At 43.5% G+C, this 254809-nt stretch overlaps 1 protein-coding gene across 2 annotated transcripts; it reads left to right on the top strand.

Moving 5' to 3' along the window:
* The first annotated feature begins 89699 nt into the window (after positions 1 to 89699).
* On the top strand, positions 89700 to 231434 carry BCAN (brevican). Of its 2 annotated transcripts, XM_085637650.1 has the most exons (14): positions 89700 to 89935; positions 151398 to 151507; positions 164028 to 164417; positions 164536 to 164710; positions 168351 to 168478; positions 171503 to 171796; positions 174591 to 174995; positions 184560 to 186134; positions 192924 to 193031; positions 207868 to 208026; positions 209650 to 209732; positions 212339 to 212483; positions 221589 to 221771; positions 228068 to 231434. In XM_085637650.1, exons 2-14 carry the CDS (start codon positions 151432 to 151434, stop codon positions 228088 to 228090), a joined length of 3744 nt encoding a protein of 1247 aa, XP_085493776.1. In that variant the 5' UTR covers positions 89700 to 89935; positions 151398 to 151431; the 3' UTR covers positions 228091 to 231434. The 2 variants fall into 2 exon arrangements, with proteins under 2 accessions (XP_085493776.1, XP_085493775.1); XM_085637649.1 differs by lacking the exon at positions 192924 to 193031 and having other exon boundaries at positions 89829 to 89935.
* The last annotated feature ends 23375 nt before the right edge of the window (positions 231435 to 254809 follow it).

Below are 254809 nucleotides of genomic sequence, written 5' to 3' on the forward strand. Positions count from 1 at the left end.
TGCCACTGGATTCAAGATAGCCTGGCTGATGAGGGCTGTTAGCCCGAAACCGGTGCCAGGATGCTTGTTTCCGGTCAAGGGAAGACATGGCTTGGCAACTCGGGCTAGACTGTTCCCATCACAGGGTCAAGTCTGATTTGCATATGGCTGGGTCTGAACTGGGGTGGCTACATGAGCTAAAGAAAGATTATGGATTCATCCGGGATCGGTGACTGGGGGTGAGGGTCTGAAAAGTTTCAGCGCTCCGTCCATTATCTCCTTGTGTTTTTTCTCCTCTGGTACAGAGAGTCTTAAGAATCACCCTTGTAATATATCAGCCCCACCTACATTGTTGTTGCAGCGTGGCTCACTGGTTAGAGCAGGCAGACCCTGAAGCAGAGGTCAGACCTGGGACCAGGGTTCAATTCCCGACGCGGCAGGGTCTTGAGCTCAAATGTCCATGGACTCGATAATTCTCGCTTCGGTGCCTGACCTAATCATGGGTTCACACTCTGCAACTCTGGGCATTCAGCTTGCTTAATCTCCACAACGGCCCCCCGCGGCGGGATGCCTGGCTTTCACCTTGGGGATGCCCTGTAGGGGCTATCTCACAGGGAAAAGCCAGGACGGGTTCCCAAGGCAAGCGCGGAGATACCCCTTCGGGGTCGATTCAGGCGCTATATAAGGAACATAATAATAATAATAATAATATAGCGCTTCTTACCCTGGACGAGGCGCTGAAGTGATTTTTAAATGGGTAGCGTATTACTTTGTGGGGTTCCCGTGCGGAAGAGCGTTTCCTTCCATGGCCAGCCTTGAATTGTAGCTGCCACGCGTGAGGACCTGAATTATAAGCTTGTCATGTTTTAAATGCATGGCTAACAAGCATTGGCAAAACCCATAAGTCTTACATCAATGCTACAGAATCTATAAACACAGGCATTCACATACACTGTTTACATATGTTGCATGCACAAGTACTGTTTATAGCTTTAAATCTAGCCTATTGGCTTTGTCAATGCTGGGAAAATAAGTACAAAAGGATTGCTTTTTGCACAGAATGCATAGAGGTGATAAAGAATTGCGTTTGAAAAACATTGTGCTTTTCGGATGCTAGCCTCTCACGCATTCCTTTGGAAGCAGTTCTTGGAACATAGAATTCTGTGCCAAATTCGAGATAGCAGGATGTGGCAGAGCAATACCCCGTATGGAGCCAAAGCTCACTCTATATATTTTATAAAGACCTGGTAACAACAGGTCTTGAACATCTGCACTGCACCCAGACCTAAAAATCACACACCTTTCCACTTTGTGTCAAAGCTTTATTTGTTAGTGCTATTCCATATGTAATTTTATTTTAATTCTGCTCATGCTATCTCCCTCCTTTCTTGTTACGTGTCTTATTCTGTACGCAAAGAACTCTCAGAGTGACCTAACGGTCCCTGAACTGTCTGACTTTAAGTTGAGGGTATGGTGTCTGGGCTCACTTATAAAATGGGTAATGTCTTTCCTCCTAAAATGGAATCCTTCCACCACATAGTTCATCAGGGTTTACATTAAAAAAGATTATCTTACAGGTCACAGAATATATCCTTCCCAGAATCTGTCTTTTATTCTAATTTCACTTGCAAATGTCCGATGTTTCTTAGAGGGTGGTGTCCCCACGCTGCAACCACCTGAAAACCTATAATTTCCAATGAGAAATTTAGAAAAGATTTCTAGGCAATTGTTCAGTCAGTTCCCAAAGAGATAGTGTCATTTTGACAGGAGTAGCTAAAACGTCACTCGCCAGCATAAAGATGGTCATTCACCAAGCTATCCACCTCGTTATCTGGACCAAGATGTTAGATCACCTCACACCTCTAAGGATCCTGGTACCCTTTGAGGTTAACCCCTTTGCAGCGGGGCAAATTCTGCCGCGGTACGAGAGGGGGCGGGGTTGGGCGTGGCGCTCCCGTACTCAGGACGGCCCCCGGCCATCATAAATCATGGTGGGCATGTGCTCATGACGGCCGGGAGCAATCCGAACTCCGCCCACTAATTAATTCTCTCACACAGGTGGGGAATTAATACCGCGTGGGCGAAGCGGCAACGTTCGGACGGCTCCCGGCCGTCATGAGCACACGCCTACTGTGACTCATGACGGCCAGCAGCCGTCATGAGCACTCAAGGAGTTAAAGTAACTTCCACTCAGTGCTTAATTTGTAAAAAAAAAAAGTGCCAAGGCTCTCATCTTGTCAGGAGGCCACCGCAGCTTGCACCACCCATTGCCCTGCCAGCGCTGCCAATGATAGTAACAACACAAGTACTAACCATCACACTCCTACAAGTGTGACAATTCAGACTATTTTAGGGTCCCAAACCTATAAGAATGGCTTGGGCAGCAGATAATAGTAATTTTTAACGTGTAGTGAATGAATAATTACCTGTTGCTTTGGTCATTTCCAAATTGGCCAGACAGTGCCACCTTGTGGCAGACTGTCCCAAGCGCCAGTGTTGAGAATTAAGTGCCGGTGCCGAGCACGGGAAACCACTGGCTCAAATTAAACACTGATTCCACTGTTAGCAGAATAACCTGGTTGTACTCCTATTTTAGATAATTAGTTTACCTTAAAAACAAATGTGTTAATTTGAGCAGACGTCTCCCTCTACACTGTGGCACCCCTCAAGGTCTATCTAGAGTTTATTGTCACATCGCCCCGTCATTTTCATACAAAGGCTCCTGCCGACCTGGTAGGAGCAGTATTGCTGAAAATGCATGTAGAGTGGGCCACGGTGTCCTGTAAGACTGCTCAGTACGTATTTTTAGTTTTTCAGAACGAAATCTGCTAAAAAGGGGGCTTTATTTAAAAAAAGCAAAAACGAATGTCCCGAAGCGGAAGAGGTCCACCCCCTGCTCCTCAGAGATATTGTTTCATATTTCTGAGGGGGCAACCATGCTTCACGGTGTGGACTCAGGCAGGAAAAATACACAACACAATCCCTTCTGAAAAAATGGGCCTTCTATGTAGACAAACAAAGACAGAAAAGACATATAATCCTGCCCTTGTAGGATAACAACTGTTTGTGGCTTATTTCAGAAGGTGGTTTGTTTTGCTGCCTATTATTGTAAGTATATATGCATGTGTAAATAAAGGCCCACTCTTTCAAACTTGTTCAGATAGTACTGAACACAGAAGTTTGTTGTGCAAAATTATTGTATCATCCTGTATCTGAGTTCCAACTATATTACCACCGCCTGAAGTAACGCTTGATGGCCTCACATGGAAAGTGTGGTGCAACCTAACTCAGGATGTACCGAGCGCACCCTGAGACAGGAAGTAACCGCCTTATGCAAATGCAGCGCAGTAGTACCTGAAGCCCTAGGACAGCGTTTGTTAATCAGCAGTACCCAGCGCGTGCACTGCTCCAGAACCACTGACGGCCCTAGGACAGAGAGGGCAGGACTCAGAAGCCGCGTGCGAATTCCCAAACCGAGCACCTGTTTTTGCAGCCACTTGCTCTGATAATCTCCTTCATCAGGCTGAAGAATGTCCTGAGGCAGTTCAAGCCTGCACATGATTCAGCTTTGATCCACTTTTAGATTTAAATTTAGATTGTTATTAGAGATCAGGCTCAAGGCCATTTAACACATACAGAATTGGGAACAAAAAAGTGATGGTTGGAATAATTAAATTAACTTCATGATAGGATAGGATAAACATTTATATAGCGCAACGAATGCCGAAGCGTCTTGGCGCTGGTAAGCAGAGAGAGAAAGACACCGTCTTCAGCAACGGATCTCATCAAAGAGCCATGTTTTTAACCGTTTTCTAAATGCTTGATGCACTGGTCACTGCTCTAGGCACATTTCAGTTCTTTTTTTTATTTTATTTTTTTACAAAAATGTGATGGGTGGAATACTTAAATAAATTTCATGCACTGATAATTGCTTTGGGCCACATTCCCATCCATGTTTTAAAAAAAAATGTTAAGTGATTGGTGGAATGCTTAAATAATGTAATGCACTGGTAATTGATTCTTGACACATTTCGGTCCATCATTTTTTTTTTTTTTTTTTTAGAAAACAAGTGGTGGGTGGAATGCACGAATTATTCTCGCCATTGGTGACTACTTTAGGCCTTATACCAGCATCTGCTATTGATTCATCCAATAGCGCCATCTCTGCGCTGACTAAAGTTGGCCCATCCAACCTGGAGGTATTCTATATTCTTCCGACACATTCTGAGTTTCTCCCACTGTCCAGAACCTTGAATTGACTAAACTAATCTCCTGTTTCAGTCTGGGCTTTCACACTGCCTTCCTGCAGTCAAAGGGCTTCCATTGCCAAAGGCGAACATGAGCATGAAGAGAAAATAATGTTCTTTGAGACTGATTCTGCCTTGAATTTACACAATTTTAGGGAGGCCCAGTGCATTTTTTTTAACTTCACATACCCAGTGAGAACTCCATTGACAAAATAGTTTTTAATCAATTTCACAATAGGTATGTAACAATATTTTAACAAGTATCGAAGAGGATGATGGGAGCCAATCTACAAGCTCATTTAGGTTTGGTATCTTTTCTGGGTTGGCCACAACTGGTTGTACCTTTAAAAGTATGCTATTAAACTCCCATAGTTATGTTTGCATAATTAAAAGCTGCCATGTTTGTCAAATAATCGGTTATCGGTCAAAATCCTGATTTCAACTAAAAACTGTCCCTGGTAGTAATAGATCCTCGTTTACTTAGAACTTGTTATGTCAAATGGAACACACCACTGAAGTGTGTGGAACAGTTAACTAGTCACATTTCCCATGAGGATTCCAGTATTCAGGTACAAAAAAGAGGTCACGCTTGGGTCCAGAAGGTGCCAATATCAACAAGCAATTCTGCATTCTAACACGTCTATGAGGCTAACACTCCCTCCTATCAATTCTCCCTTCATCCACTCAGCCTTGTCCTGTGCAAGCCCTTTGGCCCATGGGTGAAGCAATAACCAGCAGAGCCTGGTCTCCAGCCCTTGGCAGCTCTCTGAGATGTTTTCTGCTGCCCCCTGAGCTGTTCCCTGCACCCAACCCCTGCTCCCCTACAACCCACTGTGCATCCCCAGAGGTCTTGTGCTCTGTGAACAGGGTATGGCTTTTAGCTAATATCCTGTGTCACAACAATGTGGCCTTCCATTTCCTTTTACTTTTTAAAAAATGTGTGAATCCAAAAAACAGATCCAAGATGGAAGTTGAATGCTTTTCCTTGGGTGAGCAGGACCCAGGTAGTTTGTCGGCAGTGGTTAATTTGTAAAATAGAAAGTGCTGGGGCTCTCCTCAGGAGGCAGCGCTAACAGGAGAAATGTGCTGGGGAAAAATGCCTCCTGACTAGAGCCCCGGCACTTATTATTCTAGAGGGGACTTGGCTTAATGGCTACAGCTGCTGATTTTGGAGCTGGGGAACCCGGTTCGAACTCGGCATGGCCCAACATCCTGTGAAACTGTGGAAAGTCATCTGCCTTCCTAATGAGTGTGTCCTTAACTGGTGCTATAATCTCCGGTGCTGAGGATTAGGTGCCGGTGCTGAGCACCGGAAAGCACCTGCTCAAATTAAGCACTGTTTGTCGGATTCCATATTTCTGGGATCTGATTTTAGGACCAATCCACTCCTATCAGGGTGAAGCTTTAAACAAAGTCTGTGCTGGAATGTCACCTGGATGCTGTGAAATGTGCTGAATTCCAAGCCTTCTTCTTGGACAGGAATTTTAACTGCAAGCTCCCATCATGTCATTGGGTACAGGGGCACAGCATCAGCTCATGATTCTACGAGGTAATGCCGTAACATACCAGATGATATTAAAAAAGTACATGCATAGGCTTACTTTAAAGTTTGCACAAGGGAAATTATCAATTTGTAAGAATTTCTAAACCACACTTCGTGCCTCTCAGATCACCTTATGCCACAGCAGCAAGGCTTCCACTGGCCCTAGAAAGTGGCCACTCTGCTCCAATTCTGATCACACTAAACTGGCCCCCCCAATAGAGGCAAGAAATAACTCCAAGCTTGCCTATAATCCACTGAGGTACACTACCCTAAACCCCAAATGATTATGCTCAAATATAGGCCATGTTCCAGAGGCCAGTGCCAAACCTGGAGTGTGGACTTCCTCCTTCCTGAAATCACATCATTCACAAAGACACTACAACAGCCCTTTTCCGGAAGTGACCCCAGGGCCTGGAACTTTAATATCACAAACAGGATACTCTTGTTCTCACCCCGAGGGAACCCGTTTCAAGCCAAGCTATTCAAGATGGAACCACTGTATGCTGTATACACGTTTTATATGATTCCTCACGATTAAAAACTGCTCTGTATATCATATAATATCACAACACCCTGTGTTCAGCTCTTTTATCTGGCACCCACACATGTAACCTGTTTTGTGTTTGTATTGCTGTGATATTCTGTTTACCCATGTTTGCTTTATTTGTTTTGTAATATATCCAGAGTATCTCTTGTTTCTCATAACTTTGTATTCGATCTCCTTTACGTCAGTCTGTCCCCCAGGGGGGCTGCTCTGATGTACTCCACTGAAACAGGGGAAGTATGGATGCCTTTTACATTCAGCAAGAAGTAAAACACCAACATGTATAACAAGCATTGGTAATGCATCGGTTTCGCCTATGTAATGAATAGAGGGCTGTTTTTATCAATCATCGTCCAGGAGAAGGAAAGAGCTCTCTGACTTATAACTTGGGAGTGGAGAGGATGTGGCGCAGCAGCTAGAGCTACTGACTCGAGAGCTGGGGATTCCGGTTCAAGTCCCAGCCGTGCAACATCCTGTGATTCTATGCAAATCACTCGATCTCTTTGAGTGATAAATTGTTATATAAACATGCTGCAATGGTAAAAGGCAAAACTTTATGAAAATGTAATTCCGCCAAAGCCGATGTTAACAGTATTTCGGGGGCGGGAAGCTGATAAGAGAAGCAGATGAGTAAAAAGCATTGGTAAATGCAGGAAAATATGCTACAACCAATAGAAATGGAGGAAAGGTAAGTGGCACGCACAGGAACCACTGAGAAGCCAAGAAAGGAGGCTGGATGTAAGTCCCTTTTAAGTTTATATTAAAAACAATGGGGCTTATTTACAAGCCCATTGCTCCACCCGTACGTCACTTTTCCCATGTTAAAAATGACGCAAAAGTGGCGCAAAAGGCTTGTAAATAAGCCCCAATAGATTTCTCAAGCACAGCACAAGCGCTGTGCAGGTAAAACCTAAAAACACTGAAAACATGGTGGGAAGAACGGTTCATTGTTTGTCTTTTCACTGTGCTGTTTCACTGGTGATGTTAATTTAACATTGGTTTTAAAGGTGATGTGAATGTTAAAGCACCGCCACTGAGATCTGTACAACAAACATATTGAACACAGTACTGTTCTGTGGAGCTGTCGGTATTGAAAAGTACAGCTTTCTGTAGACACATGGTGTGAATGCAACCCTGACCCCAGGTGAGAGTTTATCTTTGTAAATCTCAGGTCTAGGAGCTTAGTCGGATTATGCTGACTAAGTCCCACACCTTGATCCTCCGGCTTAGTTAGAATCCCACACCTTGGAGCACATTTTCATTCTGTCCAACCCTCACACCATGCAGTATTCTCTTTCACACTTTATGCAAGCTGCAGGTATTGGAAAACAGTCTCACTAAGTGAATGTGAGTTTTACTTCCCGATCATTGTCAGTTTCACTTATTGAAACACAATCTCATTAATAGTAAAGTATAGCCTCACTCAGTTGATGCACGTCCCATACTTTGGTGCACAGTCTCACATACTAGGTGTGAGTTCACACCTTAGAGCGTAGTCTCACTCATTGTGTGAGAGTTCAGTGCTTGTTGCACAGCCGCTGTCACTGAGTATGCATTTGTGTCGTGGAGTAAGTCTCACTCGTTGGGAGTGAATTTCACTTGATGAAGCACAATGTGACCATCTGACCATGAATTTATTGGTCTTGGAACGTGCTGTCGCTCATTGTCTGTAAGTCTCTAAACTCGGCCTCCCTCCTTAGGTGTGAGTCCCCTACTTTATGCACTTTTTCACTTATTTCATGTGAGTCCCAAACTTTGATGCATAGCTTCACTCTCTGGCGACGAGGCTTCTCGAAGGTCCTATTGACAACAAATTGCTCACCAAGGGTTTTGGTCTAAATACTCTGATTCACTTGGAAGACCTCGTGACCTTGACATGTTTGTGGAGTCCTTCCTAGAGTCCTAAATTAGAGCTTAGTATTTGTGAGCATCTCTCGTGTGGGAATGAGGGCCAGAGCCTACAGTCTAGGCTGAGAGATGTCAAGGGTGGAATCATGAGATTCATGTTCTTTTCATAGCTTCACCAGTTCATTAAATTGTGTGATCCTGAGCATATCATAGCACCACCCCCTTTATCAATTTCCACATTTGTAAACATCTGGATGGATCACGCCAGCACCTCAGAATTAAATGTTCATTTTTAAATGTTTAATGTCACTCTGTCTCTGTCGTGGGGTGTGGGGGTGAGATGCTCTCGCTTCCCTGGGAAAATCTGCTCATATTCCCCTAAATGACTGCAACCCAGTCTGCTCGGTATCCAATGACCACATTCCAGAAGCTACTGGGGGATGTCTGTACATTCGACCCCAGCATCTGCACGTGCAAGTGTAACAGGAGGAATAGTGTGACAGGTTGCAATGCACCCCCAAAGACTGACATGCCCTCCTTCCAAGGGAGGGTGATGGGAAAAGTGAATGTGAGAAGCAAGATGGCACCAGAGCGTACATAATCCGCGTCCCAACAAAATGAATTATTGTTTTTACTGTCAACCCTAATTCTTTTCAAAATTGAACGTTCCTACAACTATTGTAGGCGCTTTCACCAATAATAGTCGTAAAATACTGTTAATAAAAAATACACATTTAGAATACGCACATTTTAGAGTACAAATGCATAACTACTAAAATGGTAAAAAGTGGTTTATGTATTAACTTGCCCAACTTACTTTCATTACTTCAGACAGCACCCTTGCTACGCCACAAAACACATTTGAGGCCAAGAGTTCTCAATGCTACTTTTTGTTACAAACTTCATTTGATATCTCATGTTTTGTGGATCCGATGTGTATTAGGCCATAATAACACGCTCGGTAACATGAAGAACCCACAGTACCATTGGCAGTGGAGTTTAAACAGACTTCCTCTCGGAATAAATAGATTGCTTCAGAATGGTTAAACCTGGTTTAACCTGCTTGCCTTTACATACAAGCGATATTGATTGATCTTGCCAATGCTTGTTTAAAGTAGACTTCAAGGTCAGTGAAGATTGACGTTGTATCTTCCATATTTCAGCTGCAGCTTTTCTAGTGACCAGTAGGTGTCAATGAAATGCATTTAACTGGTGTTGTTTAAACACGGCTCTGTTTCAAATGCTGTATTCAGGGAAGGATGAATGGCGAATAGACAGCTGGTGAAAGCAAAGAGCTACTGCGGGGGGGGGGGGGGAGGGGGGGGGAGGGGTAGGAAGGTTAAAAAAAAAAAAAGAGGAAAGCAACAAATAGGAGCCAGACAGCTGAGATTGACGCGAAAGCCTGCCAACTTTGAGCAAGGATCAGCTCTGTGGAGTATTGTATACAATGCTGTCTCTGACAGTTGAGGCTATCTATAGCAATACAGCAAAAAGAGGCTGGTTTTTTTTTTATCCCTGTTAGATTTTAGATATTAATGGGGTCAGTTAGAGTTTTGTGGAGTGAGACATTCACCATAAATTGGCAGATGTCCCATTCTTCCAGATGTGGGCTCCACGGCGTTCTGTAGAGGTGGTGGGACTGATTAGTATTCCATGGCGGAGCCTAAGTCAGCTCTGGTGTCAGAGACTGCCCGCTGCTCATGTACCCTGTGGCCGCCAGCTGTGTTGTATTGATATGCCCATCTTATCGAAAGTGAACGATCCAATGCTGACTTTTCCTGCCTGGGTTGGCCGTGCAAGCCAAAGTCGTCCCAGGAATGACAATGATATAAATGTTGCAATTGCATGAGAAATCTCTCAGCGTGTTCGGAACATTTGTTATAGTCCGCCTGATAGGGCTGTTGTCACCACAAAATTGTGTGAGAAACCTCAGGAGAGGTGCTTTGGCTCTTCCCACATGGTGGGAGTCAGGAGTACACGTTTTGCTAGGTAGAAGTTGTGTGCTTCCACAAAAAAGTGCTTGCCCTCCACACAACTGTGATCATTTTGTTCATGTATCCAGCAGTCTGAGGTTGAACTTTCAGGGCACGCATATTATATGTAAGGTTATTAAAGTGACTTAGATAACTAGATAATTTAGGGTGTTTTTCTCTGGCAGCAGCATGGATGGGAGGAGACAGACATTAACATACATGGATTGTTTGGTCTGGCTTGAAGGTGCATTCATAAGCCAGACCTATAGGCATTGCCAATGCTTTTTTTTCTGGTTTCAGACACTTTCTCACTCCTTCATCTAAATTGATGGATATTTCTATTCAGGAATATTTGACTTAGTTTAATGTGATATGTCTACAAAGAAAATGATCACTGACCACCTTCTAAAAGAAATTTACAGTAATTCTTTCCTGCCTGCCTTCAAGAGTATCTGTGCCCTTCCTTCAGGCGGCCTACTACCGATATTGATTTCGATTGGAATAGAAAGTGAACCCCTGACTTTCCACATTGTACGACTGAAGTTCTGGCTAGTATGTTTTGGTTAAACAATATGGACATAGGTCTATTTAATATCTGTAAGAGGCACCCTAAAAAGTACAAACGTACGTTGTCTTCACTGTCTACTCTTTAGAGATCCTTACCCTGTTGACCCGGTCAATGAGGAATGCGTGTGGCTGCTACATATTTTTGCACATTCAGTAACTGATCAGAAACTGAACCAATGGGCAGAATCAATTACAAGACCATCAGATGGACTTTTCGGGATCTTACCACTGTATTCTGTAAATATGGTGACCACCTAGCACTAGGTCATTATATAAACTATTTCCAGTCCTGGATTTTTGTGTAGCGGCCTAATGCATTGTGGGTATTGTAGTCCTTTTTTTGTTTCCACTGAACTAATAATAGCATTATACCTGAAATCAATGATGATTAGCTGAAAGTTCAGACCAGGAGACAGCGTCTGTAATGACCTGGAGAGAGGTGGTCTCCATTTCTCCAATCTTATATTTGTAATCCTGAATCCTTGTTAGCCTTGTGGATCAGTTTTTTCATTCTTCTTGTGGAACTTCCACCATTTTGTGGATGAGGTGAAGCAATTTGTACTAAATGTATCCCAATGAGATTTGTACTATCGATGTTCACATCAGAAGAAATCACTGGTATGGCACAGAACACTGGCAGAGAAGCTTGCACTCTTGCGCAAAACAAAACCTGTGTGAAAATAAAATAATGAAAAAAAAAGAGATTTTTACCAAATGGCAAGCAGAAGTTACATTTGGATATGTGTGAGAAGGACTCGGTGGGTTCTGTATGCTGGTGACTTGAGGAAACAAGCCAATAGCACAACATATGTAGGCACCCATAGCAGTGAAAACTGGGACAACTAATTTACAAAATGTGAACGCATCTAATTCAGAAATTGATCCTTTGGATCCTCCTAACTTAGACATCCTTAAAAGTGTTGATCGAACTCTTTATCGAAAGCTCCCCGAGCTTTATTCAGCCTAAAGCAGGAGAAGTCACCGGGCATGTATAGGGTATGCGGCGGTCCATCGAGCACTTAATCAAGGACCTGGTCCTCCTTTATATTATTAGTATCAGGCTTGGAAGCAGTCCCAATTTACAATAAATTTGCTGCTTGGGTTCTGTAAACTATATTTAGGATGCAATATTTATGTCAGACGATATTCTGAATACAATATTCTGGCACCACACTAGTGCGCAGCATCTGTATTGTGGGCTAAACAACTGCATATATGAAGCAACGCCTTGAGTGCCCTACAGCGGGGCTTGACGTTTTTCAGTAGAATATATGGTGACTGCACTCCTTCAGCAACTCTGACATTGTATGTACTTTATGTGGCTGAACTTGGCGGCCATTTTAATGTATATTTGTTGGCTACAGTGGAAGGTAGCTTAAGAAAATCACTACTGTTTTTGTCCCAGGCAATCCCCACTTTACTGTTTCATGAAGAAATTGAGTAATTCATCGAATTCAGTTCACACCAATACACTATCGCGTTCGTCTTTGGACCAATCCCAATGGAGACGTTTTAAGAATACAGGCTGTGCGGGGTGAAACATCGAGGAATGAATATATAGAGGAAAAAATATCGAATCTGAAATATCAAAAGTAAGTATAGGTTTTATACACCTTACTCTACATAAACATACCTCAATGGAATACATATCTTCAGGGATGTGGCCTAACGGCTAGAACGGTCGACCTCGAAGCTGTGGAACTGCATTCAAGTCTCGGCAGGGACGCTCAACATCCTGTGATTCTGAGCAAATCACTTAATTTCCCCGTGCCTACTAAAAATGGATGTGTCCGTCTGTAACGCAACTGGTGCTCATGTAAAGCACTCTGATACCTTCGGGTCCAGTTCGCGCTGTATAAAACTCTAAAAATAAAGTATGTAGATGTGGAGTTAGGAGTGATAAGTCTATACTTCCTCTGTTTGCACTTAGCTTTCGATGTTTTGGCCTTCTATATTTTTTACCACAATATTCATAAACTCGTTATTCAGTAGTAGAATCGGGACGCACAGTATATTTTGAAATTGGATATACATATACGCTAGATTTAGTAGGGTTCCTACCACTTGGAGACTTGACAAGAAAGTGTAATAAAACAACAAAAAAAACTGATTCAGGAACCTGCTCTTGGAATGACAATTTGATGAGAAGAACTGTTCATTTTCTTGTGCTCTGACTGTTTTACAAATTGCTCAGGAAAGGCGACTATTGCCTTTTCTTGAAATCTTTTTTAGTAAGACAAATACTTAATGCCCAAATATTGTGCTACTCAAGGTCGCAAAGTATCTAAATTCATCTCGGTCAACCCACAGGAAATTGGAAAACATCTAATGAACTTGTGATAACTTTTTATTAATTTCTCCTTTGTTAGTATGCAATTTTTTCTCTAATGGACTTTAGCTATTATTATGAACATAGCTGCACAATGTGCTAGTTTTCAGAGGTTTTTTTGATGAATTAATATAAATGTTTTTACATTTTTATATAAGTCCCGATTGTGAATTAGTATGTCTTATTGTGTTTAATGAATTATAATGGACTTAATGACAGACTGATTGCATATGATTGCAGAAAACCTGTAACCTTAACTCCTCCGGGGCCGGACTGGCCGTAGTGGGCACCGGGCATTTCCACGGGTGGCTGCCAAGGTGGGGGGATGGTTTGGGGCCCCTGGGCAGCTGTTTTTGTTACCAGGGTTCGGAAATATCGGCCCCCTGTAGCAAAATCAGCCAAAACCGGCCCTAGCAAAAAGTTTGGGCGCACCACCCACCCCCAGGGGGTCTGCTGAGCAGTTTGCCAGGGATGGTTTCGGTTCTCAGTTCGGCCCTGCACTCCTCTGTAGCTTCGAGGACTTTCCCCAGGGTTCTCCAACTAGTAGCTTGTGGGCTACTAGTAGCTGTCCAGGTACTTATAAGTAACTCATGTGTGTGCAGTTCAGACTACTAAACTAGAAGCTTTTACTTGTTTGAATTATTATATGTATAAGAACATTACAGTTGAGATTCAAATGTGTTTGTTTGCAGAACTCATAAACTTATATAGGAAATATGGCTGAGTTTCCAAATTAGATTTGAGGCAGGTATTTGAGTGATAAATCATGTGGCATTGAGAAAACATTTTACAAATGTTATCACCTCGGTGCCAGACGCGTCGCAGCTATGGCTGTTATGTACTACCCATGTAGAGGCATTCCATATTGCCAAAACTTTTTGTACATTACTGCTTGCAACCATGCCTGATGGACTCAGGTAATCGCTGGTAGCAATCTTGCATTAGGTGGCCCCTAATGCAATATTGTCTGATGTGGTCACTATTACAGTGCTAATAAAATTAGTAGCTCTTGATGAGTTTCATTGAACATAAGTATCTCTTATTACAGTACAGGTTGGAGACCCCATTGTAAACCCCACATGAAACATCCTCTTCGTTTCTCAATTCGTGGACACACTCTCCACGACTCTCTGCCCAGATTAAGAAACATTGCCACCTAGTGGATTACTAGGAAACCTGTAATATTAACAGCAGCCGAAGTAGTAGTCCAAGTCGAAAACTAACACAGATATTTATTTTAAGATGGGATAAAACTACCAAAAATTCTGAGAAACATACCAAACCTCAAATTTGCAAGGCACGGAATTTCAGCTTGCTAATTTTTGGATAGTTGTACCAAGATAATAAGATACTTTTAGCAGATCAGGTGCGTTCACAGATCTGTAAGGCTCATGTTCCCGTCGGTCAATGTATATTGTACACTGATATGATAAGTCTTTTATTGAATGCCTCGTCTGAAGAAAGCTACGCGCCAGCTGCTGATCTCTGGCTGTCATTTATTTAAGGGCACCAACCCGCGTCCCATAGGTATTTGAAATGAATTATTCTGCTTATCCGGACAGTATGCACCATCATAATGTGTTGTTGTGTTGTACTGCACACTTCAAAATGAAATCAAGTGCGCTGGTTGAAAGTTACATTCCTAGGAGCTTATTAATAAATGCATTTAACAGTATATAATTGTTGTGTTATATACTGTTAAATGCATTTATTAATAAGCTCGTAGGAATGTAATACAACAATAAAAAAATGTATAAATAAAAAAAAATAACAGTATATAAAGGAGCATTTCTGTAGCGTTCCTTTACTTACTCTTACACGCCTTTGTAAATCAGCCCTAAAACACCTAAAATGAGAATACAATTGGAATATTCGGGTGAAATTAATATACAACTAGAAGAATAGAAAATACTTTGCCCTCTTTGCACTTTGTAAGAGTACTAAGACATTTGTGGATTGGATAAATTATGTTTATTACCCAATTAGACATGTACTAATGCAGACAATGTAAAGCCTTTAGAAACAGATCACCATACATCAAAGTTTAATGTATTCTGAATACCTATATATGTGCATTAACTCGTTTGCAACCCCACTCGATAGTGTTCAGTACTGTTGACCCCTAGTAAAATGTGTGTCTTATAAAACCCAATAAATGATGGAAGCTCCAGCGACGGATATAAAACTTTGCATTTTTGTATTTATTTAATTTATATGCACCTCAAGTGTGGCACTAAAACTCAACACTAATAAATGATGTCAGCTAACACCATGACGTCATTCATGCATTTAAAATTCCGTAACCACGAACTTGACAAGATGAAGAGCACTTTAGGGCTTTGATAAGAGACAGTAAAGTGCCATAGAAATGCCACAATTCAAAACGTTACAATTAATTGTATACAGATCAGAGAACTGTCAGATCTCAGCCAACTGGAAGTGTTATTTTATGATTAGGGCCCCTGGTGTTGTGGTATTTTTTTTCATGTCAGTCTGTATTTATTTATATTTATTTTCTGGTCATCTATGTTTGTTTGTCTTTATTTATTTTGGGTTTTGTGAAAAAAGTTAAGCTGAAATTAGTATATTTTCACATTTACTTAACTGATAAATGTTCACTAAAAATGTAATGCTCAACAGGTTTCAATGATATGCTTACCCATAAATGATAAATCAATACATTCTTATAAAACTAAGTACATTTTAGTATCAACTTTGTGCAAATCAAGCACAGTTTGAGACTCATAAGGAAACATTATCTTTTTTAAATTCCCTCACCTGTCAATCTGTACAGCTATTGACTAGACACCGATAGCATTTAGAATCACTCAGAAAAAACCTAATTTTAGTTTTTATACATATTTAAAAATAAATACAGACAATAAAATAGATCGTTTTCTGTTGTATTTATCTGTAAAAACAGAAAATTAGGAGCCTTAATCATGATTGGTAAAAGAGATTAGTGTATATTAGAAGGAGTTTAGCAATCATGTTTTACACAGATTCAGAGACACAAGTTACTTAAGACACAGCTTGGATCCAGAGGTTCAGTACGTCTCCAGATTTGATCCCAGGAAGTGAGTGGACCATTTCTTGCTTAGATGTAGACCAATCTTTGCAAGCATCTCAGAGGGGTTATAAAAGCATCATTATAATGCATAAAAATCAACCCTGAGATTGACTGTTGGACTAACTGGACTATGTATCAGGGGTGTTTTATGCTCATCTATGAAACTGTATTTTATGGAGTGTTTATGAAATTTCTGATGATTTTAAACTTTATTGTACTTTTATGATTGCTTTTGCAAATCGAATAAAGATATTCCAACAGGGACTGGACTACGTACAGGTATTCTTGATTTTAACCCATTTCTAAATAATTACCAGGTAAGAAGGCTCCATGGATAGTGCATTCACTGTAGATATATGTGTGTAACCAGAAGCTCACAGTCCTTAATATCTAACAAAAGCATTGGGAAGTAATAGTGAGACAGAAATACATTTCCATGAGCCCTTTCCTACTCGTACTCTTACCCATCCTTGAATCCTAAGAACCCTTACAACCCCATACCCTCCCCACACTTCAACAATAAAAAGCTCTTAGTAACCTTACACATCCTTGAATCCTAAAGCCATATGCTACTCGTACCTTACCTTTCACGGAACACTAAAAAGCCATCCCTAAATCCGAAAATTCCCTTCCTTCTCCATGACCTTACCCATTCTTGAACCCTTAAAACCCCTTACCTGCTTACTTGTGGTGAGGGAACAGCAGGGTGTGAGTGAAGGATTTGTGATCTAAAACTGGCTACATGGTACTCAATATGATTTATTCATGCGTTCTGGGGCAGGATTAAAATCAAGCAGAGGGCCAGGCGGGTGTAGTCACGTCCTCTGGTGGGTGAGGGAATTCATCCAAATGATTTAGGTACACCAATTCCTTCCCTCCTCCTTGCTCTCTTTAATGACAGTAACATCTGCCTTCCGAAGTGGCTTTCTGCCACCTTACAAAACAACGAAATATATAAAAATGTAATGCACACTGCCTGGATCCACCAGTTCTCTTGAACCACTGTGAGGTCGTCACCAGATGACGTTCATGGCATGGCAAATGCTGATAGATACCTCAAAAGCACACATCCTAGGTTTACAGGCCACTATGCGAAGGTTTACATTTTATGTTTAGGTTTTGCATTTACTAAGCACAATGTTCACCCTGAAAGGGGAATCTTGTTACTAGCTGTCTCTAATTTACTTAATCGTGTAAAGCTGGGGCAGCGCCAAACCTTTATGCCTCCCCAAAGCAGGCGTAACAAGGAGAAATATTTTATTTCTCCTCGTTTTATCCTCTTTCTATGTGTGCTTCATTCTGCAACACACATAAAATAGGAAATCGCCTGTTAGGATTGTTTTTGTGCAGGAAGGTGCACCGTCCTGCACAAAAACAATTCTGCCTGCAACGGAGGCACACTTGCACAATGTGCAAGGGTGCCTACGTTGTTGCTAGGCAGCAAATTGTGCACCAGCGCGGGGGGAAAGGACAGGAATGCACTGTGTATGAGAACACCATTCCTGAAAAGTCATGTTCAGAATGGGAGCTTTATAAAGCAACGGTCCTAGGGCCTTATTTAGAGTTCGGCGGATCAGCTGCTCCTTCACAAGCGTGACGGATATCCCATCCACCGTATTACAAGTACCATAGGTTATACGCAATTGTAAAATGGGGGGGGAGGGGGGGGGCGGGACATCCGCCATGTTTATGATGGCGTCTTCCATCAGCCAAACTCTAAATCAGGCCGTTAGTCTAGATTTCCCACCAGGAAATTGGTTTGATCCATGTTTTATAGTTTCCCCAACAATAGTATTGTTTAGCCTACCTTGCCTGGTGTAGAATAGAAGAGAAGTGCTCACATTTCTAGCAAGATGGCTCAGATGGATAGTGAACTTTGTGCAAAGATGTGCACTTGAGCTTAAGACTGTAGGTGTAACCCCAAGCAGATTTAACTCAACCTTTATCCTCAAGATGTTGATAACTTGATCATCAATCATCTGCGAAACAGCATCGCCACGTATTTACTTTTCCAAGAAAGACATGTCAAATCTCCTATTCAAACACCCTAAAACACTATTATTATTTCATGGTGTGCTCATGCTGGTGTTTATTCCATGAAGTCACCTATAACGGATGCCAGAGCAGACCCATGCACTGGCTTGGCTTTGTGGTGGGGAAGAATTTGGCTTATGGCCAGAGCCGATTAAGATATTAAGCATCAATCATGGTAACTAGAAATAATATACACTGTACAAAAGTAAAACACCATTTCCAAATAAAATAAATATGAAACTGCCTAGAAATACATTCCTGTGCTATAATATTATCAGAAGTGTGTAATTAACTTATGATAAGCTTATTCCAAGGCAAACTCTCTGTTTACTATGGCTGATCACACAAGGAAGTGGCCCTCCACTGCCAATCTGAATATATTCCCTAATGCTAAATAATTGGCGTCTCCTAGTTAAGGAGGTTCATCTATTGATTAGTGACCAAAAAAGGTAAAGTATGTTTTTTGTCTACATGGTGCACATGACTGTGACTACACTGATAAGGAAGTCCATGATATATTTCTCACCACATGACTGAAACAGTATTGTGTATACCTTTTCTGCAGACTAACGTACAATGTATATCACCAGGAGGACAAAGTTCCTACGGGCGGGTGCAAAAAGTCGCCCGAGCCCTTAAAAAAGAAAATAGAGAGTGAAAGAGTTCCTAGTTTGAAAACCCACTCAGGTCAGTGGAAGACCACTCTATGTCCTCTGTTGCCCTCACACACCCCGAAAGGTGTCATGCTTCATCATTGGGCGGTTGCTACTCGTAGGGCCGGCGCTGCAATTCCCTACGGGCCCCCGAAGGGTCACTTTGACGGAGATCTTTTAAGAACCGCCAGATGGTGCATGTGGGTGTGTGAAAAGTGGGTTCAGTGTAGAGGGTAAAAAGGGTGCGTGCAAGTTAGTGAAAACATGGAGGGTCATCATGCAGCGAATCATATAGATGTACCCTGTGCAGAATTAAACTGCTAAAAAATGGACCCTGAAGGTACATTATGCCCAGGAATCATGGATCAAAGGCCTTTGATCCATGATTCCTGGGCATAATGTACCTTCAGGGTAAATTTTTTAGCAGTTTAATTCTGCTCAGGGTACATCTATATGATTCGCTGCATGATGACCCTCCCTGTTTTCACTAACTTGCACGACACCTTTCGGAGTGTGTGAGGGCAACAGAGGACATAGAGTGGTCTTCCACTGACCTGAGTGGGTTTTCAAACTAGGAACTCTTTCACTCTCTATTTTCTTTTTTAAGGGCTCGGGTGACTTTTTGCACCCGCCCGTAGGAACTTTGTCCTCCTGGTGATATATATTAAGTTTAGGGAGCATGGACACTGGACCTTTTTTAGCTCCCAGATCCCCCCCTCTCTTTTTGATGTTTTATATAACGTACAATGTATTCAGAATCTTTGTTATTTTTACTTTGGTTTCAGAAAAGTTTGTTTAAAAGTGAGTATTTATGGAACTCTGAAGAAGGGTAATCCCCAAAGGCATTAGGGCCAAGGGAAAATTATCTTATATACCATGACGTATTCGGAACGGGAAACAGCGGTTACAACGCTGTTGTTACCACGCAGGTAGGTAACAACGCAGTCGTTACAACGACCGCGTTGGTACCAAGCGTGGCTTTACATCGCACGTCGTTTCTACGACTTCCGCTAGGTGGCGTGCAACACCAGGGAATGTGTTGGATTTTAAATCCAACACATTCCCTTCCCTTGCGCTAACTGGAGTAGGAATAGTAATTTATACTATTTCTAAATCCAGCGTGCCATCTAGTGCAAGTCGTCGAAATGACTTGCTATGTATAGCCACGCATGGTAACAACTCAGTTGTTGTAACGTCACACATTCATTAGGAACCAAACTCAAGCTACAAGAAATCACAAAAGACTGTTAGATTTTAATTGCAAACATTGGCTTTCTGACCACTTTAATTTTGTGAGTACTGATCAACTATGTATCACCATGATGCATATTTAAAGCGGTGAAACAGGAAAAGGCTCTGCTTAATCTCAGGTTTGGAACCTTGAATAAAATCCAATGGACTGACCATCATCTCGGAAAGAGTTGGCTTTAAGGCCCACCCACGCCTCTTTCCAGAAAGTCTCACAGCGTGATCTCCTTCAGGATTTCTGCACTTAGATTTTTGTCTTGCTCATTACCTGGGCATCAGCCACATCCATTGTTTTTTTGACCTCCATCCTACCTCAGACTATACCCAATTGCAGTCCTGCTCCAATGGGAACAGTCAGGCCCAAGCAACCTAAGCAAGGTCCTCGCTGAACGGAAAGCAAACAACCCAAGACAGGTTTTGGCCTATTTGGGCCTCTTTGGTCAGGTGAAACTTAATTCCAGTGACACAGTGAGCAAAGGACCCTCGGCTGGGCAAATATGTATCACTTAGGGAGTCAGAATGAAGAATGCGCAAGATGAGAAGCCTCTTAGGGGGTATACATGCACAATACAAATCCCATTAACATTTACACTAATACAAAAAAGTGATGGATGGAATGCTTGAATAAATCCCAGCAATGAAGCCCAGCCATATGCAAATAAGCCTTGCCCCTGCTACAGCAGGAACAGTCTAGACCGAACTCTCAAGACCTGAAGAATTCCTTCCACCGCCTTGTGTCTTTTTTTAACCTATTTCTTCAGTGTTAATCTTCATCTTCAATCAAGAGCTACAAGACAGCTATGGACGTGTCTTCCACTTTAAGGTTTTTTTCCTCCTATCCCTGACCTGTATGAGGATCCTCTTGACTCCTTGCACGTGTACCAATCTGTGTCGGTGGCACTGTGGCTACTAGGAGAAGTTGGCCATACCTCGAGCAATCAAGAATGGTACTTAAAAGACTTTCTCGATGTCCATTGCTTTACATGATCGTGCTGTGATAAAAAACAAATTTGAAGAAGCGCACAGGCAGAAACTGTATCATGCACCTGCAATAAGGTGTACAGGTACCTATCAAGTAGGCTAAAGGGTACAAGCCATATCTGGACCTCATACTCTATTGTTATTAAAAGGATATTATATAAAATGTAGTATTTTGGAAGACAACTGTCCCAATGGCTAGTATCTCTGGACACCAGGAAGTGTTCCCTAGGCAGAAGTTAACATGTGCATGTGGTGCAAGGTATAGTGTCTTGATTCGGAATTGTTCCCTTGCACTGTGTCTGAGATGGTGTAGAATTCTGAATGAAGCTGAAAGAATGTAATGATGCACACGTTATTAGGGTGTGTGATCTGGGGACAGCCTGGCGGTGACTATTAACAGGGTCGGACTGGCCTGCAGGGCAATCAGGCAGTGCCCGACGGGCTGTTCTGAAAGGGCAGTGTGTGGGCCGGTTTTTGGCAGTTTGAGGACTTGTTTTATGGTCTGCTGGGCCAGTTTTTATTGTTGATTATATTAAAACAAACATTGCTTGCAGCAAGCTCAAATCCATGTTGTCTCCCATAACATGCAAACAGCCATATAGCATGTCTATACAAGATCAAAACTGTTCCGAATTCCAAATGTGTGCCACTTTCTGAGCTATTTCATTCGCTAATGGGGGCCACTTTTATTTACTGCCCTAGTCCGACTCTGAGTGTCAATCAAACAGGGAGTGAAGGCTTGACCAGATCTATGCAGGTGATGCTGTAAGCTAGGGTGTAATATGGGAAATAAAGAACAGACTGCCCTCTACAAGAAAGGCTCCTGACTCATCCTTAACAAGACCTCCCTTCCAGCTGCAATCGACATACCACAGAGGATGTCAGTCACTTCCTGCTTCAGTGCTCAATGTCTTAGTTAGGTAAAGAAGGCATGGTTTAAGCAAGTGCTTTATACATGCAGGTGCTGGCAGGTACTCAGTACCTGCACTTCTTTACATTGAAAGGGAGAGCACCTGCACTTCTTAGCAGGGGTGCAATTATTTTAATAGGTGAGTACCTGAACTTCTCAGTAGCAAACAGGTAGTCTGGGATACTGGTTACCTACAATTTTATATTTTATATTCAAGTATTGGTTAAAGCCTTTCTTGATTAAATACGGCTACGGGTCCTTGGCTTCGGAAATGTTTTTGTCATGCCTGACGATGACTGTAGCATAAATATAATGCTGCTACAATCTGTACCCAGGGCCTGGGCATGCTTTACCGATCCCAAATGTTGGCACTCACACTGATGATTGATAGTACTGTTTAGATGCTATGAAGAGTAATGTGGTTTTTTAAATGTAATGGTTTGGTGTGAGATTTTTGTTATTAGATGTTATTGATGAATTTGTCTGTTTTTTGGGTCCTCACAATATTAGTTCTACTTAAAGGACAAGTTTAATTGTTATCCCTAACTGCGCTGACAGCGCCCCTCCCATAGGCAACACCAATCACAGAAGGTCTACCAAGCAGGCAAGCTGGTACACCAAAGACCTCAAAACTGCTAAATGTCACTGAAAAAAACTAGAAAGGAGATGTTGCACGAGCAAGGACAACACCAACATGACCTCTTTCAAGACAGCCGTCAACCGCTACCACTATCAGTTGAGAGAATCGAAGAAAAAAGCCTTAGCATCATTCATCAAAACAAGCCCGAACATCAGCGAGGAACTCTTCAACATTGTCAATGAATTCACCAACCCCTCAGCTGCAACAAACAAACATCACCCCCTCACAGGAACTCTGTGACAACCTCGCAAACCTCTTCCACAACAAGATCACCAAAATCTACAGGAACTTCACACCACAGCCCAAGGTCATCAACTTCTTCAAACAAAACAAACAGAAGAAGCCAACAACGACAGACCAAGGTTGAGCACTTCAATTTACAAATTAATGTCATCAGATTGGGTGCAACTACTTCCAGCATTCGTCATTGTTACGATGCTACGAAGTTCAGAGAAATTCACAAATAAGGAAGGTGCACTCCGCGAAAGTCAATCAAAACCAACAAATAATTTCCATCTTTCTTCTTCTCTTCCTCAAATTGTAAAAAACGGCAAACAGCCAACGCGTTTCGTTCCTTATTGCCAAAGGAACTGCTTCAGGGCTAAGAATCAATTGAGTCAAAGAATATAGACACAGCAAATACACGATATCCAAGGTATTAATTACTATAATTCATCCAACATATAAATGTAGCTTCCAGTATAGATATTGAAGCAAATGAAGGGAACATGGAGTATGGTTCCAAAGGTAGATTAACGACAATTCACATTTATCTTTTAAAATCTGGATCTATAATTCATCTAACATATAAATGTTGCTTTCAATATAGATATTGGAGCAAATGAAGGGACTACGGAGTATGGTTCCAAAAGTAGATTGACGACAATTTACATTTCATCAGAATTTAAATGGTGCGAGATTCAGGCATAGTTTGCTACCAGTTATTATGCTGTCCGGTACGCCCGCACTGTTCACATACAGATTTCAAATCACAAATGTATATTGTCATTAATCTACTTTTGGAACCATACTCCATGTTCCCTTCATTTGCTCCAATATCTATATATATATATATATATATATATATACATATATATATATATATCTTCCTTTTCTTTTTCTTCATTTCAGTTTGATTTAGCACCATTGATGGGACCTTTAGTCAATGAATTTAGGTCAGCATAATGCTTACCTCAGCTGTGGCTCCGCCCATTGGTGGGTGTAATTTCGTACTTCATGGATTATGGAGCAATGCTTTTTCTGCCACTAATACAGCAAGTCATACTATTGTATGGACATAAATATATTCTGTTGACAATATTGCATAGGAATTATACCTATTCAACTCTTTGGACAGTCATTATCATTTTATCGTATTTTTGCATTTGCGCATTTTGATCAAATGACTTGACATAACGTATCATGTATGCTTTCTGTGTCTATGTGGCAATTCTAATATGGCCGCTGAGGTTACGATGAATTTAGGTTAACCTTATGCGAAGTCCCTTGTCGATGTTGCTTGCCAGCCCTGTCGACCAATGAGTGTATTTATTATTTATGTGTGTTTTTTGAACATGACAAACTAACACTGACGAAGGCCAGGGTGCCGGAACGCGTGTGTTAGTCTTCACGGAGAAGAACTAATAAAGCCAATTTCTTTTGACTGTGCCTGAGTGTGTCGCACGTTTTTTCCAGAGACGTGGTGTTTGGGAATAATTATTTGCGCTATCGCCCGCGCAATCGACGCACCCGCACTGCAGAGAGCAAAGGAGAGGGGCGGTGTTGTTTTTTGCATATATATATATATATATATATATATATATATATATATATATATATATATATATATATATATATATATATATATATATATATATATATATATATATATATATATATATATATATATATATATATATATATATATATATATATATATTACCTACTGGCGGTTGCCAGTAGGTAGTTATAGTTAGGACCACGTTTCCATAGGAAATCCGCAACATTCTATTTTGAATAACTTTGGCGCCGGTCGACGAATCCTCGCGAATTTTTCAAAATAGGTGGGGCGCTACGCTCCGCTCCTACCCTGAAAGTCTCGGGGGGATTCGTCAAGCGGGGGCTGAGATAAAAGGGGGGTCCCAAAACGCGTTTTTCCCATGCATTTTTCCATAGGACCTTTAGACACAGCTACAGCCCGAACGGCTGAACAGAATTACTAGAAATTTGGCAGAGAGGTAGTCCTCAGGTCAAGGAAGTGCCTTTTGTAGGTTTGGTGTAAATCTGTTCAGTAGATTCTGAGAAAATAGCCTTTAAATCAATATATATATCTGAGCCAGCTTACGGTGCGCTTACGGTACGCTTACCGTACGCGTACGGTGGCGTGCGCGAGCGCGATTCTGATTGGCTCTTAGATCTTAGTAAACATTCGAATCGGCCGAAACCAGGAAGCGGCGGCCGCCATTTTCTCTCTCGCACTGAGAGTGTGGATTAAAATACAAAGCACAAAAACATGTAAAGGGGCTGTTTGGACAGCTCCAAAACACCTAGCCATGTTGAGGGAGTCCCCAAAGATCCCCCAAGGCCAAAAACTGAATTTTTATTTTTTCGCTAATTTCGCCGATTACGCTTACCGTACGCGTACGGTAAAAAAATATAAAAAAAAAAAATTATCCACACTCTCCCCACCCCGTGTGCAAATGGTGCCCGAAGGGCACCATTTGTGCATGGCTTATAAGAGTTGTGAAAAATTTAAATATTACCTTTCAAAACGAAGTGCATCATATGTCCTCCATGTGCGCACGGTGCGCGAAGCGCATCGTGCGTACATGGCCCATCTAGCGTAACGTGGGCACGCGGTGCGCGTAGCGCACCGCGTGCCCACCGTGCGTGCACGGCACTAACTGCGTAAAGTGGGCGCGCGGTGCGCGAAGCGCACCGCGTGCTCACTGTGCGCGCACAGTGCGCGAAGCGCACCGTGCGCGCACGGAACGAACTGCGTTAAGTGGGCACGCACGCCACGAATGGCGTAATGTAACTTAGCATTTAAAAAACCGTACAAATTCACTGAAAAAACCATAGGTTTCACACACGTTATAGTTAGGAATTAGCATTTAAAAAACCTTGCAAATTCACTGAAAAAACCATAGGTTTCACACATGTTATAGTTAGCGGAAATTTTACTGATAAAAAACCAATGAAATTCCCCCGTTATAGTTAGTGCAGGCAACTATAACTCACGCGACCGCAATCTTCTGCTGATGACATATGTGTCTTTATGGAAAAAAAATATTTGTAATATATGTATAGCTAAAAAGTTATGGAAGAAGACATGGGCAAATAAGTGTCTAAATACAGTATTAGCATCAGCAGAGGATTGCGGTCGCGTGAGTTATAGTTGCCTGCACTAACTATAACGGGGGAATTTCATTGGTTTTTTATCAGTAAAATTTCCGCTAACTATAACATGTGTGAAACCTATGGTTTTTTCAGTGAATATATATATATATATATATATATATATATATATATATATATATATATATATATATATATATTATCTACTGGCAGTCGCCAGTAGATAGTTATAGTTAGGATCGTGTTTCCATAGGAAATCTGAAAATTCTATTTTGAATAACTTTGGCGCCCATTGACGAATCCTCGCAAATTTTTCAAAATAGGTGGGGCGCTCCGCTCCTACCCTGAATGTCTCGGGGGGATTCGTCAAGCAGGGGCTGACAAAAAAGGGGGGTCCCAAAACGCGTTTTTCCCATGCATTTTCCCATAGGACCTTTAGTCCAAGGTACAGCCCGAACGGCTGAACAGAATTACTTGAAATTTGGCAGAGAGGTAGTCCTCAGGTCAGGGATGTGCCTTTTGGATATCTGGAGTTAATCTGTTCAGTAGTTTCTGAGAAAATTGCAGTTAAAAGTATATATATATCTATAAGCGCGCACCGTGTGCGTACGGTAAGCATACCGTACGCGCACGGTGCCGTGCACGAGAGCAATTCTGATTGGTTGTTAGATGCCAGTAAACATTCGAATCGGTCGAAATCAGGAAGTGTCAGCTGCCATTTTGTCTCTCGCAGTCTGAGGCAGTGAAAACAAAAGGTGGAAAACGTGAAAAGGGGGCAGGATGGACAGTTCCTGACCCTCTAGCCTTTGTCAGGGGGTCACTGAAGGACCCCCAAGGGTAAAAAAAATGTTTTTTTTTTTTCGAAACATCACGGAGTGCGCTCACCATACGCGCACGGCACGCACAACGCATCGTGGGCGCTTGGTGCGAGAAGCGCACCAAGCGTCCACAGCGCGCTTGGTGCGCGAAGCTCCCCGTGTGCGTACGGTGCGCGCACGGTGAAAAACTTGAAAAAAAAAATATTAATAAATACATAACTTAGCATTTAAAAAACCGTACAAATTCACTTAAAAAAACCATAGGTTTCACACACGTTATAGTCAGGAATTAGCATTTAAAAAACCTTGCAAATTCACTTAAAAAACCATAGGTTTCACACATGTTATAGTTAGCTGGACATTTCCCTCGTAAAAAACCATTGAAATTCCCCCGTTATAGTTAGCGCAGGCAACTATAACTAACGCGACCGCAATCCTCTGCTGATGACGTCAGATATTACATCACTGATTACATATGTGTCTTTCTGAAAAATAAATATTTGTAATATATGTATAGCTAAAGATTAATGGAAGAAGACATGGGTAAATAGGTGTCTAAATACAGTGATGTAATATCTGACGTCATCAGCAGAGGATTGCGGTCACGTGAGTTATAGTTGCCTGCGCTAACTATAACGGGGGAATTTCAATGGTTTTTTATGAGGGAAATGTCCAGCTAACTATAACATGTGTGAAACCTATGGTTTTTTGAGTGAATATATATATATATATATATGTATATATATATACATATTACCTACTGGCGGTCGCCAGTAGGTAGTTATAGTTAGGACCCTGTTTCCATAGGAAATCCGCAACATTCTATTTGGAATAACTTTGGCGCCGGTCGACGAATCCTCGTGAAATTTTCAAAATAGGTGGGGCGCTACGCTCCGCTCCTACCCTGAAAGTCTCGGGGGGATTCGTCAAGCAGGGGCCGAGAAAAAAGGGGGGTCCCAAAACGCGTTTTCCCCATGCATTTTTCCATAGGACCTTTAGACACAGCTACAGCCCGAACGGCTGAACAGAATTACTTGAAATTTGGCAGAGAGGTAGCCATAAGGTCAAGGAAGTGCCTTTTGCAGGTCTGGTGTAAATCTGTTCAGTATTTCCTGAGAAAATAGCATTTAAAAGCATATATATATGTGGGCGGAGCCTAACCACACATCTCATCCTGAGATCTGATTGGCTGTCAGCACTTCATCCAAGAAGTGTTGGCAGCCATCTTGGGACCAATATACATGATAGCACCTCATTAAAAAGCATTGCAGTTAATAGAAGGTTTTAAGACTTTAGTTACATTATAAATCATTTGTTGATGGTACCATACTCATTTTAGGAATTGTGGTATGTTCTAAGGTGATTTCACCATGTGAAAAAGCATTCTGCTGGGATATCATGATTGAAAGAAAAATATTTTCTCATGCTTTTACCACAGAGGTTTGGAAGGTGATCTATAGGCTAAACTGAGAGCTTATTTTCTGTAAATTCACATTATCTTTCTCAGTCATGTGAGAATGAAGTCTGACATTCTCAGTAAAACATGTACATCCAACAAGGGCAGAGACTGTCAGTTGATTCCTTTGTGTTCTACTGCAGCTTCCCAGAGTGTTCCAAAGAACTACTAGAGCGCTAACAGTCCTACTTATGATAAACGTATGGCACACCTGAAGCCATCTTGCTTGGATTAAAGTGGTAACTCTTAAAACATTTAATTTAAAAAGGAACAAAATGAGGGGGTTCATTTTTCCATAAAAAGTATGATTAGTGCTGCAGAAAGAAAAATTAGGGCACATTTTGAGTATTTCTCAAATCCTCTTCTATTTCATTAAAAAATTCTGACATGCAGACTGAAACATGCACTTTCAATACCAGCAGCAGTTTTCCCTGGTGAGCAGTAGCTTTACTACAGTGATCTAATGAGCAAAAAGAGTGCTAACATTCTGAATTTATGGCAAATGTGTGACACATCTGAATGCCTTCTTGATGGAATCAAAGTAAAAAACTGAAAGCATTTCCTACTGAGGAGACTGCAGTACATGAGGAAATTAGGAAACTTCATAACAAATAAGTCTCCCAAGATGGCCACCAGAGACAAAAGAGCCCAAATGTAGCCCAAATATCACCCAGATGTAGCCCAAGTATAGCCCAATGACAGAATGTCCCAGAATGTTCTTAAAAACAACTAGAGCGCTTACTGTCTTCATTATGGCAAAAGTATGGCACACCTGAAGCCATCTTGATTGGAATAAACTGGTAACACTTAAAACATTTAATTTAAAAAGGAACACAATGAGGAGGTTCATTTTGCCATAGAAATTATGATTAATGCTGAAGAAAGAAAATGAGGGCACATTTTGAGTGACTTCTCAAATCCTCTTCTATTTCATTAAAAAATTCTGACATGCAGACTGAAACATGCACTTTTAATACCAGGAGCAGACTTCCATGGTGCAGTAGTTTTACTACAGTGATCTAATGAGCAACTAGAGTGCTAACATTCAGAATTTATGGCAAATGTGTGACATATCTGAATACCTTCATGATGGAATCAAAGTAAAAAACTGAAAGCATTTCCTACTGAGGAGACTGCAGTACATGAGGAAATTAGGAAACTTCATAACAAATAAATCTCCCAAGATGGCCACCGGAGACAAAAGAGCCCAAATGTAGCCCAAAATCACCCAGATGTAGCCCAAATATAGCCCAATGACAGAAGTGTGCAAAACACTTATTATTTTGTGTTTTTGCAGTGTTATATAGTGCAGACTTGTCAGGTATTGGAGTGCTTTACATGAGCATTGGTTACATCACACAAGAACAAATTCATTTTGGTTGTAGACATGGGGAGACTAAGTGATTTGACCAGAATCACAGAATGTCGAGCTGAAGCAGAAACTGCAACCTGGTTCCCCAGTTGCAAAGTCTGCAGTTCTGGAAGTAACACCACATCCTCTCCCCTAAGTGCAACATTTAATCAAGTGGTCAACTGGATAAAAAAACATAAAGATAACAAATAATTTAAAAGTGCTTTGTCGCTATTTGAAAACTCAGAAAATATGTCCTTATTTTAGTCTTTTAGAGCACTAACCATAATTTTGATGCCAATAAGACCCTCTCATATATGTAATTTCTAAAGGAAATGCTCTAGGTATTACAGTTTTGATTACATCAAGATGATGTCAGGCGTTCCACACTTTTGTAATAAATATAGAATGTTAGCAATCTAGTTGTTCATTAGGATACTGTTGAGAGGCAGAGGCCAGGGGCACGGACTCTGAAAATTGAAGGCAGGTAGGAGGGTGCAAAGGCAACAATTTAACCACACTGAGCAGGCAGGAAGGGCCGTGGAAGCACAACAGACTATGGAGGGCAGTGGAAAGGGGGGCAGGGGCAACAAACCAAAAATACAGGACTTGCAAGAGAGGCTGTTGGAGGGAAGATCTATTACGGGTCAAGGAAGCTAGGGGCGGTCCCCAGATCCCCGGGAGCCACCACAGAACTGAGCAGGAGAGTGAGTCAGGGACAAAAGGGGCACCTTAATTTGAGCCGGGGTGCCTAGGAACGCTTGCTCCAAAAATGAAGAAAACAGACATATGAGACATGGAATTGGAGGCAGAATACAATGGCAGTTTAATGAGAAGATGCAACTTCAAAGAAACCGCAGAATAGAGACATAAAGTACAAAATACAGAATCCAGATAATCATACAGCTGTCATAATATTCTCTGTATCTCAATTAATGTACTGACAGAGAGAGAGAGAAAACACATCTATAAATGCATCATGAGAAACAAGTTACACCAAGGAAAATGTTACCTAGGAACACTCACGTTTACTCTTAGAGCAAGCATTCCTGCAATTACAATACAAAATCTTTTAAATGCAAAAGTAAAGAGAACAATGGTTAAACATAACATGACATTTCATATAGGTAAAATAGAATAAGATACTTCAAGCAAAGCAGAGCAAGACATTTTAAGCAAAGGAAGACAAGAGCTCCCAGCTCTTGGGGAAAACCTGCACAGCCTGTTAACCTACACACAGACGGCGAGGTAGTCCGTCGATATCTGTGGGTGCTCCCTTTTTATATCATTTTGTGGGCTCCTTTGCACGCTACATCTACCTACGTATGCTACCCAAAAGCTTCGTCTGCAGATTTTACCAGACATTTCGTCATTTACCCACTTAATGCTGACAATGGACTGGGTGAAAAGGTCAGTCTCTCAGGCCAATCGCTTATCGTAAGTTCCATAGAGCAAGCAGAAAATAATGGGTATTGTACGGGAATTCAATATATTCATGTATAAAATCTCCTCAGTTCTCCTAACTTGATGCTCTGCGGTTGCCACTTCCTTAAAGGCGGGAAACCTGCCCAGGAAGCAAGTACCAGTCCAGGATGCAGCCTACTGTATGTCGACAGCTTCAGGGGGATGTTGAACTTTGATACCGAGCACGGAGCACTCGGGTAGGGTGGGGGCTACTAGTTTGGATCAGAAGGCCTCGCAGACCTGCCTTCAGACTGCTATACAATAAAATTGCAGAGCTATGGTCAATTTAACAAAGAGGCCTACATATTGAACAGAAGGGCCTACACAGGGGTTTTATGCTGGCTGAGTGGTAAGGATGTCTCAGGATAATTATATAGCAACACAGGACCCGCTGGTCAATTTAATACGGCCTACAAATGCAGCTGGCAGGGCAAGGACAAGGGTCTCATACTTCAGGTGTGGACAGAACGGGCCAGGGGCCCCCTGTGATACAAAATCTACCCTCCTTCAAGGCTGTGGCAATGTAATAGACCATTGTGGGCAGAAGGAAGAGGCAATGGTAGTACAACCATACATGCCAACAGACCCGATTCAGCCAGGAAACGTCCAATGTTTTTAAGCTCAAATGGGCTTTATTTGATCTGTCTCCTGTCTACAATATCCTCTTTTTCAATGTAACTCAAAGGGGAAAATCAATACCCCAGTTTTTTTTCAAAATCTCCCTCTTACCAAGTTCAAAATGTTCGCAAGTATGGTACATTGGATCATGGAAGGAAATGGGATAGGGACATGGACTTGGATAACAGAGGACAGGAGGGACATGGAGAGGTGCACCAAACTGACCCTGCAGGGCAGGCATCAGGGTTTGCAGCAGCACAATACACCACACAGGGCATGCAGGACAGGAGTGCAGCACAACAATCCATAGAAAGCAAGAGGGAGGGGACAGGACCATGCACATGGACAACAGAGAACAGAGGGGCAAGAGGCAATGGTAGCTAGCTGACCATAATGGACAGACAGGAGAGAAAGCTGCAGCATAACAGACCATAAAGGGCAGGAGGGACGGATCAGGGGCATTACAATGGAACATACAAGCCAGGAGGGAGGGAGTAGGGCTGGGGGCAAGGGGGCAGGGCATGGCAGGAGCAGCAAGATAGCCATGGAGGTCAGGCAGGATGGGCACTAGAAGCAAGACACACCATGAAGAGCAACAGTGAGACTGTGATGGCATACACACAGACCATGGAGGGAAGGTGGGAGGGGGTCAGGGGCAGCTAACTGACCACACAGGGAAGGTGGGAGGGGTCATGGCAGCACAGAAGACCATGCATGGCAAGTGGGAGGGTTAGTGGCAGCACAATGGCTATGATGGGCAAGAAGGAGGGTGGAGGGGCATGCACAAAGGACGATGGAGGATAGAAGGGAGGGTCAGGACCTGTGCGCAGACAAGAAAGTTCAGGGGAAGGGACCTCACAACAGACCACACGGGGCAGGCAGGAGGAGCAGTTGCAGCACAACAGACCAGGAGGGCAGAAGGGTGTGGCAGTACAATGGACCATGTAGGACAGGAGGAAGAGGATAGGGGCATGGCATGTGGACAGGCAGGGTGGAGGTGGCAGGGACAGGTTACAGTCATCTGACAATGCTAGGCAGGAGGGAGGGGAGTGGCAGCTCAACAGAACACTCAGAGTAGATAGGAGTGGCAGGTCCATGGGACATGGTGGGCAAAAAGGGTGGAGCAGGGGCATGCACAAAGACATCGGAGGGCAGGGGGAAGGAGAATAGGGGCAGCAAGCTAAGCACAGAGTTTAAGCAGGAGGTCAATGATGGGGCATAGAATTGGGCAATGGAGGGCAGGAGGAGTGGACTGGTACATCATACTAAATTGAGGGCAGTGGCAGCACATCAGACCATGCATGGCAGGAGGGAGGAGGCTAGTCCATGGATTCACACAACAGAGGATAGGGAGGAAGGGGATGGGGCAGCAAGCTAACTGTTCAGAGAAGGCGGGTATTAGGAACTTTATTGTTTTTAAAACATTGTGTCTGTGCGAACTACTTAAAATATGAACAAGTATGCAGCATAATCTCACTTTTATTCAGGAAGAAGAGGACGTTTGTGACTGTGACTCCGGGCTCACTTGGCAGAAACACCCCCTGACCCTCCACCCCCTATCGCAAAATGTAATGCCCGTGAAAAGGGTAGGTGAACACAGTGTTATATAGAACATAGTCCTGAGAGCACGATTGAAAATGAAAACTAGATATAGTGTATGGTATAAACTATGCACCAAAAAGTGTGATATAAGATGAACCGGGCGTGAAATATAATATGCAATACATTGTGCGCAATGACAGATTCATTGGAGAGCGCGAGATAGCACAGGCACTAGCGCATGCTATGCGATATGCGCCTTGGAGTGTAATATGCACAGGGCAGTGTTGTGTAACCTAACTAGTCTCTAAAGTTGTAATATAAAATATGTGCTGGGGAGTGTAACGTTGCATATGCACTGTGACAAAGATATGGATCCCAGATTGTAATATGTATGGCATAGCACTGTGCGTTATAACATAGGCATCGAGAAAGGCACGTTAGATGGGGCAATATAACCCGTGCGAAGACAAGTGTGGCATGACATATTCACGGGGTGGTGTTACAGTGCACATGGGCTAGAGAGTGTCATAGCATATGCACTAGCTAGTGGAATACAACACAGAGGTGTGTGGCACTCGGCAGGCAATGGTGGGTGTAACACAGCATTGGGCTCTGTCAGGAGCACGCTGTGACTCTCAAGTGATGTTCGTCCCCTTTCCAGAGAGTAAAATGAAAAGTATTACACATCCGGCAGTGGATGTGTGTTTTATTAACCGTGAGGGGGGTTTCTTGCATAGTTTTGGTCGAATTTTTGTCGAATCCCCTTTGAATGGCTTGGTGTGCATGTGTATTAAATGTGCCCGTCAATAGCTACCCATGTTTGTATAAATAAACGACAAGGGTGTCTACCAGGATTAGGCACGGTAGGGCATCAGACATGTCAGAGCTTCACTAGTGGTGTAAATACATTCCACGTGGATTCATTGCATGCATAGTCGCCTTTTAATGAATATCACGCAAATCGTCATGGTGATAGGTACGTACGGTTTGTCCAGCATGTCCTAGGTGTGTCTATGAATATATATTTTTTAAAAATAATAAAAAACAGTGGCCGGCCCTGGGGATTGGGGTCAAAAAAATATAATTAGGAGACTGGCCCTGGGGGATGGGGTCATCAGGGCCAATAAATTAGAATAAGAAGGGGAACCAAACAGCCCCCCTTCTTAAAAAACTAAAATAAATAAAAGACTGGCATCGTGCCGGAGGCCATGCCCCCTCCGTGCAGCACTCTGCAAACGCGCCCCCAACAGGCATCTCCAGTATGCGCCAGGGAGCTGCGCTGCAGCCAGGTGTTCTGAGGCCAAGCCCCTTTTTACACCTCTCTGCAACGCAGCTCTGTGGCGCTTACTGGAGGTACCTAGTGGTCTAGTTTGACCCTAGGGACCCTTAGGATTCAAGGGGACTTAATCTCTCAACTTAGAACAGCCACAGGGCGCGTTTACACAGTGGTGAAGGGAGGGGACGGGGCCTGAGGTGACGTGTGCAAACACGCACAATGGCACGTTTTAAATTGGGGATATAATTTCCCTTCAATACTGAGGGCCCCTGGGGGCTAACTAGCCCACCAAGTGCTTCCAGTAAGCGCCACTGAGCTGCATTGCAGAGAGGTGGTCTAGGCCGTGCCACTTTTTACACCTCTCTGCAACGCAGCTCTGTGGCACTTACTGGAGGTACCTAGTGGGCTAGTTGGACCCTAGGGACCCTCAGGATTCAAATGAACTTAATCTCCCAACTAAAAATGGACACAGGGCGTGTTTACACAGTGGTGAATGGAGGGGACGGGGCCTGAGTTAACGTGTGCAAAAACGCCCTGTGGCCTGTTTTAAGAGGTAGTTTTAATCCCCATGCCCTATTATATACTAGGGGCTTACAGAGGAGGTCATGCTAATCACAGGGGGACCCCAACGCATAATGTTCCCTAGTGTATGTAGGTGTTTTCACTGTATTCTAAGTGTCTTTTAACATAGCACTGGCTCTAGGACTGGTTAGTCAGACTCAGTTACCACCAGTATCCGTCTGAAAAAGTTGAGGGTACAGGATGATTTTGCAACAAGGCTTCTTTCTGCTCTTCTTTTTGTTCTTTCTGCACGTTATCCTTCTTCCTGCACTTATCTTCGTATTTGAGGACTTCTGTTGCTTCTTTCTTCACTTCTTTTGTTTCTTTCTGTGCATTTTTTCTTCTTTCTTCACATGTCCTATCTCTGTAGGCATAGTTAGAAATTAGCATTTAAAAAACCTTTGAAATTCACAGAAAAAACCATAGGTTTCAGGCACGTTATAGTTAGGAATTAGCATTTAAAAAACCTCAGAAATTCACTGAAAAAACCATAGGTTTCAGGGGTGTTATAGTTAGCTGGACTTTTTACTTGTACAAAACCATTGAAATTCCCCCGTTATAGTTAGTTCAGCTAACTATAACTCGCGCGCCCGCAATGCACTGCTGATGACGTCACATATTACATCACTCATGACATGGTCAGTGACATCACTCATGACATCACTGATGACATCTCAAATGACATCACTGATGACATCACTGATGACATCATCCTTGTGATAGTGTGGCAGACCTCCTCTCACCCTAATATAACCTTTGATACACACATTCAAAAATAGAGACTAAAATTTTCAAAACAATGGACATACCAATACCAGTTACAACAACCTCTTCAGTAATTCTAAGATCCACATACACATCCACTCATTCACCAACAGTCCTATACAGTCACTCATACATGTACTCACTCATCATATGTACTCATACACCTATACATCCTGTTACACAATGCCACTCATCCATAGAGTTACTCACACACATAGTCACTAATGCTAATGAAGAATCAAACATACATTTACTTGCATATACAGTTATACACACACCACCATACTTACTTCTACGGAAACTTACACATACTTAGTCTTTTAAACAATCACTTATAGAAACACATACTTATTCATACAGGAACTCTTTCAATCTCTCACTCTCACATATACTCACATATATACACCAATAGTCACATATACTAGTTTAAAACATATGTAGTTACTCATAAAGACACTATTGAGACAGTCATTCACTCACTAACACACCCATACACACACTCATCCACCCATACAGTCCTGCACACATGCTGTGTTCAACCCATACAAACAGTGAGTCACTCATTCATGCACCTATGCACTACGTAATACCCCCCACCGAACCATGCAGACACTCAGACTGATACTCAAAAAAACAACTAATAACCTATATAGACACCCATGTAGCTACTCACCAACCCATGCAGCCACTTATACACAAAGTGAGAGACTGATACAGATATTTACATATTTAAACATTACTCACTAAGCCATGTATTCACTATGATACACTTAATCAGTCAGTTACACAATCAATTTTTCAAAAACAAATCATCCATTTAGACACTTATATACCCATTTATTCTTCCATCGACCTTGAGATATACATATATAAAACATAATTAATTTTCAGAAAAACACACATTCACTGGATGATGTCATCAGTGATGTCATCAGTGATGTCATTTGAGATGTCATCAGTGATGTCATGAGTGATGTCACTGACCATGTCATGAGTGATGTAATATGTGACGTCATCAGCAGTGCATTGCGGGCGCGCGAGTTATAGTTAGCTGAACTAACTATAACGGGGGAATTTCAATGGTTTTGTACAAGTAAAAAGTCCAGCTAACTATAACACCCCTGAAACCTATGGTTTTTTCAGTGAATTTCTGAGGTTTTTTAAATGCTAATTCCTAACTATAACGTGCCTGAAACCTATGGTTTTTTCTGTGAATATATATATATATCACATCGCCAATCCTACTTCCCCAAAGAAGAGGCAAGCACACCGGTCTGTGAGTATGGGGATGATTTAATGGTGTTTCAAGTCGCCCTCGACCCCACAAGAAAGAGAGACGCGTTTCGCCTGCGCAGCAGGCTTTATCAATCTAAGTGACACCAACATTTCAAGGATATATATAGCGCCCTCCCACTCCTTCAAACATGTGTAAACATGGTAGAAAGACTAGATGCAATAGGTCACTGGCAAATCCCAGCTCCGTTTCACTTGGTGCCAAAAATTCAAATATCCGCTAAAGTACAAAAAATCTCAGCATAATGTCACATAGATATACTTTGCTGAATAATTATGAACAGATTATTGTTCTACAGTGTAATGACACAGAAAATAGAAATTGCATCTGTTCGTTTCAGGTGGAGGCATATAATATACAGAAGTGGTGCCACTTCTCTCATTGCGTTTCACCCTATTAATACTTTATCCCAAATAAAACTGCCTACATGCAGTACATAAAATTGGGCTGCTGTGAGGCTGCACAGTGATTTACAACACTTGCTGTGCCTAAAATAACAACCATACAAAAGACACAGCCATCCAGTTGTAATCAACTTGTCCCGTGAAAAATAGAGCATGATTAAATTGGAACACGCACATGCACTTTTAAAACAAACTCATTGCGGGCATAACATTGAGAGGTGGTCCAATGTCCATGGCACTTTAATTTTGCTATCCCACGGAACTACAGGACCCATAATACCCTTTACTGGCCCTGGAATATCAAAGTCCGTTGGTGTATGCCTGCAGTGAAAGCTCGAATTTGCAAATGTTCCTTGAATTGCTCTATTTGCACCGGGTACTTTAAATTCAGTCCACAGTCAAAATTGGGAATTTTAGAATGGTGTCACACAGCCTGAATGTAACAGCAGACCGAAATAAGATTCCATAATGGGCATGTCATGGATGTCGGGGGAGACTGATACCCTTCAAATTAGACAAGCCAGGACAGACCTCACCGTTTCCGCATCAGCATCTACGGTGCCCAGTCACCAAAGGGCGCCAGTATACCAGGTAAGGCTTTTCGTGCTTTGGAACACAGACTTGCATGCTGGATGTCCCACGGAACCGCCCGCTCTGCTGCCTCCATTTCCGCAGCTGTCATCCTTGCTCCATTCGTCTGGCGCGTACTTTGGGTGCTCCGCTGCATAGTACTACCGTACGCCTCCCAACAACGTTGCGGTCAGAGCGGAGCCACAACGACTGGAGGTATGTGGAAAACGCCGACCGCCGGCGTTGAAATGTAAATCACATCGCCAATCCTACTTCCCCAAAGAAGAGGCACGCACACCGGTCTGTGAGTATGGGGCTGATTTAATGGTGTTTCAAGTCGCCCTCGACCCCACAAGAAAGAGAGACGCGTTTCGCCTGCGCAGCAGGCTTTATCAATCTAAGTGACACCAACATTTCAAGGATATATATAGCGCCCTCCCACTCCTTCAAACATGTGTAAACATGGTAGAAAGACTGGATGCAATAGGTCACTGGCAAATCCCAGCTCCGTTTCACTTGGTGCCAAAAATTCAAATATCCGCTAAAGTACAAAAAATCTCAGCATAATGTCACATAGATATACTTTGCTGAATAATTGTGAACAGATTATTGTTCTACAGTGTAATGACACAGAAAATAGAAATTGCATCTGTTCGTTTCAGGTGGAGGCATATAATATACAGAAGTGGTGCCACTTCTCTCATTGCGTCTCACCCTATTAATACTTTATCCCAAATAAAAACTGCCTAAATGCAGTACATAAAATCGGGCTGCTGTGAGGCTGCACAGTGATTTACAACACTTGCTGTGCCTAAAATAACAACCATACAAAAAACACAGCCATCCAGTTGTAATCAACTTGTCCCGTGAAAAATAGAGCATGATTATATATATATGAAATATAGTTCATGGAGACAACAACGAGGTCTGCCACTCTACTTACTTAATATACCGCTCAAGCAGGGAGTCCAATACCCTTGATTTGGCCATCTCTACTTGGGTTTTTAAGACTAAGACTGATCTCGGTGTTCCACCTCAACTCAGTGCAATGCCCTTTAGATGTCTGTTTGATTTACTCTGACCCCAAAGCTACTTTTATAGACCACTCGAACTAGGTGCAACTCTGGAATTTAACTCTTCTTTTCCAGAGAATGATGAATGAATATAGGTTTCCACTTGTCTATTTCCTCTTTTGCTTTGTTTTTATGTCGCCATCCCTCCTCCTTTCAGGTTGGCGTCAGTACCACTTGCTAAAATTAGCACCGGACAGTTGTGGCAATTTTTCCTCACCAATTGGGTAAGTGCCACATTTCACTACTGACTACTTGTAGTAGTGCTTTTGAGCCTAGCCACATTTGGTTGGGGCTAATGTATGTCACGATACTTGTGACCTAATATCCAACACAACATTTTTTGTCGGCTTTCATTACAGGCTCAATTGGCGGACCAGAATGAGCAAACAACCATCTGGTTCAGTATAAACACATTGATGTTATTTTTTGTTTTGACACCTTTTGCACTTCTCTGTTTGGCAGTAGCTGCACTACACAGATCCTGATGAAAGCCAAGATACTTGAAAAGATCATTGCGGCTGAAACATGTCGATCTAGCTAATGAAGCCATTCACAGCTTTTTAATCCTGTCACAGGCTAGCCCAATAAAGTATAATGCTTACCCTGTAGGCAGTTTTACTCGCTCACTCATTCAGCACTGCACCACATTTCTGTTCACACCCCACGCTCACATAGGGTTTTTAGGACAACCTATGTGCCACAAAACAAAACATCCCTGAGCTCCCTCCTCGTAGAGAGGAGGTTGTTGCCCATGCCGCGACTAGGTCCCGACACGAGGAGGCACCCCTATGATGAAGCATGACACCTCCGGGTGTGTGAGGGAAGTTGTCCTTCAAAAGGAATATTCCCATCTTTGTCCTGTTTGTTGTTGGTCATTGTGGCTCACACTATTTTTCTTGACTGCTTTCTTGGAGCCCTGGGTTCTTTGTGTTTTCATAATTTAAAGTGGGGAGTGTACCCACGCTGGTCCTTAAACCTCCTCTTGCCCCCCTACATGTATGATCATCTGTGGATTACCTCAAGAATCTTTGCTTAGCCGTACACTCTTCAACACGTACATGACACCACTGCCCAGCATCGTCAAAACCCACGGACTCAACATCATATCCTACGCCAACGACACAGAGCTCATCCTCTCCCTCTCCAAAGACACCTCCATCGCCAAGATGAACTTCCACAACTGGATGAAGGGCAACTACCTGAAGCTTAACCTGGACATGACAGAGGTTTAGATCTTCAGCAACAAAAGCTCCCAGTAGGATGCTTCCTGGTGGCCCATGGAACTCGGGCCTTTTCCAACCTCAACGGATCACACTAGAAACCTAGGCATCATCCTGGACAAATTAACCATAAGATTGCAGGTCAACTCCATCTCCTCTTCCTGCTTCTTCTTCCTACGCATGCTTCACAAGATTTTAAAATGGCTACCCCAGAGCTCAAGACGCACAATCACCCAGGCGCTCATCAACAGCCAACAGGACTATGGCAGATCATACAGAACGCTGCAGCCAGACTCGTCCTCGACCTTGCAATCCATACCAACTGCACCCCTACCTCAGGGAACACCATTGGCTCCCCACACAGAAAAGATGCTAGTTTAAACTCCTGACCCACGCATTCAAGTTCCTACACAACTGTGGGCCCGCCTACATGAACCACCACCTGAACTTTCACCAGACACCTTCACTCTACCTCCCTCTCGCTAGACTACATCCCTCACATATTACGCAACGGGAGTGGAGGATGCTCCTTCTCCTATCTAGCAGCAAAGACATGGAACGGACTACCCCATAATCTCCGGACCTTCCCATCGCTACCTGAGTTGCGAAAGTTTTTAAAGACATGGCTCTTGGCAGTAGCGGCCCGTGGAGGGAGTGCCGCGTGGCGGTGAGGCGGGGTGGGGGAGGGGCAGGGTGGGGGGTAGTAATCTCCGGCTCACGGCCGATCGGAGTAATGTAAACAAATAAATAAAAAAAACTAATTTCATTGCGCGCGCTGAAACGCCAAATGTGTTTCGGCGCGCAAGGTAATTCGTTTTCTTTATTTCTTTGTTTACATTACTTCGGTCGGCCATAAGCCAGAGTTCACTACCCCCACCCTGCCCCACCCACCGCCCCGCGGCACTCCCTCCACGGGCTACTACTGGCTCTTAGGCTGATCAGGTTGACCCTGCCAGTGCCTGGGTACCCTCATGGGTGAAAATAAACTTTCTACAATTCGACTGATATATTGATTGGTTGAATGCTGTTCACCTAAAATGGAAATTGTGATAGTTGCTTTTTTGGTTTATGCTTTCAGCCAACCTGTTCTTATTAGCCACCATCATTTTCAATGCTCAGCAGTGCTGGCCGGTAATTTTACCAGGGAAGGAGTGGAGGGGGGCACACAGGCACACATACACCTCACTCGCACCCATGCATTCACACACGCTCACACACCCATTCACAACACTCACTAACAAATACACATACATTCATACATACACACACGCATGCATGCACCAAACATAAAAAAAACGCATAACTTAACTATAGCTCTCTGAGAGGAAAGCATCGGAGGTCCCAGGAGGGTTGGGACTGCTGCTTTCCCTTATTAGCTGACCTTAGGTGAGCCAATGAGGGATGGGAGCAGTTCCAACCCTTGGAGGTCCCAGGAGGGTTGGGACTACTGCCTTCCTTAAGGTCAGCCAATGAGGGAAGGCAGCAGTCCCACCCTCGTCAGTGAGACTGCTGACCCCACCCCACTCTGTGATGAGATGTCAATGATTGACACTCAGCCCTGGGCACTTCAAGGCTTAAAACTGAAGCACCCAGGTCTGAGGCAATCTGTGACTACCCCTCATCATGAGGGGGAGAGCCTTGAGGCACTTTTTCCAGGTTGAGGTCATGCCCACAAGGCTGTGAAATCATCAGCCTGGCAAAGTTCAGCTCAGACAGCCAGTGTCCTGCGCATTTAACGCATGTCTAGCTCATGGCTGCCTGACCTGAACAAGAAAAGTGTCTCTCAGTCAGACCTCTGTTCAGCCTGACAGACACTCTCTTGCCTGGAAAAAGGTGGGGCGTGGCCCCTCAGCCCGTATGGATGGGCAGCTGCTGATAGTAAGGCTTTAGAGCACAACCGTACAATGTTGAAGAGATACTACAAGTCCCAGAATTCAAAATGCTACTTACTAAAAGCCCAGGCATGAGCCTCACACTCACAGTTTCGCCTTTGTTAGTCTGACCAACAATTATCTCTCCAGATCCTCAGTGATGAAGCGCCTACGGGCAATTCGGTTTCTGTTTATTTTTGTAGAGCTCTTCTTTTTCATCCACGTACTAAAGTAACTATTAAACTCAGCGCCTAATTTGTGCCGGCTGTTGCAGGTTTTGAATCCCCATACTCACACTGGGGGCCTGAAGTTATTTTTCATCATCAGACTTTGACTGAAACCAAGAGAGACAAAGATGGAAAAACGAGAAAGAAAAATGAAGAGAAAGATAGGAAAAAAGAGACAAAGGAATAGAGGAGGGTCGAAAAATAACCAGCAAGATTGAAATAAAGAGATAGGAAGTTTAGGGAAGTGGAAGAAAGAGGTAGGAGGTGGAAACAAGACAAGACAACGCTAATATCCGGCAGCCTTGGCGGCAATCTCTCAAAAAAAACTTTGGGCCACTGTGCGCTCACCTGCACGCATGCATGGGAGCGCACACACACACACAAGCACATTACAAATAAAGTATAGGTGGATAGATGGATAGATAGATAGATTTTTTTAGCACATGGTAAATGGTATGAAACTCCATGCAGGTTAATTGGAATCTTTTCGGACACTGACACAAAACACGATTCCCTGCACAGTAAAAGTTTTAGGGTTTGAAAATCAATTTGCTTCAATGGTAAAACACTTGGTTCGACAACATTTGAAGAAAGTGTGATGAATTTTGTTAGAGCACAAAGCTCTGATCCAAGGGTCAATGAGAAAAGAATGTATACGGTGAGTTCCATTTAGCCACCGGGAATGTGACTAATTTCTGCTACAAGGGTGACCTCTGGAGGCAAAGAGCAGAACAGAGCAGGATTCTGCTTCAGTAGATAAAAAAACATTCCTCAAGCCATAAATGTTAGCTTTATAGAGTGCTTAATATTAGTTTAGCATGACCCGAAGCACACAATCCATTTGTGCATGGAATGGGAAAGAGGGCCAAGTGATTAGCCCAATGTAGAACAATGTGTTCAAGGTGAGAAGACAAGAATAGGCCACTCTGGCTGCAGGGCTCCTGATTGAGCCTGGAGCCCCCCCCCCCCCCCTCCCCAGGTGCCTTGCAGGGAGGCCCCCTCAAGGTTCATTACGCCAGTGGGACTGGGACAAGAAATAGTCCAGGGCACCAAAATAAAACTGCCTCCTATTAGGGAATCAGATAGCTAAATAAGCACTGGCAAAGCCAATAAGCCTCACCTCTGGGACCTATTTATTTTGTCAATGGTTTTTAGCTATGCTGAACAGCATTCCTAATACTGTGCAGCATGTGTAAATAGGGAAAAAAGGGTTATTGTGTCATTTTGTAGGCACCATGTGTGCGTGTGCATATATAATGATGCAGACACTTTATTAGGTCGAGCCTGGGCAGTGCATGTGCTGCTGCGAGGCATGCAGTATCGGAGTATGGCTTTGAAGCCCACCCCACTCTCCGCCCATATTTTTATTTGACTTGTGTCATTGTCCTTCATAAACGCTGGCTTTCGAGTCGGTATTCGGCTTGTTAGTCCCTCCTTGGTGCTGCCTTGTCTTCATTTGTAACCTCCCATGAGGACTGGCCCTTTTACTTCGGTTGTTACACGATACGTCTTATTTATTCTGTAAGCGCTATTTTCTTTAGTGAGTTTCTCCTACTGCAGGCACAACGTGCTTTCCTCGCCATGCGCGCTTTCACTTTCAAGCAGCCCCGGACAATGGCGGCCGCTTCTTTGAAGTGAAATAAGTCTTGCATTTACAAGCGTTTGGGCTATTGTAGTTTAAACTCTCGTAAATGCGAGACCTATTGCATTGTAAATGCTTGTTTTTTATTTGCCGATCCAACTTGGAGCGGCAAATTGAAAAGAAAAAAGTGCAGAAGCAATATGGATCGCACAGGCGGGGGAAACAACACAGAGGACACAGGGCAGCAAACAGGCGAGAGTGAGAGCAACGTGGAGCTGGAAGGGAGTAGAAGCAGAGAGGAGAGAAAGCAAGGTGGGTGAGGAAGCAAGGTGGGTGAGGAAGCACAAGAGAGCAAGATCATCACAGAGGGGGTGGGGAGAAGTGCAGTGGTGAGAGAACAGTATGGAGAGCTGAAGAGAAGTACACTAGGAGGACATCTGGAAAATACATGCCCTCTCATTGAGTCCTTAAACAAAAAGAAAAAAGTAGCACCCGAAAGGTAGCAGTGGAAGGACGGATGTATGACGTTACAACGCATACTATTACAACGCATACCATTACAACGCATTTTTTACAACGCAAGTACTACTACAACGCATTACTTTACAACGAATACATTTACAACGCAAAACCTATTAAAATACTGAAAAGTGCTGTTACAACGAAATCTATTACAACGCATACCATTACAACGCGAATTTTTCTTTTTTTTTATTTAAAAGTACAATAAAATCTGGCACGGGATGCAGGGAAATTAGGGGTTTTAGGGTGGGGAAGTGTATTAAAATGTGGAGAATAACTGAGCGTAAATCTACTGAAATGCATTACCAAATTAATACTCGAGTATTAAAATTAATACTCGAGTATTAAAATTAATACTCAAAATCCCCAATAAAATTCCGTTTTCACACATTTGAAAGTTTAACAAAAATAACGATAGATTTAACAACAGTGCTTACACATTTTTATCATGATTACATCGGAAAGTAAGTAAACAGAGTAAAACAGAAGACACATACACATAGGCGCCATTTTAACCATCTCACTTGTAAAACTTGTCCTACAACACTTTCTATGAAAACAATACCAAAAGACATGTTCCAAAATGGATGCCAAAACGGAGCAAATGAGTGAAAACAATACATTTTAAAATGCATTTTTAAATTATCATTTTCCACAGTAAAATAAAGTATAAAAAAAAACACAACGAACGCAGTTTTTAAAATAATTAATAGTGACACAGAGTAAAACTTATAAATACCAGGAAGACACCATTTTGCAATCAGTTGATTATCAACTACCAGAGAGACCAGACGTCAAAACCTGACCCTCTGTCACCTCCACTGCGACCTCCTCAGAGAGAGCACTGAATTCCTTCGGAACAGCATTATTAGTAGACAACTACTAGTAAGTCAGTAAAATATTTTTATGCCATGGTTTTGCGTAAAATATGTCTGCTTTCCATACAAAATATATTTTAAAATTTTTATTATTAACTTTTAAAATGTACTGTTTCTAATTTGTTAACACAAAAAATATATACCAACTTAAAACAACTACTTTCTTTTCCTAAAACAGAAACTTGCTAAATATTGAGAATCAAGAATTGGTGTACCTATTTTTGCATCACCTCAAAGGAATCGACTCACCTTTACGATTGTGAAGGTAAATGTAATTTAATATAAAATATTTTACTTTAAAAATATATTTTTAGCATTTGCAAAAGTGTTGTATTGCAAAGGTAATTTTTTTTCCCCTCAAACACACTACATCATAAACGAAATTATACCATGGTGCAGGGGTAACAATTACTAATAGGACTTCAGTTAGGTACTACATGTGAAAAGCGTTTCAAGTTACTGAGGTAACTATTAGTATTCTAAGTCCCAGAATGTTCAGCGGTAGAGTAATTGAGTGATAGTGTAGGTGTATCCATTATTACTCTTATTTTAAAATGCATTCAATGTGTATTATGTTTTTTCCAGAGTAAATCGGTTACAAAAAAATAACTATATCCTGTAGCAAGCATTACCTTAAAGGCACGAGAACAAACAACAACTGAAAAAGGTATTTTACATTATGAGTATTATAATTTCCACAATTTAATAGTCATTCCTTTTGCTATTGTTACTCGACTAAAGTGCAGAAATAGAATAACTGATGGATAGTGTAGAGATACAATTTACTATTCCAACTCCAGGAAGGTGCAGCAGTAGGGAAAGTGTTGGATGGTGTAGGGGTAAATTTCTCTATTTTAACTCCAGGAAGATGCAGTGCTTAGGAAAGTGTTATGTAGCATTAGTTATATTCTATGTCAAAATTTCCAAAACATAATCTGAATTTAAATTTTAAAACAACGTTAATTTTTTTTTTCCTCTTTTTTTTCCCAAAGACAATTGTTTTTTTCGTTCCTGCAAGATTCTTTCCATCACATACGTTACAACTGCAGCCAACAGGCCAATTCAACTTTAAAAGCCTCACCAAAAAAAGCAATTTAAAAAAAACAAGGTATTGTTATACAGCATTGTTTTTAAACCTTCAATATGTTAGACTAACCATTTAATTGTTAATGTAAATAAAACCCAAAATAATTAAAAAACAGTTGCAGTTTGAAGAATTTCTGATCAGAACTCCATGAAGGTGCATCAGTAGGGAAAGTGTTGGATGGTGTAGGGGTGTAATTTACTATTCCAACTCCAGGATGGTGCATCAGTAGGGAAAGTGTTGGATGGTGTAGGGGTGCAATTTACTATTCCAACTCCAGGATGGTGCATCAGTAGGGAAAGTGTTGGATGGTGTAGGGGTGCAATTTACTATTCCAACTCCAGGAAGGTGCAACAGTAGGGAAAGTGTTGGATGGTGTAGGGGTGCAATTTACTATTCCAACTCCAGGAAGGTGCAACAGTAGGGAAAGTGTTGGATGGTGTAGGGGTGCAATTTCCTATTCCAACTCCAGGAAGGTGCAACAGTAGGGAAAGTGTTATGTACTATATATTAAAATGGATTTAATTTTTGCAAAAAGTTATTGTCAATTTGCATATCTCTTCAAAGTTAAGTTTTCTCATTTTTTCCTTTTATCACTTTTGCAGACAATTGTTTTTGTTTTACCATTGAAATCAACACATAAGTGTCCACTCCAGGGGGACATACATCCCTACTCCAGCCTACAGGCCATCCCCACTTAAGAAGACTCACCAAGAAAACCAATTTAAAAAAAAAAAAGGTATTTTTACACAACATTATAAGGTGCATCAGTAGGGAAAGTGTTGAATGGTGTAGGGGTGCAATTTACTATTCCAACTCGAGGAAGGTGCATCAGTAGGGAAAGTGTTGGATGGTGTAGGGGTGCAATTTACTATTCCAACTCCAGGAAGGTGCATCAGTAGGGAAAGTGTTGGATGGTGTAGGGGTGCAATTTACTATTCCAACTCCAGGAAGGTGCAGCAGTAGGGAAAGTGTTGGATGGTGTAGGGGTGCAATTTACTATTCCAACCCCAGTAAGGTGCAACAGTAGGGAAAGTGTTATATACTATATATTAAAATGGTTTTAATTTGTGCAAAAAGTTATTGTAAATTTGCATATCTCTTCAAAGTTAAGTTTTCTCATTTTTTCCTTTTATCACTTTTGCAGACAATTCTTTTTGTTTTACCATTGAAATCAACACATAAGTGTCTACTCCAACCTACAGGCCATCCCCACTTAAGAAGACTCACCAAGAAAACCAATTTCAAAAAAACAAGGTATTTTTACACAACATTATAAGGTGCAGCAGTAGGGAAAGTGTTGGATGGTGTAGGGGTGTAATTTACTATTCCAACTCCAGGAAGGTGCAGCAGTAGGGAAAGTGTTGGATGGTGTAGGGGTGCAATTTACTATTCCAACTCCAGGAAGGTGCATCAGTAGGGAAAGTGTTGGATGGTGTAGGGGTGCAATTTACTATTCCAACTCCAGGAAGGTGCATCAGTAGGGAAAGTGTTGGATGGTGTAGGGGTGCAATTTACTATTCCAACTCCAGGAAGGTGCATCAGTAGGGAAAGTGTTGGATGGTGTAGGGGTGCAATTTACTATTCCAACTCCAGGAAGGTGCAGCAGTAGGGAAAGTGTTGGATGGTGTAGGGGTGCAATTTACTATTCCAACTCCAGGAAGGTGCATCAGTAGGGAAAGTGTTGGATGGTGTAGGGGTGCAATTTACTATTCCAACTCCAGGAAGGTGCAGCAGTAGGGAAAGTGTTGGATGGTGTAGGGGTGCAATTTACTATTCCAACTCCAGGAAGGTGCATCAGTAGGGAAAGTGTTGGATGGTGTAGGGGTGCAATTTACTATTCCAACTCCAGGAAGGTGCAGCAGTAGGGAAAGTGTTGGATGGTGTAGGGGTGCAATTTACTATTCCAACTCCAGGAAGGTGCATCAGTAGGGAAAGTGTTGGATGGTGTAGGGGTGTAATTTACTATTCCAACTCCAGGAAGGTGCAGCAGTAGGGAAAGTGTTGGATGGTGTAGGGGTGCAATTTACTATTCCAACTCCAGGAAGGTGCAGCAGTAGGGAAAGTGTTGGATGGTGTAGGGGTGTAATTTACTATTCCAACTCCAGGAAGGTGCAGCAGTAGGGAAAGTGTTGGATGGTGTAGGGGTGCAATTTACTATTCCAACTCCAGGAAGGTGCAGCAGTAGGGAAAGTGTTGGATGGTGTAACTGTTATATTTTAGGTTTTTCATTTAATTTTTCAGACTAATTTGTTTTTCTTCTCTTCTCTTTTCAGATAATGTCTAGTCTGGAAGCTGCAAAGTATATTAAATCCAGGAAGGGCAAAAATGTATTAAACCATGGAGGATACATATATAGTAAGGAAAGAATAAGTTTAACTAGAAATCATTGGAGGTGTGTGCAATACTACACTACCCATTGCAGTGGCAGAGCGGTTACTGTTGATAATTTAGTTGTGAAAACCACTGAACATAACCACTCTGCCTCTGCAATGGAGGTAGAAATTAGAGAAACTGTGAACGAAATGAAAGCTATTGCAAGCACCTCCAATGATTCTACAGGATCCATTTTAAGAGAGGTTGCACAGCATGTCCCCAGTCATGTTGCTAGTAACATGCCTATAATTCCTAATTTGAGAAGAATTATTCAAAGACAAAAGCAGGCAAGTAACATTCAATTATCTGCACCACATTCTTTCTCTGACATTAGAATTCCACATGATCTTTCTATTTCTTTTTCTGATGAACCTTTCCTTCTGCATGACAACGAAAACCCTCAGAAACGAATTCTCATTTTTAGTACCCCACGTAACCTTGCTAAGTTAGAAAGTAGTGAAATTTGGATGATGGATGGGACGTTTAAAAGTACACCCCATCCTTTCACTCAAATTTACACTATACATGCCAAAATTAACAATAGTGTAATTCCCTTAGTATACAGTTTGCTACCTGATAAGACTTCTGCAACATACACTGAACTTTTATCAGTGATTAAAAGTAAAACATCTCAAAGTCCTTGGAAAATAATTATTGATTTTGAATTGAGCATGATCAATGTGATCACTAAAACGTACACGGATACCCAAATTCAGGGATGTTTTTTTCATTTTTCCCAGGCATTTTGGCGTAAATTACAAAAAACATCCCTAGTTGCAGAATATTCTCGTGATAGCAAACTGCAATTTGAACTAAAAAAATTAACTGCACTTTGTTTTGTTGCTCCCGATAGTGTGGACGAGTACTACACTGCAATTATAGAATCTGTTTATTACACGAGTAACGAAGAAAAATTGGCACCCATTCTAAATTATTTCGAGGACACATGGATTGGACACCTAAGCAGATCGGGTCGCAGGAGGAAGCCACGATTCCATGTGGAGTGGTGGAACTGCTACACGAGTTGTTTAGAGGGAGAAGCAAAAACAAACAATGCCATTGAGGGATGGCATAACTCCTTCAACCACACAATTGGCAAACCTCATCCAAACTTCTACTCTTTTTTGGAAACTTTGAAGAAGGAGCAAAGTTTTCAAGAAATGAGAATAGCCCAAACACTCGCAGGTAGTCTAAACCCACGAGTAACAGTCAAAACAAGGGAAATGTCTGAGAGACTATTGGCTATTGTACAACAATTTTCGTTGTGTGTGGCTATAGATTACCTGGAAAATCTTTCTAACATTCTTTCTTTCTAAATTTTTTTTTTTACTTACTTTCCTGCTTTGCTTCAAATTTAAAAAAATTTCAAATTACAATTGGCATTCAATGTATTTTCTAAAAATTTTTTCAAACAAACAAGTCGGGTTTTTATTTTTTTTTCAAAATCTTCATTTCTAGCACAACTACCAATGTCAACAAATTTAGTTTCCCATAGTATTTGACCAATTTTTCAACATCCGAACGCCATTAATATAATTACACAAAACTTCGTTTTTAATTTCCGACCTAAAAAATCACCAAAACTCAAACCAATCTAATTTGTACATGTCAAGCCATAATCCAAAATGCACATTGCTGCATAATCACCAATTTTTATTCAATCATTTTCTCCAAAAATTTACGAGTACGCTATTTTTTTTCACTTAGAAATGAAGTTCAAAATCCCTTTTTTTAGTTCCGAAGTAAAGAAATAAACTTTGTGAACAGTAACTTTTAATTTTTAAACAGTTACATACATTTTTTAAATAAACAAATAACTTTCCGCGACCCGACATAGGCATGCATTAATGACATTATTGTGGACATGTTTAAAAACATTTAAAACATCAATTAGTTTTCCCGCAACCTCTCCTTATTCTTTCCTCACTATATATGTATCACTATTAAAGGTTTAATATATATTTTAAAGTGAAAATATTTCCTACCTGGACGCAGATCAGCTTCCTGCTGCTTCCTCCTCCGATGCTCTTCAAAATGGCGCATTACGTCGACGCTCACGTCATTACGTCATCGCGTGCATCAATATTTATAACGGACTACTTTATTTAACTATTATGTAAATAAATGTTTTAAAATGTTAATAAAATATTTATATGTTTTCTAAAAATTGTTAAATGCATTGCATAATTAAATAAAAATATGGTTTATTTTTTTATGGATTTTTAAATAAATAAATATTTTGAAAAGATTATTTGTTTACTGTCATTATTTTTTAAATTGTAATTTATTCATTAAAAATGTACCTTTTTAATTGTAAATTTACTAAATATGTTCCTTACCTCGACTCTATTGTCTTTTTCCTTCAAAACTTGCTCTTGCTTCTCTTTCTGATTCTTCTTTTCTTGTTCCGCGGGTTGTATATTCTGAAGCTGCCAAAATAAATGAAGGACAAATTATCTCATAGACTTCAATGCAAAAGCGTGGGAATTTTTTTTTCAAGTAAGTTATTTTTTTCCTGGGATTTTTTCTTAAGGTATTATTATTTCTGAAATTCATTTCTTATTACTCTTTTAATTTTAATTATTATTATTTTTTTTAAAAAATTTCTCTAATTTTTAAATACAATACTCCAAAAGTACTCTTCCTTTTTTAAGACAAACATTAAACTTTATATAAGTAACTTAAAAATACTCTAGTATTAATCTTTCTTAAAACTAATTTTTGCTTTAATTAACTGTTAATAATTTTAAATAATTGTTCTAGTATTAATATTTAATAATAATCCTTTTTTAAATTTTATTTACATATTTAATTTTAAATAAAATTACTCATTTATTAATTCCTCAAATTAGAATTCTATTATTATTAATATTAATACTCTTTTATATTTGAAAAATACTCAAGTACTAATATTTTGTTAAACTACTCACACTTATATTTTTAATTTTATAATAAAATATACTTTTTCTATTTTGAAAAATACTCAAGTATTAATTTAACTTAAAAATACTCTTTTAAATTAGAAAAATACTCAAGTATTAATATTTAGTTAAACTACTCACACTTATATTTTTAAATTTAAATTAAAATATACTCTTTCTTTTTTGAAAAATACTCAAGTATTAAATTAACTTAAAAAATACTCTTTTATATTAGAAAAATACTCAAGTATGAATATTTTGTAAAACTACTCACTTGTTTTAAATTTATATATTTATTTAAGTAAAAATTCCAAAATTAAAAAATGCGTTGTAATAGTATATGCGTTGTAAAAGTACTTACCATATAATATCATGCGTTGTAATAGCATTGCGTTGTAAATGCATGCGTTGTAAAGGCATTTTCAAAGAATGCGTTTAATGGTATATGCGTTGTAAAAGTACTTACCATATAATAGCATGCGTTGTAAAAGCATGCGTTGTAAAAGCTTTTGCGTTGTAAAAAATGCGTTGTAATAGCATTGCGTTGTAAAAGTTGCGTTGTAAAGGTAGTTCCCCGGAAGGACACATAGGTGCATCCATGCTCTAGGGGTAGGGCAACACCAGAAAAGGAAGCTAGCAAATAAGTCAAAATCAAATGAATGTGATAATGAAGCCAACTCATTGTAAGCAATGGGCGTACTCTAGGCTCACTGTAAGCCGATAATTTGACTCACAGCAGCCAGCGCAAGCGCCGTCTAGTAGTAGACAAGTAAAAAGAGGGATGTCACAGGAAGGTGGGGCAGGACAATTTCCAAAACATCAGTGGTGTGCAGTGGGGGAGCAGTAGGAGGAAGGGAGGCGAGAGACAGGGTTATTAAGGGAGGAGAAAGATGATGTTCCTACGGTGCGCAGAACGACTACACGAACCAGAGATTGTAAGACACCATTCCATTTAGTAGCCAGCATCTAGAAAAAGCAACCGCAAGCTGGTAATGTTCTATTCCATATGGTGTCAACAGTAGCTACAGGCTTGTAATCTCCTCTTCCACCTGGTAACCAAATACTTCTCCTTACTATGAGAAATCTGCAGTCAAGAAGCACTTTTAAAGCCAGCTTGTAAAATGGACAGGTTCACTGAAGGCAGCGTGACTGCCGCGTGGGAAAGCAAAACAACTAAAAGAGGAGCTTCGCAGACAGCAGTGGTTAATTTGTAAAAAACATAAGTGCCGCAGCACTCGTCAGGAGGCAGCTTGCACCAGCCCATTTCTCTTGTTGGTGGTGCCTAAGACAGAACCAACCAATAAACATGAAATTGGGGGGTAGATGTGGCGTAATGGTCAGAGCTGATCAACATCCTGTGATTCTGGGCAAATCACTTGATGTCCCTGTACCTAACAAAAATGGAACTGTCCTTCACTGTTGCTCATGAAAACCGCTGGTGTTGATGATTAAGTGCTGGTGCTGAGCACCAGAAACCACCGGCTCAAATTGAGCACTGGCAGACAGACTGTGTTTTGATCAGTTTGACAAAATAACAATGCTTCACATGTAAGTGCCCTCAAATCTTGGGAGACAGAGTCCGTTTAGGAGAGAGACAGCGGGTGATGAGTAGAAGAAGGTAGGAAAGTGACATGCACTTAAATAAAGTAAGGCTGAAGGCCAGGGGATAACTGAGGATGACTGGGGTGGGGGAAGAAGTAGCATGTCTTCACTTCCTACAATAGCAGGCAAACACCAAGTGGGTGCTTGCTACTGCTCGGGGCACTGTGTGACTGGCACCATGTGTTACATTATATGATATTATCGACTCTCGGTCAACCGGTATCACTGGCATTGGTAAATTCAGGGGATGCCGTCTGTTAAATGTACATGCTGCACTCCTGTTTAGTAATGTAGCCAGCGGCAAAATAATATTAAAACACTGGAATGTTGGGAGCTCCATTGAAGACAATGGAGGGCTCACTGCTTCTACGGGCCGGTAAAGGCCCGCAGAGCAACATTCCAAGGTTTTACAAAGGCCTCTCGGAGCTCGAGGGGATTTAAATCTATACATTTTTAATGGCTGGTATAAGCCTGGAGCTCCAACATTCCAGTGTTTCTTTGTTCACAGTTGTGGCTGTGAACAAAAGCGTCAGTGAGCCTGAGGGGATTTCAATCCCCTCACGCTCCCTGAAGACTTAGTTTTATTTGTTAGAACATTCTGCCCTCTAGTGGCAGAATGTTCTAATAGCCTTATAGCCCTTCGCAGCAGGGCTATACCGGCTATTAAAGTCGTCCCTCACCCTTGTTATAGTCCTTCGCCTTTGGCTCGGGCCTTTAACGCGGGAGCGGGCCTTTAATAAGCGTTATAGCCCACTACGGCGAGCTATAAGGCTATAGTAAAACGCTTGTTCATGATCTTACCTGGATTTTCTATGCATAGCAATTGACCAGTGACGTCTGTGCGATACAAAATGCACTGTGAGCAGCAACAGAACACTTAAAGGTCTATTAAAAACAAGAACGCCTTTCCTTGTAACATCTATTCCTAATTTTACTGTACTCAGTTTTTCCTAATATAATACGCAGTACTGATGAAAAGTGTACTCTAAGCTTTTCACTATAGGTACAACCAATGCACCAAACCACAAAGTACTTGCAAAATGAGAATCCTGCAGCAGCAGCAGCAGCAGCAGTAGAGGGGTAAAAGCATAAGTGTTAGGTGCGTAAAGTAAACATTAAATTAAAAGTGAATAAGAGGGATGTGGAACACAGAGGCGCGGGGGAAATTAAGTCAAGGTGGGGCCGGACTGGGAACCTAAAGCAGCCCTGGAAGTTTTGTCGGACCAGCCCCTGGGTGAGGGGGGCGTGGAAGTGTGAAGCACTGCTGCTTTTGTTAGTGGTGGCCGATATTGTGGCACCGCTTCAAAACTGGCCCTCAGTAACAATACCGGCCCCCACCGCTGCAATATCGGCCTCCACCTTTCCAGCCTCCCGGGGAAACGCCTGATGCCAGCTACGGCCAGTCCGGCACTGAGTCTAGGGCAGGGAGCAATACACACAGAGGTGAGGCTGAAAAAGAGGGCTGGGTGGGGAGAGAGCAATATTCAGGAGAATGTCAGCAGGAGGGAACAAAGAAAAGCCAACAGGGGAATGTAATGACCAGGGAAATGGAAGTGAGCAGATGCCAAGCAGCAAGTCACATAGAGGCGCAAGACAGAAAAAGAGGGCTGGGCAGGGAGAGTGCACTTTTTATGAGAAAGTGAACAGGATCAAAGAGCGATTGGGAATAAAGGTATGCACAGGCCCAGGAAAGAAAGAAAAGGAGGGGGCACAAAAGGCCGAGCACAACATGGAAGGGCATGAGGATGAATAGAGCAACATGAAACCATAGAGTGGGGAAGAGAAGCACAATAGGGACACGGCTGGAAAAAACATGAACTCTTGTGGAGTGCATGGAAAAATGTAGCAGTTGAAGGACACATGTAGTGCATTCATGCTCCTGAGGATGGACAAACACAAGAAGAGGAGGGAATTCTGCGGCAGCGGACCAATAACAAACAAGCAAATCAGAGTGACAATGAAGTCAACTAATGGTAAGAAATGGGCGGCATCTAAGCCCACTGTAAGTTAACACAATGTCTTGAAGTGACAGCGCGTGTGCTGTCTAGGTGAGAACTAAATATGGCCCACATTTGTAAATAAGGCTAGTTTTGAACTTGTAAAGTCACCCTGTATACGTATTTTGCAACATACAGGAGTCTGCATTATTTTGTGTTTATTGCAGGCAATGTTTGTGGTTGTATCAGGGAAATCAGTCATAAAAAACTGGCCCACCTGACTATAAAACAGGCCCACAAACTGCTAAAATAACAGCCCACACACTGATCTATAAGATCAGCACATTGGGCACTACCCTGCTCATTGCCCTATAGGCCAGTCCAACCCAAGACCAACATCATTGCCAAAAATCTTTCAGCGGAATAGCGGAGGCACCAATACTTTTCCTCACACAATGCAGGTGATTTTCATGAAATGATGCATATTACACTAAAGTTAACAATTGTCCGCGTAAAATTGTATGCAAGGGCATACGTATATAAAACATTGTAAGGAAAAACAGCAGAGAATGTCTTAAGGCCAAGGCATACACATATTTCACAGTTCCAGTGACATCTGCTCCAACTAAGCTTAAATAAACATTATGCAAAAAATCTTAAAGGACAAAATAATTGTAATAAATGACAACCAATAGCCAGGAATTGCATGAGATATCACTTGTATTAAAAAACAAATCTGCAGGCTCTAGACGGCACAGCGGTCGCACCAGTTGTGAATAGTAGATAAAAATGAATTGAAGGTAGAGGCTATAGACATCCGCACCTGACAAGTTTAGTATATCTACGTTTAGCGTGCCAGTACGAAGAACCAAGAAGCACTCTCCTCTATGCTCCTCACCTAGGAATAAATTCCTATAACAACACAAAAAGCAAAATGGTTCTGCGCTTTCAAAAGTAATGACAAGACAGTGTCCAAAGCAGTGAGCACACAAGAAGGTGTTGGTTTCTTTGCAGGGTTGTTCTTTCTTGAGTTTTAAAATTCAAAAGACCCTAGCCGACGCATTTCGTCTCACACAGAGACTTCTTCAGGGCTATAGAAAAGACACACATATAAATACAATTTAAAACCAAATTCTTATGCATATTAATGACAATTTTTCAATCATAGAGAAACATATTTACGAAATTGATATACAAAACATCATGTCATCATTAAAAAATATGGTTCAATCCAATGTCAATTTAGTCTACAATTTAGGCCTATTTACAATTATTATCACAATGGAGACAATCTCATTATTGTTTAAAATGTTCAATTCATAACATTTTGTTGAAATACAAAAGGTGGTATAGAAAAACATTTTTGGAAGAAGGAATTCTCACAATAATTGTTAATGTCATACCTTATTCAAGTCACAAAAGAACGTATCCAAAAATGATGACTGTTTCAACAGAATGTTCTGGTTTCCATGTTCAAAAGACTTTTATACAGTATGCATTAACTAGAACCATAGATATATGTAAGCTCCGACAGGTACTCAGACATCTCCAATGGCGACTCACGCTTGGATGTGTACAGGGCTGTATAGTGAGATACGAAGGTGGAGAGTAGAATGCGTATCGTGCTGATTGGTGCCATCAGGGGCCCTGACCTCCAGTATGTGGCTGGCGCAGCGCGGGGGCGGACCAGTCCCGCCAGAAATCTGCCGGGTCTCTCCCCCTCCACATACGCTGGTGCAGCAAAATGCTTGCCACGAAAGTGGACTTCCCTCTCAGCAGTGACCTTGAACTCAGTAAGTTTGGTGCGGTAGTCAAGTTGTGCCATGGGATCATCCAAAAAATTAGGGGCAGTCTCTAATACGTGCAGGGCACGTTCCAGGGAGGTCAGCGTGGTGCGAAACGAACACAGAACCCCCGAGCCCTTAGAAATACACACACCCCGCATGGTGGCCTTGAAGGCCTCCCACACCGTCGCCACGCAGTCCACCGACCCCTTATTCCGATCTATAAATTCTGTGATCTCTTGGGCCATTTCCGTCTTAAAAAGTTCGTCTAGGAGAATATTAGGGTGCATGCGCCATGGAAGAGGAGCGCCGACCAATCCAGTTCTAGCCAGGGTGATCAGCACGGGCGCATGATCCGAATAGGTACGAAGCAAGTGTCGTGCACTTAGCAGTGAGGATCCCAGGCCTCTGGATAGTAGCATATAATCTAACCTAGCCCAGGTGGAATGCGGCGCCAACCAGTGTGTGCCTTCCTGCGCATCTGGGTGAATGCGGCGCCAGGCGTCAAGCAGCGAATGATGATCCATTAAGTCAGAAATGTAGGCCTGAGAGCGAGGGTGCTGTGTAGTGCCTGCATTAGATCGATCCAGAGCAGGGTTCAGAGTGACGTTAAAATCCCCTCCCCAGATCAGGTGAGTGGATCCTATATCCAGTATGACTTCCCACAGGGAGATAAAGTGTGCGGGTTCGTCAGTGTTGGGCCCATAGGAGGATGCAATGGTGATGGTAGCGGCTCCCACCCGTCCCCACACGACACAGAATCTACCCTACACATCAGTTTTTTCCCCTAGAGGCACAAATGGAGTGTGTTTCTTAACTAATATGGCTGTTCCCCTGGAATATGTTGAATATGAAGAAAAAAGGCTGTAAGCCGCCCATCTGGATGTGAATGTAGGTAAGCGATGGGGATCTGTGTGGGTCTCCTGCAGCAATGCAATGTGTACCTGATGGCGATCGAGGTAGCCCAGGACCTGTCGACGCTTACGTGGGTCCCCCAACCCCCGTATGTTCCACGTCAAGACATTGACCCTACTATGCGGGTCTCTCTGTGCAAGCTTCTCCCCTTGTACCATCACACGGGGCGGGCACCAGATACTAGGTCTAAGCATATCTCGCAGCCGAGCCTCAGAACCCTGCTGCCCATCCCCTCCCACGCCAGTAATATGTCGTACCGCTGACCCCAGGACCCAGCACGGGGATTGCAAGACGTCAATTCCAAGTGTGTAAGAGTGTGTGTTCCGATGTCCAAGTGTGATTTTGCATTTACATTTCCCCCCCTCCCATTCCAGCCGACTTCCCCAACTCGTCGGAGGAGTCCCTCCCTACAAACTGGTCCCATGTCAGTGGTTCTACGTCATATCCCTCCCCCTCCCACCGCGACAGCCCAAACCAGACCCTTCCCATCCCCTATAACAAACATAACTAGTGTTGTGGGGTATTCCCTCTCCGGGAGACACCAGTGAGCTGGACCTACCCACCCCTATCCCAATATTGCACCCACTGCACCGCCACCATATTGGGCGAGGGGCATAAGTGGTGCGGGGGGGAGTGCCAAGGCAAATAGTAGCATCGATGCCCTTGCCAGGACGGCATGAATATTGGGTAGAATTACGAGTGAGGCCCTTGGTTTCTATGCCCTCCTGCCCCCTTCAAGTTCAAAGAAAAGCCAAAAGACTGGGATAGCACCCACCACAGTCAAGGCAATCGTCCTGTGAGTTCAGCCAGTCTATATCTTCAGCTGGAAGAAGGCATGAGCAAAGGAGAGAGAAGAGAGCGAGGAGGATCAACATGGCAACGTCACTCATCAGTCAGGAGCAGAAGTCGGAGACCGGGATCCAGACCGCGCCACGGGGCTGCGCCGATGCGAAGCCGCAGGCTGCTGTTCTTTCAGGAAGTCCTCCACCTGCTGTGGATTGCCAAAAAAGAAGGATTTGCCCTAGTGCGTGATTTTGAGCTTGGCAGGATATAGCATGGAATAGGGAATTTCTCGCTGTATGAGCTTCTTCTTCACTCCTGTGAACTTGCGGTGGGCCTCTTGCACCGCCTGGGTAAAGTCCAGATAAAATGAAATGGTGGTGTTTTCGTGTAATATCGGCTGTTTCTCCCGGGCCAGGCGCAGTAGGGTATCACGGTCCCTGTAATTTAAGAACCTGATAATGACAGGACGCGGCGGAGCCCCCGGGACCGGACGCGGCCCCAGTGACCGGTGGGCGCGTTCCACCACCAGCTGCGGAGAGAAGGAGTCCCGTCCAAAGGTGTCGGTCAGCAGGCGCTCAATGAATTCCTCCATGCGTCCCCCACCACTGGACTCCGCAAGGCCAATCAGGCGGACATTATTCCTTCGAGAACGTGCCTCTAAGTCTTCATTCTTCTCCGCAATTACCTTAAGTAGGCGATCCATCTGAGACATCTTGGCCGCTCCGATCCCGGCCCCATCCTCCAGTTCAGAGATGCGCCCCTCCGCCTCCTTCAGGCGTTCCCCGTGTTGGTCCAGCCGGTGCACCACCTCATCCAGACGATTGTTCATACCGTCAATCTTGGCATCGATGGAGGTGAGGCTCTTCCGCACGTCCACAAGAAGGGCTTTCCAGTCCATCTCGGGCTCGTCCCCAGGTTCCATGGTCACCTCATCCGCAGAGTGTGCGCGTGCTGCTTTTTTTGGGGGGGGGCATTGAAGTGTAGCGTGGACTGCTTAGAGTCTGTTTTCCCCATGTCGCCGGAGTGCGCTAGTCCGGACCCCCCAGGCAGACCCCCGTATGAGCTGCGGTGCCCAGCTGGCACAGTATGTCCCGGACACAAGGGCCCAACAACAGTCCGTAGGTGTCCCAGCGCCACCCGGCTCACCCCGTCGCTAGTCTCCGATGGGGAAACCCGGAGCCAGCTCACCCAGCGTCTGGAGCGTAGGTCGCCCAGATAGTTAACCAAGGTGCCACGCCACTGTCAGGCGCGATCAGGGTCCGCAGCGCCTCCAACGACCTCCGCCGTGCAGCCACCTCCAGACGGAGCACCCACCGCTGCGAATGTCTCCGACCACCAGGCAAGGCCGAGTGCCAGGGTCCCCTCGCAGCCCCCGCCCCAGCACCCTCCGGTAGAGGGAAGCGAGACGGCAGTGCTCCTCTCCGCGATCAGGCAGTATTACCCCGCAGTGTTCCTACCAGTTCTCCAGATGCGTCGTTCTTGCACAGCACCCGGATCTTAGTTCAGGTGAGAGCTGACTAATATGGCTACAGCGCCAGCTCCGCGACCCAAAATGGCGCCAATGCTGCACAGTTCAACAGCGCTCCAATCGTGAGTCTTCAGTGTTCGTCCCCGGGGCGATCTCCAGCCCCAGTAACCACACTCCAGGCCCCAGGAAGGGGGGGGTGAGGGGGCACCTCACCAGCAGGCGGTCGAGAACAGGAACAGCAGCGGACCCAGGCCGGCGCCTCGAGCAGGGCCCAGCAGGCCTTGCGGATCCCCGGTGTAGGGTGATAGGTGTGTAGCCCCTCAGTGCTCGGCCACGCTCCCGGCGCTCTCCCCGGCCAACTCAAGCTCCGATATCTTCCCCGCTACACCTCTGATCTCCGTCAGAGTTTCACCGAGCAGTCTCTGTGTGCTCCGCTACCTTCTCGCGGCATTTATTCACCTGTGCCTGGCATGAGGATGGTACTGAAGGGTATATTTTCACCTGGCTGGCTGGAGCCTCACGACAGTGCGGCCATGTCGGTCCAGCGCCACCTAGCGCCCCCCTAGCGGCCGTTTTCTGCCTGGCTTGATAATATGCCCCTTGTTAAGATGGTACTCTCCAAACAGAGCGCTGCGTTCAGCTAATGCCTATCTGATGCAGCCAGCTAGGATCAAAAAGATGAATTGGGGGGAGGAGTCTTACATTTTACACCATCAAAGCATGGCAGTCTCTCCCGTTATATGTCAGAAAAATCACTCCCCATTTGGAATTTAGGAAACAGTTGAAGACCTGTCTCTTTCAGCAGTAGCAGAACTCAGTACAGTATTTTATTCCGCAAGCACCAAGACACCAGAGGGTATTCTTGCGCAGTACAAATTTCATTAACATTAACATATAGCTGGATGATTTTTGCCAGGGGAAAGGGCCGTAAAGGGTAGTCCTGAATGTAGAGTCAGGGTCCCACTCACAGCAAACAGAAATCTAGTAGTCAGGTTTGGAAAATATGATCACCACGTCGCTGAGCAAGGACTCCAAATCTACCATTAAGAATTTCCCATTTGTAGTGTAGTTCCTACATTACCCGTACAGGACCTGCACACTTGGATAACATACACTGTAGGATTGATGGCAGACTGACTCTGAGCACCCCCACCGAGTATGTTAGCCTGTTTGCATTTGCTAGCTCACAGTGCCACTAGAATCTCCTCTTATCGGGGAGAGAATAGTTTCTGGCAACCTTAGAACATGACAATCCTGATCCCCCAGGATCGTGGAAACAATGTACTACCTTTCGCTCAGTCACTCGTGCTCACTTACTTACACAGAAGAAACAGTCGGGCTTGTTACAATAAGTATTTTTCACACAGTTGTTTTTCTAGTGTAAAATCAATGTGCTGCGACAACCGTTAGACAGTAGCAGAGATATATGATCAGCAGTACAGTGAATATAAAAGGATAGTACAGTTCTACCATTTTGCAATAGTCATGAACACATACATGGATATAAAATGCATGAGAAAAGAAAGCATGCATACTCCTACGATGCCTATCTAGATTTACCTAAGTGTACCTAGCATGTGAGTAGGTGTGAAGCCAAGAATCCCTCTAGGTTTAGTCTAACCCCATTACCTGAAGCAAGAGAGTGTGGGACCCTGTCCTGGTCTCGAGTTGGACACCCTGCAAGGGATGTTTACATGGCTGTCAGCTGGAGCGTCTGAATGCAGGAGCCTCAGTGTCTCTGGTCAGTGTGTCGGCCTGGAAGTCTCGGTTCCCTCTAACTAATACTAGCAAGAGGTGCAGTGTTTATACAGAAAAGTATCTAGGGTTCCTTTGTCCCTTGATTCTTGTGTTAGCCATTGTTGGGTTTGAGGATGACGTATGGGATGAACCTTGTACGTAGATATAATGCAGGTGGTGTAGCCCCAGCCTGGTTTCCAAGAACCCTTATGAATATTCATTCATACTGTGTCAGTCTAAAGATGAAGTCATAGAACACCATTGTTCAGGGAAACCCTCCTTCTGCGCCCAGGATTAGAACTTGGTAAAGGTTCAATCCTAAAAGGCTTGTTACTGTGTAGTGTAGGGGAGGTGATGTAGGTGAAAGGGTATGATGTTACCCGGGCCTATATTAGGGTACCTATATGAAACATAACACCATGCACTGTCATTACTGCTGAATGGCCCATGTCATTTGTGTTACAGGTGTTGTTTAGTTTGGGCTGGTGGTTGCAGGTGGTGGACACCACTCTTACTTTTGGTGACCAGGACTTATTTTTCATCATCTTCATGACTCTAAATTCCTACCCCTCTAGCCTTCCACCAATGGTGAAAGGAGGACCAGAGAGAGAATTGTGGACCCTAGAGGAAACATCATTAAAAACCTAAACATTCTAGCCTCAACCAACTCAACAGCAAGGCCATCATCCTGAGCCTCCGGAATGAAGAAGAGGAAGACTCAAGGGAGATGGAAGGTCCCACTTTTGATCTACTGACAAGTGTCCAAGGAAAGTAAACCAGGATATTTTGGGGCGGAAAGGGACAATCATCAAAACCCAAGCCTTTGAAAGACATACTATTAGGACAAACCTCTAGATTAGGAGATTCAGATAAAAGGTGTAAAAGAGCTCCTCTGACCACTGCCAGGAAAGGGAATATGCTGCCCATGCTATTTGCTCTAGAATTCAAAAGCAATACAGAAGAGGTAAGGCATTGTGCTGAGAAGCAAACAGGTCTATGAAAAGAACAACCAAAACCCATGCATAATGTTGAGAAGATCTCAGGACGCAAAAAGAAGTTGTCCATATCTCTGATGTGCACATCCTAAGGAGATGTTGCACAAGATGGCGTCCATTGGCCTATCCTGCAGACTAGTCTAACCAGGTCCCTGGATTTGGTGCCTTTCAAATGGTTGATATACGCCTTGGTGGCAGCATGGTCTGTCTGAATGAGTTCAGTCTAGCTTACGAGATGGGAAAGAAAAGGCTGCATAGCCTGAAAAACAGCAGCCAGTTCACTCCAGTTGGAGAAGTGAAGAGTCTCCCATCTGAATCAACATCCCTGAGCTGAGAGAGTCCTGCAAATAGCTCCCCATCACTTGGCACTGGTGTCTGATGTTTCTGTGACCGGACGAGAAATTGCCTGAGAAACTCCCTCTCTCATTGAAGAGGGATTCATCCAAATACTCGTTCCTTTCAAATGGCCAGAAGAATTGGAAGTGGATTTTCTCAATTGCTTCCCCATGCTGAGACAAGAATCTGAAGATGTATCAGATTACCAAACCCATATGAAATCAAACACATTTGACCATCAATAAAGTGGCCGACATATCATCCTGAAATCTAAGCTTCCAGAGGTTGGGAGCTTTTCTGCTGCCCTTGATCTATGATATGCAATCTCAGTTTCTAGACTCTTTCTAGAGGAAGAAAGAACTGACCCAAATCGGTATGAACTGGATCTGGTAGGATTAATTGTAAATTATAGAACCTGCTTGCCTCTTTGGTGAACTGGAACGGGAAGATAGATGTTTTCTAGACCGAGTGATGCGAAGACATCCTTTGCAGATACCATTGTTGAAATGTTTTGAATGTGGCTATTTTGGAATCCTTTATAGGAATATAGTTATTTAGGGCTTTTAGATCTATGATGAGGCAAAAATCTCTTGAATGTTTTGCACCAGAAGGATCATGGAAAATACTCCTCGGTCTTTGTTCTTTTCTGGAACAGGAATTGTTGTCTTCTTGTTCTGGTGACTCTGAACTTGTGAATGTATTGCTTCTTGTTTCAATCTGTCCCAATGCAATGGGGTTATTTGAACCACTGAGTCTGGAGGCAAAGAGACAACTCTCTCCTGGATCCTTCATTTCCAATGTCTAGAACCCATTAATCTCAGAATGAAAGTAGCACATGTGTTGTAGAATTCAGAGATCCACCCCCCACCGGAAGTACTGGAGTTTCTTGATATGCACGATCTTGGTTTCTACATGGGAAAGACGGGGGAGGGGATTTTGAAAACAACCCTTGCAGTTGTGTTGCCTTTCTTAACACTACCCTCTAAGTAGGAACAGCAGAATCAAGAAGCTTTGTTGGAGCGTCGAAAGGAACGAAAACTGTGATTTTCAATTCTAGATTACTCTAGAGCTGGCAAGCTCCTGCCGTCTTCAAATACTTTAGAAACTAGCGCCTCCAGCTGAGGGCAAACAAAGTGTTGCCATGAGGATGGGAATTTAAACAGTGAAGATGTATGCACTTCTACTGCTTTCCAGTTTCACATAAGTACTTACTAACAACCAGAAATCACAGCTGCAGAAGGATGCTTTCAAGTACTTACACCAAGTTGAACTGGACAGGATAGTGAAAATGAAAACTCTAGCTAAAATTCATAAAGGAATTAATCGGCAAGATGGACATCAATGATTTGGGAGGACCAACTCATATATTTGTTTGCACTGGTAATATATGTAATTAATACAAAAAATAGTAAGTTTTTTTACACATATCACAAGGAAATGGGTCCATGTTTACATTTTTGACTTCATCAATGCTTTTTTATCACCAGATTCCCAATTTCCCCTTCTGCTCATTCGTAACTTTTACCTTACGGAGGTTTATTTCATGATTTTCCAGAGTCGAGACGTCAATATGAACATATTTTGCACTAGCGTACAAAAGGCTCAAATGATACCAAGATACGGACATTTGCAAGTTGAAAAAAAGTCTTAGGTAGACAAATGTATGTGATGGGCGTAATCAGCGTTAGCACAAAAAAGCAGAAATTAAGTAAAATATGGGAAAACCATTCATCTGGGCTTAAACGAGTTACACTGGAGCAATACAAATTGCACAGCTCTGAAGGTATTCTTGCCAAGGTTCCCATGTCTAAGTTTTCTTTCGATACTTTAAGATAATTTATAAAGCCCTTCCTCACTCTAGAGTCTCTTGGCACAGAAAAGATGGCAGCCACGGCCCATGCAGGTAAGAGCGGTGGGGCCGAGTGGGGGAGATTTCGACAGATGACGATGAGGGAAAATTAATTACTTATTTAACGTTCCCTCGTCATCGTCCGTCGAAATTTCCCGCCCCACCACTCTTATCTGCACGGGCCGCGGCTGAAAAGATGGCGACCTTGGTACATGGAACTCAACAAGACCTCTAAAAGTGGGAAGTAAAATGCACGTGCCACTAGTTTGTCAGAATCTTCTGATATAAGATGTAGTCCAGAATTACTGGCTGAGGAGTAAGATGATTGAACTTTAGTTCAGCTATCCTCACGTGTGCAAACCATGTGACTCCGGCAAATTAAAGTCTTTACCTGTTCTTCATCTCTTACTACAATTTTGTGATCAGACCGACAGACTGCTGTGGACCCAAATCCTGTTTTAATTGCGATGGGGCCGGATCCATGATAACTTTGGGGATCTGAAATGGAGGGGTGAAACTCTGGAGAAAATTGGCAAATTTCCCAAGGAATCGGGTATGGTATTTTAGATTCCCAAGCTAATTTCCCATCTATGAGTGTATCCTTTAGGAACACCAAGAGAAATCCTCTGGTATTTCCACCCCTTATCCAGGAGTTACCCATTCCCCTGTTTTCAATACCTCCAAGTGAGGGATACCAGCGCTATCTCTGTGGGTCTTGTAGAGATGTCCACAGTGATTTCTCTAAACGAAATTGATCCTTTCATATGTTCCTGCAATATTCCACCTCATGTCTGATAAAGCCATAATAATCATGGAGCCCTTTGGGAACAGGCAGTCATAAGTATAATCTAAAAAGCAGGAAATAATTGCACAGATCCATCGTTGTGTAAGAACATGGCCTCGTTACAGACATCTTTCAGAGGTACAAAAATAGGGAAAATCAATTTTGCACTGATTACGGCTTTTGTGAAGTGGAGCAAAAAATGTGCTCTGATCTCCATTACAGAAAGAGTGCAGCACATCAAAATTGTAAACATTCATTTTGAAAACACTGCACTGCCCATTGATTGCATCTCCGTTATGTAGAAACGTAAATGACATTTTAACAAATACATCCTAGATCATGAGTAACTTACAAAAACGGTGTGTACTTTTACTCTACCTATTTGACAAAAAAATCCAACTGATTTTGTCTTAACCTTATCCAAATTTTCACATTTGAAAACATTTTTAAAAAATGTTCTCCATTTTTTGTTATGTGAACAAAACGAAAATAGCTTGAAGCCATTTCCTTGATTGAAACAGATACAGGGCCTCATTTGTATTTTGGCAGAGAAGGTGCTACATCAAAATGGCGATGGGGCACCCTCTCCTCCAAGCTGAGGCTCCCAATATCTGATTTACAGCCTGGTGGCCTAGGAAGAGGTGTGGCGCCGCGGCCAGGGCGACTGATGCTGGAATCTGGGGATCACGGTTCGATCCCTGGCAGCAGCTTAGCCCAGCCCCATGTGACTCTGGGCAATAGCTTGCTTAATCTTCCCGACGGCCCCCAGCGCCTAGAGACCCTTACGGGTGATTGTTCGTGCTTTACAAATGGGGATTATTATTATGTTGATGACAGCGCCTACTTTGGCTCTGTTGCTAAAATACTCCTCTGGTGGCCTGAAATAATGAGGAACACAACAGAATATACTCTACCCTTATTATTGAAAATTGTACAATGTATCATATGTTTAAATGCAAACACAATGACACTCTGGCTGGATTAAGGTAGTATAACATATATATACATATAGACACCCAGAAGAATTTATAGAAAGACAGAAACAATAAGTGTTACAGAAATGAGGGCCATCCATCAGAGATGTACACATAAAACCATCTGCCCAATTTAGAGAGGACGGTGTTGTGTTGTATGTAAAACCTGGTGTGAATTACAGTTTAAAAAAAAAATGGCAGCACACCATGGGAAACAACACCCATGGTGTGTGGGACATTAGTTGTAAATGTTTGAATAACAAACTCCGATTTGGGAGTTTATTTTGAAAAATGTAAAACTTTATTAAAGGTTGCTGTCCGTCAAAATTTTACAACAATGACAGAAACAGCTGTGAGGGCAAATCCTGCCAATGTTGATAGTTGTCCGCATGGCCAGTGGCCAACTCTAAATTTGGCAGGCAGACGACCCCTCGGTATTGCGGGAGTAAAGTCCTCCGTCATACCAGTGTACTTACCTCCAACTGCCAACTTCAACATAATAATAATCCATATTTTGTAAGGGTCTCTAGGCGCTGGGGGCCGTCGGGAAGATTAAGCAAGCTATTGCCCAGAGTCGCATGGTGCTGGGCGAATCTGCCGCCGGCGATCGAACCTTGATCCCCAGATTCCGGAGTCAGTCGCCCTGGCCGCGGCGCCACACCTCTTCCACATAAGGCCGGCAGTTTGCTCCATTCCCTGTATACAAGTAGAAAAATGGTGCACATTTGTTTGCCCTGTTCTATTTTTGGGATAGTGCTAAGTTTCTGCAATTCAGTAGCCTTGTTACAAATTAATGGGCAATCGGGTGGTGCTTCTAAAAACAAGTGCCTCCCAGTTACTCTCTCATTTTTCAAACTGAATGACAAGGCCTCCGAAGGCAAATGTGCTGGTGTCTGTGGAAAACTTGAATCCTGCTGTTGCCAGGTTTCCTGAGCTGTCTGAGAAAATTGCTTAGAAACCGGCAGGGATATTTTAGCTCCGCCGTCTGCTGCTGTAAAAGGAACCAATGGTTTTTGTGTGCAGAGCTCTGTGGTTTTACTTGGAAGGTTAGGAGAAGTATTATATTGAAGAGGAATTTCTTGTACGAAAGCAGGATATTCACTGAGGGGGTGGGGAGATATATATATATATATATATATATATATATATATATATATATATATATATATATATATATATATATATATATATATATATATATATATATATATATATATATAAATAGAGAGAGAGAGAGGAGAGAGTGAGTGAGTGAGTGAGTGAGTGAGTGAGAGAGACCGAGTGAGGAGAGAGAGAGAGATAGAGCACACGCGCTAAGTCGAATGCTTTTATTTCTAAATGACAGGGCTGCTTAGTTTTAATTCCACCTCAAACCTCTTTCTTCCACCACCCACAATTCCTCATTATCTCATCCTCGCAGGTTCTTGTTCATCTGTCTTGCCCAACCTTTGTCACAGCTTTCCTATTTTTTCTCTTTCTTTCTACATTTCCTGACTTCCTTCTTATTTCTCTAGGTCAAATCTTGCTGGTGTAAAAGAAGCCTGGTTGTTGAAAATGAGTTCTGGTTACCACCACCCGCCACGCCACCGCGGTTATAAATGGAGTTCTGTGTTTGTGTGTGAATGTGTGTGCTTGTGTATAACACAAGTTCAAGGCATAAGATGGTTAACTGCCTTTTGTCCTTGTAATGTTTACCATCTACATAGAGATTGTGGATTTGGGTCAAAATATCGAAAGAAAACAATATTGTGGCCTAAATAGCGTTTACAAAAATATCACCCTATTGGATGATATTTTTGCAAATAATATTTAGGACACTTAGGGCCATATGTAGGTAGCCTAACATTTACCACTTCATAAATACCGAATTTTACCGATTCGGTATTTATGAAGTGGTAAATGCTATGTAGGTAATCCATCGGTAATATTTACCGATTCGGAATGGGTCGGTAATTAAGAATCTGTATTTACCGATTCGGTAATGGTAACTGGCTTCCCATTGATTCCTATGGGCCAGGAGGCCCATAGGAATCAATGGGAAGCCAGTTAGCATTACCGAATCGGTAAATACCGATTAGGTAATGGGGGGAGCACAATCAAGGGTGGCAGGGTGTCACAGTGACACCCTGTTGCACCCCTGATTCCTGCATGTGTGCACATGTGGCACACATACATGCCCTAAGGGCATGTGTGTCTGCCACATTGCACACTTCAAAGTGCAAAGAAAAGCTTTTTTACAGCTATTCGTCATTTACCACCAACTTTTAGTTGGTGGTAAATAACGAATCCCCACAACAACCACACACTCCCCCTACATATCATTTCAGGATTCGGTATTTACCGAATCGGTAAAATTACCGAATCGGTAATTTTACCGAATCGGTAAATTACCGAATCCTGAAATGTGCCCCCTACATACCAAAAGCCTGAATACCGGTCGGTAACGGGATATTTACCGAAAATCGGCCGTTACCGACCGGTATTGGGCTTCCTACATATGGCCCTAAGTGGCACATGCATCAAGACATGCTTTTGCGAGTCCTTAATTGCGATTATTAAGGAATCGCAATTAAGGACTCGCAAAAGCCTATGCATGTAGGAATCGCTATAAAAATAGGCCCATAGGAATGAATAGGAAATTGCATGCACAATTTGCGAGTACCAATAGGTACTCATAAATTGCGCATGCAATTTCAAGGGTGAAAGGGTGTCAAAAGGACACCCTGATGCACCCCTGAAATTGTGATGTGCACCCATGTTGCACACACACATGCCCCAAGGGCATATGTGTGTGCAACATGAAACTTTGAAAAATGCACTTTAGTGCATTTTTCAAAGTTTTTGCAAATTACCGACCAGTTTAATTGTTCGGTAATTCGAGTCCCCAAATAGCAAAATCGCTATTTCAAAGTGCTTCTTGCATTACATTTAAGGAATTGCAAATTGCGATTCCTTAAATGCAATCGCAATTTGGGAAATCGCAAAAAAATTGTGATTACTGAAATTGCACACCCCAAATAGTTTCATGCATTGCAAACGTCCGATTTTTGCGAATCGCACTGCTTGCGATTGCAAAATACCTTGATGCATGTGCCCCAATATTTTTATCAGACCTTAAATTGGCATGATGTTTTGGTACATACCATAGAATAGATTTGGTTAATATTTGGTCAAGAAGAATGGAGCTATTAATTAAGAGTCCAGAATTAGATATGTGTGCTTGTTGGTTTATCATCCTGTCACTTCCAGGGCTGCCACTCTATCTGCTTTGTTGACACCGCACCCTGAAAGGCATGCAAGTTACAGATGGCAAGCACTCTGGACATTGAAAAGAACTCTGGGCCTCAATCTAAGGCAACATGCTGTAGGGCGTCCTAAAAAAGGACTCATGATCCAAGTTTCAAAAGTTATGAAAAAGCCGGACATTTGATCCCATGGAATTACTCCTACCTTTGGAGCAAATTTCTGATTTTGGGGGGGATGTAGAAAGGATCCCAGACGTATTCCCGGAAAACTATTACATTCAAGCTCCCCCATTAGTACTTATTAGCATAAAATGTAGCCACGTGTAAATTTAGTAGCTTTTCCAAGTTAGAAAACTGCCTTCAAGGAGTATATCAATCTTAACAAAGTTGTGGGTGCTCACCGACCTTTGCAGATGGCACCTCCTTGGTATACCCACAAACCTACCCTTCTCCCTACATTTGTAAATACAGGAATTCCAACTTACTGAAGAAACCTCTGTGTTTCCATACCCAGCTGTGCAGGTGAAATTACCCCTTTCCGGATCAGAATCCAGGTTGAGCTTTTTCATTCATTAATGGATTCTTTTGGACACTAGCGAAATGAAGTGCATTTCACAGATTAAGAAAAGAACAAGTTTTCCGTATTTGCTCTGATCCGCCCAATAATGGCCTAGTGACGCCATCTTGATACAAAACAATGCAGTAGTAAATGCAAGACTGTGGGTTGATTAACCTCGCCTTCCACATGCACAAACCTTTAGTAAATCTGAGCCCCAGTGCATGTGGAGACCCTGTAGGCTGGATCAGATGCACAGTCATATGTCACTGCTCATGAGAGCTGTGCCCATCCTAATAGGTATCTAAGGAGGCAGTCCTCGTGGTCCACTAAGCCTACTTAGTGGACCATGAGGTGTACCGACGGACAGAGCAGGGCCTCCTTATCCTGAGCCGTTGCCAGGCGAGGTGAGGTCTTTTTCTCATGCAAAACTGATTCAAACATTGAACCGTCACTTGCAGAGAATTCGTATATCCCTGATAACAGGTTACAAGGTTGTATTTGTAGCCAACCTCTTTTCATTCATATTAATATTATTATTTTTTCACTGATGCAGTAGCAATATTAATGTGGTCCTGAAGAAAGCTGAGGATGATTTGGATCCTTTGTGGCTGAAACATGTTGACCCTTAGTTTCTACTCATAGGCAGTTATTTGTTGGAAACTGTTGTTGCACTGTTTTTAAGCTTGAACAGTTGGAGATATTTAATAAAGTTTTTTCTCTCTCACTGCTCAATTTTAATTCACCAGTTATCATCACTTCGCACTGCACTTATTATTACCACACAATCTGTTTGCTCACATCTGTCGGATCATATATAGCATGTTATATCTCTAAACGTTGAACCATAGAAAAACATCCGTGAGCTCCCCTTCCCTTTTGGAAGGGTTGCAGCCCTTAGTGACACTAGTGTGTTACGAGGAGGAGACCCTGATGATGAAGCATATCACCAATGGTGAGTGATGGGAATCCGTCCTATTCAAAGTTATTTTTTTCATAAGCTGTCAAGAGATGTATAGGTTGCCGGGTCTTCATTTTCATTACAACCTAGATCACCAAGTGGGGGGGTGGTCTGATGCCAATGTAGGAGGAAGCTGGGTCTCGGAGCTCCGGCCCCGGGCTTCCTCATATGACATCATCCTGAGCCCCTGGCACCTCCAATTATAGTGGAATCGGCAGCTAACCCCCCCCCTCTCTCCCCCCCCACTGTCCGGCGAGTGTGCGGGAATAAGGTGGACTGCGGCAGAAAGCTGGGAAATGCCGAGCCAGGGGGCACGAGGGAACTGCGAGGCGGCGCTCAAGATGGCACCTGTCTGCTGAGATGGACTACGGAGCCCTCGGGATTCGGAGCAGAGCAGAGGGAAGCGGACAGACGGAAGCACTGACGCTGCGGGAGTAAGAGAGCGCTGAAGAGGGACCACCCTGACACTGTGACAGTAGGGCAGCGAGCCAGGAGCAGTGTGCAGTGTGGAGCAGGCGGAGCGGCCGGGCTGCCTGGTGAAGGATGCAGCCGTAGGCTGCAGTTGCATCAGAGGGCGCCAGTAGTGAAGAGAGCCCCCGCACATTGGCCGCATCTAAATCTGTGGTGAGCACTGAGAGGGGCAAAGGCCCTGAGGACACAGGGCCCCCAGCTGGGCGAACTGGAGAGGCTGTTGAGGTGCATCAGTGTAGTGGAAACAAGGCCTGCCTGCCGATTCCACTGAGCGAGGGAGGGGAGTCCAGGCCCTTGGTTGGAACGGGTTGGACCAAAGATTGCCATTACCATTGCTGAGGACTCACGCAAAGCATAGGAGAATTGTGGCCCTTGCTCGAGACGGACGAGTTGGAGTGCCCGCTGAGGTACACCATTGTGGTGGAGTTGTTACTATCCTAACGACTGCACTGAGCGGGAGAGGGGAGTCCAGGTCCTTGTTTAAAATGGGCTGGATCGACGGCTGACATCAGTGAGGCCTCGCATGGAACCCAGGAGGCTTGGTGCCCCTGCATAAGACACTAATCAGAGCAGCGAGATCCTCGGGAGGAGAAAGTAGAGGTGCAAGGTGACGCAGGACGGAGAGAGGAACTACCCGAAGCGCAAATTGACCATTGTGCACAGGCTCCCATCAGGGACGCGAGGCGTGATCAGTGCTGCCTCATCTTGTCGAAGCCATTAAGAGATTGACATTAGGAAGTGGTTCCATTAGAAGTGACCTGCGCATAGATTGTTCCGGCCCCCGCATAGAGGCAGCGTGCGAATGACGACCATTGGGAAAGTCACTAAACGGAAGGGAGAGAGCACTGCAACTGCAGGGGGCGGGGGCACCCAAACAGATGAGGAAGAGGACACCATGGACCTGGGGAAAGGTTTTTCCGCCACGAAGCCCAGCCTAGCTGATATTGTGGAAGCCATCACGGCATCCTGAGAAGCGCTTGAACTCAAAATAGATTCTATTAGTACCAACCTTGGCCTCTTGAAGGACGACCATCGCCGGTTGGTAGACCGGGTCACTAGCATGGAAAAAATGATTGCACTATTCCTTCGGAGGTTACGGAGCTCAAGAAATCTCTCACGGAGGTAACACTCAAGATCCTGGAGGTCCGTGCTGAGGACAGCGAAGGAGGGTCTCGTTGCAATAACCCGCGCATCATCAGAGTGCCCGAAAAGGAAGAAGGGGACGATATAGTGCAGTATTTGGAGGATTGGATCCAGAAAGAAGTGGCACCCGAAGGACTATCTCGATTTTACGCCATCGAAAGGGCGCAAAGGGTAACGGCCAGGCCTCCAAAGCCTGGGGCACCACCAAGACCAATTATTGTTCAACTGCTTCATTTCAGAGACAGAGAACATATACTTAAACAGGCTAGACAGTTGCCGGACCTGCAACTCGGAAGCAGCAAGGAGATGGTATTTCCGGATTTTAATAGGGAAGTAAAATGACAAAGATCTATGTTCCTAGCAGTAAAGAGGAAATTGCGACAGCTTCAACTCCCCTATGCTATGCTGTTTCTGGCCAGACTGCGGGTCGTGGGGCTCAAAGGTACATTGTTCTTTCAGACGCCGCAAAAAGCCTGGGATTGGCTGGATACTATGCCGGGAAGGAGATCAGGTGGGAGCTCGCCAAGATCGGCTGCAGTAGGTGGCGAAGGAGGTCGTGGTCCACTGAGAGCACCAACTTTGACGGAGGCCAAGGTCGAGCGGTGCAAGGTCATCAGGGCACTAGTGGAGCTTAGTCAAGCCGGATCCAGTCCTAGGTCAGTGAGGAGTGATCGGGAGGAAGGTCGGTCAGAGAGCTCTCCAATAGTGAGTGCTGCAGAGGACTCGGAAATGGAGTTGCCTGATGTGACGCCCCACACTACAGATGAGTTGGGTTGACTTTGTTGATTCAGAGTTTAGAGACTACAATTGTTGGCAACCTATATCCTTTTTCGGCAATCTATGCATGGGGATATTTGGAGAAGGGGAGGTGGGATTTCAGTGGACAGTGTTGCAGACTTAAGAGCTGAGGGGTTGGGGGGGACTAATTGTTTTTGTTTTTTTGGGGGGGGGTCCAGGCGGCGGGGGTTCCGGGATGGGGCGGCAGCCACTGCATCAATATATACATTATTGTTGTTGAGTCTGGATGGGAGGGAGGTCACTTGCTTCTACCTGTCCTGGGGAAGGGGAGTTGGGTAGTTAACTTGTTTGGGGAATGTTCACTGGGGTCCAGGCGTGTCTGGAGAAAACGTTTTGATAGTCTTGGTTCAATGCTTTTTCCATGGGATCCAACATAGATTATAAGTGTATCTCATGGAATGTCTGTGGGATGCACTCTATGGCAAAGAGACATAAGGTGCATGCATTCTTGGTGCGTAGAGAGGCACAGATTGCATTGCTGCAGGAGACCAATCTCAATGCAAAAGAGGGCAATTATACTACACAAGTTATTCGGCCTTTGTGAGGGGGGTGTTGGTTTGGGTGAGGGCCGGAGTCCCCTTCCAGTGCACTAGAAAGTGTATAGATACAGAACGGAGGTATGTAGTGGTACTGGACAAACTGGATGGGAGGGATGTCACGATTGGGAGCATTTACGCCTCAAATTTAGATCAAGCTTCATTCTTAACGGACCTCTCAAGGTCGCTAGCATAGGCATTGACGGGGTCGGTGCTCCTGGGAGGGGATTACAATAGTGTTGAGGATGCAGGGCTTGAACAGTCTCAACCCCCGCTCCATGATTCCCCTACTTACAGAGTGGCGAGGGCGCGTAGTAACTGGCAACAACAGTGGGGATTGGTGGACTCCTGGAGGGTGCGCAGCACCCCGGGGAGAGGGACTATTCTTTTTTCTCCCCCGTGTTTGAATTGCATGTCTGCCTGGACGCGATTCTGTGCACGCCGGATGTCCATGGTTGTATACAGAGTTGTGAGTATCTAGCACACACGGTTTCATACCATAACCCATTGTTGGGGTGTCTTGGCTGGAACAGGGTTCGAGCGAAGATTCCCACCTGGCGACTTCGGCCAGAGAATTTGGAGGATCAGGTGTACCAGGCCGAGATCCATACAGTTATAGAACAATACTTTGCGGAGAGCGAAGGAACTGCCTTGACACTCACAATGGAGTGAGAAGCGTTTAAAGTGGTGCTTAGAGGTCGGTGCATTTCTGCAGCGGTAGGGGTGTGGAAAACTCTTCTACAGGACATACTGCAGGCAGACAAAAGGCTGCAATGCATTGAACGCAACAGACCTGAGAATGTAGCTACACAGAGGGAGTCCTTGGAGACCAGGGAGGAGGTGGCGGGGCACGTAAAAAGACTGCGCTGTTTTGATTATAAAAGCTATATGGCAAGGGTGCATTCTGAGAGGGACAAACCTGGTGCCTTATTGGCCTGGCTGGATAATCCGGCTAAGAGGGGTTCAGCTATTTTAGAAATGAGAGGGGATCAGGGAGAGGTGTGGCACTGTCAGCAGGATATTAACCAGCACTTTTGTGAATATTACATCACCGTCTATAAAAGTAAAGTTTCCCCCACCGATGATGAACTCGTCACCTTTCTGGAGGGCGTTGAATTACCAACACTAGAGGAAGAGGAGGCTGAGGTGCTGGGGAGGGAGATAGACCTACAAGAGGTTAAAAGCGCTATTAAGACCATAGCCAGGAACAAGACGCCGGGTACGGACGGGTTCCCCATAGAATTCTATGCTACATATATCGACCTCCTGGGACCCCGTTTGGTAGTTTTATAAAATCAAGCGAAGCAGGAGGGGAAACTCCAGGGAAACCACTAGGGAGGCACTGATTGTCCCCTTATTGAAGCCAGGGAAGCAGGCGTGTGACAGAACGACATATCGCCCATTATCGATGCTCAACCTTGATTACAAAATCCTGAGTAGGATATTGGCCACTCGACTATTACCATATATGACAAGACTCATACACTGTGACCAGGCTTGGTTTATTCCGACACATAATACGCCAATGAACGTGCGGAGGGTGCTACGAGTTTTGGGGGCGGACTCTTATTGTAAAGAGGAGGCAACGATCCTGACAGTTGATATAGAAAAGGCTTTTGATAGTCTTGAATGGCAGTATCTATTTAGCGTAATGCGAGCCTTCGGGTTAGGACAGGAATTTGGAGCTTGGACTGCCCTGCTGTATAGAGACTCCACAGCTCGGCTCCGGACAGGAAAGCTTATCTCAGATAGATATGGAGTGGAACGAGGAACGAGACAGTGGTGCCCGCTATCGCCCTTACTGTTTGCAATGGCTATGGAGCCACTAGCGGCTAAAGCCTGAACTGGAAATTGGTATCAGGGGCTCAATGTAGAGGGCCGTGTCCACCATATAGCCCTATATGCGGATGATCTGATTTTGTTTCTAAGCTCCACGGGACCGGACCTTGAGGGAGTCAAAGACCTGCTGTTGGCCTTAGAGAGAGTAGCAGGTCTCAAGGTAAATTTGAATACGTCATGTCTGTTTCCTATTAAGAAGGGGAGGGAGAAACTGCAGACAGTGGAAGGGATTGAATGGGAGGGACGATGTGTCTCGTATCTCGGAGTGCAAATATACCATGGCAGGACAGATCTTTTAGAGGGAAATGTGGGAAAGGTCATACGGGGACGAAAGCTAGTTTAGACTTTTGGGGTACCCTTCCCTTGTCGCTGGCAGGTAGGGCCTCCCTGTTAAAGATGGTGACTCTCCCCAGGCTCCTGTATGTGTTTGGGGTGTTGCCGGTGTGGATCCCAGCGGAAAGGTTTCAGCAGTTCAAGACGATGGTGACGGAGTTCTTGTGGGGGAGTGGACGGAGACGAGTGACTCTGAAGACTTTGATGCGGCCCAAAGCGGAAGGGGGATTAGCGGTACTGGATTTTGAATATTATTATATTGCAGCCCAACTGCAATGGCTGACAAGATGGGTGGCTAGCCAACTCCGGGGAACGGTACAGCAGGGTGATGGGTGTCCAGATCCGGACTTCCTAGCTAGAATAGTGTTGCGATTGCCTGTGTCAGACAGGGATATGTTGGCGGAATAAGTGTTGGGTCCGTAGCTTGCAGAGGGCTAAAACAAGGTGCCCTTATGCACCAGAGATACCTCTGAAGTACTGCATGGCACTACCGCATGGGGCAGATTGGAGGAGGCTAGAGACGTGGGAGGAAGCTGGAGTGCACACCATGGGGCAGTTATATGAGAGTGGTAAGCTACTACCGTTTGAGGTATTTAGCGCAAACAATAGGATACCCGGGGGGGACTTCTTGCTTCACGCGGCCCTGACTGCCGTAATCTGTAAGCATTGGGTGAGTGGACTGACTGAGCCTCCTTTCGATGAAGGGTGTCAATATGTGGTGTCGGCAGCGGAGACATTCAGGGCGGTTTCCTGTTTATATAGGAGGTTGAGCATGGCAAAGCTCCTTCCACTTCAGGGGCTGCAACAGAAAAGGGAGGAGGATTTAGGGGAGCCTATAGAGGACAAAGCATGGGAAGAGCTCACGAAGAGGGTTAGTAGGATCACCAGGAATGCTAGGCTCCAGCTGTTTAACTTTTATGTTTTCCACAGGGCATATCTCACTCCAGGGCGCCTCAATAGGGTATTTTAATATCTCAGATGTGGAGAAAAAGGCGCAGAGTTCCTTCATATGTTTTGGGGCTGCCCGGCAATAGGACATTTCTGGAGAGAGGTGACGGAACTATTAGCCGAACTCACTGAAAAGGAAGTCCCCTTGAACCCAGGGTATTGCCTACTCCACAGGTTTCCACACACTGCCAAGAACAACGTCACTAGTAAATTGCAGGAGCTGGGATTGATTTTAGCGATATCACGAGTCAGGGAAGGCAAGGGGGGGATCCTAACATAAGCAGATGGAGGAGAGAGTTTGAGCGATGGGCAGGTTGTGAGGGTACAGCTCGGCTTAGAGATGCTAGACGGAATGGGACTGAGAAGACGCTGGAAGCAGCCAGGGCCTGGGAGGCTCTGAAGCTGCACCTGAAGCAGCTAAATGACATCACAGATGAGAATAATAGGGACGCCCCACAAGTAGACGGATTGTAAGCGACATTCAATGGTTCCATGGGAGACGAGAAAGACCGTTGTGGTGTTTTCTTGCGGGCAATGCTCTGGAGCACCCAGCTCTTATGGTGACGAGGTAGAAATGGCTAGAGAGTGGCCCTGGGAAGGCTACCTGAACACAGTATTCCAAGACACATCTGTTGGGAGGGGGGAGATTGAATAAGAGGGTTTGTTGTCTGGTGGGGTGGGGGTTAGTTTCTATTATTGTAGTACTTGTATATGTGGGATGTGAACTCTATCGCGGATGAATCTCCTGTAGGATTATTAAATGACTATGCGGACTATAGCGCAGCAAGGAGCTGCATACTTATCAACGAAGGACCCATGCTAGCTCATATGCTCATTCTAAGGTCTATATTGTATTGATATGTGTTTTGTAAATGCTCAATAAAATTCCTAGAAAACCTAAATGAGGAGCAGATGATTCCCAAACACATTGTGAGAAAGACTCTGACAAGCAGCCCACACATCATTTGGAAGGACACAAGATCTACTGCCCCTTCATGACAACAGTGGTGTAGTTGACACAGTGTGTGTGGTCTCGAAAACCTAATTGCCACTGCAGACCACCATGCACATGCGCCAGGTTGGAAGGTCTGTGGACGTATCCTCATTCAGTACACCTCTGAGGAAAACCCACACTCTCCAAACCACCCACATTTACCATTGTTGTTCGGCAATGTGCTAATTTGAAAAATCATCTCCCGGAAGACACAGAGGTTTTAAAACCCTACAGGTCAAAATCATCCAAGCCTTTTACAGCTCCTCCTGTGACTGTCAGAGAGTAGATTGCTGGGAAAATGGCCACTGTAATTAGCTGTAAAACCTGAACCTTAGATGCTGTGAAAGTGGGCTGCAGTCACTCCCTGCATCCCCCAGCTCTGACAAAAAGTTTTTCTTTGTTTGGCAGAACTGATGGAGAGACCAGAGCCAAGGAGAATCCCCACTCCTTCCTTCTGCAGCTCCAGTGACATTGTGAGCTATGCTATAGAAGGAGTTGGGGGAAAGGCTTGAGTTGTGCTCTCTGCCACTGCTCCGGCCACTCTCTTTCCCCTGCAACCCACATTTCTTGGAGAGGCCAGTGGGATAGGAGAGTCAGAGGCTGCAGATTAGGATATTGGAAAGGTAATAGCTGAAGACCTATACCCGTGCTAATAACCTGCTGCTGCTCTATTGCCTTCAAAGGAACTCTCAACTTTTCAATGTTCTGATATATAATCTCCTCAGACTGGCGCGAGTACAAAGCTCAAAGTAACTGCAGTGTTCACTGAACTATATGTGGCTGAATTTACATTGTCTGGTGTTGTGTGTTGCTCTTTTCCTTCTGAGATTGTGGTTACTTTCTTCCACCTTTCTATAACTCATGCTGTTATTGCTGTGTATTGCCCACCGCCTTGTTATTAAGGGATGGATACTTTCTCCTTTCATAGATTTCTTAATCCAGCTCATACCATGCAGACCCTGATTAAAAGTGGTGGAATTTCACCAAGAATGATACCTCAGGTGGAATTCCACCAGCTGTAAGTCCTAGCATCTCCAGAAGTGTGAATTATCTGCAAACTCAGACCCCTTCCCCTGTCCTACCCTTCTAGTACGACGTGAAGAACAGACAGTACTCCCCATCCCTGTATAGACTGAAGTCCATCCTGCCATCCCGACCCCTACCTCAAACCCCATCGCCCTCCCATGGACTCTTTCTGCCTGCTTGGAGCCGTGGGAAATTGTCAGCGGTTTTGTGGTCAGAATTGGGAAAACCACAAGGAAAAGGAACGGGTATCTCTGGCTTGTGGGGTTTTTCCCTTTTCCAGGGTGCAAAGTTTCTGGTTTCAAATTTCTGGTTTTTCATATTGAACTACCTCAAGAATAGGAGTTCACCAGCACCAAAGCACTCGTAATCAGGACCGTAGTTTGTTGTACTTGTTTCTGGCACTCAGTCCCACCTGTGATTGTAAATCTGGTAATTATCCCTAACACACAGTTAGGCAATTCACCCTTAAGTCAACATTCCTAGCTCCCTCACCTGACCTCCAACCCTTATGAAACTCTGAAAATCTAATTACTTCTTCCACCCATAAGCCTCCTTGGCACAGAAGAATGTACTCTTCACACTGTAAATCTCTTCCATATCGTTGGAATCTGCCTTTCACGCTCCCTCCATAGCCGCTCGTATTCATTCTCCATTGGGTGTCGATCAGTATCCACGCAGCCAAGACAAACATTCTGCTTATTGTGGAATCCCGGTCCTCAAATCACTACTCTTCTATCTTGGATATTTTGGGTCCTGAAAAGTAGTCCATTAGCCAAAACCTAGTAGAGTGACTGGAAGAGGACTAGTGTCAAGCTTTGAAATCTCCAGAGAGTCACCAGGATTAACTCCACTCATGATCACTCAGTTGAACAACTCTTGCTCGCCCTACAAATAAACTTCAATAACTTAATACCTGCCCTTCTTATCTATCAGCCGATATTCAGTTCAATCTCCACCTTCACGTTTGTTTCGTTGACTATCTAAATGACCATAACATTTAAAACTAACACAATCCAGGGTGACTTCCATGACTCAAAACAGACGTTGGGTCATTCACAATTGTTTGTAATTGCTTGTGCTCTTGCAACACTAAAACATCACCACAGACAGAAATGTATTCTACCATTGGGTCTTCAATTCGAGATGCAAACATATATAATCCTCCTCAATTTGATCAAAATGTCATTCTGTGATGCAGATGTTACTTTGGCCCAAAATCTCAAAATTCTAGTATTTTAGGATGCATTGGTTGGAAGGCGTGATTTAATGATTTTCAGTTTTTGGTAAGAAAGAAGGGAACATACCTTAAGGTAACTAATAGAGCGAGGTCTGACAAAATTTGGAGCGCCCTAATGTGAATTCATTACAACGCCTGTCCATTGCTAGAGAAATAGGTACCCTGTGATTTAGCGACTATGACTTGATAATAGTATATGTTTGATTGCGTTGTAAATTAAACAGGATTATCCTAGATATAATATGAAATTGGTGTTTTAGGATTGTTAAAAAGGATATGAAAGTGATAGAAGACAAGATTACAGTAAAATGTATCTAATTGTCATGCAAATTATGGACTACCTAGAACAAACATTACTTTTTACAAGTGGATTATTATAAGTGCTATAAAAACCTTTATCAGAAGGACATCTATAAGTAAATTAATATGTTTTATAAATATAAATTTCTACATTTAAAAGTCAAATATACAGCCCCAAAAAGTAACAAGGGGGAAGCGCTTATTCTTTATTGTTCAGCATTCCCTTCATCATTTGTTCCTTTTGCTTTTGTCACCCTAAGTGGGAAGGGTATGCCCAGACGTGCGTCCTGTGCTCACTGCACCACTGGATTCAAGCTGGCCTGGCTGATGAGGGGTGATGCCCCGCAACCGGTCCCAGGATGCTTCTTTCTGGTCCAGGGAGGACCTGCTTGGCAGTTCAGGCTGGACTGTTCCTCTGGGGCACAGGATCAAAACTGATTTGCATATGGCAGGGTATAAACTGGGGTGGTGTGGTGAGCAAAAGAACAATGGATTAAACCCAGATCTTTGTGACTGGGGGTGAATGTTTGCATTGTTCAGAATTCCGTCGCTCATTTGTTCCTGTTGCTTTTGTTGCCCTAAGTGGGAAGGGTATGCCCAGACGTGGGTCCCGTGCTCACTGCACCACTGGATTCAAGCTAGCCTGGCTGATGAGGGGTGATGCCCTGAAACCGGTCCCAGGATGCTTGTTTCTGGTCCAGGGAGGAGGGTGACATGGTGAGCAAAAGAACAATGGATTAAACTCACATCCTTGTGATTGGGGGTAAATGTTTGCATTGTTCAGCATTCTGTCCATCATTTGTTTCTTTTGCTTTTGTCGGCATAAGTGGGAAGGGTATGCCCAGACGTTGGTTCCATGCTCACTGTGCCACTGGATTCAAGCTAGCCTGGCTGATGAGGCGTGATGCTCCGAAACTGGTCCCAGGATGCTTGTTTCCAGTCCAGGGAGGACGTGGCTTGGCAGTTCAGGCTGGACTGTTCCCATGGGGCACAGGGTCAAGGCTGATTTGCAACTGGGGTGGTGTGGTGAGCAAAAGAACGATGGATTAAACCCAGATCTTTGTGACTGGGGGTGAATCTTTGCATTATTTTATTCCGTGCATCATTTGTTCCTTTTGGTTCTTTATTTCATGCATTGCTAGTATTCAGGACAAAGGAAGCTAAAACAAGGGATTCTGTGCACTATGAAAATTTAACAAAAAATATTTTGTATTTCTCTTGCTGATATGTAAGAAGCATAAACGGGGAAAGATGTCAGGAAATCTGAATAAGTGATCACAACAAAAACTAGGTCTCGAACATATTCTGAGTGAATATTATATCATAAATGCACCAGTAGTACTTTGTAATAGGTGTGTGCAAATGCTACACTCTCGGTATGGAGTTATAAAGAAGTCTGAACATTTCCAGAATAGCTATTATCTTAAGTATGTTACTCTCTCCCTTAGATCTTTTCTTCTCCTTCACAGTTCTCCTTTGCATATTTTTGCTCCTCCATAAATTCTGCTGTAGTTCATTTCTCCTCTACCCCAACCCCCTTAAGTTAGTTTTCATTATCCACAATGTGTTTCCTCTCCTTTGGACATTTATTGCAATTCCAATCAATCTTTATTAGCATATATATATATGCCAGAACATGATAGAATAAACTCATCAGAGCACTTGATACAGCTATTTAAAATAATGAAATGATAAAAGTAGTACTTATCTTGATTAACAGTTCAATAAAACTGTGGTTGGTCGGGGGCCGAGGAGGGAGCTCTCTGCGGTCTTCTTGTCACAAACCAGGCGCCCATGATGTAGCTTGCCACAGGCTTGTAAATAGCTCGACACTCTGGTCCGGCACAAAGTGCTAGTGCTTCTATACAGGTTGTAATCGAAAACTGTAGCATGAAGTGCATTATTGTCTCCTGGCGACCCAGGGCTGATGTCCTTCAAATATTGTTCCATACCCAGAGTAGGCTTTGTGTGCAAATAATTACGAGTCAATATGGATGCGCGTGCAGAGTCGATATTTGCCTTAAATTTTGTATTTAAAAACGTTTCTTTGACCATAGCAGCCGCGACACAGGTGATAAGAGCTAGATCAGCCCGAAGATGTACGAGACCGAGTCCCTTTAAGAAATTTCTTACAGAGTTTGACCAAGGATTGAGGTGGATTCTTCCTGTGGCTGACACTTCGAGCATTGCTCTCAGATATGATTCCCTGTGATGACTACAATTTAAACGTAGCTAGTGTAGGACCAGGGAAAGGGCTCTGGTGTTGGAGATGGGGTCCTCGCCCAATTCCAGAAATAAAGGGAGAAGGAGAAGTGGTATGCCACGGCTCAGATGTAACAGCGACTCAGGAAGGGGTGGTCTATCTTTTGGAGATGTTTCTGGTTACCATACCCCCATACCTCTGCACCTTAGATTTCTGCTGCCACTGCTTTTTGCTTATATGCTTGGGGAAGGATGCTCAGTGAATGACATCCGATCCTGTGCTTGACCCTCAAGACGGCGTTGGCAGACCGACACAGAGTAGTAACTGCCTTATCAACATTATATCCCCCGGACAGTTTGTTATTAAAAGAGACCCCCAGGTAGTCTTATTTCTTGACAGTTTTGAGCATTGACAATCAATTCTTGGTGATTTTAGCAAACTATGTTTACTCCACTTCTTCCATTCCTCCTTAGATAGTCTATGATTTGTTCTCCTTTCGCTTCATTCCCTTCAGATCGTTTTCCACTTCCTCTATTGTTCCCTAACCCTCTTGTCTTCTCTCGGTCTCTCTTTAACCCATTCTCCTCTCCATCTGGTCTCCTTTTGAGCTTTTCTTCACATTCTGTTTTAGAACCTTTATAGGATCTCTTATAAAATCTACACTCAATTTTTAGGTCTGCCGGGTAAGCAATAATCAAAGCCGGGGTTGCAAATGATAAACAGCGCCCTGGGATGTAAAAAATAATCTGTCTGGCTGTAATTCTGATTTTTCTCTCGAGGGATAGACTGATTTCAGTGCACCAAGTAGATCATTAGCCCACTGCTGCCGGACTTTATGTTACTGTCCCAAATCAGTAGGCCTCATCTTGTTCATTGTCAAAGATTTTGCTAGAGCGGTCGACCTCGAAGCTGGAGAACCGGGTTCGAGTCTCGGCAGGGACGCTCAACATCCTGTGATTCTGGGCAAATCACTTGATCTCCCCGTGCCTAACAAAAAAATTAATGTGTCTATCTAGAACACAACTGGTGCTCATGTAAAGTGCCCTGATACCTTCGGGTCAGGTTGGCGCTATATAAAACTCCGAAAATAAATAAATATATTAAAAAAATGTAAAAGGATGAAGTAATTTATCTTGAATTAAATTGGTGACAAAGTCTGCAGACCCAACTGTTATGTAACTGTTATGTATCAAAAGCCAATTGCTAATGCAGTTGACTTATTGAGATGTTAGTGCTGGTTTTGCATGTCAGGGCTCACAGAACATGCAATTTGTAACTGGGTACCGAACAGACAACTGAAACAGACTGGTGTTCGGAGTTTAGTGGCACTCTGTGAGGAGTTTGTAGGGTAAGTGATCTGCACCCTAATTATCTGCAAGGCCCCCGCTAGGAGGGGATTTGAAACCGTTATTACCATCAGGAACATATTCGCTATTTTGGCAGGTGAATATTCTGCATACGTTTTAATTTTGCATATTGTATTTAGATTTGTGTACATGCATTAAAGTACTTTTCACTTTTAAAAAGTAAAAGATATTTCTCCTCGCTTGGCCTCTCTCGGGTAGGCACACCGTTCGGAGCGGGCGCAGGTTTACTGCCTTTCATAAATCTGGGTTTGCATCAAAATATATGGGTGGGTGAATGGGAACGCCCATGCTCCACCCATGTAACGCTTAACTGATGCAGTGTAAAGCAACGCAGCACAAGACGCTGCATTGTGTTCCTTTTTTATTACAATGCCACTCAAGTTGATATACATCGGCACTTGTGTGGCTCTGTAAATCGTGTCTAGCATTTTGTATTGTGGCACAACTACCACACAAAATATTTGTAAAATGTCCCTTAGAGTTCACTGGTTTCAACATTTTCTTAACAAAACCAACAGAGTTTAGGTTTAGTGTCAGTAAAATTCCACGAGTCTTCAAGCTGTAGGACCGGAATGTAAAAGAGCTGAATCCTTCAGCATACTTGTTTTGTCTTTGCCTTTAAATGAGAAGTCAAGTGCGTCTGTCTTATCATCATAAATGTGAGTTGTACAAACATTGAATTTTTGTACTTTTGAGATCGAATAGTATCTTTTACAAAATGAAATATTTTAATTGTTCTCGAAATGAGTGATTTACAGTAAATGTTGTCCATAACTGGAATTTCATCTATAGAATGTAACTGTAATCTTTGATAACCAAGGTGAGGCGTCGACTAATTAATTTTGATGAGGTTTTAGAGGAGTCTATTACAGTGTTTCTATGTAGTCATTTAAACAGGCTCCTGTCAGAGATCAAGCAGTCGCAAACATAATTGATAAAACTCCTATTTTCAGTAGGACTCAATGAAGGTAGACTGGGTTGAACTCATAAACAGCAGTCGGGAGTGGAAGACCGTAGGCTTAGTGGAGTCTGAGGGCTATACATAAAGGTAAACTTACATGTAAGTAAATCTACGAGTACGTTTACACTTACACTTTTGAGTAACTTTAATACTTTTGGCTGTTCACAATTTGCTAGTTAAAAAGTTACTTGAAAGTGTAGGCTTACATGTCCCCACCACCTGGAAAAAGGTACAATCAAAGTTATATACAACAGTAGAGTTACTAACAGTAGTAAATGTATTACCATAGTTTATGTTCTGCACACTTGGGTGAGACCTCTGCTATCAGGGCGGAGATCTCCATAGGGTTAAGTCTAGGAAAATATATTAAAGTTTATTAAAGTTAAAAAATTGTTTTCATTTTTTATGTTAAATGTTAATTTAAATTAATTGTATATATTAATTTTAATAATAATAATAATAATTAATCTTTATTCGGATTCAAAAATGTATCCATAAAAGCACGGGTCAAAATAAATCAATATTAAAATACATAAGATCGGTATAATAACAGCATCGTACAAAACAGTGCCCATAAAAGTCCAATAAATACAAAATGGCATTACAATATAGCTATAAAGTGCAGTTGGTTACATTTGTTCATTACAAAATGCCTCGATTTCATGTGATCCTAAAGGAGAAATAACATATACAGTGCGCGCCTAAAAAACGGACCTTCATTAACTACTGAGGTGCATGAGCGGACTGCCGCTTTCAAGAAGGAACCTACACGGAAAACCAAAGCATCCTCTTCTAATTTAAGAATTTCTGTGTAGGCTGTTTTATGATCTATAATGGCGGTTTCCTTAAAAAAAAGGAATCAAAAACAATTTTGTGTACATTTGATAGAAATTACAGAAAAATAGAAAATGTGGCATTGTTTGTTTACTAAGGTTATCACATGGGCATAACATTTGATCTAGCTTAGCATTAAATCCTAGGGGGAAACAGAGCATATATTTCATAGTACCCGCTCTTAGTCAAAACAACAATCCTCTTTCCCAACGGCTAATATTCTTCAGAAGGTAACTAGATGGCAGATAAGATGGCGGCAGTCGTACATCTTCTAAGGACATATACCTTGCTACTGAAGATTTCAGGAGCTCTTCATCATGTCTAGCCCTGCTATACTTATCATATAACACCTTCTGAAGCGATTTTTTACTTATACCGTCCATATTAGTTGGGTTTAAGAAGATATGTTCGCGGTTTACACTGATTAGACTTCCCAGTACGGCAGAAAGCCAAGGTATGTCTATCCCCTTTTCACATTTCATGCAGTCAGAAATTATATTTCTTGTGACTATTGCTGCTGGGTTCTGCCAAATTTTTAGCCAAAATATACTAGGTCGCGCCCTAATAAAGTCCTCGATATATGGCAATTTTAACTCTCCATGGCAAATATACTGTGATGCGGAGATTGGGGCCCCCAGCAATTTCCTACAGAATCTGTTTTCCTCACCCTGAATGCCACTACAACCAGTGAAGCCCCAAACTTCCGCCCCATAGGTTGCAACAGGGATGCACTGCAATTTAAAAATGTTGGTAATAGGTAGTACCACCTCAACTTTTTTCGGTTGGGGTAGTGACAATACCGATTTAATTGATTTAGCGAATTTTCCCCTGCTGTGTGCCACATGAGTAGTCCAGGAACCATTGGCTGCAAATATCAGCCCCAGATAAGGAAAAGTGCGGGTGCTTAGTAAACGTTTGTTGCCTATGGGGATTGAATTAACAAGGTGCTTTTTTGGGCCACATGCCATTATAAAAGATTTGTTAAAAATATTAATTTTAAAAGTAGACAAATAAAAAATGATATACCACTATTAACTTAATTTTTAACTAAACATTAATTTAATTTAAGTATATTCATTTTTTTCAAAATGGAAATTTTTATTGTTTTTAAAAAATCCACTTCAAGTATTTTTATATTTATTTATTATGAATTAAAATGTATTAAAAGTATGTATAAAATTAATTTAAATTAATTTAAAATATTTTGTATTTTACCTCACATTTATTTTTAAAGTAAAAAAGGAAATCATACATTTTCAAAAATAGTATTTATGTATAATGTGTATTTAGTTAGTTTTTAAAATTGAACTAAATTTATATTTTTTTTTAAAGGTAAAATAAATAAATGTTTTTAACTTTACTCCCCTTGGGGTTCTATTATATGTCACTACCTCCATTGTTTTCTATGGGAAGATGGTGCAATACCAGTGGTTGGCCATATGTGGTGCTGGGCCTACTCTGGGTCTGAGTGAGCTCGAACACATTTACTACTGTTTGGGTCCTTTTTTGGCTGTGTTGATTTTAGAAATGCTGCTAGTGAATACCAATGGCCTTCCTCTTTTGTGGGTGGGTGAATGTCCCTCTCAAAACTCCTCCCTAAGCCTCCCTAAAACCCTTCTTAACTTTCCCAAAACATATATTCCCCATTTTCAAGCCTCACCTCCCTGTCCATTCCCATATTTACTACTAAACCATGTATTTCTGTGGTCAGAGATCTCGGCTGTTAAGGTGTAGATCTTGCGGATAAGGCTAGGAGAGGGAGCGGCGTTAACCTCTGCATGTAGGTTTGTATGCAGAATTCTGTAGTAAGCAAGTACTACTATTGTCGATTTACTAAATGTACTACAAGATGCAGTTGTGAATGGGCTGCTGAATGTTTTTGATTAATGAAACTTCATTAATCCTATTCTCCACTACCCTCCATTATTTCTTTGAACTTTTAAGCATTTCTCGCTTTCTCCCTAGGGCCTCTTTTTGACTCCTTCCATCCCCCTTTGATATTTTCTCCCACTTTTCTTCCGTTCTCCATTAGACCTTTATTTTACTCTTGCCACCCTCCCATGAACGTGTTCTGCACTACGCTCCTTCTCGCTTAGATCAACTCACCTCATCTAATTCTCTCCTTTGATCCTCCATTAGACATTTTCCCCACCCCTCCACCCTCCTTCAGATGCGTTCTCTTCTGCCCCATTCTCTATTAGACATTTCCTCAACTCCTTCCCTTCTCTGTTACACCTTTTGCTCCTCCTCTTCCATTCTCCGTTAGATCCTTTCCTCTCCCCCTTCCTCCAGTAGACATTTTTCTCACCCCTTCCCTCCCCCTGAGATCCTTTCTCCTCCCTTCCAGTCTCTATTCGACATGTTCTCAACTCCTTTCCCTTCTTTATTACAACTTTTCTCCTCTTCTCCCTAGATTGTCTCCTTCTCGTTTCCCCTCCCTTAGATATTTTCTCCAGCCCTTCCATTCTACTTTAAATCTACCTTAAATCTTTTAAACGAACACATCCTCCCTTATAGAGTTGTCTCCACGTCTTCTTTCCTCCTCTAAACTTTTTTCCTTCCCCCATATCTATCTTGCACCCCTCATCTCCCTTTGCCCCACTTACAAGTATTTTACTCTCCTATTTCATTCCTCCTCGGATTGCCCTCTCTCCAGGCCCCATGCCCTAACGCCTACACCCTCCCTCCCCAGTCATAAATATGTTATTCTCTCACTCTGTTTCCTCTGTCTACTGCGTGTCCCCTTTGGGTCTTCTATCTCGTCCCTACCTTATTCATTCTCCCTTGCCCTCCTCCCTCACCCCGTGTGATATACGTCCGCCTTGTGAACTGCAGAGGGATAGGGGGCGGCGAAGGGGGGGGGGGGGTAGCTTCCGCACTGCCGGCATGGAGACGAATTGTAAACGCATCCGTCAAACCCCACAAGCCACTTCTCAGACATATATATGCCCTTTTCTCACAGGCTTAAAAGCAGAGGTGCACAAAGCCCCCCAAACAACGTCCTCTCTGTGCCGGGCCGTGCACTCGTGTCGTCTGTCGTCCCTCGCGCCGGTGGGACGGGTCAGCGCCCGCGCGCTGCTCACTTAAAAAGCTGCAGTTCGCCCCTGCATTGCCCCACTGCAAGGAGCCGGGAGCAGCAGAGAGGAGGGAGCGGGGAGCGCGCGCCGGGCTCTGCAGCGTCCCGTCACGAGCCGCCCGGAACCAGGAGCGTCCGCAGAGACAGGTGCGTGAGACCGGTCGCGTCGCGCGCCCCTGGGACAGGCGCGAGACCCCTCTACCCGCGCGTTCCGTCTCTTCACACCTGCGTCACAGGGTGCGCTAGGCGCTATTTTACTGCGCTATATATGTATTCAGAATTTCCGTGTCGCCCAAAGTAATTACTATTTTGAGCTAAAAGACGTTATTTAGTGCACGAAACTAGTGTGACGCAGTAGTTCTGGAAGTTGTACCCCAAAATAAAGTCTGACACTCAATGCTCTAACACCTTGCTTTCTTCCCGTGCTTTAGTACTGTCCAGATGCACATAAAACATTTTACGATCCGCTGGCATACCAAGACGTCTCATGACGTAAAATAAGATGATATAAGAAACACAATAAACCATAAGACAACTTTAACGTAGCATAACCTAGCATAACGTAACATAGCATACCATAACATCTAAAGTTGACTTAGTAAATTGAGTTCCAGACCTAACTTTACATAACCTAGCAGAATCTTGCATCCCTTAACATATCTTCACGCTGCATCGCAAAGCATCCATCCATCCCCCCATCCATCCATCCATATATATATATCTATATGTATATATATATATATATATATATATACACACACACACACACACACACACACACACACTCTCTGCTACTCTGCACTCGAAAGGATGCGGGCTGTGCATATATGGCGAAAGGAAGGGTAACCCGCAGAACACCGCAGAGGGAGAGCAAAGGGGTCTGACTTCTGGTCAAGTTATTGACTGTGGCACCCAGCGTCTTGTGTTGGAAATTAAGGGAAAATTGAGTTATACTGGGTACATCGGCAAGATTTACCCAGCCAATAAGCTCTACAGGCTTATGTGCAATGTTTAGATCACCAATCGTATTTTTATTAATAAGCTATTTAAAAACGTAAAATTCAGCGCTGCTCCAATTACTAAGTTCAGAAAAACAAGTCAGCAGCTGCATGAAACAAAACTGCTCTTATCTAGTCATTCATGTCTTGAGGTGTGCGTGTTAACCCAGAGAGCTTCCCAGCGAGTCGTAGTGATGCCTCCATTGGGAAGAGTTTTTTCTGGTAGTTTTGCCCCAACGGGTCCGGCTTGGGCACGGATCGGACAGTGTTCCGCCAGTGCCTGGCTCTCCGCTCCCAGGCAGTAGTGCAGGCAGTGTGCCATGGGCCCCACTGCACGGAAGGAAATTGGCGCCTGGCTGCTGCTTGAATGGTAAAATACGGCAATCATCAGAGTTCAGTGGCCCCCGGTGCCACTGCACCAGCTGCACCAACGGAAGCCACGCCCCCGGGACTAGGACTCCGCGCAGTGCTGCATTCGCCGCTTCAGCTGTTCCGTTCCGTCCGATCGATCTCTGGCCGGGTTATAATCGATCCGCTGTCCAGGGGGGTGGGAGCGGGGGCTGCCTAGGGCCGCCCCATTGCCGTGGTGAATGAGGTGTGTGCACTGAGAACAGGACAGAACCGCCATCGGTACCGTTCGATCGGGTTGTTAGCTCAGTGGGTTGTACTCTGTGTCTGCAGACCACCTCCGCACCTCTGCTGACTCAGCTTTTAATCTTTCCAAGGGAAATAGCAGGAGCGTCATTAATGTGGATAATAAAACAGCTATTATGCAAGCGCCAAGAGGCAATTAATAATGCGGTGTGCGCTGTGTAAAACAGACAGCAGCTTACGCAGAACTGTGTATTCCTATTTCCGCTCTGGTAGTCCACCGTGTGTGACTGGTAACGGGAACGATGTTGTAAAACTCGCGAACCTTTTTTTCGTGAAATACTTCGATTTTCCCGCCATTAAGCGTATTATGCCAAAATAATTTTCCTGGGATCTCAGGTATCTAAATGTTGTTTATTTTCTCGGCAGTAGTCATACAATGATAACACTTTAAATTCTAAATCAATATTAAAACGTCACACGATAGAATTTTTATAAGAGTGAATCAAAAATGTAATTTGTCCCCATTACAATATCAGCCAGTGCCATTTTAAAGATTTTGGGGGCCCAGTTCAAGACATACTTTGGGGACCCCAGTTTGAAGATCTTAGAATTGTGTTACCAATGTCCTGCTACTTCAAGCCCACGTGCTGCCAACAATGCTAAATTATTAGTTACACCTTGTTGAGCTGTGTATTACCTGAGAACCCCAAAAGCCTTAAGATGACACTGGATAGAGATAGAGTCAGAAGTAAAGAGAAGCAGAAAAGTTTAAGAGGTCAAATAGAGAGAAAGTTCAGTTCGGGGCGGGGGGGGCTTGGAAGGGGGAAGCGGGGGCTGGGTAAAAATGCCCACTTTGCCCGGGCCTTAAAACCTTTCTGGTGGCAGGTTCTATGTGTTCAATCAACCAAACCACGCTTGTGGCCACTTTATAGTATATTGATGGTAAATTAGCTTTAGAGGCGTAATTTCCATTGGTGCAGCAGGTGCAGTGGCTCCATGGCGTAGAGGCCTGCAGGGTCCACTAAACCCTTACTATTGCTGTATTTTATTATAATTCAGACTGCAGCCAGGGGCCCTTTTTGCAGTTGTCATTTGTAGGCATAGTCACTGGTTCAACTAGGGTCATTCCTTAAGACAAGAGTAGCTGAGATAGGTTTCCTCTGAGAACCCGTGAATGACAATATTGGAAATATTGTTCACCTCAAGGAACAAGGACACTTCAGAGTCTACAGCGAATCCTAAGCTGCACATTGTTTTTTTTTTAGATCAGATGGAAGAGTTTCATCAGTATTGGCATTGACAGGGAAAGGAGGCATGGTTGTGGTGCCCCAAAACAGGACCTCTCACAGAAGTGGTGGGTGAAGTGTTTGAATTAATCTCAGACACTGGTAATTTCTCAGGCTGCTTTGCAGGCCATTGGTTAGGTCTGGCCTGACCCAGCGCATGCGCTGGTCTGCTGAGACTTATTGAGAGGGCTCCAAAAAGTGCTACCAGGCCAGCCTAGAGCTACAGTGCATGTGCGCGGGTGCGCGCGCCGCACTTTACCGCGATTGCTTTCACTTTCGCGGCCACACGGCCGCTTGGCATAGCCAATAGGTCTCGCTTTTGGGACCTTATAAGTATTTAGTTATGCAACTGTTGCATGGTTAAACACTTATATGGTCCCAAAGGCGAGACCTATTGGCTATGCCAATGCTTGGTTTTTTTTGCACACTATGCCACTCAAGACAGAGACCACTAATATGCAAATAAGACTAGGTCCTTCACCAATAGGAGCAGGTTATAGCCCCCCCTAGGCTGGAGAACTAGCAACCCATAATGGTTTTGACCATTTTCGCTTTGCTTTGAGAAGTGTAGCTTGAGTTTTCTGGCACAGTAAGCATATGACCCATGCTCTGGTACGTCTGTTACACTTAGCAAGAAACAAAAAATGGACAGATGCAATGATTGATTTATTCTCAGATACTTGTAAAAGCTCAAAGTATAATTGGACAAGCTTCAACCTATTACACTGCACACAGGGCCTGATTGGCTGGGACAGCTCTCTGGGCGTAAAGAAAATGTGATGTTTGTTGTGGAGGCGGGGGGCTTGCAGTGTGATGGCAGGAGGCGTGAGGAAGATGTGATGAGGGCAGGGGATTGATGGGGTGCTAACAATTACGCTTAGGTACATTAAGGGCGGATTACAAGGTCTTTAACAGAACCCGATTGAGACCAAATGGGATGGACGAGAGGCTGTTTGCGTGGCATTAAGTCAGGCAGCCCCCTGCTGCGCCCTTCAGAATATTGGCGTCCCGGGCCTGGGCCCAGCTCGCCCATGCCCAAGGCCGGCCCTGCCTGTACACTCTAAATGGTCCAATGTCGCTCATGGTTGTGCCCACCTCCAAAAGCTGGTTGCCCAAAACAACTTCATTCAAAGAAGAACTCCACAGAGAGATTGTATGTTCATCAATGACTTGCCATTGAATTATTAAATCAAAATGTCATTGCCATAACTGACTTTTGGAAGAAGCATCTTTGAATGACTAATTGGAGCATTGTTAATTAACTTACTTCAAACATATGACTTTAATTAGCGCCTTCCAGTGAAGTTCTGTTTCAGATACTAGTAATAACTCTGGGCCATGTTCCAGTCCGCCATTTTTTGTCAGCCATGCCACACCAGACGGAGACCTGTCTTGTGCAGGTCATGCTTGGCCCTGCTTGTATAAGAATTGTCTAGTCCAAAGGGCAAGGCCCAGGTCTCCTCCAGACAGCAACGCAAGCTGGGAATAGTTCAAGCATTCCCCCTATCGCTTATTGTTTCTCTCAATCAGAGGTCCTTAGCCAGGGAGGCGTACCGGCAAAGCACTGTGAACTGCATTTACCACAATGCTAAGGGGCGAACTGTGCTGGGAGGTGAGGCAGTGTGCTCCCATCCCCCATTTGTTTGAAAAGGCTCCCTTGAGCCACTGAGCTGATGAGCTCTTGGCGATGCACCTGTGCGCCAGAGAGAGGTACTGAGACCTGAGAGACTATGGCAGCCTTTCCAGCAACCCCAGAAGGAATTTTCATTTTTTATCTCTACTGAAGACGGATAATATCCAGAAACACATGTGTCTAGAGATTCACAGCACTAACCTGCACCAACTTTGGTGAACCACTACAGCTAAAATCCAAGTAAGAAATCACTGTGAACTGCATTTACCACAATGCTAAGGGGCGAACTGTGCTGGGAGGTGAGGCAGTGTGCTCCCATCCCCCATTTGTTTGAAAAGGCTCCCTTGAGCCACTGAGCTGACGAGCTCTTGGCGATGCACCTGTGCGCCAGAGAGAGGTACTGAGACCTGAGAGACTATGGCAGCCTTTCCAGCAACCCCAGAAGGAATTTTCATTTTTTATCTCTACTGAAGACGGATAATATCCAGAAACACATGTGTCTAGAGATTCACAGCACTAACCTGCACCAACTTTGGTGAACCACTACAGCTAAAATCCAAGTAAGAAATCACTGTGAACTGCATTTACCACAATGCTAAGGGGCAAACTGTGCTGGGAGGTGAGGCAGTGTGCTCCCATCCCCCATTTGTTTGAAAAGGCTCCCTTGAGCCACTGAGCTAACGAGCTCTTGGCGATGCACCTGTGCGCCAGAGAGAGGTACTGAGACCTGAGAGACTATGGCAGCCTTTCCAGCAACCCCAGAAGGAATTTTCATTTTTTATCTCTACTGAAGACGGATAATATCCAGAAACACATGTGTCTAGAGATTCACAGCACTAACCTGCACCAACTTTGGTGAACCACTACAGCTAAAATCCAAGTAAGAAATCACTGTGAACTGCATTTACCACAATGCTAAGGGGCGAACTGTGCTGGGAGGTGAGGCAGTGTGCTCCCATCCCCCATTTGTTTGAAACGGCTCCCTTGAGCCACTGAGCTGACGAGCTCTTGGCGATGCACCTGTGCACCAGAGAGAGGTACTGAGACCTGAGAGACTATGGCAGCCTTTCCAGCAACCCCAGAAGGAATTTTCATTTTTTATCTCTACTGAAGACGGATAATATCCAGAAACACATGTGTCTAGAGATTCACAGCACTAACCTGCACCAACTTTGGTGAACCACTACAGCTAAAATCCAAGTAAGAAATCACTGTGAACTGCATTTACCACAATGCTAAGGGGCGAACTGTGCTGGGAGGTGAGGCAGTGTGCTCCCATCCCCCATTTGTTTGAAAAGGCTCCCTTGAGCCACTGAGCTGACGAGCTCTTGGCAATGCATCTGTGCGCCAGAGAGAGGTACTGAGACCTGAGAGACTATGGCAGCCTTTCCAGCAACCCCAGAAGGAATTTTCATTTTTTATCTCTACTGAAGACGGATAATATCCAGAAACACATGTGTCTAGAGATTCACAGCACTAACCTGCACCAACTTTGGTGAACCACTACAGCTAAAATCCAAGTAAGAAATCACTGTGAACTGCATTTACCACAATGCTAAGGGGCGAACTGTGCTGGTAGGTGAGGCAGTGTGCTCCCATCCCCCATTTGTTTGAAAAGGCTCCCTTGAGCCACTGAGCTGACGAGCTCTTGGCGATGCACCTGTGCGCCAGAGAGAGGTACTGAGACCTGAGAGACTATGGCAGCCTTTCCAGCAACCCCAGAAGGAATTTTCATTTTTTATCTCTACTGAAGACGGATAATATCCAGAAACACATGTGTCTAGAGATTCACAGCACTAACCTGCACCAACTTTGGTGAACCACTACAGCTAAAATCCTAGTAAGAAATCACTGTGAACTGCATTTACCACAATGCTAAGGGGCGAACTGTGCTGGGAGGTGAGGCAGTGTGCTCCCATCCCCCATTTGTTTGAAAAGGCTCTCTTGAGCCACTGAGCTGACGAGCTCTTGGCGATGCACCTGTGCGCCAGAGAGAGGTACTGAGACCTGAGAGACTATGGCAGCCTTTCCAGCAACCCCAGAAGGAATTTTCATTTTTTATCTCTACTGAAGACGGATAATATCCAGAAACACATGTGTCTAGAGATTCACAGCACTAACCTGCACCAACTTTGGTGAACCACTACAGCTAAAATCCAAGTAAGAAATCACTGTGAACTGCATTTACCACAATGCTAAGGGGCAAACTGTGCTGGGAGGTGAGGCAGTGTGCTCCCATCCCCCATTTGTTTGAAAAGGCTCCCTTGAGCCACTGAGCTGACGAGCTCTTGGCGATGCACCTGTGCGCCAGAGAGAGGTACTGAGACCTGAGAGACTATGGCAGCCTTTCCAGCAACCCCAGAAGGAATTTTCATTTTTTATCTCTACTGAAGACGGATAATATCCAGAAACACATGTGTCTAGAGATTCACAGCACTAACCTGCACCAACTTTGGTGAACCACTACAGCTAAAATCCAAGTAAGAAATCACTGTGAACTGCATTTACCACAATGCTAAGGGGCGAACTCTGCTGGGAGGTGAGGCAGTGTGCTTCCATCCCCCATTTGTTTGAAAAGGCTCCCTTGAGCCACTGAGCTGACGAGCTCTTGGCGATGCACCTGTGCGCCAGAGAGAGGTACTGAGACCTGAGAGACTATGGCAGCCTTTCCAGCAACCCCAGAAGGAATTTTCATTTTTTATCTCTACTGAAGACGGATAATATCCAGAAACACATGTGTCTAGAGATTCACAGCACTAACCTGCACCAACTTTGGTGAACCACTACAGCTAAAATCCAAGTAAGAAATCACTGTGAACTACATTTACCACAATGCTAAGGGGCGAACTGTGCTGGGAGGTGAGGCAGTGTGCTCCCATCCCCCATTTGTTTGAAAAGGCTCCCTTGAGCCACTGAGCTGACGAGCTCTTGGCGATGCACCTGTGCGCCAGAGAGAGGTACTGAGACCTGAGAGACTATGGCAGCCTTTCCAGCAACCCCAGAAGGAATTTTCATTTTTCATCTCTACTGAAGACGGATAATATCCAGAAACACATGTGTCTAGAGATTCACAGCACTAACCTGCACCAACTTTGGTGAACCACTACAGCTAAAATCCAAGTAAGAAATCACTGTGAACTGCATTTACCACAATGCTAAGGGGCGAACTGTGCTGGGAGGTGAGGCAGTGTGCTCCCATCCCCCATTTGTTTGAAAAGGCTCTCTTGAGCCACTGAGCTGACGAGCTCTTGGCGATGCACCTGTGCGCCAGAGAGAGGTACTGAGACCTGAGAGACTATGGCAGCCTTTCCAGCAACCCCAGAAGGAATTTTCATTTTTTATCTCTACTGAAGACGGATAATATCCAGAAACACATGTGTCTAGAGATTCACAGCACTAACCTGCACCAACTTTGGTGAACCACTACAGCTAAAATCCAAGTAAGAAATCACTGTGAACTGCATTTACCACAATGCTAAGGGGCAAACTGTGCTGGGAGGTGAGGCAGTGTGCTCCCATCCCCCATTTGTTTGAAAAGGCTCCCTTGAGCCACTGAGCTAACGAGCTCTTGGCGATGCACCTGTGCGCCAGAGAGAGGTACTGAGACCTGAGAGACTATGGCAGCCTTTCCAGCAACCCCAGAAGGAATTTTCATTTTTTATCTCTACTGAAGACGGATAATATCCAGAAACACATGTGTCTAGAGATTCACAGCACTAACCTGCACCAACTTTGGTGAACCACTACAGCTAAAATCCAAGTAAGAAATCACTGTGAACTGCATTTACCACAATGCTAAGGGGCGAACTGTGCTGGGAGGTGAGGCAGTGTGCTCCCATCCCCCATTTGTTTGAAAAGGCTCCCTTGAGCCACTGAGCTGACGAGCTCTTGGCGATGCACCTGTGCGCCAGAGAGAGGTACTGAGACCTGAGAGACTATGGCAGCCTTTCCAGCAACCCCAGAAGGAATTTTCATTTTTTATCTCTACTGAAGACGGATAATATCGAGAAACACATGTGTCTAGAGATTCACAGCACTAACCTGCACCAACTTTGGTGAACCACTACAGCTAAAATCCAAGTAAGAAATCACTGTGAACTGCATTTACCACAATGCTAAGGGGCGAACTGTGCTGGGAGGTGAGGCAGTGTGCTCCCATCCCCCATTTGTTTGAAAAGGCTCCCATGAGCCACTGAGCTTACGAGCTCTTGGCGATGCACCTGTGCGCCAGAGAGAGGTACTGAGACCTGAGAGACTATGGCAGCCTTTCCAGCAACCCCAGAAGGAATTTTCATTTTTTATCTCTACTGAAGACGGATAATATCCAGAAACACATGTGTCTAGAGATTCACAGCACTAACCTGCACCAACTTTGGTGAACCACTACAGCTAAAATCCAAGTAAGAAATCACTGTGAACTGCATTTACCACAATGCTAAGGGGCGAACTGTGCTGGGAGGTGAGGCAGTGTGCTCCCATCCCCCATTTGTTTGAAAAGGCTCCCTTGAGCCACTGAGCTAACGAGCTCTTGGCGATGCACCTGTGCGCCAGAGAGAGGTACTGAGACCTGAGAGACTATGGCAGCCTTTCCAGCAACCCCAGAAGGAATTATCATTTTTTATCTCTACTGAAGACGGATAATATCCAGAAACACATGTGTCTAGAGATTCACAGCACTAACCTGCACCAACTTTGGTGAACCACTACAGCTAAAATCCAAGTAAGAAATCACTGTGAACTGCATTTACCACAATGCTAAGGGGCGAACTGTGCTGGGAGGTGAGGCAGTGTGCTCCCATCCCCCATTTGTTTGAAAAGGCTCCCTTGAGCCACTGAGCTGACGAGCTCTTGGCGATGCACCTGTGCGCCAGAGAGAGGTACTGAGACCTGAGAGACTATGGCAGCCTTTCCAGCAACCCCAGAAGGAATTTTCATTTTTTATCTCTACTGAAGACGGATAATATCCAGAAACACATGTGTCTAGAGATTCACAGCACTAACCTGCACCAACTTTGGTGAACCACTACAGCTAAAATCCAAGTAAGAAATCACTGTGAACTGCATTTACCACAATGCTAAGGGGCGAACTGTGCTGGGAGGTGAGGCATTGTGCTCCCATCCCCCATTTGTACCAGCAAAGCTAGTTTGGAGTTACAAGGATCATTGGTTACTCTGAAACGCATCTGGGTATCGTCAGCATACACCTAGTAGTCCGTGGTAATCTATATCGTGGTTGTTGTAGATGTGGACCAGGGAACCATGTAGATGTTGAAAAGGGCCCCCAACAGTGCTTAATTTGTAAAACATTAAGCACCAGGGCTCAAGGTATTACTCACTGGTCCACGGAAGCTGGCACAACCTGCCCTTAAACTGCAGGTTTAAGTTCAATCATCATGTTTTTTAAGATACATTGTATAGTTTAATGCTCCACTAATGAATGATGATTAAAAATACAAACTCAGCCCCACCATTTGATTCTTTCTCATAAATATATGCTGTGTATATAAAATAAGTGCCAGTGCCAAGCACCGGAAAACACCGGCACAAATTAAGCACTGGCACCATCTTGTGGTATGTCACATTAGGTGGTCATCTAGGAGGATAGGAAAGATATACATTTTACTTTGTGCGACTTACCTGGCAAGAACCATGTGAATCTATTGTGATCTGTGCCACTAACATTATATCATGTTATGAGACGATCAAGAGAATTTGGTGTTTGATTGCGTCGAACGCAGCAGAGAGGTCTAGAAGAATCGGTGCACAGGGCTGGCCCTCGTCAAGACCAGTGAGCAATTCCTCTCCTATGTTCAGCTGGCAGAGAGCTGGGTGTTAACCACAGCCTTGAAGGTCTTGTCAAGGCAGCGGGCACATGCAATGGATCTATAGTAATTAAGTGACTCTGGAAAACACTTTTTTATGTTTAATCGGTAGAGGATTTATCAAACCTTATGTTGTAGAGTTGGAAACTCCCTGATCCAGGAGGACACAACAACCATTGTGATATCAATCAATCAAATAAACTTTATTCGGTTTTTGTTCAGAAAACCATAAAAGTTGCACATATACAAATACATAAAAACAATTATATGTGAAAACATGATTTAAAAAGTTATCCTGTACCAGCCGCGGCCCGTGGAAGGAGTTCCGTGGGGCGGAAAGGCGGGGCGGGGAGTACTAAAAACCGGAATATGGATAATTGGAGGTAAGTAAACAATTAAATAAATAAAACGAATTTCGTAGCGCGCGCTGCATCGCATTTTGCTAGGAGGCCCATAGGAATGAATGGGAAGACATTCCCGATATGCGATTACCAATTAGAGAATTGCAAATTGAGAATGCAATTTCAAGGTTGCAAGGGTGCCAAAAGGACACTCTGTTGCACCCCTGAAATATGCATGTGTGCACATTTTGCGCACATACATGCCCTAAGGGCATGTATGTGCGACATATGGCACTTTTAAAAAATCAAAAAAGTGCATTTTTAAAGAAAATCGCAAATTACCACCAACTTGAAGTTGGTGGTAATTTGCAATTCCTTAAGGCCAAATAGCAAATTTCTGGTGCTTCCAGAATTGCATTTAAGGAATCGCAATTTGCAATTCCTTAACTGCTTTCGCAAAATAGAGAACTGCAAATTTTTCTATTCTCTATTTTGCGATGGGCTTTTGGGCTGATACATCTCAAAAGGCTTTTTCCAATTCGCAAATGGGCCGATTCTGAGAATCTGCCCGTTTGCAAACGGGAAAAAGGCTTGATACATATGGCCCTATGTAATTTGCCCAGAACCACAGAATGTTGAGCATCCCTGCCGAGACTCAAACCCGGTACCCCAGCTCCGAGGTCAACCACCCTCGCCGTTAAGCCACATCCTCTCCTCAACTTCTTCTTATAGAGATGTGAACTCATGAAAAGTGGAAGTCAGGTGGTCGTTTGTAGGTTGGTCATTGGTTTTAAGTTGTTAGAAGCCGCAATGTTACTCCGGATAGAATTTATTTTGTAGCTGAAATGCAGTCTCATGGAATCTCAAAGCTGTTGAGATGGTTTGAAGCTGGAGGCTGTCAATGGAGTAGTTGCTAATTCTTGAGAAACATTTTTCATTCTCTGTTAGACTGTGCATGCTGGGAGTATTGAATCCCAAATATCGACGCAACAGAATATTGTTATCACAATGTCGAGGCACAAAATATCGAAAGATATGTTTCTATACATGTCTACACCTACCTTCACTTATACGAACGTCGGGGAGATATATCTTCAAAGGTCATAGATGTGGAGGTGGGAATAGTAAATCCTTACCTGCCGTCGGGCACTCGCCTTTCAATATTTTGTCCTACAATGTTGTGGTAACAATATTCTGTCTCGTCGTTATTTGGGATTCGCTGTTCGCTAGTGCAATCCTGCTAGATTTAATAAGAGAAAAATATTTTTGGGCTGAATCTGCAGTATGCAATGAAGCCTCCCTCGGGAAGGAGACTTTATCACAAACCTGGTGCCCGCAATTGCATACTGGGATGCTCAATTTCGGCTCTGACTTTAGTTATTTTTTGGGGGAGTTTTACATAGCGCTAACTCGACCCAAAGGTATCAGTCACTTTACATGAGCACATGTTGTATTACAGACAGACACATTCATCTTGTTAGGCACAGGGATATTAAGTGATTTTCCCAGAATCACAGGATGTTGAGCGTCCCTGCCAAGGCTCGAACCTGGTTCCCCAGCTTCGAGGTCGACCGCTCTAGCCGGTAGGCCACATCTGTGGTGGTGTTTGCCACTCCTGTGCACTGCTGTCCCACCAACAACTCCAACATCTGACTACTATACTGTTAAAAGGTAAATCAGATTGTAACTTTTGACAGTTTTGGTAGCTTACTGCCTGAACCCCTTCTAAGCGGTTGTTTAGCAAAAATGCCTTTGGGCGGTGTCAACATTCCATTGTAGTATACTGTACTGTAGGTTTTGTATAGCGCTTCATATCCCTGATGAGGCCACAAAGCATGCTGATTTTCATTGGAGTCCCGGAAACACTTCCAGAGAGTTTAGCACCAACTCTTCCCGAATAGCAGGACAACTGGAATTATGTGATTGAGTACTGATGTGTTTTAAAACTAGGGGTGGGCAAATGTTTTATTCCGCCCACAGAATTGGCGGAATTTTGGTCACTGCACATTATTCTTTAACACAGACTTCTCGCTAAATTCCGTCAATCGCCGTGTGGTGGAATTTTTCTCTGGCGAGGCTCCAGAACATGCGAGTGGGCGAGCGCCATTTAGCATTCCCTAGAACGATTTTCTAACACGGGTGGTTGTGGGCGGTCGTGAGCGGTCATGGTCAGAGGCCTTCATCTGGAGTAGATTTGGCGCCCCTCGAGTAGATTTTCTATTCGATCAGCAGCAAAATCAGCTTGAATGGCCGCGCACTGTTGCGCAACCTATGGTGCCGTTGACGTGGATTTTTCAGCGATGCTCGCGCTACCGGTGCTAAATTGCAGCGCGAGCTGCATAGTTTCCAGCTGAGGATGGAACTCCGTGGAATCTCGCAGAGTTTTTATGTACCTCTGTGGAATACCACGGAGAGAAACTTTGCGAGTTCCGCCCACCTCTAGTTAAAAATGACGAAATAGTGAAATGGTGCTGCATAAAATATCTTGCCGTCTACTAGATATTTGTCTTTTCTTGCAGCATAATTGAGTCTACCCTGAAACCTAATGTGGTTCTCTATTGACACATAACTCCATAAGCCTTGGATGTAGCACATGCTACATGCACCATCCTGCCACTATTTTAATTGCAAATACAACACAACTTGATAGAGTGTTAAACTGCCATTATAGTGTGTGTTTTAATATTGTTATAAAACACTGTCACTGATTTCATGTTTTTAAATGCATAGTTTTTATTTCAGTTCTTGTCATGTCTGAGGGATCAAAGAGCGTGTGGCGTCTCTGTTTCTAGCTTTTTGGGTTTGAATAAATGAATCCATGATCAGTTGGGCTAATTGTGTCATTCTGGGCAAATCCCTATTCTCCTGAGACTCAGTGCCCTTATCTGTCATGTTGTATAAACAATCTGGAAATTTACATTAGTTATTCACCAATAGTATTAAAAGAGTGAAATTAGAGAAAACCTGGGAAAGCCTGGTGTATATATAGCAAGTACTTAGACCAGGTGTTTGAGTTAGGGTCCATATAACGCTCGCTGCTTCACTAATTTAGGGAGGAATTCTTTAAAATCAGAGAGATAGTTGGTTTGCATGTGGTAACGCATTGATTCCTTAAGACAAAATGGCTCTTGCTGGCTCATTTTAAGATGGATTCCAGTCACGATGACGTGGCAGCGCGTAAAGGCGCCATCCATTGAATGATGTCACAATACATCTAAAAGCCTCAGCTGACGTCATCAAACAAAGCAACGTTCTAGAATGACTATTGTTGGCGATTGTTAGACATGCAGAGCAGGACAAAGAGAACTATTTCTTCCTCATCCCTGAATGGCCCCTTTAATGATGCGACCAATTGCCTGAAAGCTGTGGCAGCATTTAAATAAATACATTCAGTAGCCTGGTGGTCCTCTGTGGGGAATCTGCCACCTATTCTTGGCAGGCTTGCAGATAAAATGAGCCGAGCTGGATAATGCTTATAACCGCTGGTGAGATGAAGGATGGTCCTGCGGCGAAGGGGAAACTTTGGGAACGAGCCAAACTTTTTGGCTGTTACTTTTCTCTTTGCTCTTTTTCGCCTCTCAATGCTTCTTTTTAGTCTGCAGAGTCTCGTCCATTCTACAGAGGTTGTGCTGTACCCAGAAATGCAGTATTTCTTTCATTAAAAAACTGTGAATCAGATTCCTGCAGCCTTGTGCTACTGATGTTGAGGGATGTGAGGAATTTGGAGGTAATTGCTTTTCCAAGGCCCTGATCACAAGTTGTGTTGAGCAAGGTGGGATATTTACTACACCCGGTAAACACCATTGGTCCTGAGCAATGTGCTTATTGAACAACTTGACCCTCCAATCCTCTGGTAAATACCTGTTTGTGTACAAATTCACGAATTTAACCCCTGAGCATAATAGGGGATTTAGAGTTTTGTCCTAGAGCTGAGTCGTTGTTTTCTTGCACAGAATTTAGTGTAATTGTAAGTTTTTTTGCATGCCATGTTTTGTGATGTTTTTTAACATTCACAAAGTTTTAAGATTTTTCTACAAAGTGCTTTATTTAACCTCATTAATAGATAATGTTTGCACTCATTGAACCCAGCAAAGTCAAATGTAACCTGCCAAAAGAGATTCATGATTCTTGCATATTTGTATCTTAATTCCATCTGTGAAAATGTAAGTAGTTATATTTTGTTGAGTCTTGCTATGCACAGTGGCAGCACCAAGGACCAGATTTACAAAGAATATTTTCTGACTCATGTTTGACGTAATCCTGCAATAGTGTTAACATCATCTATGCATTTATTTGTAGTTTTGTATAACGCTAACCAGACCCAGAGGGGTCGCGGAGCATTTTAAAGTTAGCAAGATATATACAGAACATAATTACTTTGTAGGAAGGCCTCCACTTTTAAGAGGACTGGTGTAGTGTTTAGTCAATCAATCAATCACGGGTTTGTATAGTGTGGCTACTCACCCGTGAGGGTGCACTGGAGGGGTGGGGGGGCTGCTGATCCATCTGCGAGTGGAGGTTCAGTCGAAGAGCCAGGTCTTGAGCTTCTTCCTGAATTGGGTCAGCGACGCGGATTGCCTGAGGTGGACGGGTAGGGTGTGCCAGGTCTTGGTGGCGAGTTAGGAGAAGGACCTTCCTCCGCTTCTGGTCTTGTGGATCCGTGGGGCGGAGGCCAGGGCGAGTTGGGTGGAGCGAAGTTTTCTGACAGGTGTGTGACTTTTGCTCAAGCTGGGCACCACAGGCACAATCCTCTCTTTGCTAGCCCAATGAGCAGCAGGTTCAGTCCATTCTATGCTGCAGCCTCTCTTTGCTGGGTTCTGGGAACAGTAGGACTGCCCTTCAGTCATCTCTCCAGCACAAAGGTGATCTGAGGTCTGGGTGCCAGTGGTGCAACTTTAATTCCTAGGCTGTGCCCTTGGGGATGCGGCGCCTACTAACCAGTGGGCTACCAGGTCCCCTCCCGCCTAGGGATGACTTCTTGTAAAGTGTGGCCTCTAGCTAGCCCAGAATTCACCATTGTGCCGACTCCCAACATGACAGAAACCTTCTCTTGGTGTGCGGAGCTCCCTAGCCCATCCAAGAGGTGTGGCTACCTGTGGGTTACACACCCACGAAAAAACTGGTTTAGCAGTAGCTTTCACCTCTATGTCCCCGATGCAAGTCCGTCTGCAAAAACAAAAGAGTAGCCCCTCTTGTGTGTGTCCAACATGCACCCATCACAGGTGGCACCCCTTTGAAGCTCACCTTTAGGGCTCACTCCCTGATTGGCCTTCCTGCCAGGGAGAGGTCACACCTCTTCCAACTGCAGGCCCTTTGTGTGTCTTCCGGAGAGTAATTCACACCTCGCCCCCCCGGGGGACAGAAGGCTGTCTCATGGCCAGCAACCGAACCAGATCACTGGAAAATGTTGGGCAACAAAGTGGCAACTTTATAAATTTGCCATTTGTGCAAAGATTATATCAGAGGTCTCTAACCTTTTCTTATGTTCAACGAAAATCATTCCAAGTTACTAACACTATTAGTGTTGTAGTACTGTAATAGAGGCACGTCAGACAGTATTACTGTAGTGTACCCTTCCCAAACAAAGCACCAGTGATCACCTCAGTGCATCAAGCAAGGTTGTCTGCAGTTACTTCAAAAAGGATTTGTCAATTTGGAATGTCTTTACCTGAGTAATACATAACAGTCATAACGTCAACATCCCAACAAGAAGGTAATAATATTAGTAATAAGTCTTTCAAACACCAAATAATTTATCACTCAAATATTAGCTTTGAATATATTTTGGAAATTCAGCTATGTTTTCTCCAACATTAGCTTAGAAGTTCTAATAATGCACATATTCTTGTCTCAAATCCACACCTTTTATTTTGGTATTCATATATCAATTCAGCCAAGCAAAAGCTTCTAGTTTGGTAGGCCGGGCTGCTCACAGGAGAGCTACTTACAGGTTCCTGGAGCGCTACCAGTAGCTCACGAGCTGCTCATTGGAGAAGCTTGCAATGTATTAAATTCGACATGAGCATCAAGTCGGGCTTAATGCAATAATTCTTTTGATACCTTCATGCATCGTATTTAGTTGCCCCGTTCAGAAGTTAGCACCGCTGAGTTGTCAGCGTGTAACCCTGTACTCGCCAATCGGGCTAAAACCCTTTATATAGTAAAAATGACAATGTGGGGTTTTACTGTTAGTACATGTAAAAACACATGTCCTACTTTTGAATATTCCGAACCCTGTCTTAGGAGTGACTTATATATATATTAACTCCTTGAGTGCTCATGACGGCTCCCGGCCGTCATGAGTCACGGTGGGCGTGTGCTCATGACGTCTGGAAGCCATCCGAACGTTGCCGCTCCGCCCACGCGGTATTAATTCCCCGCCTGTGCGAGAGAATTAATCAGTGGGCGGAGTTCGGACGGCTCCCGGCCGTCATGAGCACACGCCCACCGTGATTTATGACGGCCGGGGGCCATCCTGAGTACGGGAGCGCCACGCCCAACCCTGCCCCCTCTCGCACCGCGGCGTAATTTGCCCCGCGGTGAAGGGGTTAAAAAGGAAGGTTTGGGCTTTGCTATTACTTTAAATGGCAGTGCAAAAACTACTCTACAAGTCTGCAGTGACAGGCTGGGAGACATGATTTTATTTTGTCACACTTGTGGTGGCACAGTAAGTGCCGCAGTACACGAGAGACACTCTAACTTACAGACCCTAGGTTCCCCTGGTACCATATACTAGGAACATACAAGTAAGTTAACTTATTCCAATTGTGGGCACAATAATCAAACATATATCTTTTAAGGGTCAGAGCAATGGCACTGAGGTGTGTTTGGTAGGACTCAGTGTACCTTCATAGTCTAAAAACTAGCAGCATCAGTCCGAAAACGTGGCCGTCATCATTCAAAACGAGGCCTCTCCTTACATTTGTCATATTGTCATATGTGAACTGTAGGGCCCACCCACCCATGGGAACGGCCTCCCCTTGGCACACCACTGCTTGTCCCAAATGGGATTTACACTTTAAGTTAAACCACTGTTCATTAAGTTGATAATGATTGTTACAATTGTTATTACTTCTTGAATCTTTCGCACACAACATGATAGACAATCTGCGGATGACCTTTATTAGTTTATATAAGGAGTGTGTCGTGTTGTTCCTACAAATCTACAGGATCTGCGGTTTGTTTGGATAACATAAACTAAGGGCTTGGTGTCTAGACTGATTCCGGACACCCCCGCAGGATATGTTAGCCTATAGACCAGCTGGCTCGCAGTGCCACTATAAGCCCACGACCATTACCAAGGAACGAATAGTTTTCTGGCAACCACTGAACATGACAACTCTCGATTCCCCTCATGGATTGTGGAAATAGTGCAGTACTTTTCGCTCAGTCACTCATACTTACTTATTCTCAGATAGTCACACAGAACAGACGATGGGGATGTTTTCTATAAGTCTTTATTGAACCAGTGTCATTCTAGTGTAAAACTTATTTGTTGCGACAATCATTAGAAAGACACTTATGTAAAAGATTACATGCACCAACAAAGCAAATAAAAGGTAGAATCCTATCATGGTGCTAAAACAGTGAATGGATCCCTGCATATCGATACATGTTAGTAATTAGGCGTATTCCTGAGATGCTAACCCCACCTAAGTGTACCTAGCATGTATATGGGTGTAAAGCCAAGAATCCCAATAGGAAATAGCCAGCCCCATTACCTGATGGGAGAGAATGAAGGACCCCGTCTTTGGTCTCAAGTGGACACCCCACGAGGGATGTCGGACCACTGCATGCAGGAACTGCGTGCAGGACCTCAGCATCTCTCGTCAGCATGGAAGCTTCTCCTCTGGCATACCCAGCAAAGATGTGGAGGATATATATCCTAATGGTACCCTCAGGGAATCTACCTAAATGGGCCTGTCATACAAGGATGACGAAAATAATGACCCTTATGCAGAGTTATTATACAGGAGATGGAAATCCTGCTGTGATACTAAGAAGCATCATAATAGATGAGGCTGGCTTTTCGGAGAAAACCACACAACATCTATTTGGCACATAACTAGGTAAAAGGTCAGCGCCAAACCGTTATGTAGGACAAATGTAGGTAAAAGGCTGTATATCTACCTAGGTCTATATTGGGGTACATCGCGGATCATAACAAGTGCATGGTCAAACTTTCCTTTGTTCATATTGTCGTATGTGTCATGTCATGGATGGAAGGAGTCTATGGGTGCATTTAGTGTTTGAGCATCTCTGAGAAAGAAGACTCTCCTGCCAAATAGAAAGAACGCACCCCCCAAGACACTCAATTTACGCAACTTGTTCTGCACCAACAAGAGCTTTTGGAATGGTCATGTATGAAATTTGTACTCTTGTAAGTAAATTTGCCTCAGCCTGTTGGCTATTGTCCTTTCGTCCAAAGGTAACAACCCTTACCTGCCCAAGGCTACCCTAGTGCAAGGGAGTTAAGCAGTGAGGCCAAACAGAAAATACTTTGTCTGACTGAATGAGAACTTTCATTTCAACGCGTTTTCTCAGACTAAACCACATAAAATTAGAAACTAAAACCCCAAATAATGTAATTGTAAGAGTCAAATTCAATTTGTCTATCACTTGCTCTAAAAAGAACGGCAGAGATGTTGTTGCTAAATTGTTGCCCTAGCAACCTCAAAGCCCAGTCTCTTACAACTGGTTTTGCAATTGGTCCAACTTTGTATGCGGCACAGGGACAACAGGAAGTCTTTCCATGCCGAAGAGTAAGGAAGAGGCAAGAACATTACGGATCCCAAAACTTTTTTTGAGATCCACGTATTGGCTAGTCTGGACCAAACCCATGTGGGGCTCTATGACCAAACCTCAGAGTTTTAAATTTGGCTATCAGTGTGAGTGGCAGCTGGAAGTGTGACTTCAGTTTAAGGGTAAATAAATTGATCCTTCCAACGGGAACTGGAAGTGAGCAGGACAATGGATCTGACAGTAGCAGTAACATGTAAAAATTGGTTCTTGGGCAACACCCTAGCTATGTATACCGCTAAGTATATTGCTATGCCATAAATGTATAAATAATTGTGAAATGAGTACAGGACTCAGATGTATAACGGAAATAAGGTGAATGGTATTACCTTGGGTAACTCTGTGTATGACCGCTCAGTTATGGTGTGAAAAATTGAAAAAATAACGTTTAAAAAAAAAAAAAAAAAATTGGTCCTTTCATTTAGGCCACGCGTAAGGTGGCTGTATTTCTGAGCTCTTTGGAGAATGTCGGTGGATGTACCGGAAGGTCAAAGAGGAACCATTGTTGTGACTTCGGTAGATGAAATCTGGGTGAACCAGGACTATTCAATCTGAGGAAAAATGACATTTCCACTAACATCAGATACTGTCAAGCGGCTTTTTTGTGATCAGTCTCTTCTAATCAAGGTCGCTACATGTATGTATGTCTGTATGTATGTACATATGTATGTATGTGTCTGTAGCGGCTGCTACTAATTGTGGGTGGTGGGGCGGGAGGGTGAGGGGTCTACGGGGGGAATAAAACAAATTTAACCCCTTCAGTGCCCGCCCCTTTCCCCGCCCAGTGCCGGCCGTTGCATTAGCGGGCGGGGTCTATGACGAGCTGGACTCGTCATGGGCACAGCGCCACCGCGGCCCATGACGAGTCCAGCTCGTCATGGGCACTGAAGGGGTTAAAAAAAAGACTTACCTGGGTACCGCCGGGTGCTGCCGCCTCTGCTCAGTTTCCTCTGCGCTGCAACAGGCAGCTCCCAGAATCCCAGAATCCCCTGTCCAATCACAACGCTGCCTTAAGCAGCGTTGTGATTGGTCTGACCGCCATGGATCGGCGCTCAGACAGGGGCTTGGAGGCTTTGCATGTTGAAAAGTGCACATGACGGTTTGACCGGTCCTCTTAGGCCCACCCGCACCCGAGCAGGAAGGAAAATGAAAATGATAATAACGTCACTGGTATGTACGTAAAAACACAAAAGATCAAGGAAAGGCCAGGAGAAAGGTACCATGAAGATGGAAAGAGGGCTGTTATACCTGACGGTACATCTCAGACTCTGGGAAGGCATTACTCTACCTGGTAACTGCCGGGTTTGAATGTCCCGGACAGGGGCAACATACAGCGGCTTCTGGATCTCAGCTGGCGGGAGCGAGGCCCAACCACAGTTTATGCTTCCAGAGCTGAGATGCATACCGTGCCCCATGCAGTGTATAATGGCAACAGCAGGAGTTAATCATGTAGGAAGTCTGCAGAATTAGGTTGCACCTAAGACTTAAATTATGCAGAACTTTCTGTGGCTGCAGTTAAATTATTCCGCACATCCAGCTGCGGCATTTTCTCGCTAATATGATACTTAACCACAGGAAGGTATTGGCATAAAAGGTTCCCAAATGCTGTAGAAATAAAACTGCGTTTTATTTTTAAGAAAGACAGCCATACAAAGTCAGCAGATATTGCAGCAAATGTTATTCACTCCCGATTAATGATGTCGTCTTGCTTGGAAACACAGGCCCGCCGCCCTTTAATAGTGTCCTTGGCGAGTCCTCGGCGCCTCTCGGAGGAAATCAGACACATGCAATGTGGAGCTCAGCAGAACATAAACCTCAAGTACAGGAGTGAGCATCCCGCCTCCCTCTTTCCGCTCAAGGCAGCTCTTTTTCCATCTCTTGGTGGAACCGAGTGTCAGATTCAATGCGTGGACTTTTTTTGTACTTTTGCAAAAGTATTTTCCTGCAAAAAACCCTCCCGCAGAATGGGCGACATTTTATAAGGCTTATGTGAGTGTTCGTATTTCAGACTTTAAAACAAATCTAGTAGTTTCAGGGTTCCCTCTCGAAAAAGTCAGCTTCGAGAACTTTCTGGGCTAATATTGTCATAAACACCGAACACACATTTTCTAAACGTTCGAAACTTTTAAAGGATCCTTAGAAACAATGTAAAGAAATGATCAACATGACATAGGTTTCAGTTACATACTTTTATTATTTTCTGCAATTTGCTTCATCTTAACACTGAAACCCTTTGAAAATATTTAATATAGACCCTGTAATGACAAATCATGAATCATTGTCCCCCCCAGCAAATTCTGGACAAATTCAGGACCCAACCGGAAGAGTATATATTTGGTATCACTTTCCTTTTAGAAAACTTTCACTTCTATAATAGGGGATGGTTAGATTTTCTTTTTATAGATGTCTTTCTTCAATAGTTTGAAACATAATTGTGAATCATCAGAGTGAGAGTGTGGGCGCCTTCCTGGTCTGGCTGTTATCTCCAAAGGCGTACAGTGTACATCAGAAGTAGGACGCTTGAGAGTAGAGGGTGGTGAGATATTCCTGGAAGAGATTTACTGATGGCAGAAGGGATTTGCCTTCTATAGTCCACTCAGTAGCGGCCACCAACGAAAAGTACCCAGGGGGAGGGGGGAGTATAAAATCAATAAATTGTCTTACCTGGCTTCCTGGTGCTGCCTTGCCGCCGTTCTCTTCTGTTCCTGCCCGAAGCAGGATGCACACACAGGCTCCCCTAAGCCAATCACGCCACTGCTGTCACCATGACAGCAGCGTCGTGATTGGTCTGAGCACCGTGGTTTGCGCTCAGACGGGGACTCCGAGTCTGTGCATGTTCTCCACCCAGGCTGTACAATACAGTCGGGGGAGAACATGCATGACTATTTAGCCGGCTCAAGCCAGCTGGCCAAACCATCATGCGCACTTGAGATGCCTCAACCACCCCTTCCCTGCTGGATGTGAGGACAACCCAGCACGCTGCGCCTCATAAACCTCCCTTGTAGTGAAGGCAGCGTTTAGATACATACATTGCTATGTTAGCATAAGCGCCTTAGATGCTAGAAACGCCATCTTGCCACTTCTGCTGCTTTTGCACACGACACTGCAGGTACATGTTATTATTTGAAAACTGCTTGCTTGCCTTTTCTTCACATGAGAACTGTCTGTTGTTCACATCCCTAGACGTGCACTGCGACCTTGGTCTGAACATTCTGTGCAGAAACAGTCTGAGCCACCAAACAATGTATGTTTTTGAGTTCAGGTTGATCGGCCCACGCTCTAGCCATAACATGCACACAGCTGCAAATACCTGAAAGTCGAGAGCCTTTAATATTGCCGTTTGCATGCATTACACACACATTCTGGAGAAGAACTTTTCCAGGCGCAGAGCAAAGCTGATCCTGTGATGTGATTCACCTAAGCTGATCTTTACGGTGTGGGGTTCCCCATTCAAGCCTAGAGACCTTCTATTAGTATAATAATACTAGCTCATTAGTGAAGGGAGGGTGGTTGTATTCCACGCTCCTTTGTAATATGATTTCTCCCTTCATTTTCTATGGTATTGTAACAATGCTGATGGTTTTAATTTTAATCATTTGTCTGCTTATGTTAGCCAAAGTACTGCATCTTAGGACACGTAGTTTATAAAATAAACATTTTAAACTTTACCGTGCCTCTGATTACTCTTGTTGTGGACAGATATGAGAATAATAACGAACAGGTATTTCTGATTCCTACCATTCCTTGAGAGTACTCTAAGTCGCTTGTTCTGGGTTGTTTATACATTGGGACCTCCGAGAGAATACGGATAACGAATGGGACACTGATGCTAGTCGGATTGGGGTTCTGGGTACTGAGGTGAGTTTTTGGTACACCACAATTCACTGAGGTCCTGGTTTCCTGCGCATAGTTCTGTGCAAGAGCAGAATCCCTGCAACATGGCGCACCTAACGTTTGGTCTTCTGATTTGAAACGCCTTAGTAGTGCTTATATTAGTCCACAACACCCTCACTCTTGTTTCCGGATAGCGGGAGTGACGGTTTTGACCTACCTGTTTGTACGATAGGTTCCCTCAAGCTTGTTAATTAAAAAGGATTTTTTTACTATTTCTGAACTCTTGTGCTACAGTAATATCCATTGTTGTTCTTCTCTGTGTCCTTATGGCGGTCAATATTGCAGCGCATAGCCGAACGCCTCTGCGGCGTCATTTGATGCAGTTTGGGGTGCCGGACGATGGGATGGCCGTTATTTATGTGGTGAGTGCCGATGCGTCATATCCTTACGAGCTGTTTTACTCTTGGGTGACTATGCCGGCGGTAAATGCGGACGATGATACGTTTCACTCCTATACGTTTCACTCCTATACTCCCACGCGGCTCCCAGCAAACTATACGCCATATAGGACGCAAGAAATTCCTATTTCTGCTTGGCAGCATCGTATTTGGTTTAATGGCGCCCTTCCTCATGGCGTTACACCGGTTAGAATGGGCCCTTTGTCAATTCCAGGGGCCTCTTGGCCGGTGTTGGCCGGATTTACGCCTCATCCTCGGTATTTCAATGTTGCATTGGATGAGTTGCGTGTCCTCCATACAGCCCTGATTACTGTGTATAGGGCTTTGGTGCAATACGTCTTGCGCAAAGTGCAGTTGGGGGCACCTGCGGTTGCGGGTCAGCCAGCTGGCCAGGGTTGTTATTAGTCCCGTCATGGTTAATTCGGTAATGGGCAAGCGCCCCCAGAATAAGGACGATTTGCCTTATTGGCTTGCTGAGAAATTTGACCAGCTGGAAGCAGTATTTCCGCACTCTACTCCTGTGGAAAAACACAGGATCCTCACCATTAGTTTGCAAAAGGACTTAGTCCCAGAGGTGTCCGATTGTGACAACTGGGGTAAGGTTTTTGCAGCGGTCTACTCGAAGTGCTTCGGCATCCCATCTATGGCCGTGCTTCCCTCCGTCATCAAACGTGTTCAAGATCAACACGGTCTGGAGGCGGCAGTTGAGTTGGGAATGCGGCTTGTCGATGTGTTCGACGTAGTTGCCACTCTCGTCCTTGGTAATCTCAAGGGAGATGCGGTACAATTTCAAGTGGCTAATGGCTTAGCCCGCGTCGATGAGCTAGACAAGCCCCGAGAGTTGCCTAAAATTATTGCGGAAGCATATAGAACTATTGGCCGCAGTAGTTTAGGGATTGAGCCAACTATTGTCATTCCAGACTTAATACAGCAGACTAAGGGGAGTTCGTCTGTAAAAGACGATCGTCTAACTTTTCCTAAACAAAATTGGCGAACAAAGAAACAGGGAAAGCAGCAACAGAAACAGGGGTCTCGTCCTGCGTCTCCGGTACAGGCGAGTGGTCAACACACATACGATTTGCGCAATCGCACTAACATTAGGTCACCTGATAGATTTCAGGTTACGGAACAACGTTCTCCTCGTTCTTCACAGGAAACATCGGTCTCACAGGCCGGTGGCGGAGAACGTGGCAAAGGTCAGGGTGCCCAACAAGGACGTGACCAGCCCCGTCAGCCTGACGGTAAAGGCAAGCAGGACGAGTTTGCACATCAACGTCCCCCGTTTCAGAAGAAGAAAGTTGCTGCCTTAACAGCGAGGTATGCCACAGATAGTGAGGACGCAGCTTCGGAACCTGACATGGGCACTAACGCTGCTCGACAGCGCAGCGGAGGTTACAGTAGTGCGGCAAGCACTGCGTCCATATCTGGAGGCGACAGCAACTGACACCTTCATTACTGTAGAAACTGCTGACACTAGAGTGGCTCCCCCTGACAGACTATATGACATAGTCCTTTTAATTGAAGGTGACATACAACGTAAAATACAAGGGATTTTTTGGGATAATCTGACCTCTTCCTATGATATTCTCCTAGCGGAGGCGAACTTCTTTTAAGTTCAAAGTGTGTTTATTGAGGTAAAGGAATATATTATTGCAAAAAATACAATAACAAGAAAAATAAAAGAATTACATACAATAAAGCCATTCAGTTTTGATGAGTACAAAGGATTCAGATAAAAGTCAATCAAACATATCATGTGTACAGGAATAAGAAAGTCGTATGAAAAAATCAGTAAAGAAAAGGAGTTTACATTTTATTCTGATACCTGCACATTTTGGAAATGCTTAGAAGTATTTCCCAGTTTGGATATATGTCACATTAACAACCCATGTGTTAATATTTCTTATAACATAGTTTCATTTTCTTTGTTTTTTATGAGGTATACGCAGTGCTACTCAAAGTGCCAATGGCAGGCCAGATTATGTTGCAGAATTCAAGAAATTGTGCATCAAAAAAGGCAAATTATGCAGTACCAGAGGCATTATTTCTCCATACAAGGACATCCGCTTACATCAGAAGCATTAACAGGGTGCACGGGCACTGCACCTGGTGGAAAAGCTGTCTTCTAACCAAATCATAAGCATTGACTGCTCTTTCGCATACTCGATTGGTCCAGTTGACAAAGGTAAATATAGTCAGTAATGTAAGCTTATTACCAAATTTACCTTTTTTGCCAGCCATAAATTCGCAAAGAGATTCCTGGTAGGCGTAAATGCATTATGCCATGCGGATATCTCTGGCGCAGGTGCAGAGAAATCTGTAAATCTTGCTCAAGAGTTAGGAAGTGAGTGTTCAAAGGTGCAGGTCACCTTGAAATTCTGGGAAAGACCACAAGAATATATTTTAGTGGGTGTCTTTCCCTTTTCCTGCCCAAACCCTTCCTGGTTTGGAAACGGTTCGGATCACTCTCATTTTTGTGGGGGTAAAGGGTAGAAGCTTTCTCCACAGGAAACAATGTTTTTACCAAGAAAAAGAACAAAAGAAAAGGTGTGTCTTTTCCAGGGAGCTCCGACTACCCCTATGCGTACTTTTCTCATATAGAGAACACAGCAGAGCAGTGTCGACAGACACAAACAAAAGGTGGGGGGGTGGGTGGGGGTGGCGCAGGGGAGCGCAGGAGAGGGAGCATGGTGGGGTGTAAAAATAAAAAAATAAGACTTATCTGAAGCTGCCGGCTCCCTCACGCATCAGTGTTCCGCTGCTTCCTGGTCCCAGCAGACACTGGGGCAGCATCAGAGACTGACTGTGCAACCTCTGCACTGCTCTCATGCTATTACCAATAGCATGAGAGCAGGGCAGGGATTGGCCTGAGCGGGCTGGTTTAACGTTTGCTCAGGCACAGGGAGTCAGTGCTTCTTCTCCAACCCGGCTGTGCAATAGAGCTGGGTTCGAGAAACCTAACCCCGCATGTCTGTTTGGCCGGCAACCCACATGTGCACTTATAAGTGCACATGCTACTTCATTCCACCTCCCTCCCATGGCCCAGCCACTCCCTACACACCCTGGCTCAGCCAGCAGCTGAAAAAGAAACCAATAATAAAATATCATTTTATTTTTCAGCTGCCGGCTCTGAGCCAGTGGGGCGGCGCTCCTCCGCCATTGCTGGGGAGCCGCCGCTGCAGTAGAGAGCGACTTTGGACCCCGTGGGAATCATCACAAGACATACCAGAAGTAGCCGTAGAAACCTGTGCCTGGCACCGCTTTTCAGGCCTACTCCTGGCAATGTTTGCCAATCACAAAAAGTAGTAAATCTGCAACACACATAGACGTACATCTTCAGGAACCTATTTACTACTTTTTCAGCGAAACAGGGCCTATGGGGGGTCTATTGGGAGGACATTCTGAAGCTCTTTTATTTTTTCAAAAAACTGTACCTGTACCGAACTTCAGTTGGCTCAAGGTTAAAGGCGAGGAGGGTGTCTCCAGTGCTCTAAAGCAACAGAGGGGACATACAGCTCAAAAAGCAACAATCCCTCTCTCCAGGGTGCTATTGCTACCTGAAAGAAATGTAAATGTGTGCATTTGGTTAATCACAAGGGCGGCCGCCACAATAAAGAGGTGGTGAGGCGGGTGGAGGGGGCGCGGGAAAGCGATCAGGTTTATAATGAAAAAAACTTTAAACAAAACACTTACCTGGAGCTGCCGCCTGCCTCCCACATTGCACTCAGCCTCGTCCTTCCTGGTCCCAGCAATCACTGCGGCAACGTCACAGACTCCCTGCAATGCCCGCGCTGCTCTCATGTGAAAACAGCACAGGGATTGGTCTGAGCGGCCTGGAAAGATGCTCTGCTCAGACCAGGGAGTCTGTGGGGGGTTCTCCAGCCCAGCTGCTCAATGCAGCCTGGTTGGAGAAACCTAAGTGCGCATGTGTGTTTTGGTCAGCCAGAGACGCCCGGCCAAACACATTTGCGCACTTAAGGAGTGCACATAGCACTCCTTCTTCCCATGCCCGCCCGTCCCTGTGCAAGCTGGCTCAGAGCCGGAAAATGATGACATTGTTTAATTTTTCATTTGCTGGCTCTGAACCAGGCGGTGGGGCGATGCTCCTCCGCCATTGCAGAGCAGCCGCCAATGGTTAATCAGCAAATCCAGAGGCTGCTTGGGAACGAGTATAGGCTTCGATTGATAAAATCATTTGAAGATTCATGGTTACAAAGAGTTATTCTTTTGAGAGGTCATGTAAGGGTGTTACCAGGTCTGAACATGTCCTTTTATTGTAATACTCTAGATACAGTCTGAATGCTCATTACTAAATATACAACTTTAAAAATCACTGTAAGTATTTAACAACCTCTTTGCATATTTTGTGGGAGCCTATTTTATACGGTGTGCAGCCTATCTTTAACCATGGCAGCCTATTTTATGCTGGGGATAATTTAGTTTTTAAATTAACGACTTACATATTGACAGTGATTTCTGTCACAGGCTGTGACCTCATAGCACTGTAAATAGACATGTCACTACTACCCAGTGCACCTAGCAGGATTCAAATCCCTGTCCCCGTTTACATGCACACTGACATCAGAAGGGATTGTGTTAACCAACTTAGATTTCCTACTAGTTTATTGCATTTCCCACAGATTAATTTAACTTGCATTTATTTTTCATTTAAGGTGTGTGTTATGTTTTATGCGCAGTTACCTGTAGGTGGAATGCCAACAAAATAGTTACAGAATATTGTGTTCTTTTTAGTTGTGTCTCCGACCAAGTCACCAAACTCGCAGACGCTGCCCGCATTGTACTCAGTATGATGGTTCCACCATTTTGTTTTGCAATTCTATCTCTATCTAAACCTGTTTTAAAATGTATGCCTAAAAGGTCTACCACAAATGGTGACCTTTTGGTGTAACCTTTAATTAGTAGGTTCTATCAGGTTCATCACCTTGAAACTCTCATTACTTAAATGCAACACTGGATCGTTGGAGTGGATGTGCTAGTACCAAAACCCATGAGTGCTTTTCTTGCAATAGTTGGTACTTGACACTAGAAGAACTCAACAAGGTGACATCAGGACGAAAACATGCTAAGTTTGCCAGACCCAGCTGCAGTCCGCTGAATGCCTGACCCTGAATAAGGTGTGCAAACTGCTCCCAGAGCAGCGACAAAGGTCTTTAGAGTGATATTAAATTTGGCGATTATTGATGTGAACGTCTAGATTTTGTTGGGTATTCTGAGGCAGTATTGGTTTTCAAGGGACCTTTAATAGAGGGTAAGATATATATTCAGCAGAAGGAAGAGATTTGTTATGATGGAAGTACCCGGATGTCATGAGAATGTCTCAAAGGCTTGCAGGCGCTAGATTGGTTTGTAGTATTAGAGATATAAATGTTGGTTACTCTGTATTCAGACTGTATAGCTAAGAAGTATCCGCAAGCATTTAGTGAGAAACTGAGAAAGCTGAAGAGATTTTGCCTTATGACAGTATTCCAAGAATTGTGGGTGTCTGTTGTGCACAAGGTCTAGAATGTGCAAATAGCTGTGCAAGAGAAATTAATCAAAGAATTGAAGCGGTTTTGGGAGTTGTGAATGACGGGGGAATTTTAAGCATCTGAATGATTGGCGACTGTGGTGATTGCATGTAAGAATTCATCTGTGTCGATTTATGCGACTTAAACAGAATCAACTGGTTGGACAAATATTTACTACTTAATGTCAGCAAGATGTTGAGTATGATTAGCAGTAAAGAGTGTTTTTCTACTATTGACTTATCTATGGTACTTCTTCACATAGTGACACCCCTCATGCCTTTTGGAGAATTTAGATTATGACCTGTGCCTCAAGGTTCAATGTTGGCATTTGCAATGTTTTAAAGGGTAGCATAGGAACTATTTGGCTGATCTCTGAGGGAAAGGTTTCTCCAGGAGGAAATGTTGATACACAGAGGTGATGAACAACCACACAGCAGTAGGATGGGAGAGAGTTGATGGAAGTGATGGTGAAAAGTGGGTAAGTACCAGAGCAACGTGCAGAGTGCCACTTTTTGGACCATATCCTATTGGCCAAGGAGATTTTAATAAAAGCAGAGGTGGAGGTCAACGGTACCAGGTAGAAAAATTGATCTGAGATCAACTTTATTAATTGATTTCGATCTCTACTGAGGTCAACAATAAGAATGTTAACCCCTTCTGTGCCCCGCCCTTTCCCCGCCCTGTGCCGGGCTTTCTATTAGCGGGCGGAGTTCATGACGAGATGGTCTCGTCATGGGCACAGCACAACCGCGGCCCATGACGAGACCATCTCGTCATGGGCACTGAAGGGGTTAAAAGACTGACATTAGTACATTTCATGATAACAATAAACACATTAATACTAATACAATGGTAAAAAATGATTTAAGAAATTTGTATAAATTGTTACAAACAAATTCATTTGGCGGGGAATAAATAAGGGCCATCAGATCCTTCACAGTAATTACATTATTTCTGAAGCAGATAGGATTTAAGAAACAATGCAGAGCTTCTACTACTTCTCTGTTTGGGCAGATATATATCACATGAGCTAGTTCTTGTTCCCCCCATAACAAAGCTTACAAATTCCAGCATCTTCAGTGGAGTTATCCCAATATTTAGTATGGGAGTTCAAAGGCAGGATCCTCAAGCGAAGCAAAATGATGCTACGATGCACGCTGTGTGCAAGAGTAAATTTCAGATACTGCTCATAGATTTTATATTCGAGAGAAGCAGAATAAGACCTATCATGAGATAGCTGTGAGCAATAAGCTGAATCTAGATCAAAACCAAGATGTGGGGTCATATTTTTTAAGAAGATTTTTATGTGGGCCCGCAACCCGGACTGTAAGTGTGTAATTGTACACTTGAAGTGTAATAGAGGTACTTCGAGATTTTTGTTGAATGTATAATCAACTAAACCACCCATAAAGGTTTCGAGTTTTAATAAAGCTCTTACATTATCTTTTTCTGTGTGGAGCATATTATATGCCCACCTAATTGTGTTGGCCAGAGCAATTGTATAAGCACAAGTCAGTGACAATACTAATTGAAGGGTCTGAACTGGAGTAGCCCGACTAGTGTTAGTTATTTTCAGTAAAAGTTTCCCTTCACATTTGTGCAGGATATGCCCTTTTGTTTCCAAAAAATATTCTAAGGCATACCTCAGGTTAGGCGGGATCTTTATTCAATAGATTTTGAAAAGACCTCGGAAATGCCTATTTCCTGAATAAATGTAAGAATTCTTTAAAGCACTTACATGGGATGTAGCTTTTGATTCTATTTTTTTTTATTTATTTTTTTATTGCCTTTTTTCCCCCTTTTATACAGGGCATAGTCACCATAAAATACATAAAGCAGAGTACTACATAAGTTCAATTTGACAAACTAAAACAGTTCTATAATAATTTGGGCTAGACAAACAATTATTCTAAGCAAATTTTTGCATTAACATCATTGAAAATATGAGAAGAGAGGAAATCAGACAAAGCTGAACAAGAGTTCAAATAATATTATACCATCAATTTCTAATTTTCCTTCCACCTAATAATAGGGTCCCAGATTTGTAGTCCCAGCTTTCTTCCCCTTTTACCCTTCCTAGCGTATATCTCTTTCTCCAGATTATAAACTGAAAGTAGTCTAGCCAACCATTGATAGAACGTAGGTGGGTATCGTTCCAGCCAGGCCGAGGCAAGGCAGATTCGCAAAACAGCCATAGCTACGAACAAGAAGAAAGATGTTGTATCCCCTACGCCATCGATATCTATCCCCAGCAGTATTGTCAATGGGGTAAGTTTAATCTTACTACCCAATAATCTCTCTAAGAATGCTTCTACGGGCTTATGTAGCAGGGAAAGATGTGGACAGGTAGCAAAGACATGTATTATGTCTGCCTCGGAGCTATCACACCTGGGACAAGTAATTCCTGTCGTCCCTCCCCACTGTGCTATCCTAGCTGGTGTGAAATATAATGAGTAGATCGTTTTGTAATGCTGAGCCTGAAGTGTCGCTGAGCATAGTACTTTCTGTGCTAATTCAAGTGACATTAAGAAGCACTCCTGGCCCACTCCGAGTTTTTCTGCCCACTTATTTTGATATTTGAGAAGATCGTCTTCTTTATTCGTCATCAATTCAGCATAGATTCTTTTGATCGTACAACTCCCCCTGCCCCGGATAATTTCCAAAATTACATTATTCCCAAACCCAGCAGAACCACCCTTCTTAGTTTTTAGAAAGCTCCTAACTTGTAAGTATTTAAAAAAACTTCTAGTGTCCACCCCATAAGCCGTTTGTATATCAGAGAACTGGCGTATTCCATTTAGGTCCATTAGGTCCCCTACCTTCGTAATGCCTCGATGCCCCCATTCTATGAAAACTGAATCTGAGAAGATGTCCTGTGGAAGCGTATAGTTCTTTTGTAGTTGAGTATATGCATTGAATCTGCCTAAACCATATCTTTTCTTGAAAGATATCCATATCTTATGAGCTGCTATCAGTGTTTTAAATTTTGTTCTCTTGTAGTAACTAGGATCAGTATATTTCAAAAATGCATTCTCCGCCTCTTCTCCTAGAAGTATCGAGTAGATGGATACAGAGCCCAAGGCGTCAACTGCCTCCGTGCCGCCACCGCCTAAAAGTCCGGACATATACTGCAAGGCTGCTGCCCAATAATACATTTTTAGGTCAGGGACAGCCCATCCTCCCCTCTCTCTGGGGAGCACCATGTACCGTAAAGCCCTTCTTGTCTTACCTTGTGCCCATAGGAACCTATTTAGGATCAGCCCTATTATATTGAACCATTTTACTTCAAACATAAGTGGAATTGATCTGAAAAGATAAAGAAATTTTGGCAAAAAAATCATTTTAACTATATTTGTACGTCCTACTATAGAGAGATGGAGATTATGCAATCTGTCCATGTCCTTTTTTACTTTCTTTATTATTGGTTCTATATTCCTCTCCACTACCTTATTCAGGTCTGCCGAAATACTAACCCCTAAATAAACTCCGGACTCCACTACTCTAGAATCCAGACAATCTGCTCTGTCATTTTTAATTATCTGCGTCTTAGGCCCATTCAGGGCATACCCTGATATCTGTCCAAAACATAGGGCTTCTCTCTCCACTTCTCTTATAGCCTCAGTGGGTGTCGGTGTGAAAATTGCCACATCATCGGCGTAAGCCAGAATTTTATCGTCTGCACCCTTAGTTTTTATAGGAGGGATCCTGTTGTTCGCCTCTAATTTGCGTAAAAAGGGGTCTATATAGAATGCAAACAGAAGTGGCGAACATGGGCAGCCCTGTCACCCCGTTTAATCTGTAAGGATCTTGTATAGCCCGCATTCACCCGAATTTGAGCTGATGGGGCTAAGTATAAGGCCTGAATAGCTTTTATAAATCCCTCGCTACACCCTGTCCATCTCAGTGTTAACCAGAGATACTCCCAGGAGACCCGATCAAATGCTTTTTCAGCATCCAGTAGCATAGCTGCCATCGTGTCTCCTGTCACCTCTGCAGCGTCAAATAAGGTAATAGCTCTGCGGAAATGCTGTGTTGTACCTCTTCCTGGTATAAATCCGTGTTGAGTAACACTAACCAAAGTATCTATAACCTTTGATAACCTGGTGGCCAGAATTTTTGAGTATATTTTAGCATCCGCATTCATCAATGTGATCGGCCTGTAAGATCCTGGTTCTATGGTTGGCTTACCTTTTTTTAAAATTACTACAATATCTGCCCCCGCCCAGCTACTAGGAACAGATACCCCTACCTGAGCCTGTTGTAGAGTAATGCATAGATCCGGGAGAATCTCGTCCCGAAAGGCTTTATAAAACTCCGTCGGGATTTGATCTGGCCCAGCTGCCTTCCCGGACACTAAGTTTGTTAGAGCAGCAGATATCTCCTCTGCCCCCAGGGAAGCCTCTAAAGCTTCTATGCTTTCTTGTGTTAGAGATGGAGCAGGAATGTCAGCAAGATAAGAGTATATTTCTGAAGGGTCCTTTGGGTGTTCCTCATCATATAATGCAACATAAAATTGTCTAAAGACCTCACGAATTCCCTCCGAGTCCGTGTGTAGTTGCCCATAACCATCCACAACCCCCTTGACTTCACCCAGAGCCGATTTCTGCCTAGCACGCACTGCTAGAATGTGGCCCACCCGCTCCCCAAGCTCATATGATTGTTCCCTTTTTACTAAATATGTAGCAGCCACCTTACTAGCTATGCTCTCTTCTGCTCTTGCTTTTGCTCTAACAACTTCAATTAGTGCTTGCTCCAAAGGAGCACCAACTAGGGAGAGGGAGGACAACCTATCTTCAGCTTCCACCAAGGCTTTACTCAGTTCTAAAGCTTTTTCCTGCTCCTGTCTTTGCTTAAACAAACTAAAGCTTAGCGTTTCGCCTCTGATGCCTGCCTTAAAAGCATCCCAGGAATTTCCCGACGATGTACTACCTCTGTTAATCTCCCAGTACTGTTTGATCCAGTTTTTCATATGGCATACATAATCTATATTCTTTAAAAGCCCTCTCTCGAAGGTCCATATCCGTTCATTCTTAATTTGTTTTGTGGTGTCTAGAGAGAAAACCAGGGGGCTATGATCGGAAAGAACACGAGGTAGTTTTTCAATCTGGGCATTTAACAGCAAGCAGTTGGAAACCAAAAAGTAATCCAGCCTAGCACTAACCTTGTGGGGGGCGGAGAAGTAAGTGAAACCAGAATCAGTGGGTTTCAGCCTTGCCCAGGCATCTACAAGTGCGTTATTCCTTGCTAGGCTTGTGATCGCACTGCACACTCGCTTCTTTCGACCCTGATAGCGCCCAGCCTGATCTGAATCCAAGCCTCCCGCTCGATTGATGTTGAAGTCCCCACAAAGAATAACATGTGGAGCCCATGTAGCAAGTTCCACATCTAAAAAGGTAAAAATTTCTGGATCGACTTCAGTCGAGCCATATATGGATCCCAGAGTAACCCAATCTCCAGCTATAGAGCACTCAATTAATACCCATCTGCCCCACTGGTCCTCCAGCTTTTTTCTAACTGTCACGTCCTTTAATCTAGTTAATATGGCCACCCCTCTAGTCTTGCCCCCCTGCTTTGAATAGGCAAGCAGATGAAACCCCAGCTGTTCCAATAAAAAGCCTTTCGTTCCCTCAATGTGCGTCTCCTGCAGGCAGATAAAATCTGCCCTAGTTGCTCTCAATAATGTCGCTACCCGTTGCCTTTTAAGATGATCATTTAAGCCACACACATTGAGTGTAAGAATTCGTGTATGCATTAGAACACATCTGGTGCCAATCCTCTCCAGTTATCCAGCATTACTTGTCTGAGAAGATAATTCCCTACATATATCAGTATGGCCCTTGGTCTGACGCCCTGAGAGGAGAAGTTCCCTTTTTTTTTAACCAAGTGGAATCTGTGCACCCGCTGCACTTCAGTTTCCCATTTCCATGCTGTAATTTCCGGAAAGGCCCCCCTAAGTAGATTGATAACAAAAGCCCGAATGTCCTGCCCTTCTGCGCCTTCTGCCACTCCCAGCAGTCTAACATTGTTCCGCCTTTGACGATTTTCTAAATCTTCAATCTTCCACTGCACATCCTGTGTAACTCTTTCTTGTGCCTCCTTAAATGCCTCCCATTTGCTCATGTCATCCTCGAGCTTCCCTGTCCGCTCTTCCACCTGTGTAACTCTGCCGGCGATCTCTCCATAAAGCTTGTTCATTTTCCTTAATGATCCCTGTATTTTTTTAGTCGCCTGTTTTGCCCTCCGGCTCTCTGATCTAGCCTCCCCCTGCATCTGCTTCAGGGTGGCGTACAGCAAATCCAATGTAGGAGGCTGCCCTGGGATATCAGGCTCTTGCAGTAGCTCTTGTTGAGCATCTAAGCCTCGATCTTCTAAATACAACTATGATGTGGCAGAATAGTCCCAATCAAGCCTCTTAGCTACCAGTAAGGGACTTCCACCCGACTTTGATTTAGTAAAACCTCTATCCTTCTTGGTGTGCAACCTGCTCTTCTGTACAGCAATCCCCTTCTGCAATGTAGTGCCCTCTGTCACCGAATATTCTGAATCAGAGCTCTCCGTGACACTTTCCCCACTTGAGAGGGAAGATCCGGTATCATCGTTAAGCGAGAAAAAGCAGTCATCATTGGGGGAACTGGGCGCAGGGGCAGGTAACCCCTTCTTCCTAGGGTTTTTAGCAATGGGGACAATGTCGCCAGCAGGCACTGCTATTGTGGCTGTCGGGTGCCCCCCGGTAAGAAGAGTATTCGAGGTAGACCCGAGAGTGATGTCCGAGTGGGCCTGACCACTCACGATGATGCCAGAGTTAAGGCCCTTAGAGTGAGCCCCCAACCCTTGAACATTGGGGGCCAAAGACTCCCCCCCCTGAGTACTTGTAGGAGCTTTAAGTTGACCCCCTGCCCCTGCCCCCGCATTTATGGTGGATTCTGTCTCAGAGTGAATAATGTTGGCTACTGACTCAAGCCCCTGCACTTGCTGTTTGTTCTCATGCGCCTGTACCTGATGCTGCTGTTCATGAGCATCCCTCTTGTCAATCAGGTCATCTGCTGATTCTGAGACACTGTGCGAGCTCCCGTCTTCGACTCCGGACCAGCTCCTTGGAGGCCGTAGACCTGAATCGATGTACTCGCTGTTCCTCTCCTCATGTCTTTCCAGCCATTCCGGTCTCTTCGGTTCCGCTGCTACCGCCGCCGACTCCGCGAGTGCTCTCTGCGCCCGTGCATCGGCTAGGGAAGCAGTGCTTCTATCCTGGTTAACCTCAGGGGTCCGGGTCCGGGTCTCCTCCAGTGGCAGCATAGAGAAAGCCTCGAATAAGGTAGGCTGTCTGTGTATGATATTGCTGTCTTTGGCACCGTTTTCCCGCCGGTTCCTCGTCAATGTCCGAGCAGAAGCGGTATCTCTTACACCAAAAGCAATACTTCCATCTCCGTTCTTGCCTTCCTCCGTATTCTTGAGGGCCATCTTTTGCGTTTGGGCGGGTCCCCTCTGACTGAAGGATAGAGGCTGAGTCAGCGACTGGGTAGGTGCTGTCGTTTTCCCCCCTTGAGTATCCTTAGAAAGCACTTTTTCTTTTCGCTCCTTCAGGGGTTTAGGGCCTCTCGGTGCCATTCCGATTCCAAGTCTAATTTCGTCTCTCAACCAGGACAGGCTTTGCTCCAGGAAGTCCCTCACTCCTGTTGCTATTCCCTCAGTGCGGGCAGATTGCAATGAGATGTCGCCCACACCAAACCGCTGATCCTTAATGCTGAATAAAGAGTCCATCAGCCGCATTAACAACTTGTAGGCAGTCAGCATATTTCAGCATAGTCAACGACTTTCAGCATCTTTCAATCTTACAATATTACAGCGTCTGCAGCATTCCAATGTTAGTTTGGGGAGAGGGGTTAGAGAGCATCCAGCCCCTACGTGCGAGCAGCGGCCATCTTGCCTCCCGTCGTAGCTTTTGATTCTAACTGTTGTGGATGAGAGTTATTTTCCAGCGCCTGTGAAAATATTCTCCCTAAATATACATACTCTTTTACCGCCTCTACGGGTTTACCTCCTAGTTTTCGATGAAAGTGGATATGATGCTTCTTTCCTCGAAAAGGAACCACTTTTGTCTTTGAAATATTTACTTTCAAGAACTTTTTTTCAGTGTAAGCGAAAAGAGCATCTAAGTTGTGTTGTAGACCGATCGGTGTTAAGTCAAAAATGACAAAATCGTCGGCATACATTAAGGCATGGATTTTATGAGAAGCTATTTTAGGTGGAAAGTTCTTTATACCTACTAAACACTCCAGTAGGTCTCTTACATACAGGGAAAAGATTAAGGGCCTCATGTAGGTAGCTAAATACCGGTCGGTAACGGCCGAAATTCGGTAAATATCCCGTTACCGACCGGTATTTAGGCATTTAAGATGTAGGAGGCATGATTTAAGGATTCGGTAATTTACCGAATCGGTAATGGATCGGTAAAATACTGATTCGGTAAAATACAGATTCGGTAAATTACCGAATCCTTAAATCATATGTAGGGAGCACTCAAAAGAGTGAATATTAGTATTAAGAATTCGGTATTTACCACCAAATACAGGTTGGTGATAAATAACGAATACCTTGCAAAAAGCAATATTTTGCTGATTTTAAAGTGCCTTAGGGCATGTATGTGCGCCACATGTGCACACATGCACGAATCAGGGGTGCAACAGGGTGTCAATGTGACACCCTGCCACCCATGATTATGCTTCCCCTATTACAGATTCGGTATTTACCGAATCGGTAATAGTGAATGGCTTCCCATTCATTCCTATGGGCCTCCAGGCCCATAGGAATGAATGGGAAGGGATGCATTATTACCGAATCGGTAAATACCTATTCATAAATACCGATTATTACCGATTCGGTAATAATTACCGAATATTTACCTACATACTATTTACCGATTTATAAATACCGAATCGGTAAAATTCGGTATTTATGAATCGGTAAATAGTATGTTACCTGCATATGGCCCTAAGGGGGCTAACAAACAGCCTTGATTAAGGCAGTTCGAAGTAGGGATTCTATCAGTTAAGCCCTTTTCTCCTCCCATCTGCGCTCTACACCACGTTGCTGTATATAAGTCCACAATTAATCTTAATAGGGCATCAGGGATCCCCATTTTCATCAGTTTCCTCCATAGCCAGGGTCTATCGACCCTGTCAAAAGCTGTAGAGAAGTCTACAAATAAGCTGGAGATCATCTGTGATTTCATTACAACATATTTATCAATTAGTGATTGTAAGAGTCTGATGTTATCGATGACAGAGTGCTTTGGACAGAAGCCTGCCTGGGCCATTGGAATCACTCCCCTTGAAAAAGCCTAGTCCTTCAGATGGTCCAGAATGCCTGCCGCATAGATCTTCCCAGTTGCGTCCAAGAAAGCTATCTGTCTATAATTGCTTGGTGAAAGTCTTGAGCCCTTCTTCAGTCGGGGAATGACAATACTCTCAGTCCACGATTTCGGGATTTGACCAATTTTATATATGTGGCAGAATAGGGGCTCCAAATACTTGCTCCAGGCTTCAGGGTTGCTTTTGAGGACTATAACTGTGATCTTATCTGGACCCATCGCTGCTGAGGTTCTAGAACTCCTAATTTAAGATATTATTTGTTCTTCTGTTAGGGCATTTTTGGCGTCTTCTGCTTCTCGACCAATCGTCAATCTATGAGGAGCTATTTGGCAAGATTCTTCAGGGTTTGATTTATAGAGTTCTAGGACACACTTTTCCCAGTTATTTTGAGAAACTGAGGATGTCGTAGGGGATTTTTGAGCTCCGGTTGCTTTTGCTATCTAACGTCAAAACTGTTACTTATGTTTTTTGAGAGATTGCTAACTGTAAATCAACCCAGTGTTTGTCCATGGATTCTCTTTTTCTAGTTGTATTCATTTCCTTCCTTTTTTCCGTACAATTAGAAATGTGTTTTTTCCTGAAATCAGAGACATTTAAAAATTGCTGTCTTATTAAACTGTTTAGGATTGCATGGTTTTCTTGCCGGTTTTAGTTTTAAATCCAGGGCAGTCGAATTCTTACCAGCTTGTCCTACCGCCAAAAGAGTCTGTTCAAAATTTAAAACTGGATTGATTTCCTTTTTGGATTGGAGCAGCTGTTGTGTAATAATCAAAACATTCAGCTTATTCAGTCTTGCGGTGTTCCATATAACTCTGCCATCCTTATGAGCTATGAGGGTATCTCCATTCATTTATGATAGAGACCAAGAAGAGGGAGAAGGGAGAAACAGCTTGATTTTAATATCAATTGCATGATCGCTGCTTTGTGTAGAACGTACACTTAAGAGTTCTGTTCTCTGAATAAACCGTAGCTGCAAATGATGTAATCTAGAATGGACTGACCAGTCACTCCCGTTCTTGTGAATTGTGCAGGGACATCTCCTTGTATCCTACCATTTAAGATTACCCCATAAATTCCATGGACCAGTGGTAAAAGTTATTTCCCCCATTCATTGCCTATTATACACTCCAGAAAGACAGGGTTTGGGAGAGACCAATAGTCATCTAAGTCATGTTTGCTAGAAGCTGTTACCTGGCTTTTGGAAAATTTCACATTAAAGTCTCCAAAAAGGAGGAATTGCGGATTGAGTTCTGAGTACAAATTAGAATCGATTAAATCAAAGATATGAACCAGCATTGTATCATGTTCTGTGCCCGGGGGAACATAGATATTAAAAAGGAGAAGTATTTCTACATGGGTGGATCTGAGATCATTTCTTGGCTTTGTAGAAAATCATGCAAATTATTTTGCTATATATTCCTATGTTCTCTGACCAGACAGAGGTTTAGAGGTCACCAGTGAAAATGGCACAATTTCTGAATGACCAGATTATTGCCAGAGAGATTCGAATATGTTTGATATTACACAAGAGACTTGTGCTGACAGTTCTTGGTGGTGGATGAAATGGAAAATGGTTTGCAGGAACAAGCAGCATGGTAAACAATTTGTCGCCACAGATTTTGCCACGCAGGCATCAAAAACTGCAGAGAACACACATTTAGTGATTAAGAGGGAATCTGCGGTGTGTTTGTGGGCATCCAAAGGTGTGGAGGTTCATGTGGGTTGCCCTGTAAAGAATCAGATCAGGTCACAAGCCACTAGTCCTTTTTCTTGTGGCCAAGATGATATTTTTCATTTTTGTGTATATTGCAGGTAGGAAGGGTGGAGTTGCAGATTTGTTTTTGTGGACACCCACCGTGGAGCATGATGATGAAAAAGAAAAGGTTCTCGAAAGGAAGAGTGTTTAGTCGCAGTCTTTGAAGGTGGGGAAAATGCTGTAAGGGAGAATAATGAAAGCAGTATGATGAGATACAACCATAGATCTGGAGTTTGGTGTTAGTGAATTGTGGCATGTGTCCAGAGAATGTTAAAATCGGTTTATTAAGTGTTGGAATGAGGGTTACTAGTGAATGGGGCATGCAGAGGGGTGATCAGCTGAGCCCCACCAAGTGAGTGAGGAAGAAAGGTATCACTTTAAACTAAAATTGTAATATCTCTAGGACAGGGTGCATGGGTGCAGAGTTGTTCGTGTAGCATTCCGGAATAAACAAAACCCTCCCCCGCAAGCTACAGAACATCCAGAACGCCGCCGCAAGACTGGTCCTCGACCTGCCAAGACGCTGCCACATCTCCCAGCACCTGCGCACACTCCACTGGCTCCACATCGAAGCTAGAGTCACCTTCAAGATGCTCACCCACCATGACAAGGCCCTCCACGACACCGAACCAGCATACCTGAACAGCCGACTCAAATTCCACGCACCCCAGAGGACCCTACGATCAGCCCAGCTCTCCTACGCTGTGGTCCCCCGCACCAGAAAGACCAGATCAGGAGGCCACTCCTTCTCTTTCCTCGCGGCCCGAGCCTGGAACCCCCTTCCGCTCCACCTCAGACAGATAACATCGCTCCCCATGTTTGCAAGAAACCTCAAAACCTGGCTCTTCGACAGACCCCCCCCTTGATGGACTGGAGCCTGCTAACCCCCCCCCCCAACCCCCCCCCTCCAGCGCCTTGAGACCCTTATGGGTGAGTATTCACACTTAACAAACGCCTGATTGATTGATTGATTCAGTTCTACCATCTGGAAATGGATGGTGAAGTTGTATGAATAGTGAAATATATTTAAAGGCAAAAGTGCCAACTAAGTACCTGGCAAGAGATGGGAAAGGTGGCACTGGATTTGATGGGTCTCCTTAAAATCTGTGATTGTGGTGGTAGATAACAAGTCGTGGTGGTGTGAATACAGATTTGTAAGCCAGGTGACCACTGAAGTCATAACTGAGTTAACTCGGGAGGAAAGGCGTGCATTGGCAATTAGTGACTAACAACAGGGTGCAGTTATGTTCTCATCAAATGGTGCAGTTTTTGAACCCTATCCCATTTGTTAAATGCAATACAGCCTGGCCATCAAAGGGTTGATAAAATGTGTAAATGTAATGCTGGCATGGGTCAGTGGATTTAGATGTTAAGGTTACTGTAGAGGCTGTTGTGTGTTCGCTTTGTATCATTTTCCATCTCGCTATGGTGGATCGTCCATTTGGATTAATGCATGGTCAGAAACCTGGCTGATGAAAGTTAGTAAGCATGTGGGGTGTGAGAAGTTGGCCTGTCATATGCTGTTCCTAGTTATAGGGACACCTTGCACCAGTACAATTCGACTCTTATTGATGATAGGTTTAAGACAACCTTTAAAGAAAGCTATCCTAGTGGTAGCTGTGGAGAGCAGCCTTCAGGCTAAGTCTTGAAGGAGTGTTAAGCTTATTGTTTTACCATAATAACCTCTTGAATAACCCAATGAAAGAGTAGCCCACACAGGTATATATATAAAATATATGTATTTATTCTAGACAGAATCCCACAGTCGCTTTATGTGACTAGTGGCAAAGTTACACTTCAAACAAGCATTTATAAACACAATAAATAGCACAGAAATCAATGGGCCCCAGGGGGGGGACCAAACCATATATCAAAAAAGTGGTATAAGAACCACGACAATTCTACAGGCAATGCCTAGGGTATTCAGGATCGCTTGCCCCTTCAGAATCCACCCACAGTTATGAGGAAGGGGACCCACGGAAGACGCGTGCAGTGCAAAGAGCTGCTATCGAGATCTCAATGTTAGCCTATGGAGAATGTTGCGGTTTAAATTATACAGATTAAAGTCACTTCTAGCAGGAGTACAAAGTTAAAACTTTAGACTTAAGCTTTTGAGGAGCCCACTACCACGACAGTACCGAGGTACCACTGTTACCTGCCCCAGGGAAGCCGGGTGCATAGGTCGATTCTGGTGTCGGGTCGCGGGCTGATTTTCTATAGGAAAATGTTCAAAAGTGCTGCTAGCCAAAAGCGTCGATGATGCCGTGAAGATCAAAGATGTGAAGATTGTAGAGAAGAACCTGAAAGCAGAGGGGACAGAGTCTGGGTCAAGGCAAAGTGACCAGGAGGCTCAAAGCAAAGAGCCCTTCGATGTCGGGTGCTTCAGGTGAGAGGTGCTGTTGCTTGGTTCTGCAGCCACGGGCTCCGGGAGGCTTCAAGGAAGGCCAGCTTCCGGAGGGCGACTGTCTCGTGTCGGATGAGGGTCGCTGCGGTGTTAGTGTCCGGATTGGATCCACTAAGCCTTGGCAACCGCAACCCACAAAGAATAAACAAATCAGCTACAGTGCAGACCCACGAGGTCTGGGAGAGGTCTCCTTTGGAGAGACTGTAGAGCAGGCCTGGAGCAACCAGGGGAACTCTTGTTTGTCGAGATAGACCTCCGCTAGGGCCCACAAGTCGAGAGACAAGGGACCGCAGGAGGCTGCAATTTGGCATGTGTAAAAGGGCAACCACGGGCCACCGGAGAGGGCTAGGGCGCTGATCTTTGGCACAATTGCTGTAGAGTGGTTGGCTCGAAAAAGGGCCAAAGCACAACTTCCCCACTGGTCAGGGTCGTGTGCTATGCAAGAGGTGGCCGGTGTCCTGGGGTATTGGGGATCTCGGCACCCACGCGGTCCACGGTGCCCAAACTCATTGAGCACACTCACTGGCCTCTGGGATGCGCTGGAAACCCACCTCAAGGGTGCTGGAAGTCGTCGAAGTCCATCGGAGCAGCGAAGTTCCAACCGGGTCACTTGCAGTGTTTCAGGTGCCTGCCAAGAAGGGGGATAACTCCTTTATCCCAAGGGAGTTTTCTTCAGTCAGCTGGGCAGCAGCTCGTCGAAGGTCAGTTCTGTGAAGTCCTGGATTAATCTGAGGCTCTGGGGCCACGTTATTCACCTTTATCCCCAAGATTAGGGGAGTGTCCAGAGTAGTGTCCACCAATGAGTGGTGAGGCGGGAAAGGGTGGCTACACCCTCTCCCCTTTGTGTGTTTCCCGCCTGGGCGAGGGGCAGGATGCCCCTGAACTGGTTCCAAGCGGTGTATGCAGAATTAGGTCTCTGCAGCTGCCTACATGCAACTCTGAAAGGACATTTGGTGCACCCACCCTGTTCCAATCCACATTATCCTGTCTGGGGAGATGCTAGCACCTCCCTGCCACAGGAGCCCTATTGTCCAGCTGGCGAGGCTGGGGTTTTCCCCAGCAACCAGCCAGGGTCGTTTAGGTGGCGGGCAGTAGCCATTTTGTGAAACTTGTGCACTTTTAAATTGGTGTCTAAATTCTACCGCTTTTCCCATATCGCCCTTCTAGCAAGGGGGAATCGTACCCTCATGCCCATGGCTGGACTGGGGGTAGGATTCCTACATGTTTGACACCAAACACGATATGGTTCTGTGTAGCCATTCTCAAGTTATCGCGGTATCGCGATAGACTTATAATGCGGTTAAGAGTATATGATATGGCTACACTACAAACAACCGAGTAACGATTTTACGAAGGTTGCAGAGAGGCCCTACTCATGTAGGGGTCCCCCCTCACACATACCTCAGCACCCTGCCCTGTAGGATTAGCAAGGCCTGCTATAGGGGTGACCTATGAGAGTACATGTGTTGTAATGGGGTGGGATATAGGGTACCTATATCCCTGTAAGGGATGCTAGCACCACCTTACCCAGACTACAGTAGTGGTCTGGTGGTGTCAGTTTGTATGGCTGTCCCAGGGTGGCACAATAAGTGCTGCAGCCCTGGTAGGCCTACTGGGGGACCCATGCCCTGGGTACCTAGGGTACCATCTACAAGGGACTGGTAGGGCATGCCCAGCATTCAATTAGTTTGTACCTAGGGTACTTCACATTAGTTTTAGGGAGAAAGCAGATAGGCTGGGGTCCTGGATAGCAGGATCCCAGCCAGACTGGTCAAAAACTATTGAAATACCAGGCAAAAAGTTGGGGGCAACCATTAGTCAAATTCCACTTTCCTACATGGGGGATGAAAACATTATGCAGGATCGAGTTCTTGATAAGCAATGGCAGATGTAAAACGGCATCTCTAGAATTCCTCGTCCCATTCTAGTCCGGAATTGAGATTCTGCTCAGCTGGTTGCTGTGAGGTGGGCCTCCTTCAATCTATCTTTCACCTGATCATCTGTTTGACTGGAGTGCCATCTCTAATTGATGCTCTGCAGCTCACATGACCTGTGCCATTGCAGGAAGATCCAATAAATACTAGGCCTTAGATTTGTAACCATATTTGAAGTGCATTGCGTAATGCCTTAAATAACATCTTCATAAACTGACGACGGCAGCTTTATCTTCCACATGCCAGATTCTGGGAGGGATAACAGCAAGAATCCAGAATTTCTGTGCGTACCGGAATCATCTCAGAAAGCAACTCACAACCCACCTCAAACTTCACCAGCTTCTAGACAACAGTCATTCAGGATTCAGAAAGAACCACAGGACCGGAATAGCAATTATCGTAGCCACCAACATTCTAATCATACTGGACTGGGGAGAAACAGCAGTCCTCATTCTCCTCGACCTCTCTGTGGCTATTGACACCCTCATCAGAAGAGTCCACAAGATTGCCATAGGGATCCGCTATCAAATGGATCTGTTCCTTCGTCACAGGAAGAACCCAAAGGGTCAGGCTGACACCCTTCACATCAGAAACCAAGAAACTGGTATGCAGCGTTCCACAGGGATCGTCCCTCTGCCCCACCCTTTTCAACAGATACACGACACCGCTCACCAACATCATCCAATCACAAGATGTCACTATCATCTCCTATGCCATTGACAGTCAACCCATCCTCTTCCTAACGCACAAGACATCCACTGTCAATAGCAACTTCACCAACTGTGTAACCATGGCAGCAGACTGACTAACTGCCTGTAGCTCAACTCCGACAAGACGGAAGTATTGGTCTTCGGCACCAAGACCTCCCCATGGGTCTCCACCTGGTGACTACCTGGGTAGGATCAACACCCAGAGACCACGCTTGTAATCTAAGGATAATCCTAGACGACACGCTCAACATGGCACAGTGAGCCCCTGCTGCTTCCACATCCTGCGCATGCCGTGAAAAATCTTCAAATGGTTGCCTCAGAACACCAGATGGACTGTCACGCAAGCACTCATCACCAGCAGGCTGGATACTTCAACACTCTACGCTGGAGTCTCCACACAACTCCTACACAGACTCCAGACCATCCAGAACACCGCTGCAAGACTCAAACTCGACCTCCCACGCCACACCCACATCACAACGCACCCCAGGAAGCTTCACAGGCTCCCCATTCACAAGCGCAGTCAATCCAAACTACCCGCACACGCATACAAAGCCGTGCACAACACAGGACCAGAATAACTGAACATCTGCATATATTTCAACACCTCACCAGACCAGCCGCAGCCCATGCAGGTACGAGTGGTGGGGCCGTGTGGGAGGGGGGCTTCGACAGACAACGATGAGGGAAATTAATTATTTCTTTAATTTTCCCTCATCATCGCCCATTAAAACACCCCCCTCCCACCCGGCCCCGATGTTCTTACCTGCACGGGCCACGTCTGCACCAGACAAACCACCCACCAGAGTTCGCTCACTTGCACTCATTCGCCGCATCCACAAAACCACAGTGGAGGTCGCTCATTCCCCTACATCGCATCCAAGCCATGGAACGACCGCCCTCAACACATCGGAGCCGCCTGCTCACTTGCTGATTTCCGCAAGAAGCTGAAGACCGGGCTCTTCATATAAGCGCCTTCGGGACCACAAACCTTCACACCTCTCCAAGCGCCTATATACCCTTACAGGTGATCAGTGTGCTATACAAATCAACATAACATAACAGTACATGGGGTCTAATTCACAAAAGCATTTGTGGTTGGGAAGTAGCATTACAGGAGCGCTCTTTTACGAAGTCTTACACACCTTTGTGAATCAAGCCGAAAAATCTGACCCCATATTAGTAAGAGGGCCCAGCCTTTTCTATTTGTACTTATTGTTTAGCACAATTCCCTGAATGTTCCTATTTTATTCCCATGTTCTATGTTTTGGACCAATTCATACAGGCCTGTAAGAGTTACCGAAAAAGGGGCCAGAGTAGTAAGTAGTATTTTTGCCTACTCTAAGTAGATCGACCCCATTGAAACAGGAGAGAGATGATGGGATACTGGAGTCTGGGGACCCCCGCTTCCCCTCACAAGCCTGCTTCTTAGCTTTTCTCAGGGGGCTCAGGGGGGAGGTGACGTGAGGAAGACGGATCACTCTGCGACAAGGAGGGGGCGAGCAGCAGCCAATCATTTTCAGCCCTGTACCTCATTTAAGACTTTGCTCCGCGGAAGAATCTCTCCTTTGTGCTCCGGCGCATTGAGACCCGGCCGAAGAAAGGAAGCCTTTCGGTCCAAGTTAAATTCACATGGAAGGCGGCAGCGCGCGATGGCCTGACGGCGTGAGCTGAATCTCAAGGCCGCAGCCCCCTCGTTGCCCCCCCAGTTGAACATCAGTGCGCTATTGTGAGCCCCCTCCTTATTTCCCGCTCTCGGGGGCACCCCCATGCCCCCCACCTTCTCAATCCCATTCATTTCAATGGAGCCATTTGTAGACAAGCGGATAAGTGAGTTACAAATCTTGCAGAATAGGCGGTTTCCATGGCACCCGGAAGGATAGGCCTTAAAACGAACATGCTTAACCAATAAAGACAACACGGAGTGCCCGCCCCTTTTTTGGATGTGGGCACGGGCCTGACTAACATTAGAGCAGCAGGTGCTCTGGCACCGGGCCCCATGGCTATGAAAATCAGTGCAGGAGGACCCCAAGATTATCTATGAGCCCTAGCCGGCAAGTTTCCTAGGTCCATGCGTGATCTGCTATTCCAGTCCATGTTTTATTCTTTGAATTCTGGGCATTGTAGTCCTGTTTTATAATGGAATATACAGGACGAATAATGGAATATACAGGACTACAAGTCCCAGAATTAAAAGAAAAGAACCCAGACTGGAGCAGCACATCACGCATGGACCTGGGAAACTTGGCAAGGCCGATGCTGGCGCTGCTGATGCCAGATGCCAGATGCCATGCCGTATATCAAGGCTGTCTGGTATTGGTTCCACTTCATGACTCTATGTTCCGCCACCCTACACTTCCTGTTTCTTTTTCCATATTTTGAAGTCTCCCTCTCTCCAAGTCTGACAAAGAAACTTAAGTCCGGGTGCCCAAAAGTGAGTTTCCGTGTCCAACACCCGCACAATTAAGCACGGACGCCACTGCGCCGCAATTAAGACCATCTTTTACATCACAAATAGAGGAGTCAATTTGCCTGGTTTTAAAATAGGGTTGTTGGCGCCTTTCCTACTCTGCTGGAGGTGGGTCCAGACTGCCCGTTTTTTGCACCAGGCATTTCCCCGATGGGCTGAAGCCTTGGGAGGGCGGTTTTTAGTAGTAGTGGCAGGGTCGGACTAGGACAAAAAATAGGCCAGGGCACCAAAATAAAAGTGGCGCACACTAGTGAAGCATATACTTAAAAGTGGTAATATATGAAACATAAAAGGTAAAGACTTGGCCACCTGGCTATAAAACTAGTCCAAAACTGCTAAAAACCTAAACAAAAAGACTGATCTGTCAGACCAGACCTTCTGGCACTGCCTGATTGCTCTATAGGCCACTCTGACCCTGGCGGGGGTGGGGGGCACTACTGGCACCTCTTTCACTTTCTCGAGCTTCCACAAGTGGAGGCCAGAGGGGCCCTGGCACTTTTGGCCCCTGAGGCATTGCACCTGCTGCACCAATGATATCTACACCCCTGACATGGATCCCCTTCTGAGGGTGTAGATGTGCTCGCCTTGTTATCTGTTTCAGCTTTGGAGCGAGAAGACCTACATTTAAACCACGTGACCTCTCTTGAACACTTTCTGCAACCATGGGCCACTCCCTCGGATTCCCTGCACCTCCATTCTCCTATCAGCAGATGTGTCCGCGCTCCAAACTTCCTCATCCTCAGAATAGAAGACTGTGTTTGATGCATTTCAAATATAATTGGGGCCAGGGGTCGTATTATACATGCGGCGCATTTTCCTTGTTAGCGCCGGGCGCACTTTCCATCATACGGCCCCAGGATTCCAACTGCGCGCTGTTGATGATGTAATGGTCCGAAGAAAGCTTGCTTGGTTTGTGCTGGTTAGCTTTTCACCAAACACAGGACTGCAGATCACCCTAGGAGGGAACAGCAGCAGGATCTCTACATGTTGAAAAAAATATCAATTTACTAATATGGACAACCCCGATTAGTTAGCTACCTCTAGTATGCTATGTCTGTTCGTGTATCGCATGATTTACCTGTGAGTTTATCCAGGTGCTTGAGCAGGTGTGTAGGCGAGTGGACCCTCAGAGTAATTCGAAGTTCCAGGTCTTCAGCCTCTTGCAGAACTCAAGAAGTGAGAAGGAGGTTCCGACGTGTTCTGTTTGTCACTGTGATCGCCTCTCTATTGGTTCAAGCCAGTGGAGTACACCGCCGGTGTTTCTGCCCCTACACCTATGCAACATATGGTATCTGTTCTACATTATACTGAATATTTGCACGACTCACTCAGATTACCTGAATGGACATACTTTCATTTCTCCCGGAAGCCACAGTGTATTACACTTGATGCTACTTTTTAATGAAACTTGAATCCTGTGACTTCTAAAATCCTCATGGCCTTACATGTGCATCGCTGGATGTCTCTGCCTCCGGTAGTTTTGTTTCTCTTACTGCTTTGAATCTACAAGCCGTTCAGAGCTTCTTTATTGTGTATGTCCTTTTAGTCCTGTGCCTGCGAAGTTACGTCGCTGCCCAAACTCTTAGGGGCAGGACTTTAAACCAACTAGCGAAATCTAGACATAACTTTTACAAATTAATCTACCCTGTGAACCTTTCCAAAAATGATGCAAAAAGCATAAGCTTATGGAAGAAGATCCTGAAACAGAGCAATGTCGCAGCGCAAGAAACGGTTGTCAAAAATGACATTATGTTCCTTTCTTATAATACTTCTTAATGGACTACTATCGTCTACAGTACGATGACCATATCCCAGGAAGTTAACACCCCTTATGAACAGGAACTTACTATCACCGCTTCACCATTCATTTAAGCTAACCTCTTGACATTCATTTTAATACCAGGAACATTAAGATCCAGGTCTCCAATGAGAAAGTTGACTAATTAGCGATGATAGCACCTTCAAGGATGATAATCGCACTATAATGGAGTCCAAACTGGAGATTCTAAATATACCCATTCTGATCACACATCATAGCAACAGCCTTCTCAGAAGAACTGACAACCTTATTGATATCCCCCTAGATTTTTCAGCCTATGAGAGACTGCTAAGTTGCAGTGTTTACGAAGGTACAATCAGTGGGAGACTTGGGTGTGATCAACAACGCACTATTGTTGGCCGACACGTGGAGTCGGTCTCCTTGTGGAAATGACTCTTTTTAGGGGCCCACTGGTCCAGGGTCCACCCTATCTGTCCACAGGTCCTTAAACCACCAAAGAAGAAATTGGCACTGAAGCTGGAATATTAAATAACAAGTTTATTAATCTCACATGAGAGGGACTACGTCAATACGGTACTCTCAGGCCACTGTAGGAGGTAGTCCAAGGAGTACAGAAACCAGGGGTCTTTTATATGCATTAGTTGCATTGTCAGCATGAGACCAAGGGGAGGTACTGGCACATACAAGAATAGTTATTGACTAACATGGGCATACAAGTATGTCTTGGTCAGCAAAGTGGAAGGGGAGACATTTCTGTTTGCATCTGTTAAAACAGCCTGACATTTACAAACTTCGACAGGTGCATTCTGGCAGCTACAGGCCTTTCTGAGCATGCGCAGTGCTCTGGCTCAGTACTGAAGGAGTTAACTATAGTTGATGACTCAAGCTAAATACAAGGGCAGGCAACAGTAAAAACGGAAGAAGTACATGGCTAGCACATGGCTTACTAAAATGGCTGCCACAACCAAAATGGCTTCAGCTCATGCTAACGGTAATTTCTGCTCGTTTCCACATCCTAACCCATCTTTCGATATTTACTTGTAGACATCTTGCCTGCTCCCACAAGACGTAGCCGAATCAAGATATTTTTCATCCGTTAGGGGATAATAATTCTTTCATTGAGTGATGAAAGGATCATATCACCACTTTTATCCCTCTGCTATGCTCACTCCAAATAACTGACTAATCTCCACCACTCAAATTACTTTCATATTTCACCATACTAATTCACCACTAATCCTTTATGGGTTTCCGGAGTAGCGTGCTTCAACACCCCATCAGGGGTAACAAGCGCTATATAAATACAAACCTTTTTCTTTTTCCCCTTCTATCCTTCTGCTATCCTTCCGAATCCAAATAACTGACTAACCTATCCACCACTTAAAATTTACTTGCATGTTTCACTATACTAATTCAACACTAATCCTCTATGGGTCCCGGAGTAGCGTGCTACTCGCCGAAAAAGCGATTTGATGCCTCGTCAGGGGTAGTAAGCACTATATAAATGCAATTACAATACAATATAATATCATATCTTAACCTATTCTATCCATCAATAATGACATTTTCATTGCATTGCTAAAAAGAATGCCTTGATTGCAGATGATCTGATTTTAGTTGACTGGGCAGATAAACATGAAATACCTTCTCCCTAAATATTTTTTTTAAAACCAAGATCTGTGATCAATCAAAAAAACAGTAACTTGATAAGGGATATTTTATGTGAAATTCCTAGTAATCTTGCCAGTTGCATCTAAACTGGGGGGGCATGGTGAGCAAAAGAATGATGGATTTAACCCAGATCGCTTGACTGGGGGTGAATGTTTAGATTTGTTCTACATTCCGTCCATCAATTGTGTTTTTTTTTATTGCATCTAATACAGCCAACGGGTATTCTACCAAAGACCGGGAGGTTAAAGAGGCTACCAACTACTTTAACACTGATTTCTCTTCACTCACACAAAAAAGATTCAAGACAAAAAAAAGTCCGGCTCATGGTAGACCAAAAAGATCAGTGATGGAAAAAAACCTCCTCAGATTGTCTGAACTCACTTGGCTACTAGTATCAACCCTAAATGCATTGACGTGCTAGAAGAACTTGAAGCTAAGTCTAAAGACATTAAGTTTCAAATTAACATGGCTAAAAACCTTTCTAAGGAGTTCTTTGAAATAATCAATTCGGCCCCAGTCCAATAACCACATTTGGTATGACTGAAGCCAACAAGAAATGTGCCCATTTCTTTAGCTCCAAAATCAAAGCGACTCTAAACTAACTTGCTCTGTATCTGCCTATGTCAAAGATCTCCTAATTATGGATCGCCAAGAGATCTCTCTTCGGGGGCGGGTCCTCCGCTAAGGCAGAGGAGCGTTGGCTACTAAGTGTAAAAAGCAGAGGAAAATTATAATAATGCAACGTTAATAACGTTACGTTATTATCATTTTCTTCTTCTGTGAAGAGCGAGCCAGGTTTGGGCGGGGCTGAGCTTGCCACAGGCAGAGGGCGGAGAAGTGGTTGCTGCTGCACCATAAGTGTGCATGATGGTTTGGCTAGCCGTCTTGGGCCGACCAAATAGTCATGCACACTTAGCATGTTCTCCATCGGCTGTATTGTACAACCTGGGTGGAGAGCATGCACGGTCTTGCAGATCCCATCTGAGCGTCGAACCATGGCGGTCAGACTAATCACGATGCTGCTGTCATGGTGACAGCAGCTTTGTGATTGGCTTAGGGGAGTCTGGGTGCTGCCAGGAGAACAGCAAGAACTGAGAAAAGGCTGTGGCTGGTGACCGGCAACAACAAGGTAAATCTTCTTTTATTTTCGAAACTCCCCTCCCTGTCCTTCCTCCCCACCACCCCACCACCCCGCCACTGTTCCCTACCAGCCACCACTGTGTCTCTGACAGAACTACTTGGCATAATCTCTGAATTCAAACTCTCTAATCCTGTTGCCAAAACCGCTATTGCGTAACCAAGCGGACATATTACGTATCAAAATGGTCTAGATATATCAATCTATCTCTCTCTAATGGAGTATTTCCTGAGTATCTGAAAGTACGAAAAGGAACTCCTGCTCTCAAAACACCCACTGCAGGTTATATAACAGTTTCCACTCAGTCTCAGCTCTGCCTTCATGTCAACATTCTTAAAATCTATGTGAATGCACACCTTCAACAGGTTGTAAAATATAATAATCTTCTTGATAACTTCAAGTTACCACTGATGCTCCTGAAACAGCCATTCTGCAAATTATCAAGGATGCGCTACACATTTTGGATAATAGTCGCACCTCCTTGATGATACAGCTTCATCTCTTCACTGCCTTTGAGGCTGCCCCCCTTGACATCCTCATTAATGTGCTTCAAGAATATATAGACATTAGCACCAAGGTGTTTCCGAAATTATCTAGAAAACCACTCTCAGCTGATCAAAATATTCTAGTATTATTTTAAATTGGTTCTGGTTCTTCATAGAGTGTTGCAAAGCTCGACCCGAGCAATCTCACGGTTTAATCTCTGTCTTGAACCCTTGAGTGGTATAATCGAAGAGTCAGGCATACCCTACGACTAATATGCTGGTGACCCACAGCCCTATCTGAAGATTTCCTTCCTTGGTGATATCTCTCAACTGGCTTCAACTCTTAAAATCATACCATCCTGGCTGACAGCTCACCACCTCAATTTTGATCTCAAACTCAGTTTTTACTGATTTCACCGCATCTCCCTCCAACACTGGCTTGACACCGCAAATGTCCTAAACCTCACCCTGACTATTGTCAAAAAAGCGAAATTTCATGGGTTAACTTTGGGCAATCAGCTTAATCTATACAAACACTTTATTATACAGCAGGAAATGCAAACCACCAGCTCAGACTCATTGGGTGATCAAACCTTTTATAACAGACCAGCTCTTTAATGATGCAATTTAAGCCCTTTTAATTCAATATAATGGAAGTGCCCTCTTTTTAGGCATCCAAAAATGTATTTTACTTCTGTCAAGGCCTCATTGTTTGCAGCAACACAACTACCTCCTGGGTTAGACCTCTTTGACCACATTACTCCCACTGAGGTGGCTAGCTATTAATAACAGATCCACAATTAAGCTGGAATGTCTAGTCCGCAAACTTTTACTCTAAGACTGTTTCCTCTCTCTGGCTAAAAAGTTAAAGATCTCCGCCATACTGGCACTTTCCTTCTCGAAAGCTCAGCCTTCAACCAAAGATGCGTCATGACCCAACGTTTCTCATGCTGTGCACCTGGTGCAGCGACAATTTGCCCATCCTACACACGTCACAATTACATCACAATTTCATAACAGATACATGACATGAACATGCAGTCAGCACAGGTTTTTTTGTGTGGCCTAACAATATTAAAATAAGTGTTGCACTTGGCATTATTTCTAAAGTGCATTTACGGTAGGATTAGTGAATTTACTCATATTGTGTGCTTTTAACTATAACAATAGATATATTCTTCGAAGTCTTGCTGAATAAACCATCTTGTTTGCCTGATATTGGTCCATCTCAATGTCTTCCCGGGAGGTTGGGCTTTCCCGTTTGTTATTCTGTATCTCAATAGCATAGTACTAAGAATCATGTACTTAACTTGATTGTTAACTTGTAATAAACCTTCTTAACCTTAGTTACAGATTCCTGGTCCTTATTGTGTAGCCAAATGGGTTACACTGTTAATTGATATTGATTGATGGAATGCTAACTCTCCTCAACCCCTCAGTGTGGATAAGAAAGGTCCATTGGAGGAGGATAAATGGTACGAGAGTAGGCCCCATATGCTGCATCACACCCAGAGTTTGGAATTCCGTTCTTTCAGCCATCCACACTAACTCCCCACCTCCTACATAAAAAAAAAACTAAAACAGTTTCTTATCAACCTTGATTTCATTTCAGTCTCTCCTTCTAATAGTCTAGGTGGATTCCATCCGTTCCTGTATCTATCTATCTATCTATCTATCTATCTATCTATCTATCTATCTCCACAGTGCTTCACGCCACACAAAGACGAGAAGGCAGACCCAGATTCAGTGCATAGAACGGGTTTATTCAAAGAACGTCCGCACCTCCACCATGATGCGTTTCAGCCTCCTCCGAGGCCTTGATCACATGACGCGTTTGAGAACCATTTTTTCATTTTTAAAGTGACAGTGCAAAAGAATCTCACGCGCATCATAGACATAGAAGGTACAATTCATGTAAGAATGATGATGAACCGGATAACTGAGAGCATTCATAAAAATCATGCCACCTGTGGGACTACAATAAATATGTGCAAAATAGGCAACATATATAAATATATAAATATTAATGAAGTCATAAATATTTAAAGAAGAAGCATGACAGAAATAAATAAATAAGTTATTAGATTAAGATGTTGTTACACAGACAGTACTAAAAACATTGGTTAAAAGATGACATAAAAAAAGATTATATATAAATATATAGAATTTCTTATTAATTAGAGGCCATCAAGACCCTTCTAAAAAATCTGTCATAAAACCTGTTAAATGATAATAGTACATCTGTTCATGCTTACTGCACTTCAGTTTGAGAGCTGGATTGCACATATGCTCTATTGGTTAAATATTATAGATTCAAAAAATACTGCCCCAGTGGGCCAATGATCAAGAATAACCATTCTGATATACAATGCTAGTGCTAAAAAGATATAAGAAAAAGCGTGCTCTGACCCTCTTTGAATCACAGCCGTCATTCAAAGATGTGAGATGAAATAAAAATATTTTTAAAAGAAAAAGATTTTCATTATAGTGTCAGTGAAGCGGTACTGATGCCAGCTAAATATACTGGACGTAAGAACAGGGTTATAGGTAGGTGAAAAAATCCTCACTGATATTCAGACCATGGGGTGTTTTGCTGTTAAACTCCAAGATATATTTGGTTTCAAGTTTCCTAAGGAGATATTCGCGGTTGCCACCCCTTCTAAGGGGCAAGACAGTGTCCACAGCAAAATACTTCATAAGTTGTACGTTGCTGTCATGATGTTCCTGGAAATGTCTTGCCACTGGATAGGTGGTATCTTTGTTGTTTATGGCCCTCATGTTTCTGGAGTATCCGTTTGTGGACCTGCAGCTTCGTACGTCCCACATAGCCCAGGCCACACGGACACTCCAGCACGTATACTGCAAATTCAGTTTTGCAGTTGAGGGACTTGGTGATGGCAACAGGTTTTGATTTGAAAGGAGGGGTATATGTTTTGGTGTTAAGACCCTGTTTACAGGCTTTGCAAGTGGCACACTTATAAAAGCCAGTCCTGCTGCTCAACCAATTCTTTGCCAAAGTCACCTCTGGACTGCTTTTTGCCAGAGCATTACTCGTGGAGCGGGCTTTCCTATAGGAAATACTTGGAGTAGCTGTCAAACAACTGCCTAGTACTGGGTCATTAAGCACCAATGGCCAATTTTTATTCACTATTTTGCGCAAGGTTTGATGTTGGCGGTTAAATGTTAACACTAATCTGGTTGGCTGTGGCGCAGTTTCATTAGTCTGAGACACCTCGGTTGCTTTAGATGTTAGTGCCGCTGAACGCTGTAATTTGTTAGGTTTGTTCATGGCCGTCTTAACCACCTCCTCTGAATACCCCCTGGCCAAGAACCTTTCCTTTATCTCCTTCTGTGCCTGCCTGCAATCATTATCTGTGCTGCATGTTCTTCTGATCCACAACATCTCCCCGTAGGGGATGCTGTTGATCAGATGACTAGGGTGGTGACTGGAAGCATGCAGCACAGTGTTACCAGCAGATGGCTTCCTGTGGAGACGAGTTTCCAATTTGTTGTTATCTACATATATCTCAACATCAAGGAACACTATGCTCGGTTTGCTCATCTGGGCTGAGAACTGTAGATTCAAGCTATTGTTGTTGAGTTCTGATACAAATACATGCGCATCACTTTCATTACCTCTCCAAACTAAAAACAAATCATCGATGTATCTATACCAGCAGAGTACATGGTTGCCAAGTGTTTCACTGTGTGTTGCCATGAGGACCTGCTCCTCCCACATGCCCATATGCAAGCAGGCATAACTGGGAGAAAAGCAGGCCCCCATGGCAACGCCCCTGACCTGCTGGAATATTTGACTGAGGAAGGGGAAAAAGTTATTCTCTAGACATGTGGAAATCATATCTAATAACATCCTATTGTGTGCATGATATTACATGGGCCTTTGTTCAAATAGAATTCAACCGCCTTAATGCCATCACAATTGTGTATACTCGTGTACAGCGAGGTAACATTAAGTGCTATGAGTACACAGTCATCTTCCCAATTTACACTCTGTATTTTGCGCAGGAAGTCCCCCGTATCCTGGATGTACGATGGGAGCTTCCTGACATATTCCTGCAGGAAGAAATCCACATATTTGAGGATGCATTTCCCAGTTGACTTCCCAGGGCCGATATGATGGGCCTCCCCAGCGGTTTATGCATGTTTTGTGTATTTTGGGGATAAAATAAATTGCTGGTATGACGGGATAGTCTACTTGTAAAAATTTGAATTCTTGTGCTCTAAATAGACCCGCAGATTTCCATGCCAAAAGTTTGTTGTTGAATTCACCCCAGGCGCATTTGACTGCTAGTATTGTACTCCTTTTGTAGCAGTTCCTGTCGTTAAGCTGAGAAAGAGCCTCGTCCATATACATGTCACGTGGCCACATGACCACGTTGCCGCCCTTATCCGACTTCTGATGATGATGTTCTCATCTCCTTGTAGTTTCTTGATTAGTTGGGAATAAATACGGTCTTGTTTAGTGTATTTTGTTTGGGACCTCATGATAGAACAATAAAGTTTTTTCAATTCATAGATAACCTTTTCATGGAAGATGTCCACATTGTCACGGAGACAGTGTAGATTTATTACAACATTCAGTAAACAACATGATGAAGTGAGACGTATCTTAAATAAACACTGGCATGTGATTAAGAATGATCCACTCTTGGGCAAGAATGTTACTCGCAGACCACAAATTACATTTCGTAAGGCGAGGTCATTTAAACAGGCACTGGTGAGGAATAATTTAAGGAGACCTCAACCAAAAGTAACATGGTTGAATAAAAAACAAGGATTTGTGAAATGCGTAAAATGTAAAGCATGTACGCATGGAACAAACACTGAACAATATAGACTAGGCCTGTCCAATCATCAGAGGAAAATACACTTGTAAAACAAGTTTTGCTGTGTACGTGCTGCAGTGCCCTTTGGCCTGCGCTACGAGGGCAGCACAATTCTAGAAGTACATAAAATAATTCTACAGCATTTGAGGGCCATAAAGAACGGGGATAGAACGTATCACGTGGCCTGCCATTTTGGAAAATCCCATGGCAAGGATGTCCAGGGCTTAACATTTTATGTAATTGATGCAGTGGAATTGAGCACAAGAGGTGGTAACAGAGAAAAGAAATTGAGACAATTGGAGTCTCGTTATATCATAGAGTTAGACTCAAAGCAGCCAGGAGGGCTAAACATGGAAGAAGACTTGCACACACATCTGTAGATGAATTATAACAATACACCGCCCGGAGAATAGATGTACCGTAAAGAATTTTTTATGTGTAAATAGAAAAATATTTTTTATTAAGACTCAAAACGTAATTAAGACTTATAAGAAGTTATTGGTCACGACATTCTAGTTTACCAGATAATCACTTGAGCATGCTGCTATATAACAATGCAAGTATTGCAAATACCGTATGATATGCTAGATTGCTGCATTATATAAAAAACGCGGTGCTATGTATACAGCCTTCTTTTATAATTTATTAAGGTGATATATTGGATTATCCAGTTTGCGAAAATAATTATACAGTGGTTTAACGTATCTAGAAATGTCTATGAATTTAAGAACTACGAGTCTGTTTTCACGCTAATCACGATTGTAATTTGTCATGTGACTTGTTTTGTAAAACGTAATGCACTTTAAAAATGGCCGCGTTCACAATTTCGTTATCAGTGAACAAGACTGTTTACAGTCAAAACGGGTTGGATAGCGGCAGCGATATATATATATATTTTACATGTAAATCATGTGGCTTTTCGTGCGCTGAAAATAAGAATATGAATACATGCACTTTGAATATGAACTCGTGTAAGGTGCAGTGACACTATTCAGTTTTATTTAAATGCGCACCTTAATACAGAGTTGCAACAATAATGATGGTGCATGCTGGTATATGCAGGAAAATGTTGAGCCACGTGACATAAGAGTTCAAATACTGCTAGCAATCCTACTCACCTGTGAACAAGGCAATCTGCTGAAACGCGTAAGGGCTTTAAATTGCTGCCTTCTCCCATAGGAATAAATGCATTGATGGAATCCAGCATCGGGCTTCTGTGTTTCCTTGTATGTGTGCACGCCGTGTTTTAACGGGCCTCTCCATTCCCGTAAACAGAGGCCGCCCTGCAGGGTTGGGGGCCCCCTTCATTGAGTTCTTGTGTGGATATATATATATATGTTGTTTATCTGTTGTTTAGCTGAAAGATAGGACATATTTGTACATGTCATTGATTGATCTTTCACATTATGTATTCAACTTTCATTTTATGGCTGTTGGATGTTGTTTGTTTCTCACCCTATATTCCCATTGCAATTCCTGAACCGTGTGGTTTTCTGGATTTTTTATTCAGTTGGCAATATTTTCCGTTATACATTTTATTTCACGAACATTCTGGGACCTGTAGTTCACTTAACATTGAAAGTACCAGATAAAAATTCCAGCTTGTAAAGTGTTTGTCGGCTAAAAAGCCAGTACTAGCTGAATGTGTAGTTGGTCTCCAATCATTAGCTCGATTATGTATTAAAGGGTTTGAGAATATATTTGATAAATATATGCTTCAATGACAATTACATATTAACTAACAGTGTTGGTTCAAAAGCAACAACAAGTCAGTTTAATAATATATTGCTAACTGAACATGTAAAGATTAAAACTCAGAATTAAAGGAGGTCTGACCATCATATTTTTATTTTTTTATTTTGTGGAAAATGTGGCAGGAGAATCCGTTTAGCATTAATATATTATATATGTTTGTTAGTAAGTACACTGTTCGTCAAAAAAGAGTGCAGAGACAGACAGAATATGCTACACAACATTAATATAACTATAATAATAAATATTATTTGCAGGAATAGAGAAAAAACAGCAAATCTTCTCACACATTGCACGATTTCAAGATAACTATTTAATTTGGAAAACTATAGTCAATAACAGGGAGGCAACTTCACTCTGTATTCAACTCCTGCTAAATCAGCATGATGACTCCTTTTAGACACATTTCACCCAGGTGGTGCGAAATACCACTACACTAATACAGGGCGACTTAGGGGGTAAGAACACAAGTAGGAAAGAAAATGAATGAAGATTCTAAAATCATGCATTTTTAGAAAAGGAGGCAGTTTAACAGCATATATCTTTAGGAATAAAATTCCTTCCATACTACAGAAAAGGCTATTGCAAGTCAACTTGGACATCCACGACCTTATAAAACCCCTCTGTCAGGGGCATTATATTTCTATATGGGCCCAGCACCCCCAAGTGACTTGCAAGATCTCTATAATGAGCTGTTGAGGGGTTATTTACCCTACTTATACAAATACAAATAATGTACAAGTAACAGTGTCCACGTGTAAGAGGTGCAATTTTCATGCATTTTGAATCAATCTATTAATTCATATTTTAATCTTTCTCTGAAAATACACAACTCCTAACAAGCAAATATACAAAACCATCAATTTAGAGATGAGGTGAAAACATTTTAAAAACCAAAAACATGGACATTCCACAAACATAAACGAAGGACTGTGGTGTTGTACTGACTGAGGAGCGCTGAATGAGTTAATTGACAGCGCAAACAGAAATAACACAGAGAACGAGGCATTTAGAGGAATTAAATGCAATTTTCTGTACACAGTATCATCTGTGCTCTTTATTTTCTTTCTGCTAAGGGCTGCTATCTAATTCTTCACTGGAATATATGACAACTTGCTTCTTCTGTGGTCAGCGGGTCCTGTCAGAAATCTGAGACATATGCTAAATTTACTAGGATTTGCTGGGACAGATGGTGAACATTTGGGATGGTCCTAGCTAATCCGGGATGCCTGGTTATCCTATTCATAGGGATATGAGCAGGGAAAAGATCTATCTGACACTCATCAGTCTGAAGAAAGACATACAGTATATTTGCCAAAGAATCTTTGAAGGACTTCAGTATTATCACTGCACACTACCACCATAGCTTCCTAAACATCAGGGGAAGAAGCAGGAATGTCCACAACCTTTGCACCGACGAGGTTGCGCATACCTTCCTGGAGATAGTCAAAGCGTGTTTTTAAATGCATCACCTGCTCATGTGTCAACCAGTGCTTAATTTGAGCTTGTGGTTTCTGGTGCTCGGCACTGGCACTTAATTGTCAACACCAGCACTTGTGACAGTCTGCCACAAGGTGGCACCATCTGGCTAATTTAGAATGACTACAACGACATGTCATTATTCATTCAATAGACATTCGAAATGACTATTACCAGCCACCCAAGCCTTTCTTATAGCTTTGGGGCTTGAAATAGAATTGTCACACTTGTAGGAGTGTGATGGTTAGTAGTTGTGTTGGTACTATCATTGGGAGCATAGCAGGGGCAATGTGTGGTGCAAGCTGCAGTGGCCACCTGACGAGAGCCCTGGCACTTCTGTTTTTACAAATTAAGCACTGGTGTCAGCCACCTTTTGTGTACAGCCACCTGTGGAGAATGCGTCATCATTCCTCTCATATAATCCCTTTGTACTCTGCTCATGTGTCAGCCATCTTGTGTGTACAGCTTCCTGTGGAAAACGTGTCACCATTCCTCTCATATAATCCCTTTTTCTACTTTTAGGAACTGGATTTGGCTTTGTGCCGAAAGAGGAGCGATGGCGACCATCTCGCTGCTGTTTGTGCTCATCCAGGCCATGCTGGTATCCACCTTGCCGACCGGGGAACATTCAGGTCTTCTGTTCTCATAGACTTATTTTATTTATTTTACTTAGCATGCCAGGAACTAAACCAAAAAGGTAGCTATGCTACATATGACAACATACATATAGTAACAATTAGCAAACAAATCTTTCTGTTTACAGCGTCACAAAACAGAGGTAGTACAAGTTAAATAAAAAAAACTCATGCTTATCAGCACAGTCATGATAAACTGTTTACTTCCCAGCGCAAAATATTTTTGCACTGGAAATTTGTGTAAAAATACAGCAAATAGAACTTTGTGATTCTTTCTGTTACTTTGCGTTCGGTGTATATAAATATATATATATATATATATATATATATATATATATATTCACTGAAAAAACCATAGGTTTCACACAAGTTATAGTTAGCTGTACATTTCACTCATAAAAAACCAATGAAATTCCCCCGTTATAGTTAGTGCAGGCAACTATAACTCACGCGACCGCAATCCTCTGCTGATGCTAATACTGTATTTAGACACTTATTTGCCCATGTCTTCTTCCATTAAATTTTAGCTATACATATATTACAAATATTTTTTTTTCATAAAGACACATATGTCATCAGCAGAGGATTGCGGTCGCGTGAGTTATAGTTGCCTGCACTAACTATAACGGGGGAATTTCATTGGTTTTTTACGAGTGAAATGTACAGCTAACTATAACTTGTGTGAAACCTATGTTTTTTTCCGTGAATTTGCAAGGTTTTTTAAATCCTAATTCCTAACTATAACGTGTGTGAAACCTATGGTTTTTTCAGTGAATTTGTACGTTTTTTTAAATGCTAAGTTACTTTACGCCATTCGTGGCGTGCGCGCCCAGTTAACGCAGTTCGTTCCGTGCGCGCACCGTGCGCGCACAGTGAGCACGCGGTGCGCTTCGCGCACCGCGCGCCCACTTTACGCAGTTAGTGCCGTGCACGCACGGTGGTCACGCGGTGCGCTGCGCGCACCGCGTGCCCACGTTACGCGGGATGGGCCATGTACGCACGATGCGCTTCGCGCACCGTGCGCACATGGGGGACATATTATGCGCTTCGTTGAGAAAGTTATTCATTTGTACTTTCCATTGGATCGTAAGCCATGCACAAATGGTGCAAACGGGCACCATTTGCACACGGGGTGGGGAAAGTGTGGATAATTGTTTTTTTTTAAAAATTTTTAACCGTATGCGTACGGTAAGCGTAATCGGCGATTTTTCGAAAAAAAATAAATTTGTTTTTTTGGCCTTGGGGGTTGTTTGGGGACACATATATGGATGCTGGGTGGTTAAGAACTGAATATACTCCCCCTGTAGATGTTTTTTGTCTTGGTTTTTGCAGCCCCCCTCAGAGTGCGAGAGAGAAAATGGCGGCCGCCGCTTCCTGGTTTCGACCGATTCGAATGTTTACTTAGATCGAACAGCCAATCAGAATCGCGCTCGCGCACGTCACCGTACGGTAAGCGCACCGTAAGCGCACCGTAAGCTGGCTCAGATATATATATTGATTTAAAGGCTATTTTCTCAGAATCTACTGAACAGATTTACACCAAACCTACAAAAGGCACTTCCTTGATCTGTAGACTACCTCTCTGCCAAATTTCAAGGAACTCTGTTCAGCCGTTCGGGCTGTAGCTGTGTCTAAAGGTCCTATGGAAAAATGCATGGGAAAAACGCGTTTTGGGACCCCCCTTTTATCGCAGCCCCCGCTTGACGAATCCCCCCGATACTTTCAGGGTAGGAGCGGAGCGTAGCGCCCCACCTATTTTGAAAATTTGGCGAGGATTCGTCGACCGGCGCCAAAGTTATTCAAAATAGAATGTTGCGGTTTTCCTATGGAAACAGGGTCCTAACTATAACTACCTACTGGCGACCGCCAGTAGGTAATATATATATATATATATATGATTAATGGCAGCTAGTTTGTGATTCTTTCTGTTACTTTGCGTTCGGTGTATGTATATATATATATATATATATATATATATATATATATATATATATATATAGATATATATAGATATATATATATATATGATTGATGGCAGCTAGTTGCGCCGCCCAGTTGTACTTTTTAATATTCGGTAGCCCAATTACCCCATCATACCAGCCTGCCTTTTACTAGTTTTGAGGATGAGATTCGCGGTGGACTACTTCCCCAGAGCAAAGTTTTCTGTGCACTTTCCACCGCTGCAAAGTTGGACACAGGGACGGAGGCAGGCGAATTATGAGGGACATACAGGCAGGGAGGCAATGGCATCATCTTGAAGAGCGCCGCGCTGCCTAGTAGCGATAGTGAAAGAGTCTTCCAGTGCTCCACATCCTGTCTTAGCCGATGTAACTGCGGCAGCAGATTAGATGTATAATACAATTTGGTTTATTTAATGATGAACAGTCCAAGATATTTCAATCCATCTGTGGGTATTGCCATCTTACAGTCTTTAGACAGGGCAGGCGAATTTCCGTTCAATACAAATATAAACGATTTTGACCAATTAATGTTGTAACCGGAGTAAGTACCAAAATTAGTGAATAAATTGAGGACTGTGTGCAGCGATCTCTCTGGAGAGGCCAGGTACAACAAGATGTCATCTGCTTAAAGTGAGATACGATCTTCCCAGTCCTCTGCCCATCGCAATCCCCGAATTATAGGGTATTTTCGGATCCAGTAGGCTAGGGGCTCCAATGTTAATGCAAATAATAGCGGGACAAGGAGCAACCCTGTTGCATCCCACTGTAAAGATTGAAGATGGCTGACCTTTTGTTATTGACAACTACTTGCATGAGGGGGTCTGTATAGGACTCTTATCCAGGTGATACATTTTGGACCAAACCTGAGTTTTTTTACAAAACGGCAAAGAGATATGGCCACTCAATGGTATCAAACACCATGGTAGCATCCAAGGACACCACCACCCCATCTTCCCCTATGGTATCCACCCTTCCCATTATTCCGTGCAGTTGACGCAGGTTTAACGATGTATTTCTTGACGGCATAAAGCTCGAATGGTCAGGGTGGATTAATCATGAGATAACCCGGACCAGCCTGGAGGCCAGTAATTTTGCCAGTATTTTGACCTCTGCATTCAAAAGTGATATCGGTCGGTATGACGAGCATTTATTTTTGGGTTTTCAGTCTTTATATATCACTACCAGAGTAGCTATCTTTCGGAAGGTGACCTTTCTCATGGCTTTCCTCATACATTTTCTTGAGGTGGGGGCTATTCTATCAGGCCGCAACTTGTAGAGCTCGATCGGGAGGCCATTTGAGCCCATTGCTTTCTCTGCCTGGAGAGTTCATATGGCGTGCGCTATTTCTTCTTGTGGATGGTTGTTATCTAGCATAGTTCTATCTTCCTTCGCTATCCCCGGTAGATGCATTTCAGCCAGTAACACTTTCACTTCCTTGTCCTGCCTAGTGGTCTTGGATGTATATATTTGCTCATAGTACTTGGCGAATTCGTCCGCAATTTCCTGCGCATCCGTGAGATTGTTCCCAGAGTCTACTAGCAGCTCTGTGACAAGCCGACTCACCATTTCTCTGCTGTCTAGCCAAGCCAACAGTTTCCCGGCTTTATCCCCTAGTTCGTATATTCGGCCTAACTTGTGCCTATTCAATATTTTCGCCATGTCTCTCACCTCACTCCTATACTCCTCTTTCTTCAAATTAAGAATGTGTTTTGTCTTGCCCTTCTGTCGTAGTGAGTTCATCCTCTAGTTCCAGTATCTCCTCTTCCAATCTGAGGAGCCTTGCATTCTTTTCCTTCTTTACTCCTGCTATCTGGGACACTGCATGTCCCTGTATTACCGTTTTGAAGGCTTCCCGGAGCTAATTCTACCCTCCCTCATTCTCCCTAAATAATAGTCTATTACCTGAGCGATCTTCAGATTTCAGAGGTGCCAGGGGTTTATAGGCTCTATTCTAGTCCCGCTTCTTTTTTCAATTTCTACTTGTACCCATATTGGGGAATGATCAGAAATGCCCCTTGCTAGGTGTCGGATCTCCTCAACATATCTTACCTGGTCTGCCGGGGTAAGACTATAATTGATTCGAGAGAGACTATTATGGGCCCCAGACTGAAATGTAAAGTGTGTCTCAGTAGGATGATCAACCCTACATGCATCTACTAGTCCCATTGCGTCTAGGAAGTGTGGGAGTATCAGTTGCGATTGTGCGATATCTCGGGGGGGATATCGGTCCAAAATCCCCGACATCACTGAGTTAAGGTCTCCCCCTTTTACCAATTTTCCAATGGGTAAAGTTAGCATCACTTTCCCTAGGTCTCTGAATGCTGCCTCCTGCAGTCCTGGTGGTGAGTACATCGATACTATGGTTAGTACTTCGCCTTCCCAATTTCCAGGCACCACAGCATATCTACCCAAGGTATCAGTGCATGTGTGATGTTTTGTCATTGGGAAAGACCATTTCTTCACGATACCCTCTCCTCGAGACCCGTAGTGAACCCTGAGTGTACCACCAGTTGGTAGCCCCATCATGCTAGGGCCTTACACATGTGACCTATCAAGAGTGCTTCCTGGAGCAGTACCACCTCAGGTGCGTGTCGTTTAAGAAATTGCAATATGATACCTCTTTTAAGTTTGTCCCGTACCCCGTTGACGTTCCAGGACAGGAGCCTGAATCTTTTATCACCTGATGTGCCCATGCTTCAGCTCACAAATTATCGCCATACCTGGTGTCCCCTCTTTCTCCCCATATTACATACATCCAACCAACGAGCTGACTGTGATCAGTGAGTCCCACTAAACCTATTCCCCCTCCCATTGTCCCTCTTATGTCCCGTTCCGTAATACGTGAATCCGTAACAGACTGACAAAACAACAATAGCAAAACCCCCTTTACCCCTCTCCCTGCTTCCCTGCACTCTGGGCTTCGAACTGCCCATGTCCCCAACTATGCAGAGTGCCTGTCGCCCTATATGTAACTAACTAAAGGTAGTGTTGGGGGGGGGCCCAGGCCGGACTCCACAGTTCCCACCCGTCTACACAATGTGCCCTCATGTCTCTATCTCTCATTAGCTCTATTTCAGTGGAGTCACTTATCATTTTCTGCTCGACATAGTCCAGCGGCGACGCTAGGTCGTCAGTCCCTCAGCCATGTGCGCCATTCCCATCGGTCTCCTTTGTCGATGGATCATGCTGCACACCTTGCTGTGAAAATTTAGCATTGGAGAAGTGTTCTTTTCCTTTTCGAGGATTGTGCTCTCTTGCTGATCTCCATCCCTCCAACCAGTCTACCGCTGATTCCGGCATTTCAAAGAACCAGGACCTTCCCTCCATCTCCACTCTGAGCTTCACTGGAAACACCATTGAGTATCGGATACCTTTATCTCTTAGTTGCTTCTTGACTTCCAATAAAGTTTTCCTTTTTTTCTGCACTGTAATCTGGGTAGAAGGTGATTTCAATATTTTCGTACGTGATCGGTGGGGTCGTGTGGGCAGTTTGTAAAATGATGTCTCTGTCCCTGAAATTTAAGAATCTCGCCAAGTAGAAACAATTTTAAAGTAAGTCTGAGGAAAGAGCAGCAACACCATATCTTATTAAACATGCACTCTACTACTCTTTCCTCTCACCCATGGCAGCAACTTTGGTTGCTGCAATGTGTTATGTAAAATAGTAAATCTGTCCCTTAGTCTCTTTCTGAATAGCGGCAGTGGGCCTGACCACTTTCCCCTCGCCTATGACATCTCTTTTTGCCAACCCAGACTTTTTCCCCAGGGATGGAGCAGGGCGGATTTCGAAGATGGATAGAAGGGGGCTGTAAGCGGTTAGGCTACGTATTGGACCTGAATGGTCTTCTTCCGTTTGACCAACTCTAACTCGATTACTCTCTGACAGAGGCAGACTTTGTCCCATTTTTACAACTTCGACACTGGGTGTTGAGTGCTGACACTCAATGGGGGCAGGCCTTCCGTTGACTTCGTTTGAAAAGTGGTTGTTCCTTAAAATTGATGAGAAGCGATTGGTCTCAGAGATCTATGCCCACTCGGGAAGGAATGGGCCACAACTAAAATCCCCAGGCCAGAGGAGATGGGAGGTTGAGATAGGCAGACTTTTTTTCTGATACAGAATGGGAGGATATACATTATAGGGTTCACCATACAGTTCACGCAATGGCAGGCACCGAATTGGCCCACAAAATCACTTCATATTGGTTTTACAATCCGAGGTGTATTCAGGGGATTGCTGGAGAGGCTGCGGTGGTGCTGGGACCCTACTTCACCTCCTGTGACATTGCCCAAAACCTACAAGATACTGGGAATGAGGGTTAGACGACATTGACGTGGCCTTCAAAACCAACATTCCATGATTTCCAGCATACACTCTCTTGGGGCTAACAAAGCCCTAGGTGCGCCGGGCATGCCCAGACGTGGGTTTCGGGCTCACTTTGCCACTGGATTCAAGCTAGCTTGGCTGATGAGGGCTGTTAGCCCGAAACCGGTCCCAGGATGCTTGTTACCGGTCCAGGGAAGACATGGGTTGGCAATTCGGACTGGACTGTTCCCATGATGCACAGGGTCAAGACTGATTTGCATATAGCTGTGTCTAAACTGGGGTGGCGAAGTGAGCTAAAGAACGATGATGGATTCAACCCAGATCTATGACTGGGGGTGAGTGTCTGAAAAGTTTCAGCACTCCGTCCATCATCTCCTTGTGTGTACTCTCTTGGGGCTCCCAGATGCGCTGACGTTCCCCCTACGTTCCATTAAAGTAAGACAGGTAGCCCTAGCGCTGAACACAGCCCACCAAGTAATGCTTTCACTCTGGGGCACTGATAAAATGCTGGAACACACTTCTTGGCTCTCCTGGGAATGTAGAAACTATCCTTGGCGGTTAGTCCTGGGAGTTCCTTCTGTTCGAAACTGCGGGCCCGCTTCATTCTCATCCTTTCCCTGGAGTTTAGGGTAATGACAAGCCCGTCCTACCTCTGAAATTTACAATTGATCCTAGAGACTCCCCACCCCCCCCCCCCGAGAATTGAAGGGCTTAACCTGATGCTGACAGGATGGGGATCCTTGTTTTATTCTATTGGATCGCTGCTTGCATCCCTTTGTGTCATGAGCATGGAAGGAATAAGGGTGGAGGGAGGCTCACTTTGCGAGTGGATTCAAGCAAGCCTGGCTGAAGATGGCTGAAATGCCAGAAACCGGTCCTAGGAAGCTTGTTTCCGGTCCAGGGAAGGCATGGCTTGGCAGTTCGGGCTGGACTGTTCCCATGAGGCACAGGGTCAGACTGATTTGCATATGGCCATGTCTGAACTGGGGTGGCAGAGTGGGCTAAAGAACGGTGATGGATTAAACCCAGATCTGTTGACTGGGTGTGAGTGTTTGATTGGTTCTGATGCTCCGTCCATCACCACCCCCTTTTGTACCGCTTTGTTCGCCATAAGTTGGCAGGGTATGCTCAGACGTGAGTCCCTTGGTCACTTTGCCACTGGATTCAAGCAAGCCTGGCTGAAGACAGCTGAAATGCCAGAAACCGGTCCTAGGAAGCTTGTTTCCGGTCCAGGGAAGGCATGGCTTGGCAGTTCGGGCTGGACTGTTCCCATGAGGCACAGGGTCAGACTGATTTGCATATGGCCATGTCTGAACTGGGGTGGCAGAGTGGGCTAAAGAACGGTGATGGATTAAACCCAGATCTGTTGACTGGGTGTGAGTGTTTAATTGGTTCTGATGCTCCGTCCATCACCACCCCCTTTTGTACCGCTTTGTTCGCCATAAGTTGGCAGGGTATGCTCAGACGTGAGTCCCTTGCTCACTTTGCCACTGGATTCAAGCAAGCCTGGCTGAAGACGGCTGAAATGCCAGAAACCGGTCCTAGGAAGCTTGTTTCCGGTCCAGGGAAGGCATGGCTTGGCAGTTCGGGCTGGACTGTTCCCATGAGGCACAGGGTCAGACTGATTTGCATATGGCCATGTCTGAACTGGGGTGGCAGAGTGGGCTAAAGAACGGTGATGGATTAAACCCAGATCTGTTGACTGGGTGTGAGTGTTTGATTGGTTCTGATGCTCCGTCCATCACCACCCCCTTTTGTACCGCTTTGTTCGCCATAAGTTGGCAGGGTATGCTCAGACGTGAGTCCCTTGGTCACTTTGCCACTGGATTCAAGCAAGCCTGGCTGAAGACAGCTGAAATGCCAGAAACCGGTCCTAGGAAGCTTGTTTCCGGTCCAGGGAAGGCATGGCTTGGCAGTTCGGGCTGGACTGTTCCCATGAGGCACAGGGTCAGACTGATTTGCATATGGCCATGTCTGAACTGGGGTGGCAGAGTGGGCTAAAGAACGGTGATGGATTAAACCCAGATCTGTTGACTGGGTGTGAGTGTTTAATTGGTTCTGATGCTCCGTCCATCACCACCCCCTTTTGTACCGCTTTGTTCGCCATAAGTTGGCAGGGTATGCTCAGACGTGAGTCCCTTGGTCACTTTGCCACTGGATTCAAGCAAGCCTGGCTGAAGACAGCTGAAATGCCAGAAACCGGTCCTAGGAAGCTTGTTTCCGGTCCAGGGAAGGCATGGCTTGGCAGTTAGGGCTGGACTGTTCCCATGAGGCACAGGGTCAGACTGATTTGCATATGGCCATGTCTGAACTGGGGTGGCAGAGTGGGCTAAAGAACGGTGATGGATTAAACCCAGATCTGTTGACTGGGTGTGAGTGTTTAATTGGTTCTGATGCTCCGTCCATCACCACCCCCTTTTGTACCGCTTTGTTCGCCATAAGTTGGCAGGGTATGCTCAGACGTGAGTCCCTTGCTCACTTTGCCACTGGATTCAAGCAAGCCTGGCTGAAGACGGCTGAAATGCCAGAAACCGGTCCTAGGAAGCTTGTTTCCGGTCCAGGGAAGGCATGGCTTGGCAGTTCGGGCTGGACTGTTCCCATGAGGCACAGGGTCAGACTGATTTGCATATGCCCATGTCTGAACTGGGGTGGCATAGTGGGCTAAAGAACGGTGATGGATTAAACCCAGATCTGTTGACTGGGTGTGAGTGTTTGATTGGTTCTGATGCTCCGTCCATCACCACCCCCTTTTGTACCGCTTGGGTATGTTCAACAGCAGTCAGGCAGCTGCATTCTGTACGACTTGCAGTCTATTCGTGACATATTTAGGAGAACCCAGAAAAAGAGAGTTGCCGTAGTCCAGCCTTGATACCACCAAGGCTTGGACTACAGTCTTCCTAGACTCCTCTGGGAGCAGGGACATTATTTTTCTGATCATGCGGAGTATACCAAAGCAAGTACTTGATAATGTTTTGGCCTGGACCTCCATCGTCAAGTTCTGGTCCAGCCACATCCCTAAGTTTTTTATGGCTGTTTTAGGAGGAGGGCCCCAGTTAGCAGGCCAGGAAATCCCTGAGCGAGGACTGAAATTGCTGCCCAGGATCATTAGCTCTGTTTTGTCCCCATTCAATTTGAGGCTACAATCAGCCATCCAAGATCCGATTTTATCCAGGCAAGGGACAAGTTGTCTATGGTCCGAGTTAAGGGAGTCTGAGATTGAGAACACTAGTTGCGTGTCATCGGCATATGACACAATGGAGAGGCCAAATTCCTGTATTATGTGTGCCAAGGGGCTGAGATATATGTTAAAGAGTGTTGGACTCAGGGAGGATCCCTGAGGGACTCCCCAAGGTGCAGAGAGGGAGTCTGACTTGAATCCGGCCTCCATACATTGGAAGGATCTCTCACTCAGGAATGACACAACCCATGGTTGGCTGTTCCTCTAATTCCAACATTCTCCAGTCTTTGGATTAGCACTGTATGGTCTGCCGTATCGAACGCTGCGCTTAAATCCAAAAGTACTAGGGCCGTGGTTCTCCCTTGGTCTAGGATGGATTTGAGTTTTTCAGTGACCACCAGCAGGGCTGACTCCGTGCTGTGTTTTGGTTGGAATCCCATCTGGGTCTGGTGTATGATGTTGTAGTTTTCAAGGAAACTAGAGATCGTGCTGTTCGCATGTTTCTCCAATCTTGCCTAAGATAGGCAACAACGATATTGGGCGATAATTGGCCAGAACTGCGGGGTCAAGATGTGTTTTTTTGTAGCAGGGGTTTAATGATGGCGTGTTTCCACTCTTTGGGTACCTTGCCATTTTCAAAGGAGAGATTGATTAGGTTGGAAAGTTGGCTGAGAACAGCTTTCACACCCTGGGCAAGGATATGAGGTGGGGCCGGGTCTAGCGGGGATCCTGATTTAATATTCTGTAATATGGAGCACCCCAGATCTTCGTTCATTTTCGGGAAGGACAGGAGGGCAGGGGCCGAGGGGTGGGGCGGTCCCATTTGTTCACTCTTCCTTGAGGAGTTTAAAGTGCTATGGGGGCCGCTCTGGGGCACCTGATGTCGTGGTGGGGTTAGGGTGGAGGGAAATGTAGATATTTTCCACTTTGTTCTTGAAAAATGAGGCTAACCCATTGCATCTTTCTTTGGAATGTTGGGAGCTGTTTATTCTGGGGTCTATTGTGGTAAGTGATTTGACAATTTTAAAGAGCTCCTTAGAGGAGTTGGAGGACCTTGCTATTTTTTCTTCAAAGAAGGCTGCTTGTGCTTTCCTGATGCTTAGGGAGGGATCTACAGTTAATTAGTCCCATCTTCCAGGCTTTGCAGTGAACCGTCCTATTATCCAATCCCTGTACAATAGGCACCCTGGTCTCTCCAGTGAACCCACAGACCGGACAGATCAAGGGCAGTTCTGCTCTCAAAGCATGCATGCACAATGGATAAGCTACTATATTCATAGACAAAAGCTCTGTGTTAGTGTATGTAATAGGTTTTTCAGGGGGATGGTAATTTGGGCAGGGTTCCTGGCCCCTGGTGGGCGCGGACGGGCACAGACGGGCTTACCTTAGGCGTGCCTTCGGCACACCAGCGGCACACCCACTGCGCACATCCGCTGCGCGTCGGCGCCATCCCAAATTTAAGTGTAGCCTGAGCCGATGATTAGTGTAAGGACTAGATCGCCGACTTCCAAGATGGCCGTGTAAATCTGGGAATTCACCCAAAACTAAGCCTGGGCGTAATGGGCGTAGCGGGGCTACGCGGAGCGCCACGGAGTTGATAACAAATTCCTTGGCGCTCCGTGTAGCTCCGCTACGCCACCTGCCTCCCGCCCACCCTATTATTAACAATTGCTAACGTTTTAAAAAATAACTTTAAAGCACCTTACCTTATCTGCGGCGTTTGCGGCGTCCCTGGCTGGCCTCTTCTTCTCCTCATCGCGGTTAAAACTGAGCATGCGCAGGCGCCCGCGCATGCACAGTTTTCACTGCGAACAAGATGAAGAGAGGAAGGGGCCAGCCGGGGACGCCACAGATGACGCAGATAAGGTAAGGTGCTATAAAGTTATTTTTTAAAACTTTAGCAATTGTTAATAATAGGGCAAGTGGGAGGTGGGGACAGGCCAAGCCAGCTCCACCGCGGAGTGTGCGGGGTTTTGCCTACTCCGTGTTCTCAGTGAAACGCAGAGTAGGCAAAACTCCGCACACTCCATGGGCGGAGCGGAGTTCTCCACCCATGGTTACCCAAAACCATGGGTGGATTCATGAGAACGGGCATGATGCACTTGTCTCCCAAGATGAAATGTAACATAACACAGCGCAAACAGCATCTTTGGCTTTGTGCTGCATTTCTTTACAAAACCACAAAAGGCCACGCCGTTCAGGCCTTGCGTTGCTTTGTAAATATTACTGAATCCTTTGTGTTGTCATTGCATCGCCTTGCGTAACACAAGAACAACGCAAATGTTTCATAAATATGGGCCTCAATATTTTGGTACCACAGAGCAGTCTAATGGTACCTAGCTGCATAATAAACCAACACCATGCAAATTCGGCATAACATTTATTGGGCTCATGGGAATGTTGGGGTCCAATCTCTGGTATACACCATAGTTTCACGGTAGATATCTGCAACAAAGCTGAATCAGCAATATTGCTCCACAACGTTGCTCATCCCAAAAATGACATTAGAGTAGCCAGCACATCAACCATCTGGTACCAAGGGAGGGAAAGAGTAGAGAGTGTAAATAAAAGGCGGGAATAGTGGTGTCTCCTAACTTCTCTCTAGAGAAGGGAGTCAAGTATGTAATGTTTAGCATACTCAAATAATTTCCATTGTGATTATATTGTGCTGGTTTGAATCTTATATATTGGGCACAGTAACAACATTTGCTAAGAGATATCTATTTGAAAAAAGGATTAACTAGCTTCCGCAGAACTTCAGAAGTTTCTTCACGTGTCCTGACAGCATTTGTGGTCGAGCTCGAAAGTATAATTTAAGCTCTTTGACACATCGCCAGCATCCTCAGACTTCATGTCTTTTATTTTGAGTTTGACGGATGCTAAGCTATACTAGTCAACATCTGCAGTACACCATAAGGTAGACAATGCATGTTTTCCCCAAATACTATTAAAAAATTGACCAAATCTTTGTTATTTTAGCATCCATTGTTTGCTATGTTTTTTGTGCTTTTGGTTGCGGGCCTGTCTCTTAAGGCTTTTTCTATCCCCATACAGATGACAAGAAAGCTCTGCGAGTGTCCATTCCCCAACATCAACCGATAAAAGCCGTCCTCTCTGGTACCCTCACCATACCGTGCCATATTACCGATCTGGCCCCAGTGGAAACCTTAACTTCTAGCCTCCCTGTTGCACTGACTACACCTCGGGTGAAATGGAGCTTCATCACAGATGAAAAGGAGGTGGAAATCCTAGTGGCTCGAGGAAGGAAAGTCAAAATCAGTGAAGCTTACCGCTTTCGAGTCGCCTTACCCTTTTATGCAGTGTCTACGTCAGATGTCACGTTAGTCCTGTCTGAACTCAGATCAAATGACTCAGGAATATATAGGTGTGATGTTCAGCATGGAATCGAGGATGACCACGATCTGGTGGAGGTGAATGTCAAAGGTAATAAACACTTTCCTGCCCTGATGAAGGCTTTATTCTGGGCAATGATGTTTCGCTCAATGCTGCGCCATGCTAGCAGCTGCCATGATGGTCTTACAGCTTCTTCTCTCTGCCATAGGAGTTGTCTTCCTCTATCGGGAGGGCTTCACACGCTATGCCTTCACCTTTGCCCAAGCGCAGGAAGCATGCTCCAGGATCAGTGCCCATATAGCCACAGCAGAGCAACTGTTTGCTGCCTACCAAAGCGGATATGAGCAGTGTGATGCCGGCTGGATCGCAGACCAGACTGTGAGGTGGGCAGCAGTTTTAAAAGAATTCATTTAAAGTTAGAGCAGAAACGCTTACTTTAAAAGTCTGTGCTTTTTTACTTTTTATACCATATTCATCATATTGGACAACTAGCATGTGATGCACTGAAATATTATTTTGCAGCCAGCGGTCGGTGAAATGTCATCTCGGGGCTAATTTATGCAAGGCGATCATTTAGTATAGGGCATATGCCAAAATATAGCAGATTCTATGCATTCCAACCTGGAGCTCAAACCTCCAAATTAGAGGTGGGGGAGCAGCAGAACATATGCCAACAGATACTGAACTGGCTTTGCCAACAGAAACCATTGACTTGGCAGCCCATCCACACCCAGGCTGCGAGGTGACTGTGAAATCTGCCCCTTCCCTAATGAGGGCAGGGTGACCATAAATATTTTTCCTGCTAGGGACTGCCATGCAAGGCATGGTGGTCCTGTATAGGGAAAACACACAATGGCCTAGCGCACAAGGAGACAACTCCCTCCATGCCAGGGCCATTGAGTTATATTTTATTAAAATTCACACTTTGGGAGTTATTTTCAGCAAAAACAAAAAATGATGCTAAACAGGGCCAAAAAAAACACAGCCACACACCTTGTCTATGAAACTCAACCATCCTAAGCGTGAGTGCTCTTCAAGTCCAAAATTGGTATCCATGGTACCTATGTACCTTTATCGATGAAAGCTGACCATGTTAAAATTGAGAACTCGCTAAGTGTTATGATAGTCTCACATGGTGCCTAGACTCCTGCTATACCTTTTAAAGAGCGCTGTCTGCAAGCACAATGAGATCATACGTCTATATCTCTTTTCCTAAGAACGCGCACCATTCAAAAACGGATCCCTTTCCAGTTTCAATGAGGTATCACAAATGGTGCCTATATCCATCTTCCTGTCAAAGCCTGTCATCTGATAATGCTGCTCTATTCTTATTCTATAAAAGCCAACATCTTCTTAAAATAGGGCACTGTCCAATCACAATGGTAGCCACATAGTGCACCTATGTCCCATGACCAATGTACTTTTTATCATTCATTCCAATGGGGCAACAACTTTGTAAACAATATTTCGAACTCAGTGAATCAAATGGTATTCTGACAATGATATTCTGATACAATACTCAGAGGAGAGGACGTCAGCCCCGATTTACAGTTTGATTGTTGACTCCACGAAGAGCATGGTACTTTTTATCCACAGGTTTGAAGCCCACTGAACAGCATCCAATATAGAGGCACAGTTAGAAGTAATTACATAAGTATGATCAAAATAACACAGATAAGAAGACTTTATTATAAGTCATTTTAAAGTCGAGATAGAGGTCTCTTGCAGCCATATCTACTTGGGGGTAGTCAAATCGAGAAGCTCAAGAGTATACCACTATGAGCAGATTCCTGACGAAGGCCTAGCCGAAACGTGTTGTGTGTCAACAAACCGCCATTTTTGAATGTTCAGTACTTGTTTGTTAACAAGCTGCCAATATTTGATTGTCTAGTACTTATTGCCTTTGATCCAAAATATAGAGTGTATAACAAGAATAAGTGATGTATTTAAACTATATCATGTACATTAATATGAATTGAAAGTTATGAAATCATCAGATGTACATATCTTTTTTGGTCTATAGGAAGAGAACATATGTGGTTATAAACATCATTTAGATAGTTCATGTATTTGCGTATATTTTCTATTTATTAAAAAAAATATTTTTGTATAAAAAAAGAAATAAGAATATTAAAAAAGAAATTTACAATTAACTCATATGTTTTTTGTATCAATGATTGTATTTCTAGTTCAAAATTGATATTTTTGTCTAGAGGTGATATGCGTTTTATAGATTATATACACTGTGCCCGGTGTTTTTCCACTTTTTCAAAATGAGTAATTTTCCTGCCTGGGCTTAGTATCAGTTTAGCAGGGACCCCGTTCCTTTCCCAAATTTACAGTTTGGTGGATACAGAATGTCTGTCAAAAAGTGACAGATGGCCCCTCGCCCGCCCCATTTAAAGTGCCTAGATGTTTATGCACTCTGCATATGGTGGCCAGGACATCTTGCCTCTTTAAGTGTATGCTAAATCAGGCCTTTGTCTCAATCTTTCAACAACTGCACACCGACAATAGGGAACCCTGTCTATATGGCATCCATTATGCTGAATCTTCTTCCAGAAATGAACTGAAAATACAACTCTTTCAAACACACCTTTGTGTAACTTTGTCATCATCTGTCCTACATTTAAGTTTCTCCAGGGATCTGAAATCACAATGTAGGTCTTCCCACACTTTCTGAAGGTGCGTCATCTGCGGGTACCCTCATTGCTGGATTCAGCCGCCAAAGCAGACACGGCCATCATGACCGCTGACACCACCGTTGGATCTGTGCCCTGAACAAAACCTCACAAGGCAATAAAGTTTGCATCTTTACACACTCCTACATATACAACTTTATACAACTATGTACCTAAAGTTTCATAGGCTTATCCTCCGTATAACGCGCTCAGCTACCTATTCTTTTTTTAGTACTCTAAAAAATCTGCAAAATAAACAAATAACTGTTTCCACTGGAATTGATTACGTCATGAACAGAGCTAGAACGGATGGAGCTCATAGTAGGGGAAAGAAGCATTATTGAAAAGCGGAAAAAAAGAGGTAGAAGTGCTTTAGTTCGGGAAACAGCCTTTATACCGCAGCTCGAACCACGCTATGCCTTAGCAGCGCGGTCCAAACCACGGATGTATTTTTGCAATGCATTCCTTTTCTTAATGCAAGTCGTTAGAACGACTTGCATTAAGAAAGAGATGTTAGATGGATGTTGGACTTTAAGTTCAACACTTTCCCTACTATTGCACAGACTGGAATTGAAGTAGTAAATAATACTATTGTAACTCCATCGCTTTCCCTAAGGCAAGTCGTTGTAATGACTCCCGTTGTGACGGAATGCGTCGTAAAGACGCATTTGTTGTGCGGACTGTGTTATTATGGCAGGCGTGATTAAAGCCTGCGTGGTTTCGACATACAACCATTTGGTTCATGTGGTAATAATGTTCTGATTAGGCCCTGGTGAAATTACCGTTATGCTGGCGTGATCTCTTCTAATTTTGGTAATTTTGCTTTACGCTTGTTACATGAACTTCCTAAAACGTACCCTATTGTGTGACATTGAGTAACTACAGGATGTTCATTGCAAACAATTCAGCACAACCCCACATGAACAACAGGAACGACCAGAAAGCAACAGGCTGTTGTTTGCATTTTCTTGGGCTATTTTTTGGGGGGGGCAAAATGTGTCCTCGTGTCCAAAATGGAACCAAGAATGCATTTCATGCTAAAATATAATGCCAATTGCATTTTACATAATTCTGCATAATTTCACATCCTTTTCCCAAAATGTTGCCAATAACGTACAACTAATTTTGTGAATTTTGCACACCTTGTTCTAAGTAGTGGTGTACATTGTATGGTGTCAAATTTGACATGATTCATATACCACTAATCAGTAATGGGGATTTAAAATGTATTTTCTCACTGTTGTAGTCCAGGAGTGGTAGCCCATTAGCATCTATTGTACTTGTGGTTTTAATCCCTACATCTGTAGTTATGATATAAACTTTCTCTTGAATACCATGGCAGATACCCGATCCAGGTTCCCCGGGAGGGCTGCTATGGAGACATGGACGGACACCCCGGGGTTCGCAATTACGGAGTGGTGGATCCCGAAGACATGTACGACGTATACTGCTATGTTGAGGAGCTGCACGGTAATCCATCCATGTTATAATTGCATTCTGAAGTATTTGCTTATCACATAATCTGTGGGGTGTTTCATTGGAAAATCCACGCGGGCAGCACTGCGTTGCGTGAAAGTGAGTGAGCAGGACAGCCTCCTGTCTGCTAATATATAGCACTGCTGCTCTTTACCCTGGTGCTGGCACACAATCAGGCAGGCTGGCACCACACACATACCTATGGAATATAGTACAAAGGTGTGTGCATGAGGTCTACCATAGGTTTTGTACAGGAAGTGCCCCCGTCCAGTACAAAACACCATTCTTGGACAAACGGTAAAACTTTCCACACTTTGGGTGTGTGCTGTACAGTGCACCAAAAATGAAAATATTTTTCCTTTGTAACGCCTGCCTGAAAGAGTCTTGGGGGCATATTTACAAGCCCCTAACGCCACCGGAGGGTCACTTTTTTTGAGACTCCAGTGGCGTTGTGCCATTTCCCATATTTACAAGGTGGCGCTAAGCCACTTAACGCCGCTTTGTAAATATGCCCTTGTCCGACACAGTCTACTGCGTCAAAGGGGTGGACAAAGGGTGTTGCAGTGGGCATTCCACTGCAACACCCATTGCTTTTTGATGCTGTCCCAGATTTACAAAGCTGAGACAGCGCCAAAAACGAAGGCCAGTAATACCGGGTCTTAGAATGGCGATATGAGGAGAAATTATTAATTTCTCCTTGTTTTTTGCTCATTCTACGTGCACTGCTTTCTGCAGCACACATAGAAAGGGCAAATCGCCCTTATTGATTGTTTATGGTCAGGACGGTGTCCCTTCCTCCACATAAACAATCGCCCCTGCTGAGCAGGCACCCTTGCAACATGGTGCAATGGTGCCCGCGCTGGCGCGAGGCTGCTTTTTTATCACCAGCGCTAGGGGGAACACAGGGGTGTGCCATATTTTTGTAAATACGGCACATCTCTGCGTTTTTAAAATGTCAGAGTACGGCTTGCCAAATTTGGCATAACACCACGCTCAGACATTTTTTTGTAAATATGTCCCATTATTTTTGGGTGCAAAGCCCTGTCTACCTTTGTTAGAAGATAGGAGGGAGGGAGTGCTGTGGGGCGGTGAGGCGGGGCGGGGGAGGGGCAGGGTGGGGGGTTGTAAACTCTGGCATACGGCCGACCGGAGTTAAGTACATAAATAAATAAATAAAGCTAATTACATTGCGCGCGTTGCAACGTCATTTGCGTTGCAGCGCGCAATGTAATTTGTTACATTTGCCAGGAGTTTACTACCCCCTGCCCCACCGCCCCGCAGCACTCCCTCCAGGAGCCGCTGCTGAGATAGGGCTTTGCACAGCAAACCATGGGTGGTTGATAGAGAGCGCCAATGAATGCCTGCTTTGCGTTACTTTCAAGCAACTTTCCAGCGAGCACTATTGTAACACAAGTGCGCCGCAAAATGTTAGTAAATCTGCCCCATGATTCCAAGAGGTCATACTTTAAATGGGAGGGTTTTTTTTTCCCGAGGCTCAGGCATAGAGCTATTTTTTATTTCCTCCATGCTCAGTGAATGTCTGTTGTGAATTTGGATCTTGCTAAACATCTGTATAGGGACCTTTAGAAACCAAAAGACTCCCCGGATTAAAATCTTCCAGACACCAGCATGCAGAGAACATGCTCAAGTCGGTGGTAGGGTGTACCAGATCCCAAATCTGGTCAAGTTCTAGCCTCTCAACTAAAACTTTTGGGAACATAGATTTTATGTTAGTTGACTGTTATACGAACTGGTGTCCAATGGGAAACATCTGGAGGGCCTCAAACAACAGGCTACCAAAAATAAGCAGGGGCTAATAAGTTTGTTCTAAAAGGTTTGGTCCCTACAAACATAGTTCAGAATCAAATCTTTGACTCAGATGCACAATTCTTGGGTTAAATTCTTGTAATGCTCTTGTATGACATGCACAGGTGTCAATGGGAAAAGGCTGGAGGGCATTGAATCATTTGCTTTGTTAATGAACAAAATCTGTGCTAGTGCAAATTCACAATGGGAGTTTTGAGCATGGGCATATTGTAAATGTCTCCATAAATTGAACTGTGCAATATTTGTATGGGAGCTGGGTCAGAGATTTGAAAGTGTAAGGTCTGTATGCATCCTCTGCAAGCAAAGTGATGCACACAGATCTGCGGCAATTGACGGTCACCTTTCCTTTCACGTGTATGAACATGGCACCGGTCTTGTGCAAAGGAAGTCGCTTTGTAATAAGCCCCCGCTTGCATTACAGGCAAGGGCATAGCAATGTGCCATGGGTTTTCAACACCTCGTAAACAAATTAGTTTGTATTTAGGGTTCAGAGTCCAGAGGGTCCCTCAAACCCCTGGCCAGGCGTGGCTGGCACAGGTAAGAGTGGTGTGGTGGTGGGGCGGTGCGGGGTGGGGTTGGGGGAGTCGACAGACGACGGGATAGGGAAAACTAAATAAAAAGGAAATAAAGCCACTTACCTTTCGCTTACCTCATCGCCGAGTCGGCAATGCACCGAGCGCAAGGTAAGTGGTTTTATGTTTTTTATATTTAATTTTACCTATCCTGTCGTCTGTTGACTTCCCCCCGCCCCACTCCACCGCTCTTACCTGTGTCGGCCGCGCCTACCCCTGGCTCCAGCGCCACTGCATCTACTGCACTACTGACAGCTTCACTCCTGATGGCAGGACCTTGAACACAAAGGCATGAACTTTTGTGTTCATGAATTAGTGTCTTTCTCTAACTTTACATTTTAAAGCATGGGCCTTGTAAGTTGCATGCAGACAATGGTGAGTCCAGAATCCATATGTGCATTGGCCTACCTATGTGAGCAGGCCCTTGGTCATCCACCCACATGACACAAGGGAGTGATGAACATTAAATCAGTGACACAAGCCTACTACCTGAGAATTCATGAAGTTCCAGCATCCAAAAGACACCAAAACACTTGCACAGCCAAGGAGGTTCCTGCTGCTTTTTTTATTGATGTCTAGCTGTCTATCTTGTGCAATGAATCTTGCTTTTGTGTTGTAGGAGAGGTGTTTTTGGAATCCACCCCAACAAAATTCAGCCTGGAGCAGGCCAAGAACCACTGCAGAGAGCTAGGAGCCGAAATAGCGACGACCGGCCAGCTCTATGCAGCCTGGAACGACGGTCTTGACCAATGCAACCCTGGCTGGTTGTCCGATGGCAGCGTGCGGTACCCTATCATCACACCGCGGGAGCGCTGCGGCGGAAGCTCTCCGGGAGTGAAAACCATCTTCCTGTTCCGAAACCAGACAGGGTTCCCTGACTCCAGCGCAGCCTATGACGTGTATTGCTACCGAGGTAAGGACCTCAAGCCAGGAACAGCAGTTTGATGTTATCTCGCTCTTTGTTGTTTTGATACATTGTTTTGATACTTACATTTTGCTAAAAGTTAAACAGCATTCAACTCAGCATTATTATGTCTTACAATCCTTTGATTCAGTTTTTTTGTATCTTTCTTGATTGAGCCCCGCCTCTTTTTGCATCCAGCACACCACAACCATTCTTGTTGCAAAGCCCTTTACTGAAATCAGTAAATAAGAAATGTCAGACATACAGAGTGCAAAAATTATGAGATTTGGCAAGCTTGCTGCTAAGTTGCAGGCCACATAGCTGAGTACTGTTAGAGTTTGGCAGACTGGGCACTCCACCAAAATCATATGGACTTTGTCCAGCCAGAGTCGCTGTGAAAATTAATGTAAACGTACGTTGGAATGGAATGGAATGATATTTATATAGCGCATGGCTACGCGGAGGCATCCCAGCGCTGCGAGGATGCTAGAGAGCAGGTGGAGTTACGGGTAAAGCCAGGTTTTCAGATGTTTGCGGAATGTAAGGAGGTTAGTTTGTCTGCGGATGGTCAGAGGCAGGGAGTTCCAGAGCTTGGAGGCGTTGTAGGAAAAGAGTCGGCACCCTGTCCGGGATTTCTTAATTCTTGGAGTGTCGGCCAAGTGAAAGTCATCGGAGCATAACTTTCGATTGGCTTTGTATGGTTTGATCAGGTTTCTTAGAATAGGGGGACCCTTACCCTGGAAGATTTTATGAGTGATACGTTCAGGCCAAGATGTACATTCTACGCTTTCCTGTTACTTTTTTCATGAGTCCGCCCAATAATGGGCCTGACTGAGAGTTCCGCGGATGGGTTACTGTGTTACAAATGTGATGGATCTCCAGCCCACCATATTACAACTCCATTATGCCCAATGGCTGTTGTAATACAGCGGATGGGATATCCATCATGTTTGTGGTGGAGTAACGAATCCGCTGAACTCTCAATCAGGTCCTTTGTTCTATGTGAGGTGCCTAAGGCCAGACCCACTGTGTAGGCGGGGCAAGGGAAAGGCACGCTCACTCAGAGGGCTTTTACCATAATGTACACATGGGGGGTTTGGAGGATCACAAGCACAACCCAGTGGGGCACATCCTGCTCTTATGCTCAAGAATTATTATTGTGACCATAATCTTCATGTCTTCGGATGTGGCAACCAGCTGTGAGATATGGTTTACAAATATATAAGAAAACTAGACATAGAAAAAATATATAAATAAGTGTAGGGGAAGCAGCATAGCAAGAATATTCCCCTAGAGTGGGAGAGGTGTGGCGCAGCAGCCAGAGCGGCTAACTCCGGAGTGCGGGGCTCACGGTTCGATCCCCGGCATCAGCTCAGCATCATGTGGCTCTGGGCAATAGCTCAGTTAATCTTCCAGCCGGCGCCTGGATACCCTTAGGGGTGATAAGTTCACGCTTTACAAATGTGGAATTGAAATGCCTTCATATTTTGTGGGCATTAATGCACAGCAGAAACGTGTTCCTCCCTTCTGACAAGTTTAGTTTAGGAACACTTCTGAGCATCTATCCTTAATATACATTGAGGGGCAGAGTTTGGTGGTGAGGAAGGACCACCATACATTGATGGTGTTCTTGCCTCTCCAAAATCACCATTCCCCACCCCATTTAGAGGTGTGAGAATCAATGGGTTTCTGTTGGTAGAACCTTATCCATCTCTGCCAGTGGACTCTCATGGTCCCGCGGTTCCTCCGCCACCAAGGAGCAACGTCAAGGCATGACAGACAAGATGGGAAAAGTCCAAACCTCCCTGAAGCACTAAGACATTTGTTTTTTGCTTTGCAGCAGCAACCTCAGTTTTGGGATTTTGCAGCCGCATTCTCAATTTTTGGATTTTGTTACTAAAAAGAAAAAGAAAATGCTGAGCTGGTCAGTTCAACATGGTCACTGGCTCAACATTCAACAGAAGTGAAAGTGCACGTGCCCTACCCATCGATGCACTTTTAATATTGAGATCCCTGCCCGGCAGGCGCAGGTGGTATGATGGGTGATCCTACACATGGTGGGGGGGGGGGGGGGGGAGCGACGCCAGGGTCTTCGCCAACCCGTGAGGCTGTCCACCAAACTTTAAATTAGGCCCCCAAGTTTCACCAAGTTATTGGTGGGAGTATGGATCAGATACTGCGAAGCAACCCTGTAACGATTTAGGTCACCAAAACACCACTACTTGCTTTCAAAATGTTAAGTGAGACTCTACTTGCATAATTTCAAACACGTGAAGTAACCAGGCACAGAAGCCAGAACATCACGTTCAAAAAAGTGGAAGCATGTGCTTATCGTCTATTGTCTCAGATGGCAGGACTATAAAAACTAAGATGAACATTGCGCCAGCTCTACTGAATATGGGTGAGTGAAAGGTTTAGTAGTCCCTAAATATATAATGCTGGTAAAAGGCCCGTAAGAAGACAACTCCATTACTACGGGGTACGGGGTGGATGTTAAATTTCTGTAGCATGCCCATTCACACTTTCCAGATGTCATACAGTAGTTTATTATGTATTGCTATCTCATGGAATTCCATGGGGTCTTTTTGAACATTGGTTGTTAAGAGTTTGTAGAGGAATAGTACAAAAAACAAAAGAAAGGATAAGTCTACAGATTATGTATGATGTTTGGTGTTTGATTTGGAATTGACTGTTGTAAATGCTTTGGATTCCACATGTACATCTTATGAGGCAAGGGAATTGTCAGTGGATGTTTTAAAGTCTTTGGAGTATCTGTTTATTTAATGTTGTACTTCTTTTTCAGGATCACTCAACCCATACACTGAGTCTCCTGAACATTACCTAGTTACACAATCTGAAGTAGTTATCAAGGACATTATCACTGTGACAGAAAAACTGCAAGAGCTGAGGCTGCCTGATGCTGAAGATGAGAATGAGGCAAGAGGTTCAGTGGACTCTGTGCCGATCCGCGAGGATGTCAATGGCACGGAGCTGGAGGACCCTCATCCTGCGATAGAAGTAAGCACTGATATCTCCGACAATGAGTTCCACAATGAAACGTCAGACGCAGACACAAGTCCTGGTCCTGCAGACTCCGGTGATTCTAGTTTACACCCTGATGAAAACAATCCTGACGCGTTCGTTCATGAAGAGGAAGAATTAAAGTCAGAAAATATTCCAAAATTGGGCCGAGGAAAGCCAAAGGATGGTAGGTCAAGAAGTTTTGACTTTAATAGAAAAGTCACTTGATTACATTTTATTTTAGTAAATGCTATTAATGTTTTGGAAATATCTTTAATTTATTCACATTGATTTTCCATGTTGTTGGAAGGTGGTTTATTAGTAGGTGCAGGTAGGTACCTACAGCTAGTAATAATACCACAGTCACAAATAAGGCCCAGTTAAGTCCTCAATAAATTAATCCTAGCTTGGCTTTGAGCAGACAAGCTTAACTTATCAGACGGTCTGTAAAGCATTTAAAAACACCAATACATTAAATAAGTAAGACACAACGCACAATAAAAATCCAACACCAATTTATATAAACAATAGGAAAAAATTTTATGATTCAAATGACACCCAAAAAATGGAAATCAAATGTAGGGAACCGGAGATATGAATTTTTAAATAATAAATATTTTCTAGTGCATAAAAGCCAAAAGCCCCAACTTTGGACTTCTGGTCGCACTTGACTGGGACCAAAGTCCCAACGTTTCAGGCCAACCAAGATGGTGTGCGGATCGAATATAGTGAGGGGTAGGGGCGGGTCAAGTTTTTAGTTTCTGATGTAGTCACTTTTTTTTTAGCTTTCTCTCTTGACGTCAAGTGAGGCTCCTGGTCAGGCTGGCTTGCGAGTCGACGAAAGCAGCTTGCTTCAGCACGAGGCCTCAGTGAAATAATGGAGGTCTTGGAGCTCCAGAGCTTTCAGCTGGACGGACCTGAGTTTCAGGCCGGGTTGCGGTTCGACGGCGCGCTTAACACGCTACGACAGAAACATTCTCTAAATGATTCCAAACTTCTGGTTCTTCTTCCAAATGGTCCTTTACTGGTCTTGAAGTGTCCACAACATTAATCCAAGGTTCCAGAATCTCTGAGTTGCTCCTTGGAAAGTTGGGACTACAAGGCCCACAATGCACCTGGTCAAATCCTTAAATGTCCACTGACCGCTGTCCAGATGGTTTCTTCTTAGTGGAGGTGATGCATCTTCTTAGTGGAGGTGATGCAGCTGCAGCTCTTTTAACCTCTTGTTTTCAGGGAGTTCACTCCTCAGACTTTCAGGCAAAGTCCTTCTTTTGCTGAAGCCCAAAGTGTGCAGCAGGTGCAGTCCTTCAGAATGCAGTCCTCTTGGTGCAGGCCAGGGGTTCAACAGGGCAGTCCTTCATCTTCTTGTTTCTTCCAGGCAGGGATCTGCGTTGCAAGGCAGCTCTCCCATATTTATCCATGCTTCTGGGGTGCAGGGAAGCAGCCCTGACCAAAGCCATAATGGGTATGACAACTTCCTCCAAAGTGTGGCATATTTTTGTCCCAGAAAACACTGTTTGCAAAATCCAAAATTGAGAAATTGTCTCCGGGAGCTCAAGGTCTGGCTAACCCAACCTACAGGTGTAGCTAATGTTCGCTAACACTCCCCTTCCAGCCCTTCTGCTAATTCAATTACTGGGGCTCCCATCTGGCTGGGGGTGCAGGAAGTGGGGATGGGCCTGTTCCTGCCCTAAACTTTCATTCCCTCTTTGAAGACCAGTTTGGCTACCCAGCCCCCTTCCTGTCCTGTGCTTGGTTGCAGCAGTTCACCTCCCACCAGATGTCCTTTGTCTCTATGCAGACCACTTCACACCTCATCAGAGAAGTTTGGCGCAGCCTGTCAAAGGTTGTCCAATAAGGAGAGGCTGCTTGAAGGCTCAACAGAAAATCAAGTTCCATAACTTCTTTTCTGTCATAGTTATAATAAATCCAACCTTGGCATGTTGTTCGTTTTATGACACTTTGAGTATCATTTTAGCTCACTCCTGTCAATAGATAGACTTTAATAAAGTTTAATAAAGCCTTCCCAGGCTAGCCTATAGAACTAATGCACAACAATAGGAAAAAACAAAATTGGCAATTTTTCCTTCACCAATGCTTTTAAAACATATAATATTCCTGCTTATAGTTACATGGCACCCTACCCCTGGGGATCCTAGGGGAGACCTTAGGGGGTGGCGTACGTGTAAAAATAAGGAAGTTTAAGACTTTGGAAGTACCTTTAATACCAAAGGAGAATTTGCAAATAATATTAAGCTAAAAGCAGCCTGCAAAGCAGGGGTATCTTTTAAAATGACATTAGGCCACACAGCAGTGCACACTTAAGTACATTAAATCTGCTGGGACTCTAAACGTATATGCCCTACTATATACTAGAGACTTACAGACAGATTGTCAGTACAAATTGTAATGACCCTCAATGAAACCATGTACTTTTAATCAGAGCACAGGCCCTGGGTCTAGTTAGCAGAGCACAGTGCACAATCAGAATCAGAAAACCAGCTTCTAGTAGTCAAAATGGGGGCAATAAGTTAGGGGACATTGCAAAAAGCCCTGGTTTCTCACACGTACTTTTGTTTTAAATATACAAATGTATTAAAGTATTATTAGGAGTGTCTGCTACATTGCATGTATAACATTCAAAATGACAGTATAATCTAATTCTGAATGCTTATTTACTCTACATGTCAGGAGACAACAGAACATCTAAGGTAGCACAAGCTATAAGGCAGTTGCTTTGAGCCACAAAGAAAGGTCCGTACTATGGATTGAAATAGAAGGGAGTATCATATTTTGCTCCAAATACTCAACTAGACATAAACAGGCCAAAGTAGTGAGGTTTTCCTGCATCCATTTTAGATTACAAAAAAAATGTTCTGGCTGTAACAACTTTATCATCAGTATATCCCATAATGCGGAACACCAAGTGGCACATAAAATCTTGCTATGGCTGGAAAAAAACAATACAATTGACAAATATTTTGGAGATGTGCACAACACCACATAACAAGGACTGGAAGTATGAATATGCACAGGAATTGAGAAACTAGAATTTGTAATTGAACAGAACGATGTAGACTGTCAAACCAAATGAGTACTTCAAAGTAGACCATTGCGCAATACAGAAAGGAAAATAAATGTATTGTGAACAACGTGTATAAATTTGTCTATATTTACCAGAGCGACATAGTCTAGTAACACTGGGTAAACACTGAATTTGACTAATGCGAGAAAGAAAATTACCAAGAAAAAAGATTAATCATACTGGACACTTTTATACTAAATGTCTCAGGTGAGAAATATGCATATGATCATGCTGAATAATGTGATATGACTACCCCAATTAACACTACACAGGAAAATGTATAATACTTGAATTTAAATCACAACTGTGATAATAGGTTTACTTTACCCTTTCCACCAACTGTACATTATGACAGTATTAACCTTTAATACACTCTCTCCAATTTTTGTTATTGTTGCTCAAAAATAGTTGAACAAGAACACGCACATAACTGCTAATTTAGATACTGAAATACATACACATAGATATGTATATTGTACATTATTTTACATTTAAAATTACCATTTCAAGCCCATGCACAATTGTAAAATCTACAAACAAAACTGGCCAATTTCAAATTTTATAAAGCAAATTTGAGCACTGCTATAGGTGACAGAGCAACTTATTGTGCTACAATATGTAACTGAAAATGCACAATAAACACATTTTTTCTTGACTATGAATAGTGATGACTTGGTTATTGATATCCTCATTTTCACATCTAAATCTGGAACTGTTACAGAATAATTCATAATGACCACCCAAAACAGGACATTACAAATTATTGCACACTAAAAAAGACATTACGAAAACTCTTTTGCAGCAGTTAAATATTACACGACCTGGAAGGACATTCAGATAAACTCAAATTTGACCTCCAAGACTTAAACAAAAATGTGAAGTAAACAGTGTAAGAACTGAAAAATGCAAAAATGACCTAGAAAAAGACTGCAACAGAAAATAAATCATACTCTTAAATACACTAAAAAGCTACATGATAATTTTGTGTACCAATACAAATACATGTGGACAGTACTTCCAGAAACAATGGCTCAGCTTAAAATAAAATGAAGACTTAGGGGCCGATTACGATGAGGAAAGGCCCGCCACCGACAGCCCTGCAGTGGCGGGCCCTCCGCTATCTGACTGGCAAGTTCCCCCAGCCACATCACGATGGCGGGGGAATCACTCCGCAAGCGTGGCGGGCGCAAAGACCGCCCACCATGCTTCCGCCACAGGCAATCATCACAATTTGCCTGGCGGTGCGGACAAATTGATGTGAATGCTGGTGGTGCCTAGCAGGCACCGTCCGCCAGATCACAATGCTGGCCTCAGCTAGCCATTCCATGGCTGGGGAACCGCCATGGAAAGGCTGGCAGAGAATGAATTTGGGGGCCCGTTGCGGGCCCCCTCTGTGTGGGGGGAGGGTGTTTGTGCACTGGGGGGTACCCATGGTACCCCCCTGCATTACCCTGCACAAAGTGGCAGGCACCACGTGGTGCCTGCCACGTGGTGCAGGGAAATGCACTTCATGTCAATTTCACATTGCGAATGGTGCTGCAGCCAGCAGCACCGTCCGCAATGTGAAATACCTGGGATGGGGAACAACCTTTACAACGCAACTTTTACAACGCACTACCATTACAACGCATTTTTTACAACGCATAATCCATTACAACGCATGATATTACAACGCATGACACTACAACGCATTTTTAAAAACTACCTTTACAACGCATTCCATTACAACGCATACTACCATTACAACGCATACCATTACAACGCATAATATTACACTATACTATCCAACACTTACCCTACTGATGCACCCCCTGGAGTTAGAATAGTAATTTTTACCCCTATACTATCCAACACTTACCCTACTGATGCACCCCCTGGATTTAGAATAGTAATTTTTACCCCTATACTATCCAACACTTACCCTACTGATGCACCCCCTGGAGTTAGAATAGTAATTTTTACCCCTATACTATCCAACACTTACCCTACTGATGCACCCCCTGGAGTTAGAATAGTAATTTTTACCCCTATACTATCCAACACTTTCCCTACTGATGCACCCCCTGGAGTTAGAATAGTAATTTTTACCCCTATACTATCCAACACTTACCCTACTGATGCACCCCCTGGAGTTAGAATAGTAATTTTTACCCCTATACTATCCAACACTTTCCCTACTGTTGCACCCCCTGGAGTTAGAATAGTAATTTTTACCCCTACACTATCCAACACTTACCCTACTGTTGCACCCCCTGGAGTTAGAATAGTAATTTTTACCCCTATACTATCCAACACTTACCCTACTGTTGCACCCCCTGGAGTTAGAATAGTAATTTTTACCCCTACACTATCCAACACTTACCCTACTGTTGCACCCCCTGGAGTTAGAATAGTAATTTTTACCCCTATACTATCTAATACTTACCTTAAATGTAATTTAATATTATGCGTTGTAATGGTATGCGTTGTAAAGGTAGTATGCGTTGTAATGGTAGTGCGTTGTAAAGGTATTTTTTAAAAATGCGTTGTAGTGTCATGCGTTGTAATGTCATGCGTTGTAATGGATTATGCGTTGTAAAAAATGCGTTGTAAGTGCATGCGTTGTAATAGTGTGCGTTGTAACGTCATGCATCATAATCGCAGTGGTAGGACCGCCACATGCATGGCGGGCGGTCCCAAGCACCGCAACAATTGCGGGCAGACTCAGGTCCGCCCGCCATTGTAATGGGCCCCTTAGTTAATTGTTTGATTCTAACACGAGTGCATAGTGCACATCTTCAATGTTAAACAATTCTAAAAATGCACTTCAGCACAATTTAAAATGATAAACACAGTTTATATATATATATACACATTTTAAAGAGTATGTTTTGAAAACAATAGTTTTGAGTCTAATATCAGAGTTTATTTAGACACCTTTACTAAAAATATAGAAATGTCTGAATAATTTTTATCTATAAATTACATAGTATTATCAAAATTAAATTAGCAAAAATATTTAGCAAACTTAACTGGTTTTAAACCATAAAGTAGATAATTCCTTTTTCAAAATATTCACGTTTCAATTAAATTGAAAGTTATAATTTCTTTTTTTAGATTCAAAATGATGTAAAATACTGTACTGGACTGCACAATTGCTAATTGTTTATGGCTAGAGTTAGGGTTATAAGGTGATTTTGTAACAATTATAATGATATTCATTTACAGGTTTTAATCGCTTTCAACTACTTATTGAATTTACTGTGTATTTATACAGTTCTGGAAATAATTATAATTTTTTCTTTAAACTCCTTGTTATTGTCAGTTCATTAAGTTTATTTCAACAGATAAGACTTTACCCAGTTTTACCTTTAATGAAAATATTCATTGATTGGCAGCAGTCGGCAGGTTTAAAAAAGAGAATTCTGGTAACATGATATTAACTCATATGCTGTCAGAGTGACTAAATTATCTATTTTCAAGCCAGAGGACCTACTTTCTAATCAAGTTCATCCCTTCATGACAATATGGGTGTGACCCTCTTCAACATCATTTTTGTTTTCTACCAAAATTGTGAGGGCTTACAAGCAGGTTGATTGTTAATGTTAAGTCCTTTTGGAAAGAGAAACTGGAACAGTTTAAGATTAGATTGGGACAGGACATTGATGGTACTACCTGCCATTTTCAAGATTAAATGAGGAACATTGCAGCCATAAGTTCTAGGAACTGCCTTCAACTGAATACTGAGAAGGCATAGGTTCTGCTGTTTGGCAAAGCTCAATATCTCTGTATCTCTGGTCTCCTGATTGGTGGTCTTCTGAATGGGGGTCTGCTCCTTGCAATAGTCAATCGGCAAAAAATGTAGGTATCAAAATTGACCACGAACTGTCTATGAAAAGCTGTGTAGCCGCCTCAAGAGGGACATGTTTTGCCATCATGCAGCTCTTGAGAAAAGTTTTCCCCTGGCTACCTGCCTCGGCTATAAAAACACTGGTCCATGCATTGATAATTAGCCGTTTAGACTACAACAATGCTTTGCTTATGGCAGCTAATGACACCCTCTTGACTAAACTAAAGGTGGTGGAAAATATGGCTGCTCAGTTAGTTTGTAACTATCCAGCAGGCTCCCCTTCTGCCTCCATCCTCAGGTCCCTTCACTGGCTTCCGGCCAGCAAGCGCATTATCTTTAAGATATGTTGTCTTGCTCACAGAGCTCTATTGGGCAGGTCCTCCCTGTAACTTAAGGACAAATTGTGCTATTACTGTCCTTCTCACACTTTGAGATCCAGCGATAATGCACTTCTGACCATTCCCCGTATCCGTGTCTCAAGATATGGGGGCAGAGCTTTCACCTATAATGATCCGAGGGCGTGGAATCAGCTTCCAGGCTACCTTCGTAGCTGTTTGGACTTTGCTCACATTAAAAGATTGTTAAAAACCTGGCTTTTTTAATGAGAAGATGCGTCATATGAGGAGGTGGAGTGCCAAGATACTCCTTTGGGTGTGATTCGTTGAGCTTTATTAAATGGATATTTACCCCAATAACTTTCCATCTCAGGTGGATGTACACAAAATGTATATTCCAAACGTTAGCCAGTTGAACAAATTGTATGCTACCTTTGAAACTGATTCTTCAAACACCACTAAAGTTATAAGCATACCAAAAGAATGTTTTCAATTGAGAACTGAGCCATGCCTTAATATTATAGCAGCTCTCACCACCAGGGAAGGAAACAATAGTGCATGAATGTTCCCAAATCTACTTAAGGGACAGGCTTTTTCCGCTGTAATTCCCTAACTATTTCATGGCTAAATATTTGCACAAAATGTGTTTCCCCCAGATTAAGTCACCACACCAACTTCTACTAAAGGTTCTTGAGCCAATGTTGTTTTCAGACTGGTCAAGTTGTGTAGATGTTTAGTAGTAGTTCAAATGTGCTTTCCTCAACATTTCTAGACTACACACAAAAAGCTCACCCATATTCATGTAATCCAGAACACAGTCAATAGTGAAAAGGTGTGTCATGGGGGGTTTACCTAGAGGTGCTTGTATTTTTTGGTGAGAAATGGAAAACTAACAGAAAGTGCTCTGGAGGTTCTGACAATTGTAACAGGTGTTTGTGAAGGGTATGCAATAGGTATCCATGTATTATTGTGTGTCATGCTGCTAGGGGTGGTTTTTGGTGATAAAATTAATATCCAGACTGAAAGTTTTTAAATAACTGGAAAACATCATTATATCCCAGAGATGGGGTCAAAGACACATGATACTAGCTTACTAGTTATGGGGATACCTATACATACCATACACACTCAGCTTTTACTATTTTTCTTAACATAGGTGTTATTGTTATTTTTCTCATTTGCAGATCAATAGGCAAACAAAATGTGCAATTACTAATACCCTCATAACTTATCCTTCATCTCATTTTCATCAAACTGGCATATTTTGGCGTAATACCTAAATATAAATTTTCACAACGACCTACAAAAATATTGACTGCAGAATATCAGCTAGCACTAGATCCTCAAAGTAGCTACATGTGGGTAAGTGTAGATTTACTATTCTTACCTGCACATCTACTTGCCTTGATTTTCAAAATATGCGGATGTGGAGTTAGAAGGAGTACATCTCTATGTACCAATATACACTTACTTTGGTGATATAGTTATCAGTATTGTTGCAGTCAATATTTCTTTAGGTTCATATGTGTGACTTCGTTACTCTGACTTACAGCTCTCATTTCATAGTCAAAGATGTGTTGCTACAGCTTCTTCTATGTCTTTAAGCAGTGGTGGACTGTTTATTAAATAGTGAACACCCCCAATCTCCCAAGCGACCTAGAGAGGTTTTTGTGGTAGAATCAGTCCCTTTACCTAATTGAAAAAGTCACAGATATTTACTTCCAGAAAAAATATATCACAGGAGCAGCTATAATGGCAAAGCTAGTATGGTCAACTAACCAAAGAACATACTCCTTTTTGGCTTGGTCAATTCATTAGCCGGCTTCTCTATAAGAATCCAATGGGATCCGATTTATGGTAATTTAAGTGAGATCCAACTTGGTAACCAAAATAATAGGTCTACTAACGGTGAGATATTGTCACATGAAAGAAAGTGGCTGAGGTTTTGCATAGATACGAACAGGAGAAGAACACTAGAAACAGTACAGCAGTAGAAAAAAAGAAAACCATGGCTATCTAGTTGTCTTCAGTGCCCAACTGATGTTCACCCAATTGTATTTTGGCAAGTTAATTTCAAGCTATAGGTTTGGTTGCTTTAATGGAATATTGTAGTGCAAATCATATGAAGGTATTTTTCTTTCCTACAGTACTTAGAACTGTCCATTCATATTTAACATAATTCCATTTCTGGTTTATCAAACTAATATATTGAATGGTTACTCAAAGAGGTAGATTAGCACTGAATAATTAAACATTTGGTCTTGCATAATTCACCTTGGAGTTACTACGTGAAGTATACACAGAGTGGATGCACAGTTTCAGGCGACCCACTGGCATGTAATAGTGATTTGCGAAAAGCAATAGGCAAATATCAGCTCTTAAGGGTTAGAATTCAGCCATGGGCTAATGTGGTTCTTAGCCTGTCTGTTTCTCTAAAGTCAATTTTAGACATGTTTAGCTTAGTTTCTAATTATTTGTTGTGTGTTATCGTATATTTTTCAGTGAGTGAGTTTGATTCAGCTACGGAGCACACAACTACATCTGATGAGGAGAAAGAGAAGGTCCATGTAGAAAGTGGGGGCTCAGGAAATGATACAGATGAAAGTGAGGATGAAAATGAACAGATGCAACATAAATTTCATGCAACAGAAATTCCAGAATTATCTAAATCACGCTTGCCTCATGTGGAAGTACCTTTAACAGAAATCTATGCCTCCGACAGTCCCACTGAGGCTTCAGAATCAATTGCATCTGGTTACTTAGAAGAAGAGAGCCAAGTTAATGAAAGCTACAAACGAAGTAGGGCAACTTCTATAGTACCCCATGTTAGTGGTATCGACCTTGGAGTCGAAACAACAACAAACTTTGTTTCATCTGTTGTTTTTTATGCACACTCCGCTGAAGCAAAAGAGGAATCGGATAAGTCTTTGCAATCAAGACACAGGGTTTCTGAAGCTTCAGAGGAAACTCTCAAAGAACCTGCAATTCCAACCAATCAACCTGCTGAAAAGGATTCAACATTATCTCTGGTAACTAGTGCTCCATACAGAGCTTCAGAAAACTTTGGAAAAAAATATTCATCACAGAAAATTGAAAATAATCCAAAAAATGAGACACCAAAAGCGCCTGCAATCCTTAACAGTGACCCTGCTGCTACATCAAATTCTATATTGAAAGAAACCCACTTTGAAACTCTAGGCCAAGCGAAAGATGGTGAGTTCTCAGGAGAATCTACAACAGACAATACTCAAACCAACACAGAACTGTTTGATCAACTCAATTCTGGAGAGGCTTCTGGTTTACCTGGTCAACATTCTATGGAACTTGGAAAGGCACCGGATTCCTCTAATGATCCAGAAATTTCAGGAGAATCCTCTACTCAGGGGATCATGAAACCTTTTAGTGTTGGTGTTGATGCAACCATACCTGGCAGTCGTCAGAAGGCTGATTCTGGATCGAATAGTAATTCTGCATCCTCACCCAAAGAAGAGAGTGGAGAAGCTCCTGCTCTACAGTCTGGGATCACTAAGACACCTTTTGTTATTCACGCACAAACAATTACTAATCATGAAGATCACCCGGGGAATGATTCCGAACATTTGGTCCACTCCCTTCTTCGACTTGGCAGGGAACCCCAGGGAGTAACTACAATGCATCCTGTAGCTCAACCACCCGGGACTGCAGACTCACTTGAGTCTTCAAGTAGTGGACAGCCATCTGCCATACGAGCAGAAGATATTGTAGCCAATAATGAATTTGTTCAAACAGACATTCGAGAAAAGCAAACAACTGGCTCTGGAAACCAGTCTTTTCGTGCAACTGTGCAATTTGAGGAAACTATTACCACAAAAAACTACCAGGAACCAGCTATTCCTGTACCTAGATCTGCAGCACCTGCCATCCACACAGTGTCACCATCGCACGAGTCAACTAAGCACTCCTTTGAACATTCGATAGAATCAACAAGGCCATACTTAAGGGGGACCCCACTCACTGATGACCCTTTGTCCACGGAGCGTCCTCTGCCCCTTATGCCAACAGAAAGGGCAAGTCTAGGAGCAGCAGCCACCATTTCAGGTAACTCTTGCTTCCGTAGAGCTGTGGCCCTCCTCACCATCATACAAATGATCTTATTTACCTGAGGACGCCCACCCTGCAATGCTTTCTTGTCTCTCTCTCTCTCTCCCATGCTCTTCCTCTTCATTAGAATCAGGGTAAAATTAGAATGCGAGCAACACATGTTTGTCAAACAAATCAGCCCTACTAAGCATGCATTAACATTCTTCTACTTCTATGAAGTGTTTTATGATTGTTTCCATGAAAGAAATAAAACAATTAAAATGCTTTCTAGAATGCTTTTTGCCTTTTTTATATCTGTATCCTTTTCTTCTTCTCTGTGTCTTTTTGTGTCTGTCTCATTTGTCATTCTTTCTACTTAACCCAAATCCCACTCCATGGGCCCAATGATTTAATCAACATTTCTAACAGCATCATCTAACCCAATGATCTTGTCTCACTGCAATTTTAAAACATGGAATCCACTCAATTTCTAACAACTGCAGATTTGGTTGTCTGATATGGATCAGTGCTTTTTTTATACAGATTTCACCTCCAACTACAGGGGTTTGAACCGTGACCTCGCGTTCTATGTGAAATGTTCTTGGTGGTCTCAAGATGGGTCTCCATGGATTAGCTATGTCTTTACGCCCTTTATTAAATCTCTATCATAAAACCACAACTTTAGCGCATATAAGGAGGCTTATCACTTTGGTCCTCATTGGAGGGACTAAGGGGCTCATTTAGATGTGGGCAATAATGGAACACTCGCCACAAATTGGCATTGGCAAATTCTCTCTCCGTTTACCTCTGGGCTCCTCTGCCTTATTTAGAGGTCAGGAAAATACTGTTGTTCTCGCAGGGGAGCAGAGGTCCACTCTGCCATCAGAACCCCTTTGCAGGCAGGAGTCCACTACAGAACCACCCTATCATGTTGAAAGGCCCATCCTATTTAGACCAACTTTTCTGGTGGTAGTCTTTTAATGCCTAGGAGCTCTGTGCACAAGATGGCTGCCCAGTACTGAAAAAAAGCAACAATATCCCCCATATCCAGGGCGCAAATGCCCACTGCAATAGGATCATTACTTTTTTTGTTTTTTAAAAATAAATCCTATTTTGTATGTTGGATTTGTAAAAGTGAAAAACTGCTGACCAGTACACAATACTAGAATAACATAGTCGGAGAAATGACACTCCCATCCTGTGCATGCAAAATATTCCCTGCCCTACTCTGAGTAGAATCCTCAATATGGTGGGTGGGATGAGAATTGGAATGGGGTGGTGGCACCTCCACCGCTGCAGCCTCATGGGACAGGTAGCCCTTTGGGATTTAAGTGAGCCCTAAATAATACAGTTGCTGTAATATAACTTATGAAGTACTTCAGTCTGCTTTTTAAGGCTAGCCTCAATTCTTGGATCTCCAATGAGGAAAAAGCAGAACAAAAATGTGACATTGACACCCAGAATATTTCAATAATGTGGTGAAAAAAGGAGGGATATAATGGGTGATATGCTTTGGTTCTCACCTTCTGCTAATCCTTCTGTGGTACTAACAGAAATTAACAAATAGTATCAAAAGTGCATATTACATCATGTCTTTATCAAAATATTAAAAGACAGATGTTGTGAATACAGTTATGTGTACGGCATACCATTTTTTAAAGTCTTAAAACTACCATGTTTGAAATGTTGACAATAAATGATTTCCATCACACTAAAAGAGACATTTTACAAAATGTAATTTGAGGCACACCATTTAAAATTAAATTAATACTAATGGATAATTTAAATGCCACAAACTTCTGAAAAGTTCCTTGTATTTATTTGAGGTCAAAGAAGTGCAATAAATTTCCTTTAATTAGGAACAAACTGAAAACTTGCCTAGTTTAATCCAGCAGGAATTACCACCACTAATTTTTAAAAACCCTTGTGAAGATGCCAAACATTCTGAAACATCAGGAAGCCAGAGTTTGTGAAAGAGGTGAAGATTACTCTTCCTTCTTCAAAATAATTGGCTATTCCGACAACCAGGTATTTACCTGCAGCCTGTTTAGGATACTACTCACTTAAGAGCTCTTCAACTGCATCTTTTTTTCCAAAATGTATTCATTGGGATTTTTAGAGCAACAAACAAGACAAACATTACCGTCCCTTCACATAAGCAGTGATATCTTCACATTACCCTTATGTTTGGACATAGTCCCTCCACATAGCCTGCTGAAGAGGGGAGAGATCCGCATTGCAGCATTGACATCAAACAATGTGCAATATATATTGGTGCATTCCATCTTTTCCTCAGTTACCCATTGCCTAATATTTTGCAGGATGTGTCCATCTTTCCCTAAGCAAGAAAAATGTCAAGAGAAGACCAATTTCATAGGACTGTTCAGGAGTCACCGTTGGGAGCCTGTTAGCATCCTCGTCTATTTGTAGTTAGTCGTCCATCTCACACATCTCTCTCAGCTCACCAAGCCAAGTACATGTCAAATGAACCACAAATATATTTTGGATGGGATCTAACTGCCATCATTGACAAATATTTTTCCAGTTGGTGCAGACTATAAGTCACATCCTTCAACCAGCAGTTCATGAGGCTGGCTTTCTCACCAATGCATTGCTGCTCGTCTCTAAGAGGGATTAACATCATACGTCTAGGCTTGTGAGTTTCAGCTGGGATATCCTTTACAGAGCCTAGCAAGGCCACTAAGGGCATTCTCTGCACAGTGCCACAGATCACTTCATCTATACAATCTTACACCGAGTACCAAAACACAGCCACTTCCACGCCAAATACGGAAAACAAGTGTCGTGCATACCACTTCGCAGACATTTGTTGTCCTCCAAGAGATCCCCTTTACATAGCCTAGTGGGTGTGTGGTACGGTTTGTGTAATAATGTAACATGAATTATTCGCAACCTGTAATTGGGTGAGAGCATTCCTGTGTGGGCGAAGCAATACTACCATTTCTCATCGGTCAAATTGTCATCCAAAGCAACCTGAGGTTCAAGACTTGTCCAAGATGTGGCCATGGGGGCTTTGGCCTCCATAGAGAGTACGGCCTTTTGATTAGCCCCATAGAGGAGGAGAGTTTAGTTCACAGTCAAGCTCTTGGGTTTTCGTGGGAAAGTACTATGCATCTTACTACAAGTACTGCATAGTCGGGGATGGAAGAATACATGAGTGACATGCACTTTTTGTTCTTGTAAAGCAATAAAGATACCTTCAGGATACATGTCCCCATCCCCTCTAGTCACATGCACCGCAACTGTTTTTGGACCCGCTCATCTGCCGTAAGGGGTAAAAACAGGTTCTGCTGAGCAGAGTATAGTCAATCAAGACGGGCTCTACAGCACCGATAATTCCAATACCATATCCCAAGCCCATATCACATGTTTAACTGTATCAATACCTCCTCTAGACTGTGCTGGGGCAACACAACCCGTAGCTTAGGGGCAGGAGTCTCAGTTATCTGCCTTCATACGAACATGCAGGTGATACGGCGTTGGATGGATCCAGTATTGAGCCTACATGCAGTTGTATTACAGCTTCAGGACGGGCACACACAGTCTGCCCTGTTCATATGGTAAGGTCACTAATTCCAAAGATAGCTGCAGCTGCTACCGGCCCACGCTAAGCCTACAAGGAGGGATCAAATGTGGTCAAAGAATGCTCTAGTCAATGGAGCTGGAAAATTTACAAAAAGGTTAAGGAACTTTGGCAGTAGTACCATGTTTGAGATGGCTTTTCTCCTAGCGAGTGACAGGGGTATTCTAGACCAGAGCAAAACCTGTCCCGCTAACCACGGAACACTGCACTATAATTGTCCTGCCATATCTGTGTGATGTCCCTGCTCATCCATATTCCCAGATACTGAATGGCCAAATCAGCCCATCGCAATAGAAACTCGGTTGCAAAACGTGTCATGGCTACGATACAAGGGAAAATCACCGGCTTTGATCAGTTAACCCTGATCCCAGTGAGAGCACCACATTTTTAGAAATCCCCTCAACATGGGCTCAAGATTAAATATTATGTCATCTGCATACATTGATACCACAAGCCTAAGTGCCAAGTGATTTAGGCCATGTCCGCCATGGTCTTGAAGCCGATCAGCTCTATGGCTATTTCATTCAAAATCGAGGAAAGCGTACATCCCTGGCGTCTGCCTATGCTGATTGCAAAATTACATGAACTCTGGCAGTCGGCAGCTCGTATAGTAGCCTGATTCTGATGTAGTTTCTTCTTGAGCGAGCCTCAAGATCTTCATTATTGGTTTTGATTACCTCCAGTACCCTTTCCATCCTCAAAAGCTGTTAGTTGCACACTGCAGCCCTATCCTTAGTATGAAACACTCTTCTTCAAGGTATTCTAATTTGTCACCATGTTTAACAAGTCTATCACTCATAATGTCTAGTCAATTCGTCAGTATGTCAATTTTAAAGTCTATGGTTCGGAGACTGCATTACTTGTTAGCAAATATGGTTTTTATGCCCATGCCGACGGGTAGTTAATTCTGTCTTCCAGTAGGTGAATGCTGGTCACCAGCATCCGCAGTGATAGATATCGAGGGGCGCTTTTATTCAAATTGTAGTTTAGACTGATTCCTGCAAGAGTTTGTTCGATGTTGTGAGCAATAGCAAGGGGATCAGAGCTACCGGGTCGGTATACAGGCACCTCACAGGAGAGTCGGAGACTCCGCCTCATCCCAAATCTATCAGGGGGCATGAGCAGCCTAGCTGGCAGATACTCACTCAGTGGCAGCCATCTTGCAGCCTAGCTTTCTGACCCCACAGCTTGAACTGCAGCTTTAATTCTGAAAAGGAGATTAATTAAAGGCATATAGTGTACTTTCATACATTATGGATTTAGAGGTGAGGCCTGGTTTGACTGCAAAAGGCACAGATATTGCTATTAAAATGAAAGTATCATTTGGTAAAAATATGATTTGTAGTTCGAATTTAGCCCCGTCAACATTGATAAATGTACTTAAGGATCAATAATTTGAAATTTGGACGTGAAGAGTGAAAAGGAACCTGAAAATACTTATGTGAAAAAAAGAAAATGGGCATGAAAAGTAAAAAAAATTTCATCATAGAGAAAAATGAATAAAAAGTCTGGTTCCTTTCCCTGCTGGAATTCCATTTTGATCTTGTTTGGATCTTTTGAGGGAAATGTATGACAAGAAATTTGCCAGTTTCCCTGGTGCTCTGACCACCTCTGACCAAGCTCTATGGCTCTGGAACTTTCAAACTGTTGAGGATAAAAGGTAGTACCCATGCTCACCTGAAGCAGATTTGTTCTATTTCCCTTTCCTCATATATATTGGTGCCGCTTAAATCTTTTATCACCCTAAATAATTAAATTCAAATTACATCAAGCAGCCAAGGGATTTAAGGCCGCACTGCCCAAATCGTCACACAATTGTATGATCAAGTAATTATCAATAATGTTGCCCATCTCTATGGTCCGCTGCTCATAGACCATACAATACAACAAACAATTCATAGATAGAGAGTCAACAATAGCAACAAGACAATAAGTGAAAACAAATCTTTTCTTGAGCCTTCAGTGTTGGAGCTGTATCCTTCCTTAATATGTGGAGTCAGAAAAATAGGCAGCCAACGCGTTTCACCCTCAACAGGGCTTCATCAGGGCCAAATTGATCGCAGTTAGTTCACCATAGTGTTTGGCACAACGTCTTTTGAGAGCACGAGTGACAAATTAGAAACCACTCCTTGTAATTGAAAAAATCCCATCTACCCTCCAGACGTGATTTGACCCATGCGTGATCAGTCTGTCCTACCCCGTTGCCCTAAACATCCCTCGAGTCAGGGGGATAGAGTTTGTTACACCGGTCGTGTATGGCCAAGGAGCATCACTCTAACGGATCCGAGACAGGGTAGAACACACTGGTCTTCACTCCTGGATGGGATTTGTTTGTTTGTCCCTGAAACGTAGAACCACGCACGGGTCAAATCACGTCTGGAGGGTAGATGTGAATTTCCATTAATAATTAAACATACAACAACCAGTGTTCCCTCTAGGGAGCCAGAATTTTGGGTTATTCAAAAACAACTGCTTCATATAACTTGTGACTAGGAGTGCCACTACTAATGATTAGGACTTGTCTGCCCTTGTCTAATATTTCGAATTATTATTCTATTGCATTGAACATTTGATCATTTGAGAAGATGAGAGGACTCTCCGTGGGTCAAGGGGTCTGTCTGGCTGCAAGCAGGGAAGCAGCAGCACCTCCTGCTTGAACTTACAGATAACCCCCCAAAATCTAGGTCCTCACACAGAAAACAGCTATATGTAAAACTGCAAAAACCTATCATGTATCTACATTTCCAAGATTTTTGAACCTGCCTTGACAAGGAGGAAGATGTCAGAGATGTATGCATGAAATACCGTAGTACTGGAACAATGCATGGTAATATGGATAATACCGTACTTCCTATAGTGGTCGCTTTATTTCAATATATCATCCTAGATGAATTTGGGAATCGTAAAAGGTGCTAGTAATTTTTCTCCGCTCTGCTTCTGGTTTTCGATAATTCCATCAACAATTTAGAGACTAACCCCGTTGGAGCATAATTGGTTATTTTTTGACATCAAAGTTATATCTGTTGTTCTTAGGTTGATAATTAAGCATCCAGATAGCAAAAGTTTGGATTATAACAAGTTCAGGGATAATAACTTTAGTATTGGTTTCAGTAGTTCCCTGCCAATTACTTTTAAACCGCCTCATGGTTTGCCCACCCTGAATTCAGGAGCAAACTTGAAGCCTTTTTTGCCCGATGTTTCAGATAACTGCGTACCCAATCCATGCCAACATGGAGGGACCTGCTCCGAGGAGGGAGAGCGCATCACTTGCCACTGCCTCCCTGGCCACGAAGGGACAGTCTGTGAAGCAAGTGAGTATGGGGCATGGGTTTCTCTGTTGTTCTCAATTGTATTTTTCTTCTTTCATGAGTCACCTGAAAAAATTCTTGAAGGGTGTAGTATGAGTCAAAATGCCAAGAACTCTAAGCCTTGCCAGACTTTGGTTTATTTTATTAAATATCAGTTCCAAAATGCCATAATTTAAATTTTGTCAGTAAATGACATTTTCTTTTAAAGAAATTGCACCTCAACAGTGAGATGGGGTACAAGGGGGATTTCCTCTTTGGATGGAATTTTATAAAATAAACCAAAGTCTGTTTTTTTTCTGAAGAAAGCGTATTCTTATGTGAGAAGAAGCGAAGTACTAGAGCTTTGTACACTAGAAAACAAATCATGGAATGGCAATGCATATGGGAACTGTAGTCATTTGAAAACCCTGTCAATATATCACCTACCTTGGAGATTCCATTGTACTATAAGCATTTCTATAGCGACTTCAATTGTTGACCTATCTAATAATTGTCCTACCTTTTGTATATAACAAATGTTATTCAATGCAGTTATTACACCAACTAGGTAGGAAAACTATCACAATCAACGTGAAGCCAACTGAACAGAGAGGAGCACAGATCACCAGAGAATCCAGACTTTATTTAATTAAGTATTCAAGCTTGCTTGAGACTATCCTTTCAACACATGCGAATCCCCCATTTGCAGAAATGTCTTTGCTTTTTAACAGGGGGCTCTGACACACTGTGTTATATTCCAGACCATCAAAACAGATTTTAGGGATATATTGATCAGTTCTCCTAAATCTTGAACCTACAGTGGAAAGGAGTACATGTAACAAAGCGAATGGGTGTGGATCCAGATGGGGTTCCTGATTACTCATGAACTGGGTTCTCCTACCTGCTGTAGAGCAATAAGAGACAAAGCTGTTGCCTTCTTATTGAATCAGCAAATGTTCCTTGCTGAAGTGGGCAAGTAAAGATGTTTGATGGTGCACAACCTATTGAGAGGTTTGTGCACAATTGTGGCTACTTTAAACTGGAGTTCAGCCCTTACCACTGAAGCAGTTATGCCATCCTGCTATGTCCGTGAGTTAGTGTGAATGTTTGCGTGTGTTAGTGTGCTGTGCTGTATTCATGTGGCTTGTGTTGCAAAGGAGGCATTTCAAAGCATGCTGTAGGAGCAGTTTGAGTGGATGAGGATGGAGGTGTTGTCTTGATCTTTAATAATTCCTTGTGTGGGTTTGTTGTATAGTGCCATTTTTGGATGGTCTTCCCCCCCCCCACTTTTTGCTGTTAGATGTTGTGGTAATTGATCTGGAAGAGTGCTGGGTCCTCCTAACCAGGTCCAGCACCGAGGGTTAACCAGCATGTACCTAGGTGGCACTTTAGACTGTGTACAGCCAGTGTTCTCGTGCCTTGGCGGGATTTTTCAAAGGTTTGCCACTAAGACAAAAGTCTAACATCATGCTGGGGAGTGTGTGCCACTCCGAGAGGTCAGAGACAAAGACCCGAGTAAGCAGGAGATGCCACCTCCACCTACACAGGATGGCTTGTGATTGCACCGGTGTGGCGGTGAACCTCAAAGGCTTCATTGGTGCTACTGGTTAAAGGAGCTATTCCCCACTTGAGAGCAAAGCCTCCCCCTGCCAAAGGCACTGTTTTTCATGGACAGGCAGGAAATTAGCTATGCAGGAGACACAAGGCTGATCACACCTCTAGGGTGTTGCAGCTGAGGTGTACAGTCAAGGATGGTTTTGACCATCTTGTATTTAGGTTAGAAATCAGGTTCTGAGCAGTGTTAGTGACATACACCCACAGGATGTCATCACTACTGGGGCGGATTAGCCACAGGACTACATGCTTATTGGCTGTTAGTCCTCACACCCACAAACACCCCCCCAATCCAGGATTTAAGAGGCACCCCAGACACCAGAACCTCAGATTCAATGTGATACCAAGAAAGGCCCAGTATCCATGACAAGGCAGGACTCCACGAAGAGAGGCACTAAGCTCTGCAGCTGTGGCAGCCGAATATATGATGTTACAACGTATGCAATTACAATGCATGCTTTTACAATGCAGTCTTTACATGACAACTACCATTACATCGCATGATTTTACAATGCATGGCATTACAACACATTTAAAAAAACTACCATTAGAATGCATTCCATTACAACGCATACCATTACAATGCATACCATTACAACGCATAATACTTTTAGGGCAACAGTTGGGTAAGTGTTGGATAGTGTAGGGATACAAATTTCTATTCCTACTACAGTGAGTGCAATAGTAGGGTAAGTATTGGATAGGGTAGGGGTAAAAATTACTATTCCCACTCCAGTGAGTGCAACAGTAGGGAAAGTGTTGGATAGTGTAGAGATAGAATTACTATTCCCATGCACCCCAAAACCCATACCCACCTCAATACTAAAAAAATCTCCATTACTTAACTTATAATGCGTTGTAATGGCATGCATTGTAATGGTATGCGTTGTAATGGCATGCGTTTTAGTGACATGCGTTGTAATGGCATGCATTGTAATGGCATGCGATGTAAAGGCATTGGCATTGTAAAGGTAGGTCGTTGTAATGACTACGCTGTAATGGATGTTTCCCGTGGCAGCCACCCTGCACCCACTGGATTTTGACTTGACGAAGGTAAGAGGCCAGTTCCAATAAGTTCCGCAAAGTCCACGATCCTGAAGCCCTGTTCCCCGAGCAGGATGGCGTGGCTGCTAAACGTCCTTTGACAGGAAGCTTCTGGGAACTGTAGTCCTGATCCTCAACGAGCTCACCTTTCTACAACATTCCCCTGGTCCAGTGAGTGCAATCAGGTACCAAGGCTTGTTGATGGTCAGTCCGACTACAATCTGCTTTACTTGATGCTTCAAGAGAAGAGAATCACCTGCACAAATGACCAATCACCCCTGTAGCTTCATCGCAAAGATCTTGCATCTGTTTTCCACTCTCTCTTGGCATGCCTACCGGCTCCTCTGGCCACGGATCCAGTTCAGTACCACGGATAGGTAAGAACACCTCTGCACCCGAGTCCCCCAAGTCAGGTAGATCGGATCTGCCTAGAGACTCCGGGTCCAGGGCCAGCTCCTTGTTTTGTTTCCAAAAGGTTTTGCTCAACTTGCCCCGAAAATACCTTTTTGCTAAGGTAACCATTCCAATACTGCGAGCCTAGTTGACAGCTCCGTTTGACAGCTAAAGTGCACCTCTGCACCCTGCTCCCCTGAGCCAGGTAAAATTGTTCTAGCTGTTGTGAACTGGTTTAGGGACTCACAAGACCTTAACACATGTTCCTTTAAGTAGCCTGTCTGCTCTTTGCCACTCTACCAACTGAGAGAAGGTGTACTGAGAGAGTACCTGGGGTCCATCTTTGTGCATTGTGCTAATATTACATGGTAAGTCACCCCTGCCATACCACATAATATTTTCACCTTGCCACAGGTTCTCTTACCTGTGTTTTGGAATCTTCCTTCACAGTAACGGGGCATTTAGTTGTTGAGGATGAGTAGCCCTGAGCATGTACTGGTTACTCCGCATGAGAGGGTTGGTCACCTTGGTGGTGCACGTGGTCCTTCTACTCTGCACCAAGCTTTTTATGTACTGTCTCAGTCCCAAGTTGGACTTTCAGCCTATGGTGTTGTGTCCATTCATAGGATGTGGATCATCTTATGGTGCAATAAGTGGATCAACTAAAGCCTACTTCAGCGATAATGATCGAGTAGAGCTCCAGGTGAGTTGTCCATCCAAGGTGTATTTGCAGGGACACAGACTGTAAGGTATTGCACATCGCACAGCGTCATAAGGCACAGAGCTACCCCACCAAGAGTGCTTTACTCGTGCAGCAGAACAGGTGGTTACGCAGATTCAAAATTTACTTGGTCGCCATAGGTGGGTTAAGGCTTTCCTGCTAAGAGGAAGAACACCCTCCTTTTCATTTACTTAAGAATTGAGGGGGCAAGAACTTCTGAGGAAGACGGAAGAAGAGGTGATCGTGACATGGATACGTTTACTGCAGTTGTCCATGGATTATACCATGGCAGGTGGCTGGAGGGGAAATGGTCTGCAAGGACATGTTACAGGAGCTGAAAAACATCCTTGGGTCTTTACTCACCTGCGTGTTGGAGAATTTTTTTTTTGCAACAGGACAGCAGTGTAATTTAGAGAGCATGTACGGCTGATCCTGACGGTTCATTACAGAAACTGTTATTATGCATGCTTTGCATTTAAAATTGTCCACTGTAGTGGACCCAAATTTAAATTAATGTCCTTTTATAGCAACGATCCTTCATTTGCTGGTTCAGCATCGACGTCGCTGCCAGCCGCCTGCTTGCAGCCATCGATCGGCCCGCGCTTGGTGCACGCTTTGACGTCTACAGAATTGACTTGCCGCTAATTATCCTATTTTTGCCTCAAGTCAACTGCTGATCTGGCATAAATGGTCGTAGGAAGAATTGAATGTCTATAGCTCTAAATAGGTCATCATTTGGGATAGTACAGGAGGTCTACATGATGATGCCAAGATCAGAGGTGAGGCATTTGGCTGAAGTTCAGAAAGAACATGAGCTGATACAAAAAAGCAAGCAGAGTTGAGCTGCATGGAAGAAGGACTGCAGGGCATGCGGAAAGGTAATCTAATTTCATTTTCCGTGAGCTTTAAGACTGGGCTCAAACTGCTTTATGAACTTCTTGTTCTGAGTCAAACAACTAAGGATCTTATAAAAGCTGATGTGAAACACAGGCAGCTCTGTGGCTCAGATGGACTCAATTTGAAAGAGAAACCCCCTACAGCATGTTACTGGAATAGGATAGTAATATTGATTTTTTACAACAGTAAACTACACAAATGTGGATAACCAGAAGGAGTGGCAAGGTATGAATACTGGTGATCCATTGAATCCCTAACTGGTCTCCTAAAGTAAGCTACAAATCTTTATTCAATTCTTTCAATGTACCACAAGTTTTTAACTTACAATATTGTTTATATTGTTTTTTTTTAATTTACAACATTATCTAAGGCATTGTCAGGTTCTCCAAAATTATTAGGGTCACACCCTGTAGATTTCCTGAGCCCCAACGTGGAACTGGTACTTTTAAGAAGAAAAGAAAACTTACAGGCATCACTCATCTCTCATACTGACTTGTGCTCATGTGGGTAAGCGTGTTCGTGCTCAGACAAACCAACCAAAGTATCTCACATCTGCTAGTGATATTGCACAGCCGTGCCCAAACTCTGAAATAGTACTCAAAAAGATTAAAAGAACTATTGCTATAAATATTATTAACTCAGTGAACAGAATGAATCAAAGGGTGTAAATACAGTGGTCCATTTGCTCTATTTAGATATGCAAAAATGTGTTTGCATGGGAGAAACTTCAGTTCACTAAATAATTCCAGAACCACCACAATCAAACTGTGATTATTACAGTCCCTCGAAGTGTACCTGTGATCCTTTGTGAATTCCAACAAGTCAGACGTGTACTCCAAACATACATGTATTTGCATTGAAGTACATTTCCTTTTTATTTAGGCTTAGGACCCCAGGGCCCCATGCATCAAACTGAAAACCGGTCGCAAACGGGCAGATTCTCAGAATCTGCCCCTTTGCGACCGGTATTTTCACATTTGGGATGCATCATCCCAAATGCAAAACTCGCAAATTGTGATTGCATTTAAGGAGTCGCAAATTGCGATTCCTTAAATGCAATGCTAGAAGCAAATAAAAATAGCGATTTTGCTTTAGGGGTCACAAATTACCGGGGAAAAAAACATGTCGATAATTTGCAAAAACTTTGAAAAATACACTAATGTGCATTTTTCAAAGTCACATGTTACACACAAACATGCCGTTGGGGCATGTGTGTGCGCAACATGGGTGCACAATACAATTTCAGGGGTGCATCAGGGTGTCCTTTTGGCACCCCTGAAATTGCATGCACAATTTGCGAGTACCTATTGGTACTCGCAAATTGCGCATGCAATTTCTCATTCATTCCTATGGGCCTGTAGGCCCATAGGAATGATTGGGGAGCCATTCCTTAATTGCGACTCGCAATTTGCGAATCGCAATTAAGGAATGTTTAGGAACCACTATTTTATCGGAATTCCGACATGCATAGGCTTTTTCGATTCCTTAATTGCGATTCCTTAATAATCGCAATTAAGGAATCGCAAAAGCCTTCCTTGATGCATGTGCCAGCCAGTCTTTGACATGGAGCAAAAACTCAGCCAGGCTGATAAGCTAGCAGAAGTCCTTAAGGAAGAGTGAAATACTGACAGTAAAACCACCAGTTGGGAAAAGAGGCATTTTGATGAGCACCCCAGGATGTGACGCTGATTTATGATGGTGGCTCCATCCCAGGATTCCTTCAAATGGCCGACCCAGTAGTCTGATATTTTACTTCCACAAATTACAACAACATTTGTCAAGACTGAAAAATTCCGCCTTTGATTTTGAATGGCATCATTAGATGATTTCTGTATTCCTTCTGGGTTGGCACTAACAAGCACATTTAACTTGGCCACAACCTTTCAACTGTCTGTACAACCTGTACAGCAAGTCCAAACAGCTTCCATATCCAGAAAAAAATCCTAGGAACAAGTACTCTCTCGTGTGGGTCTGCAAATCATCTGTCTAAAACAACACAGATATCAGGTGGGCAGATCCAGGCTGCAGGTACTCGAGGGCCAAACAACGAGGGTTACAAAATCAAAAGGTCTTTGATAATTCCATATGAAATGTGATTATGAATGATACTGAAATAGGAAATATTTAGGGCCTAATTACAGTGTCGGTCGGAAAGCCTCTGATCGCTGGTTAGAGGCTTTCCGACAAACATTGTAGGCTTAAAGTCCGACCGCTATATTATAATGTCGGCAGTCAGAGTATAAATTAGCCAGGGAATCCGACTTAGTTCCAATGGGCTCAAAGAGCCCATTGGACAGTTTGAAAGGCCTCATAATCCCTTAAGGACGGCGTTTCCACTGTTGTGATTATGATGGCATTTTCCAACAGCAGTTCCATGTCGGCCTTTCCGACATGGAACTGCTGTCAGAAAGAGTCTTTGAGGACCCCCTCCAGGGCCCCTCTCACTCCTGGCCCTCCACATGTGACCCTGAGGGGCTTCTAAGGTGCCCCCCTTCACATCCCTGCACCGTGTGGCAGGCACCGTGTGGTGCCTGACACACGTAGCAGGAATGTTTAAAAACTTACACTTTTCATTGGGAGCTTGTGCTGCGGGCGGTTTTGGCCGCCACACAAGCTCCTGTTGAAAAATAGAAGTTTGCGAATGCACCATGTGCGGTCGCATCCTAATTGTAGTGTCGGAAACGTTGACCCAACAGCGGCGCGAAACATGTTGACCCAATAAAAATAAAACTATCACCACACATATTTACACCAGGCTACCAAGGGCCATTATAAACCTCTAGTAGCCCCAACCTTCGAGTTTTGTATTCTTGACAGAGGAATCCACCCATTAAATTGACACAGCATCGATATCCTCTAGTTAATTTTACATTCACTCACTATCTTATGAGCAGTGCTTGACATGCATCATACCGTGAGAATTCTCTAAAAGATCTGCGCAAAAGTGACCCTTTGGGGGACCCACAGGGCATTGCAGCGCCGACCCTACGAAGGAGCAACCACCCTATGATGAAGCATGACATCCCTTGCGATGTTTGAGGTCAACAAGTAAGAGTCTTGTTGACTCTCCTATCAACACCCTAGATCGACTCTTTCCCCCTTTTTTTCTTTTACAAACAGTAACCCCTTGTTTTGGTTAATAATGGAGCTGTGATTGTGCCTGGATTGACAGGAAATATAAGTGGCAACATTCTTTCATCCATGCTCTTAAGGACAGTCTTTCCCTTTCTTTCTTTCTAGTTTTTTTCTTTCTTTCTCTCTGTAATTTTCTTTCTTTCTTTCTTCTTTCTTTGACTTTCTTTTAATTTATTTATTTCTTTCTGCCTTTCCTTTTCTTTCTTTCATTCTTTTTCTTTCTGTCTTTCTTTCTTCCCATATTTCTTCCTTTTGCTTCTTCCATTACTTATTAGAGCATTGCTTTTTAACAAAAGGTTTTCATTTATTACATTTGTATGTATTTCATTGTTGACTGGCAGGTATAGCTACAGGGATAGTGGTGAATGCAAAAACATGTTTATTGAGACCTCTATGAAGTGAGCATGCACCTTGAAAAGTGTAACATCACTAATGGTCTTAGTTAAGGGTGCAATGTTTATATTAAAAAGTAAAATCAAGATTTGTGTGTATGCCATCCAGGAAGGGGAGAATGTGATCATTTGGTGATTAAGCATGGACACTAAGATTCGGTTCAGGGTCAAACTGCATTAAGTGGGCCTCTTTACACAGCGTAACATTTGCAGATGTGCATTGATGCTAAGTGAGCCGCTAATTCTGTTTATCACCTAAAATGGGAAGTTACCAATTTGTTTTAAGTTTTAACTTCATCAACTCTTGTAACTGTTCGCTGTGACCAAACAAGTGCAAACCATGAATCTCTACAGGAAAACTGTCATTTTACATATTAAAATGAACATTTTAATGTAAATTAGAAGAAAGGGAAACATAAATGTACCCTAAATATCATCAATCCAGTAATAGCTAATACCACTAGCACCATAAGCCGTACCCTTCGTCCCTTCAAAGTTCTCCCCCAGACCCATCCTGGCATATAATAATTCTTATTACTAAACTCTTAGACATTTTCAGTAGACACTCTGTGAAAGCGTGTGTGACTTTCTGTTTTCAATGTTCTAAAATTACTGATCTACTTACTGTAGAGCTTATGTAATAAAGATCTTGTTGTAAAGGAAACCAAGACTGGTATTCCTACAAAAATCTAGCTTTGGAATCTTGATTTAATTTAGATTTACCCCAAAGCACTATTAATGAGATCAAGATCTATGCCGGGGTTAGGAAAATGGGATTCAACCAAACAAACAAATTCACACTTCCTATGACCTGACTTCTGCACCAAGAGCAGGAGCCCAACATTGCTTGTGAGATTCTATGGATCCATCCAGATGTGACGTAGCCTAAACAGCCTATCAGAAGCTTTGTACCTATATGGACCCAATGTGGTTTAAGGCCTGTGATGCACTGGCAAGCTCTTAGTCCACCTGCCTCATTTAGAGATGGACTGATCGTAAGGTTTCCATCATCGGAGCCCCAGTTGGCTCAGTCGACGGAAATTTTCCTCCATTGGCCTAGCAGAACAGTGGCCATTAAAGGAAGGTATTACACTGCCTGCCCTAGTTAGGGGTGTATGGTTCATTGTCCTTGTCAATCACTGCAAGACAAAACCTGGCAGTAGAGGACAGAAAAAACAATAATGGCTGCACGCCCTTGGAGAAGAGGTATCTTTAGTTTTTTTGTTTTTTTGTTTTTCAAAAGTAAACTCCCACTTTGGGAGTTTGGGTTTGAAGAAACAAAAAATGTTTAAGTTTGGTGTCTGACCTTCTAAACTGACTGCACATGTCCATCAAACATTTTTGACCTATAAGGGAACCGCAGTCACAGCGGTTCCCTTTACGATATAGAGATAACTCCTCAGCCGACAATCATCTCTAAATTCAGCAGAGGTTAGGTCCTCCACCAGCTTGATGGACAGAGTTCTGTCCGTCAAATTTAAAATCCGGCCTTAAGTGGTTTGGTCCAAAGGGTCCAATACAATTGTAGACGCGCACAGTCACTGCCCGCAACTCTTTCGTCAATATCACTTTTAATTTATGATGTTCCAAGAAATGTTGTTTAAGAGATGCAATGTATTCTGTAACTAGATCTGCCAGGGGGCACATTTTGCCATCCATCATAACGTGAAAACATGTTTCAACTGCTGCAGAGAGGGTTTGTTCTTCAAAAGTGTGGCCTCATGCTGCGGAAGGGTCTCTTATGATCTAAAGAATGTTTTTCTTGTGGAGGAAGCTGAGGCTTTTCTAATGAGTCGATTATTCTAAAGTTGCAAAAGTAGAGTTTGTTCTTAGGGGCCAAAGGAAGCACTTTTTTTCCAGCTGAAGATTTAAAGATTTAAGCAGTCAGTCAGTTAAAATATTCCCAGTTTTTCCTGTTATAGTATGCTTAGAATATAAGTGGAACACATGGAGCTTGCTTAGTGTCAGGATAAAATTTTTACTATTGGTCAATCATGAACTTCTCTGAACTATTGGTGGTTATGCAAAATAATAATTTCAATCCTTTAGAAAAAATATCTCTTTGAGGAAATTGTAGACTTATGATCTTTGAATGGCGCATAAAGCATATAAAAAAGTCAGTTTATTTTGCCAAAACACATACTCAGGTGTCAATGAATGCAGAATTGCGGGTGAAACACTTCTATTATTTTTATCACAGACTTCCTTGTTTGAGCGGCGGATTGCATGAAATCAAAGCTGTATTTTTGGGCCTCAGAATGTTTTTTTATTGGTTTTCGATGTCCTATAAAAATAAAACAGTTCCTTATTTGCCCAATCCATATATTTCATAAGGGATTCAATAATCCATTGTGTAGTCCTTGACTACAACCCACAAATGTACTTGTCTAGAGGTCGTGCTAATCTCACACAGCTGATCGTCAGTCAGAGTAGTCGGAGTGTTCCGCTGCCGGGTCGGAGGTCGGAGGACTACGCTGAGCTCCCACTCCCGCTCTGCAGCTGACCGAGGCCCCCGCAGGGGGCCACTAGAGAGGTCAGCATTCTAGTGTCACCTGGGCATCCCACACCCCCCGCCTCCATCAGGGGCAGGGACTCTGGGTCGAGTCCCCCCAGCCAGGTCGCGGCACGCTTGGGGCGTCACTTCCTGGGCGCGAGGACTTGGGGAGGGTATATATTTCTTCCCCCACCATCTTAGCGCCCACTTTGCGTGCCCGACATGCCGTCTCCCACCCTACCACTTTTCCGGCATGGTTTGTGGCAGGCAGCAGGCAGAGAATGTTGTAATGTTTTCTTTATCCTTGCAGGCGGTCTGGAAGCAGAGCGGTACAGAAGGGTACCTCTGTGCGACACCATAGGGGGTGCCAGAGCCAAATCCTAGGATCCTTATGGGAGGTTCCTGGAAAACCGTGTCAGTGCCCCGTTAGTCCTTCGGGCGGTTGTGGGCCTGAACAACCGGGGGATTGCTATGCTACGCTCCGCCTTGAAAGGGGCATGATTAATAAGGGACCAAGTGTCACGTGATCCGGGAAGAGGATCACCAGTAAGGGCAGCACAGGTGGGGTTCGCCCCAATGCTGCCTGGCTCATCAGGCGGGCAGGCAGCCCAGTTGGTTGCCTGCCCTTGGATCGCCCGTAAGATAACCCACCTATTACATAACGGTGTATATAATAAACCTGCAGCAACTTTATCCAAACAAAAAATGTGTGGTGTGTTTATTTATTTGCATGTATGTTATGTCGGAGGGGTTGGAAAGGATGCCAATGGCGATACTATGACCATCGCAGTGCAGTGCGGTTTCTCCCACCAGCTCCATTGCTGCCGCCGCCGATTGCGGTCCGTGTTGGGCCCCGGCCTAGGTCCTGTTTGCTCGGTCCTCTACCTCGGACCTTCGGTGGGTGCTGCACCGGCCAGGAGGGGTCCTGGTGAGGCTCAGTGGAGGAGCCAGGTGGTGAATGTCAGGAGCGGAGGACGACCACCATCCAACCACCACCGGAGACAGCACACACGCTGACTAAATTGAAAAAGCTTTCTTCTACAAATATGTTGTTTCTTTTTCTAAACTGAGAATATTTTAGTTATTTCATTTCAACTAATGTCTCCATGCCCAGCTTCTATTATTAATGAACCCACCGGCGCCATATGCGGCCATTAGGAATCCACTCTGGGTACAGGTCACAGACCATGCCCTGATCCCAGCTATGCTTCCCCTAGAATCCATATTGCATTCCTTTGGCATTGTCCAGCATCCTTTGGGTGCATGGAATGGCCCTGAGCCATGCTCTGTACCCAACCAATATGTTCATGGCACCCTATTCGTGTGGTCTTCAGACCCGAGCAGCAGAATCTAGGTGCCTGGCATGGACTCAGACCATGACCAGTGCCCAGTTATTGCCTTCAAGAACCCATTGATTAAGATGTTTGGCCATGGTCAGGGGCAATGGTAAAAGGCATTTTCTCCTACCATGCCCTGCACCCAGCTGTTGGCATCAGGTTCTGGGTAAAGGGCATGGCAGTTTGTCACACTCTTCATTCAATTATTGTGGCCACAAAAACAGTTGCCAATAACCTTTGGCCTTTGCAGCATGCGGTGGAAGCAGAAGATGTCTTTAGTTGTGCATGTGCCCATCCCTTGATCCCCAGAACCCCATGTGTGTGACCTTAGTTCATGCAAAGTGGAATTTGGATGCAGGGCGTGGCATATGAACATGGCCTGCACCCAAATATCATTGACTCACCTCAATTACGTGGAATTGTGTGAAATGTATTCAAATTCACTTGCCAATACCTCCTATGAATATTGAATATGAGGATATAACTTGAGTTAAAAAGTCAGGAGACTGGTTTGAGAATGAAATGTTTCCCACTGGTCATTTTCTGCTCGAACCAGTCCGCCACAGACAAAAACTATGCAAAGTTTTGTCAGCAAAATTCCCTGCAATTTTGTGAAATTTGCACATTTCACATCTGTAACAAAGGTTTGCACATGCCTAACCAGTACCTGTTTCACGTGCACAATTGATTATGGGCTTAAGACATGGACATTTACAAAATACCTACAGACAGCACCCATGCCTCAGAAGCCCTGCACATGTGGTTGAAAGTGGATTTTGAGAATGGCATTCAGTCATGCCCTGCACCCAGCAAATATGCCTCATTATCGCGAAACCCTTGTGTGCAACTTTCAACCATGCACATAAGGCCCTGGGTACAGGGTCTGACCTTCCGCCATTCCCTCTTCCCAACCCTTTTCCGACAGAGCCCGCTGCGCTCAGCCTTCACCCGTGCATTTCGGGTCCTGGGCATAGGCTGTGGCCTTTGGCCTCGCCTTTAGCCCAATGCACATAACCCTGAAACCCTCTTGCGCAGTCATGTGGCACAGACTTTGGACATTTGTAGTGAATTCTGGGAGTGGGACATGATTGAAGCCACACACTACTTCCACACTGCCACTGCGTAGAATCTTTGGTTATGCACAGAATTCTCTGGGTGCAAGGCGTACCTTGAGTCACTTCCAGAGCCAAATAACCCCCGCCTGTAGTGTTCATTGTGACTCTGAGGCATTCTGTTTCTTTAATTCATAGGCCTCAAAATTAGGTCCATAAATTACATTTACTCTATTTACTATTACTCAGATCAGGTGCTCAAGAAGTTCTTACAAGAGTAGGGCCATTCCCCTGAATAGTTTCCATAAGTGTTCCCGTCCCTTTGCTCATATTTCCAGGTTCACAATAATTTTCTATTATTGTGTCAGCACCAGCTTGTGGGAATGGGTGACTGTCAATTCAACATGCCTTCCTGACTTATTAGTCTTTAAGTGCCACCAGACTCAATTGAAAATATTTGAATTCAATTGTAAGAGCAGAAATTGTCATGTTGGTCCCCCCCAACTCTTCACCAGGGTTGGGTTGAGTCCCTTTCCAACCCGAACTTTCTTGCTCTGCACAATACACGGTCCACTGTCTCTCCTTTTCCTCTAGTAATGCCAGCCACAACACATCTTCCTGTTGCCCCCAGTGAATCAGAATGTTGAGTCTTTCCGCCTCTTATGAAGTCCAATTTTCTGCTGTGGCTGATGGGAGACAAATCATATGAGCGTATCATATTTTAATATTTTCTTTTCCATTAAAGACCCTTGGACATTTGGACAATTGGGGGATCACATATTTCGGACTGTACTTAAAACAAAACCTTAATGTCCAGCTGTCACATCTTTGAAACGCATAAATATCTCAAACAAAATACTGAACATATTTATAATTAACCAAAACGTGAACCTACTTTAATTAAATTACTGTTTTCATCCCACATGTGGTATAAGTCCATCCAACAGTTTTTCCATTCATTTACCAAGTATCTCCCCCTTGAGAAGTCTGGATTACATTTGAAACAAATTGAATTAAGGGGGTAAAAGTGCCTGCCAAATCTTGATTGATTGGATGAGTGGCTCTAAGCAATTAGTCACCACAAAAATTGCACTTCCTATGTAAATTGCGACTTAACGATAACTGCATTGCCATAGTCCCACTATGGCCAACTTTGTAATATTATGTACAGTTGACGACTGTACATTTCTTACATGATTTCTTATATGAAGCTTAGGAAAGGGTCATATATATCTATATGGCTGTCATTCATGTCTGTTGCAGGCATTGGTTCATTTGTGAGTTTTTATTTGGGCTCAAAAGCTAATGTATCTATATGTAACATATGTCCATTGAATTCATTGACTCAGTACAATGCAAGTATTAACCCCTTCCGCGACTAGATTTCCAGTGCACAAATATGGCATCAAAACATATTCTATTTTGTCGATTGCCGCAATCGTATAGCACTGATGTACCCACAAAGGTTCTCACTGTGACTTGGATAATGTATTTTAAAGAGGCCATCTACTGTAGAACAGTCCTCTTTCGTTAGTCCTGGATCCCCAACAATGACCAACAATAAGCATTCTAGAATGTTCGTTTGTTGACGACGTCTGCTTGAGTTTTGAGGTACATCGTGACATCGTTCACCGGATGGCTCCTTTAATCGGTTAATACGACAGTCTTCAATTTATTAAAATATAAATGCCAACTTTTTGACTTTCATTATTTCCTTGATGTACCTCAATCACTTCACTTTCAAAATGTCTGCCTTTGTGCTGATTGCGCCCCTTTTGTAGGTCGGGAAGAGTGCGTCCAAGGCTGGGATAAATTCCAGGGCTACTGCTACCGACACTTCCTGACTCGAAGAAGCTGGGAGGACGCTGAGACCAACTGCCGGGATGCTGGCGGTCACCTGGCGAGCATCAACACACCTGAGGAGCAGAACTTCATCAACAGTAAGGACCAGAGTGCAGAGCTGGAATGTATCTTCACATCCTTCTCATGGGGGGATAGCCCTGATTCTGGACCTTCCTGTCCTGGTAAAGTGATTTCAAAGGCGTACTTAGGGGCAGGCTGCTTGCAGGACAGGCTAAGACGTCCAACACCCTCAGGCTACGCATTAGCACCAGAGAATTTGCATTTCAGTCTGCCCCAGAAGGAGCAGTGACTTCCCTACTAAATTGATCCCATAGGCTGCATTTATGTGTCAGTGGGGCCCATCAGATGCATGAGAAGCAAGTCTAGTTCATTGTATCTTTTATCCAGCCTCATATCAACATAGCTCAGAACTGGACTGCTCCATCAGTTTCATTGTATGTATCGAAGGTATAGATTGAATGATGTTGGATGCTATTGGATTAGAGTAATTGTGAGCACCTTCAGTTTAACGTCGTCTTACTAGCAAGTTTCGCTAACGCTGAGTTACGGCAGCACCCACTTTAGTTTTCCACCTTACCATAGATACGGCTAGTCAAGTGAAATTATCTCAGAACATTGCATGGGCCAGATTACCAATGGTGCAAACAACCACATGCATTGTTTATACACTTTGAAAAGAGGGAAACTGTGTACTCTTGGGAAGTTATTCCCCATTTCAAGGTGTCAAATTTGGAATCAAGCTCAGTTTATGCCGCTATTAATTTGCACAGCTGGCGGTACAGGTTTTAAAAAATAGGTGGCTCTCGGATATGCTTTACTTGTGAGCACGTTGTGCATGTGTATCTGCCTCCATTTGCAAAGGCATGCCACTGGGAAGACATGAGGGAAGGGTTGGTTTTGTTCAAGTTAAGCCAATAAATAGGGTTCAGAAAGGGCAAAAGCCTGTGGCGCATGTGTGTCAAGATAGAATTCCCAATGTTGTTCATCTGCAAGATTCCTCCACCTAACTGGAGCATATTGAAACTTTGTGAGTTATAAACCTCTTCATTTTAGGGGTATTAATAAAAACGCTGCTCACATATGGTCATAAAACAGACCACAACAGAAACTCCCAATAAGATTCCTAACTAGATCAAACCTGAACCTTCTAAGTGGTTCCTGGTGGCATATACCGTAGCCTCACTAACAAAGAAACCAATGTAGCAGAAATACAGTTTGCGACAACTTTTGCGTAGTTGCGATAACTTTCTTGTAGTTGCGCAAATTATGCGTATTTACATGAAATACAAAACCAGCATTTGCTGTTATATTTTAGTATGAATTGCGTTCTCACGTCCATTTTGGACTACAGGACGCATTATGTGCTAAAAGATAGTGAACAAACAACCTATAACGCTACAAACAGCGCCTACTTGCATTCTGGTTGTTTGAGCAGACGCGGCGCACTTGTGTTAAATTCTTGATATAAACGGCATATAATTACATGATGTGGCAGAACAGAATAATCTCTGGAATTTCGAGTTATGCCTGCGTAACCCAAATTGCTCATGGGTCTATTTTTGATATGTAGTGTTTGTTCAAAACCCAGTGGCCTAAAGCTCTGGAATCCTTATAGATGTATTTCACTCTTCACGGTTTACTGTTTACAAGACTATTTCTGCATAATTGTTGGCACTAATGCCAAGTTTTTTTATCCATAGACAAATACAAGGAATATCAGTGGATTGGTTTGAATGACAGGACCATAGAAGGAGATTTTCAGTGGTCGGATGGAAGCCCCTTGGTAACTGTTATCTATGAATTTTGTTCTTGAATGCAGTATTTTTTTTTTTGTTTAAATTTTTTATTGAGTTTTCCCCAACCATCACAGCATTAAATCAACGTTACATACAATAGCCTCTTGCAAGAGAACTAGGTAGCATAGGACTTTTCAGGAGAAACTAGTTCCTCAACATTTTCTCCCCTAACACCCCCACCCCACCCCCCTCTCTACCTTGAATGCAGTATTATGATGCGTTTTCAAAATTTGTTGAGTCTCAGGCAAATTCTTGCAATATTCATTATAAAACAATAACTTTATCTCATTAACAGTACTTCAGTATTTCCAAGAATCATCTCAGAGATCAAACAAAGACATGAATGGTAATTTACAGCAGTAGATAAAATATTAGGACATCACCTTCTGTATGATGATAATATCTTAATACAACATATTTTGCTTGGATTAAAATAATACACTGAGACATTGCAAACTTCAAGGCTATGTTGGGGAGCCAGTGCTGAACAGGAAGATAAGGAGCTATGAGTTGTGCTTTTCAATAGGGACTTTAGCACTTTATTTTGTAGCTGCTTACCCTATAAAAGGTAGCGTGTGGTGTGGTCAAAACTCAGAGTAGCACCAAGCCAAGGATGGTATTGGAAAGCTCTTTGATCTAAGTACGACTCCAATTTTGTATCATAATTTATTTGAGAATATTTTTCTACTTACGCTTGTCAGCACTGCATAGGTTTCCCAGCACTTGCCCTTTACATAAAAGCCCCCCGTTGTTATCAAATTAATATCATCATTGGAATTGGATTAGAGACATATGCACAGTTCCTAAAATCACCCTTTAAGATGCCAAGAAACACTTAATTTAAAGATTGTAAATTGATTAAAAAAATGTCCAGGATTTTAAAAAGATTGCATATCTTCTTTTTCTCCTAATGTCATATTACGACACTTCGAAAATGGTCACAAATGCCTTAGTTATATTTCTCGTCAAACATCCTTTGGGAAAAACATCAATATTTCACTCTACAGGGGAGGATTGACAGGCTTTTCATGGGTCAAAACCAATGTAATGCATTAATTATTTTAATGTACAGACACATTTACATGTAAGAGTAGTTATTTATTAGATTCGTTATGCAAAATAAATATAAAAAACCAAAGCAATCTGTCAATATACCTCAGTGTAAACTGATGATACCAGATTTAAAGGCTTTCAAGGCCTTTACATTTTGTTAGTCTGGATTTTCTATAAATATTTAGGGTGACATTGGATCAAGCATTAAAAGCAGCATCTCTGAACAGATCTTCACCTCATTCCATTTAGGTAGAGCAGCATCAATTAAAAAACATTCTTAAGGAAAAAGCAAATACAGATGCAAATATCTGTAGTTTATAAGCCACCAGTTCTAAATTTAATAGCAGAAAACATATTTATGAGGGGTCAAAGGTTTCAGTGCCTGTGGCATCATTATGATTTACATATTGACAGCAAGTTTTCATAGAGTGGGTTTCATCATCGACAATATGAGTGTACTGAAGGATATCCAGAATTTTCATTGCCCGGTCTTTTAAAATAATGAAATCGGAGACCAATCAGTATATCATAGAATTTTAAGCCATATGGCTTTTATAAAAGATTTTTGTGCAAATGTTCTTAATTTTATGTTTCCATTTATTTAAGCATGTGGAAAACTGCAAGAAGATGGCAGAACATTACTGATGATGAGAAAATGTGATGGCCAAGTCATCAGTTCTTATCCTCTATTGCTATTACTTTAGGGTTCTCTGAGCAGCATCCTGTTGTTCTTAACTTGTATGCAATTAACATATGGAAATGTGTCATAACATGGCTCAGAAGGAATATACAAAAAACAGACAGCTTAGATAAAGGAAATGTGCTTTTAGCCTAAGTCCCTTAAAAAACGATCTTAAATTCATTAAAAACTAATAATGCTAACATTTGTTAATGCTGCTCTGTCACATTCATTGATTTTTTATTTTACCCCAAAGTAAGTGTTGTTTTATTTAACCCTAAAACAATGAATATTTGAGCCGGGAACTCTAATCATATGTTCTTCGAACCTAATTTTTACACAGAAGTTATGACCCGTGTTTTAATTAGAATGACTTAGCGCACCAGATTCTTTTAAACAAAAGTATAATCTAGGCAGCATATTACAAGACCATGCATGCTCGATAAATTAATGTACTATATTGTGTGTGAGAATGATTTGATTTGAACATTTATTATATTTCTACACCAATTAATACGTTGATAATTTTTTTTTTACTTGTTTGTTTTGTGTATGTTATGTAAATTGCATAATGACCAACTTCGGGAATACATTGAATTTATGTAATTATGGTGTTCAAATAAATTTGTGTTTGATGTTCAAAGCTTTGGATTAGTTTTCAAAGTGGGCACACACAAGTTTATATTTAAGGTGATCGGGAAATTGATGTGTCATAGAGCTTCCCAAAGCCTTCACAGTGTTGGTCAGTGCTCAACAAAACTGGAACATAATCTTTATTAATAAATAAATGAGAAAGTGTGGTTCTTTTTGAGTTTGTTTTACAATCTTTCAAATATTATTACCTCTCTCTGGCTTTGGTAGCTTTATGAGAACTGGCATCAGGGTCAACCAGACAGCTACTTCCTGTCCGGAGAAGACTGTGCGGTGATTGTGTGGCATGATGGCGGCCAATGGAGTGATGTGCCTTGCAACTACCACCTGTCATACACCTGCAAGATGGGCCTTGGTAAGTATGGGGCTCATGTGATTTTGCCAGGAGTATCTCGTTGGGCGTGCTTGCTGTAATTAATACATTTTGACACCAACCACTCTTTGAACACACTCTCGCCCCCCACATTTTTTATTACAATGTACTCCAATGGTGCAACACACACATTACTTCAGGCAATCAAATTAGATACTCCACTGGATCATGCTCATTGTGAACCATCACACCCGATCCATGGTATTGTGATCCGCACTTCTTTAATAGGTCACCTGTGCCATAAAAGGAAATGTACCTATCTTACCCCCTTTGGAGAAAGGGACAATTGGCAGGTGCCTCTGACCCCTCCCAACAAGTTAAGTTGTTTTACTCTGGGAGGCTGGGAGAGTTAGGAGTGAGAAACTCCTGACAGCTCTTCAGCTCTCAGAAAACAGAAAGTTCCCAGTTCTCTTGTTTGTTAACATGACTAGTCAAAAAGAAGTTCTAAATAAAATATGGAGATCAAGCACAAATTCGTTAGAATTACTATTCAAATATTTAGTTAGCTTTCCAGGGTCCTAAGCCATGCACACGCATGTTCAATACAGTGTGGTTTGGCTTGTATGTAACGTGTTTTGCAAGGAAGCTCTGCCACACAGGACAATATTGCCTACATGGGAGGGGGTAACTACATCTCTGGTGTTTCATGAAGATTGGTTACTATATTCATTACTAAGACCCTCATTACACATGGCCAAGAGCGATATCCCTGTATGGATACCGCTCTTGGACACTCTAACTGATGTTGTCTTCAGGCCTGGAATGACCAGGTATGGAGATACAGGAACAGACAACTCTTCTCAAACCTACTCTTCTCTTCCCGAACCTTCTGCCACTGACCACCTGCACCATGTGCCTTCATAGAGTGCCCGCACCCTTTTATCACCTGCTCAAAGGAGGAAGTCATTTGGTGCGGAATTTTGCCCATTATTTCCCACAGAAGGGGGAAAACATGCAGGTTTGGATCCAATATTCCCAGATCCTCCTATTAGTCCTCATTCTAAGGAAAATAACAAGTAATCTCCAGATTTAGGTGCAAGAACACTGGCTCGAATCAACGATTCACCCCCCACCCCAAGTCTGTGAAACCCATAATGAGGCCCTCTGTGCGGGTTTTCCTAGATTTGTTATGTCCTCTGGATTTCCTATAGGAAGACTGATATAACTCTTGATGAGACAATCTAGGCTAGGATTTTTAACCAGTTTGGTGCGCGCGTCGGCCAACGGCCGTCGCGAGCACTGTCTGGCTAGTGCGGCGCACGTCAGTTGGCCGACGCGGTTATTATGCTTTAATTCCCAAGTCAGTCAGCATGACGCATTTCGGCTGCGTTACCACAGCCTTGATCACATATATATATGGGATTTCCTGGGAGATTTTTTGTTCCCTACAAGATATTTTGACACAATCTGTTCCCTCACTTGTGACCCCAAATTTGTCTGCTCCCCATTAGGAAATTCAATACCAATGACCACTCTTCTAAACAGTATGGTGACATTGTGACAATAACTTCATATAAGTAAACAGCAACATCCAAGGCAAACATTAGGACCATAAGGACATCAAGGCCTGATCCTTATCCACTTAACAAACACTCATTTACAATAGACCACCTGCCAAATTTACTAAGATCTTTTTGCAGCCCCGGGTGCCAATTTGCACACTTACTGGTTTGCAAATGATGATACAAATGCATAAGCGTACCTATTATTATGCAACATCAATTTTCAAATGAATATTCATTTGGTAAGCTACAAGGAATGAACCACTTTGAATGGTTGTGAATGTAGAGATGGCAACCTGCAAGCCACAGCAGATCTTTGATTTTGAATTTCAGTTTTGGGAGCATAAAGGGGGAAGTATGAAGTGGTCTCCAGGCAAACCCCCTCTCGCACCCCTCCCCCCGCCACCTCCCCTGAGGCTGCCCAACACAATTACCAGAAGAGAGGCAGTTCCCATGGGACAGCTTCACCTTTGCAAATGAGCTATCATATCTTGTGAAGTATACTACATTTTTCAATTTTTCAATGGAACCGCTGATACAAATCGTGATAAACTAAATTTAGGAGAGGATTTCCCTCTCACATCCTTTCCTAATATCAATTTGTAATGATTCACAAAACCCTATTGTGAGTTGGAAAGACTTTTCCAACTCCCCAAATGACTTTTGTACATGGGCAAATCTCATTCTGATAATCACAGTATGTACAACAATAAAAAGGTCCCATACATTAATCCCTTGACTCCTTTGATCGTAATACGACTATATTTTAGCGGCATCAACAAGTGTCTGCAGTTTGGGCCTGATTTAGATTTTGGTGGATGGAGTGTGTGCCGTTGTCATGACCGAGTGCTTTGCATCCATCAAGGTGAGGGTACTCTGCCTGCCAAATTTAAAAATGTCCGCCAGACCTGCAGACATCTTTTGGATTTCCAGGAACCGTCATCACGGCAGTTCCTATATATGCGTTGAAAGTTTAAAGGATGGCTCCATCAACATGACAGCGCCATAGTCAAACTTCCAACATGTTTTTTATTTTCAAGATAGAAAATCCCAAAGCTTTTGGAAATAAACAAAGCAATGAATCCCTCACCATGGGAGTTTTGCAGCTGTACCTGCCCCCTGATGGTGGCAGATGGTGAGAACTTGCTCCTTGTTCAAGCACTCTAAATAGGGAGGGCAGACAAATGGCAAAACCTCCAAAGGCCCTTACTTTTTCGGGCCGTGGGAGGGGTATGCTGGTGGCGGACACAGAATAGTCTCCACTGTTGACATACTGAAGATCCTCCCATCTCTAAATCTGGTGGTGGACCTTCGGTGTGGCAGAGAGAGTACTTCTTCGACATTGTAACAGCACAATGGAGTAACCTTTTTGCCAATCTCTAACTTGGGCCCTTTGTTTTGTTGATTATATGTTAACAGCAAATAAATATTTTATTTAAAAAAAAGAAGTGGCAGAAGTACACTAGAAATTAAAATAATTTTGCTTATCTGAATCAGCCTCCTGCACAACCCCATGCAGTCTGTCACATTGATTTCTTATTAAATGGCCTTGTAAGGACAGACAAAGCTAAAACCACTGATGGGCACAGAACACTGATTAAGCCTGCATGCCTTTGAAATGATACTCTGGTAAAATTACTATTCTTACTGAAGTCCTAGAATACTCAGCGAAAAATGCTTAAGATATATTCCTGAAAAGAGCAGGAAGGAGATTCCACGGATCTCTCACTGTGTTGCTTGCCTTCATCTGTGAATTTCTCCATCTTGACAGCCTTCCTCCGTTGTCTCATCTCTGCATCTCTCTCTCTCTCTCTCTCTCTCTCTCTACCTTTCAATCCCCTTCACAATGCGGACTTTTGTTCGTACAGCACCAAAAACCAGATGTATCATAATTGGGGCTCCTAGATTTCCATTTTTACTGATTGTTGTAGATAAATACAGACAGAAGCTATTTATTTTTGTGTCTGTATTTATTTTTAAATACAGAAAAATGCGGAACATAGGTCTCCTTTGGATGATTTTTTCTACTGTCAATCATGAGTGTCTGGTCAGTAGGTGTACAGATTGAGAGGTGGGTTTGATGAAAACAGACCATAGATTTCCTAATTAAGCTTAAATAAGTGCCGATCCACAGTTATTGATGCTATTCTACAACGTAAGTGTTTTCAGATAACGCTATTGCACTGTATACTGCTAAAACCTTTTGGACATTCACATGCGAGTAAACATTTATCAGTTAAATAAATGTGGAAAATACCCATTGCAGCTACATTTATACAGAAAACACAAAACAAAAATGGATAAATACAGAAAAAAATGAGCAAAAAATAAATAAGGATAAATGCCAATGGAAATGTAAAAAAAAAGAAATACCATACAATCGGGAGCGCTAATCATAATTACTGGGCATTTTTCCCCTAATGGGTTTAACTTGCTGAAATTGAACTGAGGAAAACTGTGGGGCGTGCGATATTTCTCGCACCAATTAATTACCCCATGTAGAAGGTATGGTCAGTGGTTAATTTGTAAAAAGAAATTTGTGTTGGGGCTCTCGTCAGGAGGCAGCTTGCACCAGCCCATTTCTCCTGTTAACACCGCCTAAACCAGAACCAACTACTAGCCATCTAAGTGGGGAGAGGATGTGGCGTAATGGCCAGAGCTGCCGACTTTGGAGATGGGGAACCATGTTGGAATCTCGGCATTGGCTCAACATCCTGTGATTCTGGGCAAATCACTTAATCTACCCGTGCTTGACATAAATGAAAGTGTCCTTAACTAGTGTACATGAAAAGAGCAGGTGTTGATTATTAAGTGCAGCTGTTGAGCACTGGAAACCACCGGCTCAAATTAAGCACTGGGTATGGTACCAGAATATCATAACCATATTATCATCTGATAGAAATATTGTGTCATAAATATCCTTCTACAGCCTTGTAGAGCAATTGTTTTAAAATGTTTAAAAACACCCAAACCAGCATGTACTTCATCAAAATGAAACATAGGGGGTCATTAGGATGCCGGGCGGATCGCCACCGCCAGCTTGGCAGTGGCCATCCGCCCGCCATCCCAACTAGATTTACCCCCTGCCATCATAAACGCAAAGTGCGTCCGCCGCTTTTCCGCCGGTAGGCAATCGATCTGATTGCCGGCCGGGCGGAGCTGGGGCATAATATGGTGGTGGTGCCGAGAAGGCCCCACCATCCATATTATCATGCAGGGTCTCACAGGCCTTTCCATGGCGGTTTCGCCGCCATGGAAAGGCTGGCGGGGAATCGCTCTGGGGGCCCATTGTGGGTCCCCGGGGGGGTCGGGGGGTGGCTGAACTTAGCATTGCCATTCACAAGGTGGCAGGCACCGCGCCAGGGTGGCGGTCGCATCCTAATTGGCAGTGCAGGACCGCCGCACCGCTGGCGGCCGGACCCAGCACCGCTAGGGTGGCGGGCGGACTAAAGTCCATCCTAATGGGCCCCCTGGTGAGGAAATTGTTTACCCCCATTTTGGGGTTGCAATATGCTTGTTATTGGTGTGTTTAAACGTGTTTAAATAGCAGATATGGCACAATAACATCAATATTGTATACTTTTCAATGCACCAGTGGTATGTCCTGTGGAATAAAAGACCTGAATATGATGCCGGTCGGACTCTTGTCTGACCGGCACCGTGATGCAAGCAGAAGTCGGCGGTCCTGCTGCCCTGATTGCGATGTGACCGCCTTCATTGTGGTCCCAATGTGTATATGTTCTGTTGCGGCATGTGCTGCAGATTACAGCACATGCCCAACAGAAAATAAACACTTTGAAAAAATTCCTGCACCGTGTGGTAGGCACCATGCAGTGCCTGATACATGGTGCAGGGATGGTTTGGTGCCCCCCAGATCCCATAGAGGAGGGCCATGAGGGAAGGGGGGCCTGCTATGGGCCCCCAAAGTCACTTTCCATCTGCCTTTTCATGGCGGGTGATCCTATGGCTGTGCCTGAGCAGGCACCGCCCTTATTGTAGGGATTACTGACCCTCCACACACGGACAGCTCTGTGAGCCTGTTGGAAGCGTGGCAGACGGTCCCTCCGACTGCCGTATCGTAATGCAGCAGGCAGACCGCAGGGGCAGATGTCGGTGAGTCCGACACCAATGAGCCGTCAATGTCGGACACATTGACATCGTAATCAGGCCCAAAGTTACTGCCTTACAATTTTGATCCAATCTCCGGAAAAAACACTTTTTTCTAATCTGGCACCTGATTGCATTATTATAAAGAAACTATTCCTAGAATGTTTATGGTTGATAAAAGGATACTTTGTCTTTATCTGATCATTTTCAAATCACAATCTTGATGGGCCTGGAAATCCCCTTTTAAAATGCTACTTGTGCGCACATCACTGGTGTTTACTCCTTTGAGTTGTGGCAGAACAAACATGTGCTGTTTGTACACCTTGCAATAGAGAATTACATGAACAACTGACACATTATTCCCCATTCCAAGGTGCCCATCTCATAATTAGACGTAAATTGGAAACCATGCACAGTGGCAATTTAGTAGGTGCGCAATTTGCCCTAGGGTTTTATTGCCCAATCATTATTGGGACCCTGTGTAGTATTGTTTTTGGAAACTCACCCTTGGAATCTACCTCAGAAGACATATGCACAAAGATCCTCTAACAGCTATTTTTGTGTGCTGCACCCCAGGGGAAAGTTGTCACATCATATTTTGCATACACTGTGAAGAAGGACCATGTGTCGAGTATATATACTCAAGCATTCTGATAATGGCTAATGCTACAAAACTGTTGACATATCTGGGTGTCAGTAGTTGTGTACCTTTGTACACTAAACTGGAGAAGACCACTTCTTTAACTGGATGTAGGAAAATCCCAGCACCTGGGAGCTTGGCCATCTGTATTGTTTCTTTTCTGTTTTGAATTGTGTTCTGCAAGTGCTTAATTTGTGCTGGTGGTGTCTAGTGTTCAGCAGTGGCACTTATGACAATCTGCCACATGGTGGCACTGCTTGTCAAACTTAGAGAGGAGCACAACAGTTCTTTATTAATGAGCTATACATTAGAAATGACTAATACCTACTGCCCAAGCCCTTCTTATGGCTTTGGAGGAGCTGGAATAGTCTGTCTTGTCACACTTGTAGAGGGAGAGGTGTGGTACAGAGGCCAGAGCGCCTGACTCCGGAGCGCGGGGCTCACGGTTTGATCTGCAGGCAGCTCAGCTCAGCATCATGCGACTCTGGGCAGTAGTTCACTTAATCTCCCAGATGGCCCCCAGCGCCTTGAAACTTAAAGAGTGATATGTTTGCGCTTTACAAATAAGAATTATATTAATATTATGATTATTTGTAGGAGTGTGATGGTTAATAGCTGTGTTTGTACTGTACTGTAATTGGCAGCGCTGGCAGGGACAATGGGTGGTGCAAGCTTCAGTGGCCACCTGACGAGGTCCCTGGCACTTATTTCTTTTTACAAATCAAGCACTGGTTCTGCCAAGCCTTCCTCGCTGTTGTGGAATGCTGTTCTTGTTCACCACAAATTCACCTATGGAGGTGCGCGTTCCCAATGAGATACCAGGTTTGCCTGGTGAAGGGAGTGGACGCCCTACTCCATGAAAGAGTTTACCTACTGCTGGTGCCATTGTACTGCTGGAGAGAGCGTATACAGCTTATCCACAATGGAGCACTTCTTGGCTGCCTAGGGGCCATAGAAGCAGTGTTTCTACAGCTCAGTGGGACATATTTACTAACACTTACCACCGGATTTGATTCACTGGTGCAAGTTTTGCACTGGAAAGTAGCCTCAAAGTTACACAAAGTAGCCTGCATGCTACTCTGTGTTCCATTGTATCAGGGGGGTCTATCGTGGGTGGTACATGGGTGTTCTCATGCAACCAGCCATGGTTTTTGATGCAAAACCCTACCTAGTAACATGTGTAGCTAGGGCTTTGGACAACACCTCTTTTAGGCCGGCACAAACTTTGAGAAATATTTTAATTTCTCCATACTTTTCAAAATTTGCTTGTGCGCTGCTCTGCAGAGCTCACATACAAAGTAGAATAAAAAAGTGTTCAACTGTGCCTTTGCAAAGTGTTTGCTGGAATGGTACCCTTCTGCTACAAATCCAGTGCTTGATATCACACAAACACACTTGCAATAGGCTGCAACGATCTGTGCGTTGGAGGATGGCAGCCTAACCTGCACTAGCGCAGGGAGCAGGGAAAATGGTCCCATCTTAGTAGAAATGTGGCCAAGGCCGGACTGGGAACCAAAACCAGCCTTGGCAAAGGGCTCGGCCAGCCCCCAGGGTTTGGGGGTGCGGCCAAACTGTTTGCCAGGGCCGGTTTCGGCCGATTTTGTTACCGGGGCCGATATTGCAGCTATGCTGCAAAACCGGCCCGTAACAAAAACGGCTCCCCAGGGGCCCAAAACCGGCCCCCACCCTGGCGGCCCACCAGGGAAACACCTGGTGCCCGCTATGGCCAGTCTGGCCTTGAATGTGGCTGTTTTACTTTTTTCCTTTCATGCTTTTCCTTTCATGCTACACTGTGCAGCAACATTGGGTGGTGGACTGCATTGTGTGAAAAATGTGCAGATCTGTCCTACATGCCCTTAAATTGCTGCACATTAGTTTCTCTCATCACATCAGAACTTCCAGCGTATCAAGTCACAAAGGTCACTTCTATAGGGTTCATCTTAAACCATCCTTATTAATTACCATGAAGCCCATTTGAGGTACAATCTCAAAGTTTACAAACACCGGGGAAATTTACTAACATTTTGCTCTGGGTTTCTGTCATTAACTTGATGCAAAGTGTTAAGGTGGGATTTACTTTCCAGCTCAAATCATGATTTGTGTTAGAAAGGTGTGCGATGTGCTATTTTGCCCCACTTTACGTCACAGGGGTAGCACGTGCGTTCCGATGCAACCACCCTTGGGGTTTGATGCAAATCGCTATCTGCTAATATTTGTAGACAGATACCTGTGGCATAACAATATACGTTTTCTTAAAGCAGGCGTAATGGTGGAGCAAGTTTAATAAGTCTCCAAACTTTCTATTGTACAGCATACACACAAAGTGGGAAAAGTGTTAAACTTTGTCAAAGCATCGTATTTTGTAAGGGAAGGGTACCCATCCAACACAAAACCTGCGTTTTGCAGAACGCACACACTCTTGCACTATAATTCAAGGCAGTGTATCTTTGCGCATGTCAGCCTAAAGCCCCACGGCACAAGAGGACAGAGATATAGTAGTATATCTTAGCAGACATGGTGCAGTTTTCCTCACTCCCTTTGATGCAATGCAGCACAGTGACTTTGGCTGCACTAGGAGTTGAGGGAAGGCTCCCTTGTATTGCACTGCCCTCTAGTGGTCATAATTGAGAACTGTACTTTACTGATGGATTCACTTTCCCCAACACAAACCTTAAAATGGCATGTCTATCTTCGAGTAAAAGGTGATGCTACAGTTCAATAGTAATAATGATAAAATCAACAATAATCATAATAATATTAATATTAATAATAATAATAATAATAATAATAATAATACAGACTATAAATAACACATATCTGTTGTTTCTGTGATTTTAGTGTCTTGTGGGCCACCGCCAGAAGTAGCCAACGCCATTCGATTTGGCAAGTTGAAAAAGCGATATGAAATCGGCTCGATTGTGCGACACCGATGTAATGATGGCCCCTTCAAGCGCAAGTCGGCTATCATCAGGTGCCAAGCCGATGGCCAATGGGAGAAGCCCAAACTCATCTGCGTCACACGTGAGTTTATTTGACGTGCCTCATTAGGTTTTGTTAATGGGCAGTGTACATGTTAAGAATACAAACACTAGGTGGCAGTGCCTGATGCGCATAGACACAAATAGTATCTTGTTCCACAACATCCAGAATACCGGAATTAGAAACCTAACCATAGGAAGAACAGGGATCCCACTGAACATGTGTGAAAAACCCTCTTTCCAGAAAAAAAAAATATTTTCTAGAGTCCCCTCACCCACCAGGGTTACCCCTAGGTGGCATGCTTCATCATTGGGGTCCTCTCAATCTGCTGCCGATTTAGGCATGCTAGACGACCGCATCCAGGGGTCCCATCAGAGGAGTGCTTTGACGAAGGTGTGGCTACAAGCCCCTCTACCCCTGCAGATCATGAGGCATATTTGTGCCTAAACAAAAATATAGCGTGTCAGTGTACAACCGTGTGTATTAAATATCTGGTGAACACACATTAGGTGTGCACCCCACTGTTTCCAATTCACAGGATACTTTAGGAGTGGTACGCATGGGGCTGGCCCTCATGTGGTCCTGAAGAAGAGCTTTAGGGTAAAGCTTGAAACATGTCGACCCAGTACTAGGGACACCGTACTCATTACAGTTAGGTCTTTCCCTAGCATTAACCCCTGATTTTAAAACATACTGACTAGGAGCAGGAATAAAATATTAGCTCACTAGCTAGGTATTTTTAACCTATTTTTTCCCACTTCACATTACAGCACCACACATATTTTCCAAAAACTAAGTGCTCCTATGTAGTTTGCACATCGCAACATGCCTCAATACACAGCGGATAGAGAGGACCCCAATGATGAAGCATGCCACCTCAGGGTAACCCTGGTGGGTGAGGGGACTCTAGAAAATAATTGTTCTTCTGGAAAGAGGGATTTTCACACATGTTGAGTGGAATCCCTGTTCTTCCTAAGGTTAAGTTTCTAATTCCGGTATTCCGGATGTTGTGGAACTGCATTCAGTAAGGAGGGTGAACCTAACCTTAACCTCTACCTCCCCCCGTTTTTTGATTGTACAAATAGCATCTTGCCAGATTACACTGAAAGTGAATACCAGAAAAACACACAAACTTCCATTGGTGCCATTACTAATGATTGCATTTAGGAGCAATTTGTTGGTGGCTTGGCCGCCTCACTCATATGATTTGAGACATTGGGGGAATTACTGCCTCAGAATGGTCACCATATAACAATAGAACAACGTCTCATACAGGGGGACTGTTCATGGAGAGTGCGTCAATCACATAGCACAGGGACGAAGGGACGAGGGAGACCAAGTAAAGGTGGAAGGGTTGTTATTTGCATATAGAAGCACTATAATACAACTAGAGTGCAGTAACCATAACAACCAAATGTGCACTGGAAGTGTTGCAGTGAGTGAACGGCGCAGTGACACAAGTGATAAAGGAACAACGTGAGGCGGCGTAGAAAACAATGAAAACAATAAATTGGAGGGTCAAGCAAAAGTATTTGCAATTACAGGTACAATTTTCCAGTTTATAAATGACCCTTTGGTTGCCGCGAATGTCGTAGTGAAGTCGACGGCATTTCGACCTATTTAAATCAAGGTCATCGTCAGGACGATGTTTACATAATTCTTGTAAAGTGCTCTATAGAGTCAGGAAAAAGGGAAGGGATAATCAATAGGAGTAGAGCCCAGAGAGAGAAAAATAAAAGCAGGGCAGCGTGGGACAGCACTGGGAAAGTAGATAGGGTACCTGCTGTTACTGTAGCAGAGAAGGAGAGAGTCCGGGCAAGGGAGACGGGTGCAGAATCCGTGTGTCTGGACCTGCTGTGAGATAAATTAGCAAGGATCAGGAAAGGGTAAAGGGGAGTGCAGCGTGTCAGTGTAGGTAGGTCTACGCCTGGAAGTTACCTGTAAAGTGTTACTCAGGTGGGGGCAGCCTCAAGAATGGCTAGGCTGCGGATTATTGCTTCAAGTCCACATCTATGGAGGCAGCCGGTGCGAGGCGGGGCAGCGGTCTGAGAAATGGGATGAAAAGCAACCCGGAGTTACTATCAGGGAGTTACTATCAGGGAGTGTGACAATTGCCCATAAGTAATGGCTGAAAGGGGCATCGTGAGCTTACCTTGGGGGTGATTGCTACCGGCAGCAGGGGTGACAATATCCGTAGGATGGAGAGAATGGATCAGATTAGGACCAGCAGAGTCGTAGTCCAGGAATCCGGGTTTAGTCCGGCAGGGGGATGAATAAAGTGTCTCACTCGTACTGCACGACGCTTCCGGGATAAATGGAAATCGGCAGGGGGGGTCATGTGAGCACATGGCGGAGAGGTCACATGAGCGCGTTTGAGGAAAAGAAGCTGGTGCGTAGGGGTTCAGTGTTAAGTACCCCGGGGGGATCAGATAGAGAATAGGCGGCAGATGCAAGATGGCCGTCCAGTAGACACCAAGGAAAGGTGACAATTATGCATAACTCCATGGAGATATTGTGTTAAATATTTCAATTCCAAGGTGAATAAAAGTGGATAAATGTTTTTGAGGAAAAAACAATGTACATTACAATACGGGACGATTGAAGCTAGTGAAAGCAACCATAATGTGATAAATATTTGGCAAGGAGAACAATTAAGGTAAATTGTTTTAAACCTGAGCGCTCTTTAGTACAAGACCAGTAAAATAATGATATATATTGTATGTCTGGTCCAAGATAAGGTATATGCAAAGGAGGGATAAGCGCATATTGGAATATTGCAAGGCATCTAATAACATCAAAAAATTTGCGTCAAGAGAAAAATAATTAATTAAAATAAATTAACTAGCCAAACAGTTTTGCATCCGGAATACATGTACTATAAATAACATAGCTAACACAGGGTGCATGATAACATGGAGAAACACTATGCAGTAGTGATCATTGTGTTCCATTCATCAAGCGAATTGAGTCCTTGGGCAACAGAGTTACAGTGTGTGATCCACCTGCACTCACATTTATTTAGTAACGGTTGGAGGTTGACACCACGGATAGGTAATAGGGGACGGTCTATGACCGGCCATGTCATATCTGTTTCAGAGTGATTGTGTTCTTTGAAATGTGTGACCAGCGGTGCAGTAGTGACATTGCATCTGATGTGACTCTTGTGTTGGGAAATGCGTTGCTTCACCATCTGGGTGGTTTGGCCAATGTAAAGTAAATTGCACAGGCAGCAGATTGCATAGATGACATTGTTGGTACGACAATTGGAGAATTGTTTAAGCTGATAGGTGCGTTCCGCTGTGACAAATACATTGGTGTTGCTGGTAAGGTCACAGACATTACAGGTTTGGCACTTGAAATGACCTAAAATGGGTGGGAGTCCCCATAGAGATGTGACCGATTGATCATTCTTTTCTTTGAGTGGCCATGTGATGGCGTGAACCAATTTATCAGAGATATTGTTGCCTCTTTTATAAGAGAATAAAGGGGTTCTTTGAAGCATGGAAAGGTGCGGAGTAAGGTCCAGTTCCTTTTGATTATCTTGCCAACCTTGTTGCTAGAAGGGCTGTAGGAGAAGACAAATGGAATGCGCGAGTTTTGGCGTTTGATTGAGGGTGTCAGAATAATCTCTCTATGGCTATACCATGCCCGCGTGCGAACCTTCCTGATCAAATGTTTGGGGAAGCCTCGGTTGGTCAATTTCTCAGAAAGGATGGCTGCCTCATGGAAATAATCTTTGCACAACTTACAATTCCGCCGTATATGGAGGAATTGCCCATATGGTAGGCATCACGTAGACCGCGGGGATGATAGCTAGCGTACAGCAGCAAGGTGTTGCGCTCTATAGGTTTGCGGTACAAAGTTGTGCCAGTGGTTCCATCCTCTACATGTAAAGTGAGGTCTAGGAAGGGTAAGTCATTTTTTCTGATGTCAGAAGTGAAGGTGAGGTGAGGTTGGTTGTTATTGAGCCATGTGACAAAAGAGGATAGGTCTTCGTGTTGTCTTTGCCACAAGAGAAGGATATCGTCTATGTAGCGACGCCATAATGTGTTATTGTTCAAAAGGGGTTTTGGATGGACAGAATAAGTAGCGCTTCCAAATGGTGGACATATAGGACAGCAAAATTAGGGGCGAAGCAAGCGCCCATGGAGACTCCTTTTATCTGGAGGTAGTACATATTCTTATACAGGAAGTAGTTATTGGTTAAAGCAATGTGAAGGAGTTGGATTATGAAATCTGTGGGAATGCGCATAGGTCTTGTTCGGGTATCTAACAGATGTTTCATCACTGCTAAGCCTTCTGTCCGGGGAATGTTAGTGTATAATGATTCTATGTCGAGACCAGCCATAAGGTCAGTCTCGGGGTTGAATGGGAAATCCTCAATGATGTTGATCAAGTGAGTGCTGTCTTTGACAAAGGTGTTGGTGAGTGGAACAAACTCTTTAAGGATGGCATCAATGTATTTGCCCAGTGGTTCCAAGATGGAACCGCAACCCGACACTATAGGGCGTCCTGGTGGTGCGGATGGATTTTTATGCACTTTGGGCAATGTATAGATCACAGGTGTTCTGGGGTGTGGGCTATTGAGAAAGGCATGTACTTTTTTTTACAGATGATGCCAGTATGTAGTGCCTGGACGGTGACTGTGGATATTTTATCACGAATGGTAGTGAGGGGATCTGAGGCCAATTTACAGTAGCGTGAAGTATTATTAAGCTGGCGAAGAATTTCGCTATCATATTTGTCTTGATCCATCACAACTATACCCCCGCCTTTGTCGGCGGGTTTGATGACGATATTCTTATTCTCGCTTAGGCTGTTTATGGCAACCTTTTCAGTCAGTGGCAGATTGTAGTGGACAAATTCGGATTGATGTTGAAGTTCTTTGACTTCGTGTAAGACAAGTTTTTCAAAGGCTAATATTTCGGGTGGCATCATCGAGGTGGGTGGCAAAAAGGTAGAGGCAGGTTTGAATTGTTTTTCAAAGGATGTGTTGGTCTCGGGTTTGTCTGAGATAAATTGTTTTAGACGGATACGTCTGAAGAACAGGAGTAAGTCTTCCTGTAGCTTGAAGAAATTATTACATTCAGTGGGGACGAAGGAAAGTCCTTTAATGAGTAGGATGATCTCATCCTAGGATAGACGATGAGTTGATAGATTGAAGATAGGTATGTTCGTGTTGGAGAGAGATGGAGACCGAGGAGGTGAAGGGGGTGCATTGTGTCTTGCCTCATTGTTCATGCATGGTTGCAGTGGCCCAGTAAGGACTGTCATGGATGGCCTGGAAAAGGCAGGAGGAATGCTATTCTCACCAATGAAGCTGGAGGGCACGGGAGTGTCCAAGGGAGAGGGTGTGGCAATGTTAGGCTGTGTTTCAGTTATCATTGCTGGGGCCCCCATTGATAAAATTTGTGGCTGGTCTGTCTCTCGCCCGCGTACTGGTATTGGTAGTTCTGTTTCCGGCTGCCGCGGCCCACTACTAAAAAAACAGTAGGTAGGAGTGGTGGTGGATGAGGGCGATTGTGTGGGCCGGAGCTTGTGCCTTCACCACTGTCTGAGTACTCAATGGATGTATTAGAGGAGTCAGAGAAGGTGATGAGCTGGTTATTGCGGTATCTGCCCCAATTCTTGTTTCTTGGAGGCTGGTAAGGTGTATTGTAGAATGTGTAGAGCAAATATGGGTAAGTCTGGTCTCTGTTGTAATTTTTAATGTCCTTCTGGATTTTGTTTATTTTCTTGTTCTGTTCAAAGGTATGAAAGGTTGCGATAGTGGCGTTTACTCTGTCACCAGCCATGAAGAGGAGCCACAGGACCCCTCCTCCTCATAAATCTTATATTTATACTCAATCCTTCCCATCCTTGACCAGTCTGAATGCTAGCCCATGAGTGTGGTCAGTCTCCCACTTGCTGACCCTCAACCTCTCTGCAGTGTTGTGTAACTGAACTGACAGCATATGCACCCAGCTGCTTTTTCTTAGCAGGGTCACCTAACTGGTGACTCCTCTGGGCAGATGGGTGTGAGGCAGGGACGTTTTAAGGCAGGGGCAAAGTTCACAAGTGTTCAGGGTCACCCCCTGCCGAGGGTTCCCTAGGAAAGTGAACTGTCTCTCTAGCTGACATCCATTTCTCCAAGTTGCTTTAAATAGGGGAACCTAAATCTTGTTTCGCCCAGTACCCCCAACATTTTCTAAGCACATCGTAACTGCTATTTTGCACCAGCTAGTGGCTTAGGCACCAAACTATAACATCCAGGTTGATTGTACATTTCTATAATTGTTTTGCTCTGAGGTCCTAAATCATATTTATAGTATAATCTATTTTCCTATTTCTCACTGCAGGACGACACAGAATCCAACACTGAAGTCCCACAACCAACAATATTTTCCAGGCGGTGCCCCCTTCCTGCAAACGGCTCAACCTCAAGGGAGCATCTTCCCCACCCTGTTTTCTCAATTCAGCTGAAAGTGGCAATCACCGCAAAAGTGCTAGGGTGCCAACAGGAGGAGTTATACCTCATGATGATTGACTCGAAGTATAGTACGAAAGCAGGCCCTAGTTACAGAATCCTCACCATGGAATGGGGTACATGATCAGGAACACGTCAATGGCTTCTACTGAGTTCTGATGGCCAAGGTTAGAAGCAAGCTCCATGCTTGAAGATGCAGGAATTACTAGGATATGGAAATGCAAGGAACAGCCATCAGAGATCCCGATTCCAAATATGATCAGGATGATCCTCTTGCTATCAACAGCATAATGTCTGGCACTCTGATCCACTCCCACGCCATCAATGAATCTATCTATTATCCATAGTGTCTGACACTCTGATCCCCTCAAACGTCATCAATGAATCTATTATCCATAGTGTCCAATACTCCGATCCCCTCCCTTGACATCGATGAATCTATTTATTATCCATAGTGTCCGACACTCTGATCCCCTCCCACGCCTTCAATGCATCTATTATCCCGAGTCTCTGATCCCCTCCCATGCCATCAATGAATCTATTATTCATAGTGTCCCACACTCTGATCCCCTCCCGTGCCATCAACAAATCTATCTATTATGCAAGGTGTCCCACACTCTGATCCTCTCCCACGCCATCAACAAATCTATCTATTATCCACAGTGTCTGACACTCTTATCCCCTCCCATGCCATCAACGAATCTAGCTATTATCCATAGTGTCCGACACTCTGATCTCCTCCCATGCCATCAATAAATCTATCTATTATCCAAAGTGTACGACACTCTGATCCCCTCCCACGCCATCAACGAATATATCTATTATCCATGGTGTCCGACACCCTGTTCCCCTCCCACACCATCAACGAATATATTATCCATAGTGTCCGACACTCTGATACCCTCCAATACCATCAATAAATCTATTTACTAACCATAGTGTCCAACACTCTGGTCCCCTCCCACGACATCAACCAATCTAGTATCAATTATCCATAGTGTTCGACACTCCGATCCTCTCCCACGTCATGAATTAATTTATTTATTGTCCATAGTGTCCGACACTCTGATCCCCACCCACCCTGTGGATACATCTATTATCCACATTCCATAGCATCATAAACTCTCATCCCCTTTCTCCATTGATGAATCTATTATCCGCGTTCCATAGAGTCAGCCACCCTGATCTCCTCCCACTATGTCAGTAAATTTACTATCCACTTAGCATAGGGTCAAACACTCTGATCCCCTCCCATCTATAAATTAATCTAACATCTCTATTCATTACTGCCAGACTCTCTGATCCTTTCCCACCCAATGGATGAATCTACTATCAATTGTCTATGGTGTTAGAAACTCTGATCCCCTCTCATGCCATCAATGAATCTAATATCCATTTCCATGGTGTCAGATACTCGGATCACAGTCCACCCCATGGAAGAATAAAATATACACTTTCCCTAGTGTCTGACACTCTCATCTCCTCCCACCCCATCGATGACTCTATTATCCATTTCCCATAGTGTCAGACACTTAAATCCCTTCCATCCCACTGATTAATCTATTGCTTCCTTTCCATAATGTCAGACACTCTGATCCCCTCCAACCCCGTCAATGGCTCTGCTATCTGCTTTCCATAGTGTCAGAACACTCTGATCCCCTCCCACCCCAATGATGAGTTTACTTCCCCCTTTCTGTGGTGTATGGCACTGTGATCGCTTCACGCCATAGAGGAATCTATTATCTGTTGTGCCTTATCTAGTTCACAAGTGCAGGAATCTTGTCACGCGAAAGAAGACTTTAGTGTTTATGTCTCACAGAGCTCCTATGACAAAAACATTGAAATTACCTGCATTCAATGGTGTTTAAGAAGATCAGAAAGCAATGAGTGGTCCTAATCTAACAAACTCAATGGCTCTTGAAGCCACATTTCTTTTTCAGGGAATTTTGAAAACATACTCAAGCAATTCATTGATACAGGTCAACGCATCAATGTTCACTATGCAAGGGTGGTTTGGATCTTGTACACAGGCTTGTAGACCCTTGAGTGTCCCACAGGCCTTAATGCTGCCAGGAATCATAGTTGTGACCTATGTAAAGTAAGTGGAGGGCCTCAATCAGTGCAGGTCATACTGTGTAAATGTTCACATATAAAGAGAGAAACTATTGAATGACCATTGTGTGTATACAATCCATTTAACTCACAGAGTTATGGCTTACTGCTGTTGAGTTGTAAAGAAACCTATAGTGTTATAAACAAATGAGTAAGATAGTTATTTTCAAGTTTTAACAAGCCAACACCATACATGAGAACAACAGGTGCACACATTACTAAAATAAGCACCAACATGAATATCACGCCATAGTTTGTTGTGTGAAGTATTTTTTCAGGAAATTCTCTTTGTTTCTTTCCAGCCACATCCTTGCCTATCTAGACCTTGCTCTGGCCTCTATTCACCTCCCTACTGACAACAAGACTTGATGTAGGCATTACAGCAAAGATAGGGAGAGTTGGCTTAGACTATGCATATAAAGTGATGGATATTGGCAGGCAATTTAGTCTACTCTATTAACACCACAATATACAATAAAACTCATTCATGGTTAATTACACCCCTATGTTACACTCAGCCAGTCTAGTAATCAGTCCAAGCAGAATTCACGCAGTGGAAATACTGTACCCAAAACAGATTAAACATTTGTAGGGGTGGTAGAACCCAAACTATGCATCTTGACTGCCTATCTATAAGTCTGAGATAACTGTTGTAACATTATACTAAAACTTCCTCCTTGATTAGTTTTAGGGTTTGCAAAGTGCTAACATTACCAAATAGGCCTTCAGGGAACTTTGGGTAAGAAAGAAAGAAAGAAAGAAAGAAAGAAAGAAAGAAAGAAAGAAAGAAAGAAAAAAATGCACCATGCCTCCAGCTTGGTGCAAAGGAAAAGGATGCCTGGGGTTCCCTACCAACACGTGACAGTCCATTTTTGGCCTTTATCTGATTTCAGTTTTCCAGTTTGATCAATAACAAGATAGCACATTTTCCAATGCCCAAACATGTTTTTCCTTGTATATATGGAAGGTCAACTCATTTACAGAAAATTCTCAACTTTAGTATTTGTACCGCAGGGGGTCGTGATGACCCCCTAATTGTTCTTATTTGCTTGCTGAATAAATATGGCAGTGATCAAATGGAAGGGGCTTGCCAAATCTTCAAGTGGTTCATGGGAGGTTAAATAAAAGTGTACATTACAAAGAATGTGTACTATGTCCTTCTGTTATGGAGCACCAGATTCTAAAGAGTACTAAAATTGTTCATAAATAATGTCATATAAAAAATACATAACGATCAACATATGTAATATGGTCCTATAACCCCATCTTGGGGGTTGAGGTGACATTTAAAAACCACTTGCCCTTCGGACCTTCTCTCCTCGCTATATATATATATATATATATATATATATATATCATGTGATCAAGGCTCCCTGGAGCCGAAACGCGTAATGGCCGACAGAGTTTGGAGGTAATAAACTAGACTCTGCGCATCTAACTGTGGTCCGTGCTCCATTTTGTTGAAACAACATAGGCGCTGTGCAGTGGAGTGCTCAGGATATATATATGTATTCACTGAAAAAACCATAGGTTTCACACACGTTATAGTTAGGAATTAGCATTTAAAAAACCGAAGCAGAAGATTGCGGTCGCGTGAGTTATAGTTGCCTGCAGTAACTATAACGGGGGAATTTCATTGGTTTTTTATCAGTAAAATTTCCGCTAACTATAACATGTGTGAAACCTATGGTTTTTTCAGTGAATTTGCAAGGTTTTTTAAATGCTAATTCCTAACTATAACGTGTGTGAAACCTTTGGTTTTTTCAGTGAATTTGTACGTTTTTTTAAATGCTAAGTTACTTTATGCCATTCGTGGCGTGCGCGCCCACTTAACGCAGTTCGTTCTGTGCGCGCGCGGTGCGCTTCGCGCACCGTGCGCGCACAGTGAGCACGCGGTGCGCTTTGCGCACCGCGCGCCCACTTTACGCAGTTAGTGCCATGCACGCACGGTGGGCACGCACCGTGCGCACATGGAGGACATATGATGTACTTCGTTTTGAAAGGTAATATTTTAATTTTTCGTATATTTTATAAGCCTTCGGGCACCATTTGCACACGGGGTGGAGAGAGTGTGGATAATTTTTTTTTTTTTAATATTTTAGTTTATCTCTACAATGATAAGCCATGCACAATTGGTGGCCGTCGGCCACCAGTTGCACACGGGGTGGGGAAAGTGTGGATGATTTTTTTTTTTGCTAATTTTTTACCGTTCGCGTACGGTAAGCATAATCGGCGAAATTATCGAAAAAATAAAAATTCCGTTTTTGCCCTTGGGGGATCTTTGGGGACTCCCTCACCGTGCCTATGTGTGTGGGAGCTGTCGAAACAGCCCCTTTACATGTTTTTGGGCTTTAAATCACTCTCAGTGCGAGAGAGAAAATGGCGGCCGCCGCTTCCTGGTTTCGGCCGATTCGAATGTTTACTAAGATCTAAGAGCCAATCAGAATCGCGCTCGCGCACGCCACCGTACGCGTACAGTAAGCGTACCGTAAGCGCACCGTAAGCTGGCTCAGATATATATATTGATTTAAAGGCTATTTTCTCAGAATCTACTGAACAGATTTACACAAAACCTACAAAAGGCACTTCCTTGACCTGAGGACTACCTCTCTGCCAAATTTCTAGTAATTCTGTTCAGCCGTTCGGGGTGTAGCCCTGTCTAAAGGTCCTATGGAAAAATGCATGGGAAAAACGCGTTTTGGGACCCCCCTTTTATCTCAGCCCCCGCTTGACGAATCCCCCCGAGACTTTCAGGGTAGGAGCGGAGCGTAGCGCCCCACCTATTTTGAGAAATTCGCGAGGATTCGTCGACCGGCGCCAAAGTTATTCAAAATAGAATGTTGCGGATTTCCTATGGAAACAGGGTCCTAACTATAACTACCTACTGGCGACCGCCAGTAGGTAATAGATATATACATATATATATATATATATATATATATATATATATATACGCACACACACACATATACCTATTTATATTACAAATGATATGCACATGCACACACTTGTGCCTTGCTACAGCATGAAAGAGGAAAAGAAGTTACTGATAAATATATATATATCTATATATTCACTGAAAAAACCATAGGTTTCAGGGGCGTTATAGTTAGCTGGACTTTTCACTCGTACAAAACCATTGAAATTCCCCCGTTATGGTTAGTTCAGCTAACTATAACTCGCGCGCCCGCAATGCACTGCTGATGACGTCACATATTACATCACTCATGACATGGTCAGTGACATCACTCATGACATCACTGATGACATCTCAAATGACATCACTGATGATAACAGGGGAATTTCTAGGGTTTTGTACGAGGGAAATGTTCAGCTAACTATAACACCCCTGAAACCTATGGTTTTTTCAGTGAATTTCTACGGTTTTTTAAATGCCAATTCCTAACTATAACGCCCCTGAAACGTTTGTTTTTTTCAGTGAATTTCAAAGGTTTTTTAAATACCAATTCCTAACTATAACGTGCATGAAACCTATGGTTTTTTCTGTTAATTTCATAGGTTTTTTAAATGCTAATTCCTATCTATAACTAATCTCTAAAGATTTCATGTTTAAAGATTTTCATTGGATTTTTATATTTTTCAAATTCAGTGTGTCAATTTCATATATTTTTTTTTTTAAATACATTTTTATCACCATTTTTTAAACTTATTTTTTCAATTAATTCTTTTAAAAATTAAAAAATATTATTTGAATTTAATGGGTTTTTCAAACATATTTTTTTATATTTTTCAAAATATTTTTTTAACTATATGTTCAAAACTGTATTTTATATATTTTTTTCCAAGTTTGTGGATCCGCGCACCCTATGCGCACTGTTCCCGATCCCGACGCGTTAGCATCTGCGCATGGTACGAGTTGGGTACGTTTTTAGTGCGCGATCGCAAGGCAACTGGTACGCTACTCCCAGCCTATACGCGACACTTTCCATGTACGTAACGCGACGTTTACGCGCTTCCGCGATGCGTCTATGAGGCGCTAGGTGCGCGGATCCCGCAAAATATTTAACATTTAAAAAAACATATATATATGTATTTCATGTGAATATTAATTGAAGACAAACTCTAAACTAGTCTTAAAACTAATATATTTTTACATCTAATCCTATAATTTTTTTAAATAAAATTTCGTGGATGCGCGCTGGGTGCGTGCTGCGTAAGCGCAGGGTGTGCGGATCCCATGTGAACTGCAAAAAAAGAGATTTGATTGGTTCATTACACTTCCTGTTCTAACTATTGAAAGACCCCACCCAATTCAATCATTCTTCTTTGACCTTCTTTGGAGGAGCATCTCTTTGCAGAGAAGAAGATTTTTTAGACTAAGTTTACACTTAGCTCTAACTTTTTTCACCTAAAAATGGCTTCAGGGCAGCAGGCATCACCTGCATCTCCTCATACATCTGAGGATGAATTTTTGGTGGAGGCACCACCCAAAGAACGTTTTTCTTCAGTGGTGTGGAAATTTTTTACTTTTCCCGAGGGGCAGAATAAGACCAATGCCACCTTGGTCACATGCAAGATTTGCAAAAGAGTGCTGTCGTGAGGGGATCCTAACAAGAAATACTCGTGCGGCACGGCTAGTATGATGAAGACCCTTCATCCAAACAATCTTGCACGAGAAGAGTGCAATCGGATGAGAAACCCTCCTGCTCCTGCGCCTTCCACCTCATCGCAGCCGAGCACTTCAAGAGTGCATCCATCAGCCCAAATCTTGGACATCCGTCCTCAATTTCAATATTCAAAAGTGCTCTGCACTAAGTGCAATGCGACTTTGTGCTACGGTGAGCAGTCGATCGATGTGATCTGCCGCCGGCAAGAAAGTCACATTTGCTAGGTTTTTTTTTTTTTTTGTTCCCTGAAGTTCATTGTTTGGTTCCTCCTGTTTTGTTTTTTGTTTTTTTGTTTTCTTGTTTTTTCCAGAAAAAACAAAAAAATTGTTAGAAAAACCAAAAACAAATATAAAAGAAGAAAGAAGAAAAAAAAAAGTTCTTGTAAGAACTAACTTTCCTGGTTTAAAAAAATAGCTACATTTCTTTGTTAGTGTGTGAAAGTTTAGATGAATGTATGTGTAGTACGTAATTGACTGAATGAATGCATTAGCAGCGTGAATGTATAAGTGCAGAACTATGAGGAAGTGCTGCAGCATCACACAGTAACCTCTTTAACTGCTGTGTGCTGTAGTACTTCCCAAGCACAGGGATGCAACATATGTACATAAATATGTTGCAAATCTATGCTTCTCTCTGCACAGGCACTCTTGCACCATAGTGCAAGGATATCTGTGTCATGTGCTGTTTGTTTTTCTCCAGGAAGACACACCTTCCTGCACAAAAACAATAAGAAAATGCATTTTTCTCCTTCAATGTATGCTGAACATTTTAGCATGCATTGAAGATATAAAAATGTGGAGAAATAAAAATAATTTTCCTTATTGTACTTTCCTACACGAATTTTAGAATGGTGCAGTATTCACATACATATTGAGATTTATGATTTATGATAAATCTAGCGATATATCTTGTTCTATGAGTATTCAGTGCAATCATGCACAACATCACTTATAGAACATCATTTCAACGCAAAGTGGTGTGTATGATGAGGTTGTATTTACATGGAGTAGAAAAAGTACACAGAGTGCCTTTTCCTCTCTTTGTAAATATAAAAGAGTGTCTTGCGCAATAACTATGTTACAGAAAGTGACATATTTCCGGTTTTAAAATTCCTTGCGAATGATAGAAGGTAAGCACAGAGTGTTGTCTGCAAAGATGCTCAAAGAAGAATGATTGAAATGATTGCGGTCCTTCAATGGGTTCAATGGGAATTATTATGAACCCCTCAAATCTCTTTTTTTGCAGGTCACATAATATCTGATTATGGTCAGATTTCAAAACTACATAGGTATAAACAGAGTGTTTTTAGAAACGTGTTTCAACTTTGTAGCTTCTTGCAGACCTCCTCATTCTGCATATTGAGACTTAGTTAAACTTACCTTCACAGTAAAAGCAATAAAAAATGGTATACATTTTTTTCAGATTTTCATTGCAATCTAAATTCATATAAATTGCTTATTTTTAAATTTGGATCTGTGAAAGAAAAGGAGAAAAAAAATTATAACATGTAATAATACATTTTTTACAACACAGCATAATTTCCACAAAGTAATTTGTTTGCCTTTATGCTGTTCTCAGAATATATTAAATTTCACTAAAAATAGTGATTTCAATCGTACTCATCACTTAACAGCGGGCAAAAAAAAAAACAATCAAAAAGATTGTTAAAAAAAAAACAACATGCTATTCTCAACAAAATACCACAAGATACAAATTACAGATATATAAAATGCTTACAGCTAACAAAATTTTATAAGTTTAACTTACAAAAACTGTAAATGTTGTCGCTTTAAAATATTCACCGAATCTAAGGATGAATTTTTGGAGGACGCACCACGCCCACAACGTTTTCCTTCAGTGGTGTGGACATTTTTTACTTTTCCCGAGGGGCAAACAAAGACCAATGCCACCTTGGTCACGTGCAAGATATGCAAAATAGTTCTGTTTCAAGGGGATCCTAACAAGAAATACTCGTGCGGCACGGCAAGTATGATGAAACACCGAAGGACCCTTCATCCAAACAATCTTGCACGAGAAGAGTGCAAACAGATGAGAAACACTCCTGTTCTGTATCTGTAAAAAAGAATCACAAATAAATGTATATTAATAACTTTCAAATTTATACTATTCCATTACTACACACACATTTTTTATGTAAAAACTGACTAAGAAACTATAGCCCTGAACCACAAGTGTGACGATGGTTAAAACACTACATGCATAGTGCATACTACTTTGAAGCAGTTCATGCCCTAAAGCCTACCTCACTAAAAGACTACATGCTAACTGACTGAATGATTACAGTACTATAAGGAGACACACTGGGTGAGTGACAGAGTGTTTGCTAGAAGTGTATGAATACTGACTTGGGAATTGAGGTGTGAAAGACAACTGTGTAGGTGGTTAGAGGCCTGCATGCATAGTGAATAGGCATTTTAAGTAGTCTATGTGCTAAGGCCTGGCTCACTCACTGCATGAGTACTTGGGAACTGACGGAATGATTAGAGAACAGCAAGGAGAGTGCCTGGGTGAATTTATAAGTGCTTTTGACACAGTGAATGGATTAGTACTTGGTGCTGAATGGGTCACTAGAGGAGTGCAAAGGGAGTGACAGGATGTTTGCTGGACTGTATGGATACTGCCTAGGGAATTGAAGGTGTAAAAGACAAGTGTATAGTATGTTAGAAGACTGCATGCATACTGCACAGACATTTGAAGCAGTCTATGTGGTAATGTATGGTTCACAACATGAGTACTTGGAAACTGACTAAATCATCAGACTACTGCTGGGACAGTGCCTGGGTAAAACTTTTAAATTTTCAGTTCTGGCACAGTGAAGAGAATAGTACATGATACTGCACTTTAGTGTCAAACCCTGACTCATTTTATCAATGCATAAGCAAAGACTAGCTTCTAATGCTACTAAAACTTGACAACATGACCGATTTTAAAACAGTTATCTGTCAGCAAATACACGATGTTACCAAACAGTTCTATCACAATCCTTACCCAAATGTACACAGACTCACAGTGTGATTTTAGACAAGCAACACTATCCCTAGCAGTTTACCAAAACTCATCCACTAGTCTAGAAGAGGTAAGGGTACTGCACACAATCTACATATTTAGGTACAGCACATTAGTTTCAAAGCATGACTCATTTAATCAACGCATAAGCAAAGACTGGCTTCTAATGCTACTAAAACTTAACAACATGACAGGTTTTAAAAGAGTTATCTGCCAGAAAATACACGATGTTACCAAATGCTTCTCTCACAGTGGTTCCCAAATGCACACAGACTCACAGTGTGATTCTAGACAACAACCACTATACCTAGGAGTTTACCAAAAATAATTCACTACTGTGGAAGTGATAAGGGAACTGCACACAATCTACATATTGCAGGACTGCACTTTTGTGTCAAAACCTAACTCATTTAATCAACGCATAAGCAAAGACTGGCTTCTAATGCTACTAAAACTTGACAACATGACAGGTTTTAAAACAGTTATCTGTCAGAAAATACATGATGTTACCAAATGCTTCTCTCACAGTGGTTCCCAAATGCACACATACTCACTGTGTGATTCTAGACAAACAACACTATCCCTTCCACTTATCCCTTCCACTATACCAAAACACATTTCTTAATCTAGAAGGAGTACTACATTTTAATATAGAAACATAACTAATTTCACAAATTAATACACAATGACTGGTTTCTAATTCTACCAAAATATAAAAACAGCACAGTTATCTGTCTGCAGACCCATGAAAAACACAAATGGTTATCACAGAATGGTTTCTACATGCACACACACTGTCAATAAGATTGTAGAGAAACAAAGTACTCCCTACACTTTAGCAGGAGAAATACATTAGTCTGATTAAAATCAAAATAGTCTACATACATCCCCTCACAATTAAATAACTCACCTTTCAAGTTGTTTTGTAGATTAAGAAGTATATCAGTCACACACCAGATTTTCTTTTACAGAATCTCTGCACTGTGCACCTCTCAGCAAAAACAAAGAATGGAAAAGTTTCCCTTTCATTTTCCACACATATACATGTAATCATCAAATCACAATCCTTCACACATAAATTCAAAAGCAAACACACATTTCTATTGGATAAACATGTCAACCCTTTCCAAATGAAATATATTTCAACCCTTCCCCCAATCTACCTTCTGCCTGTTACCATAGAAACAGATCATGGAACACTGCACTGGGCACACAGGTCACAAGTTCAGCACACAATGTTGCTAAACAAGAAAGCATGTGTGCTTGACTTTTCAACATATCAGCTTATCATATATAATGTTCCTTACAATCAGTTTTTGTTAACCAATAAGAATCATGCGTTTAAAAAACAGAAATATACACCCTACCTTTCAGTGTAGGAAGTTGTCATACAACCAATGATTTCTTGTTTTTTAAAATAAAAATTTTCCTTGGATCCGCGCACCCAACACAAGAGGATCCGTGCACCAAACGCGATAGGATGCACACACCCTGCGCGCATTTGGCTGTTTTTTTTTTAAAAAAAGGGGTCCCCAGGGGGTCCTTCTGGGACCCCCTAAGCACCTCTAGAGGGTCAGAGTATTTCCACTTTGCCCCCTTTATATGTTTTACACACTTATTCCCCTTGCTTCTTCAGCCTCGCTTCTACCGAGGCAGAAAATGGCCGCCAATAGTACCTGGTTTCGAATGTAGACAGACACTCGACAGCCAATTAGCATTCAGCACGCGATCGGGAGGGTGCGCGCTCGGTTCGGGGAGGGTGCGCTTACGGTGCGGGTAGGGTCCGCGGATCCTCCCCGGCCATAGATATATATGTACTTTTAACTCTCATTTTCTCAGGAACTACTGAACGGATTCACACCATTTATGCAAAAGGCACGAGTCTGAACTCAGGAATACCTCTTTGCCACATTTGGTGTAATTCCGTTCAGCGGTTCGGGCTGTAGCTGCGACAACAGATCCTATGGGAAATTGCATAGGGAAAACGCGTTTTGGGACCCCCTTTTTCCTCGGCCCCCGTTTGATGAATCACCACAAAACTTTCAGGGTAGGAGCGGAGCGAAGCTGGCCAAAAGTTTGGAAATTTTCGCCAAGATTCGTCAACCGGCGCCAGACTTAATGGGAATAGAATGTTGCGGATTTCCTATGGAAAATAGGTCCTAACTATAACTATCTATTGGCGACCGCCAGTAGATAATATATATATATATATATATATGTATGTATATATATATATATATATATATATATATATATATGAAAGCTTCAGGTGTCCCTCTAGACAAATGCGCACTCCACAGTAGCTGGTAACACGACCTTTAATAGGTAGAGACAGGCACAGGCATCACGATACAATTTGCAGTGAAGAGTCGATATAGCCTGACGCGTTTCAGCGTTAATTCGCTTTCCTCAGAGGCTCGACTTTTTCTTTGTGCTTAGTTCTGACACACCCTCTGTAATTAAGTTCATTGCCCGCCCCCAGATGGGCCGCATGGATTGCTGGGCATTGTAGTGTGTTCGTCAGTTCCATCAAACTCCAAATAGATGCACAATATTGTCCTGCTGACAGATTAAAAAAACCCTCAGATGGGCCTCACAACACCAGTCCGTCTTCAATCCTGTAAGCTGCTGTTCCACACATGCGGCTTTGAAAATTCAAAACCACGTGGTCCCCTCTGTTCCCGGGGTGCTGCGCTCTCCACGGCAGGGACCGCCGTGTACAATATGAAAGCTTCAGGTGTCCCTCTAGACAAAAGCGCACTCCACAGTAGCTGGTAACACGACCTTTAATAGGTAGAGACAGGCACAGGCATCACGATACAATTTGCAGTGAAGAGTCGATATAGCCTGACGCGTTTCAGCGTTAATTCGCTTTCCTCAGAGGCTCGACAGAGGGGACCACGTGGTTTTGAATTTTCAAAGCCGCATGTGTGGAACAGCAGCTTACAGGATTGAAGACGGACTGGTGTTGTGAGGCCCATCTGAGGGTTTTTTTAATCTGTCAGCAGGACAATATTGTGCATCCATTTGGAGTTTGATGGAACTGATGAACACACTACAATGCCCAGCAATCCATGCGGCCCATCTGGGGGCGGGCAATGAACTTAATTACAGAGGGTGTGTCAGAACTAAGCACAAAGAAAAAGTCGAGCCTCTGAGGAAAGCGAATTAACGCTGAAACGCGTCAGGCTATATCGACTCTTCACTGCAAATTGTGTCGTGATGCCTGTGCCTGTCTCTACCTATTAAAGGTCGTGTTCCCAGCTACTGTGGAGTGCGCTTTTGTCTAGAGGGACACCTGAAGCTTTCATATTTTACACGGCGGTCCCTGCCGTGGAGAGCGCACCACCCCGGGAACAGAGGGGACCACGTGGTTTTGAATTTTCAAAGCCGCATGTGTGGAACAGCAGCTTACAGGATTGAAGACGGACTGGTGTTGTGAGGCCCATCTGAGGGTTTTTTTAATCTGTCAGCAGGACAATATTGTGCATCCATTTGGGGTTTGATGGAACTGACGAACACACTACAATGCCCAGCAATCCATGCGGCCCATCTGGGGGCGGGCAATGAACTTAATTACAGAGGGTGTGTCAGAACTAAGCACAAAGAAAAAGTCGAGCCTCTGAGGAAAGCGAATTAACGCTGAAACGCGTCAGGCTATATCGACTCTTCACTGCAAATTGTGTCGTGATGCCTGTGCCTGTCTCTACCTATTAAAGGTCGTGTTCCCAGCTACTGTGGAGTGCGCTTTTGTCTAGAGGGACACCTGAAGCTTTCATATTTTACACGGCGGTCCCTGCCGTGGAGAGCGCACCACCCCGGGAACAGAGGGGACCACGTGGTTTTGAATTTTCAAAGCCGCATGTGTGGAACAGCAGCTTACAGGATTGAAGACGGACTGGTGTTGTGAGGCCCATCTGAGGGTTTTTTAAATCTGTCAGCAGGACAATATTGTGCATCCATTTGGAGTTTGATGGAACTGACGAACACACTACAATGCCCAGCAATCCATGCGGCCCATCTGGGGGCGGGCAATGAACTTAATTACAGAGGGTGTGTCAGAACTAAGCACAAAGAAAAAGTCGAGCCTCTGAGGAAAGCGAATTAACACTGAAACGCGTCAGGCTATATCGACTCTTCACTGCAAATTGTATCGTGATGCCTGTGCCTGTCTCTACCTATTAAAGGTCGTGTTACCAGCTACTGTGGAGTGCGCTTCTGTCTAGCGGGACACCTGAAGCTTTCATATATATATATATATATATATATATATATATATATATATATATATATATATATATATATATATATATATATATATATATATATATATATATATATATATGCTTCAAAAGTAAAGCCCCACTCCGACTTCTGTGCAAACACAAAACTTTATTCGTCTGAAGCAGCATATATATAACTCAAGTCAAGTCCTGACCGGTTTCGGCATCACCACGCCTTGCTCACAGGTGAGTTCAATAATTACCATGTGGTCACGAGGCCATAGGATCAACTACAGCCCCCAGCATGCATCATCGTTGCTTTGTGAATCACGAGGCATTGCTTAATATTCATGTTTTGCCCAAATAGCGTTATATGAACAATGTCCCAACAACGTACCAAAATGTAATGTGCACGCATTCCTTCTCACAGCAAGTGCACTTTTATGCTGCCTCTGTCCATGATAAGGGTTAGCACTGTGGAGCTTCCAAGAGGAGAAAACTCCCCTATTCCCTTTCTCTCTGATGCGCTACCAATACTTCTGGCAATCCTTCATTTGGTGCGCGAGAGCGTGTCATGCCCCCTCCATAAAATCCAGCACAACATCCTCCGTTTACTGGGGGCCACCGACTCTGCAGGGTGGGCTCAAAGGTTGCAGGAGCGGAGAAGCCTGCATGTTCAATGCTTCAAAAGTAAAGCCCCACTCCGACTTCTGTGCAAACACAAAACTTTATTCGTCTGAAGCAGCATATATATAACTCAAGTCCTGACCGGTTTCGGCGTCACCACGCCTTGCTCACAGGTGAGTTCAATAATTACCATGTGGTCACGAGGCCATAGGATCAACTACAGCCCCCAGCATGCATCATCGTTGCTTTGTGAATCACGAGGCATTGCTTGATATTCATGTTTTGCCCAAATAGCGTTATATGAACAATGTCCCAACAACGTACCAAATTGTAATGTGCACGCATTCCTTCTCACAGCAAGTTCACTTTTATGCTGCCTCTGTCCATGATAAGGGTTAGCACTGCGGAGCGTCCAAGAGGAGAAAACTCCCCTATTCCCTTTCTCTCTGATGCGCTACCAATACTTCTGGCAATCCTTCGTTTGGTGCGCGAGAGCGTGTCATGCCCCCTCCATAAAATCCAGCACAACATCCTCCGTTTACTGGGGGCCACCGACTCTGCAGGGTGGGCTCAAAGGTTGCAGGAGCGGAGAAGCCTGCATGTTCAATGCTTCAAAAGTAAAGCCCCACTCCGACTTCTCTGCAAACACAAAACTTTATTCGTCTGAAGCAGCATATATATAACTCAAGTCCTGACCGGTTTCGGCGTCACCACGCCTTGCTCACAGGTGAGTTCAATAATTACCATGTGGTCACGAGGCCATAGGATCAACTACAGCCCCCAGCATGCATCATCGTTGCTTTGTGAATCACGAGGCATTGCTTAATATTCATGTTTTGCCCAAATAGCGTTATATGAACAATGTCCCAACAACGTACCAAATTGTAATGTGCACGCATTCCTTCTCACAGCAAGTGCACTTTTATGCTGCCTCTGTTCATGATAAGGGTTAGCACTGCGGAGCTTCCAAGAGGAGAAAACTCCCCTATTCCCTTTCTCTCTGATGCGCTACCAATACTTCTGGCAATCCTTTGTTTGGTGCGCGAGAGCGTGTCATGCCCCCTCCATAAAATCCAGCACAACATCCTCCGTTTACTGGGGGCCACCGACTCTGCAGGGTGGGCTCAAAGGTTGCAGGAGCGGAGAAGCCTGCATGTTCAATGCTTCAAAAGTAAAGCCCCACTCCGACTTCTGTGCAAACACAAAACTTTATTCGTCTGAAGCAGCATATATATAACTCAAGTCCTGACCGGTTTCGGCGTCACCACGCCTTGCTCACAGGTGAGTTCAATAATTACCATGTGGTCACGAGGCCATAGGATCAACTACAGCCCCCAGCATGCATCATCGTTGCTTTGTGAATCACGAGGCATTGCTTGATATTCATGTTTTGCCCAAATAGCGTTATATGAACAATGTCCCAACAACGTACCAAATTGTAATGTGCACGCATTCCTTCTCACAGCAAGTTCACTTTTATGCTGCCTCTGTCCATGATAAGGGTTAGCACTGCGGAGCTTCCAAGAGGAGAAAACTCCCCTATTCCCTTTCTCTCTGATGCGCTACCAATACTTCTGGCAATCCTTCGTTTGGTGCGCGAGAGCGTGTCATGCCCCCTCCATAAAATCCAGCACAACATCCTCCGTTTACTGGGGGCCACCGACTCTGCAGGGTGGGCTCAAAGGTTGCAGGAGCGGAGAAGCCTGCATGTTCAATGCTTCAAAAGTAAAGCCCCACTCCGACTTCTCTGCAAACACAAAACTTTATTCGTCTGAAGCAGCATATATATAACTCAAGTCCTGACCGGTTTCGGCGTCACCACGCCTTGCTCACAGGTGAGTTCAATAATTACCATGTGGTCACGAGGCCATAGGATCAACTACAGCCCCCAGCATGCATCATCGTTGCTTTGTGAATCACGAGGCATTGCTTAATATTCATGTTTTGCCCAAATAGCGTTATATGAACAATGTCCCAACAACGTACCAAATTGTAATGTGCACGCATTCCTTCTCACAGCAAGTGCACTTTTATGCTGCCTCTGTTCATGATAAGGGTTAGCACTGCGGAGCTTCCAAGAGGAGAAAACTCCCCTATTCCCTTTCTCTATGATGCGCTACCAATACTTCTGGCAATCCTTTGTTTGGTGCGCGAGAGCGTGTCATGCCCCCTCCATAAAATCCAGCACAACATCCTCCGTTTACTGGGGGCCACCGACTCTGCAGGGTGGGCTCAAAGGTTGCAGGAGCGGAGAAGCCTGCATGTTCAATGCTTCAAAAGTAAAGCCCCACTCCGACTTCTGTGCAAACACAAAACTTTATTCGTCTGAAGCAGCATATATATAACTCAAGTCCTGACCGGTTTCGGCGTCACCACGCCTTGCTCACAGGTGAGTTCAATAATTACCATGTGGTCACGAGGCCATAGGATCAACTACAGCCCCCAGCATGCATCATCGTTGCTTTGTGAATCACGAGGCATTGCTTGATATTCATGTTTTGCCCAAATAGCGTTATATGAACAATGTCCCAACAACGTACCAAATTGTAATGTGCACGCATTCCTTCTCACAGCAAGTTCACTTTTATGCTGCCTCTGTCCATGATAAGGGTTAGCACTGCGGAGCTTCCAAGAGGAGAAAACTACCCTATTCCCTTTCTCTCTGATGCGCTACCAATACTTCTGGCAATCCTTCGTTTGGTGCGCGAGAGCGTGTCATGCCCCCTCCATAAAATCCAGCACAACATCCTCCGTTTACTGGGGGCCACCGACTCTGCAGGGTGGGCTCAAAGGTTGCAGGAGCGGAGAAGCCTGCATGTTCAATGCTTCAAAAGTAAAGCCCCACTCCGACTTCTCTGCAAACACAAAACTTTATTCGTCTGAAGCAGCATATATATAACTCAAGTCCTGACCGGTTTCGGCGTCACCACGCCTTGCTCACAGGTGAGTTCAATAATTACCATGTGGTCACGAGGCCATAGGATCAACTACAGCCCCCAGCATGCATCATCGTTGCTTTGTGAATCACGAGGCATTGCTTAATATTCATGTTTTGCCCAAATAGCGTTATATGAACAATGTCCCAACAACGTACCAAATTGTAATGTGCACGCATTCCTTCTCACAGCAAGTGCACTTTTATGCTGCCTCTGTCCATGATAAGGGTTAGCACTGCGGAGCTTCCAAGAGGAGAAAACTCCCCTATTCCCTTTCTCTCTGATGCGCTACCAATACTTCTGGCAATCCTTCGTTTGGTGCGCGAGAGCGTGTCATGCCCCCTCCATAAAATCCAGCACAACATCCTCCGTTTACTGGGGGCCACCGACTCTGCAGGGTGGGCTCAAAGGTTGCAGGAGCGGAGAAGCCTGCATGTTCAATGCTTCAAAAGTAAAGGCCCACTCCGACTTCTGTGCAAACAGAAAACTTTATTCGTCTGAAGTAGCATATATATAACTCAAGTCCTGACCGGTTTCGGCGTCACCACGCCTTGCTCACAGGTGAGTTCAATAATTACCATGTGGTCACGAGGCCATAGGATCAACTACAGCCCCCAGCATGCATCATCGTTGCTTTGTGAATCACGAGGCATTGCTTAATATTCATGTTTTGCCCAAATAGCGTTATATGAACAATGTCCCAACAACGTACCAAATTGTAATGTGCACGCATTCCTTCTCACAGCAAGTGCACTTTTATGCTGCCTCTGTCCATGATAAGGGTTAGCACTGCGGAGCTTCCAAGAGGAGAAAACTCCCCTATTCCCTTTCTCTCTGATGCGCTACCAATACTTCTGGCAATCCTTCGTTTGGTGCGCGAGAGCGTGTCATGCCCCCTCCATAAAATCCAGCACAACATCCTCCGTTTACTGGGGGCCACCGACTCTGCAGGGTGGGCTCAAAGGTTGCAGGAGCGGAGAAGCCTGCATGTTCAATGCTTCAAAAGTAAAGCCCCACTCCGACTTCTGTGCAAACACAAAACTTTATTCGTCTGAAGCAGCATATATATAACTCAAGTCCTGACCGGTTTCGGCGTCACCACGCCTTGCTCACAGGTGAGTTCAATAATTACCATGTGGTCACGAGGCCATAGGATCAACTACAGCCCCCAGCATGCATCATCGTTGCTTTGTGAATCACGAGGCATTGCTTGATATTCATGTTTTGCCCAAATAGCGTTATATGAACAATGTCCCAACAACGTACCAAATTGTAATGTGCACGCATTCCTTCTCACAGCAAGTTCACTTTTATGCTGCCTCTGTCCATGATAAGGGTTAGCACTGCGGAGCTTCCAAGAGGAGAAAACTCCCCTATTCCCTTTCTCTCTGATGCGCTACCAATACTTCTGGCAATCCTTCGTTTGGTGCGCGAGAGCGTGTCATGCCCCCTCCATAAAATCCAGCACAACATCCTCCGTTTACTGGGGGCCACCGACTCTGCAGGGTGGGCTCAAAGGTTGCAGGAGCGGAGAAGCCTGCATGTTCAATGCTTCAAAAGTAAAGCCCCACTCCGACTTCTGTGCAAACACAAAACTTTATTCGTCTGAAGCAGCATATATATAACTCAAGTCCTGACCGGTTTCGGCGTCACCACGCCTTGCTCACAGGTGAGTTCAATAATTACCATGTGGTCACGAGGCCATAGGATCAACTACAGCCCCCAGCATGCATCATCGTTGCTTTGTGAATCACGAGGCATTGCTTGATATTCATGTTTTGCCCAAATAGCGTTATATGAACAATGTCCCAACAACGTACCAAATTGTAATGTGCACGCATTCCTTCTCACAGCAAGTTCACTTTTATGCTGCCTCTGTCCATGATAAGGGTTAGCACTGCGGAGCTTCCAAGAGGAGAAAACTCCCCTATTCCCTTTCTCTCTGATGCGCTACCAATACTTCTGGCAATCCTTCGTTTGGTGCGCGAGAGCGTGTCATGCCCCCTCCATAAAATCCAGCACAACATCCTCCGTTTACTGGGGGCCACCGACTCTGCAGGGTGGGCTCAAAGGTTGCAGGAGCGGAGAAGCCTGCATGTTCAATGCTTCAAAAGTAAAGCCCCACTCCGACTTCTCTGCAAACACAAAACTTTATTCGTCTGAAGCAGCATATATATAACTCAAGTCCTGACCGGTTTCGGCGTCACCACGCCTTGCTCACAGGTGAGTTCAATAATTACCATGTGGTCACGAGGCCATAGGATCAACTACAGCCCCCAGCATGCATCATCGTTGCTTTGTGAATCACGAGGCATTGCTTAATATTCATGTTTTGCCCAAAAAGCGTTATATGAACAATGTCCCAACAACGTACCAAATTGTAATGTGCACGCATTCCTTCTCACAGCAAGTGCACTTTTATGCTGCCTCTGTTCATGATAAGGGTTAGCACTGCGGAGCTTCCAAGAGGAGAAAACTCCCCTATTCCCTTTCTCTCTGATGCGCTACCAATACTTCTGGCAATCCTTTGTTTGGTGCGCGAGAGCGTGTCATGCCCCCTCCATAAAATCCAGCACAACATCCTCCGTTTACTGGGGGCCACCGACTCTGCAGGGTGGGCTCAAAGGTTGCAGGAGCGGAGAAGCCTGCATGTTCAATGCTTCAAAAGTAAAGCCCCACTCCGACTTCTGTGCAAACACAAAACTTTATTTGTCTGAAGCAGCATATATATAACTCAAGTCCTGACCGGTTTCGGCGTCACCACGCCTTGCTCACAGGTGAGTTCAATAATTACCATGTGGTCACGAGGCCATAGGATCAACTACAGCCCCCAGCATGCATCATCGTTGCTTTGTGAATCACGAGGCATTGCTTAATATTCATGTTTTGCCCAAATAGCGTTATATGAACAATGTCCCAACAACATACCAAATTGTAATGTGCACGCATTCCTTCTCACAGCAAGTGCACTTTTATGCTGCCTCTGTCCATGAAAAGGGTTAGCACTGCGGAGCTTCCAAGAGGAGAAAACTCCCCTATTCCCTTTCTCTCTGATGCGCTACCAATACTTCTGGCAATCCTTCGTTTGGTGCGCGAGAGCGTGTCATGCCCCCTCCATAAAATCCAGCACAACATCCTCCGTTTACTGGGGGCCACCGACTCTGCAGGGTGGGCTCAAAGGTTGCAGGAGCGGAGAAGCCTGCATGTTCAATGCTTCAAAAGTAAAGCCCCACTCCGACTTCTGTGCAAACACAAAACTTTATTTGTCTGAAGCAGCATATATATAACTCAAGTCCTGACCGGTTTCGGCGTCACCACGCCTTGCTCACAGGTGAGTTCAATAATTACCATGTGGTCACGAGGCCATAGGATCAACTACAGCCCCCAGCATACATCATCGTTGCTTTGTGAATCACGAGGCATTGCTTAATATTCATGTTTTGCCCAAATAGCGTTATATGAACAATGTCCCAACAACGTACCAAATTGTAATGTGCACGCATTCCTTCTCACAGCAAGTGCACTTTTATGCTGCCTCTGTCCATGATAAGGGTTAGCACTGCGGAGCTTCCAAGAGGAGAAAACTCCCCTATTCCCTTTCTCTCTGATGCGCTACCAATACTTCTGGCAATCCTTCGTTTGGTGCGCGAGAGCGTGTCATACCCCCTCCATAAAATCCAGCACAACATCCTCCGTTTACTGGGGGCCACCGACTCTGCAGGGTGGGCTCAAAGGTTGCAGGAGCGGAGAAGCCTGCATGTTCAATGCTTCAAAAGTAAAGCCCCACTCCGACTTCTGTGCCAACACAAAACTTTATTCGTCTGAAGCAGCATATATATAACTCAAGTCCTGACCGGTTTCGGCGTCACCACGCCTTGTCACAGGTGAGTTCAATAATTACCATGTGGTCACGAGGCCATAGGATCAACTACAGCCCCCAGCATGCATCATCGTTGCTTTGTGAATCACGAGGCATTGCTTAGTATTCATGTTTTGCCCAAATAGCGTTATGTGAACAATGTCCCAACAACGTACCAAATTGTAATGTGCACGCATTCCTTCTCACAGCAAGTGCACTTTTATGCTGCCTCTGTCCATGATAAGGGTTAGCACTGCGGAGCTTCCAAGAGGAGAAAACTCCCCTATTCCCTTTCTCTCTGATGCGCTACCAATACTTCTGGCAATCCTTCGTTTGGTGCGCGAGAGCGTGTCATGCCCCCTCCATAAAATCCAGCACAACATCCTCCGTTTACTGGGGGCCACCGACTCTGCAGGGTGGGATCAAAGGTTGCAGGAGCGGAGAAGCCTGCGTGTTCAATGCTTCAAAAGTAAAGCCCCACTCCGACTTCTGTGCAAACACAAAACTTTATTCGTCTGAAGCAGCATATATATAACTCAAGTCCTGACCGGTTTCGGCGTCACCACGCCTTGCTCACAGGTGAGTTCAATAATTACCATGTGGTCACGAGGCCATAGGATCAACTACAGCCCCCAGCATGCATCATCGTTGCTTTGTGAATCACGAGGCATTGCTTAATATTCATGTTTTGCCCAAATAGCGTTATATGAACAATGTCCCAACAACGTACCAAATTGTAATGTGCACGCATTCCTTCTCACAGCAAGTGCACTTTTATGCTGCCTCTGTCCATGATAAGGGTTAGCACTGCGGAGGTTCCAAGAGGAGAAAACTCCCCTATTCCCTTTCTCTCTGATGCGCTACCAATACTTCTGGCAATCCTTCGTTTGGTGCGCGAGAGCGTGTCATGCCCCCTCCATAAAATCCAGCACAACATCCTCCGTTTACTGGGGGCCACCGACTCTGCAGGGTGGGCTCAAAGGTTGCAGGAGCGGAGAAGCCTGCATGTTCAATGCTTCAAAAGTAAAGCCCCACTCCGACTTCTGTGCAAACACAAAACTTTATTCGTCTGAAGCAGCATATATATAACTCAAGTCCTGACCGGTTTCGGCGTCACCACGCCTTGCTCACAGGTGAGTTCAATAATTACCATGTGGTCACGAGGCCATAGGATCAACTACAGCCCCCAGCATGCATCATCGTTGCTTTGTGAATCACGAGGCATTGCTTAATATTCATGTTTTGCCCAAATAGCGTTATATGAACAATGTCCCAACAACGTACCAAATTGTAATGTGCACGCATTCCTTCTCACAGCAAGTGCACTTTTATGCTGCCTCTGTCCATGATAAGGGTTAGCACTGCGGAGCTTCCAAGAGGAGAAAACTCCCCTATTCCCTTTCTCTCTGATGCGCTACCAATACTTCTGGCAATCCTTCGTTTGGTGCGCGAGAGCGTGTCATGCCCCCTCCATAAAATCCAGCACAACATCCTCCGTTTACTGGGGGCCACCGACTCTGCAGGGTGGGCTCAAAGGTTGCAGGAGCGGAGAAGCCTGCATGTTCAATGCTTCAAAAGTAAAGCCCCACTCCGACTTCTGTGCAAACACAAAACTTTATTCGTCTGAAGCAGCATATATATAACTCAAGTCCTGACCGGTTTCGGCGTCACCACGCCTTGCTCACAGGTGAGTTCAATAATTACCATGTGGTCACGAGGCCATAGGAAAAACTGGATTTTATGGAGGGGGCAAGACACGCTCTCGCGCACCAAACAAAGGATTGCCAGAAGTATTGGTAGCGCATCAGAGAGAAAGGGAATAGGGGAGTTTTCTCCTCTTGGAAGCTCCGCAGTGCTAACCCTTATCATGGACAGAGGCAGCATAAAAGTGCACTTGCTGTGAGTTATAGTTATCTGAACTAACTATAACGGGGGAATTTCATTGGTTTTTTACGAGTGAAATATCCACCTAACTATAACATGTGTGAAACCTATGGTCTTTTAAGTGAATTTGCAAGGTTTTTTAAATGGTAATTCCTAACTATAACGTATGTGAAACCTATGGTTTTTTCAGTGAATTTGTACGGTTTTTTAAATGCTAATTTATTTATGTATTATTATTTTTTTTATATATTTATTTTACAGTAAACTACGTATTAAACATTTTTTTTTCACCGTGCGCGCACGGTGCGCGCACCCCCGCGATTTAAAAAAAAAAAATATATATATATTTCTTTTTTTGGGGGGGTTTCACCGTGCGCGCATGGTGCGCGCACCCCGGCGATTTAAAAAAAAAAATTTGCCTTCGGGGTCCTTCAGGGACCCCCTGACAAAGGCTAGGGGTCAGGAACTCTCTACCCTGCCCACTTTTCACGTTCGCCACCTTCCTTTTTCACTCTCGCACTGAAAACAAACAAAATGGCGGCCGACACTTCCTGATTTCGACCGATTCGAACTTTGACTAACATGTAACCACCAATCAGAATTACGCTCGCGCACGTTAGGGTGCTCGCACGGTGCTCACAAATGGCAGTATCTCAAATATATATATATATATATATATATATATATATATATATATATATATATATATATATATATATATATCACACAAAGTTGCCTGCTGTAAGAGGACCACACCAGGTAAGTTTTCAATCTTGCAACCATTTATTGAGCGATGGCAAAAACAGGAGCAGACATCGTTGCAATCATGTAGTCCATCCTGCCGCGTTTCGTGAAAGGAAAGCACTTCTTCATGGGGTTCTGGGCTTTGGCAGTGAATGAAACCAGCAGTTTATCAGCACACCTTTTCAATGGAAGTTGCTCAGCCCATGTGGGCGTGGCCACCACTGTGACCGAATGGTAGATGTAGTGCTGAGTGTTATTCCCGTGAATCGCCGTGATTTAAGTCTGCGTACTTCAAGTATTTTCCAAGTGGGTGCGCAAACAGCATGTCCTTCTGTTATGGAGCACCAGATTCTAAAGAGTACTAAAATTGTTCATAAATAATGTCATATAAAAAATACATAACGATCAACATATGTAATATGGTCCTATAACCCCATCTTGGGGGTTGAGGTGACATTTAAAAACCACTTGCCCTTCGGACCTTCTCTCCTCGCTATCTCTCTATATATATATATATATATATATCATGTGATCAAGGCTCCCTGGAGCCAAAACGCGTAATGGTTGACAGAGTTTGGAGGTAATAAACTAGACTCCGCGCATCTAACTGTGGTCCGTGCTCCATTTTGTTGAAACAACATAGGCGCTGTGCAGTGGAGTGCTCAGGATATATATATATATATATATATACACATATATATATATATATATATATATATATATATATATTACCTACTGGCGGTCGCCAGTAGGTAGTTATAGTTAGGACCACGTTTCCATAGGAAAACCTCAACATTCTATTTTGAATAACTTTGGCGCCGGTCAACGAATCCTCGCGAATTTCTCAAAATAGGTGGGGCGCTACGCTCCGCTCCTACCCTGAAAGTCTCGGGGGGATCCGTCAAGCGGGGGCTGAGATAAAAGGGGGGTCCCAAAACGCGTTTTTCCCATGCATTTTTCCATAGGACCTTTAGAACGAGCTACAGCCCGAACGGCTGAACAGAATTACTCAAAATTTGGCAGAGAGGTAGTCCCTAGGTCAAGGAAGTGCCTTTTGTAGGTTTGGTGTAAATCTGTTCAGTAGATTCTGAGAAAATAGCCTTTAAATCAATATATATATCTGAGCCCGCTTACGGTACGCTTACCGTACGCTTACGGTAAGCGTACGGTGGCGTGCGCGAGCGCGATTCTGATTGGCTCTTAGATCTTAGTAAACATTCGAATCGGCCGAAACCAGGAAGCGGCGGCCGCCATTTTGTGTATTTCACTCTGAAAAAAAAGAGTGAAAACAAGGAAAGGGGGCAATGAGGAGAGTTACAGACCCCCTAACATTTGTAAGGGGGTCAAAGAAGGACAGAAAAGTACAAAAAAAACATTTATTGATTTTAAAAAAAATCACGGGGTACGCGTACGGTAAGCTTACGGTAAGCGTACGGTAGAAAAAAAAAAAAAAAAAATGAAAATCAGATTTAAGTGTTTAGATATTAGGGGGCTCTAAAAAGAGCCTTCATCATTGAAGTGCACACCATCTCCTCTATAAATGTCTTGCATGTCATAACGCAAGTTGTTGTGGTAAATGGCACCCATACCATAGTCACGGAGGAAAGCAGAAACAGATTTGTTGACGTGCTTTCTTGCTTTGTCATCGCACCGCGTGCCCACCGTGCGTGCACGGCACTAACTGCGTAAAGTGGGCGCGCGGTGCGCGAAGCGCACCGCGTGCTCACTGTGCGCGCACGGTGCGCAAAGCGCACCGTGCGCGCACGGAACGAACTGCGTTAAGTGGGCGCGCACGCCACGAATGGCGTAAAGTAACTTAGCATTTAAAAAACCGTACAAATTCACTGAAAAAACCATAGGTTTCACACACGTTATAGTTAGGAATTAGCATTTAAAAAACCTTGCAAATTCACTGAAAAAACCATAGGTTTCACACATGTTATAGTTAGCGGAAATTTTACTGATAAAAAACCAATGAAATTCCCCCGTTATAGTTAGTGCAGGCAACTATAACTCACGCGACCGCAATCTTCTGCTGATGACATATGTGTCTTTATGAAAAAAAAATATTTGTAATATATGTATAGCTAAAAATGTATGGAAGAAGACATGGGCAAATAAGTGTCTAAATACAGTATTAGCATCAGCAGAGGATTGCGGTCGCGTGAGTTATAGTTGCCTGCACTAACTATAACGGGGGAATTTCATTGGTTTTTTATCAGTAAAATTTCCGCTAACTATAACAAGTGTGAAACCTATGGTTTTTTCAGTGAATATATATATATATATATCTACGCACACACACATATACCTATGTGGACTTTGTTTATATTACAAATGAGAAGAGAAACTAACATGGAATAATATCACTCTTCAAATAATATGCACATGCACACACTTGTGCCTTCCTACAGCATGAAAGAGGAAAAGAAGTTACTGATAAATATATATATATCTATATATAAAAATATATATACCAGTCTGTGCGTGTGGATGCAACCAGCCAAAACATCGGGGTGCCCGTCGGGCGCCCTCTCCTGGGCATTTTCACATTCGAGACACTTTCGTTAGGTT

The sequence above is a fragment of the Triturus cristatus genome, chromosome 12 (genome assembly GCF_964204655.1).
Source record: "Triturus cristatus chromosome 12, aTriCri1.1, whole genome shotgun sequence".
NCBI lineage: Eukaryota > Metazoa > Chordata > Amphibia > Caudata > Salamandridae > Triturus > Triturus cristatus.

What these genes read in the sequence shown, in the direction of transcription:
- BCAN (XM_085637650.1), top strand. Translation starts at nt 151,432, where the DNA reads ATGGCGACCATCTCGCTGCTGTTTGTGCTCATCCAGGCCATGCTGGTA. An exon ending in GGAGCAGAACTTCATCAACA is followed by an intron (nt 208,027 to 209,649) that starts GTAAGGACCAGA and finishes TTTTATCCATAG; the next exon opens with ACAAATACAAGGAATATCAG. An exon ending in CACCTGCAAGATGGGCCTTG is followed by an intron (nt 212,484 to 221,588) that starts GTAAGTATGGGG and finishes CTGTGATTTTAG; the next exon opens with TGTCTTGTGGGCCACCGCCA.